The sequence below is a fragment of the Dicentrarchus labrax genome, unplaced genomic scaffold (genome assembly GCF_905237075.1).
Source record: "Dicentrarchus labrax unplaced genomic scaffold, dlabrax2021, whole genome shotgun sequence".
Lineage (NCBI taxonomy): Eukaryota > Metazoa > Chordata > Actinopteri > Moronidae > Dicentrarchus > Dicentrarchus labrax.
In genome coordinates, this window is record NW_026136712.1 from 21,771,978 (window position 1) to 22,058,320 (window position 286,343).

Genomic DNA, 286,343 nt, shown 5'->3' on the forward strand with positions numbered 1-286,343 from the left:
CTAAAAGCAAATCCTCCCCCGCATCCTTGCAGTTTATCTTCATCTGTGATGAGCTTCAGCCTCAGTCCTGCAGTTAATGTGTGCTCATGTTGTCCATCTCAGAGCTGACCGATTGGGGTAATTCTGTTGCCATTTGTGCCTGTTTGCTTTACCTTAAAAAGTCAAATACAAGTCTTAATTTGAGAGAATAATGCAGAATATGCCAGATAGACTCACTGCTTTGGTATGAGTTGAATCAATAACGCAGAAATAAGATATCAGTCAATAAGATAACGAGAAAATATTTCATGGCAGAATTACTAGTTACTGATATTAAAGTGAGAGCAAGTTGCAACCAATATAACAGACCTGCTGATCAATATAGATTTATTTACATTTACCTCCTCATTCAAATAATCAGGGATTCTTCTTACTACAGTGTGATGTTTGAGCTTCACTCTGCAGAATGATGTTTCTGGGAAATTAGTCATTTTTTTGTCTAAAGAGAAGAATTATTCACTCAAAATAACTGTTGAGACGGGAACTTTAAGTAATGTAACTCAATTTAAGTTTTAAAAAACTCTTGAAGCATTTTTTTTTGTAATTTTAAGTGACACTAACTTAACTAAGTTACAGAAATAGTCTCTATATATAAATTAAAAAATTAAGTCAGTGTCACTTAAAATTACTAAAGCTACTTGATGAAGAATTTCTTGTACTTACAAAATTGAGTTTGTTTTAGTTAAAATATTCAATGTAATCCGTTTTTTAGTTGAATTAACTTTTTTTTTTTTACCTTATTTAACTTATGAATTTATTTAGTAACTCTTTGCATTATTATTATAATTAATATTATTATTTAAGAATCTTTTTAACCTAAAAAATTTAGTTTTTATTACTTAAAGATGTTGATGTAATCAGTTTCAGTTTTCAGCTGTTTTTACAGTGTGTGGTGTGTTTTTTGGTTTATTACATGCTTTGGTTTAAATTTCTGAAAAGTAACTACTGTAAGAGGTCACATTTCAACAAATAAAGAGTCCTATCCATTAGAAGCAGTCCATTCAGTGCAATAAAAAGCTTGAAAATAGTGTCAACCTTTATTTACACTCAAAAGACACATCGAGGAACAAAATCCCTCCTTCACAAGTGTGCAGAGTAAAACAATAAAGCATCAGGGGGTGAAGGATTATCAGAAGCATGAATCAAAAGTAAAGAGTGATAGATTTGTCAGCAGCCCGGTGACACAGCGAGCATGAAGTCATGATGAGAGCGAGCGGGGATAAGATGACAGTGTTTGTCTGGAGAGCCGCTCATGTTACAGCCACTGAGACTCCTACAGCCTGGAAGCTGCACAGAGTGACAGTTTGGAAAGCTGAGGTTATGGCAGGCGTCCAGACTGAGGTGACCTGGCTCAGCATCAGTTTATCTTACTGCAGCAGCTCCATTAGCTCTTCCTTTCTCTTTTTTTCCCTCTTCCGGCATCACTCCAGCTGCAGAGGAAGATTTGTTTTTCACTGGTAATGTTTCTGAGCTGAATGCAGGCGGATAGAAGCTGACTGTAAATCTGAGCTGCCAATAAACTCTGCAGGCGTGAAATTGGCTCCAGGAGTTATTCACCCTCTACAGAGACGGTCATTATGCATTTAAATGTGACCTCTTGGTGTAAATCCACAATTATATAATCAGAGATGATCAGCAGCTTTATACAGTTCCAGTTGGGTGACTTTCTGTATTTTACATTTGAGAAATGTTGGATCTCCAAAATGTCTCAACAAAGTTCTCTTGAATTTGAATTGAATTTTAGATTTACAGCAGATAATATAATCCTGCTCAATAAGTGTCCTTCACACATTACATACGAATGCCATCAATAATTTAAAACAGCCAATCTCAACCACTGAGCCGCGGCCATCCAATGGTACTGCCAAACGGTGAGATTAGAATTGAATATCATTACAATATGTTTATTGCCAATATACTCAATAATTCACATAATAAAACAGTAAAAATAAAGCAACAAATTCCCCGAAGGTGTTCTCTCAGTTCTCTCTGACTAACCCTTACCGTAATCCCTTGCACCTTTAAGTAACTTTACTATAATTTGGAGTGTGGGAAGTGATTATATAAGGCAGACCCCTGGTACCAGTGCACTGGACCCTCTACAGGTAATTTAAGATACATCTGTTTTAATCCTAACCCCTCCTCTGACCTTTCTGACAGTGTTGGTTTTGCCTTTTCATGAGATTTGTCGGCAGAATCATCAGACGTATCCGTTCTTCTTAACAACGTTTTACCTGCTTACTGAAGTAAATGCTTGATGCTAAAGTACTTCTTCCACCACTGCACTGTATATTATTTATTGTCTCCCATATAGGAGAAGATTGTCTTGGATTAAGGAACATTACAATAAAAACACATTAAATAAGAACACATGTGCACACATTAGCCTCATGGTAAGCATTATTGGTTAATGCTGGTGCACTGCTTTGAATATACCTTACTGTTCAGTGCGCAACTTTTTTCATGTCACCATTTACCTCATGGTTTCATTCCCGTTTGACCGATCTATCGTAGTGCTGTGCTGACTTTATGGAGCCATAAACTGCACTTAAATGTGACCTGCTTGCAAGGACGGGAATGAATGCTTTGAATTATATTTTCTGAGTATGTATCGAAGAGAGAATTCATGGGCAAAGGGTGTTTTCACAGCTGTACTCTGATTCTTGCTCTCAGGCTCATACATTTAACTTTTCATTTCTAAAACAAAATGCATTCAGGAGTTAGTAAAAGTAAAAGCAGCGCCGAGTACAGGGACACATTGAATCCTCAGTTTTGCATCTGTTCCATTCAAGCAGGTAAAATATCCTTTTTAGTGACTCCTGCAGGTTTGTTGAAGCATCTGCGTGAGATCTTTGGGAGTTAGCGTGTAGCTCCCCCCCTTCTCCCCTACCTCCTGGGGGGGGGGGGGAAAGAGGGGGACTCAGGTTTGAAATTTTGGATATTGTTCTTTTTTTTAGGGGGGGCCCCGCACACTTTTTTTTTTTTTTTTTATTTTTTTTTCATATCATCCCAATTATTAAAAAAAATTCATTTTTTTCTTTTTTTTTCCCTTTTTATTTCATACACAATCAACTAATACCCCCCCCCTTTTTTTTCAACAATCCAATTGTTTAAAATCTCTATGGCGCCTTTTTTAAGCTGCTTTAGCCCCCCCGCCTATCTCTGCCGCTCCTCTACAGCCTTTTCCCACCCACCTATATTCTAATAACATTGCATTGAAGCTTGCTCTTCTACCCTGGGTCTTTTCTCCCGCTCTCCTTGTCTTAAACTTTCCATGATGCCTGGCAGGTGCAGGGGGTGTGTTCTCCCCTTTTTAAGGTTTTCCACGGAGGCACGCGGAAGGACAAGGAGGTCCCAGAACAGAGAGTGTATCTCTGATCAGGTGACTGAACTAGTCTTTCTACACCTTCCACAAGACAAAAGTGAGAAATACCAACAGCCTTGGAGGCTTTAAGAGGAAAAACTAAACAGTGTTTCTGTGTGTGAGAAAGGTGTTCTGCAGTACACCTACACCACTCGCTCCCCGCAGCAGATTGAAAACCACCCTCTCTCAGTAGATTTGCATTGCGTTGCAGCACAATACCAATGCAGTCCTCTACTGGGTATTGGCCCCAGTTAATCATCATCATCCTCACCAGCTGGAAATAAAGGAGCAGTGTTGTTGCTGTACTGCAGGGCGGAGCCAGAGATCCAGTAATGGACTTGCAAGTAGAGGTGCTGCATTGGATCTGTTCAGGGTTCTGCCTCAGTTACATGCTCTGGGTTTTCTACGGTGATTCCTAACCATAAAAGGAAGATCTGATTCCTGTAGACCATTGTGATGAATATCAACTGCTCATAAGGCAGATAACATGAATCTTAACCCCTCTTATCCAGCTCCATCTCCATATATTCCCTCTGCGTCATCTGCCTCCAGTCTAACAGGTCTGATCGATACGGAGTCATGTCTGTGCATGATGACTGCCGGGATTTATTATTCGCTTGAGTGACTCCCGCTGCAGTTTAAAGTCAGAGGTAAAACACTGCGTGTCAGATAAACACATAAAATGATATGCAGCTGCAGGGCAAAGGGAGCCAAGCTGAGTCAAAGCGAGCTCACGTAGGCCTCAGGTTTGTAAATGGTTTGTCAACAGACGCGACTGATGGATGAATTAGTTCAAATCTGCTCCTTTAATGCACTGTTTGCTTTGGAGCTTTGCTATGGTCAACAGTTTGCAGTCATGAGACGTGCTTTCTGAAGGGTTTAGCTAAATTAAGGACACATTTGTCTTGAACAAAACAACAACTTGGCTCCCAGATCCACTGATCTTATTTCCTCGCTTGTAATTGTGTTAGTTTCAACTGCTGTTAAGAATACGAATATGAAATTAGGAAGCTGCTGCTGCTGGATGTCGTTATTCTTCTGTTGTCTTCAGTGTGTGTGTGTGTGTGTGTGTGTGTACTTGTACGAATCACGCTGTAAGCCCATAAATCTGTTCACGCACATTATTAGAGCTGAAGCGATTAGTCGAATCATCGATTAGACGACTGACAGAGATCTCCTGTGATAACTGCTTCATTGTTAAACTAGTTTTTACAACAAAACACTACAAAAATGTAGTTTACAGCCTCTCAAACACCAAGATATCCTGCTTTTCTCTGTTTTATATTCTATTAAACTTTATATCTTTGGTTTTGGACTGACAGAACAGACACCTTGGACTGGTTTAGACAGTTTAAACTATTTTTTCTGATATTTTATAGAAAAGAAATCTAGAAAATAACAACAGATAAACTGATAAAATAATATCTGGTTGCAGCCCCACAAATTATGGGGACAGTCCTTCTATGTAGGGAAACAAATGTGGTCCTCACAAGGTAGTTTTATTTTTCCTTTAATGTGACAATGTGTCCCATTTCTATGCTAAATGCTTGTGTTATGTGTGTAAAAGACGATTTTATTTATGAATTCTTGTCTGTTGATTGTCTTTTGTGCATCAGATGTACATTCAAAAATATTTTTTTTGGATGAAAAAGGGAAATGGAACAAGGTGTGTTCTACTGAATGTCAATAAAACTCCAACTTTGTAAAGTTAAAGCAAACTAAATGAAATAGTTAGATTTTTTCAAAACTTTAACACTATATTTTATTCTTTGAGATCTTTCTACAGATTCAATCTCCTTTGTACAAGTTCTATAGTATATTCTTTAGTCTTTTTGTAGTGTTCTCACTCAAAAAAATTACGAGGTATTGAAACAGCCACAAATCCTTGATTTCTGAGTTTTATTGTATGCACAATACAATGCACAAAGGAAATAAGTATAGGAGCTACTCAGAGCTGACTGTAGAGAGACAGCATCTCAGAAAAAAACAAAATAAAGCAGTTTTCCAATTATACACAGTATATACTGTATACTAACAGTAATATGCTGAATACTAACAGCAATATACTGTATACTAACAGTAATATTGAATACTAACAGTAATATACTGCATACTGACAGTAATATGCTGTATAATGACAGTAATATGCTGTATACTAACAGTATTATACTGTATACTGACAGTATTATACTGTACACAAGATAATCAGTGTACCATGTGAGCGTCAGTAAAACTATGATTTTGGGATGCCACTGCCTGTTTTTGTAGTTGTTTGTTTTTGATGATGCTCAGATGACGATGACTAAAGTGTGATATAGATTACCATGAAATTCAGTTCAGACATTCCTCAGACAATTTTGCTTTTGTATTTGCCTTTATGAGAGTGACAGCTGAGGACAGACGGGGGGGGGGGCAGACAGAGGGGATGACACACAGCAGGGGGCCGCAGGTCAGATTTGAACCCTGGGCCACTGCAGCAAGGACTCAGCCTCAGTACATGGGTTGCTAGCTCTACCAACTGAGCTAACCGGGCGCCCCTGGCTGTTGCATTTTAAAGTCGCACTTTAATATCAGGGGATCTAGAGGGGTGGGCACGGGCTGCCAGCTGCCACTCCTAAAAAATGCATGACCACCGCAGTTTGGCTTCAAATACTGTCAAATTTAACACATTCATTTAGATTAATAAAAAAATTATGTGTTAAAAAACGAAAATTAATTGAATGATCTGGCCACATTTTCGACTCAGTGAACAGTGGTTAGCTGTCTGAAGATGCTACCTTTAGATAGTTCTATAAAATGCTGAACTAATGTGCCACAATAATGTTTTTGAGCGAAAATATCCAAGCAAATATTGATATACGTGATTGTGATTAAATGAGCGTATATTTCTGCCCCTTTAAGTCTCTATGCCACCCACTGGACACCCCATAAATATTTATCTGCTTAACATCAATCCCACTGACAGCCTTTATCATTACCTGTTACCATAAAGCATGAATTACATGGATTTCCTGTATTCTGAGTGCAAAGTGCTGCACTGTGACAATGAGTACTTACTGCATATGCACACTGTTCTTATGTAATATGAGATTTGGACACATTCTGACAGAGTTATTTATTTTGTCTCTATTTTCAGTGAAACATTTCCTCTTTTAATTCCCCGTCAGACTTCACTTCATCACTTTCCCCCACATTTGTCTCTTTACTCTTTGTGTCTATTTCTTTTGATCTATTTCCTCCTTCATCCACCTCTTTCCCTGCACAGATCAATCCCTCCCTCCTCCTCCTCCCTCCCTCTTTCTCTCTCTCTCTCTCTCCCTCCCCTCCCTCCCCCTCCCCACATTTCACTCCCCTCTGCCTCGTTTATCCCCTCTCCCTCTGCTCACTCATTGCAGTGATGTACCGGCTGCCTGGTCTCCACTTCTCCTCCTCCTCCTCCTCCTCCTCTTCCTCTCCGTCCTCCTCCACGTCTCCTCAGCCAGTGGGTGTCCAGCAGCGATGTTGGGGACTCTGTAGGAGCCTCTGGGGGAACGACAGAGTGGTGGCTGTAGCCCAGGTGGAGAGTCGCTGTGGAAACTGGATGTGAAGGTAGGACTGCAGACGGTGACACTGACCATACAAGGGCCAACAAAGCCAAAGAAAACTCTCACATTCACTGTTTATGTGCGAGTGTCTGAGCGGCTCTGCTGTAAAACTTGTAAAAATGTTCCTGTTTCTTGTGCAATCAGAGCTGTTATACATCACTGACTTCAGATGTTGGTGCAAGGTACAGTCTTATTATAAAAGTTATTTAAGGAAGCGGAGAGCGAGCCTGGATTGTCTCACTTCAATTGTTTCATAATTGACATAGCCTTGAACTCAACTTTTATATTTACTTGTAGTCTTTCCTTGTTATTTCACTCTGTAAATCTTCTAAGAAAGAGACATGTCATGATTTTAGTCTGTAATTTCTGGTGCCAAAATGGAACTTCTGGATTCTGTCTTCCTAACGAGGGGTCTTGGCCTCGTGAGTGAACTTTGAACAGCTCACGATCTGCAGGACGAGGGCATTTATTTGACGGCAGATTCTAGTGTTGCCTGTCAACCATCGATTTTCCGTCCGGGTGAAACAATTCCGCGTTCAGATACATCTCCTGCGGCCAAGATAAAATCTGAAGTAGCCCGTAGAATGCATCCTCCTTGCTCTCATGTGAAACAGCCATATACGTTTGCTGTACTGTAATATGGCTGCACCCTTTATCTCCCAGCGCTGTTGTTTCAGGTGCACCCTCTCTTGATGAATAATTAAGAGGACTCAGTGGAGCGCAGATAATTCAGTTCCTGGGCACTGAGCCCCCCTGCAGAGCCACGTCCTATATCCTCCAGCTGCATCTCGACCCTGGGAAGACCATCCAAAATAGAGCCTTAATCAGAAACATGCCTCGGCCTCTGATCTAAGTCGCTTTTTTCTCTAGGGGCAATTCTTCAGAGGATTGTCTCTGCTGACGCTCGACGGGAGCATTGCGATCAGGCTCTGCTGTTGTCACGTCGATACATCTAATTTCCCTCGTGTCAGACGACTGTAATAGTGTGAGAGTGGATTTAATGAAACACCTCTGAAGTGAGAACAGCTCCATTCGCACCCAGTATCTGTAGCACTGACATCTGAGCGTGGCGAAGTGTGATAAAGAGCATTAAGAGGAGGCAGAGAGCTTCAAGGTTTCATTTGCTGCCTTCGAGATTAAAGAGGACCCCCGGTTGGGTAACAGCAGCGGCTGCAGAGATATTGATTGGTCAGTGTAATTACTGTTCCCTGGTGCCGTGTTTTGCTGGCAACCTCACAACCTTTTCATTTATAATGATCATCTTTCTCACTGCTCGTCCTGGGATGAGGCTCGTGAGGAAGCAGATCAGGTGTCTGACAGACAGGTAGTAATGTCACCTTTGCAGGTCTGCAGAAGCCATTTAAGCCTGTTTCTAGAGTGTGCAGTGGGGGTGTTCAAAGGTAGTTTTAGTCAACTTTGGACTGTGCTTCTATATTAACTTCCCTTTATATGAGTGGCTCTCAGCCCTTTTGGTGTCAAGGACTCACAAATTGATACACATCAGGCTGCGGACCTGTATTTGATGACATGGAGTCTCAGGGATTCCACTGCAGCACACACATAGTGTAAAGGGAAAGAGGTGTGTTCTTCTCTGAGGTCAAACTGTAGGGAGGTCTGTATGTATGTATGTCTGCACCTCCTCTGGGAGCCTATTAATACTGAATGGGACATCCTATCTCAGCACGTGGGATGCCGTTACATAACAAGGAGTGTAATAAGAGGAGGTTTTATTGATAAACAAGGAAACAAAATGCATTTAAATCAGACCATGCTGCAAACTCCGCGCTCACATTTCTTTATTTATGGATTGAAGTCTTTGTGCCAAATCGCTGCAAGTTCATAACGTGATAAAGACTTCTTATCAGAGCTGAGTGAAAAACACATCAGCTCTACACATTAATTCAGAGACAGGACACCTATTAAACCGTGATATTCTGTCCTGATCTGTTACACTTAAATGTTAATGGCAGCATACAGCGTAAAGGCATTTGTCAGACTAGAACACATAAGCTCTTCTTCTCATACCTAAGAATACAAATAACAGTAAAAGTGAAGAGCGACATACACTCACTAGATTAAAGTCAGGCTGAAAAGGTGTGTTGTAATATCCACGCTGTCTGCTCCCCTCAAGCCCTCCAGCAGGTCGTTCCACAGGCTGGGGCCAGAGCGGCTAAAGCAGCCTCATCGCTGTAAAACCTAATAACATATCTTAATAAAAGTTACCATAAATTAATCTTACAAAATAACTGGAGTCACTCGTTCACATCAATCAAACCCAACTCATCTCTGAATTGCTCAACAATTCAAAGATGAATTGTTCAAAGATGAATTGTTGAGCAAGTCACTTGTTTTGAGTGAACTTAAATGTGTACAGTAGTTTAAGTACACTGTAAAAACTGATAATTTAACTCTTTTAACTAAACACATCAAAGATTTTTAAGTAAAACATTTGTAAGTTGAAAAAAAATCTTGATTAAGAAGCTTAAGTAATTTTAAGTAAGATGAACTTATCTGGTCTTACAGTGTATTGGTGATAAAATTGAATTTTGTTCCATTGACTCATTTTATTTAAGTTGACTTTATATCTTTACCAACATGTAAGCATTATAAAGCTGTATAGCTTATAATTTTTTAATTTTTCAATTATGCATCCAAATAATTCTTAATGATTGCCCAAAGTGTAAAGATTTGATGTTAGTCACAGAAAAAAACAAAAACAAATTCATCATTTGTTATTTAATTAATTATAAATTGTTTTTATCGTACTTCAGCTCTTTGACAGGTAATGTAATAATTTGCTTTAGTGGAAATAAACTCAAGTAAGAAAAGTAAATTCAACTTGGTGGTAACATTTGTATATAGAAGATGCATTTAAGTTACTTTATTCAGTTAAATTCTTTTTACACATTTTAATTAAGTTTGGAGAAATGCTGCATATGAGAGTAACTTTAATTAACTGAATGGAATTGGTACAATTAACTTAATTTGCCCAAGTTACCTTAACAATATATACTTGAGTTATTTCTCCTCAAATCAAATATTTTATTACGTTGGTTTTCCAACAGTTTGAATTGATCTAACTCATCAGGTTTTACAGTGTGTTACAGTGTAGGTCAACTGAGTTGAGTTTTATTGCTGTTTCCAAGGTCGAGAATGAACTTTCAAAACTCATCTCAAGTTCTCAATGTCCTCAGAAAAATAGAAATTTGAACATGTACAATTACTTCATGTGATGAAAATCACGATCAAAAGCTCCAGAACAGCTGGTAAATTGACTTTTTATTTTATTTTCAGAATACAAATGTACACACGGTAGCACAATAACATAAATATCAGATAAAACAATTAAATCCACCATTCAGATTGGATTGAAAGCGCGGACGAGTGACGACATTTTCAGATCTTTTACCAGGTAACAGAACATTCAAAGACCTTCAGGCGCCTTTGACTGGTGTCGTCAGTCAAAGAGCTAATTTTAGAAGTTGTGGGAAGTTGACATGCGGTCGTCTCCTGTGACAGATCTCCCACTCTGTCTGCCAGCTCTGACACAAGACGACCACAATCCGTCATCCTTCATGATCTCACTTAACTCCCCCGCAATAATTTACAAAATACAAAGTATATGATACAGTTTCTGAGGCCAGAAACCCCTTTGAATGAAAATCTGATTCCAGCCTGAGAAAGGTTTCTATCACACTGACTAACCCTCTTTCTGCTACATACTGAATTACATCATTGATCCTCATGATTGTTTTTCAAATCCATGCTTTCCTGCTAGTTTATAGCTCTAAGGTGAATTAAAGCAGCCAAGCACTAAGATATTCGATACCGTCCAATTTTATGATCACATTCCTGCTACAGGCCATAAAATGTGCCAGTCATATATTGCACATGCACAGTTTTGGCACTTAAGTAGTCTTTACAATGGCAGTGACTAAATATGACCAACTGTTAGAAGTAGTGATTGCGCCGCTCACATCATGAGGCCAGTTTCACCGATCGGGTGATTGTGGCTCCATGATGATGTTTATGTTGGTTAAGCATCCACAAATGGTTTGTCACTGAAAGCTTGAGAGATAACACAGTCCAAATACGGCTTCATGGATGAGTGAAGTAAATTAGGAGAGCAGGCAGCAGAGAGGCAGACGGTGAAAAACAGGATGGATGACTCCCAGGTGAAAAGGTTAGATGGGGAGACGGGACGATAATGACTCAGGGGAGGGTGGAGGGTGACGGGGTCGTCGCTGTCAGCCCATCTGTTGTTGTGGACTTGCAGTTTAATTGACTGAGTCCAAACTCAGTTTTGTTTCCACAGTTTATCTCCGAAAAACAACCAACAGCTCGGACATTACCTCACTCATGGCAAACTGCAAGATGCAGCAACCAACCTCTCTGGCCGAATGAAGACAACATGGAAGGAACAGTGCAGTTCCTCTTATGACCACTGGAGGCTGGCTACAAAAGCAAGTCAGTCTTCATAAAGCCCCATATTAAAATGCCCAACTTTACAGCATAAACATGTTTAAAGCCTGGTACAGCCTGGTCTTTGTAGCTAATTTCCCCGTTTATGACAACTGTACAAGAGGGGTGAATTTTTATATAACTTACCTGTTATTATTATATTAAGGCTTAAAGTTATGCATAATTGAGGGCATGGCCGCCTCACCTACGTCTACCTATTTTTTGGATCAGCCATTCAGGAGAAAGTAGTGGCAGAACTTCCGAGGTGGTGACGGCCAGAAACGACCACACTGAAGTTCACAACGCCCCTGGAACCGGTGACATCACAGAGACCACATTCATATTTATTTATACAGTCTATGGCAGCAACTTAAAGCGGCTGATCATCTGCATAATAATGAGGTTTTGATACTTGATATCATGACAGTATATACAGAATGGATCTTTATATATTGATACATCTCATATTAGTCAGCTCTGTCTCCTGTCACTGACAAAAATTGTATATCTTAAATAAATATCCTGAACTCGTTTTTTATTTCATGTATGTAAATGAAACCCAATTTAAAGACCTGCTCTATCCCACAGATTTCCACAAAATTAGAGCTGTAATTTGTCAATTAATCAATCAACAAAAACTTTTCAGCAAAAATGTGAATCATTCTCTGATTGCAGCAAATTTGCTTTTTTTCCTTGTCTTTCACTGTAATAAATTAAATACCTAAATAAGTAATTTGATGACATTGCGTTGTTTTATGGACCAAAGGATGACTCAATTAATCAATAAAATAATCATGAGAATAATTAATAATGACAATCATTGCTGTTGTAGCGTAACCCATCTAAAAGGATTTCATTAGTTTCAGCTGCAAAATTATGTTTTTACGCAGTTAAATTTTTTCTTTTTTTTAAAGATTTTTTTAACACAAAATATTTTAATTTCAAGCCAAAAAACTGTGTTGAACCTAACCCTTAATTCAACCTTAACTTCATCTATTATAGTATGACAGAAGAAATCCAACAATGTGTCCATCTTTTAATACTTTCCAGCACTTTACAGCTCTACTCTGTCTCTGGCATCGAGCCCATTTGTTCAAATTGAAGACGTAAATCTTTAAAAACATCTCACAAATAAAGAGGTTAATTTCCTCAAAAGGCTCAGTAATTACCTAAAACAGTGGGTCACTGTAGTTTTTAGCAAAAGTTAGTCAAACAGGAGGAAATAGTGCATTCGTTGGGGACTATTTTCAAAAGCGGACCTACATTTGCTGCTCTAGTGAATATTTGGAGCAGCATGATGGTGTACAGTGTGTGTGTTTATGGTAATGAAGGATCATGTCACCCAGTGCGACAGTGTGGCTCACTGATGTGGGTTTTTTTGGACAACAATGGAGCTCTATGGCACAGAGAAAGAAGATATAAAAGGCTCTGATACACATTTCATTGTTGGTTTTGGTCTTTTCATGGCACTTGTGAAAAATATAGAAAATTACCAGACTTATCCTTGAAGTCTAACAAAATCATCCCTTTCCCCCTTTGTCCCTTGGTTTCTAAACTTAAACACTGACTCGGAGACCTAGAAACATTCCTCTGTCTCTTATTTTCCAGGGGAATTTCCAAGGTCATGATTGACTCGCCCAATGTGACAGCGTCCGGCCACCAGGAGCTGGGCCTGAAACCTGGGGAGCTGCAGAAGTCCAATTGTGTCCTGGGCTTCATCCCTGTCATCTACTACAGCATTCTGCTCTGCGTGGGAGTACCAGGTACACTGTCAAGATGTCATATAATGACAACTGTGTGCGGAATTGCGGAAAAAGTACTGTCTGTTTCTACTGAGTGGTTTCCACTCTGGCAGTTCAAGACTAGGACTTTTTGTTTCATCCTTGTACAAAAATATACACATCAAAAACAGCAATGTCTTTTTCCTGTAAAAAACACATTTATAGGTGAGCTGACATTTTAAGGTCTGAATATTAACTGATGCACTACATGATTTTATAAGTTGCATTTGCATTGAACCACAGTCAGTGTGTAAAGGCACAGTTTGAATCACTGCATTGGTATCTATTTATAACAGAAGTGGGAACTGCACAAGACAGGAGAAATCAATACACAAGTGAGTTAGGGGTGCATTACGTTCATCTAATGGACCAGTGAGGGAGTTCATTGTTGTAGCACAAAACCAAGCACTGATGGCTCTTTTCACAGGTTATAATAATCTAATAATCAGTTTGTTTGAGTTTATTATCCATCCATTGATGCCTCCAGCCAGCTGTCAACGTTGACGGACAGCGTTCAACTCGGCATTGTTTTCATTACTGTCCTGTGTGTACAAGTCGATGGCAGTGATTTGGTATTGATCCATCAGGGATTTAGAGTGGTGTTCAAAACAAGCGGATGTGTCACCACAGCGTCCAGATGCATCACGTAATTGTCCCCAAAGGGAAATAAATATAAAGGCCGGAGAGCCAGAGTCAACAGCTGAATCCATGACGGGGTCTTAAGACCGATGTTATCCAAATAGCTCCAGTGAAAATATCCTGCTGTTGACAAGATGTTAAAAAAACAGATACTTTATAGAAGTGATACAGTATTTAATGAGCTGCAAGCAATAGACAAATGAGATCAATGGTTTGTAACTGAAAATGCTGCTGAATGCTATTTATTCCCCAAAAAATGCACCTCAGCCTTTAAAATATAGAATTACTGAACCCTTTCAGCCCCCCACAGCCAAAACAACCAGAATCCGATTTTTCTGTTTTGTCTTACGCAATAAAAAAATTTTATTCTGTTAAAATTAATTTTCCTCTGTTTCTTCTTTCTGTCTTGCTTTGTTTCTGACAGTGAACATCCTCACAGCAGTGGCTTTGTCCAGACTGGCATCCCGCACCAAGAAAGCTCTGTACTACTACCTACTGGCGGTGACGGGCTCAGATATTCTCTCCCAGCTCTTCATCATCTTTGTCGGCTTCCTGCTGGAGACGGCAGTTTTTCACCGCGATGTCCCGACGCTCCTGCTGCACTCTGTCAGCGCTGCAGAGTTCGCCGCCAACCACGCCTCCATCTGGTCTACCGTACCCCTCACTGTGGACCGCTATGTGGCGCTGTGCCACCCCCTCCTCCACCGCCAGATCAGCTACCCAGCCCGGGCCAGGAAGATCATCTTGATGGTCCTGACGTTGTCGCTCGCATCAGGCGTTCCCTTCTTTTGGTGGTCGGACATGTGGAGGAACAGCCACCCGCCCACAGCTCTGGACACCGTCCTCATATGGACTCACGTAACTATCATCTACTTCCTGCCCTGCAGCATCTTCTTGGTGCTGAACTCGTTGATAATCCACACGCTGAGGGTGAGGCAGAGGCAGCAGCCTTGCCAGGAGGAGCGTGGGCTGAAGTCCGTGCCTCCTTGGCGACTTGGGAAGACCACGGCCATGCTGCTGGCCATCACCTCGGTGTTCTCTGTGCTGTGGGCTCCCAGGACTATAGTGGTCATCTACCACTTGTACGTGTCCTCAGTTCACAGAGACTGGCGGGTCCACCTCGCCTACGACCTGTCCAACATGCTGGCCATGCTCAACACGGCCGTGAACTTCTTCCTCTACTGCTTCGTCAGTAAGCCCTTCCGCAGCGCTGTGCGGGATGTCTTGCTGCTCAGGGGGGGCCCGCTGTATCCTCGGCGTGCCCTGCCACAGCAGCAGGCCCCCCACGCCTCCATCTCCTCTCTGTACAGTGGGAACATCAAGCGCTCACAGCGGGACTCCACCCCCTTGTCACCTCGCAGGCCCAGAAAGCCTTCATGACCCCGCGCCCCTTCCTCTTAATCCAAAACACCCATCGTCCCACGGTCCCTGAGCACTTCTGACCCCAGGGACACGCACTGCGTTCCATCTACGACCGTGGACATCTGCCAGTCAGCCCTGGAGCGTTCTCAAAGGGCCTAAAATGAACTTACAAGAAGTATGTTTTTTTGTATTATAATATGTCACTGGGTGTTGTTTGCCCATGTAAATCAGATAAAATGACAGCGTATTTATTTTTCTTCAGAAGAATTTGACAAAATAAAAGTAGGTTTTCTGTATTTTTGTTTTTTCCATACATGGTAGCAATGTGACAAAACATTTTTTATATTGTTACGAGAAGAGAAGAATAACATTTTGTTTCCTCTGCGATTAGTTAGGTCCTTTGTTAGTTCATAGAAAGGGAAAAAAATCGAAGATAAATAATTTAAATCCTTTCATCTACCCAGTCCCACTTGTATCGTATTTACTTTGCTTCTATCTACTTTAAACCACAATATCCCCTATGGAAGCAGCATAGAGGGAGAAATAAGTGTTTTAATCTGAACTGGCTGCTATTTTCTGCAGTTGTGTAAAGATGCTGAATGTCCAACAGACAATCCGCACTGCTGAGCAAAGCCAATCGAGCAAAGAAATGGTACTCTGTCTCTACACCGCGCTCCCAGGCACAAAACCCACAGCTGCTAAGGCGAGTGTTTATTTTTCATGAAATGCAACTCGATGGAGCCTCAAATGAAAGCTTGCTGTTTAAGCGGCAGGAGTGAAGACCCTGCTCTTCAAACAGCCCCTCCGCTACATCACCAACATGGCCTCAGCTCTGGCTAAACAAACCACAGATTAGCCTGATGGTCTGCACAAACACACACAGAAACACACACTCTCATGCATGTACGAACACTTGCACACACACGCACACACACACACACACACATCAGCTAGTACATTTCCATTTGCTGCAACAGGAATTGTCATGTAACAACATCACAATTTGATGAATAGTTTTCTGTTTCACTCAGTGAGTCAGCGTAAAAAGTGAAAAATGAGAGATCTGCACTTAAACTTCTAACAGTTAATTTGCATATATGATTTAAAGTTTTGAATGAGCCATGTGTTGATGTATAATTAGTGCACTTGAGAAAAGTGCTGTCACTAATTTGTTCTGTCAAACGGCGTCACCTGGTTTCTGATGGAGCCTGAGTCGATGTAAAAGAAGTCTGATAAATGCCTTGACATTGACCCTTGATGTTTAAAATGACACGCTGCAGCCACATTTAAATCTAGTTTTGTCTAACTGTCTAACAAGTTTAAATAATATCCATTTTACTGTGGAGTTCACAGCGAGGTACAGTTGTTAATTCTTGGATTTGTCAGTGTTTAGTCTTAACCTGTGCTTTAAATTACCTTCATGGATGAGAGTCCCAGATGCTCTGAAACAAAAGGAATATTATGTTAGCATAAAGCTTTCACTCTCACGTCTGTACTGTAGGCTGAGAGTCAGCAGACGGTTAGCTTAGCTTAGCACAAAGCACGGAAAGCAGCTCACCAGAAGCTCTAAATCTCACTAACATGTTATGTCTTGTTTGTTCCATACTGAAACTGAAGCGTAAAAATGACTAACGTTGCACTGCAAAATTTGATTTAACTCTTATTTGTACGGATATGTAACTATGGATCATACAACTCTGCTGTTCTAGGCAGCTGTTAGCCTCTTTACAACATTGTATGGTTCAGTCTCAGTGCTCTCATTACCGCCAGCCAACTGATAAACCCCCTGTACCAGTGCCTGAACTGGGTACTTCTTATTAAGTATACACTAAACATTGTGAAATATATGCCTAAGAATAACTTTGATGCTGTGATACATATCCCAGCAACCCCTCTAACAAGTTCACGGCCAGATCTCAGGGGTTGGTGGAGACCAAAAACAGAGTTAGAAGAAGAGTGAATATTGGCTTTAGATTCATCAGATGGAAACAAAGGAGACTTTCAATGAATGCTAATGTTGCTGTGTGACTGCTACAGTTTATCTGCCCCCCCCCATTCAAAGTGTGCAGCTTTGAATATTTGGTCCTTACAAACAACTTCAAAGCTTTCTAACTTATACAGTCAGTGAAATCTCTCCATATCATCAAAAACATTTTTTTAATGCTTTACTCAACAATGCAGTCTCAAGTACAGTATATATATACATCTCCGTCTCAAAGTTTAGATTCTTCTGTGTACTCCCCTGACCACCCATTTAGGTTTAAAGTTCCCAGTGCAAGCCACCTGCCTGCTCTCATCCCTCCACAGTCCTCATTGTGTTTACTGTAACAGTAAGAGACACAGCGTCAGTCCCCCTGTGTGTCCCCGCGTCAATCCGCTCATGTCGCCCAGCGGTCGTCCCACACTGAGTTCTGAGAGGCCATACACAGATGCAGCTACGAGCCGTTTCTTTGAAGATGTCTCCTGCTGCCTGGTAGTAACAGAGGTTGGGGTGAGAGAGCGTGTAGTGGCGGCGACCTTACACTGGTCGAGACGGCGGGGGTCGAGGAGATGACTGTATAAACAGTTAAGAGCGTAATGCGATGCTAAGATGCCCGAGCAGGCTTTGATAAAAGTTTAATGGAGCTTTCACGCGTCTACAGAGCTGTTAGGGAGGAGAGGGGTGAGGTGATGACCAGGAGGGGTGAGGACTTTAAAGAGCAGGTATAAACCCACTAGCCACACGTCCCCTGTCAGGCATGCCACCTGTCCTTTGTGCCTATTCAAACAGCTGGTTATGTCCCCCGACTCTGCTCCTATTCAGCCCTGCCTGCTGCTCAGCAGGTGTCTGAGGGCAGCAAATGAAAAGACAAAGCTGAGAGTGACAAGTGTATCCTATCAGATGTACAGTAAACACACACTTTGTGGACAGTGCAGGGAAATATAGAAACAAAAAGCTGGAAATTGTCCTTCCCAGAAAAGCAAATTGTTGGCTCAAATGTGCATATTTTGTGTCTGAACTCTGCAGAAATATGAGGGCATTGCTTGTGTGTTCAGTCAGTTTAAATGACATGTTTCAAAGCAGGAAGTACATTGTGTTATCTCACACACAATTTAATCACCCTTTCCTCACAGCTAAAAGTAGAACTTATCCACTCACACTGTACTGATCAATCAACTGGTCACGAGATGGATGCTCAAACTCGGCAATTTGACGCAGTGAGTCAAGACTTCAGTCTGTGAAATACTCCTTCAATAATATTAAAATAAGCTCACTACAGTTTGTTATGGAGCTTTTAGCAGCATTTGAGTGGGAAATTAGCGAGACAAGCTTCATCCGTAGAGTGTCTGCCCGGCCTTAGGGATTGTGACGTTGGAGACAGAGGTTCAAATCCAGTCTCCAGTGAACATTGGGTTTCTTTGTGTTCCCCTAACTAGGTAGTTATAGTTGCTTAAACTTGGAAAAAAACAGTATCTTTATCCTGTGGAAGTTTCCTGCCATTTGTCCAACAGCCCGTTATTCGCCCATTGCTCCGAAGGTCCGTTGTCCCGGAAATAGACACTCTGGTATCACCAACTTACGTAACACAAAACATTATCTTTATCTAAACCTAACCAAGTAGTTTTGACAACTGGTGAAGATTTAACTTAATCTCAAAATGTACAAAGCACAGAACTTTGACACTGGAGTGTTCACGTCCTATGTCCCGCGTGATTCAGATCCAGAAATTCTTTGGTTATGGTAAAAGAAGGATCACAATTTTGGGTTAATGTTAAACAGTAAGAAAGTGTCCACGATCTTTTCCGAACCGTAACCTTTCAGCTTTGAGTTGCCTAAACATAACTTTAATAATGTTTTAATTGCCATGAACAAATACTGTATGGAAAACAAGTCAAAGGTTTTGCAGATGTGTTCAGCGTGAACATTTTCATTGTGTTGATAAAAAACATAATCCAGGTAGGATTCTTTCACGTTTGGCTGTTGCAGATTAGTAGAAGTTTTTAGGTGATGTGGGTGTGTGATGTTGGTCATTTGGGACAATGTACTGATAAATGAACTGTTTAGTTATTCAGGTATGAGGACCTGTTGCTCTGGTGGTTGTTGAGAGTTCTGCTGTCCCCGATACAGTGGAGGGGAAGGAAATTTAATTTCTTTTTCTTAAAGAAGAAAAAAAAATGTTTTTACAGGAACATTGTTAAAGATTCTTAATCTGGATAAGAGGTATAGTATATATATATAATTGAAAATAAATTTGAAATAATCATCAGTTTCTGGTGATTATTCTAAGCAACCAGCGCATTATTTCTTTGAAACAATTTGATATTTTCAATTGTTATTTTGTGTAATATCTTGAATGTGATATTTTCTATGATGTTGGAGCGTCCTTGAACACACCAGCTAGGAAAGTCTGCAGCAAACACTGTATGCACTTATGTAGTCACTGGGTAAGACAATGAAAAACAAGTGCGGCCCTTTACTAACTTGTTTAATACTAAACAACCTGCCATGAATCCTTTGCTGTAACGTTGGATGTACAGTCAGAAAGCATCTTGTTCCACTGCTGCAGCGACTTTGAATATGTTGAACGCTGAAATGCATGTTCTCCCGCATGTTGGCCCTGTTGTCTTTAAAGTGGCTTCATGTGCGTCGTTTACATTGTTCCTCAATCTTCTTTTGCCGTAAGTATAACTGTAATGCAGAATGATCCTGTCTGTAAGCACTGAGAGGAGTTTTATATGGCAAGGAAATAAATGTCTAACACAGGATTGGTTTATTATTTTTAATTGTGCAATCACAGAGAACCTCAGCCCAGAAGATGTTGTATATCAGGGGAGTCTGTTATACTTTAGATTATAGAAAAGGTGGTGTAGGACAGAGGACATAAATCAGTCAGTGTTGTGGATGTTTTTCAGATTTATTACACAGATTATTAAACCATTAAAATCCAATCAGTTTATGCTCAGACGTGAGCTTTATCTGCCTGGTTCACAGTATGATTTCATGTACAGATATAATAGTGCATTATACTGTAATGTGTATATAACAGAAAGGTCAGACAGTAATGAGTTAGTCCTTGTAGGATCACAGAATGAAGGATCCTCTCCTCTCTAATTTCCCTCTGGGGTCTTCGGTTCAAGGAGACAGTGAATGGGTCAATACTAAAACTGCCTTAAAGACCTTCACAGATGACATAATGTGGGATGAGGTCAGGAATGAGACATGGTCGTGGTGGGGGTCGTTGCGGTGGAGGTGGAGGCCTGACCTATATCTGGAAGCAGGCAATTGACAGTCGCAGGGAGCCTGATGGATTGAACCGAGCGACATTGTTGGAGGCCAGGTGGAGGACTTAATTACAAAGAATGGAGAGCTAAAAGACTTGACTTCCTGAGGAGCTGAAAGCAAGAAGCCGTCCACTCTGCAGAGATCAGCCAGTGGCCTCACTGAGGGAAATGAAGCAGGAAAAATCAGCTCTTGAGCAACAAGTGTGAGTGAGGGTAAACTGGAGGAGAGGCTTTCCTCTGGGTGGTCTCAGTCCTTTAATTATTGACCAAGACCGCAAAATCTTCACTTTTACCTTTGACCTTTTACTTCATGAACTAGCGAGTGTAAACCACCGCCAAGGCTTCCTCAAAAATACATAAAGTGGAAATCAAAGAAATAGTTTAATTTGTTTTAGAGAATTCCTAATGCTGTCTTTAAATATAAGGGTTTCCTAAATGTCATTGGAAAAGAGGTTGCATATACTTTGAGGAGCAGCCTCTATGGGCTTAGATTGTATCACGTTTTATTCATTTGCTAACATGTTTTAAATGTTTATAATAATTATTTACTGTCACATTGGGGCTCCTTCAGGTCGTTCTGTGAGGAATAGTTTTCACTCACGTTTCAATCAACAGAAAATTTTGTTTTAATGTAAAACCAAGAAAGAACAAACAAACAAAATACTTGGGCTTTGTACAAGGTGGAGTCAGACTAATGTCCTTTGAGCTATGGACAAATCCAGTTGACCCCTTTTGGCATAGTCATGTCAGTTTCATATACAGTATATATTCTGTATCAGAGTTATGGGAGTAAAATACTCAAACTCTGTTTTAATGGCTTTCATTCCACCAGAAGATTAAGATATTCACTCTCTAGCATTAACCCTCCAGTGAGAGCCACCTACAGGTCTCTCAGGTTTGGTATTTGATGCTGATTGGGTAAAATGATTGGGTAAAATGAACTGTAGAAGTGGAGACAAAAGTGAACCAAAGAAACCTGGAAAGAAGAGTTACTTTAAAAGGAAGAGAGCTTTGGAAATGGCCACATGGTGGTGCTGTTGCATCTGCATCTGAATCAATCACAAAATCACCTGTTCCTTCTTTTCACTACATTGTCATTAAAACTGGAGATCATAAAAATACATAAAGTATTTGTAATATTAACAGTATAAATCATAGCACTCAGAATATATTCAGTTCAATCTCAGGGAAACTTGTGAAAATACTCCAAAGTAAAAGTCCTGCATTCAAAACCTTACTTAAGTAGAGAGTTATTATTATTAACCAAAATCTAAAAGTAAAAGTACTCATTATGCAGTAAAATGGTCCCTCACAGTGTTTCATATATAATATTACTGCTCTGTTAATGTGTTGCATTTTACTGCTAGTTGAGCTCATTTTGACTACTTTATACACTGTTATTGGTAGTTTAATCTACAGAATTGCAGCCCTGTTTTCAGCTTTGTGGCAATGCATTAATCAACTAATCCAAGAAGGTTTTTAAAGTTTATTTAATTTAAGGAATAGAGAATTTTCTTAATCCACAAAGGAAACTCTTAATCCTTCTGTTTATCACAAAAAAATCAACACATCTGGACATATGTGGTTTTCACTGGACAGGAAAGGTATGACAGATTGTAATCTGAAAAGTAACTAAAGTTGTCAGAATATTGTAATGGCGTAAAAAGTACAATATTAGCTTCTGAGCTGTAGTGGAGTATAAAGTTACATAAAATGGAAATACTCCAGTTAAGTACAAGTAACTCACATTTGTACTGAAGCACAAACCGTGCTGGACTGAACACTGTTCACCAGCAGGTGTCCTCACACACCGTTTACACACACACACACACACACACACACACACACACACACACACACACACACACACACGTTTCAGTTATACTTTAAATCAAATAACCTAAAAACAAAGTTTAAAACTTAATCCAGTAAAAATACTCACTGCAAAACGGGACAGAGAGCAGGGGGATATTTAAAAAAACAAATAGTTTAATGACATAATGTGAGCAAACTGTTTGCATGCACTAAATGGGTGTGTGTGAGAGAGAGAGGGAGAGGGAGAGAGAGAGAGAGAGAGAGAGAGGGAGAGAGCGAGAGAGACCATCACAGCTGCAGTCTGCTCGCTGGCTCTTAAAGGATTCTTAAACTTTGATGTAGACATTTAATTCGAGCTCAGATCAGCCCGCTGAGCTTTTCTAACACATTTGGGACGAGGAGTAGAAACTTTTTGGTGACTCCTCTCTTTACTCCGGAGGATTTGCTACCGACAACCCCGTTACCGACGGCTGGAGCAGGTGAGGACGCGATCAGAGATCAAGAACCAGCGCAGAGGTCTGGAGTCTGCGGACCACATCCAGGTATTAACACATCACACTCATTAGTTTTATCTATATATAAAGATTAAAGGCTAATTCTTTCCTTCAGAGTGAGTTTCTCTGTGTATTTAGAGAAAAATCCGCAGAAACAAACATTTGAATTCAATATATGAATGTTGATGGATTTCATTTAATATACAGGTTTTAATATATAGGTTACTATATGTGCACTGTAGCTAAACTTGGTGGTATTTTTGCATTTAAAAAGGAGCAAAGGTCCATAACAGAGGTTCTTATTCTGGACTTTGAAGGCATATTATAAGTGTATATAAAGGTCCTTTATATCCCTGAACACATCTGGAAGTGTGTGTGGAACAGGTTTGTAATGGTTCGGATAAAATAGGCCGCTTATAATCAGCCTCTAAAGTGCACATAATGAGGAATAAGCATCCATAATTTGTATCATGACTGCCATCTCTTAAAGTAAATGTGACAAATTAAATGCATCACCATCCATAGCTGCAGTTTACAGATGTGTGTGTTTTGAAATTGTGCTAAATGGATGAAAACGAGAAGGTTATAGATAAGTTATTTATGTCACTGAGTTCCTCCAGGGCCGGATTAATCTTCTAGGGGACCCTGGGGCCCCTATTGACGCCCATTCCTCACAGTCTGTGTGCATTTTATACATATCATGTTGCATTCAAGTACCAATCAGGATGCATATATATTAATGTAAGAAGAGATACTGGCACTATTTCAACTAGTCACCTTTATCACTCCAGTCTACAGTACGTTGTTTATATTAACAAATACATTTCCAGTTTCACTTCCTCAAAACATTTTGTTGATTTCTGTGTGTTTGCATTCACAGTATTTTGTAGTTAAATATATTTAATGGTCCAGTGTGTTACGTTCAGGAGGATCTATTGGCAGAAATAGAATGTAATATTCATTGGTGTATAATCACCTGAAAATGTATATAGAATGAGATGTTTTTATCTACAGACACCGCAGGTCGCCATCCACGGAGTCCGCCGTGTTTCTATAGTAGCCCAGAGCGGACAAACCAAACACTGGCTGTAGATCGGGTCTTTGGCGTTGTTTGCGGCCATCGTAGTTTCTCTGACGCACTTCACAGCCCGTTCTCATTCCCAGGTCATCAAATACAGACACCAGCGGCATTCAGTTAGTTGCAATCTGAAACTTCACCGCTAGATGCCGCTAAATCCTACGCACTTAAACTCGATTGAGTAAACAATCTCATAACAACGTCAATTTAGTAGCTGTTCTGGAGCTTTCGATCACATCAGATGATCTTTATTGGTGGTTGAAGTTGCCCAGTTGTCATGAAACTGTGTATGAATAGTTCGAGGTCGAGATTGTGAGATATTTTGGAAGCCAAATATTTGTTCCTTTTATTTTTTTGTTTCATACTGGAATGAAAATCTTTCATCCTACCTTGAGCATTCAGAAACCACCATAAAAGCATTTGGTCCTTGAGCTCTCCATGGTAACAGAGGTAGACATGACTTTGATGTTTAGAGAGTAGGACCTGTGTTTATACAGTGTCACCACAGGCTGTTTCTCAGTTTGACAGGCCTGAAATCTGGAAAAAGAAAACTGTAGCACCTTCAAGACTGCGTGAGTGATTAGAGGTCACACCCTAAAATGAAAGACATGTTAGTGGTTTGCTTACTGAGGGACTGACAGGACTCACAAAGCCAGTCAATGACCAAAATATGACTACAAAACTTAGAGATCAAGCAAATGAGAAACAGAAATGGCTGATTTCTTTGTCCCACAAACATCCTTGCCATGATTGAGTCACAGAAGTTAGAAAGACTAAACGTCCGCCACCGCGCTTTTATCGATTTGGCTCAGATACTGTCCTCGGTTCAGTGTAATTGGATCTGACGGGGACAAAAAGAACCAGCCAGATGCAGCAGAAAGACGAGACGGAGACTCTGGAGATGTTTATTCACAAAGCAGATTTTATGTTCATTAGAAAACTGAAAAGGTTCCACTTTCTGATTTAATATTTGTGTTATTTACATCGACATGATGAAACTACTCTTCTACCCAGAGGACTAAAGGTTAAATGCACTTTGACCTCACTGATTCAGGTGTAATCCCAATGTACAGAAACAGTATTTGTCGACAGATGAATGATTAACGTCAGAGTTGGGAAAAACTCTAGTGTACTCTAGAGTTTAACATTCCTCTGACATTTTGGTGGCCGCTGAGTTCTTGGTTTCAACTTTCTGATTCAGTTATGTCACTTGATATGACATGTTTTACAACATCATTACAAAGGTTTTGTTTGGAATCTCATGTGTTGATGCGTGTGTACTGACTCATGCAAGTGTAATATTTGCTTAATTGGGTGTAGACTATTTCCAGCATTGGTGACGTATTTGAGTGTTTGTAAAGATCTGTCCACATCAGACCTTTCTCAGACCCACCCTCCCTGTTTGTCCGTCTGAATAGGTGCTGTCAGGATCCCAGAACAACTTATCCAATCTGAACTCTCTCCCAGTAGCCATGGCTGCCAACTTCACCCCTCAGGGTTGCGGCGCTAACGTGGACTCCCTCTACTACAACCTGTGTGACATTAGTGTCGTGTGGGGAATCGTGCTGGAGGCCTTCGCGGCGGCTGGTTTTGTCTTCTCCTTTGTGCTTTTCATCTCGCTGCTGGCCAGCGTGCCCTTCATACAAAGCAAGAACCGCAAGAGCTCAGTGGCTCTCCAGGTGGGCTTCCTGGTCTGCACCAGCGGTCTCTTCTGCCTGACCTTCGCCTTTATCGTGGGAAAGGACTTCTCCACCTGCGCTTCGCGGCGGTTCTTGTTCGGGGTGCTGTTTGGTGGCTGCTTCGCCTGCCTCCTGATGCAGTGCGTGAGGCTGAACATCCTCGCCAGGCGAAACAGCGGGCCCCAGGGTTGGGTCTTGTGTCTGGGGGCACTGGGGCTGTGGCTGGTGGAGGTGGTCATCAACACAGAGTGGCTGATCATCACAGTGGTGCGCCACCCACAAATGCCACTCAACGCCTCAGCCGAAATTAGCAGAGCAACGGCTATACCTTGCAACATCGCCAACGAGGACTTCGTCATGGCGCTGATCTACGTCATGACCCTGATCCTGGCTGTGATGGTGGCAAGTCTGACCATCATGGTGGGCAAACACAAGCAATGGAAGATAGAAGGCGCCTCTATCCTTCTAACCGACTTCCTCTCTGTCTGCATTTGGGTGGCGTGGATCGTCATGTACGTCTACGGAAATGAGAGGACCGGCGGGCCCACGTGGGACGACCCCACCTTGGCCATCGCCTTGGTGGCGAATGCGTGGGTGTTCCTCATCCTCTACACCATTCCTCAAATCTGCTGTTTGACCAGTGAGGATGAAAGCCAGCCAGGCTTCGGGGAAGATCTGTACCCGAATCGAGGAGTCGGCTACGAGACGATCCTGAAGGAACAGAGCTCCCAGAACATGTTCGTGGAAAATAAGGCTTTCTCTATGGACGAGCCCAACCAGGGTATGTAGGCTGTTTAAATCTCACAGCTTCAGTATCACATGTTCATTTCACCTCTATAGTAAACTTAAAACTCCAGGCTATTGGAGAAACTGGATTGTTTTTCATGCCAAGTATTCCTTTGAAATCAAAAATCTGTGTATCAAACTCTCCCCACCTGTAGACTTGAAATGTGTCTGAAAAACTTTCGTAGGCTTGTTCCCTCACTGATGATGGCGACTTTGATACATATAATGAAGGACAATTTATATCCATCTGCTGGTGGAACCTACATGTAGGATCTTGCACAAGTGTACATAGCAGCAATTTCACTGCAGTCTGTCATAAGAAAACCCAAATACAGAGTCATAATCACAACTACCATCAGCCTTATCACTGAAATGCACAACATTTGTGGTGTAATTAGTGTTTCCAACCTTGAATAACTTCAGGGGAATTCCAACCATTCCTTCTTGTTTGCGTATGACAGTCACTTAGTGGCATCAGTATTAAATTGATGTTTCATAACCAGTTAAAAACTCCCTGTAGGAGGCTGTGGCAATGAGACGTCCTGTCCTATCAGGTATGATATGAATCCGGACTTCTGCAGAACACAAGGCAGGAAGCAGTTTTCACTCCCACTTTCCCGGTGAATCAATATTTGCCTGGTTGACGAATTTGAAAGGTTTCAGTTTGTTTGTGAGGTAATAGCTAGAGGGGAGTTTAAGCACATAAGTACATTCACTATGCATGCATTAGTCACACAGTAACCTCCCTGACTACATATCATACTTATTCAAACTGGAAGATCATTAAAACGTCTACCAGCGTGTGACATCATATTTTTTGACCCACGGTTTGTCGAGTGGAAACACTGAACTGTACATTTTGTCCTGTGTCCCTGCGCTGACTGGTTGTACCACAATATACTTCTCACACAATACACAGAATGACCTTGTGGTGATGAGTAAAAGTTTCAAGCCCACAGAAACGTCACAATGGACCGATTACCCTGCTAAAATGTCCTTAAAAAGGTTGTTTTGCATTTACATGATGACCCCACAGAATCTGATATGCTGCTGTTTAAGTCCTGAGCTGAACAGGATCTGATACTGCAGTAAAAAAGCCACCAAGATCAGAACACTACAATCTCTTGTGTTGTTGGTAGAGTCAGTGCATAATCATAGATGATGTTGTGTTCCTGCTTATGTCCTGGAAGGTTATGGCGTAGAGGGGGAAAGTAACTAAGTACAAGTTATTTTGATTGTTTCCATTCTGGGAGAGCTTTTCTCTACATTTTTAGGGTTAACAGCACTCTTTTTGTTCCGAGTTAGTTTATTGTACATTCAACGTGAGATGAATTTGTGCAGTCTTTCTCTCCTATCCTGTTTTCATTTCGTTCCTTTCTTCTTTTTTCCTTCCTGGAAAAACAAACCTTCCTGAAAGCAAACAAACTCCCAGAAAGTTGAAAGTTGATTTTTACACATAACTGAAACTAAAATCTCCTTTTCTTCCCATTATCTGGAACAGCTGAGATTACGCTACTATTGCTCGTTACATTTTTCTTAATTGAAGTCTTCAATTCAGTTCTGATTGAAAGATTATTCTGTTTTTAATTCTTGGTGTTACATGCTCTATGCACAGCTGTTGTGTGATATGAAAATGCTGATCTGGCTTTACACAGAGCAGCAACATTTGGCTTCATCATTAACTCCCCACTTAACTATGACTGAAGAGTCAATAATGGTCGTCAGGGCCGAGGCAGGAAAATTGAATCAAACGTCTGTACACATTGCTCTCCCAGAGTTGCAGTCAGGTATTCAGAGGCGATGTGTCATGAATCATTACTGTTAGTGAGTGTCTAGTATATGTAACCGCTGTATCCCACAGAAACGCTCCCACTCTGATTCCCACCAGAAACATCACGCCTTGTGTTTGCACTGTCTCCATGGCAACTGAGGTGTGGCAACAGTCTCATCCAGGGGAAAAATATTTGTTGTGTCACGCAAAGTGTGACAAAGTCATCTCTCACCTCCATCTCTGCTGGGTGTTTCTACAGGATGCATCACCGGAAGCACAAACAAGATAAAGGACAGATAGTGTCCCGTGGTCTCGTTCTGGTGATTAAGTGCTGCGTATCTTAATGATTGCAATATTAAGATTTAGGAGATGGTTGCTGGGGAACGACAGCGTTTCAGAGGCCTAAAGATATCACAGGCTTGTAGGGTGACAAAATATTCATATTTGTTGTCTCTTTCTGTCCATCACAGCGTCCAAGCCTGTGTCTCCATACAGCGGCTACACCGGTCAGCTGCGTAGCTCAGTCTACCAGCCCACTGAGCTGGCTCTCATCAGCAAAGCAGTGGGAAATGTGAGTATACAGCCATGTGGTTTGCTTACAGACACACACATATTTGAATATTGCATATCTGGTTCACAGCACATTCCCCACACACAAATATAGCATGTGGTAGGCAAATTATTATTTAAATTAAGAACATTTGACAGTTTTTGAGGCATGACTGTGAAGCAAACAAAATATAGGTCATACAATACTTAGATGCAGATAACAACAAGTAAGTGTGTCTATGGAAAGTATGCATTTAATGAGCAGTAGATAAAATGTATGAACCATAAGTGGTCATAAGTAGTACTGTTTGACTGTGTAACTGTACTCACTGCTCAACAGATGCACATACGTACATATATATATGTTGTTTCTTGCCCCACTGACCTGATAGTCCAAATGTAGGTTTATTGCTGGGACACAATCACCAAAATCCTTTAAATGTAATAGCAGCTAGTTTGTTGTAGTGTCAGCTGCTGGTGAACGCAATGAGTCATCAATCAGTGTTGGGTATGTATTCCCACCAAAATTACATACAACAAGCGTACTGCAGCAGTAAGCCGGCATTACTTCCAAGGCTAAGAAGCACAGTAGTCAACGTTAACTACATTATTTTGTGTGGTTACAGGTTACATTCGAAAAATGAATGACCACCACATCCACTGTGAGCTGGTATATCAGAGTTTGGGGTTAGCAGCTCCTCTTTATTGGATTTGGGAATGTTGACACTCCTGCAACTCCATTTGGGAGCGTATCTACATTCCCAGAGTCCTTAGTTCCCCAACCTCCTAACCCTAACCTTAACCCTTGACCCTGGAACAAATAGCATCTAGGGAACTAGCCAAAATTGTGTAAAATGTGCAAACACATTGGTTAGTCTACTCAACCTAAAGGTAAAAGAACAAACTGTACAGTTAGCCTCTTTTTAAACATGGTATCAAATGGTAAAGCCATTATCGTTTAGCCTTCTATTATGCTAGTTAGTTTAGCCTAATGTTAGCTTTATATTTCTGGTGTTTATGCTCCATTCACATGTAGTATCAGGAACTTTTGTTTGCCAAAGAGTTTATTTTCTGCAATAACTCAAAATCCAATTATAAAACCCCCACTGGCTTTTTGTTGAGGGAACTAGGACGATGCTTGGCCTATAAAAACACACCATCCTATTCTGAGGGGTTTACCTAAAAATACAATTTTACTACAAAAAAGTCCTCACCGAGCTTTAAGAAGTGATTTAAAACTGGGTCGGTGACTCTGCCTCATGTGTTGGATGTTTTTGTCATGGGCCGTGTTATGACTTCACGCAGCACCCTCCGGACTCTTCTTCCTATGGCATGGTCATTCCCAGAGCCTCCACCCACTCTGCAGCCAACAGCGGGAGCAGCACCCCGTCCACACACACTGAGAACCGGAGCACTCCACACACACAGACAAACGGAAATAGCGTAGGTCGTACCCTGAACCCTCGACGCCTCTCCTCCTTCGCTCCACAGTTCTCCTTGTTTCTTCCTATCACCTCCAGATGCTTTTCTATTCCCCTGCCGCTGTGCATGTCGACCTCTCAGCTCCTGCTGTATCCATAGCAACTTCTTCTACAGGTTGACTATGAATCACTTCTTTGTCTGGATGTTTTTTTTCTTACCTTGTGGAGCTCACTCCAGGCCTTGTGTCTTTCACTTCGTCTGTTCAATATGCTGGTTGAAATAATGTTGGTGGGAAGGGTATTGTTTGATTTGACGTAGTTTGTCTCTTTCTGAACCTTATCATAGTCTTTTTCCATTTTTCTCCAGATATCTATTTCTGGAGAAATAAGTCTTTATCTTTGAGTATTAAACACGTGTTTCTATGCTTTTGATTTGGTTTTGAAAGGTTTTTAGCTCTATACATCAGGGAGGATGGCTACTGTAGTCCTATTGGGGCATTTTAATGGTAAAATGAAGTATTAAAACAACCATTGGACATCCATTGAGCAGCATTATCCACTTCTTCCACCTGCTCTGGATACTTATATTGTAATATATGTATAAATCATTACGTTATTTTATTTAGTACGTTTTATAAAAGTTCTTACCTTTTAGCTTGTTTCTTGTGCTGCCCTAAAATTGAAACTCCCGTCTGGAAATCAAAAAGTCTCATCTTATTGTTGCCAAAATATGGTTAAAACACACACAGAAAAGCAGTTTTTAACCAACAGATAACCTAGATAGCGAGTATTTAGACATATATTTTGTTAGATAATGATGATACTAACAAGATAGCTGTGTCTTTAGCCAGATTACTTTAAAGTATAATTGTGTCAAACAACCAAACTCATGTCTGAAATCCTTCACGCATTCACTAATATTCCCTACACAAAATGCCATTCAAAGGCAGATCAATGCATTATGGTAGATACTACGGATGCCACTTCTTTTGTTCCATTTGGGGAATCATTGATGAAGTTAATGAGTAAATACGCAGCACTATTTAGCAAATAAAGAGTGAAATTGGGACACATTCAGAATCCGAGCTGAAAACCTTTCAGAGCCAGCTTTCAAGTCTTTAGCAGGTAGTTGATACTATAAACGCAGGTTTTAAGTTTCATTTAAAACCTAATTAATGTTGCTCTACCGTGTCTCTCTTCCTCTGCAGGGCAATGGTCTGCATAGGACGTCCCAGTGGTGAGCACGCCGGGGCTGTCAGCACCCGGTCGCAATAACTTCACGTCTTTTCATTTGCACTTGCTGACTGTACGTTTGCTGTGACCCGTGGTTCCCTAAGCTGGCTCTAAGAGGAACCCTCAACCCTGACATGTGGAGGTGAACGCCAGGTCATGACCCCTGATGGAAAAGCAGCTTGTTTTGACTGATTTACCGTGTGCCACACTAGGTATCAGACAGTATAGAGCTTCATTTAGAAGTCAAAGCCAGGGGGTGAAGCCACGGCTTTGCTGCAGAACAAAGACTTTTTTGCAATGGTCGCCATTCACTGTGAGCGAACTGTGAGCTCTCTGCTGGACCCAATCACACAGATGAAGAGACACGGTGCTGAGCGCGCAAAAAAGTGGCTGAAGAGAACTCAATATTTGCATGCACAAACACACATTTGTGTAAAAGTGCACCCCTTCCCTCCACACATACCATAAACAAATGTTATTATGGTCACTGCAGCGGTAGTAGTTTGGCATGACGGCAACTCAATTATATTAAAACCAGATCTGCTTTATTGGCTGATTTAACATACAATTTACAGGAAGACAGATAGAAAATAGACACACAGGGATAACAAGGCTGAAGAAGGTGTGCACAGTTTAATTATAGGGGTCAATAAATATTATTGTGCCTGGTTTTGTGAATATTGTTAATAACCACAAAGTTCACATAATATAGAGCTACTGGTGTTGAATGAATGTAAATATGTTGTCACTGTGTCAATGGTTCTACACTGCATGGGAGCACTGTATGAATATGTATATTTAATGGTATTTATAGCACTCCTGTGTGCTATTTAATTATTTTATCTCATTTCTACCAATCAAACAATCAGTAGAATACAGAAGTGAAATCCTGCCTGTAATTAGCTTGTTTCACTAGCTTATAATGCTCAATGTAATTTCTCATAGAAGGGTTCTTTCATCAGTTTCTTTCATCATTATACGACCTTGTTATTTTAACAAAGATAAAAGACAATTTTCTTAAATAACATAATCCTGAAATTTGGCTACAGAAGCACCATCAGAGTTGTAACTATCCCAAAATGCATCGTAGAAAATACAATCTGTGGTCCCTCAGTCGGAGCTAACTACCATCATGTGTTGTGCAGACAGCGGAATATAATTAGATGGATGCTGGATGAAAGGAACCTGAATAGGGCTACAGGTGCCACCCGTACGCCCGGCCAACAGCTGTCAATCATGATGTGAAACCTCCTTTTTATAGCATCAAAAAAGTAAGAAAGAATGAACACTTACTTCAGTAAGCCCATATTTTAATGTACTGATGTGTGTTGATTGCCCAGATCCCAGCCACTGTGTGATCTGTCTTTAATATAAAGCAAATAAACATTCACCTGTCATGTTGTTTTCTAATTAAAATTGTATGTTCACGTGTGGTGATGAGGACAGGAGGGCTAAGGACCCACACCCCCCAAACAAGTTTAATAAAGATCTGCATATCTGAATATGATGGTGATGATGATACGTGTCCGGCTGCAGAAGAGCACCAGTCTGCAGTCTGTTGATACGCAGTCTGAACTTCACCTTCCTTAGAATTTCACTCTTACTAAAGAGCAGCCGGTGTTTGCATATCAGCGTCAGCCACACACAACACGACTGTAGTTCCTGCAGGACGCGCTTGGGCGTTACGTGAGAGGAATAACAGCAGGCGCACAAATTCAATCGTGTTCATCAACTTGTGCTAACAGATTTATCGATCCAGCCCCACTGATGTCAGACTGAATTCATCAAGGTCATCAGAGGAGAGGGAAATAATTGATCAGGTATCTGTTCCCCACAGTGTCCAATCATCTCCAGCATCTCTGTGAGAGAGGGAAACAGCGGGTTAGATGTCAGACATCCTCAGCACTGAAGGGGATTAATGCAGTGCAAGTGTGTATCTCTATTTGATGAAGTGTATCCAGGTTCTCAGCATCAGACTGCCTCTCAGGGTGTCTGTTTACTCAGTGGAGTCCGCCGTCTGGGTGTCATCTCAGTTATTAAAATGTCAGGTGTCAGCTCCCCGAGTCCAGGCCCGTAACTCACAGCCTTTCAGAGGTAGCCGCTGACTGACTGCACATACAGGAGCTGTCTGAGAACTGACAGCAGCAGATTGATTACAGTGTAAATAACAGCTGTGCTTTGCATGCTAACATGCTCACAGTAGCAATGCTAACATGCTGATGGCAGATTGTGCTTGTAGGGAAATCTGCGTGCTGAAATTATTACTTGACATAAACTTCCTGTGTTCTTGCTGCCACAGTATAGTTGCCAGGCAACCATGTGTCCAGCAGTTTGTCAAACAATAGTTTCAGCACCCAACTCGCCCTAAACGCACAAATCTTAGTTTTTAGACTTTGATATTTAGGAAACCTTAGAGATTGGAGAGAGCCAGGCTAGCTGTTTCCCCCTGTTTCCAGTCTTTATGCTAAGCTAGGCTAATCACCCCCAACTCAAGCTCTGTGCTCACACAGACTTTGATCTTCTAATCTAACAATCTAAAAAAAGCATAATAACTGAGATTTTTACGATCTATTGTGTATTTTATTAGAGTCATTTAAAGGGACAATTTTATAATAATAATAATTATTATATTATTATTAATTAAATGTATACAGGGCACTCATAGCGCTTCAGAGTGTGTGGGGAAACTCACCTCAACCATATATCATTTTTATCACAATTACCTGCAGTTACAACATCATTAGTTGCTGCAAGGTCTTATGTAATCTTCTGACATGGATCCCTCTGACCATACACACACACACACACACACACACACACACACACACACACCTCCCCCATGCTCATATTTCACGTGTCTTTATTGAACTGGCTCCGGCTGCTTGCTGCTGCGGTTAAGAGACTGGACTGTGATTTATAAGGGATCCAACTGCTGTGGCCTGATAACCTCCAAGTCTCCCGAGGAGGTGGTGCAGGGCCACATCCCGGCTCTATTTTAGGCCCCACTATCACATGTGTTTTTATCAGTCACTTTAGCGTGATGGACGAAACGGTGAGAATTCTGTAAAAACGACACTGCTGCAGGCCAGATAAGACAAATGAGAAGATTAACGGAATATGCAACAATATATACGTTGTCTTTCTCACCTTTTATGTCCGGTAGAAAGGATCTCTTCATCTGTGATAATGTCCAGTTACAAAGGACCTGAATTTATTCTACAGAGGGTTCCAGTAACAGGACGAATATATTATCTAAGATTGGTGAAAACAGCTCTTTTTGATTTAGAACTAGCTCCTCGTGATGCTCCTTACTGTTTGATTCAGCCATAACGCTGCAGTCTGTGTGATTCATGGTGGATGGTTTGATGACTGTCTCCTTGTTTTCTACTGCAGCGGTTTTCAAACTGGGGTCCGGTGACCAACAGCGGTCCTTAAAGGTTGTCCCCAGCAAAAGGAACTTTTATCAAGTTTTTTTGGAAGGGAAGAAAAATAGGGTTGGCCATTTTCACTGATTGTAATTTATAGTGACCCCAGAAGAGTATAATCTTCCTTCCTTAAGACGAAATTCTCACAAACAGGGGGTCCTTCAAATGAAAAAGTTTATATTAGCTCATTGCACGACACACACACAGATGCACATCAGCTACAATCTATTAATAACAAGAGCAGATTGTTAAAAAATATAGACAATAATAACAACTTGAGATATAGGACTATGGCAACTTTTCAGGTAAGATTGTTGATTTCTTTGTCTATAATCTCTCCACTCAGAAAGATTTCTGTGATTGTGTGTTTTTTTGTTTAAATGATCTCGTTTCACTTATTCAATTAACCAAGAAAAAAAACTTAAAAAATTTCTAAAACTATACTGCCAAACTGGCAATTTTTGTTTACTTGTGATATTTTTATGTGCATTGCTATTTGAAGCATTTGGCTGTAATTATTATTTCCATTTTGAATCTTAAGCTGTAATTCTGCCTCCTTTTGTTCAGTGTGATGTCTGAATGACGACGGACAAAAACAAGACCCAAGTTGTAATAAACTTATCCTTCAACCATCCTTTGCTCAAATTACGACTCTATATTAATATAAGATAATAATTATAATATAATGTTTGCTATTCGCCTCCTGAAGTATAAAAAGGTAGACAGAGAGGCACATGGAGGGAGATTGATGCGATTGATTACTTACAGGAGCAGTGCTGGTTGTCCTCCATCACCCTGCAGCCATATTGGATCGCTCTCTATGTGCTCGCACACAAACACAAACCCTCTTTCACCTAAGAAACAGAACACATCTGTGAAGATTGAGTGAGACTGGTAAAAAGTCAGTTTACTGGAGCAGAGGGCTGTAGAGACTGTGCACCAAGCATCTGATATCATAACATAATATTTCCTTTTGTGGATTCAGGATTAAAATATGTGATGGCGTGCAACAAAGTCTGAAACCTGTGACATCTTTATGCCTGGATAAGCCTCAGCTTGCTGTTTGATATGTTTGTAGGAGGATGAGTGTCCAGGGGAATATGGACGGTATCGCAGCTTCCTGGAACAGCAGTGTCAGGAGTGCGAGAGGCGTCTCGCTGGGAGCTAATTGGTGCTAGAAGCCAGCGCCTGCATCCTGCTGATAGGGGCGGTATCTGAGACGCCGGGCGGTAGTGTCCAATTAGGCAGTAACACAAACACATAAACAGTGAGCGATCGAGCATGGAAATAAACTGCAGTGAAGTACCTGAACAAAATGACAAGAGAAGAAGCTGTAATAGAGTCTTTGATATCCTTAACTGACAGTAAGAGAGGTTGTTTACACAGTGAGCCCGGTGTCAGATGGCGAGACCAACCACACTGTCCACTGTGTGCAATAAAAAGGCAGATAACTAATTCAAATATCCTCCCCAGTGTTTGTTTCAACGCACGTGCAGTCTTCCAGTGGTGGAAGTACTCACGTCTTGCTCATGTACAGTATATACTGCAGCACACACAGTAAAAATATCCCATTACTGGTGCTGCATTCAAAATCAAAATTTAGTATCATCAGTAAAATGTGACAACGTATAAGAAATAAAGCTGCTCATGATGCAGAATATACATGCTTTATGTGTTCCCACCAAACCCAAAGCGAATACTAAAGTGAGTAATGTGAATCTGGCTTACTACGGTGGTACGAGCCTAAAATAAACTGTGATTTAAAGTAAATTACTTGATGCTTTTCTGTCTTCATCCCTCTAAAACTAATAATCTTGTGGTGGATGAACTGGACACAACTTGAAGACATTTACAACCTGATGAAGGACTGCAAGTTAACATCATTTTAAGGGGTCACAAGCCAAAAAGCTTCAGAACCACTGATTTAATGTATAACAATGCATCATGTGTATGTCCTCTTAATCTTGATCTGTATAACGTCATTAGCATTTGTTGAATATTCCCTTCTTTTAGTTCTGTTTTGGTCTCCTGAGGGAAATATCTGTCTCTCTGCTATGTTCACCATCTAGTCGCTAACTTTGTCTGTTTGCTGTTTGGAGCTGAGCAGGTAGTGTGTGTGTGTGTGTGTGTGTGTGTGTGTGTGTGTGTGTGTGTGTGTGTGCAGGGTATTTCTCTAAGCTTTTTCTCTACAAACAACTGCCTGCTGTTGCTGGAAAAGAGGTTTATGAGAGAAGTGAGACTGACCCAAAACAATAAAGTTGTGGGGCGTAAAAGCAATGAGGTCAAAGACATTATGCTAGGGTACGTAATGTATTTCAGGAGGATTTGTTGTTGTATTTGCATCCCGACAGAAATGAATAAATGAAATAATGAATCTGTAGCAGTCACAGGCCTGTAATAAGCCCAGCCAATCATTGCAGATCATACAGACAGGAAGTCAAACAAAGAAACGGCATAGAGAATGTGGTCAATTTGTCAAAATAAAATACCGTGAGCAGACTCCAGGTCAAATTTCACGCTAGATCAACATTGTGGCACCAGGCCAGAAGTCATTCAGTCAGATCTGAAGTGGAGAAACACACCGTTGTGTATGGTTTTTAAAGATCTAACCATCCCTTGTTAGTTTCTCCAGCGTCACACACCCTTGCTTTAAAACGCTCTGGAGAGTTGGGCTGACGTTCTGAGTCACATCACATGTGATCATTTGATCCATTGTTAATATAAACCTATTTATTAGTGCAGCTTTAAAATGGAAATACTCAGATAAAGTGCAGCTTCCTCAAACCCTGTACTGAGAATCACTTGAGTAAATGTACCCTGTTATTTTCCATGACTTCATTTTGCTTTGCCTGTTGTTTATCCCAGTAAGGCACTGACTGATAAACTCAGTCCAGCACAGTTGGCTGCCAAACCTGAACCCAGAGCTCTGGCACTTAACAGCCTGAGTCAAAGCACCTCTGTCTCTCCCAAATAACACCCACCCCCCCTCCCAACCCAAACCCTGCATGCCTCGCTCCCACGCCTCAACAAACTGCAGCCATCGATGAGTTCAGATCAGGAGCCAAGGAACACATTTACAGCCCGCCACTTCTCTGCCTCTCTGTGCCCGTCCTACGGTGCACGTTATGTTAAAAACTATTTTATGATTCCAGAAAGTAAACTGCATCTGTTGTTCATTAACAGCTTTCCATCCTGCTACTACAGAGCTACAGAGCAGCGAGGGTGTTTAGTGACTGAGGTGTTAATATCCGGGGCCACTGATTGGTCAGTGTACTTAAATGCTTTTCATGCTATGCATTCAAGCCCCCGGGTTACTCAACCATCGCGGACCCTCAGGTGACCTCGCTAGCTAAAGAATGATTTACCAGCAGCTTGACCTGAACTGTACACAGAGCAAACACAGAGCGGATTCACTGAACGGTTTGGTTGGAAGATTAGAGCCTCAATTCTCATAGCCAAGCTAAATTAGGCATTAATGTTCAGTTACGTTTACCTGCAAAATAACGCAACATCAAGGACAGCTTTATAGTGATGCATTGAGGCGTTACAGCAGAACAAAAGATGGATGTATATGCTATAGCAACGCCACAGGCCCATGATTCCCATCCAGGGGTACTTGGTACTTGCCTCGTGTTTATAGGCAGAAATATTACAGATTATATATTTAACTGTGTGAACATGCTGTAATTGAAACTGAATTGCCACTGCGTCACCAAACTTCCCGTAATATGAATCAGATCACATGCAAATAAATGAGACCAGAGACTTGTGACTGTTCGTAAACCCCTCAGTGAACAGATGGGAGAACACAGCTCTAGACGTGTTTCTCACTATCTGTTGTAGTTTTACCTGGAACGGTTCCCTGTTTGCTTGTGCTTAATTAGACTCTTCCTCTGATGACTCCCTTGTTTGTCTCGTTACTGGACCGTCCTCTGAGGGAAAAGCCATTGTGGTGTTATGAAGGTCATTATAAGACTGTGTGAATATAACTTCACTGTGCGATGTAAAAAGCAATAATTCACAGTTTATTCACATTAAACAAATACTACTAAATACCACTAAATCCTACACACTGATCCTTCAATAGACCGTTTTCACAGCGGCTATTTAGACATGAAATAGTTGGGTAAACACAGGTGTTACCAATGACACTAATTAAGGTTCAGTTCCATTTAGTGCAGTAGCAGCACCCTGACTTTGTTTGACCTGAATGGAACAGAACCTTAATTAGTGTCATTAGTAACACCTGTGTTAACCCTACTATTTCATATGGCTGCTGTGAAAAAGACACAAGTAATGATGTAAATGGTGGCTCTGTGACAACAATGTGACATTATGCACAATAACTCAACCCTGAAACAGAAGAGATAAATGGAGTTAATCATTCATTTTATCTTCTACATGTGGGTTTTTTCTACTGCGACATGTCAAAAGGCCTATCGCTGCAATAATATACAGGGAATATCATTTTTCCTGTTTGGTTCAACTTTTTCTTTGTTTTCTAAGTAAACACCATCAGGTCTCCTGTTTCAGCCTCCTCACACATACACAAACACGTTTCTGCCAATTCTGACGAGTTACCATTTGTGGTGTGTCATTGACTTGTCAATTTTTGGGGAGGTGGCACGGCTGCCGTCCGCTCGGGGTAAATGAACAGTGTGGTCTTTGTGCGCTCAGGACAAAGCTGGTCCTGTGAGTCAGCCGGGAGGACCTTGAGGAAGGACACCTGAGCACCAAAACACCTCCCCGCTAGCTTTTTAACACAGGCCATCGGAGTTTGAGCTCATCCCTGCAGATCCACAAATAGAAAAGATACTCAGTTATCAGAGATGCCATTGTTGGGGCATTTCAGCACACAGAGCGGGTGGTCAGACAGAAAAACCTCATGGCCACTTTTCTCTGTTATGAAGGACTTGGGTGAAGCTGTTTGACTGTTGACACAGCTGCAGCTAGAAATGGGGACCACTACTGTATCCGAGGTACATTACATGAAAACAAAAAGCGCTGCACGACCAATCGTACCTTTTGCCTCTGATTGGAAATCACTGTTAGCACATACCACTGTTGTTTGACATTGATGCATTTCTAAAATACCTTTTTTTTGGTTTGGTTGCATTCTTGGAAAATCTTTCCCTTATATCGTGGGACAGCGTTGAATGTGCAACAAGTTGTTAGAAACACTGCCAGGCCTTTTGTGCACGCAGGGTTTCACTGGGATTAACAGTGATGAAGCTAATCCCTCTCATGCAGGATGCCTGCAGCCAGAGCGAAGCTGTGTGTTGTTTATTTCAGGGGGAGCTTTTTTTAAAGGACCAGTGTGAAGTTGCAGATTGCAACCAACTGAATATTGCTTAACTTCCAAGCATGTGGGAGAAACTACGCTGGTCCTCCGATGATGTATTGTTAGTGCAGAATATCTCTCCTGCTTTATGTGTTGATATTTTACTGTCAATTTAAAGGACCAGTGTGTAGGATTTAGTGGCATTTAGTTTACTTATTGTGAGATTGCAACCAACTTAAACTCCTTGACTCAACCAAGAGTGTAGGAAATCCAGAGCCAGTAATTGGTTTGTCTGTTCTGGGATACTGTACAAAGACGGGGGACTATACTATTTATATTATAATATTCCATTTCTGCCAGTAGATCCTCCTAAATGTTACACACTGGACCTTTAATATCAAGATTCCTGCATACCAAATTACTTGGCAAAAAATCCAATAGTGGTTGAGGCATTTCACTCAAAACCATATTGGTCTACCTCATGGTGCAGCTGGATGAAAAGTCAGGGGATCACCAAAGCCTGTAGGTTTCATCGTCTAGGTATCATAAATATCTGTACCGAATTTTATGGCAATCCATCTGTTAGTTGTTGAGATATTTCAGACACTTAGCGTGGCAAAAAATGACCCTTGGAGCAGTAAAATTAGGGAATGTACCTTTATTTATGACACAATGCTACGTAACTATACACACAGTATACTATAAAGGTATATTTATACATACAAACTTAACAATAATGTTGATATGGTGAACTCATCTTTTCGACCCGTCCAAGAATTCCCCTAGAACCCGTGGGAGTCCTCAGGCTGTACTTTGGGAACCACTGGGTCATGTGAAATGTTTCAAAAGTATCAAACTCCGTCAGAAATAGCCTTCCCTCCCTCAAGCTGTTTTTCTTTAAGTATTTGTGCCTGATTTAGTCTATCTTAGTCTGCAAAAAGGGCCCCTCAGGAAATGCCTGCTGGAGGTAAAGCAGGGCTCCAGGATTTCCAAGGGGAAAGGTGTTGAGAGAAACCTAATCCAGCAGCGGGGCTGTGACTGTTTGTGAGGAAAGTCGAGTGCCAGCCTTGGAGAAAACGGACCCCTCAGCCTCCTCAGTGCTCACATACCTGACATACTTAAGAGATTCTTTGAGCTGACCTACACAAGCCGATACCAAAAGCTGCTAGATCATCTAACCATGACCTAAATTCAATCACTCTGTAAATGAAATATATGTCGTATTGTTGCCTCTGAATGTGTTAATCCCTGTAGGACTGTATGTTAAAGGTGTGTCAGTCGTCACAAACCCACAGAGAATTATCCCCTGACTCTCCTGCAGTTCCCCTCAGCTGTATGGAGCAGTTAGGCGTCTTTAAGCACATTGTTTCGGTTTCATTGCCGGCTGCTTTACTGCTTCGGTTCGGTCTCGCCTCTTATCGACCTAATTGCTGCCTGCTGCTGTTTTTAGGGCAAAAGCTCCGATAAATTCACTGTAAACTTTTCCAGCACCAAACTGCAGACAAAGGCCTGTTGACATGACAAAGTTAGCATCTAGCAGCTAAAGAATTTGATATTTTTCTCAGGAGTTGGTGACAGAGTTAAAATAAGAGTGAATGTTGGACTTATGTTCATCACATGGACACGAATGAATGCTAAAGTTCCTCTGTGTCTGCTGGATGTGTAAAAAGCCAACTGAATGCTAACATGTTCAACTTTATAAGGCGTCAATGTGCTTACAGCTTGTTCCAAGTGGCCAAAAAAAAAAGTAAATTAATTCAGGTTTAAATACAAATGTACTTATAAGCTGCACCAATACATATTTCTATATTAAAATTGGATCAAATTACTACATATAATGTGAAAGGAGTACTTGTAGTGACAAACCTACAAAGAAATATGACCTCATTCTGCAGTCTGAGCTCCTCAGTGCGTTTTGGCATCTTTTAGCTCATTGTTTTGGTTTTACACAAACTGAGATGATATGACTGTGCCAGCGTTAACACTGTTACAGAATCAGACAGCACTGATCCACTCATAGCTTTATTATATCCACATTATGGTGGCACATGAACAGAATAAAACCTGTTCTGTCCTTCCTGCATTTTGTGTGAAATATGAATTATTGGGCACGCCTCACGATAACAAAATCTCTGTGTAATGGAAACTATTATGATAAAACCATTATCATAAGACTGAATCATTGAGGCTATAAATAAATCTCATGTTTGTGTTCGGACCGTCTGTGTACACAGCTACCTTCTGTTGTCTGCTTATTGCTCTTCAGTTATTATTTGTGATCCAGCAGCCTTTTAAGTGTAGTTGGCTTTATGTGTTTGAATAAAGGTCTGTGTTTCTATGAAGCGTGACTGCGACTGAGGCAGAACCTCTCCTTGGAATAGAGTCACATTGTGATCCGGGGCCTCTGGTGAGATAACATGCCCCACCACACACCTGGTATCTCCTGCCAGGCCCAGCAGCTGCTGTGTTTCCACGCCACGTTACCATGGATGTCGCTTGCAAACACTGAGGTCTGTGGGGACCTCAGACTTCTCTTCCATATACTAAACACACACACACACACACGCACGCACACACTCCTCACGCATCGGTGAGTGGGTCAAATAGTTAAGAAATTGGCAGGGTACGGTACAAAATCAGTGAACCACAGTCACACAAAGAAAAACTACATCAAAAGAGGGTTTACTTTCACTCATGAGCATAAAGGAGCTGTTTCATCCACCAAATCTGCTTTACTACGGCTTTAATGCTCTTTCAGTGCAGGGAATCTCAAAGAAATATTCCCTGCGAGGTACTTTCACTGACCTAAATTTTAAGCCTTTAATAATAGTTTCTTCTTACATTATGTAAGCCATTGTAAATATGACTCCAGCTTCAATACCGGTGTATAGGTAACATATCCGATTCCTCTGCCAGAGGTGGCTCGAGGTCACAAGTCTTTGCTAGTCAGGTCCAAGTCCTAAGCTTTGTGCTTTAAGCCTTAAACAACTCATTATGTACTCTTTACTTCAGAGTAACAGCGAGGGTCAGAAATGTACATAAATAATGAACGAATTTAAACAATGTACATTCTGCAGTCAAATAATGGCGTTTCTTTGTGTGTTATTCCTGAGATACAACTACCGTACAGTCATTTGTCATTTCATTTGTCAAGCTGGATGTTTTTCATGTTCCCACTGCTTTTTGTTTGTGAATGACCAACTACATGTAACTGATACGTGCTGTGATTAGTATAGGAAATATGATGATGGAGTCCAGACAATGGTGGTGGTGATGAAGAGAATAAAGCTCCGGATGTGATGAGGAGTGGACTTCTGATGAGCTCAACCCGGACACTGGATATGATGAACTGGAGGTGAATGGGGGTGGAGGAGCTGAAAGCAGCAGAGAGGAGAACAGATTTAAAGTTTGACAGCAGCAACGTGATTGGCTGGAGGAGATTGTGGCTCAATCCGATTGGATTAACTGAAGAAGTAAACGCCCATTGCTGATCAGAAAGGAGAGTGAGAATTGTGAATGAATGAGGCGTAATGATTTAAATGTGATAATCCGAGGCATCATCTGAGCCTGTGTTTCTGCTGCTCGGCCAAACGCACCTTTACCTCTTGCTTGTGCATCGTGATTGGCTGCTACAGGACAATAAACAGTGAACCTTTTTTTTAATATCATATTTTTGTTTCTGAGAAGTCGTCGTTGGAATCTGTTTGGAAAAGGGCAGGTTCTTTAAAAAAATACCTGGCAGGTGATTCTATCGCCGTCTATCAGTGGCGAACTTCAACCGGTCAGATCAACAAACCACATAACGGAGTAAAACTCCAAAGTCTGTCTGAAATACTCTCCAGTTCTGATGTAACTGATGCTAGCCTCTTTAGCAGCTACCACTGTCGTCACTTCTCAGACACGCTGTCATCACACCCATAGCTCACGCTGTAGCCGCCAGGAGTTCCTCAGAAGACACTGATTGGTCAGAACTACTATAGTTTGGACACAATAGCTTGAAGCCTGGAAAGATGGATTCTGGTGTGATTGTGTGATTTTGTGAGTCGGCCTTGCAGGGCTTAACAAATAAGTTGGATTGGATAGGACATGAAGTCATTAATTGATACGGCTAAAGTTATTGAGTCAAAGCAATGTTGGAAATCTTGATTTTGTTAAGTCCTCAGATTCTTGACTTGAGTCTGATTCAAGTCCAAGTCACATGACTCTTCTTCTGATCTTAACTCCACTTACTAGTGACATTAAATGGAGAATATTCTCTTTACTGCTGCTAATGGAACTAACTGTAATTCAGAGGAAGAAATACAATAATTGATATTGGTGAGGATAATAATATGTAACATAGGAAGGATAACTAGGAAACTGTAAACATGCAATAAATAGGCCCTCATTGATCTGTGCAGCTGATGTTGCTCGGCCTCAGAAACTGATGACACGGCCCTGAGGAGGCACATGCAGTCTCTCAGCTGCAAACAATCTACTTCAGTGCAATTAGCTGAGCGGTTGAGTGGTGCATGACAACAGTACAATATAAACATGAGTCTGAGTTACGGTGACTTCTTCTGACTCCTAACAGAAACACAGTCAAATAATATATTCTTTATTAAAATTATATACAATCATAATCTGTTATCACATCCTTTCATTTGTATGAGCTTTATTGAAACAATTGCGTCTTTACATGGTCATAAAGATGAAATACCGACACCTGCTGGACACAGACTGGAAATGCAGTCTCTCCTTTTGGGATCCGCCCATAAAACATTCCACGCTTCCCATTGGTTTAACTTTAAGAGAAGCGCAATTTGATTGGTCAAATTATTTTCTGTCGGCCAATCAGCGGTTTTGTTTACAACCTCACGCAGAGGTCATAGTTGAGGGTGATGTGAAGTGACGCAACGAGCTGGTAAGACAGGTTTGGAGGGAGAAACCTAAAGAAACATACACTTTAAACAAGATGAAATGTACGGCGACATAACGGAGCTCCGTATTCGGTCCGAGGATGCTGAGTCTGGGTGTAAATGTGGTAAAGTCGTCGCTGTCTTTACGGAAGGTTGGTGGCTAAGCTAACGGTACTGTAGAGCTAAGGGCAGAGAAGCAGATAGCTTTTAGGAGATTTTGACCTTTAACTTTGTTCACAGCAGTTTGTAAAGTGTTGTTTCTACTATTCTAACAGCGGGAAGTATCCATTATGTTCAGAGATTAGTAAAGTTTGGCCTCAGTTGTGTTTCTAGCTGCTGTGAAAAGTAATCACATTACTTTAAAGTCTTTAACCTTAAACATTATAAATCACAGCTCGATGAGCAGACCTGTCTCTTTATCACATCTGTCTCACTCTTTACACATTGTTTCACATTAGTAAAATAAAGTCACAGTGTACATTTAGTAAACTTTATTTTTCACTCTTGCATTTGTATAATAGTCATTTAGGAAAAGTTTGGTTTCGGTACTTTGAAAGTGCTTAAAAAGTTCTTGAATTTGACTTTAAAGGTTGAATGAACCTTTTATATGTTCACTTTAAATGAAAGATTCAAGCTTTATCGAAATGTGCACAGGAAACAAGCTGCACTGACACCCACCAATAAAATGAAATACTTACAGGATTTAACAGAAGAATACAGCAGCAGTTGAATTCTGATTATTCATATAACAGCTGATGTTTACTGTTTTCCAGCTGTGCATCCTCTCCCTGCTCAACCTGAGACCTCCGATCCATCATCGCCCCCCGGGGTCACTGAGGGGCGCTCCACACAGCGGCACCGTTCGCTGCCTCTCTACTGAACCAGATTGTCCTGCTCCTCCTCCTCTAACTGACTCCTCTGAGTGCACTGAACCAGAACCCAACCACAGTACCCCTTCCTGGTCTCCAGACCAGGGTCCCCCGCCCGCTCCCACCCACTGCTGCATGAGCGGCTGTCATAACTGTGTGTGGATCGAACACGCGGAGCAGCTGCTGGCGTACTACCACGACGGAGGCGACCGGGCGCTCGCCGCTATTGAGGAGAACGTCCTCGACGAGAACCTTAAAACCTACCTAAAGATGGAGATCAGGCTCCTGAAAAAGACGTGACTGATGGACTGACTGAGTGTTAGCACTTTCTGACTCTGGTTTTACCTCCACGTTTCCCCGTCCTCCTCCTGACGGACGCACAGTTCACAGAACAGACAAACTACCAGCTCAGCAGGTGAAAAGGTAGCTGATGCCTTTAGGACTCCTTCAGGGCTTTTAGTTCGTTGTTCACCTTTCTGTGGAAGACACCGCGGTCACGTAGCAGATTTTATATTGGGTCAGAAACAACCGAGTCTCTAGAATTTGTCTAACAGTTTCAGAGGCTGCAAGTTTCCTGAATCTCATCGACTCTCCAGTTAGCAGACTGTGTCTTCTTCTTCGTCACCCTTTGTATTCCTTCAGGTTCTCGCCTGTTTGTGAGAGAATCGTCGTCAACGTGCCCTTCGTTATTCACACATGGGTTCAATCGGACATTTCACGGACTTTGCACGAGGGAGCTGGCACGGCAAGGTCCGTTAATGTTCCGACTGACTCGTACAGTTCCTCCGGGCAACGTCCAGAAAAAGTAGGGCTGTGTTTTATTAAGAACCTCACGATTCGATTCGATTCGATTCGATATCGATTTGATTTGATATTGATTTAAATGCTTCGATATCGATTCAGTAATAAGTAGAATTACACAAATAATTCATTAGAGTACCTGTTGATAATTTTAAAATAATTAATAAACCTCTGTGTACAGCTTTTGAATCCACAGGTGTATCCGCGGGTTGCTGCAGAGCTTCTGCATGGTGTCGGCTTAATTGAAACATTTTAGTAGTGCCTGGCACAGCTTACACACTCCCTTACTTTTGTCTGTCTGCTGTGTTCCGAGTTTACACTGGAATATAAAATGACTCCAAACGTCTGCTTTTAAAGTTGAAGGCGCTGCTTTAACACTGCTGCTACCTGCTTCGGTTGCCATGTACAACGCAAATCACACGCTGGTGTTGCTCACCGCGCCCCCACTGGCCAGGGGCTTGAATCGATTCAGAGGATTTAATGAATCGATATTGAATTGGTAAAAACTATATTGCAATGCATTGATGAGTCGATATTTTTACCCACGCCTAAGAGAAAGGTCCCCCGTCCTGCCTGAGAGACAGAAAATGTTGCTGTAGCTGATGATAAAGCAGTTTAATTCCAGTTTATAGCATTTTGTATAATTTGATAGCTTTGTCCATCATTTCTATCACTTATGCTGACATTGTAGTCACCAAAGTCATTTCTGAGACTTTATTTGGAGGTAAAACCTGAAATGTTGGTAATAGTCCCTGTTTGCACTGGAAACTGTTTTGTCTTTACCTGTTAGATTTCTGTGTTGTGATGTCTGATACGCACAATAAACAAAGTCACAATGTACATTGACGGGAATGATCCCAAACATTACAGAAATCAGATCTAGGTCATTTCAAACGAAGGCTGCATGATACAGTAAAACAAAAAAATAGATTGTGATTACTTTGATAGATTTTATTGTTGTGAGATGATTCATGATTAGTGGGATTGATCACTTTTGCATCACAGTTTCTTTTTGACTGAAAAACCTTTTAACATCCTGATGTGACATTCGAAAGTGTTTACATCAACAGTACTTCATTATAATGCTGTTTATCACACAACTTCATCTAAAGATCGCAGCTTCTGTGATCTGGATATTGCACTTTCAGTAATATTGTGATAAACTGTGCAGCCCTGTTTGAAACTGTAATTGTTCTTTCAGTAACTTGAAACATTACCAACAACCTGTTCCACTCCAGGAAAGCCGATTGGTAGTGTGTAAGGGGCTTGAAGTGGTGGGTTTGTGAAAGTGTGTGTGATTGCATGAGGAAAAAAAACTTTGGGCCACAGCAGAAAATCTTTACTCTCTGATTCTTTGTCATGTTTTGGTCATGAAACTCATTTGCACATTTGTTTGTTTGAAGTTGGAACTGAAGTGTTAAAAGTATATTTTTATGTGTTCACTGATCATTTGCTTCTTTATATTTAAATAATGTATTTGTATTTAAATAAATGTTCTTCAACGACATGAACAAACTGTTTTACCCTGCATCATTTCAGTACAAGGAGAAGCCACCAGGGAGTGCCAGATAGACACAAAACGGTGTGTCTGCCCTCATGAGGATAAAATATTTTGGTTGATCCTCTTAACTTGTTCATTCGATCATCGCAGGGGGTTTATCCAACATACTCATCTTGCTGAGTTTCAGTGCTGTCAGACTGTATTTACTATAGAAATAACACAGGAGTGGTTTCACACAGAACACTTGAATGAAAACAATCTTTGAGTATATTCTCATTTAAGAGAGCAAGATTTGAACCTAATAATTGTACTTACATAAGTAATATATACAAACATGTTCACTATTGACTGTAAATAAATGTAAATAGTGTAATTTTAAATGTATCTGATGTTCAGTTAATCTAAGTGAGGTTTGTAAGGACTGCAGGAGGCTCCTGGCAGACAGACGTAATGACCTGATGGATCCTGTCAGAAAAGGAGCAGAACGGGTTCAGTTGTTAGAATGATGTCTTTCAGTCAGCCGAGGGGAATCCAGCCTGGTGTCTGTACATCTCACAGGGCCACTTTCTGAGGTGACCCTGATCTCCCTGACTGAGTCAGCACTAGTCTTGTAATGGTGATGCACTTTAAGTCCTGATTACAGCGGTGCCAGTTGCGCCGCTCCTGCCTGCAGTTATTCTTTGATCTGGGTTATGCAGAGGATTACGAACCGATCATATACAGAACGCTGCACCCAGTGAGTGACGCCATGGAAAAAACTGGAGACAGATTAGCGCCGATGCCACCGCTGCAATGTGTCACACTGCGTCATGCCAGTATTAAATATTCTCCCAACATGCATCTGATCACGGGTCAAACACGCAGTCAACTCAGTTCAACAGGTTACTGAGGTGATTTAAGTTTTGAAATATTACTTATATACAGGACATGTCTATAGTTGTTATTACGCTGTGTCAGTTAATTCATTTATTTAATTAGAGACGATGTAATTAGTTTCAGTGATGTGGATTGATGTTCTCTTCAGCAGCCTACCCAATGATCAGCAAGTTCATTTGCTGCATTACAAATGGGCCAGTACTCACAGGTACTGAGTTCCAGCTCATCTGGTTTTTGTCCACATGAGTACCCTTACTTCTTATTGCGTAACTCCTGGTGAGTCCAGGTACGCAGCCCTAAACACCCACGTAAAGCTCGATCCTGCCGCCGTATTCTGCCTCTGATTGGCCAGTTTTTGTTACCTTTGTTGCAGTATGAGGAGTGTGATGGAGTTGAGTCGGGTGGCAAAAAAGTAATGCTTGTGTAACTGTGTAAATACTTAGCTAGCTAAATGCTGAGAAATGCCAAAAACTACAAAAGTTAGTGGTTTGGGTTGTTCTCAATCAGGTCACTGTCACCTTTTTTAGTCCAATTCAGGCAGGTGAGTTAACTTAGGTTGAAAATTCTGTTTTTTTTTATGTTTGTTGTAAAACCAATTGAGTTGAGTTAACTGAACTTGTGTTTAATAAGATATTAATTTGAGCCAACAAATGTTCAGTCATACAGACAAACATTGCAAACAAATATTATTCACTTCTTCATTTCACACATTAATAATGCTGCTGCAGACTTTGTTCCAGCACTGGAGCACAGACAATATGTGACTGTAACTGCAAGTATAAGCAGGTATAGAGACTGAATTAAATGCTAACATTCATCACGGTTCACAGTGTTTTCATTATTGTGAAACAACCACAACTTAAATCTTAAAGTGTATGAGAGACACACAGCTCCTTATGTTTTCCATATGTTAACAGTCTCAATGGAGTTTTAACTCTCGACCAATGCTAAGCTATCTGCTAATAAAGACATGATCATGTGTTTAGAAACTTAATGTAATGAGTTGATTGAACTCTGTACAGTTTACTTCAAGTTAGAAGAACTCATGTTTATAAGTTTTGAAGTGGTCTCAAAATAAAAATAGAAATTTTAAGTTTAATTAACTTGAAATAAATAAAACCTTTAAATTGATGTTAAGTTAATGAGAAAAGATTAGTTGATTTCACTTAATTCCTGTATGAATTTACAGTTATATTACAAATATAGATCAGATTTGAAACCTTTGCCTATCATATGAGAGTGATCACTCATTAATAGTGTGCAGAGAGCGGGGCACGTGCACCCTCCTGCTGAGAGCTTAGGGGTTATCAGGAGCGTCTGGACGGACACGCCTTCAAGCCAGTGATGACAAACAATGAGCGCCTCCCACTGCACATGTCCTAAACAACAGACAAGACTGGGACAAATCCATTTTATTTTATTTATCTGGTAACTAGCCGTTATATTGAGTTATTCACAGTGAGATGCACTTAAATGTCAGAGCATCAGTGCAGAGAGAGCTGGCCGAGGTAGCAGCAACAACATGATACACAAAAACTAAACAGAAGAACGAACTATGCACAGAACGGACTGACAACAATAAATAAAACACATTTTTGAGAGGAAGGAGATTGTAAGGCTCAACTTTTAAGTCAACAGAGACGAGGAGTCCTTGAAGTGAACCGATGATCGAAAGCACAAAGAAAAGAAACGGACCTTGTGGTGAGATTGTTTCATCATCTCAGTTTGTGTCGCATGATGAAACGATCAGTTCAACTGTTGAGGATCTGATTTAGGGAAGACTTTCTGTTTTAGGTGAATTAGCGATTCCACACACTGCTGGTCACAGGGAGCACTATTAGACTGTAAAAACATGTCTTCTAGGTCTTGTAAAACACACCTTTTTTGTGCAAATCCTGCCTCACAGACTGGAGGTGTGGAGTTTGAAAGCTGAGGGACTAATGAGAGAAACTTTCAAGTTGCATTATGGGAATTGAGTTTTTTGTTTTTGAAGAGGTTTGACTCATTCAAAGTCAGAATATCTCAGTCTTTGCTTAAGTTGTTTTAAGTGTGTGTTTTTTAAAGCTGTCTCTTGTAACTATCCCAGCTTTATGGAAGTAAACCATTCAAGTGTCTCTTTAAGGCAAAAGGACGCTGTGGGTACATCCACCTGAATTAACCAAGAAGAAGTCCTGATTAGCAGTGTGGTGATTGATTTCATGTGGGTGTTGGATTATTGCTCTAGATGGAGGCCACTCTCACTGCAGGGAATTACCCTGAAACGTTCATTAAGATGATCTAAGAGACTTCTGCAGGATGGAGGATTGGAGGGTTTTGCCTGCAGCAGATGGTGAGACGATTGCATAACAAAGAACGAGTGGGCTGCCAGGACTTTCAGGAAGCTTCCTGCTGCATCCATAATCTGCATCATCATATTCCAGGATTGCACATCCTATTGTCTCAAATCAGCAGTTTGATAAGTTTGCTCAGTGCTTTCTTGAATTTTCTGGAGACAAACGTTAAAGTCTGACATTTTCCTGTTTTAGATATCTTAAACAATGAGAATCAAATCAAATTAAATCAAAAACAATAAGAATAAACAAATAAGATCCAAAATAGAATAGAACATCCAAAGTTTGCATCTTGTTTTTCTTTCTTTTCTTGCATTGTCTGAAGCTCTTTGAATTGCCTCTGTGTATGAAATGTGCCTTAGTTTCATCACAAATGCAGAAAGTATATAAAAGAATTAGTTTGAAATCACAAATTTTCATCCAGAATCTGCACAAATGTTTAAAAACTGACATTAATCTGAACCACATTACGCCCCTCTCACATCACTGTGACATTACTAAAATGGAGTTTGGACATGTACATGTGTACGTGATGCATATGAACTGTTGACATTAAAACAGGGAGGTGGCGCGTTGGTAATCTTCTGCAGGGGCTCAGCATATAAGAGGGGCCCTAAGCCCCGACTGGCCCTCACAGCAAGCCTAGCATAGAACTGCACTCATCTGCTAGACAGACCCGTGCTGCGCTCACACCCACTCGTCTGGCTGTCCTTCACCCAAGCAGCCGGTGAGTAGAAGCACCGCTACATCACCACCACCGCAGACATTACTGAGATATGTGGGATTTAACATAGTGGTGGTAAACAATGTAGATGTCATTTATTTGAGCTGAAGTGATCTGACCTGAACCGAAAAGGTGGAAACTTTTTAAATTGAGACAACAATAGATGGTGCTTCTGTTTTAAGCTCTCTCGAAAAAGAGATTTAGGTCTCAGGAGGACATCGGGTCAAACAATTTGTTTTACAGGTTCTTTGTTTAATTTTAGTTGATCATAATGTGACTGAATCCATGGAAATAAGTTGATGTCTTGTGTTGCAGTTAATAAAGATACAAAGCAACACTTGAAGGAAATAAGGAATCAGTTTTTAAACAAAAGTAGACCTACAACTGTTTGGCTCTAGCTCAGACTGCTGTGCACATATTCTTTGCTGGTGTTGAACTTTTTTAACAATATATGAAGGTTTCAAAACTCTCATAAACTGAATTAATTGTATTTAGAGGTTCGTGTTGTTGTTGTTTATGAGGCGTTTTTGTTGTCCTTTGATTGATGGATCAGCTGTACTGTAGATTTTCTGTTTGGTAAAAAAGAAAGTGTCCAGCTTACTGAATGATCAGAGCTGGGTATTGTTTGAAATGTTAAATTCTAATTAGTTTTAAAAAAGCATGAAAACCAATTGCCTGACTAAAGTTGAATAGGTATTGTATGTTGGGCTAACAAAGGCTAATGTAGTGTAGTACACTTGAGTTTAAGTAATGTTAAGTAAAGTAAAAAGAAACGTACAGAGTACTTGATCATTTACTTTAGATGTACTTAGGTGGACTTGTTACTTAGTATAGAATCATGAAGTTCCTGATTTATAACATTTTATTAGGTACAAACAAAAATTACAAAATTAAAATTATTCTCACTTAAAATGACTAAAGCTACTTGATCAAGAATATTTTATTTACTAAAAACATTTAGTTGTGTGTGTATGTTTTTTGTGTATGCTTAGAGTTATATGAACCTATCTGGTTTTACAGTGTACATATTGTAAGATTTTGGGAACTGATTTTATTTTCCATTGGTAATACCTATAGTGCTATAAAGTAATCGCTAATGCTGTAAGTTGTTTTTGATATGCAGACTCTTTATTGTTAAACTTTAAAGATATTTTAAGAGTTAATAAGTTATTGAAGTAGCACCATCTTCAAACAGATAACATAGTTGTTGGATTTCTGGATAAACCAACCCTTTAAAATACATTTACACTCCTCATGTCAACACTTTTATGGTTCTATTTTGAAATAAAACTACACAGTATCTTTTACATAAACAAAGTTTACCCTGCAGTCCTATGACCACATTAACGGTTTAGACTTGTTCAGGACTGTCATTGTCATCGGGACGCGGTGAGCGGATTGATCATTTAGACCCACAGTGCACGCTCAGCATATCTGCCGCGTTGTCCTTGCTCTAACGAGATTACATGTGGACGGCCGGCTTGAAACAGAGAGTGGAGGGGGAGTACTTATTAACTTGAGCTAGGGATTATGGGAAAATTGGGTCATCCTCACAGAACATGCTGCGAGGTAGTCCATCTCAGACATTCAATCGCTGGGAAATATATACGAGTGTAAATCCCGCCTGGTGTTGTCAGATCAATAAGAGGATTAAAGCCTGTAATGTCAGATAGAGGTGACAGAGGCAAAATAAAGCGTCTTAGGTTGTATTCTTCTGCAAACAAAAGGACCAAACTTGTGAAAGTGGCTCATTCCCTTGTTTTCGATGAGTTTTCTGACTTTTTCTTTCTCCTTTCTAAAAAGATATCATCACGACGGCAACACATCAGAGAGGTGTCTCTTAAGCCAGCATCCTGAACACAGGTACCATAACTGTTCAAAATGAATCTTGATGCTCCGAAAGCTGAGATCAAATCGGCCACCCGCGTCAGCGGCGGCCCCGCCACCCCTCGCAAGGGACCACCCAAGTTCAAGCAGAGGCAGACTCGTCAGTTCAAGAGCAAGCCTCCGAAGAAGGGAATCCAGGGGTATGCCTTGAATGATGCACGTTTTCCTTTAGAGGTTTAAAAATAGTGGAAAGATTTGGTTTGTAATTTCTTTTTCTTTGCAGCTTTGGTGATGACATCCCTGGAATGGAGGGCTTAGGCACAGGTGAGCTCACTGTAGGTTTTAAAATGTGCTTCACATCAGTTTCTGTGATCCGCACCCTGAACAACCTCATATCTCTGTCGGTTTTTTTGTTGCAGACATCACCGTCATTTGCCCATGGGAGGCCTTCAATCACCTGGAGCTGCACGAGCTGGCCCAATACGGCATCATCTGAGCCTTCCTGCATCTCCCTGCAATCCTCCGAGGATTACAGGCAACATCCATGCACTTCAAACCATCTGCCTCAGGCTCCATCTCCTAGCTTTAAATGGAACTATTCCAAACAAACTACCATAATGACCTGTAACAAACACAAAAAATGGAAAAAGAGAAAAACAATCTACAAAAAAAAATCACTTTTCTGTCCTCTTTCTCCGGATTCTTCTTCTGATTCTGCAGTTCACACACATCTGCTCATGTTTAGGCTCTTTTGGTTTGAGTCTCACTAGACCTGCACTGTTTCTCCTCTCTTGCTGTCCCTACTCTCTTCTCTCCTCTCCTTTTCTTTTTCTGTTCTTCTCACGGACAAAACATGAAACTTACGCAAGCAAGGAAGCCTCAAATTGAGTTCTAAGTGTCAAACCCATGAAGCGGGTGGGTTCCCGCTTCATGCGCTTCGGCGCCTCTTTTCCCACCTCAGAGGCTTGTCCATCAACGCCGAAAATACCAAATACAAAACCTGAATTCTGTAGACTGGACACCAGCTTGCCATTGCTGAGCGTAACCTTTCAGTGGGATAACGTTAATCATCAGATAGCCCTCTTTTCCCTGTTTCGACCGACCTTTAATAATATTTTCTACTATTTTCATCACAATATGTTGAAGTCTGATGCATGTGGGGAGGTGTTGTCAGGAAATAAATCGTTTAAAACCAACGCAGCAGAGAATAAATGTCCAGGGAAGCAGAATTCCTTCCTTGCAGCATACCAGTGTGTGATTTGGCGGGCAGTAGTGTGTTTAGTTCATCATTTGCCCACAGTGACAACTCATCTTAGCTGAAGAGGCACAGCATCTCTGTTAACTCCTCTTGTTTGTATATCTCCCTTGTATAATATTAATGTATATGGAAATATGTATTTTATGTTTGCAGGTTTATTTCTCATACTTTCACACAACCTGTGGGTTTATATTTGTGTTTTTAAGCTCAATATTTCAGCTCTTTTTTTGTTGTTATCTTGTAGATTAGGACATTCTGGACCATCATCTCATCTTCATCGTCAGTTTGTTCATGTTTAGACATTGAAGTAATGCCCTCCGCAACTTCCACCAGTCTGTTTCACACATGAGATATCAATGCATGCACACTTCTAGTTGCATCTAGCCTGTACTGTATTTGATGTACTCCTGACTTTGAAAACATTGTTCTAATCAGCAAGGTGATAACAAACAAGCTGACAATTATTCCCTGATGATAAAGCTGGTGATGGAAGAGTTGATTTTTCTTCAAATGATGTTTACAGTGATTGCCCTGTAGTGGTGAGGGGTGGCAGAGGGATGAGTGGGATGGATGTTTCAGTACACGCCCAGGTCTGAAGAGATGTGTAATGGACCTCTCTGCAGGATGAGGGAAAAAAATAAAACATAAAAAGAGGAAAATACAAATGGAGATGTCTTTATTCTCATCAAAACCACCGTTTCTTGGGGTATGAGATTGTAGTTGGATATTGATCAGTTCCATTACATTACATTTACCCACATACGTGCATACACAGATTCATACATATACATATATTGGGTTTGATAACTGGTGCTTTCATACAGTATTTAATCCAAAATAGGGTTGGGTGATCTCTAACAAGAACAACATGATTTGTGATGAACAGATATTTAGATATTTATAGTTCATTACATTACAGTCCATCCAAAAAAGTAAATAAATGTAACGCACACTGCCAAAATAATAAAATACAATATAATATAGAATAGAATAGAGTAGAAACTGATAAAATAGATGACACTTGGTTCTATTAAATACAGTGCAAACAGCAGACTATATGGAAGCTTCATTATGCACTCAGAAACCGAGCAGTACTGTGATGGAGGACTACCTGCACCAGGTTTTCTGTGCGTCACACAAATATGAGCTACAATCATTCAGGTTGAGATTTTGAAACAGGATCCGTCTACAAATGTGCAATTAACCAAACCATGTGCAGCTAATTGGTATGCAGTGAGCTTTTAGGGCCCCTGGGGGTCTAGGGTTGTCCAGTTTGCCTCGGCCCTGCTCTGCATATAGAATATTATTACAACATCAGTTAGTGATTGCTGTGCAGTGTGTTCTGCATTGTAGTTGTGGTACAGTCTAATATGCAGGCTTGGGGAGTAACAGATTACATGTTACTAAGGATACAAAAAAAAAGTAGGTGTAATCAGATTACACTGACATTTAATAAAAAATTAGGATTATTTTGCATGATTACAATTTTAATTAAATACAATTTAAATTTTAGTGTCAGTTTTTCTTTAAAAAAAAACTTGTCGATGCCAAAATATTTCCATTATACTTTCATTTTCATTTCCTTCTCTAAGGTTACACTGTTCTGTTGTCTTGCATCAATACTTCTTATTGATATTTATTTATTTTTGTATTTATTTGCATCCTGTATTCAGTGTTGTGGTAATCCAAAAGTAACAGAAAGGAAACAACTTACGTTATTTTTAATGCTGTGATATTTGCATTCGGTTGCTGACTACATTTCTTACAGGTAATTAGTAACTGTATCGGATTACATTTTTAAAGTAACCCTCCCAACCCTGACACAAACACTGTTGTTGTCATGTTTCCATCATCAGTCACTACTATTAGTGTAGTTGTTGCTACTGTTGTTGCTGTGCACCTGTCTGTCTGTCTGTCTGTCTGTCTCTCTCTCACTGGTCGAGACAGACGACCACCCACCTAGAGCCGGAGGATCTGTCCTAGGTTTCTGCCTTTTAACAGGCAGTGTTTCCTTGCCCTTGTCTCCAAGGTCTTGCTCATGGTGGTACTGTTGGGTCTCTGTAATTAATGTTATAAAGAGTTCGGTCTAGACCTGCTCTATTTGAAAAGTGTCCTGAGATAACTTCTGTTATGAATTGGCGCTATACAAATAAAATTAAATTGAATTGAAATACCGATAGAAAAAAAAAAAAAAAAGAGGAACCTACGTTTTTAGTTTTGTTTGGGGCCGAGGTCGGTTCAGTGTGGGACCGGTGGGAAACGGCCGGTCACTAGTGTGTGTAACACCCGGTGTTTGAGTTGTGTGATGGAGTTTCGCTGACAGACAGGCAGAGAGACAGACAGGCAGAGAGACAGACAGACAGACAGACAGACAGAGAGAGCCGCTGTGTGTTTGTATTCAGTGTGTTTGTCTCCTACCGGAGCTTTACCGGGAGCAACATGGCGGACAACATCGTAAGTATTAACGGCTAACGGCAGCTAGCAAGCTAGCCGTTAGCAGTTAGCTCGTTAGCTCGTTAGCCGTTAGCTCGTTAGCCGTTAGCTCGTTAGCCGTTAGCTCGTTAGCTCAGGTCCGGAGTGATGAGGCAGCAGAATTAGCTCTGAAGCTAACGCTCGCTATCATTAGCACTGCGGCCTGTTTAGCTAACAGACGCTGTTTTAATTTAAAGAGTCGGAACATCACCGACTCAGAGACAGGCTGAGCTCCGGGGAGGGGATGGAAGCAGAGGTGTTATTGATTCACTCAAAGTATTTATCTGATCGATCTGATCGATGTTATTGATCTTATCAGCTCCGGTTCATAGTCCGGATGTCACAGTGCTTTATTCAACAACCACAGGCTCATGAGCTAACTGCACCAGCACCGTGCTACTGCACTGTCATCGTTAGTGACACCGCTGTACGGGGGGGGAGAGGGGGGAGGGGGGGGGAGAGAGGGGAAGAGGGGGAGGGGGGGAGAGAGGGGGGAGGGAGAGGGGGGAGAGAGGGAGAGAGGGGGGAGAGGGGGAGAGGGGGAGAGAGGGGGGGAGGGAGAGAGGGGGAGAGGGGGGAGTAGCGCCCTTGTTACCACTGACAGGTGTTTGGATCATTATTTAGTTGCGAGCAGTGAACACTGAAACTTTCTGTAACAATTGTTGTTAAAATTGTTTTAAAGCTGCAGTAAATTAACTTTTATTAAAAAACAGGTTGTTTTGTTTTTTTGGGGTCATATTTTCTGAAACTTGAGTTAAACCCTGACAGTGCAACACGAGACAGATAATGTGTGAACAAGTCATCTTCCTCCGGCTCCTCCCGGTGTCAGACGCCAGCCTCATCGATCGATTGTCCCGGAGCCACCAACCTCATCGTTACCGGCTCCGATTGGTTGTTCTTGTGAATCCCACCAGAACCAACCAGAGGAACCAGATCCGTCTCACGTTCTACTGTCGGGATAAATAACACACGCAGACCACCGATGATGAAAATGTCTGTTTTTTTTGTTGTCGTTCATTAGATCATCAGGGTACAATCCCCAGATGGGATGAAGAAAATCCCTTCAACCAAGAGGGAGACAGCTGCTGCTTTTTTAAAGAAGGTACAGTATTTACATCACAGGTCACACGTCTCTTTGCTTTCTCCACCGTAGGTCAGTGTAATGTGAGAGTGCCGTAGTGTGCAGGGTTGTCAGAAGCTACCTGTGCCTGCTCGTTGTTCATTTATGGATGAGGCTGAGCAGAAAGTACCAGAGAAAGTCAGCCCTGCACTGTGGACACGTCGCTTATCCAGAGTGCCCTGAACGCATCGCTCTGCTCACCGCTGCTTACCAGGTTGTGTTTTTACCCCCCAGAATACTGACGGAGATAATAAACACATAAAAGAAATAAACAAACACTCGGTTAGTATGTTGGATATGTTTTATAAGAACAATCCTATCTTAGTGTCGGCCCGTCTGACCTCTACTCATACACATATAATTACAGATGCATTTGAAAACCCTGAAATAGGACCATATTCCAGCACACTGGTCACAGTGGAGCATTGCAGTGCAGCAGCACCTCATTAAAAATGTATGTTAAGGCAGGATGGTGTAGCCTGCAGATCAATTGGAGTAGTTTTCATTCCTTGCCGTTTCCGAGCCAGCGAGAAATAGACAGACCAAGGGTGTGAGGCAGACGGGGGAGAGGCAGTGGGAGCCCTGCAGGTTGTATTTCTGCAGCTGAGACAGAATAAAAGGAGCTCAAAGCGATGTTCTGTCTCAGTCTGACAGCGTAGTTTCATCCAGCATACAGTAATCATACACAATGTTCCTTTGTGTCACTTTAGAAAAATATATTTCCACGCTCAAAGAATGCGTCCGACTGTTCACACAGTGCTAACTGCTCTGGTGCTTTATATGGGGAGCAATGAAGCTGTCTGTTATTCCAAGATAACCATTCTGTTGTTATGTTAAAAGGTCACTAATGGTTGTTGAATTAAGTACACCTCAAGTGATGATGATGATGATGATGAAGGTGCTGGTCCCCCAGCTCAGTGCCTGTAATAGCTTAGTTCAGCTCGCTCTGTGATGACCTTAACAGGTCTTCCAACAGGCTCTTTCTCTCGTGCCAAGAGGCTCTATGCTAATCTGCTTTGATAGGACGATTTGGCGTCATTTGAAGAGTGTACACCCTTTATACACACACACACACACACACACACACCTTTTTCATGGGCACATGATCTGAATTGTTTCCTGGAGTGGATTCAAGGAAGTGACTAATGATAGCTCAGACTGATTGAAGACATTGTGTATTTTGGTCCTCTCAACTTCAGAAGCATTTCATGGTGTTGAAAGATAGCTGTGTTTTAATTTTAGTTCACATGACATGAGGGTTGTCATCCTTTCTAATCAGCGCACTGCATCCTTTCTCTCTCAGGTAGCCAAAGAGTTTGGGTTCAATTCCAATGGGTTTTCTGTTTACCTGAACCGCAACAAGACCGGAGAGATCCTCTCCCAGAACAAAACTCTGAGCCTGCTTAAGATCAAGTAAGTACAGTGTCGGAAATTAACCTTTTTGTCCACCTGTGGCTGAAATCAACCAGCCACTCTCTTGTTTTAATCAGCAGTCTGTAACTGCATGTGGGGAAGAAAACAAGACCTATAATATTCAGGAAATAGGTCATCTAGACATTTTGACTCAGACTTTATGCCGCCACACTTTGTCAGCAAGATTACTGAACGATATTTCCAACACTAACTAACTTTAATAAAATAGATGGAAAACAGAACAACGGGAAGCTCCCGGAGCAGGCTGGCTGCATTGAGAACATAGTGGCACAATGACTCTGACATCCTGGCTCTGGCTGCAGATATACTACCCACAACCTGAAATCAGCATATTTTATATAGTATAATGTTAGTATAGTAATATATTCATTATTTAATACTAGTGTATTTATATTCATATACCACTAATATAATATTAATTTGTGTTGGACATACACAACCAACATTTATCATTTGTTTTTTCATTAAATCCTTGAGCAAGAAAAATGTTCTGTAGTGGTTGTTAGTCTCTAGTAATGCTAGTTACTAATATACTCAATATCAATATACTCATAACACTTTCTAAAGTTTCCTGTATCCTTGTTCTGATGTCCTGTGATTGGTCGGTTCACACAAAGTGACATTGACGAGCGCACTGACTTCATGAAAAGTTGAACGTGTTTCAACAAAGCTCCCAATATAGCTAAATAGCGCGTTAGCCAAACTCGAGTCTCGTTCTTCTTATTCCGATTGTCTGCTGTCTTACGGCTCTATCTGCCAAACCTCGACTAGCAGTGGAACTGGAGGAGGAAGAGGAGGAGGAGGAGGAGGGAGTGTGCTGAAGCAAATGTAATGGGCTGCTGGAGCGGCTCACAGAGCGATGATAGGGCGATATAAAACCACTTTTTTCTATGTGTCTCCTCGTTTAAGTGTCTGAGTGAAACAGTCTCACATCTGCTTTGTTCTATATCTCAAACTGTGGCTGGTTGTAGATGCTAGAACTTCCAGCCCCGAGGAAGTAAAAGCAGACAGCGTTAAGCATCAGTCATTTCCAGGCTCTCAGTCAAATTGAATTTGAATTTAAATTTGAATTTATTGAAAGGATAGCAGAGATGCAGCATCTCCTTTTCAAAAGAAAATGTGATTTTATTCAAGTAAAAGTTTTCTGAGGCTTTAAATGTGTTGTCTCTCTTGTCTCCTCTCCTTCGTAGGCATGGCGACATGCTGTATCTGTTCCCGTCGGGAGCTCCTTCCTCCTCTGGGGAGGTGATGGACACGGCCACCCCGCACTCATCTTCATCGCTACCATCCATCTCAACCTCCTCATCCTCTTCTTCGTCCTCCATGATCCCCCGGTCCTTCTCGGCACCCCAGGTCCAGGAGGATGAGATCGATCAGTATCTGGCCAAACAAGACGGCAAGATCTACAGGAACAAAGATCCCCAGCTGTAAGAGACGGGCCGAGTGCAGACATTCAGATTAAATACAAATACAAACGGATACCTGACGATTCTTTTCTTGCAGATGTCGCCATGGTGCCCTTGGAAAATGTGTGCACTGTGTACCGTTAGAGGTGAGACAATTCATTCTTGTTTTTTCTTTCTTAAACTGGGCAGGCTGTAACTCTTGACACCACAACTGTACGACAGGTTTATTCAGGTTTTACTCACTGAAAACATGTCTGCTGCTTCTTCTCTTGTTTTTCAGCCTTTTGACGAAGACTACCTGAATCACCTCGACCCACCAGTGAAGCACATGTCATTCCACGCATACATTCGCAAACTGACCGGTGGAGCTGATAAGTGAGAAGTTGTTTTTAAATTTCTTCAGTGGAAATGTACAAATTCTAGCCAGATTCTGACTCTGTTTGATCTCCCGCAGAGGAAAGTTTGCAGCTTTGGAGAACATCAGCTGTAAGATCAAGTCGGGCTGCGAGGGCCACCCTCCCTGGCCGGAGGGGATCTGCACCAAGTGCCAGCCCAGCGCCATCACATTAAACAGACAGGTGTGTGTGTGTGTGTGTGACCTGTATATCTGTGACAGCCTTCAGCAAGTTCAGCAGCACAGTTGATCACCAAACATACAATCAATCAACAGCAAAGAGGGTTCAGAGGCAGGCTTAGTGTGCCGTGATACTGTTCTAATATTTATTCTTTATAATGATCCTGTAACTATTCACCTGTAACTGCAACGTTACATTTAGTTTATGCTATCTTTGATACCCTCAGATATTATTATGTCTGTTATTGGAATGAGTAGAAAACAATTATTTCTGTGCTAGTGATGTTTGGGAAACTGATTTAAATCTGCATCTTTTTTCACGAATGATAAAAATCAAATTTTCATCAAAATATGCTTTAAAAAACCAAAGATTTTCATACTTGGCTTAAATCCTTTTCTTCAGTCACTGGGGAAGGTACAAACATCCTTTAACAATGGATGTGATATAGAAGGGAACAGTACTGGTGTGAATGTGTGTTGTACAAATGATCAACCATGCAGAAGTAATTTCTCTCCCTCCCAAATGATTGAAATTGTAGATGGCTCTATTTATAGAGTGCTTTTATCCAAAGTGCTTTATAATTTGCCTCTCACACACACGCACACACAGATGGCATGGGTAACCTTGCCAGGTGCTGGCCTGATCATCGTGGAGCAGTTTGCGGTTCAGTTTCTTGTCAAGGACATTTGAGATGCCGACAGGAGTAGCTGGGGATCGAACCGCCGACCCTGAGCCCCAGGATTAAAGAAACAAACCACGGGACCATTGAAGGCACACATACTGAATTTAGCTTCCTCTGTTCTTCTCCCAGAAATACAGACACGTGGACAACATCATGTTTGAGAACCACACCATTGCCGACCGCTTCCTGGACTTCTGGAGGAAGACGGGCAGTCAGAGGATGGGATACTTGTATGGAAAGTTCACCGAGCATAAAGACATCCCGCTGGGCATCAGAGCTGAGGTGGCTGCCATCTACGAGCCACCGCAGGTGAGGGGTTCCCGCTAAATGTATCACTGTACGCCTCAAATCCTCATGTCTTTGTTCAGTTCCTTGGTACAGTATGGTTAGTATACTGTCATTTATCCTCCCATCGTCAGTTAAGCTCCTTATCGAGATTGTAGTAATTATTTCGTATTATTTAATCGTAACATTTGTTTTTGTTTCAGAATGCTACTCAGAACAGCCTGGAACTGGTGGACGATCCTAAAGCTGCAGCTGTGGACGAAATCGCTGCCAAACTGGGCCTCTGCAAGGTTGGCCTTCCCTTCTTGCTCTCTCTGTTGACACTGTTACCTTTTAGACAAAGTGGCTTTCACACTGAATACTCACAGTTTGCACCCGAGCAGTGTGTCTAAGCTTTGATATTTGAATTCAGTGTTGCAGGCAGATTTATTCTTCTCCTTCAAGGTTCCAGCCGTCTCACCACTGAAGCCTTTGGCACAGGAATTGATTTATATTTCATCAAAGAATTTAACCAGTTCAGCCTGAGTGTGTTTTTAGAAAAGCTGCACGTATGTCTGTGAGGTTTACCTTGATGGGACGGACACATCTAAACTTGGTTCTACCAGTATACAGTCCACCACTTCCAGTATCATGTGCCTGGCTGGTGATCACTCAGGGTTCGCATGCATCCTGGAAAACTGGAAATTTAAAGTTTAGTTTTCCAGTCATGAAATTGATAAAAATGGCCAAATATCCAGGAAATAATCTGTGTTGTCTTGAAAAATCTTTATTGTATTTGATCTCCTCACTCAGAACGCCAACATAAACCTGGGTGCATATTTAGTTTGAAACCTAACACTTGGTAGCTGCGCCGTATGACAGACATGAAGCAGATCGGAAAAACGTTTTAAGTGCTCCCTTTTTATTTCGGCCATGTCAGTGAGTCTAGCTGTTCACACCAGGCGTGGAGTGGGACTGACGTGCAGCAATCTTTTCAGCAAGTGGTGTCCTGAAATATCAAGGAAAACTCCTGGAAAAAAATATGGAAGCAGCCTGGAGCTGTGTGTGTGTGTGTGTGTGTGTGTGTGTGTCTCTGTGTGTGTGTGTGAACAGCTTAACGTCTAATGTTGGTTCTGTTTTTTGGATGTTTTCTCCTTTGTCATTTTTGAATTAAGATGATTTTTAAAATGTTTTAGGGCCTCACCAATGATTATTTTATTATATGATTTGCTCTATAAAATATCAGAATAGTGATTTATGTCCATAAAAATTTCCCAGAGTCTAAAACAATTCCAAACACAAACAAAGTTTACTATCATGTACAATTAAGAAAACCTGATTAGTCAACAAACTGTTTCCTCTCTGTTTATTTTTTCTGTTTTCCTTCCTCAGGTGGGCTGGATCTTCACCGACCTGCTCTCCGAGGATACGAGGATAGGCACCGTCCGCTACTCGAGAAACAAGGTGAGGACGCCGCCCGCTCACAGACGACCTGTTTCATCAGACTAACGCGCTGCTTTCCTACGTGTTTCACTATTGTCCTTCCTTCTGTTAGGACTCGTACTACCTGAGCGCGGAGGAGTGCATCACAGCGGGATACTTCCAGAATCACCATTCAAACCCTTGCAGACTCTCTCGAGACGGCCATTTTGGCTCAAAATTTGTGACCGTGGTGGCGACAGGTACGCTCTTGTTCACTCTGAGGCTGAAGGGAAGGACTGAAAATAATCTCTACAACTATTCATAGTGATAGTCTAATTCTTCTAAACTATGATAGTGGTACCATTTTTGTTCCTCTCAAGTATCTACATGCAGTACGTAGTCATTCTGAGGCCAGTGGAGCAGCGTAATACAAGCCAGGCGCTCTCTGAGACTCTCTTTATGATCTGTGGGATCGAGGCCAAGTGTTTACACTTCCCTCCGTTACAACCTCGTAAGACCTCCTCATAGATTGGTTCCAGAAAAGCACAAGACGTAGCAGCGCCTTCATCCCTGTCATCTGCATTAATGAGGCACCGGCTGCCAAAGCTGACATCATGGCTACACATCAAATGCCAGCCGGGGCAAAGTCCATTTGTTTTATTCCCGTGTGCAAAAAAACGACGTCTGTTTGCAAATGAGTTGCATGTGTAAAGCTGAAGAGCCTTAAGATGGACACAACACACTGACATAATGATAGTTTAATAAGATGAGATAATGTTAAAGCAGCGTGCACAACATCTTTGTTTGTGTTCATTTCAGTCAGGCTTTTGTTGAAATTAATGATCTTTTTGATAATTAATTAATCACTGAAGGCGTTTATCAAGCACAGGCAACAAACATTTTCTAGTTGTAGCTTCTCAAATGAGTTCTTGCTGCTCTCAAATCATGATTTTAGACATTAATACGTGTGTCTCTCTGTTCTCTCTGTGTGCAGGTGGTCCAGATAACCAGGTGCACTTTGAAGGATATCAGGTGTCCAATCAGTGCATGGCTTTGGTGAGAGACGAGTGCCTACTGCCCTGCAAAGACGCTCCTGAGCTGGGCTTCGCTAAAGAGTCCAGCCCTGAGCAGTACGTACCAGACGTCTTCTACAAGGTAAGACTGCGTACACGAGGTGTGATCATCCATAATATATAATCGTTTATGGTTTTTGAGAACACAAAGTGAATGAACATTAAATAAATCCGATCAGAATAACGACATCCAGATACTTGGGTTGCTATTGGGGCCAGGTACAATGAGTCCAGATGTTAAAGGTTTTGTTTCCATCCAAAAGGACAAAGACAAATTTGGAAATGATGTGACGTTTCTAGCCCGGCCTCTCCCTGTGGAGTACCTCATCATAGATGTGAGTAATGTGTCTCTTTGTCAATGGGCAGCAGGTGTTTTTTTTTACTCTGCATTAATAAGAACAGATGCTTTGTACTGCCACTTGTCTTTGTACATAATGTTCCTGTTTTTTCTTCTTTAGATAACTACCACTTTTCCAAAGGACCCCCAGTACACCTTCTGCTCCACACAACGCTTCCCCATTGAGAACCGGGATATTCTGGGAGAGATACAAGTAAGTCCTTGCTGGATGAAATTCTGTTTATCTGAACCTGAAGTGGCAAAATGAATCAAATGAACAATTTCTTGTTCAGTATAAGAATATGAGAATATCAGGCAGCAGATACAGGTCACTCCCATTCAGGACTAAGCTTTGTGCCTCCATTAGACTCATTAATGCACTGATGCCTTTACACAAAGGAAGTTCTTAATGGATAAATTAAGTAATTTTGGTTTGATTTGGATTTAAAAATGTGTTAAATCCTGCAGAAACTTTGACTGTTGTAACTTCCAGCCACACTTAACCCATTTTAGAAGCTGTTTTTCTTTGTTTCTTGAGTCTGCCTGTATTTCAACTTGACATGACCTTCTACAGCCTAGCGCCTGAGGAAATGAGGTCGACCTTTGGATTCCCTAACCTCCAGAGGTCACAGAGGTTATAACTGGTTTTTTTTTGGTTTTTTTGTCATTCGTGTGTCTGCAGAATTTCCACAGTTTAGCAACATACCTGTCCCAGTGCACCTCCACAGCGTTCCTGGACATCGTGTCGGACTTTCATCTGCTCCTCTTCCTCGTCACCAATGAAGTCATGCCTCTGAGAGTAAGGAACACTTCAAAGCCTCTTATTTTTTCTAGTTAGGCATTGGTGTTGCAGTAAATGGGTCAGAATATGGACACATTCTTCTCCAATCTGGAAGTGCTTACTGCAGTGAGGATGTTTTCACTCAGGTCCCACTATTCATGCTGATAGATTTCAAAACCAGCCCCAGGCCCCTTGTGACAATGTTTTTCTGTGATAATAATGAACCCCGTGATCAGATTTCTTTTATAAAATCCAGACTTTCAAAGCAACGATCTGTTGACCTGTTGCTGTTTTTTTTGTAGTGGATAGATCAGAGTTTGTGTTTGTTCCTGCAGGACAGCATCGGGTTGCTACTGGATGCAGTGAGGACTTCTAATGAGGACCTGGCACAGACCTGGAAGAAGTCGGAGCAGTGGGCCACCATCGAGCAGCTGTGCAGTAAGTCACAGTCACAGACTCTCACTCGGTTTTACCTGCCGGGTCTCAGTTTAGCTCGTGCACTACGGTTGAAATAATAATAATAAACAGAAAACTAGTTTGATAAGTTATCAATTGTTCAGGTCAAACATTCACTGGATGTAGGCTTTGGGTATAAACCTGATAAATAGAGACGAGATCATGAGACTTCCCTTTAACCCCCTGTAATCCCTCTCCTGTCCTTCCAGGTACGGTTGGCGGGCAGCCCTCCAGCTCTCTGGGTTACGGGGCCATGGGCGGCCCATCAGTCCCCGCCTCCTCCTCAGCCATGTGGTCCTGCCTCCACTGCACCTTCATGAACCAGCCTGGCACAGAGCACTGTGAAATGTGCAGCCTGCCCCGCAGTTAAAAGCCCCCCACCCGCCCTGCCTCCATGCCCTGCCCTGCCCTGATCTCATCCCGCCCAGCCCTCCTCTTAACTCGCCAATGACATCACTGCACCAGGACCAGCTGCGAGACTTTGGATGCCCTTTTTCGTTTTCTTTCGCCCCCCCCCCCGCCTCGCGGGCTGCTGTGACGTGCGAAAGGGATTCACTCGTTTACATCGAATTCAATGAGTAGGATAAAACCAGACTGTGTTTTCTTTCTGTATCCCTCCTCACAGCGGCTCTCGTGAGTGGCGGGGGTTCGTTTAAGGTAAAGCACTTTTGGCTGAGGCCCCTTTCCCTCGAATAATGCCCCCCCTCCCTCCTCTCAAATAAATCCTGCTGTGACTCAGGACAACAGCAAAGACTCGAGTGTTTGGATGTTCTCTCACATCAGTGCCCCTCTCACTCTCACAACGTCTTCTGGAAAATCTTGCTGTGTATAAATACATTTGAGGAATGATACTGTTATTTAATTAAGCTTCTTCTTTTCTTTTTTTTTTTATCTGATTGTAGCGATACTTCAAGGTTTTGAATCTTCAGCGTGGATTCTACTCAGTCAGGTGTTTATAGGTCTTGGTCTCTTCGACAAGCCCCTTAAAGTACAATCATTGGTCAAAGCTCAGACCTGAAAACTCTTTAGAGCTCCAGAGTAATTCCACTTAAGTAGAGTTTATATTTTCAGTATTAAATTACTTTAAAAATAAGTCCCGGATATGAAAAGGCATACTCAAACAGCTCTTCAACTCATTCTCCACTGACTGTGGTAACGTGCTGTTGGTGATTACTAACTCCGGGACTGATGTCCCAACAACTTAAAATGGCTCCTAAAGATTTATTCACTGCTTTGTTGGAACTGTAGCTTTCGGTTTTGGTGGATTGAACTCGAGCAGGCTTAATATGTAGCTTATTTTATCAGCTGTGTGTTCTGTTTCTGATAAAAACGCCATCCACCGTCCTCCTCCTCGTCACTGACTCGCACTGTATTAGCCGTGAGGTGCTTCTAGAAACAACTGGTGCTCGCCACTCTCCTCTCCGTCACTCCCCCCGTCTGTGGTTCTCCTGTTCGAGTCAGACCATAACCGATGTTCCTCCGCTGATGGGGGGGGGGCCTCTCCGGGTCTTCCCATCACTCAGCCTTCAAAAGACTTTGCTGCTCAGAATGCGAAAGGGTTGGAGGGATGGGGGTCGCAGGTCAGCACGGGGGAGAGAATAAAAAAGATGATTCGCTGGACGTTGATCAGAGTGGAAGAAAACTTCCCCTCGTCTGTGTTTGGGTTTTTGCACGTGAAATATTCCCTGTATTTTTCAAGCAGAAGCCCCCGAACGGCGTTCAGATTGATGCTCGCTCCGTTGCAGAGCTCCGGTTGGCGGCGGCGTGGACGCGACCGAGCCTGAAAGCAACGTGAAAAAGCACTTATCTCCTCCTCCATAGCACTAAAAAGGCGAACTTTTTCTCACTTACCTCTAGTTGTATTTAGCTTTACCAGAAGTGAATGCGTCTCTGAGGAATTTATTCGGTGCTAGCAGACTGAACATGTGACATTTAGAGATTCAACTGTCAAACCTGGACACATACAAACACTAAACACTCTCCATATATAGATGCAGCTAGTGGTAAGTGAATTCTGAATATTTGTGAATTAACCCTTTAACACATTGCAGTCAGTAGCGGGCATATTGGGAGAGCTGGTTAGAACTGGTTCTGATATTGGGACCAAAACAAAGCACATTGCGTTCGGTGCCGTCGCCTGTCGTCCAGATGGAAATGTGTCCACATAGAAAAGCCTGACAGCGTCTCAAATATGAAAAGCTACGTGTGTGTGACAAAAATGATCTCACATGACTTCATTGCATTTGTACGGAAGAGGATTAGGGCCAAATGTAAACATTTTGTTCTGAGTTTGGAGTTTAAAGTAAAAAAAAAAAAAAAAAAAGAATTCTGACTTTAAACTCAAAGAAAACGTTCACATTTGGCCCTAATCCTCTTCCGTACATTTGCAATTTTTTAAAAATTGGAGATTTAATTAGAAATCTGAGGCTATGAAAGGTAACAAACAACACATTTCACGTATTGACAGCTTCTGAATAATCCTAATTTCTATAACAATCCTGATCAATGAACAGAATCTCTTTGAACCCTCCGTACGTCGGCCGCTGACTGACAACAATCTCAAACTTTTTATCACCACAACTCGTGTTTAGTTTTTTCCCCCCTCACACCTTTTGTCCACTACAACATGAAAACATTTTGATTTAATTTTTTTGCTCAACGGAAAACTCGAGCGAATCGCTGAATCCTGTCGGGTTTCGTTGGGGTTGTCGTCAGGGGAAACGGGGCCTCCTCAGAGTCGCGGGCTGCAGATTTGCTGTTTATGAGACGTGTGCTTCTTCGTAAGAGCTTGACGTTAATTCCATGGATGAAGTGAGAATATATTTTTAGTTGTAGATGAATTTGAAAATGCTTGTAAAACAAAAAAAGTAACTTTTTTCTGTTTGCCCCCCGCCCCACCTTGTGTGAATTCTCAAGAGCGATTGATCTGATGTCATGCTGACCGACGGCAGTGACCTTTTCCTTTTGTATTGATCCGGGGGCCGTTTGCTGAGCAAGCATGCTCTTGGAGTTACAGCCAGTCCTCACTTTCCACTGAGCTAACTGAGGACCCCCAAAGTTGTTTGCTGTTGACCTGGATTTGAAACAAAATAATAAAAAAACACAAAAAACAACAAAGAATTCCTTTTGCACACAATGATGTCTTTGATTTGTTGTTGGTTGTCTGGTGAGATTAAATCAGAGCAGAGTGGTTCAGAGTCTAAATGAAGAGTTTTCAGATTATTTTGAGTTCGGACACCCCATCACGGTTGTTTTAGGGTTATTTTTAAAAGAAACCTCTTATTACCAATGAAGGGAAATCTTAACGGTCACATATTTTACACTTTAAAAACCATAAAAAAGTATATTTGTGCTTTTAAGTACAATGAAAATCAATAGTTTTACATCTCCTCTCTCTGGAGCTCTAGCAAGAACAGCTTGTTTATTGTTGTGTTTTATGTCATTAATATTAACCAGAGTCTCTCCTGATTGGCTGACTGCACAGAAGTCCTGAAGGCTTGTTTAAAGGCGCAATTCTCTGCCATGTAATGAAAAAAACACTTATTACAGAACAACACACGTATTAAAGGAAACTGTCTTCACTATTATAATATACTATAATTTGTTGTTGAGTTTGTTGTTTTCTTGTTCAGAAAAATTTAGATTTTTAGAAACAACAATCTGCATAAAGCTAGAAAATTTAATGAACAGTTGCTTTCAAAATTGAGTTTTCTCAACCGATTTCTTTTGCTGTGCAAATAATGAAGTTAGAAAGTAAATCATATCAACAACAGATTACAGGTCGGCAAATTTAAAAACTTGAAAGTGAAAAATAGTCCAGACAGTTGCCTCAACCTTTACAGCGTGTGGATTGAGCGTTTTTAAACTTTACACACAGTATTTATATTTATTTATCTATATAAATATCTGTTTTATAATCAAAAAGAAACCTAACTTTCTACAATATAAAACCTTTAATTCTGCTTCATACAGTGATATCAGCACACTGTCAACAACCGTTATTGCCCGACTGATATCGAGGTTTTGAGGCTGAAACTGATTTCAATATTTGTGAGCGTTATATATTTAACACAAACAACCTTCTCTTCCCTGGAGTAGGTTTTGTTTAAGAGCTGGTCCCAGGATTCACACCACTGTAAGTCTCTGAGGGATGAAGGATGGTGACATTTTAAAGTTCCTCATTATCGGCAGACACACTGATGAAGATGTATCTGCAATAACCTGATATTCTCTGATATATTGGTCAGGATCTAATGACGAAGCTCTCTTCCACAAAGCCAGGACCATAAGCAACCGGCTGTGACTCAGGAGGTAGAGCACTAATCAGAAGGTTGGTGGTTCGATCCCCGCCCACTGCAAGTTGAAGTGTCCTTGAGCAAGAAATCTGCCATGAGGCCCAGCAACCCCTCATCTTCCTCACATTGTGAAACAATATTTAAAAACATGGGATTAATTACTTTCCAATAATGTGGAGGATCAGACTGCTGCAGTGTTATTCAGTCTAAACTCTCCATATTCGCTCATTTTCTCTTTAATTCTACTAAATCACATCCTGATTCATTCATTGTTTTAAATTCAGCTCAGTGTAAAGACATGGTCCCGGAGCAGGTAGAGTCCGGTGTGAGTGAGACCCTGGCCCGGCTGCTCTGGGCTGCAGATGGACGACAGATGAAGAGCAGGAATGTGTAAGTTGGACGTAAAACATCAAACACCTCTGCAGAAAGTCCCAGAGGACTGAGATCACATTGCAGTGTCTACACTTCATATACATTTTCATTTTGTTTCCTCCTCTCCTGTTCTGGATCATTAAATACGAGAATGTCGGAAACTTTCATCCTGAGTGTTGACAGGAGTTATTACTGTAACTCTAGTGCTGTGTGCTCTCACTAGTTAAGAATGGACTGTTTGATAGAAAACAGAAAAGTCTCTGCAGGTCGGTGCTCGACTTTGAAGTGAAGGCATGATATATGACGCTCAGGCTTGTGAGGGTGGAGCCCCCCCCCCCCCCTGCACACACATAATACACTGTTCAAAAGAAAAAGCTTCATTTGCCTTTGGACCGTCACTGCAGGTACGTCTCTACATTTTAATTCCTGCAGATGAAGCTTTCACTCTTTGTGGCTCACAGTAGAAGATACTTTGTGTGTGTGTGTGTGTGTGTGTGTGTGTGTGTGTGTGTGTGTGGCGCGTGTGTGCGTGCGTGCGTGTGTGTGTGTGTGTTTCCAGATGCAGGTTTAAGGATGAAGGCAGCTGGAGTTCTGTTCATCTTATCGGTGACTCTGAGTGCTGCTCAGAAACAGAAACTAGCCCAGAGAGCAGAGTGGGATTACAGGAATGAAGGTTAGCAGTAACGTAAATACACTTACTGAAGTTTGGAAACTTTCCTCGTGTATTTTCCTGCTTTTCCATCATTGTGGAGACTTTACTGCAAAAACAGCCCTTTTAGAAACAAGCCAGATATTCTTAAGAAGCCGTGAAAACTCACTCACTTTATTGAGCTGAATTTAAGAATTTGTATCTTTAATCTAAGATTAATAATTAGCAGAAAAAGAGCTTAAAATAAGACACAATTTCTTTTCACTGCGTAATGAAAATAAGTGGCTTCATCTTTAATGAAGGCACCAGAAACATTCTTAATTTTTATCTGTTTTATTTATTTTTTATACTAGCTGTAATATCTTATTAAGACACAGTTAGATATATTTTCTTAAAACAAGATTACTTTTCTAATGTAAAATGCATTACAAGATTATTTTTCCTTTTAGACAATAAATTCTTATTTTCCTGAGATTCCTTTTTGCAGTGTTGCGGTGAGAATCTGTTTTATCGTCTTAAAACTGGATTTACGGTACATATTTAACACTTCTTTCTAATCGTGATTTTACATAAGAATGATGAATGAGAAATGGAAATGTTCCCTATTTTATGGCATTTAATGGAAATGTTTAGGAGAATTGGCTTTTATGTGAAGCCCTTTGTGTTTCCTTTTTGTAGGAATTGTGATATAGGAATGTTTCACACCAACTGATGTGCAGTGACAGAGTTTACATTTTATATTCAGAATAAACTTTCTTTAAACTCCTTCTACGTCCCTTCTTCCTTCCTTTTCGCCTCCTTTTCTGCTTCCCTTCTGTCCTTGTTTCCTCCTTGGTTCTACCACTGAAGATCATTTAGTGCCCATTAACCATTTGAATAAAATCAGCAGTATAAATATTGAACTGGAATATTTGATCCTTCATCCCTCCGTGTTTTCCTCACTGTAGCAGAGCGAGTGAACACCAGAGGATGTGCCAACCTCACGCTGGTGTTAGACAACTGGAAATACGCCATCATGACGCAGGTCAAAGATCTGCTGCTGCATGACCACAACACCGTGCTTCCTGACTATGGAAGGTTATATCCTTTTCTAACCATAACGGGATGTTTTTCATGTCATTTAATCATTTGTCTTCACTCTCTGAACCCGAACACATCAAATAAATGCAGATTTAAATGCACAGATTGTGATAGCCGATTGTTTTAGTGAAAATCGATCAAGTGATTATCAGGAGCCCAGGTTACACACGTTTCAATTTCCACTCTAAATATGTCTTGAGATGAAATTTCAATCTTTAATTAGTTTAATTAAATGATTTTAAAAAGTCTCTGTGTTCCTTATCTAATCACTAGTCCACTACTACAGCCTCGTAACTTCGGGGTTAGCCTACAAAAGACGTAATCCCTGCAGCACCATACAGTAAATATTGATATTGAAATATTAGTAACAATATAAATGTTATTTTTACCAGAACTTTTTCAAAACTAGCTAAGATGTCCCTGCCAAAAATAAAGGCAGCCATCTTGGATTTAGCATTCAGAGGCCCGTTCCCGCCTGCAGTGCACAGACAATCCACCAGAGGGCCGAAAGCGTGTCAGATTGGATACAGCAGGTTCTTCAGAGGTCTCAAAAACTCGAGTAGCAAATACGATACAGCTGAATTTAAGGCTCTTGTTTACTAATTCCCAATCACATGATGACTGTAAGTTTCTTTTAGTGTGAGTGAGCAGAGTAACTGACCTCTGACCGCTCTCAGGATCCAGCCGCTGTCCGACGCGCTGGGAGATCTCTACAAGGAGTTCAACACCCTGAAAGAGCGTCTCGCCGAGCTGACCACCAAGTTTGACGGCGTGGAGGCCTTCGTGGACGACGTGCGATTGGGAAGGAAGCCAGCCCCGCCCCGAGGTGAACCCCGACCCCCGGGGTCGCTGCCAGGAGAGACGGAGGCTGATGCAGGAGGTCGACCTCAAGGACGGAGAACCAGGGTCGTAGTTCGGAGAGTCAAGAAACCTGCTGGTTCACAGGACTGATGACGGAGCTTGAGACAGAATTATGATCCTGTTATGACTCATTATAATCTCTGAGTTCAGTTCATCTGTTTTCTGCTTCCATCAACAGTCTCAGACATTTTTATAAAAGTTATCTACTGCAGCTTTAATTGTCACAAATAATAAAATGTCATTGTTGCTGAACCCAAAAAGGTTTAATTTATTTATTCATTCTTTTCTCATCTTAATGCATCTCTAAAACATCATACATGTTTGTCTTCTTGTACTGTAATGTGATTAAAGTACTGAACCCTATTTACACACAGCTGTATTCTTTTTCCACCACTAGGTGGCCCCCCAGCATCAGGACCATATTTACCCTTGATGGACAGGAGTGTATTCTGGTTCACACACTCATATATTTAAATCTGTGTATGGAAAACAATCATTGTAAAACTTTATCATTCATCTTAGCAGTCTTGTAATAAAAATAATATTTTGTTTTGGACATGCTGTGTGCTGTTTGTTTCTTCAAAATAAAAGCTTTTTGAAGTACAGTTTGATTGAGTTCTGAACAAACTACAGATATTAATTACCAGTGATATAAACCATAACAACACAATAAAGTCTGGTATATTTCACATGATTTACCACCAAAGACTTCAGACCCAAAGTTATTCATAAGAGTGGAGCAATGATTGATGTTTAACATTATTTCTCCATCACACAGTGGCGGAGGAAGTTTTTAGAATTCATAAACAAATGAGACATCAGCGATACGATTGATTTCTATACAGTTATTGTTTATCTATATATATGTTTATCTAATAATGCATTTCTTAGAGGATCAGTACATTTGTAGGTTATAAACCTACATTTTTAATACTCCAAAAAAGGAAAGAGGAGTTATTTCAGTCCAATTCTGCCAAATCTTGACCCCTCAAAAAATGACTTGGTATCACAAAGTCATTATTTTGTGATGCTGAGTCAGTATTTTCAGAAGGTTTCAGAATCCTTTTCCCCTTCCACAGGGAAACAGTCAACCAGCTGATGTGAATAAAACGAGTCTACAGCTCTCAACTAAAAACAGTGGAGTAAAAGGTATATTTAGATTTTATTATAAAAACAGAGCTTAATGTTAAACACATGAATGACAAAGCACTGAAATCATAACTCAATAAAAAATCACTCCTGAGTGTAAGTTTCCATTCTGCCGATATCGAAGGAGAAAACTCCCAGCAGCACCTGAACACAGCATTAACTTTCTGGTTTGATGAGAAATGAAACTGAAAAAAATCTTCCTCCTCTTTAGGGACTGTCGACAAATTAGTCTCCAAATAAAGACGGAAAAACCTTTAAACGCAGCTTATTAGCCGAGCCGAACCGTGTTAAAGACGATTAATATGTCGAGTTATATTTTACTAGATAACACAGTTAGCTTAGATACACAACCTGTTTGAGTTTAGGCCCAGAAACAACCACCATCTTTAGAGCGGAGGATGAGTTTGAGGACGCTCCCTGAAGCTCCATGTAGGAAGTCCCAGTAGGTCTGATAAACAGTCACTGTCTGACAGCACCACAGGTAGGACAAACTCTCAGCTTTAGGCTCTTTAATGCACCTTCTCCTCTTATACTATGTAACTACAGCCTTAACTGAGAGATATGGTAACTTTCTATGTGATTTTATTGAACTTTATCAGTAAATAACATAATAATAAGTCCAACCATCTGAAATAAGCTCAGATGTCATTTATTGTTGTGTTTTTATGACATTTATATTAGTGATGGAAGAATAAATGTAGACTACTTTAAGTATAAAAGTAAAAGTAGCAGCAGAGTGAGAGTTGTGTTATTATATCATATTATTAAAATAGTATACTGATTTCAATGCAGGCGTTTTATAACCTACTGTTGGGTAGTTTAATCTCCTGTACGAGATCATCAATGAGCATTTTCCAGGCTGTGTTGTGGCCAAATTAATGTTATGGTTTGAGGAAAACTGTAGTCAAATGACCTTTCTCACAGCAGCCCTTTTGGCCTGATATAGTTGGGTAACACAGGTGTTACCAATGATAACAATGAAGGTTTCGTTTCTTCAGAGTATGGAAATGAACCAAAGCTGTCAGACAGATGCGTTTCAAAGTTAAAGCAGGCTGCAGCAAAAGTAAATGAATAAAAAGTAAATGTACTTAGTTACATTCCAGCACTGCCTTTTATATCACAGTCATTTTTTATAGAAACTTTTGGTGTATCTGAATTAGTTTTTGGTCGCCTTAATCGACTTCATGGCGTTTAGCTCTGAAGTGATTCATTAATTAACTGATTATTGATTATTGATGAACAGAAAATTAACTGCCAACTATTTTGATATTTGATTCATCGTTTTACCAAACATTTGTTGGTTCCAGCTGTTAAAATGTTAAAATATGCTGCTTTTTATTTTAGGGTTCCCACATGTCCTGGAGAACCTTGAAAACCTGGAACCCAGTTTTAACCTGTAACCTGGATGAAAATGACCAAATATCCTGGAAAAAAATCTATATTGTTTTTACATACCTAATTATATTATTTAGCTGTTCGCTTGCAGCGAACGTTAGGTGTCCAGTCTATTGTAAATTGCATTAAATGGGCTCATCTACACTCACACAGCCTGTTATTATTGATCAGGTTTATTGTTGTGGCTGATAAATACATGCACAGTGATGTTCATTTCCCATGCAGCACTCTCACTTTCTACCTCCTCTTTTAATCGGTGAGAATTTTCTGTGTAATAAAATAAATTCTACTTGATTTTAACGTATTTATGGGCTCTGGATAGAACGTCCCGTAATCGTTGACCACCGGTTGTGAGCGAGTGTATTTGTCAAGAAAATGATTTCTCAAAAAGAGTTGCGGCTTTTCATTATTTTCTGACATTTAATAGAGAAAATTATTCATGGATTAATTGAAAAAATAATCACAAAATGTATTAGTGATAAATATAATTGCTACTTGCAGCCTTCGTGGTGTTTACAGTGGTATTGTATTACAGACTATATGACAAAATATGTTTATTACAGTAGCGTAAGTAATTTATGATCGAGCAAAGTCCCTCAGGATGAAAGTATCTTTGGCAGCAGTTCTCATGTTGCCACTCCCTTAATGCCTGTAAACCAACTCCCTTAACTTGAATAGTAAGTCTCAGAGGTGGACGATGTAACTGCATGTGGGTTTTACATTCAGAAACAGATAACGGGAACAGGGACTCCCCCGAAAAGAGAGTCCCTACAGATGGAGGAGCGAGCAGGAAACCTCCCCAGCACCTCTGGATCCCAGGAAGCCCAGAGTAGGGAGGATGTCGCAACCAAGAGACCCCGGAAAAGAAGGGTAGGTAGGAATGCAATCATGATACCAAACCACCATGAAATCTGTGATCTGAGGTTAAAGATTACGTTGTATTCCAGGAAAAAGGGCCAGCCAGTCCCAACAGAAAAGCTAAAGAGAAAGAGGGGAGGAAGAGGAGAAATCGAAGAAGAAAAAGGAGCATCTCAAACGTTAAAGGAGATGCAGATGTCAAAAGTGAAAACACGGAAAAAGCCAAGATGGAGGTTGAGGAGACAACTAGCAGCCAAACTCAGGAGAGCAAGCATGTAGAAACTCAACATGTGGATCACAGAGCAGGAGACCAGTTGCAGACTGAAGAGCAATGCCACAAAGATGCTACGATGGTGCAAGCACAGACTAAAACAAGGAAACTTAAAGGCTCAGACAAATTCACACAAACTGCAGCCGTTCCTCAGAGCGACCAGGAAACACAGACAGACTTCCCCGTGCCAGAACAAGACAAAAACGACGAGAAGGCTCGACCTGGCAGAAAGAATGCTGCTGAGTCACAGATACAACAAGACAAACAAACACCTGAGCCTGCGCCTGCACCCGCGCCTGCGCTGCAAGACGACAGCGCTACTCACACTCCGTTAAAGCCAAAGGAAGATACAGACGGTGCATCATCAGACTCAGCCAGGGAGCGAAACCCCAAGAAAGAGTCAAAGTCTAAAGATGAGAATCCTTCTGCAGGAACCTCCGTTGATCCCACAGACTCACAAGATGCCAAACCAATGTCATACGCAAAAGTTGTGTCTGGAGCGGGCGGGACTGAGAAACAGTCCAATATGGAAGCCTCCAAAGCAGCAGATACAACCACAAAACCCTCCCAGAGCACACGGTAGGAGCAATGAATGAGAATAACTGATATCAACAGTTATATGGAATTCTGTGGTCGAACCTGTGATTGTAAACGTGCATCTTTCTCTCTTCACAGTGAACGCAGCCCAGTGAGACCTCCACCTTCTGCTCCCATGTTCACCTTTCACATCTATGCTGTGCTGGACAAAAAGTTCAGGTTCAACCAAAAGCATGACACACTTTTGCTGTGTTATGATGTAGGGTATTTACCCTTTGAAATGACCCATTTTGTGTGAGTATTGATTTTGTATAAGCTGTAATACACAGAATGTATTAGTACAGTGATATGATTTTCACTTTACTGTAGCTTGTCATTATAACAAATGTTCAATATATTATGTTTAGTGGACTAAAAGAAGGAAGGTATCTGGTAGAAGCAAGTCTTTCCATTGAAGAAAGTCACCTGCAGAGAGGCATTGTGTGGAGTTATTGGTATGGTGTAAAGCAACGACAGAAGAAAGAGATCACAGGAATTGCCAGAAGACACATTGAAATTCCATTTGACTCAAAAATCAAAGGTGAGACAAGCAAACCATTTAATCTCAGCATGTCATCACATCGCTGTAGGTTTGTGTCTTTAGCAACTAATCACGTATCTTTCTGTGTTTCATGAAGAGTTGCATGTTTACGAGGGATACATTTGTCGTCTGGAGCAAGGTTGGTTGCAAACTGGCCTTCACATGGTCGGCTTGAGTAGATCAAAAGGTGTGGAGGTATCAGACGCCTGGCTGGCCTCAGCGAGAGATCTGCTGAACAGAATCTTCCAGAAATGGCACCCATCAGACAAACAGAGCACAGAGTACTTGTCTGACCACTTGGTGAATTTTATATGGAGTCTCAGTTCTGCACATACAAGGGTGACATTCCCAGACAATTCCCGACCTCCCACGATCCCGGTTAGTGCAACAAGAACAGTAAAATTCTAAGCATTCATTAAAGTATGTACCTCTAGTAATCAAATGTATTTTTTATATTACAGACATCAGAGCTGATTTCAGAGACTTTAGTTCAGATCTTAAAAGGAGAACCAAAGGAGAAATTCCCAAGCAGCTGGAGGAGCACCAGTCCTCTTGTTCTGGGCCTGTCTGTTTTCATGGTTACCAGAAAGTGTGACATCAACCTTGGAGTGAAAGGCTGGGCTGATCTGTGTCGCCTGGTGTCCTCAGAGACTGCAATGGAGAAGAAAAACCTGGAAGGGTTGCACAGTTGTTTCCAGAATCTACAATTGTAAGTTCATTAAAAGCTCCAAGGTTGATGAAAAAGAGGTCCACTGGGTACTGGGTTTTTTAAAAGCCTTCAACTGCGTCTAATGGTCTTCTTCAGGGAATCGAGTTTGTTTAGTTGTCATCACATGACCTAAGTAGCCTACAGAACCAAAAGTTATACTTAGGTCAGATTGTAATCTCCATGACGGCGTCATTCCTGTGTCCCCAAGATGTATATGGGACATAATGGGAACATGACAAAGGTCCAGTGTTCCCTGGGTCCTATGTTCCTAAGATTTTATGTTCCCAGGGTTAAGTTTAAGGTCAGCAGCAGGGGTATGGTTAGGGTTAGCTTAATAGAAGGCAGTGTATAGCTTGAGGTGGACTGGCACAGGTTGAATTGATAGAAAAACTTCTGTAATGATAAAATTACCTTTCCGGGAAGGTAGTGGTTGTTCCCAGGGTTAGGGTTTGGGTTAGGGTTAGGGGTACTAATCTATCACGGTGACTCTTCCTGTGCTTCCCGATGAGTACATGGTTTGGAATAGAGAGAAGTCAAGGCATGGGCCCATGTGTGTCACTTAGGGTGAAGGGAGTATAAAGAGGTGTTCCACAGGATCAAATCCAAGTTAGGCTGGTATTTCAATTCAGTAGGTGTTTCAATTCAGTAGGTGTTTCAATTCAGTGGTTGGGCTAGAATTTAACTTAAGTGAAGATGGTTGGAGTTAGGCGATAAACTTAAATAGCGATAACCCATTAATCAGGGAATAGGACCCAGATTTGTCCCAAGAAGAACATGGTTAAGGCCGGAATTTTAATTTGTGTTAACTAGTGGAAAGTTAACCTGACTGCAGCAGATGGTGGAGAAATTATGGTTATGGAGAAATACAAAATGCGGAACTATAGAATATAAACTCCTATAAAGTACAGAGGACATAGCCGTGGTGTGCTCATTGATCCTGAGTAGTAAGAGGAGTATTTATCTGAAGGTATGTTGATGATGATGTTTGACCTCCCAATACTCTGTTTCTTCCCTTCAGTACTGTGTTGGCTCTGATGAACATCTGTGCGCAGCAGTCGGTGTTGGAGCTCGTCCTGCTCGTTCCTCTGCTCTTCAGACTCAGGCAGCCAGGAGCAGATGCAGCAAAAGTGGGCCCAACTGTCGAGGAGGAGAACTGGTCAGGACTTGAAAATGTCCAGTTCAGCAGGTTTAGGGAGAGCATACAGTTCCACCCTGACAAAAGAAAGTGAGTTTGGCTCATAGCAACCAGGAATGGTATGCTTCATATTTTGTTGAAATAACATTTTTCTTTTTCACAGGAGAATGCTGTCTTTGTTCAGGACACACTTATCTATGACCAAAGAGTCGCCTCTGCTCCTGCAGAGCTGGTCATCTCTGGTTGCATTCGAGGATCTTCCTGAATTTTCAGACTTGACAGGAATACCTGTAGAACACCTGATCCAGAGTTTGTTGTACAGACTGCGAAAGTGTGGAGAGACAAGGGATCACAACAGAACACAGGAGCATGTGAAGGTGAGCAAATCTGCAAATGACAATATTTAACATTTGAAATAACATCTTTAAAATGATGTGATAATGTTTGTCCTTTCAGAAAACCCTGACCCATATCCTGCTGAAGGTAGACAAAGAGAAGGACAGGTAATGATCTTGAATAATAAAGTCCCACTAATGACCTGTGATCTGCTCGCTGTAACTGTTGCTCTGTGTCTGTAGGATGATTGAATCTGGAAATATCGAGCCAGCCTTCATGAGCAGCCTCAGTGTGTTGAAGAGCACATGCGGAATTGTGCAACTCGTCCCCTGGTACCAAGCTGCAGTCCTGTCCTACCAACTAGTTGTAAAATTGGCAGAGATTTTGGACGCTAAACTGAGAAAAGAGGTATTAATGTCTTTATCGTGTGCTCTCACTGCCTCATTGTGGAACACTAACTTTAATCCACTGTATTCCTTTTGTGCCTTTTAGTCTTCTGAAGATGAGTTTAAGACCTTAAAGCAGAAACTCTTGGAGGACCTACATCTCATGCAGCAGCAAGTCAGTGAGTGGAGAGATGAACTGCTGCAAAAACCCCTTGTGACAGCAAAAGCACTCTCCTACCCAAAGGAAATTGAGGTACACAGTTCAACATCTGTGTTTCACCAAAAATAATCGATAGGAAAAAAGATTGATTTACAACCTTTTCATTCAGATTTGTATGTACCCTAACACCCAGAGGTTTTGTTCCCTACTGCAAGAAGACAGTGATCCCTCTGATAAAGTGGAAAAACAGTGCTGAAAATGATATTACTAGTGAAAATGTATATATAAATTCCACAATAAAAGTTACGTGATAAGCCTTAAATCATGCAGTTAAACCATTTATAAAGTAAATTGATTAACAAAGTAAATCTATCTATTTAATATCAGATGTGGGACGCGCTGCTGAAGGTGGAATGCTCTCTTGAAGAAGTTTCATCCCGTTGGGAGGTGAACCTCACAAAAGACCTGAGGAAGAGAATTTCCAAGGTCAGTTCTGAACTCAGATCAGCACAGATTCAAACAGGAATCTAGTGCCAGCAGGTAAAGGCTTTCCTTTTACAGTTTTCCTGTTTGCTTTGCAGGCAAGTGAGGAGGAGAAAGTACTAGTCTGCTGCCATAAGTTCTCCTTGGCAGCTATAAGGAAAAGCCACAACGTTGTACAGACCTGTTTCGACGAGCTGTGTCAGTCTGCCATCAAGACAGTCTGCCAGGTACAGTACATACTGATGATCTGTACAGGCTGCATCATTCTCACAGAGAAGCAGCACCAGATAAGATGGCATCTGCTTTAATTTAGATTTTTTTTATCACACATCATATAATGCACTTGGGTGCATCTTCCCCACATGCAGATGTTCTTAAGTAGTTAATTTAAACCATTTGTTACATTTCTCAAACCAGGCAGGTCAATTAAAGTCCCTGAGTTAAATATGATCATGCATCCATGTTTTCAGAGAGGGCAGGAGGGAGACCTGCTGGAGAGTCTCAGGACCAAGGTGAAGGATCTCCCAGATGTTGTGATGTCTGCTTTTGTGGTTGAGTCGGCAGCACGATTCAGAGACGACGCTGTAGTGCAGCTGCTGGATCCACAGTCCGCCATGAACCACTTCCTGTCTCAAGGTACTTCATTATGTATTCCATTCATTTATATCTATATACTTTCCTTTTTCCACAACGTTTTTGTACTTTTAAAGCTTTGTAATGGTCACATTGTCATTGTTATGGGTCAGGTGATTGGAAGTCGATCACGGTGGATGACACTGCGGCGCAGGTTGTCCACAGCTCTGTGATTGCACTGCAATCTCTGGTGGAGTCTCTGCTTCAAGGACACGTGCCCCTGGGACACCTACGGACCTGCCTGAAATATAAAGAGCAGTTTAAGAGACTTTACCAGCAGTGTATGAATCTTATCATTATAATTACAGCCTTCCATGATTACTCCATTTAACTTCTCCTGATATGAAAAAAACTGTATTAATTAATCATAGTTGCATTGTGTCTTACACAGTCAAGAAAAACACCAAATCTGAGACAGTTTCTGTTGAAGCAGCTGTTGTTTTGGCTCAGAGAGAGAAGGATTTAGCCCCTTACACCCTGCTGAAACAGCAGATGGATACACTGATAAAGATGATAGCAAAGGTTACAGAAAGCATCACTGGTAAGTAAAACTACTAAGGTACTCTCTTAAGTTAAGAGATTTTGATTCTGTATCGGGGTTTTAGGGGTTGTTTTCTTAAGTAACGTGGTTCTTTTTTAACCAGTTCCTGAGATGTCGACTCTGGTGGAGCAGCACAGTGCAGATCTCCAGACTGTGGGCCTGAACAGATTGGTGCTGGTTCAGTCCTTTAATGCTGAGGGGAAGTTGGGGAAGACTGGCCCTCCCCAGGTCTTCTGGTATAAGGCCAGTCTGAAAGTTTTGAAAATGGCCAGTGAGATGCATAAACTGCATCACAGCAGCCTGATTCTGTCCCTCTGGGTCAAGGGGGCTGCATCTTTGGCATCAGCAAGGCAAACCTGCCCAGTCCCTGTTCCAGTCACGCTAACACAGATCTACGAAACGATCTGGGAGCCGCTTCTGACAGAGTTCACTCAGCTTGGTGTCAGCATTGCAAATGCAGACATCACTTTCAAGCTGCTTGATCAGGTTTTGGTGGAGTCTGGTGACCAAGGAGACGGGCAGCTAATGAGGAAGGAGCTGAGTCTGATGTCAGAGACATTCAGCGTGTCAGGAAGGTTGAAACCCAAGGAGAACTGGGTGGACCAGAGGCTTGGTCAGATCCAGAATTATCGACAGCTCCACGAGGCAGCGGCTGCAGCCAGTGCTATACTGAAGATTGCAGAAAAAATGAAGCTTTCCGGGAATTTCACAGAAATTGACACCCTCAGCCAACTGGTAATAGTCTTGGGATCTGACAAAGTGGGATAGCTATTTTTAGTAAAAAAAAAAAGAAAAAAAAAAGGGTTATATATATACAAAATATTTGAGACAAATATGGCTTTTGGGAGAAATGCGTCAAAGTCGACCACTAGAAGTTTAGTTTAGTATCATAACTTCATTCAGAGTAGACAGAAACATAGAAAATAGCTGTTTGCTGTTATATTAATGTTCAAAATCCCATATATATAACCTTTGCGAAATTAAAAATTTATATATAATGTTTTTATTATGTGTGCACCTATTTAACAGGAAGAAGACACATTTAAGCAGAGGGCCCTGGGTTCCCTAAGCGATGACCTGTTTCGTGCTAGACAGCAACTCTCCGAAGTCACCAAGCAGCACACTGCCTGTCTGGAAGAGTTTCTAGCGAGCCAAACTCTGGTCAGCTGGGTCAAAGAGAACCTTAAAAGTAAGATTAGGTTGAAGCAAAAACACAAGTTGTCTTTAGTTTTGCAGATGATGAATACCTGCTCGCTTTTCTGTCCCCTCGACAGATATGAGCGACGTAAAGGTCTATGTCGAGCTGGCTTCCATATCTGCTGGAGAGAATGACCAAGAGATCGACCAGGTGGCTTGTTTCCATGATGCAGTGATGGGCTACGCCCCTCTGCTCTACAGCCTCTCACCTCACACTGGCTTTGAGGAGTTCATGAAGTGTGCTCAGCAGGTGTGGGACACCCAACTTAGAGATGAGAAGCTACCAGACAAATTGGTATTTACTTCTCTTTTATTTCTATGCAGCAACATAAAGCCCTGTTAGTGTGGCAAAGTGACAATGATGCCACTGGGTTTGTTTTCCAGAAAGAGTCTACTCGATTGCTGGACTGGCTGAAAACACTGAAGGAGACCCACGGCTCTGTGGAGCAGTCCTCTCTCTCCCTGGCTAATTCTATTAATTCTCATGGAGTTTATCACATAGGATGGTCTGATGAAAACACAGAGAAGGTAAGTGGACACACAGCCAAGGATACCAAGATGTAGGACCTTGCTGACTGAATTCATAAGATATTTATGAGGCATTTTCTTTCGCTTGTCTGCAGAGATGTCTACAAAACATGGTACACGTCACAGTGATAAAGGGCAGAGAGGAGAAGAGCTACAAGCTTGAAGATCTGCTGGAGCTACAGAACAAACTCATGCTCATGTCGTCCAAAGGGGAGAAGGGCAGAGAACAAGTCAACAGGTTCACAGAGGTCAGTGGCTACAATATACAGTGGTGGGAGATGATTTAGATGATGAATTGCAACAAAAATGGAAGAGCATGGTTCCATGCTGTTCATGCTGAGCATGGTTCCATGCTGTTGTATATTAACAGCTTTAAAGCTAGGTTTTATTTCATTTAATGATGAAATTGCACGGTAAAGTAGAACAGGAAGTAGATTTCGTTGTATAAAGTACACAGATCAGCCATAATGGTCATAATGTTATGACTGATCGGTGTACTTTATACAGTCTTCACCAGCTAGTCTCTAACTTTGTTTGGTATTTGATGCAGGGCAGGAAGTGTACAGTGGGTTTATTGGAGCTTGTATGCTAAACAGCTGCCTGCTGCTGATAGTGCTGAGACTTAACCATTCATTACGTTTACTGTAAAACCAAAATAGTGTGCTAAAAAGCTCTCTCTAGATATGTGAGGTGAATGAAAGAGTTAGGTAACTGTGAGTGTAAGTCACCATGACTGACACCTTTCATATTTTTATCCTACATGTAATCATTTGATCCATTGTTATTATAGAAAATGTTCAACTTTAACCAAAGACTGGTTGAGTTATCTGTTGAGATCAACTGTATAAATCCCTACACTCTTGTCCATGTGTACTGTAGGTTTTCGAAGGAGTTCAGAGACTGGGTGCCATCCTTCTTCAGATGCAAACATCTGGCAACATGCTCTTCAGGGAATGGCACGCTGGAGTCCAGTGCTGCCCACAACAGCAACCGTGCATCAAAGTTGCCTTCCTATCCCTGATGGGTAAAGAGATGGTGTACTACGGTGAGGTGACTGAGCAGCTACAAAAGCTGGCTAACTCCATGGAGAGCTGCCAAAGTCAATGGCGTTCCTTCATCAGTGAGATGCGCTCCAACTTCAACCTCCTGAACCACTACACCTCAGAGCAGATAGTGTACCTGTGCCACTGGATACACAAAGTCTGTCAACGACACGCTTCAGTTCCCCCACAGTTATGGCATTTGCTTTTTCCCATAAAGCCTCAGTGCACTCTAACTGATGTCAGAGTCGCTTACACTTATGCAGCAAGTATGATCTCAAAGCACGATGAACTGGAAGATGACACAGACACAGAAGAGGACATGGATGAGGCTCGTGATTTGATGGAGTTTTCTTCAGAGGATGAGGGTGATGGTGTGATGAGATGTGACACTGATCGCAACAGGAAGCTCGTTGAGGACAGTCTTGAAGAACTCTGGCGTAAATTCAAGGACGGCATGCAACAGTACCTCAACGAGTGCTTGGACATCTCAACTTTGGCCCATTTCCTCTCATGCCTCTCTGAAAGGAATCAGCAACACATGATCAGGAAGCTTCCACTGGTTCTCCAGGAGGGAAAGCCCAATCTCATTCTTTGTCCTGGTGCAGAGGTTTTTGCCACCACTCTGTCTTGTTACATGGAGAGTCCAGAGCAGCCTCTGCCATCTAATGATGAGGTCCTAGTCTGCAGAGAGGAAACCACTGAGGAGGAGGTAGAAATCTTTCTCCGCCGAGCTCTTGGCCAAGGCTCTGTACAAAATTGGCAGAAGATATACTCTCTTGTCAATCCAGGGTTGCTGGGATATGATGTCAGTGTGGCCTTAGAGAAGCTCTTTGAGGATCTTGCGAGATGTGCCAACCCGCATTATCGTTTGGTAATAGTCAGTCCTGTTGTGCAGCAGCACAGATATGTGCCCTCTTTCTTCAGCAATGACAAAGTACAGGCTGGCATGAGTCTAACAGCAGAGACTGCCAGGAAATATCTACATCACCACTTCACACAAAATGCGCTCCTGGTTTCTCCAGATCACCTCTCAGTCTGGATGGTGTCATCTGTACGCCCTGCAGTTGGTAAGGGTAACCCTAATTTGAATACCATTCTGAAAATGCTTGTACAAAGGTGGAAAGAATATAATTTGTTTGTTCTGTGAACACTGCATTCTATTTTGTTAAACACTAACATTTTGCTTTCAGTTACAGTTTTTTTTCTTAACATTCTTCTTTTTTCTATCAATAGGGAAATCTCTTTATGTGGATCGTTTATTTGAGAAGTTGCAGCACAGATCTCCCAGAGCAGAACATATTACGATCAGACTAATTGAGCCATGCGTTGATGTAGACTCTTTAATTAAGAGTCTATCAGAGAAACTGGCACCCTTGAGAGAGCAAGACCCTGTTCTCCTGCACATTGACACTGCTGGAGTAAGTATGCAAGCATGTATCCCTGCAGACAACTTGTTCTATTGTTGGTTATATTTGAGAGCCTGTCTCCTTTTTCACTTTTGTTACCTATCAGGTTCGTTCAGGTCTGGAGGAGCTCCTGTTCCATCTGTTAGTTCTGGGCTGTTTAAGTGATAGCCATGGCATGTTGTGGAGAAGAAATGTGGCTCACTCGATCACTGTTGAGGTCTTAAGAACAAAGATGTCACCTCAAAACCAGCCAAAACAGGTAGCAATGTCTTTCAGAACATAATTGTTTTCAGCATGCATGGTAACTGTCAGAAAATTAAGGGACTCTGCCCCTTATTGAACGTAAAGCAAAATTACAAAATTGCCTCAGGCTGCAATTGATTTAATAAATCTGTGTTTCATTTGCTCATACAGATGAGGTTTGGACTTCTTGACATTCTGCCTACCATCCATTGTAGACCTCCAAAAGAGGTCATGGCCACTAGAAGGGTGTCGACAAAGCAGACCTTTGATCCACTCATGGATGAACAGGAGTTTTGCAGTGAAGGGATACAAAGGCCGTATCAGTACTTAAAACTCTACCGAAACAATCAGAATCTAGATCATTTTAAGTACCAGGAAGGATCCAGAGTGGGGAATCCTGATGACTGTATCCATCACTTTTTGTCAGACTGTGGGATGCAAGATCCATCATGGGCAGAGCTGAAGAACTTCTCCTGGTTCCTCAATGTGCAACTGAAAGACTGTGAAAACTCAGTTTTCTGTGATCCAGATTTTCTGGCTGACCATCTCCCTGGTTTCAAGGGCTTCATTGTGAAGTTCATGATTTTAATGGCAAGGGATTTTGCCTCGCCATCTCTAAACACATCTGACAAAAGTCCCATGATGCACATTGATAACAGTCAGGAGGATGACGTTCTTGCCCGTCTGACAATTCGTAAGCACTGGGAAAATGAGTCTCATCCATACATTTTCTTTAATGCAGACCGATCCTCAATGTCTTTCCTTGGCTTTAATGTGAAGAAGTGGCGAAACACCCTCAATGCCGTTGATCCTCTTAGCCTCACGGTCCTGATAGAAAATGTGATGTCAGAAAAACTTTTTCAAGGTTTGGAACGGCAAAGGATCTCTCTCACTGAAGACTTCGATCAGTTGCCCCGGCCAGACAAAATCAGAAGGATTTCATGCGTTGTTGGTGCAATGAAAGGAATGATAGGAAGAGAATTTGATCCAGACCCAACATATGAGCTCACTGCTGACAATGTGATGAAGATGTTGGCCATACACATGAGATTCCGGTGTGAAATTCCAGTTGTCATCATGGGAGAGACCGGCTGTGGAAAAACACGATTAGTCCGTTTTCTTTGTGCCCTGCAAAGGGAGGAAAAACCTGCAGAGAACATGGTACTTGTCAAGGTACATGGTGGAACTACAGCAGCGATGATCTACAGAAAGGTGATGGAGGCAGAGATACTTGCTGAGAAAAACCGTAGAATGCACAAGCTAGACACCATTTTGTTCTTTGATGAAGCCAACACCACAGAGGCCATTTTTGCCATCAAGGAAATCCTGTGTGACCAGTCAATGAAAGGGGAACCTCTGAAGGCAGGCAGTGGCTTGAAAATAATAGCTGCTTGCAATCCTTACAGGAAGCATTCACCTGAAATGGTGGAACGTTTGGAACGTGCAGGTTTGGGATACAGGGTTAAGGCAAATGAAACCGAAGACCGCCTTGGCAAAGTTCCTCTGAGGCAGCTGGTGTACAGAGTTCATCCTCTCCCTCCAAGCATGGTGTCTTTGGTCTGGGATTTTGGTCAGTTGAGTGATTCTACTGAACTTTCCTACATCAAACAGATCGTCCAGAAGAAAGTTCACGACCATCATTTGCCAGTGGCCTGCAAGGACATAATTTCAAAAGTTCTGGGAGCTTCCCAAGAGTATATGCGAAGTCGGAAAAATGAGTGCAGTTTTGTGAGTCTCAGAGATGTGGAGAGGTCAATGAAAGTGCTAGTTTGGTTTTACCAGCACAGTGAAGCTCTTTTCAAAAACTGCCCTCATCTCAGTGAGGCTCATAAAACACTGAAGTGCTTGATTCTTTCAGTTGGAGTCTGCTACTACCCATCTCTGGTGGACAAGGATCAGTACCTCTCCGTAATTTGTAGGTACTTTCCAGACCCTCTCCACTCTTCAGAAGCATTGCAGAAAGAGATTTCATCCTGTCAAGACATCTTCCTTCAGAACATACAGACAAGAGAGACCATAGCCAAAAATGTTGCACTCAAAGAGAATGTGTTTCTCATGGTGGTTTGCATTGAGCTCAGGATCCCACTCTTTCTGGTTGGCAAGCCAGGCAGCTCTAAGTCTCTTGCTAAAACAGTAGTTGCTGATGCCATGCAGGGCCAGAACTCTCACTGTGAACTATTCAAGAAACTTAAGCAAGTTCATATGGTCTCCTTCCAGTGCAGTCCTCACTCAAGTCCTGAGGGCATCATAGGGACATTCAGGAACTGTGCCCGCTTCCAGAAAGACAAAAACATGGACGAGTATGTATCAGTGGTGGTTCTTGATGAGATAGGACTAGCGGAAGATTCTCCTCAGATGCCCCTGAAGACCCTTCATCCTCTCTTGGAGGATGGTTGCATTGACAATGACAAGCCAGATCCACACATGAAGGTTGGCTTTGTGGGCATTTCCAACTGGGCTCTTGACCCAGCAAAGATGAACAGAGGAATATTTGTGTCCAGATGGGATCCAAGTGAGGATGAACTTGTGGAAACTGCTAAGGGAATTTGTGCTTCCTCCAACCAAATTCTCCTGAAAATCAAACACCTCTTCCCATCTTTGGCAAAGGCCTTCTTGAGCATCTGTAAAGAATCCTCAAAAAATCAGTTCTTTGGTCTAAGGGATTATTACAGCCTAGTCAAAATGCTCTTTGCCGCAGTCAAATCCACACAACAAGAACCTGATGGTGGACAGTTAGTTGAGGCCATCTTGCGTAACTTCAGTGGACAGCCAGAGGGTTTTGATCCAGTCGTATTTTTCCAAGAGGTTCTCCAAAACTTAACAGATATTCCCAGACCAAGCACCTTGCAAATGGTGAAAAAGAATCTTGATCATGACACCAATCAGGAGAGTCGTTACCTTCTTCTGCTGACTACCAACAATGCTGCTCTCCATATCCTTCAGCAACAAATCTTTGCCAAAGGAGACTATCCACCACCTGAAATTGTCTTTGGCTCGGGATTCCCAAAGGACCAGGAATATGCCCAAATCTGCCGTAACGTTAACCGGGTGAAAACATGCATGGAGACTGGACGTACTGTCATCCTCCTCAATATGCAAAATCTTTATGAAAGCCTGTACGACGCCTTGAACCAGTACTATGTTTACCTCAGTAAGCAGCAATACGTTGATCTTGGTCTCGGCTCCCACAGAGTCAAATGTCGTGTCCAAACCAACTTCAGACTGGTGGTAGTGGAAGACCAGAAGAAGGTCTATGAGCACTTTCCCATGCCCCTCATCAACAGGCTTGAAAAACACAGGGTGGACAGGAGTACTGATCTGGAGCCATGGCAACACAGGGTTCTCGAAAAACTGAAGGATTGGGTGAAGGAATTCTCAGGTGAGGAGGCCTCAGAGGATTTCGAGCTCTCTGACATTTTTGTTGGGTACCATGGTGATGCCTGTGCCAGTGCTCTCTTGCAAGCACTAGAAAAGAGAACACAAAAAGCTGAAGACACTGCAGTAAGACAACATCAACAGACTGAAAAAGATGACTCACTGGCAGAGGAGGAACCAAATGAAACACTTGAATCAAATTCAAGCAGACAGGAAGAAGTAACGGATCAGGAAGGCAATCAGATGGGTGATGAAATGGACATAGAGATTGCTGGAAAAGAGAAAGAAATGGAGAAGAAAGATGATGAATCCACTGAGCCATGTGATGACGAGAACAAAGCGATGTCTGATAGTGAAGAAATGATGGAGACAGAAAACGATGTTGGATCTGTTGGGAAAAACGAGGAGGAAGAAGTCTTCGATTTAGCTAAAGGTCTCCTGTTGAACTGTGCCACCCCCGATGCAGTGGTGAGGCTCAAGTATTCAGATTTAGCAAAGCAGGAGAATGAGAAACTCCAGAGAATGTACTTCCAGCAACAACATCACCACTCCCTCCGAGATTTCCTGGAAGATTGTCTGAAAAAGCAGCAAGGGTCCAGCAAGTTTCTAGAGGTAAGCAACAAACTGCTGCTCGAATTTTGTTTTTATCTTTTCTTTACAATCTTTGCAAATTGGTAACATCACTGTCCTCTTTGGGATTTTGTATAGATAACAACATTCTCCAGCTTGCTAACCAGATCAGATGTCAGAGTTGTAGCCCATGCCCTAGGACTGCATACAGACAAGATCCTCCTGCTCTCACTCCACCAGTTTGACACTGAGGTCTCCTTCTGCAACAAGATACGGTACTAACTATTCAGACAACAGCAGCATGGCTTATTTATTTTATTTTTGCCTTTAAATATTTCTCTTACTTGCTTCTGTGGTTCAGGGGCTTCCTTCAAGATGCTGGGCACTCTCTTCAACTCCTCTTAATCCAGATGGACCTTGAGGAATCCACCTGCAGTGACGAGCTCATAGCATCAGCAAAGTAAGGCTCAATCTCAAGATCCCATACAGATTGAAATGTGATTTTAAGTGTTTCAGTTGTGTTTATGATTCAATCTGCTTCCAGATATTGCACCATGAATTACTTGATGTCCTTGGCGGATCAGACCTGTTGGGTGATTTTCATTGTTAAGGTTTCTAGGATCCCAAGTCAATCTCAGTACATTGGTTTCCAAGGAGGTGGGTACTAAGTGGAATATAATAATTGTTGCAGTACAATTATTTGCTGACTGAATCGTACATGATGTATTACAAGATTAAAGCCATGTTATGTTTTTTTGCATCAAAGGAGTCTGGCAGTCAGTGCATATCGATGACCTGAGGGATTCAGAAGACATGAGCCTGAACCTGTTGGGTTTCTGTGGAACTCTCATTAGCAACCTACTTAACCCTGCACCATCAGGTAGAAACTGTAAATCTTACGGTTTTAAAGGTGTGTTGTATTAATAATTGAGAATAAAGTGGTTTCATTGTTTTCTAGGCTAATATACAATATTCTTGATCTTTAATAGAATTCAATGAAGATGGAGAATCTGTGAGGCAGATAGAAGACTCCCAGGTAAATACAAAGTTTAAGAATAAATAAACCTCCTTTATATTTTTTATAGCTTAGTTTTTAATGTTACTTAATTTTAATTTACAGACAGGTAGAGCCCACCTCCACAGCCTATCCTTAGTGAGATCATGTATCCAAAAAGCTGTTGGTTTGCTGAGGGACACCGATGGTGTGAAATCACGAAGCATGCAGCGGAATCACATCCTTCTGACTCTTCTGGGAACTGGGCAAAGAGGAGGTAAATATATCCAGCTGAGAATGAGTTTAGTTTGTATATTAATACCATATAATTGACAGGAGTGTATTTGCAGAGGTCCCAGAGGGTTGTGTTCATTTTGTATTTGTTTGTTTGTTTATACATCTGGAGGAGCAAATTCAGTCAGTCTTGCACTTCTGATTTCTCAGTTGCATTTCTGACTCTGACTTGTTTCTGATGGATGTCAACTATGTACTTTATTAAAGCTCACTTTCAGGAGGTGTTGTTAAGTAGACTGAAAGAGGCTTTGGCACAGAGAGAACAAGTGATGGATGTCCCTAAGGAGTGGGTGAGCAGAGAAGCCAAAAAACGCCACGCTCTACAGGAGGGGGGGACACTGAGGTAAAGTTATCAAGCCCGATAATGTTAAAATAAAATGGTTGAAAGATTAGGCAATCGGACAAGGAACAAGTTTTTCTTGGTTTGTATGAATTTGGCTCAAGCTGTGTATCTGAGAATTTTGCAATGTGCATTTTCATCCAGATCCAGTTTTTAAAATGCACTCTTTAAGTTCTTCCCTGTGTCAAGTCAATGATTTGATCAAGTGCAGCTTCCTTTTGTGTCTTTAACTGACAGACATACCCTGTGGCGCCGTCTTCAGTCCACCGTGACTCCAATTTTGGCCAGCATGTTGGAAGCTATGGACAGGTATGCAAATCTGGACCTCCTCTCAGATGGCAAGCTCAGCCATGGCCTGGAAAAGCTGTGGCTGGACATCCTGGCAGATTCGCAGATTTTAGACATAACACCTCTTCAAAACTCAAGGTATTATGGATTACTTCTTCTGTATAATTCCCACAGTGAATTTAATCAACAAAGGTGTAATGCTTCTTTATTACATTTCTAGTGATTCAGACCAGGAGGTGCTTGTGCAGCACTATTTCATGTTGGATGGTGAAGAACAACCCTGCGCTGCTGCATTCAGCTGGATTATCACAATGCACCTTGAAAAGCTGTGGGAAGAATCAGAATTTACTCCAGGTTTGCAGGAGTTTTTCTAAATGGCTAAATGTACATTCAGTTGGAGAGATCATGAGGTGTTTATGGTACAGTATGGTGTGGTTTCAAATCGTATTTTCTCGCTCTTGTAATTGATCTTCAGCAACACGAGAGGATGACACAGAGAGGATTCTCAAGTTTGTGAGTGCCTTCAACAGCAGCACGCTGGGCACTCACTTACAAAAACTCTCAGACGAGGAGAGATTGGAGTACGGCCACCACTACCTACAAGACTACCTGCTGCTTTCTTTGAAGATCAAGTCCAAGGACGAGCTTAGGGTATGGACTTTATGAGTTACACATTTAGGTGGAATATATTTTGGGAACAGCCGAATAGTCTTGACTTTTCACATGTGTCATATGCAGGTGTTCTCCAGGGCCATGTTGGGCTGTGTGTCCGAGCTTCAGACGTCCATGGGTGCCACCGCTGACCTCTCTCCTGCTTGGATAATGGCTGCTGCCAAACATTTTGCCCTCAGACTGGACACTCTCTGCCACATATTTCTGCTGCAGCCCCAGTTAGCCAACAGTGTGTTTCAGCAGGTGTCAAATAGGGAGCCCCAAGAAATGGTGGGAATAATAATCATCATCATCATTTGAAATTTCTAAATATCTTTTTGACAATTGCATTTAATTATTGAAACATGAAGTTTAATCTAGTGTCACCAACAGCTCAAATTGCTCAGACTAGTGATAATGTCGAATGCCAAAAATCAGCATAACAACACCTACAATGCTAACTATAACAATGTTAACATGTTATCATTTTATGATGAGCATGATGTCTTTTATTTTTGGCAGTTGGAGGACATTTTAGCCCTCGGTGTCTGTGTCGAGCAGACCAAACTCCAGACCGTGACGTCCCTGCAAGAGTGCAAGTCCTTTGTGAGCAGGGTGGAGTTTCTGCAGCCGTGTCTGGATAGAGCGTTCGGTCAGAAATACAGTGCCCTCTGTAGCCCCAGCTGTCTGCAACATCTGGACTCTATCAGGTGAGTCTGGCAAGATGTACAGTGAGAAAAATAACGTTTTCAGCTTATTTATAACCTCATTTGCCTTTTCAGATCACTGTGGTATGGGATGCTGGTTGTCGGGTCTTTCATCCAGCACATCCTTTTTAAGGTTAAACCGGATGACTCAAGATTGAAGGAACTGGCTCTCAAACACTGCAACCTTCACCTGAACGTAAGTAAAATGGTTTCAAGATCTGGGTTTTCATTTTGATATTTTATATTCATTTTGATTACATGAGGTCTCTCTGCAGGATTTTTATTCACTGACATTGGCTGTGTGAAATAGCACCTCAACTGTTTTTTTCTTTTTAGGTTATAGGTTACACATATACACATACACAAATGAATTGCCACTAGATGTTGCACTAGAGCACCAACATCTCCAAAACAAATGAGCTCTACGGCCCACCAGAATCGTAAAACACAACCTCAGACAGGACAGAATCTAAATAAAACTCACCAAACATTTTTGTTTGTCTTTTCACTTTTCCAACAATCACCAGTGCTGGTTTGGTCGAAATTAATTAATTCACCGTGTTAGATGTGAAAAAAAGTTATTCTAAGTATCTGACAGCATTGAGGAGTCTTTTTTTTCAGGTAAGGTGGCTCCCTACCTAACTAACTCCTGCTAAAGCAAACAACAACTAAACAACAACTTGAGTAGAAATAAGATAAAACCAAGAGCAAGAAGGGATCTTAATGGACCAGAGATGTCTTAATAAGAGCAGCAGACATAGTTGTAAACTCACAGTTTATCTTTAACAAACAAAAGTAAAATGTTTTGGTAGTTGTAAGCAGTCAGACGAGAGGGAGATGAGGGAGACGTGTGTTTTCAGATTTTTTTGGTTCTCATTTTGTAACAGCTGATGAAGGAGTCACCTGATGTAAGGACCCTGGACACACTGCAAAAACTGATCCGGATCCTTAACTCTTTTCATGCGGAGTGTATCAGCAGGGATCTGAGGTCAGGATCTGCCTTTGCAGTTTGTATTTAGTTTTAAGGGAACATCTGTACTTATTCTAAATAGCTTTTTATTATCTCCTGGTACAATATCTGATCTCTGGTGATATTTTGTTCTGTTAAGGTTTGGCATTTTGTGCCCAGTGTGTTTCCTGGAGCTCACAGAGCCGTCTGTCCTGCCCTGCCAGCACGTCTTCTGTTTGCCGTGTCTCCAACGCTGGCTTCAGCCACAAAGACATTCTTGTCCTAAATGCAGGACAGACCTTCCGCCCGACTTCAAACCAACTGTGTCTCCTACCATCAAGTGAGTTCAGAAAAATCCTTCATAGAAATGATACACATGTATTTCTGCGTATGGAAACTCCACTCAAGATAGTAAATAAATAATCAACATTTATTACTGGAGAAATGTTAAGTTGTTAAACCTAGAGGAATTTATTAATACTAAGGCGTGGTCTCTACCACCTAACAGGTCAGAACATGTAGTTAATGCTAATGGTTGCCAAGACCGTACCTGAACCCTGTTGAGCTGGACTTGCTCCCTTTCTAAAGCTTTGTGGTTGGAGACTGGCCCACACTCTTGCGTTGCCAAGCTCACAACTCTGCATTAATTTCAGTTCATTTAAAGGACCAGTGTGTAGGATTCAGTGGCATCTAGTGGTTGCAGATTGCAACCAACTGAATAACCCTCACCTTCCAAGTGTGTAAGATAAACTACGGTGGCTCGCAAAAAGGGCAAAAGGCCCTATCTAGAGCCAGTGTTTGTTTGTCCGTTCTGGGTTACTGTAGAAACATGGTGGTTGAACATGGTGGAAAAGGTGGTCCCCTGAAGAGGAACCACTCCTTCATAATGAATAAAAACATCTTGTTCTAAGGTAAAAAAGAAACAGAACAATTCTTATTTTCAGGTGATTATCAATAATGAAAACATACCTATGAATATTATATTCCATTTCTGACAACAGATCCTAGTGTTACACACTGGACCTTTAAGTTAACATATCAATGCACTCAGAAACTAAACCAACACACCTTAGGGTTATTATTTTATTGTCCTTCTTGGTCTCAACAAAAGAGTTCCTCACTGTATCTGCAGAACGCCAGTAACCCTCTAACAGGCTCATATTATATAAGACCCACTTTCTTGATGTTTGGCGACAAATCAGTCAGACAAATGACTGAAAATAAAAATAACTTAAACTATAAATTGAATTTAACCTGTATTTGTGACGTGAATAGTTGAATTTGAACTTGAACGCTGTTGAAATGTTACAAATAGTACTTTTCTTCTTGTCATTTTCCAGGGCAGCACTGCAGCAGCATGCAGCGATCAGGGACTGCTGTAACTCTTTCTTCCTGGAGGTGGTGTCCAGGTTCTGTCTGTCAGAGGGGCAGAGGCCCGGAGAGGGAGTGGTGGAGCTGCTCTTCTCCTTACTGGTCTCTGCTAACGGTCAGTGAGCCAATAAGTCAGTGATAATAACTGAATATCTGATGTGATAACGAATGCATTTACCACTTATATTCCTGTGTGATGCAGGAGATGTGTTCAGGACCAGAGAGCTCACTCCCTTCCTGGAGTGTGTGGATAACAGCCCTGTGGTGCGATCTGTGCTGCCAAAACTGCTGCTGCAATACAGGTGAGCCTGAACGCAGTGAGCCGGCGGAGGAAGTGCTCTTTTAAAAGCAGTGACACCACATTAGGAAAATAAGAACAGTACAGTATGAATAAAGTGTGTCACTTTAAACTGATATTGATGATAATCAAGATATTTTAAAATGAAATGTTGATATTGTTAATAATACACATAAGATATATTTTATATATATATTCTTTTTATTCTCTACATGTTGGAAGCTATTAGATGAAAGCTGTCTTTTTTGAAATATTGCTCTTGACCAGCAAAATTTTGTGATTTATTCCCTATTACCATATTTTCTACTGAACAGCAGTGGAACAAAAGTAGAAATCTTCCTAAAATGGATCAAATTCAACTAAAACATCCCCCATTTATACTTAATGTAACTACAGTATCGCTTGTCTATAAACTGCATGTTGGTAAATCGTTGTATGTCTGTCAGTTTTGAGCAGGTGAAGGCTCACATTCAGACCTACCTGAAGAATCTGGAGGAGAATCTTCTGGCCAGAGAAGATCGTACTGAACTCTACCTGCTGTTTGTCAACTGCTTCCAGGTAAAAGACTCAAACTTTACTCCATTTCTGCTTTTCTGCATGAACACTGCCCACAGAGTGACGATAACCTCCCTCATTATTTTTGTTTCTTTAATTTTGCCCTCATGTTTGGTGCTAAGTAGTATTCGGCCAGAAATCATGTCCCGTGTAATAACATGAATTCTAATGCCATTAGCCCATTTTTTATTAATGCCATATCTGATTTTTCTCAGGACTCTCTGTTGTGCTCAGAAGCGAGAGAAGTGGAACAGAGCAGAGTAGAACAGCAAAGGCAGGCAGATATCAAATTCCTGAGCCGAGTGGCCAGGAAGCAGACTCCAGGCAGACAAGAAGACCCAGCAGAGTTCCTGCTCAACGTAGCCAGGCTCAGAATATGCCTGAGCACTGCAGCCCGGCTGCTGGAGAAAGCTGCAGCTCAAGGTGTGTAACGCGTGTTTTAACTGCACGAGATCTGATGCATCGATTTGAAATCTACATCAGATACTGCAGCTTCAATAAAACAGGAAAGTGTGTCAAGTTTTTGTGTTCGTTTGTGAAATGCAGGCAGACATATGGAGGAGGCTCAGTACCTGCAGCAGGTGAAGGCGGTGTGTGAGTACTGTGGTAACGACTGGCACAGGGTTTACCTGCTTCGGGCCCTCCTTAGACTCTCTGGCATGGACTGCATTCTGTCCCTGATGAACAGTCCGGCCTGGAGATGGGTCTTCCCTGCAGATCTCCTTCGACTGCAGGTATCTTAGACAAACACAGTTCAGACATAGCACCAGCAGCCAATGATTTCAGCTCTACTCATGTTCTTTTAAATTATTGTAAAGCAAGCTTTTGTGAGCATTAAGTAGAATTTAATGTTTTTAACTATTTGTCAACTAACCACCACAACTGCTGATCAGTTTCTAAATGCTCTGTTAACTCCTGACTCATATCAAAAAGGATCCATAAGGTGTTCTTAAGCTGGAACTGATTCCTTTGGAAAGGAAACTAACACTAAAACTGTTTTTCCTCAAAGCGGATGATTCCAACCAACGTGGACCAGTTCCTGTGCTGCGGGCCGCCTTACCGTGCTGTGAGAGACGCCGTGGCCGAGGTTCTGCTGCAAAACAGATCTGACACCTTCAAGGCAGAAATACAGGTCAGAGAGAGTCCAGAGCTAACAGGAAGGCTGACGTCAGTGTTTAGTTTATGAGCCGTCTCCACTGTAAAGAGGCACAGCAGCAGAGAGAGGGCTGCAATGTCTCCTGAAGACCACTAGAGGGCAGGGAGGTTATGTGTAATCAGTTAATCAATTACTTAATACGCCTACTAATTAACTAGTTGAAATAAATTTTAAAGACAAAACAAATGACAGTAAAATACAATAAAACAGAGTTTAATAAAAGCTTTAATAGGAACAAGATAACAGAGAATAAGAGGATGAGATCAAATAAAAAACATGACCACCAGCATGCACTCACCGGTGTTCACAGTAGGAGTTAAACTACACTTATATCATCTTACAACTACATTACAGTGCATCATTAACTATTAATTATATGTTTGTATTCTGCTTATAAATGCTAAATAGGGGTTGAAGTAAAATGTAAGTATATATGAGTAAGTCTTAATATAATAATATATAATAAGTAAGTAATAAGTAATAAAGAGGATAAATACTAAATTACTTTACTAAAGCAAAATCCCCCGTGTTCTTCCTTCTTTACGTCAGTGTCAGGATTTTCTGTGTTCCTCTTTTACATCTCTGTTGTTTTATTTTCTCTGTAGAGGCTGAGAGGTTGTCAGATCAGCCTCCTGGCTCTGGCCCTGTTCAGACAGGTCACCTGCCGCTACAAATCCCCTGACGTCAGCATACGGCCGTCCCCACAGGTATACATGACGCCAAATGTGAATTGTGTCTGCAGTAAATTGGCCCTCTCCCTCTAACGCCCAACTCTATGTGAACTCGCAGGAGACGCAACCACTGAACGAGCTCCTGAAAACCGTCAGGCCAAAGGAGTTCAGGGATTTCTGCACTGCACTGCTGTCAAACCAGATCGGTGGACAGGGCTCAAGTCTTCACCTCCACGCAAATCTTTCGGCTCAGAGACAAACCGTCCTGGAGCTGCTGGTCCATCTGGACTCTGTGCTGCTCAGTGAAAATCCTCTACTCCTTCCTCTCTACCAGATAGCCTCCCAGCCCCAGAATGTCACAGTAAGACGCTCCTATCTCAGACATAAAGGGCCATTCCACTTATCATGCACATACAGGTCGGTTTACTCAGTCTGTGAAGGTGATGTCATAGTGGGAGGATGAGGAAAATTGTAAGTTGTTGAGCAACTGCAGAGGAAGTCCCTGGTTGGGAATCACCAGGACCGTGGCCCCTACTAGAGACTACAAGTCAGCATATCTCAACCTCTGTGGCTTCAATTCTGACCTTAGTTTTTAAAACTGTCTGTACCAAAAGCTAAAGATTATGAATCTGAGTTAAACTACAGAACAGATATGACAAAATCACACATTATCACATTAACTCGAATGTAACTTTTCCCCCCAAGAACTCCTTCCTGCCAACCATGCCCGATGATCACACAAGTGAAGCCAAGCAGTGGTTGACTAAAGATCCGAAAGCACAGCTGTACTGTAAGTGTTCTCCATTATAAAGAGTTTTATCTGCCATCATCACTTCATGAATAGTCTACTTTGTATATAATGTTTTTTATATAATTTTTTATATCATTCACAGATTGTGCCAACGGACATCCATGGTTTGTTGGAAATGTACGAGCTATTTTTGTGTGCAAGCATTCCTGAAGCATGGAAAGATTCAATAAATAATACATTATATGCTTCTGTATTGTCCCATAGTGTGGTAAACCGGTGGTTGTATCAAGGTGTCATTGTGGACTGCCAATTGGTGGGCAGAATCACAACCCAGTTGCTGGATTTACTAAACACACAGGAGAAAGGTATTAATCTCTGTAGTCAACCAGCTTTGTGACACTATTTTCAGTCAAATACTTGGGTTTAATTTGTGTTCCTCCTTGTAAAAGGGTCAGAGATCAAACTCGGACAGGACACATACTAGGAGAGGCTCGACAGCGGTCTGACGCCCCTGAAAGACAGATGTCTTACGCTCAGTCCTGCATCCTGCGCCTGCTGACTCACCTCGCTATGCTTCAAGGCGCCATAAGAAATCAGAGAGTGAGACTTCAGCTAAACTTGCAGCAGATTGTTCATGTACCATCACCGGTACTGAACAGATGGCATTATGTAATTTTTGTTGTTGTAGGGAGTCGGTGACATGATCCACCCCAGGCCCCATGATGTTTTAAACTTCCTGTGGAACCACCTGGAAAAGGACATGAGCGTGTTGGGACAGACGCTGAATCAGAACGTGGACAACGTGGCGGTTACAGTTCATTTGGTTCTAAATACCTGCGCTACAGGTGACTGTGACGTTCCAATCGTGTTCAGCACGCTGCTTCTATTGATCATAGTACATAACTCTGCTAAATGTCAACACAGGTTCTCGCGGCGCAAGGCAGGCTCTGTCCTCCAGAGAAGGACGGCAGCAGTGGGAGAAGCTCGTCTGTAGTTCTGCCATCAACCCAGTACTTCAAGTAAGAAATACAGTGTTTTTAAAAGCAGTGCACTGGTTGTCTGGAACTGGAATTTAGACACATTTTGCACTACAGGATGATAAAATCTTTCTTCCACCTGTCTGTTTTCAGGATTTGCAGAGGAATCTGGCTGAAGCTCAGGACAGAATCAGTGCAGATGATGGGCTTGCTGGAAGTCCTCTGATGAATCTCCTCTACGGGGATCCTGAGAAGCAGTTGTCCCTCCCCTCTGACTGCCCGACACATCGCTCCTCTTTCTGGACTCTACCCGAGATGATGACACTCGAGCGCTTCTGTCAGCTGGTGGGAGAACCGCAGGGACGCAGCCCCTTACCCCTGCTGAAAACGTTCCTCGAGAAGGTACCGATTTCATCATGTGATTATTAGGCTGATGTACACCGGATCCGACTTGTTTTAAATCTCGACCTGAGGTGTAGGGAAGGCTGATAGTCCTAAAGGAGAGTCCACTGCACAGTTATTTGAATCACAGAATGTGTTTGGAAGTGATTATAGACTAATGAAAACATACCTATGATATATATATAATATATAATATTGATATATAATATTATATTCCATTGTTACATGATTCCATTGTTACATGTTATACACTGGACCTTTAGGGTGTAGCCTTCTCTGAAATACCCAGGTTAAACCAAGGAAACATGAAAAAGGTTTCTATACTGAACAAATGTCACTGAAATATGTATCTGTAGTGTCACAGATATCACGTTAAATATCAGACAAAACAAAAAAACATGCAAGACCGAAAACATGGCCTGTCCTGGGGAAGGTAGTGAGGCAGTTCATCTAAAATTACATAACATTTTCTCCTAATCTCTCTGGTCACCACTCTTGTTCCTCTAACGTTTGAAGCTCTTGTTGTTTGATGTTTGTGTTCTCCGTGAATATTAATGCATGTTGCATCACCGCATGATATTTAGCATGTTAGTTGTGGTCCTGATATCAGTATGAAGTGTTTGACGTGACTGTGTGTGTGTGTGTGTGTGTGTGTGTGTGCGTCCCAGATACACTGTGTGAGGCAGTTACATCACCTGCCTGAGCTGGCGGCTTTACAGTCAGACCTGCTGAGAGTGTTTCCTCTGACGTCACACTCTTCACCTCAGAGTATCGCACAGATGTTACAGAAGATACCAGCAGGTATATCAACATTTCATTTTTAATTAAACGTACAACAACAATATGAGACACACACACACACACACACACACACACACACACACACACACACACACACACACACACACACACACACACTCTCTGACACAAACTGAGCTTTCTCATCATCCTCATTAGGATACCAGAAGAAGCTGCTGCTTGAGAGAGTGGAGAGATTCATCGAGGTGTGGAACCTCCTCAGAGCAGAGGTGGCAAACAACTGTAAGCACGTCTCCATTAACATTAACTCAATTTATTTATTTATTTTATTATTTATGTATAAATGTACTGTTGTACATGTGTAACAGTTCATTGGTTGCACCCACTGCAGCAGTTATAAACTATCCTGATTTGATGCGTTCAATTGAAAACTTCCTAATCCTCACTGAAAAGTTTAATATTAGATTAATGAATGAATATTACTGTCACCGACTTCCACTCAGAGACTGTATAAGTAGAAATGGACGTAGTCTCCGTAAATACATGGAGCACAGGTGGAGCTTAAGCGGTCTGAATGAAACCTGGTTACTGAAACCAGCCACCTGTGATGGCACCCACCTGTCACCCAAGAGGCCCTTAATTATGCATCACTTGAAGCCTATAATTTAAATGAGCAAGTTGCATAGTATAAGTTGTCATGAACGGGGAAATTAGCTCTAGAGACCAACAGGCTGTAAACGTGTTTATTTCTGCTGTACAGTTGTGTATTTTAATATGGGGCCTTCTGGAGACTGACTCACTGCTGGAGCCAGCCTCTAGTGGCCGTTAGAGGGACTGCAGCTTGTTTTACTACTGTGCTAAAAACAACAGTAAACTATTTATTGGGCACTTTTCTAAGCTAAAGTTACTGTGTGATTTACAACAAAAGATTTTAATTGTTAAGAAATTCTGGTAAAAGTTAGATTTTTAAAGTGATTCAACTCAGTAAAACATTATTTATTTATGACACTTTAAAACTGAGCAGGAGTTGAACATAAGTCATAAAAAAACCAAAACCAGCTTCATGAAATTTAAGTTGAGATCAAATGTGACAACATTTCTAGCTCCTGTTGCTGAGGGAGAGTGTGTGGTCGACACTTTTTTAAACAGTGTTCGATGGAAACAGTCCAAAGTCTTTGTGTTTGGAGTCATAATATTTAGTAAAATAGTAGAAACATTACATTTTGTCTCCTATTTAAGAATACTCAAAAGCATAATTCTGGATATTATAGGACAATAAGGAGAGTCTCACATTATTACACATGTTTATTTAATGAATATAGTGTTAATTAATCACTCTTGACTTGAGTTGAGTTGAATCAGTGTTAAACGAGATGTTCCCACCTCTAAGTAATGACTAGTTGTGTCCTACACGTCTGTTTCCTTCACTGCATGTCTCCCGTGTCTGTGTGTGTGTATATATAGCAGCAGACTTGGGTGTGGATGTGAACTTGTGCGAGAAGGAGGTGACAACCGAGAGCTCTGGGGAGTTTCTGACACCGTGTCGAGACGGACCGGGGTCGTGTCTCCGAACTCTGGTGGACTTCCTGTCGAAGACTCACAACAGCCTGGTGAGAGAAGCCAGGAGAGTGAGCGGCCAAGAGGACAGGTGAGTGCACCGGGCCCACAGTCAGGTGTGGAGTTCATAGTACAACTGCAGAGTTCATCAAGCAAAACATTTGATAATATAAAGGCTATTTGCTCCCGTCTGTAACGTTATCGTACCGGCTCTATTCAAGCACACAGTTCAGTCCGGTTTTCCTTGTAAGATAGACACATCGCACAGGCACCACGTAACAAACTATATGATTCAAGGTCCGCTAACTTGCTTGTTTGTTTTTTTGCCAGTATGGACATAAAATATGTTTTAAATTGCATTTGTAATGGTCTTAAAAAGTGTTCAGTTTAACCAGTCGAAGCCTGCAGACAGCCTGCATAATCATCTTCCCACCTGTACCTGTAACAGTGCAGCCTCTTGTGTTATTAAACATATGATTAAAACTTCTGATCATGGACATTGTGCTGTTCTATTTCCCTCAGCGAGTACAGTGTTCCTTTAGAGAGGATATCAGAAACCCAGCTGACCCTGTGCCACCCAGAAAGAGAGCTGCTGCCTCTGGTTCTAGCCCACTGCCACTACACCTTGAAGAAAGGCGGCGAGACGGACAGAAGCTACGATCTGCCGGGCATCCAGACCCAGCTGGCCCGCCGCTTCCTGGCTGGAAAACCACTCATACAAGCGGTAAAAATCAATACTAATCAAACAGCTGCACACAGACGAACCACACCTTCTGCTCACCAGCACTGTTCTCTTTGATCACAATTAGGACACCTCGAGGTACCTGAACAGACACCTGCAGGATTTCTCTGTGGTTCTAAAGGAGGTCAGAGACAAGATTCATCAGGTAAGACCTCTTCCTGTGCTTATAAACTTTTAGGATTTCAAAGTCTTCATGTGGAACTGACTAATGCCAGCCCAAGAATGTTCACAGTAGTTTCCCCTGTTGGATTTTGTGAGGCCACTTTGTTAGAGGTCAAATTCCTTCCCTCACAGTCCTCTCTCGCTGGCCTGCTGACACTTTCTCTCTCTGTGTGCCGCAGGAACCGCTGAAGGGTTCGGTGAGCGGCGCCATGAGGACGGTGCTGCGCTCGTACACAGACGTTTGCGATGCTGTGTTTGTGGTGGAGATTGGCCTTCGCTTTCTTGGCAAGACGGGCGGGAATCCTCAGGATCAACTTCTGTCCTACCTCATTGATTCACTGCAGATGGGCCCACAGATTTCCAGCTCTGTAGCCAAGGTAGAAACCTCCGGACCCACAGCCATTTCCATTATGCAAAGAATGCGATTGTGTTGATTACAACACCCCTTTCTATAAAACCACCATTTAAAGGTTCAGTGTGTAACATTTAGGAGGATCTATTGGCGGGAATTGAATATAATAATCATAACTATGTTTTCATTAGGGTATAATCACCTGAAAATAAGAAGTGGGCTACATGCTTCAGTTGGTTGCAGACTTCACCGCTAGATGCCGCTAAACCCTCCACACTGGTCCTTTTTTATATTAATGTGTGGAAATAATTAATAAAGTCCATCATACCAGCTCTGCTGCTGTAAGACTACCTAGAACAGCGAGATGCATATTTTAATCCATTAATTAGGAATCAGTGCACTCACAACTAAAGTCTTTATTTTTGGAGATAGACATTCATTTCTGTAAAATATGAACATCTATTAGCGGGCTATTAAAGCTTGTATGAATGAATCCATCACATTACATAAGTTGAATTATTGCTGTGAAAAACTGCAAATCGGATAAATTCATCCAGTCACTTAATCTGCAATACCACGCAACAATAATGTGACACTGACGGGGCAGACCATGTGATCTTCACTGCGGTGGATTACACAAGTCAAGCAAGTTTTGCAGGTTCCAGAAATAACTGGAAACCAGAGTCATATAGTCATGAATGCATCCTGGTTTATGGTTCTTTTATGTATTAGTCTACACACTTGTTGCCTCTTGTGCATTTGTGGTTGATTTTTATGTATTTTAAAGGCCTATCTAGGGATGCATTGCAAATGAACTTAGACTATAAATGTTGTGGTGTGTTGTCCCTGTACAAATAAACAATAAAAGAAATAAATAAATAAAACAGAAAGAATACATGAAAAACACTTTAATCTGATGTAAAGTATACATGAGCTGTAATTCAGGAGCTAAAGCTTGCAAAAAAAACTGTTTTTTTTTAAAGATTAAACCTCCCTGTTTCATTTTCATTTTAGGCTCTTGGAGAGAGCAAACTGCAGCACAGCACATTCACCTGGCAGCTCCTCACTTGTTGGAAATCAGAGCTTATGCTGAACAGAAATCAAGTAAGTATTAATAAAAGCATAAAACCTCCAGGGATTTACTGGATGAGGCAGGGGAAAATATAAAAATACAATTATAACATAGAATAGCCCCCTTTTAAGACTTAAAAACACCAAATCCATGAGAGATACTCCACAACCACATCATTTGTGTTTGACTCCTTATTTTCCTCTGCTGGCTGCCAGTGACTGACCCCAAACGCCACAGAGAGTTAAACTTTCTGGGCTGTAATCCGTTGAAAGTGTGCCGTCTCACACGGCAGGCGCCCAGAGTTTGACCCCAATAAAACCTGAATTTGTGGAACTGGACTGCGGCCTCTGCACTCACAGCACTGTGGTGTTGTTGTTGTTGTTGTTGTTGTTGTTATCACGTCACACTTTGAATACACCTAATTGATGATCACGTTTCAGGACCCGTTTCCGAGTCTGCCCTCAGAGTTCAAGCAGACGCTCTCTGAGGAGGAGAGGAAGGAGCTGAAGGTCTTCCTCGCTGTCACAGACGTGGACGCTTTCTCTCTGGAGCTGTATGAAATTCTGCTGCTGAAGAAGAGCAACACCATGCCCGATTTGTACCTACCACAATGGGAGTAAGCACAAGCCATTTGTATTCCACCCCCACTGCAGTGAAAACACAACCACATTTACCATTTGTGAGTTTAGTTTTTGTAGGAGGTGATGCACCAAATGGTAAAACATTTGCATTATTGACATTCATCCCCACGTTTGCCCAAGAGGTGTTTTTAGGAGGAAGAATTTATTAAAAGCTAATGAATGTAAGAAGTGTGCCTATTGTCAGTTCAAAGATTACCACCCTAGTCTAAAGGAATCCATTGATCCTAGACAGCTTTAATCAGAGTAAAGTGTGGAGGTCTGACCCGGGGACTCTCCCTTGGGATTTTAAGGCCTATTGACATCCAGGACCAGAGCGTGACCCCTCCAGGCAGCCATCTGTCAGGGGAAAGGAGCTTAAGTTGTATCCCCTCAGCCTCAGGTCATTTGTGTTGAGGCAGCAGCTGGGCAGGGAAGTGAATAGGAATGCTTGTGGTGAAAACAATGGATGCAGTGCTAACAGTTGGTTTCTTCATGCCCTCCCTCCCCACTGTCTCCAGCATCAAGTCCACCTTGGAGATCCATTTGGAGCAGAAAGGCCTTCCACCTCCGCTGGGGCTCGAGTCTCTATCGGAGCACATCACCCTCGGGCAGGGCGCTGACGTGTGGAGGGCCGCTGTAGAGTTTAAAAGAAGATAAATTCTGTCTACGCACAGCTGAATTATTCCAAATCTCTCATGTGATTCTTATTGTTATTGATTTATTGCCGATGGGACATCTGCTGATTAATTAATTCCATATGATAGGTCCCAATATGCCTTTCTGTAAATAGTATCAGTGTGTTTGAAATGTCTTTAAATGAGAGAGAAAGTGATTTGTATTAATTATGTTATGTTTAATCTGTTACTGAGGTGTCAGGGAACCTTTAATAAATGAATGATGAATGAACTGGAGCTTTGTTTTGTGTGGAAGTATATTTCCCAACCCTCATAAGTTGGAAAAGAAATGTCACTTTGCCATCACACCTCCCTTTGCAAAGTCAACCAAACCGTTGTTTTCTGGCCACGCCCCTTGGAATCCCACCACGGTAGACAGACAGCTCCGGCCAGCCAATCAGACGCACGGATAAAGGGACAATGTTGTCTCTCGACCAATCACAGACGCCGAGAGGCGGCGACTGTCTGTGTTGTTACCACAGAGATGATGTTACGCGTTATTTGGTTCCCTGTATTTGTCCGCTGAGTCAACGGAGTACTGTCGCTGGGAATCAAACCACCGCAGCGTATCAACGATGGTGCCATCCAGCTTTTAAAGTGAGTAGTTATCGGGTTGTAAAGCAACCAGCATTTTGTATTTATTTTAAGTGGTGGGAGAGAGAGAGAGAGAGGGAGGGAGGGAGGGAGGGAGGGGGGGCAGAAAGACGTTAACTGTTAGCTTAGAGATGTTTTGACTTCATCTGAACGCGTTATTTTTTTATTTATTCCTCCTCCAACCGGTTTTATTAACGATTCAAACAGAGCCCGTTACTGTCGGCCAGCTCTGTGTAAAAGGCTCAGATTTACGAACAAATCAGTGTACGTGAACGTGTCGTAGTGACGGGTCCGGTAACGTTAGCTCCCGTTACCGTTAGTAACGCGTTACTAACGGGGTAGTAACGTTCAGATAGTGTTATTAAGCGCCACTAACGTTAGCCTCTGTAATATGTAATATAACGTCCACCTGCCTCAGTGTAACAACAACACTGCGGTATTATTATAACTTCTGTTATTTTATTCTTATAGTTAATATGAGTTATCCGTTAAAGCACTGCTTCACAAGCTTTTTCTATCTTTGATTAAGTGACATGTTGATCAGAGATGAGTTTTCCTGATGGTTTTATGCAGTTCTCTGTCTGTATTATGTCTGTGTGGTGTTATATTAACAATAATACACACTCAACAGGCTTCTCTTTCTGATAACTTCAGTGTTTTCTTCTTCTGTGAGCTCTTTGGTTGAACCTTTGTAATGCAGGCTGTTAATCAGAGAGGGAAGTCTCTGTGAATATATCTTGTGTTCACGTCCTCAAAGTTTCTTAGATCTTAAATAATAATCTAAAATAACAATTTAATTTAGTTTTCTTCACTAAAATGAACAAAATGCTGAGATATAGACCTGCTGTGTATATTTGTTTAAGTTTTCTTACACCCCTTAAAATCAAGAGCCCTAGTGGGGGTCCCGACCCTCAGGTTGAGAACCACTGTGTTAAAGTACTGTTAGCTACTCGTCTGTGCTTTGATTTCAGCTCATTGTCTTTGTCAGGCCGTCCCAGCTGGAGTAAAAATAGTGAGTGGTTTTGTTGTTGGTTGCCCTGGGAGACAAAACAGTCCGGGGAAAGTGGCTGTTACTTCCTCTGTTGTTGTGGTTGTGCCTGCTAAATCTCTAGTGTGTTATATCCAAGCCTTTTGTACTCAATTGCAGCTTTTCAGAGGATGCATACGACACGCAGCCCGTCATCCATCCCGACAGGTGTCTCCGGAGATGCCTTGGACCTCAGCTTGTCAGGCGCCCAGCTTTCTATGTCCAAAAGACCCAGCAGTGCATCACCTGGGAAATACTTCTCTCGGTCCGTGTCAGTTTCTGTGGCCAGTGACAGCAGAGGAAAACGCAACACCCTGGTGAGTAACTGCGCTGCCATGTGTGTGCTTTTGTACTGGCAGCAGACTGGAGCTGCGGATTGTTTGTGAGTTATAAGATAATCTGTTCAAGATGCAGGAATGAAGACTGTCTCCCAGTGTGCACTGTTTGCAAACAGATCTTAATAATTCATTCATTTTACCTTTTTAAATCCACAGAGCGATGCTTGCCTCGGTAGCTCCCGCTCCATCAAGAACCTTAGGCGGTCCAACAGCACCACTCAGGTTAATCAGCAGGCCAACATCAGTTTAAGGTACAAACACACACATACACACATACTGTAATACATAATAACGCTGTAACTATTTATGCTTGTAACACATTTACAATTCGACCAGAAATATTTCAGTGGGAATCAGTATCCACTCTCATGTCTTTGAGCCTATTTTCCTCATTCCTTATCACTGACATTGACACACTGAACTGCATATAGTACAGTATGTGCTGTAACATGTACGTTTAGCAAAGCCTCAGGGCAAACTTGCTCTTAAACATTCAATTAGATCCTCAAATTAACCTTTATAGTGACATGCATGCCCCTGAAAAATGAAGGCCATGTTGTTGGAAATGACAGAAAGGAATGTGTGCGTTTGAGATAACGTGTGTCAGTCTGACGCTTTCGTACAACCAGGAACAATCTCTGGAGTTACGCCTGCTTGCGTGGAGCCTTTGCTCTTAAAGCCAGAGTGCTTCTCTTCAGCGAGCAACAGCTGGCAGCCCTGGAGCTCCAGCAGTTCGGACAATGGGAATTGTGGTGCAGCGGCTCCTGCATGATAAAGAGTAGAGGGAAGCTGGGCGGCTGTTGCTAGGGTCGCGGGGTGCAGGGACTTGCTTTGTCCCAGGTTAGAGGGGGAGGGCCAGGACCTCGAGGTCAGGTTACCCCTCCCTCCACCAGGAGCCAGTGAAAGGAGAAGTGTGTGTGCACGCTCTTCTTCTATTGTCCGGCAGCTGCCGCCACCCCACCTCCCCTCGCTGCCTCCGAGGATGCAGAGCAGAAGGGCTTTAAATTTAAAGACATTCTAAATACCCCCTCCAAGTCTTTCAGGGCAGTCAGTGGGGTCACTCACCACCCCTCTCCCTCTCTGCTGCTTCCTCCCCTCCATGCATCACTCTCTTGTAAAGCTAAAAGTAGAGGAATGTGCTGCCTGAATAGTGCTGTCAGATTGCTTTTCATTGGGCCAGCTGGCTTTACCCCCCCGAAGATACACACACGCTCACTCACACGCTCATTTATATACTTACCCAGACAGAAACACCCTGCGCAGCACAGACAGGCTGCAGCACAGATAGCAGCAGAGGCCGGGCCAGACGGGAGGTCACCCTGCATCTGTGCCTCACGATGGAGGCGCTGGTGTGTAAGGCTATTTGAAGGATGAATGACAGGCCATCGGGATCAACACACGCATTGACATGGAATCCATAATGGAGTTCCCCCCAGCAGACGGTCAGCTGCTACACACTGAATTCCAGCACTTGGGGCGGGGGAGAGGAGAAGGGGGACGAGTCCCATTTCTGCAGCTGTCATTACAACATTTAATCACAAAAGCCACCACTAAAAGCATGACTCAGGGTCCCTTGTGTTGGTTTGTTAATTGTGTGTTGCCCAATGCTAAGCTCTTGTTCCGTGAAAATTGAGCCCAAAATGTGCCCCCCCCTTCATGAGGACAGATTTGAAATAATTTTCTTGGCTTGCAGCTACCACGTCAGCCTTTTAAAGAGTCACTTCACCCAAATGGCAAAAAATAAACCTACTAGTGGCATTTCTCCGTGCAGATAGACCATTTATTTGATGGTAAAAAGTGTCTAACATGAGGCTGGCTTGTGTGTGTTTCCCAGTCAGGACCCGAGCGAGGACTACCTGTCCCTGTTTGACAGCAGCTCCGATGGACGCAAGAAGCTGGCCAGCCTCAGCAAGGCCTCACCAGACAGAACCACGTGGAACATCCTGGTATTTGTTCACTTGATTTGATACACATCCTGATCACCACATTATCTATGCTGAGCAGCTAAACGGCATTACCAATACCAGAAAGACAGCTTTACTAAAGTTTACCAAGCTTACCAAGAGTGTTTCCCTCCTTTCCTAACATGAAAACGATATCAGTTTTAAGGGTGTCGGATTGTACAGTAGTTCAGGGCGTAACAAGTGTGTGTTTCCCTTCCTTCAGGATGACCAGCCCAGAGTTTTCCCCCCACACTCGAGCTCCCGCAGCACCGGCAGCGTGGACTCTCCCACCAGCCTGAAGAAAAGAGAGCCTGGCATCGCCCTGGCTGCCACTTTCACTGCCAACAACAGGTGGGCAGCGTCTCTGACACACAATACACAGACACACACACAATAGTCCATGTAGAGCAGGGAGAAGCTAACATCAGCCCGGTGACTACTTGCACTGCAGCATTCTGGATTTCTACCTGCTTCTCATGTTTCGTACCTGTTGATCACGGCAGCTGATACTGCCTTCAGGAATTCCACCCACACACTGAGACGTTTTCTTCTGAGAAAATTGTCCCAAAAAAAAACAAAAAACAGTGCGGGCTGAGTTTGTGATAAAGTAAAGGCATGTACAGTATCAGTTACTGTAATGCCTTGGAGGCGATGGAGTGAGAAAAGGAGGCAGCTGCATTCTAAATACTTCACACAAATGCCAACACATGAGCTTTGCCTGGTTTGTAAGTCAGTAATATCTCCTGCAGAGTGTCATTGTCCCATTTTGTTTTTCCCAGAAGCAACAAGGGAGCCGTGGGGAACTCTGTCACCACCATCTTACACAACAACTACTCTGAGAAACCGCTCACACCGAAGAGCTCCAACCAGAAGCCGTCGTTTAAGTATGTCCTGAAATCAACATGCTTGCGTGCCTGACATGAGTTTGGAGATTTTTATGGCCAGTGAATCAGGCTGATACTGGCCATAAAGAAAAAATGTTTGCTATCAGCCAGTTAGAGCTGGCTGCCTCCAAAATAATGAGTATCATGTGGTCATACTTTTCTAATGCTTAAGGACTTTGTTTCTTTTTTTTTTCTTTTTTTTGTTTTTTTTTGGTTTCTAAGAATTTCCAATCATATTTTCCCTTCAGCAACATCCTGAAGGCCACAGCAAACGATGAGGTGTCGCTCGAGAACGGCTCCCTGACAAAATCCCAGAAGAATTTCTCTTCAGTTTCCTCCACATCAAACAACAGATCCCCAGTGTCGGCCCAGCGCGGAAGCCCTGTCCTGTCTCGGAGGAGGGAGGTCACTGAGGAGGAGGCCGAGAGGTCAGAACCGGCAGACTGTTTCAGAGGGTTCAGATTCACAGGGTTGCCTCCACAGTGTTTGGTAATTCGTCTGTCAGCTGTTCTGTGACTCACAGCAGTTCCTTTGTGTATTTGAAGGTTTATTCAGCAGGTGAACCAGGCAGCAGTCACTATCCAGCGCTGGTACAGACGCCATGCCCAGAGACGGCACACTAACCAGGCAGCGCTCAAACGCATCCTTGCCAACAAAAGAAAGGTATCCCTCCATCCCCAGGCTGCTTTACTCCTTCACCTATTATTCTCCATGATCTTAACTGCTTTTATCCCCCTCTTTCTATTGCTACTGTGTTAACACTCTCTGTGTCTTCTCCTTCTAGGAGTGGGAGGAGAGAACAGAGGAGGACAGTCACCTGGAGACGCAGCAGAAAAAGGATGAAGACAGGAAACGGATTCGTGAGGAGAAAGCTCGTCTGGCCCGCCTCGCTGCCATCCAGGTGCCCACCTCTGATTTACTCCTAGTGGTTTTAGTACTGCACTTTTATAAAGCTGGGAGGCTTGTGAGAGAAATATTTAAAAAAGAATAGTCACAACTGATGCAGGAGATCTTTACTAAACTACTAGATAAATGTCCATATCTTTAAAATCATGTCTCAAGCATGTAAACAGACTTTCTGTTAAAGTTCTAGTCTCCAAGTGGAGATTTTCCAGTCTCAGTCTGTCAGTTAGTTGTCAGTAGTTCTCAGACCAAAGTTAAAAGACAAGACAATCCTTACATCAGTAGAGCCAAGCTAAAACCCAGTTTAACTCAGTGTACATGTTGAGTAAATGCTAGAGCTAAAACCTAGTTACCTATATTTGGACCCAAATCTACTTTATTAGATCATGCACTTGAAACTATACTTTATGACTCTGAGCACATTGTGTTCATTAACACAGAACAAAACATTTGATTCAACCCTTTTTGTGGATGCTTTCCCTGGATTATAGTGTCTTACAACATAGTCCTGTGTCTCCCCCTGGTGTCCTTTTACAGGAGCTGCAGCAGAAAAGAGCCCGGCAGGTTGCAGAGGTGCAGCATGCTGCTGAGGTGGAGCAGGAGAGCCTGAGACAGACCTGTATGGTTGGACGCAAGAAACCGCCCAAGATTTCTCCCACCAACAGAAGTCCAGCCTCACCGAGCAACAACAACCCCATGTCCCCCACAGACGTCAAAGCTAAGAACACAGGTCTGTATTTCTCTGCTCTGGGTTCTTTTACCTTCAGATGCACCATCTTTGGGAATCACATGAAACTACTAGAGAAAAATTACGGTCACATATAAACATATTCTGCAGTATCAAGTCTGTTGTCCTGATAGTTCTTGTGATCCTAGCTGTAGCTGTGATATCTAATGGTTGCTGAAGAACGTGGATAATGTAATAAGATTGTTTTGTTAGAAATGTATTGATTAGTTTTTTTTCCACAGATTCCAATTTGAATGTTGTGGCTGACGTAGGTGAGCTGAGTTTCAGAGCCATTTCCCCAGCTTTGTCCAATCACAGAGGCTCTCAGTGTTCCCAGGTAGATAACTCTGCACCCTCACAGCTCAGCTCTCCACTTTCTACTGCTCCCTTTCTCCTGATACCTAACAAATCCTCTCTGTTTTTCCTTGTAGGATCACGAAGACAGAGCAGATGTAGACATTTCCGTGGAGCAGCAGCAGCATCTGGAGAATGACAGGAAACTGATTCGTAAGGAGAAGGCTCGTCTGGCCCGCCTCGCCGCCACCCAGGCGAACACATCTGATGTACGTATTATAAACCCTGACTCAAGGTTAAAGCAATATTTTTTCACACACTGAGTTGGGTTTATGACTCTTGATTGTCTACTGTCTCCCCCTGGTGGTGCGGTACAGGAGCTGCAGCAGAAAAGGGCCCAGCGGGTTGCAGAGGCACAGCATGCAGCTGGGGTGGACCCAGAAAACACGAGACAGACTGGTGTGGTAGGGCGCAAGAAACCGGCCAAAATTTATCCCATCAACAAAAGTCCAGCCTCACCGAGCAACAACAGCCTGATGTCACCCACAGACGTCAAAGCTAAAAACACAGGTCTGTATGTCTCTGTAGCATTATAACATGATGCTTACTCCTACTGTTCAACGTGAGCCTTAGTGAGCACCAAAATCATCTTATATCCAGTTAAGGATGCTAAAAAGGTGGCATTTTAAACATGGAAAATAGAGTATGTGTAATAACTGTGCTGGTCAATTGTTTCCACAGACTCCAATTTGAACATTGTGGCTGATTTAGGTGAGCTCACCAGCTTCAGAGCCATCTCCCCAGCTTTGTCCAATTGCAGAGCTTCCCAGTGTTCCCAGGTAAATAACTGAACACTTTTCTACTGCACAGCTGAGTAATCCACCTGCAGTTCTTCTATTTGGTCCCATTATATATGTGTGTTCTCCGTGCTCCAGGAGATTCTGCAGAGGTCGGTGAGTGTGGAGGACCAGCGGCAGGGAGCTTTGTCCAGCAGGGCTCAGTCTAAAACCACCCTCAACGAGCTGCTGGACACCCTGAAGCTGTTAGAGGAGGAGCCAGAGAGGCTGTCAGAGCCAAAGTGCTACCGCAAAGAGAAATACGCCTGGATAGATGAGGTGAGACTTCCTCTTCATCACCTAAAGAAGTGAATTTATGTCATGCTAAACTATATTGATTAAATTACTCCACTGCCTCTGATTAAAGGACGGAGACTCCAACTCTCTGACCACCGACAACCTGGAGCGTCACGGCCAGCTGAGCCACCACCCTGCGCTGCCAGACGGGGGCGCCCTGCTCTCCGAGGCCAAGCTGCAGAGCATCATGAGCTTCCTGGACGAGATGGAGAAGTCTGAACAGGAGAGACCACGCTCAGTGACTTCTGGCTCTCACAGAGAGGTCAGCGTCTGGAGCACTATCCTGTTGATTTCTTTGTCTGTTTTTATGTTATGGTTTTGGGCCCCATTCCAACATCCTTCTGCCTGTATATTTAGTTCAGATAGTCTTGACACGCGAGTAGATATAATGATTGTGTGTTTTTCCCATAAATAGTGAGTCTCAACCAGTCAATGTGCATTTAAATGTCCTCATTAATAACAAAATGCAAAAAGTTTGACAAATGGCTGAATGGTTCCTGTGTGATCTCAGGCTGTGTTGTCAGAGGAGGAGCTGGTTGGTGTTGAGCAGGCGTCCGCCACCGCTGCCGAAGTCACCGGCTCCATGATGAGAATCAAGCTGGAGCTGGAGGAGAAGAAACGCACCGTCAACATGCTGCAGACCGCACTGGTGGGGGAAATGCACACTCAGTTCAGGGCAGCACAGTTGTAATGAAGCTGTAGGTTAGCTACAGATTAGCTGCTGTAGATGATAATATCTAGACCTCTCCTCTCCTGTCCCATCAGGCCCAGCAGAGGGAGCTGACCGTGAGACATGTGAAGGAGACCGAGAAGGAGTTGAACAGGAACTTCCAGCTCCAGAAGGAACAATATGAATCCACCATCCAGAGACACCTTACATTCATTGATCAGGTAGGTACACACACACACACACAGATCTAATCCCAAACTTTTCCTCACATTGTTTGCCCCATGGTATTAAATATGTCCCGTCTTTCTTCAGCTGATCAACGATAAAAAGGCTTTGAGCGAGCGCTGTGAAGGAGTGGTGGTAGAACTGAAGCAGGTGGACCAAAAGTACACCAAGAAGATTGCACAGATGCAGGAGCAACATGAAATGGTGAGAAGACCTAAACTATAATAATCTAAATGATGATTTAAGAATTGGCATGTTCACTTCAAGTTTTCACAAATAACTTCTGCCTCTCTGCTTCTGCTTCTGCATCTTGTGTGATCATCTTTTAGAACTTGCTTTCTTGCAGTTCTGCTTTTGTTTAACTGTCTTTTCTCTGTTCCCTCTCTTCTTCTTCACTGTCTTTCTCTGTCCTTGTCTGTATTTCTGTTTTTTTTCCTGGCTTTTAGGTGTGGCAAATTCTGGGTCCCTTGTGCGAGGTAACTTTTTTTTTCTCCTCTAACCCCGGTCATCCTTGGCACCATCATCTCTCTCATTTTACCATTCCTTCTTCCTTTCATTTGTCTGTCCCTTACAACTTCTGTTGGACAGTCTGTCTGCATGTGAGTCTCCTCAGTCTTTTCTTATTTATCTCTAGTGTTAGATGAAAAGTTCGCATTGCTTTCTGTTATTAAGTTAATTGTTTTGCCCGGAATTAGTTTGAACCCTCCTCTTCCTCTTATTACCGGTCTGGTGTTTATTAATTTACAGTTTGAATTTGACCCTTTGAATTTGTCACTGTTGTTGTAACCATGTAGAAACTAGACCTGGGACCTACAAAGTACCTCTTTTGCTTTAAATAAGGCAAATACCCTGCTGCCACTTCACTGCGACACCAAACTGCCATAATTTACCCTCCTCCAACCCCTCCCTCCGCAGGAAATCAAGAAGTTAAAAGAGCTAATGAGTGCCACAGAGAAGATCCGCCGGGAGAAATGGATTGATGAGAAAACCAAGAAGATTAAAGAGATCACAGTCAAAGGTAGAGTAAACAGAGCCTCGGCTCGGAGCGGAAATCGTGTGAAGTGTGTAATGTAATCCTGGATAATTCTACCACTACTTTGGCATACGTGCAAAAATTTGGTTTAAAAAAAAAAACTGATAAACGTTGGTTGGTGCTGAAGACTACAAGTTTGAAAATGAAAAAAATATAGTGTGTAGCGTTAGAAAGAAGTGAGCTTACGCAACCTCCGTATCAAGTTGCATTGTGGGGTCCCATCAGAGCCAGGTTTGCCAGGAAGAAACATATGTGGAATAAGAAAGATGATACCAATGTTTTGATCTTTTTTAATGATAAACTGTGGGAGCACTCTTTTAATCAAACTGTCCAAAGTTGGAAATGATGTTGGCTTCGATTACTCATCTATAACACATCTTTGGATATTTCAGCTGACGTGACTTTGGCTTCTTTCAGTGCTCTGCTCTGTAATGCCTCTGACCTTCCAGCTGTATCTAGCTGTTGTTTTTTTTTTTACATTTCCTGTCTTTTTAAGAGCAGCATAAACAATAGAGGTACAGTTCTGTGTCCAGAAACTTGTTGAAACCATGTTGTTCCACTGTTTCCTGCCTGTGTCGAGCTGATCCATGAAAAGTCACAGCCAGTTGTCAGCCAGTGCTGATGAGGTGTTTGTACAGTCACAGGGCTCGAGAACCCAGAATTGTTTGTTGTTCTTCAGTCAGGGACCGCTGAGGTATATTTACTTGTGTTTTCACTGATATTCCGACCTAAAATAAACCTGCTTTACAGTAATTTGACTCATGAACATCCAGAATTATTATTTTATAAAAAAGTTGGATCCTGTGAGCTGTAAACATTTTGCAGGCTGTGACTAGCCACAGAAACGTGAACTGTTCCTCCCCCCTCCTCCCTCAGGTCTGGAGCCAGAGATCCAGAAGCTGATTTCTAAGCACAAACAGGAGCTGAAGAAGCTGCGGACCCTCCATGAGGCGGAGCTGCTGCAGGCTGACGACCGGGCGGCCCAGCGCTACGTCCGCCAGTGTGAGGAGCTCCGCCAACAGCTGGAGAGGGAGAAGGAGGAGCAGTGCCAGAGGGAGAGGGAACTAGCCAAACAGAGGTAGACATGGTTCCTCACCATGACTCACACTGGCCTCCTATACAGGAGCACGTACTATACACTACTATACTACGCTTCCTGTATTTTTTTCTTGCGTTGTTTGATAATTGTATATTTCATAGATACTATAGTGCACCAATAAACACAATAGATGTCAGCTTACTGCCTGTATGAATGAAACCTTAAAAACATCCAACCTCAGCCCCCTTAGACTGGAGGCTGAAAGAAACAAAGGAGGCAGCTTCAAGCAAAATCTCTTGCTAAACAAGCAGCCAGTGTGGAGCTTAATGCATTAAGAGATGGCCTTCGGTCTCAACAGTTTATTCAATGTGCTCGTCATGCCTATTTTTGGAAGCGCTGCAATCAGGCTGTCTGTACTGCAAGGCGAGAGAGACAGAGATTTAATTTGACTTTAATGCTGTACAGTACTGAGCACAGCCACATTCAGGTGTGTTTGTGTGTCTTTTTGTTTACGTGTGTGTGTCAGATATGAGAAGCAGCTTCAGGAGGAGGAGCTGTCCCTGCAGCAGCAGAGGAGGCGTCTCTACAAGGAGGTGGCAGATGAGAAAGAGAGGCTGGCTCAGCTGTCTTCAAGGTAAGGTCAAAGGTCACCTCTCTTTCAGCAGTGAAAATCTGAAGACATGGACCAGTCATTTTCCGAGCAAGAGATGTCGCTGAATAAGAAGCTGAATCGGTGGAAAATAAAGAAAGGATGTTCTGGGTGTTCAGTCCAGTGTTATCGTTAGATTCCAGGCTAGTTTGGCATTACTGGAACACTGTTTGTGCAACCTTGAAGATTTATTGAACTGGAGCAGCTTCCAGGTTAGATATGTCTGTTACAGAGTAGAGGAACTGTTCCTTTAATCCCCATCCTGCTCCTGCTTGTGCTTGTAAATCTGTCTCCCCTACAGTCCTGCAAGGGATATAAAACACATGTTGCCCTTATAGATCTTTTCTCTAAAAGAAAAATGCTATTATAGCTGCCTGGCTGTGAAACAAGTGACCTTTAGAAGATAGACTGAAATAAACTCCATTAAAGGTCATTAAAAGTAACAGGAACAGCACGAGGCAGGGGGAACAAATAATTTATATTGGGATTATTGTGGTTCTCCTTTTTAAATGCTCTTCTTTGTGTTGTCTTACAGGCAGCGTGCTGAGCTGGAGGATCTGCGGAGGCAGCTGGAGGAGAACAGCTCTCTGGCTGGACGGGCCCTCAGAGAGGAGCTGGACAAGACCAGAGAGGAGCAGGAGAGGAGACACCAGGTGATGAGTGTAAACCGTTAGAATGGCATCAGGATCATTAACTTCAGCAGAATCTGCAAACTTGGTCTTTACACATGCTGTCTGTCTGGTATCTGCAACATCCTACAGAAATCTGAGGCAGTGAGCGGGACCGCAACTTGCTAACTGAGTGTTGTTTGTGTAACCAGGTTGAGATGAAGGCTTTACAAGAACGTTTGGACATCGAAAAGCAGACGTGGGAAGAAAACTACAAGAAAAAAGAGGTTTGTGACATTCTGTTATAAATGTGTGCAACCACTTCATTCTTTCTTGCGCTATATCAGCTCTAAAGCACTTCTTCTTTTGTTCAGATAAATGTCTAAACAAACCACAGAATACCCTGTAAATATTGTGCTCATAGGAACCTGTAGGCAGGCCTGTTGAGTGCAGCTGTCTCAAATACAAGAGAAACTTTCTCCATTGTTGGTAGTAGGCGTAGGCAGGTGGTACATTTCACTCTCTGGAGTGTAGTGTGAGAACAACCTGTGCTTTCCAACTCTCTATTTAAAGGCAGTTTGTATGAAATCCTCAGGGTGTAGATGACAGATTTAATGAGTCAGGAGTTCATATTTTCTTGTTATGAAAATATGAACACAATCAGTGATCTGGGAAATGGTGGAGATAAAACAAAAACAATAAGCAACTAATGACAAATATATCTGAACCAGGTGTGTTATATTAGCATTTCATGTATTTGTCCTTGTGTGTGTGCGGTCAGAAAGCAGCCAGGACAGACAGCATGTGTGCTTTGTGTGTCCACAGGAAGTGTGGCTGCTGAGCCGCGAGCGCGAGCTCAAAGACGATCTACGACGAGAACGCGACAAAGAGATCGAGCTCGCCATCTGGACGCTGGAGGAGGAGACGAGCAAGGACAAAGAGGAGTGTGAGAGGGCAGCTGACAACAGGTGTGTGTGTGTGTGTGTGTGTGTGTGTGTGTGTGTGTGTGTGTGTGTGCTGTTCTAAGTGAACCTAGCTGTGGTATGCTCTGGTTGCCAAACTGGCAACTTGGATGATCTCTTGGTCTTAATCTGACTCAGATATGTATGAAGGAGCTCTTCACTGTTGTTGTCCAGCACCTGGAAATAGTTTTGGACGTGCACATTGTTCCTTTTTACTTTTGCAAATCCTACTTGTTGCACAGTTTCTCCTTTGTGCAAACAACAGCTTCACCAAATGTTACAAAGGTTTGAATGAACTCCAACCACCAATTCCCTCTGTTCTCAGGGTGAAGCGTGTGAGGGAGAAATACGAGGCTGAGCTGAGGGAGCTGGAGCGCTCCGAGAGGGCGGCTGTGGAGAAACAACAAGAGTTGAGGAAGCAGCAGATGGAGATGGAGGGAGAGCTGATTAGACTGCAGGCCTTGCTCAGACAGAAAGAACAGGAGACTGAAGACATCACTCAGGTAAGGAGCAAACCCCTGCCCTTCACTCATTGATAAAACCTTTGAGTCCCTTCTTTCATCTTGCCTCTGAAGGCCTCAAATTATACTTCTGTTACTCTTCTCCTCTGTGTACCAGCAAGTAGAAAGTTGCCACAAACAGCATATGTGATGAAAAGTGTATACAATCCAATCCAAAAACAAACACAGATTCTATTTGAACTCGTCTCTTCAGACCAGGGACAAGCTGGTGGATGAGCGCCGCAGCCTGGCGGAGGTGATAAGGCAGGAGTTTGCCGACCGGCTGGTGATGACAGAGGAGGAGAACCGCAGGTTGAAAGTGGAGGTGTCAGAAGTCCGAGCGAGGCTACGGCTGGAGGTGGAGAGGGTCACCAGGGAGAAGGAAGAGGAGTTGGCCGAAGTCCACCAACGGTAAGGTGGAAGGGACAGCGTGCTGGATAACACAAGTGAAATGGCAAATAAATCTGGGGAGGGTGGGCCGCCCCGCCCAAACTCCACAAAACTATCTGTAAATCAACAATCAAAAGCAAAGACTGTTCCAGGATGTAGGTCAGCGGAAGTCTCTATTATTTAAGTATTGGTGGGGGCCAACTGGCTGCTTACAGTCTGTTTTGTCCAAGGTGTAAAAAAAAAGGATGTTGGCTAACATTTTAAAGCTGCAGTTCAAAATGAAGTAAAGGTGAAAACCTGAGCCCTCCACTGGGTGTCTGCCAGTTTCTAAAAGAAGAGAAATATGAGCAGAGGGGAGGCTTGGGCTAATCCTGAAGATGACCTGATTACTGTCAATGTGAAATTCAATGGGGCATTTCCAGCTCCCTCAGCAGTGGATTATTATATGAGCAGATTATATGACATCTACATTATATGGCCAAAAGTATTCAGACGCCTGAATGTTGCCCTGTAGGTGTCATTTCACTCCAGAGCCTCTGACACAAAGTTGGAACTGTCTAAAATGTCATTGTATGATGTAATTGAATGTAATTAAAGCACAGGCACATGTTAGTCGGTCTCTCAACACTTTCTGGCTTCCCTCCCCCCTCTGGGACACTCTGCCTCTTCTTTAAAGAACGCCTCTAAAAAAAGGTTTCGGTCATTTCCTAAAAGCTGGACGTTACTCAAACAGGAGGAAATAGTGCCTCCTGTGGTGTTTCATAGCCCTGCTGTTGACAGTCGCCATCGGTGGAGCAAAGTATTTAACCACTGTTTGGTGTGTTCAGACGGGAAGTGAAAACAGCAAATGAATATCACAACCTTGTTTTTTTTTGCTAAGAAATGAGCTCTTATTAACTTCTTCTTTTCTGTGATTTGCCAGAGTGAAGTCGGCCATCTTGAAGAAGGAAGAAACTGTCAGTTGTCTCCGGAAGCAGCATGAGGTGAGCGGCCTGATGAAGCACAGGCAGCAAAAACAGCGCTTCTAGAAACAAGCCAAATATTCTTCAAATGTAATGAAATGTTCTTGTATTGAAAAAATAAAAGCTCACTAGCTAACTAGCGAGCTAATCTACATCAATCGTTCGCTAGCAAGTTACATCTGAACTTAAGCTTAAAAAGAAAGCTTTTATACTTTCTTTGTCGCAGTGTTTTAATGTGGCGCTCTCCTCTGATAGGCTGCCCTGAAGAGGGCGGATCACCTGGAGGCCCTGTGGGAACAGCAGAGGAAGCAGCTCCTGGAGAAGTGACCGTCTGGAACCTGGTTTGATCCGTGTGGACCTCTCCTCTCTGAGCCTCCGTGGTCCGCGCTCTCCCTCCGCTCTGAGCTCTATCCATTGTGACGCTCTTCCTGATTTTCTCTCCCCCCCTTTGGATGTTGTTCCTGCCAGCAAGACTGAACCTGTGGAACTTCAGAGGCTTGAACAAGTGACTGAACCTTGTCCTACCTCATTTGAAAAACACAAAATGGGGAAATGCACTGGGCCTCACTGTATAGCCCCCCCAGGCATGAAGGAGCGTGTTGTGTTGTGTTGTAAGGTCCCTAATTTAAACGCCACAGACCAGGTGGCACCAGATGAAAAGACTATGGATGGACTTGTCATTCTTCTTCTTCCCCTTCCATAGGAGGATTGCTGCGGTTTGTGTCCCTCCCTCCCTCCCTCCCTCCCCCCCTCCCCCCTGCAGTCTGTGGGAGCAGGAATGCCTCCATGTTCCCCACAGAGCTGCCACAGAGAACTGTTCCAGATGTTACTGAAACCAGCCCAGGCCTGCACTGGTGTAAAGTGGGCTGGGGTTGCTCTTTGTGGAGGACCACTTACAACCATGGACTCATGGATCAGCATCAGAGCTACAGTATGAGCTTCTGTCTGCACCATGTCAACTCCAGGTGCCCCCCTTTTATCTGCCGAGTCATGTGTTTAGTCCCAGTGCCCCCCTCCAGGCGAGTGCTAATTACAGGATCCATAACCTCTCCCTCGCTACAGCCCTGAGACCAGCTTGTTGTGTGTGTCTGATTCAGTTAGAGCTGATGGAGGTTGTTAGAGAGAGCCATGAAAGGAAGTGTGGGCTAATTAAAGGAAGACGAGCGAGGAAGAGCGGGACGTCTGATGGCGTGTTTGAGGTCGAAGACAGATGATTGTAGAACGTGTTTCTGAATGTGAGGAAGGAAGAGGAGGATGGGGGGGGGTGGAGGGAAGAAGGAATGCACATAGAAAATGTTTATAGGATTAGGAAAGTAGGGCTGGGACAGAGTGGGGTGGTAGGAGGGTTGAGGGGGCACGAGACACGTGACCAGAGGTATTTTAAAAGCCATATAGGTGCCTGATTCAGAGGCTGCACTGTGACAAGACACATCAAACTCAACAGGCAAAATGGGGGGGGGGGGCCTCGAGCCACACACAAATGTAAACTATCTGTGTTTCCTGCTCTGTTCTGTAATTCTCTCAGGAGCCCCCACCTCTCTGCACTTCCAACGATGTATTTCATTCTGTTTTGTTTTTTTCTCACGTTACTTTTCTAATTTCTTAACCCTCATAACGATTGGAGATATTCAGAAACCCCTCTCACAGACACAGAAAGTCTTTGTGGATAAGATTTCAGAGAGAAAGCTCCATAGCATGAGTTAGTGATGGGTGGGTGGTGATGGTGGGGGGGGGCTGTAACAAGAGTTTGTGCTGCAGAGAGAAACTCTAAACCTGGAAGTAAAGCCTGTTATTTAGGCGCAACGTGATGCGAGAGACCGCACTCGGATGTGATTGTAAAGGCCTCCAAATTAGACCTCATTTCAGAAGCTATTTATTCTGTTTTCTCTCTTTTTTTTTATTTATTTTCCAATTCAGCACTCTTACGTGACCTTTGTAGTGTTATTGGTCCACAGAAAGGTCAAAGATTTGAAGTGAAGTTTCTGAAAGCTAGTCAACACGTTAAGTGTTTTTAATTCTTTTTACAAGAACATTAAACAGTTACTTGGCAGAACTGATAACTGCCGGGGTGAAGCTATAACGATGCCATTTTTAGATGGTTTAAATACAGTATGTCAGGTTTTTCTGACATGGAAGTCGTCCGAGCCGCAATGTAAAGGGTTCATATGAAGTGTAGCGTAGCAGAAGGGTTAATGTAGTCCAGCTTTATGTCCTCAGAGGCATTAAATTAGAGTGATTGTTAACCAATAAACCAAACATTCACATCGATTCCAACCCTCCTTACAGAAGCAAAAGGAGATAAAAGCCTTTTAGGGAGGAACTGGTTAAAGCGTGTCACTGTCGGTTTCACACTCACTAACTGAGATTCACTGTGAGTCACGAGGACTTTGACGTGGAGGCCCCGAAGGCCTCGTAGTTTTCCCGCTGCTCTGCTGGTGTTGGCACAGCAGACGGGGGCCGCCGGCCTCGAACCCCCGGGAGGGTGGCGATGCGAGTTGGCATTCCTCGCGCATGCCCGTCCTACAAGCGCCACTGAGCCTTGCCTTTGTGCGTGTGTGTTTGTGTGCCACCACCATTCCTCCCATTCTGACCTAAGCTGACCCACAGACACACACACACACACACACACACACACACAAGGCGCCCTTGTTTGTTTTGTTGTTGTTTTTTCCATTTGTAACTTTGTGTACAAACCATTCCAGCTGTTCTACACGTGTAACCCTCTGCCCGAACGCGTCGCTCTTGCACACACTGTTTTCTGATCTTGTGTTAGTCTAGTTTTTGTTGTTATTCAGGCTGATGGTTCGAACAACTGTGAAGAAGATGGTGACTGATCTGTCAGCAAAAAAGAATAAAAAGCAAAGACTGTTGGGAAGACACGCTGTGTTCCTCTTTTCTGTTCGCTGTGGGAAAACAGACAATTGTTCGCCTGTTTCTGCTCCCCGCCCTCCCATCATCCCTCACTCTCTCAGACCATAACTCACTCAAGTGTCTTCAACCACATCTAGTCAGTACCCTGTGGAATCTGAGTTATGAGCCCAAATTGTAGGTTTGGATCCTGAAATGATTCACTGCTAATTAAAATGCAGTTTGATTCCTGAGATATCTGTAAACCAATATGTCAACGCTTTCTGATGAATAGATATGGTTGCCACACTTCTCTAATTGCGGTACTTCCTTCCTCTTTGCTGTCTTTATGGAGGCGAGTTAAACGACCCCAGGGATGCTTCAGCCTATACATCTGGAATAATGTCCAGAGCTGACCCACTTCTTCTTCTCCTCCTTCCCCCCTCTTTTTTTTCCTCCATCGCCCTCCAGCTAGCTCACTTCCTCTGGACTTCCAAAGCAACCGGTGGCGCGTACTGAAACGTGTCTCGCCTTTCAGCGTATTTCCTTTCTTTTTCACAGAGGAAACTGAGCCCCGCAGAGGCGCACCGGCTATTGACTCTCACTTGGCTCGGACGGTCCCGGCTGACTGGCTGGCTGTTGGAGGGCTGGGTGGATGGAGTGACACTGGATGAGGCAGAGAGTGAAGTCTCTCTTCCCTTTGCGTGTTCCTGCTTGTCACCTCTGTGCGTATATGCAGTCATACATGTGCGTGTGTCCCCCCTCCTGTCTCCTGTCTGTCAGGATTGTGTTGTGATCCACACATTGTGAGCATAGCAGAGATCCTTAGAGCTGCCTGCTCATGTCTAACTTTATTGCAGCCTGGAGTGGGCTTCTTTCTCTCCCCCACCCCTCCTCATACTCCGGAGTTGAGGGGGTTGACCAATTGCCAGCAGCTGTTGCTCATTTCACAATGGTCCCGCCCATACAGTGCAGAGGCTGGCAGTGCAGCCACTCCACTCTAGATGAGCAGCAGAGCTCCCAACTTAGAGGAATATGTCTCCGTTACAGCCATCATGAAGGAAAGATTGGAACCACAGAACACAGAGGATTTTCTGCCGGTGAGAGGACACACACTTTTTGTCTTTATTTGGTCTTTTTGTGTCACGTTTGACTTGAGCTCTGTTTCCGTTAGACAGGAACACAAACAGACACAAGAGAGTAGAGCCCTCTGACTCTAGGAGGAAAAAGATTGAGTCACGATTTGTGTCACAGTCTGATGTGGTTTTCCCCTCTTACATTTTGTTCTGACTCTTTGTCAGCCATGTTAGAGATGTTTATGACATTTATTTGAAGTCGAAATCTCAGCTATAAACAGTTTTCTTTGCCTGTAAAAATGCTAATTCCCTCCTGTTATGTCTGTTATCAGAGACATGGGGGCTGAGTTTATCACTGGATCACTGCAAACACATTCTTTCCATTCCCCATTTAGCCTCAGACAGGAGTACCTACACAAGCCTGGGAAACTGTATCCCTCACATTGTCACCAGCGCTGTTATTATTTTCCGTATTCACCCAGTTATTAAGTGATTACTCTCGAGGACTGCGTGGACCTCGGAGAGCAGCTCGGGACTTAAGAGAAGTTAAGAGAGCAGATTTCAGCGCCTGGCCTCGGGGCTCTGTTTGTTACACTACTTACAAAGAGGTGAGAAGTGGAGAGAGGACGGTGTTCAGTGTGTATGCTAATGTCTGAGACCACCACAGCAGGAAGGGGAAAGTAAGATGTTTCCTGTCTGATTGTGGCTTCCTACATTGTTTATGGCCCATCAGCTGCAGCTGACTTTAGTTTTTTTTCTACAGCGGTCAGCTTGTGAGTAGCAGCCAAAATGTTGCCTTTTATATTGATGTCTGTAGCTACAGTGGTTCCTCTTTTGTGTGTTAGAAAAGCAGCGAGAGCAAAAAGGAGATCATGAAAGCAAAAAAATAAATAAAAGCAGAGTGTAAAAGGATATGAAGATTGTGGCCCTGCACTTTGTGTTCAAAGGTTTCATTAAAAAGGGATTATTTGGGACTCTGTTGACGCAGAAAGATAAAGTTTCCCCTTCCACCCCCCCCCCCCCCCCGAGTCTTTGCCTTCGTTCCAACTCTCTCCTTCTATCTCCCTCCCACTGTAGTTGTGCTGACAGAAGCCTAGAGTGGAGCCCAGATCCTGTTGTGGGCTAATTAAATCCCCACCATCACCAACACCCTGCCTTTCCTTGCCTGGTTGACCAAAGAAACCCCCCCAGAAAACTGTCCTGTGGAGGAGACAGCATCCTCGCCTGCCTCCTCAGGCTCCATCCTCTGCCTCCTCATGTTCCTTCAGGCGGAGCGGAGGGCAGAGCGGGCACACGCAGCCTGCCGGTCACGCACTCCTTGACGGGGATGGCGCTCCAGAAGAGACTGCTGCTCGGTGTGTTGACCGCCTTCTCCCTGCTGTGTATCTACATCCTGCCGCTGAAATACTTCCAGGGCGTCCCACAGGGAGCGAGCAGGTGAGCGAAGGAAGGAAACCTGCACTGATTGTGTTTTACAGAAATGGCAATCAGAAAGTGTGAGCAGTGACATGTTCTTCATTGGTTTGGTGCTCTGACACATTGGATATGACATGAAACAGTGACTATGAGGTTAAAATGCTTGTAGAAAAAAGTGATCCTGAACGTACAATAAGGCAACCAGTGTGTGTTTTTGTTGGTCACACGACCTAAATTCAACTTTATGTTAACTAAAGGCAAAACACAGGGAGCAGGAAGTGAAACTAGCTTCAGTTCAGGCTTGAGAGAGCAAAACATTTAACAAACACAGTGGCTGCTGAGGTCTGAGACTTCAGAGAGGCACTCACTGACTGTAAATGATCTGATACCAAACGTTAAATATGAGGGCTTTATTTAACCCCCAGTTTGAGTCAAGCTCAACTTTTCAACCAACCCAACTTTAAAGCAGAAATAAACCCGTTTACAGCCTGGTACAATAAACACTTTTGGTCTCACCCATTTAAATTATATAAAGTTTTACAGTTATGCATAATTAAGGGCATGGGTCACAGGTTGCTGGTTGCTGGTTGCTCGCTCCCCGTCTTTGCCCATTTTTGGATTAGCCGGGCCGACCATCCTGAGCTTCACAGCGGTTCTTCAGAAACCTGCGGGTGACGTCACGGAAACTACCTCCATTTTTAATTATACAGTCTGTGGAAGTAAAGAAGAAGCTGGTGATGAACACTGATACGTTGGTTTACATTAGATTAGATTAGATTAGATTAGATATTCCTTTATTTGTGATCTGTGATTGGGTTGCATTGTGAGTAATGTAGGTTCCTGACTTTCACCACGAAGGAGAACCCACGGGAGGGCTCTTTAATTTAGTGACTCACAAGAGACAAATCAACTCCTCTGCGCCCAAAGACTGTATTCAGTGTAGACCCTCTCTGTCCAACAGTGTTTGTCCTGGTTTTCTCCGACTCGACAAAGCGGTGTGTTGACAGTACAGCCTGGTGTCCATTAAAGTTTGGGTTTAATTACCATGAACAGACCTTAGATGACGCGCGATGTCCATGTTTGTTCTCCTATTCAGGCTCTGCCATGTTATTCCCAGTTGTTTCCCAGAGTTTGACTTGAATGTGAGCAGCAGTTACAAGTCAGAAACTGGTGATTACAGTAATTCCCATGTGACACGAACAGGGCATTAAACCTTTCCTTGCCTAATTTGGGGATTGCTTATAAAAAAGGATTACACTTCCTACTCTGTTAGTCAGACTGGAATATAAACACAATCTAGATTTCACATCTCAAGTGTTTCTCTTTAAGAAGCTGACTGATAAGATAAGCCTTGTTTCACTACCGTGGCACTGTATGTAGCAGTGGTTCTCAACCTTTTTCTATCATAGAGTTAACTGATGACCCCGGCTTTAGTGATTTATTTTATGGATATTTCACATTATATTCAAAACTGTACGCTGAACCTTAACAGTGAACTCAGTAACTGCAGGAAGTTTGTGTAAAACAAGTTATTTAGATGAATTTTGAGCAGATTATTTCTTGTTTTCTTGTCCCTGACACTTAGACATTGTTCTATTATTATTTAACAATTTACTTTTCTTAAAAAGTGAACCAAATGCTGACGTACACCTACTGTGTATATTTTTTAAGCTTTCCATCACACCTCAAAATCAAGAAGGCTTGGGAACCACTGGTATATAGCATTCATATGCTGGCAGGCAGTTGAATCTGGGACAGTATTGAGGTCAGAGTCAGTGTTAAACAGGGATGGAGTTGAAGGGTTAAACTCTTAGATCAAGAGCGGTATGAAAAGTTCCAATGTTTTTGTTTTTTTGCAACCAGCACTTATTCCCCCTCTTGTTGTATCATTGTGGTTTTAACAAAAGAGCCACACAGCGCTCTGGCTGCACTAATGAAAAAAAGCTCCTGGAGTTATTTCACTGGAGGTGGTCTCTTACACGCGTATGTGAAACGTAAGCTTTGTTACAACGGGCAGCGCTCCAGGTTTAAAAGCCAGTAAGTCCAGATAAGATGCATTAAGTTTTGGGGGGGGAGAGAGAAAAGGAAAATGTGGCTGTGTCTCCAAGTCCTGGTTCAGACACTAAATATGGGCATGTGGAGCTCTTTCATTTTAAAAGCTGTTCTTTAATCTGGATGCTCCGGGTAAAAATAACCACATGAATGTCCCCTTTACTTCCCTGCCGCCGCTGCTTTTCCATGCAGGAGACCTCATGTTCTTTCATGGACTCTGGAGCCTTTTGCCTTTTTTAGAAAATAAAATTTCAAATTTTCGAATTATAATTGTTTTTTTGCCGTGACCCTGCTGAGATACAATATTGTCAAAGCACTGTGTGAATACTGAAAAAAATACAGTATTATTCAGCTCACTGTTTTACTGTTTCGATCCCATTGAGATACAATATCTCTTCCTCCAGTTAGCCGGGGTCTAAACAGCAGCAATATAAAATATATGTCAATATTAAATATATCAAATCAAGTAACTAAATATTAATTATTATTATTATTATTATTATTATTAATAAATAATTAATTAATTAATTAATGAAGACATTAGAGAAAATGGAATGGGGAAGAAGAGCAACCGACTTTAGTTAATGTTTAATTTCAGTTTTGTACTCACACACACATTAAACAGCATCAGGCTGTTTTCACTGACCCGCCGCTCTCTCTGCAGTTTGATCTTTGACATTAATGAGTTCCAGCTACACTTTATTTCAGCCGACCTGGGTCTCGTTACCGGGCTTTATGAGGTTTACTTTCTGCATCTGCTGTGTCAGGCTCGTAATACAGAGCCAATAGGGGTGAAGCCATCGCCACGGTTACCTGAGACTGCAGCTTTTAATCTCCTTTACAACAGGAATTTCTCTCCACAGTATATATTTGTGTTAAAGATCCTCGTCTTTATAACGTTTAACAGTCAGATCTGCTTTACCTGCACTGTGTGGGCGGGATTTAAGTGGTAACTGCGTCTCCATGGCAACACAAACTCAACTCAAAGTCCACTTAACTTACATTTCTAAGAAGCAGGTAGAGTAGAGAATTGATTTCCAGTTCCTTTGAGCCTTTAATAGCTCAGCCTCCACTCTCTTCTTCATGGCTGTAATACGTTTTGTAGGCAGTGTGAAACTGAGTCATAAATCACCTTAAACTTCCAATTCCTCCCATTTCCTCATATATGATTAAAATGTTAGTGTGTGCAAAGTTATAAACTTTGGTTCACCCCAATTACAAAATGCACATTTTCTCACTTACTCCTTATGGTTTGTAGCCACAGACACAGCCGGTCTACAGTTTTCTTCCAAGCAGAGCGTACAAAACCTGCATTTCCTTTTCAGAAAGCTCTTAAACTGGTGCTTTCTAAGAGTGTCCCATCCCGGAAAACAAAACACATTACTACCTTATGCATGCAAGTGCAAATGCAAAATAGACGGACTTAGCAGCATAACTGTAAATGTACATTTTAATTTTATTTGGTAGGGATTAAATGTATCTCAGTGCTGCCTGTCAGTTATTTACTGTGAAACTGATAGGCTATCATAAAATAACCTACAATAATACATTTAAAGCAGCAGGGGGATATTTTGGGATCTATGCTTCTTTGTTAGAAGTTAGATGAGATGAACGATCACGTATCAGTCCGTTAAATACGTAGCTGGTGTGAGCAGCAACTTAGCTTAGCTTAGCATAAAGACTGGAAACAGGGAGAAACGGCTAGCGTGGCTCTGGCTACCTCCACTTCAAAAGGTCACTAAGTACAACACATTATCTTCCTTTTCGTGCAGAGTAAACAAGATATAACATTTAAATTAAATAGTATTGTTAATTAACATGCAGACTATCTTCAGACAGAGCCAGGCTAGCAGTGTCCAGTTTTTATGCTAAGCTAACCAGCTGGCAAACTTGAGGGGGGTATAAATCTTCTCATCTGACCCTCATCAAGAAAGCAAATATTTCTCAAAATGTTGGACTATTCCTTTTAAGAAATGAGAGCACGTTGAAGGGTTTAGCTGATATATTTCCAGCGGTGACACTCGCTCTGTCTTCCACAGCCGCTCACGAGACTCCGAGGAGCCTCTCGACAGGAAGACTAACACTGACCAGTGGACCCGTCCGCCCCCCGTCTCCAACCTTCACCCAGAGCTCGTAGTTCAGCATCAACACGCACGTACCACGCAGACTCCAACCGTAAAGACTCCAGCACCCACAGCCGCTGAGCACAAACCGGCAGAGAACAGTGTCCTGGATGTGTCAAATGGCGGGAATAAGACCCGGACCCGGACCAGTACTAAAGGCCCCACACAGAGGCCTCAGCAGCCCACACAGGCAGCCAGGCCAACAGAGCCTCCCTTCATTGGAGACGCTTACATGAGCGAAGACATCCCACCACAAACAGTGAGTCCAATCTGTGCTCCATTTAGCTTGTCCTCTGAATAATAACAATTTTATTTGTTTCTGTTTCTCAAAACTTTCTGACGTGATATCAGTTAATATCAATTAATTGAGCCCTCCTAAGTCTAAGCCTCTTTTGGAACCTCAGTCAACTTTCTCCTTTCCTGTACTTGGATATGCTATGTGCTAAGCTAATCTATAGGCTGATCTATGTTAAAAAAAAAAAAATTTTTTTTTTTTTTTTTTTTTTTAATTTTTTTTTTTTTTCCCCTCTTTTTTAATTAATTATTTCCAAAATTTTTTTTATTTTTTATTATTAATTTTTTTTTGTTGTTGTGGGGGGGGGGGGGGAAGGTTTTTAGAAAAAAAATTTAATTTATTTTTTTTAAAAATTTTTTTTTATTTAAATTTTGGGGTTTTTTTTTGAAGGGAAAAAAAAAAAAAAAAAAAAAAAAAAAAGGGGGGGAAAAAAAAAAAAAACCCCAAGGGGGTCCCACCCCCCCGAAGCATTGTGCTTTTACAGTCGTACGGTTTTCTCTACCAGATCGTATCCAAGCACAGGAAGGAGAGGCGGGACTTAGGAAGGGTCAGTTGTTGGTTTTGGCCTTTACATGTGATGTGTTGACAATTACCAGTCTATCCTTTTTATTGAATTAATGGCAATAAAAGTAATAAGTGGGAAAGACACAAACCATAGTGGAGATAGCGGACGATAGCGGGCCTTGTGTCACGTGATCTTGTGTATCATATCTGTGGAAGAACAGACGTCTGGCTTTCGTCAGGGTGGATATGTCACAGGGCAGCTGCCACAGTTGTACTGGGTGTGTCCGTCTTCCCAGGAAATGTTTCATAGAAAATGGACTTTCCTACAGCCTGGCTCTGTTACACCAAACCCCCGATTCCCTGAATGTGCTATCAACGCTCAATCTCTTTATTGAGCTGTCAGATGGTCCACTGAGAGAAATACAGAGGGAGGATAAGAAAAAAGAAAACATTACTCAGATCTGCCTCAGAGTCTTTGAACGTCTCATGGGAGAGATCCTAGGGTTTTGTAATGCATCCGTATGGTGAATCACAAAAGACTCTCAACTCAGTTAAGCTGCAGTTTAGGCTTTGAGCTATTACATAAATAGAGAGCGCACACAGTCGATAATTGATTCCACAGAGGCCAATAACACAATTAACGAGATAAAGTCGGTGCCATTCGTGTGTTTGCATGTACTCCCAGTGCTTCCTTGTGTGTCCCTTTTAGATTCCATAATGAACATGTTTCTCAAAGTCTTTTGTCGTTACCATGTTGCAGCCGTGTAATTACTAGGTAATTGCCTCCAGTGGGAGTTTGGAGGTTAATATTTTGGAACTGATGGTGCTGGCTTTCTAATGATCTAATGATGGAGCATAGTAACTGTATGTTGTTACCAGACTTTCTGTACGCAGCTCGATAACAGCGCGGCCGTGTTATCTGCTTCCTTCAGGACTGCCCAGGCGGTATCCGAGGTCAGGTGACAAAAACAGAATTTGGTGGGAGGTTTCTGAAACACATTCCAGTCCTGCAGTGGGCCCAACACGTCACCCGTGAAGCGCACCAGCGTCTGAAGCAGTACCCAGGAGCACACGGCTGGGGCGGAGTTGAATACTCAAGTGAGCATTATTTCTTTATTTAAATATTTTCCCTTTTTTGTTGCCATGTTTTTCTATTGAGGTTTATTGTTTTTTTTTTTAACATTTGCTTTAATTTATTAGGTATTTTTCTTTCTTTCTGTCCTTTATTTTTTTTTTTATATTACAGTTTTAAAAGGATTATTTCCAGTGTGGAATATTTTCCCTTATTATTATTTTAATTACATTTTCACCTGTACCTAACCTATATACCATTACTAATCACTACACAATTTGTATTTAATTGTGTATTTAAACCTTTGGCCCATTACTAATTTTCAAGTACTGTGTTCACTTCAATTAAAACAAAGATTTTCCCTGAATGAAGATATAAACACCAACCAGTATATAATACATCACTGAGTCTCTGAGTGAAAACCTGACACATGTGTTTCTTTGATAAAGTTTAAAGTACATTCATGTTAGAATTGTTATGTGACACCAACGGTCGTCTAAAGCTGATAGTGTACTCTTTATTCAGAAGACAGATGATGCAATGTAGGCTTCATCACAGTCAAGATGCTAATCGTGTTGAGATAATGGTAGCTTCCTGTCTGTGTGCCACCACAACTAACTGAATCTGTGGGCAGAGACAGTTACATCGCAACAAAAGAAATCAGTGGTTCACCAACTAAAAAGAAGTCCTACATGCTTGGAAGGCGAGGGGTATTCAGTTGGTTTGCAACCTGCAACTTCTCAGCTAGATGCCACTAAATCCTACCCACTCATCCAGATTAACTCTGTTTCCCTGTGTCAACAGCATTGGTGGAAACTCTTACTGTCCTCAACTCCTCTGCTAACTGGCTGATGTTGGACGACTGGAAGGATCGCGCCAATAAATCCGAGTGTATCCGCTGTGCTGTGGTGGGGAATGGTGGGATACTGAAGGATTCAGAGAAAGGGAAGGAGATCGACGGTCATCATTATGTTTTCAGGTAGATACTGAGAAAAACCACATTGTTGTGTTGGTACTATAGCAAAAACAAAAGCCACGTGTTTGCAGGGCCATTTAGGCCACCATTGATGGTGCACTAGTGCATTACCAAAATCAGTTGGCGTGTCTTTTAAACGGTTTAATTCTGTCAACAATATGAACAATATGAGAGTTTACATGTTCAGCTGGTTTGGGTCAGAGGGGCTCTGGTTTGTCAAAATGCATTTTGGTAATAAAACTAAGAAGTGGCTCTTCAGTTAGATTGGTGTCTTCTGTCATCATGTTTGTGTGTTTTCATTTTCAGGACCAATGGGGCAATCATTAAGGGCTTTGAGCAGGACGTGGGCTCTCGGACCACCCACTACACGTTCTCCACCAACACACTGATGAACTCCATGAGGAGCTACGCCGGCGCCGGGTACAAAGGGCCCCCTATGTCTAAGGTGAGGACAAAATGTAAAAAGTATTTCCTCCTATGAAATGCTAAAATTGTGACACCAGGCCTGAAGCTCTGCTGCTCTCCAACAGGAAACACGATACGTCTTTCTGCCGGATCACGACCGTGATTACTTGCTGATGAAGGCTGCAGCGACACACACTCCAGTAGAGAGAGGGCCTGAGCGGGGCAAAGAGTAAGCAACACTCAGACTGTCGTACTGATGATGCAGTTGGACTCAATCTCCATACAAACACACTGCACTTTGCACTTTTGCCATGCTAGCGTCATTGCTCATTGGTAGCTGCAATTCTGGTATTTGTACTACTGAAGTATCGCCATGTAACCCAGTTTTATTTACTCCATTACATTTATCTGACAGCAGTTACTAGTTACGTTGTAAATTTAAGATTTAGCATTGAGAACAGATTATACGATATGAAGCATTGTTGAACAGTGTAGTTAAAATTAGGTCCACTATGACCAGCTACAACATTAATGCTGTGTTCACATAGGAGTTATTGTAATTGCCAGTTTCTAACTCGTAAGTAGCATTCCCGTCAACAACCAACTCGTAATTACTTGACTCAGTACAGAACTGCTGGAAAGCCAAACAAACGTGGATGTCATTCAACGTTACTGAACACACAACCAACTCTGAACCAACCATCAGCTCTGACTCCTAACACTGCCAAGTCTTTGTACACACATTGTTACGCACATTTTTCAGAATTTTTCCAAATCAATGTGTACACATTTTGTTTTATATGAACAGTTTTGGAACTCCTGCTCACACTGTTTACAGAGCGATATGTGACTTTTAGCCGGTAGTGCAGCTGGTAGAGACGTGTTTTTCTCACTGGGCTTTAACAGAGCTGGTTTCCTGTGGGAGACCAGATCAGTGGTTAGAGATGCTGCGTCACCCACAGAAAAGTTGAACTGGCACTGTGAACTTATGTTGCACTCACTGGTCATGGCTATCTAGAGATTTGTTGTAAGATTTCGTAACTATATTTGTTATTGTCTTTTACTCTTTTTGGTACTGATGGCTGATTGTTTGACTTTTGAACTAATGTCACGTTTTCTCCGCAGTCCAACCAAGTACTTTGGAGAGGACGTGTCAGCAGGAAAGCTGAAGATGTACCACCCCGACTTCGTCCGTTACCTCAGAAACAGGTGAGCGAATTATCTGCACAGCAGGTGAACAGAATGAAAGTGCGGCTCACATTTCAAATAGTTGGAAATGAGATTAAAGGAGAAGCAGAGGCTGAAACCAGAGTGTGCTGCTGTGGGAAGTTCCCACACAGTGTCCACTTCTGTGTCCCCACTGACACTGGAGATGTATTTATGTTGTATTATCTTCTTGTTTCAGATTCCTTCGTTCTAATGCTCTGAAAAGCAGATATAAGGACATTTACCGTCCGTCTACAGGAGCTGTGATGCTGTTGGCTGCGCTGCACACCTGCGACAAGGTAGAATTAATCATGACTGTACTGAATATTACTGTCGGCTCTTTATTTACTGTGGGACAAGGCTGCACTTGCCTGATAGCATGAGAATGTTGTAGCTGTTTTGGCTCTTTCAGCAGTCGGCCTTGTAAATGCACGCACTGTATGTCTTACATTGTGTGGCCTTGATTTGGTGCTGATAGTGACTCACTCTGCGCTGGAGCAATGCTCTCAGGAATTTATAAAATCAGCCTTTGTAGTGTCGATTGTGGGGTTTTTATATCAGATCAGCTGCAGATTCCTTCAAATCCACAGCGTGTCTTTGCAATAAAAACCTGTTTTTCAAGCTGTCTGTGGTGGGAATGGAAATAAGTTGGTAAAGATTGAGGCCAAGTGGGTCAAGTTAAAACATGAAATGAAGGAGGCTCATGAAAGCTGAAATGTTTAAGATTTTTCTGCATTCAGAGGATTGTTCTATATTCTGACTGCAGCTTTTGTGTCTCCTCTGTTGATGAAGGTGAGTGCGTACGGCTACATGACCCCGGACTATAAGAACTACTCTGACCACTACTACGACAGCAAGTATCACCCAGTGGGCTTCTTCGCCAACCACGACCTGCGTATGGAAATGAGCCTGTGGCAGCAGCTGCACCAGGCGGGCCTCATACAACTGTACATGCACAAGTGAATTCAGGTGGACGGGACCAGCAGGGAACGTGGTAACGGGGACAATGGATGACCCTGCCTGCCTTGTCTCAAAATGACTCATGACTCTCTGAACTGAGCAAAACAAAAAAGGTTTTCTTTTCATGAAGAAGAGAAGAATTAACTTCGAAATGACGATTGTTCAGGATGGAGATTTAGTTGTATTTATCAAAAATATTTTTTGTTTTTTTTAAGAATGCATGTTTCAGTGATTTGCGGGTCGAAGTAGGTCCAGGCTAAACGTGGTTGAAAAGGGTTTGGTTAATGTCGGTCCGTCGGTCGTCCACTTCGACGACATTTTAAGAATTATTGGGTGGATTTTTTGTTTAGCTCTTTCAGCAGGTCAGAATTTTAATTTGTCTTTTATTTTATAATATTTTTATATATTTTATATAACAAACCAAATTAACAACATTCCCATCAGCCTCTGCTGTTTTGCTAATAAGCAGACGCTAGCATGCTAACACACGAAGCTAAGGTGGTGAATACAGTAAATATTTCACCTGCTAAACACCAGCATGTTAGCGCTGTCATTGTGAGCATTATAGCATTGAACTCAAAGCAAACAATATTTACGAGTGAAGAAAAACCAACTATTTCGGGTAACGAACCATTAAAAAATGGGGACGGCCCATTTTTCCTAAAGTCCAGAAAAAGTCCCATTGGACTGAAAGCTGATTGTTTTTTTTATTATTCTGAAAAAACCTTATTTTTCTGAAAGTAAACAGAAGGTGAAGGTTTTTGCCCTATTAGTTTAATATTTTAGGACATGCAGGAAAGGATGAAGTGACCGTAGTTCAATCAATCTAACAATAAGAAACGTGGCTGATGTACAGTTTGGTTAGGGTTAGGCATCAAAACTACTGGGTTGGGTTTGTTTGGGTTCAAATAAGTTTGTTACTAGGATGGAGAATCATATTGCATGAACGCTGCCACGGGATGTTCCAGTTCCTCCCATTGTGCTGATACTGTGTGAACGCAGCATCACTGTAGCTGAAAGCACCACAGTGCCTTAACTGAGCGGAGGGAAGTCAGTTTGTTGACATGTCCATCATTTGAGATAGTTCCATAATTGTCTTCTTGTTTTTCTCGCTTTGTGTCCGTCACATTTAGGTTTCAAACAACAGATACAAAGACAGACGAGTTAAAGGAAAACGTGTTGGGAAATCCGTTAACCTGTTCTCTGAAGTGAGAGTCAGTTCAGGTAGATCACCTGTCATAGCTGGAAGATTTTTATTGATTTATATTGACCAATTCCTTTGTTTCTATGACTACAGAGAGACAAAAACAAACTTGACTTTTGATCCATATAAAATTTGAGCTGTTAGTGTGGCGTGCTGTCCACAAGATTACGACATATCAAAGTGTTGTTTCAGATAACTGTTACAAACGAAAGTTACCCTTCACCCATTTTCTCCCAGTTTAGTTGTTCTGACCTGCAGACCACGCTTACTGGGCTGACTTCAGAGCGTATCATACAGTCAGTCTCTGGCTGCGTTGAAGTGCAGTTTCTTGTTAGTATGTTGACAAGACTGCAATTGAGTTGCTCAAAATATCCTGTCTCCTCGCCCTAAATAGACGGTCAGAGCACTGCTGGCAGTGGCCGAGGTCTATTCTGACATTTACTCAGATTATGTTCTCTCTACGAGTCTGTCTGTGTATTTTACTGTGGAAGGAAACAAAAACCCCACTGAGTGTGACAAATATTTGAATTTAAGGGACTTAACTTATTATTTCTTTGTTCTTTCTGTAAGTTTTTTTGTAAGCAATCGTCCTTTTTTTGTTACAAGGTGCCACACTGTGATAATAAGAATACTGTGTGAGCTCTGCTGGACTCTGAGTGCCTTTAATGTGAAACAGTAGTTTGGATGATGCATTGTGACCGAGGTGGACATTTCTGAGGTGTGTCAGGCCGTTTCCACAACAACACTAACAGGGAAGTCCGTGGCCTTTCCACTCTGTTTGGATTTCTGGAAGTTCGCAGAGGACTCTCGGACTTTCGGGATCCGCTCATTCACCTGGACTCGTCTCTGAGCTGCGGCAATGAAGGGTCAAAGTTAATTTAAGATTTCTTGTTGCCACTCATCCAAAACTGGACTGAGGCATCACATCCTCAATTACGTGGATTTACTGACTGAAACGGATAATATGGATTTTTATTGTACTGACAACACTGTAGGTCTGAGACGGAGGGAACAGGAAAGAAACCAAAGACGCACTGCAAATCAGGGAATATGTGTATTTAAAATTCACTTTTTGTATATTACCAAATCAATACATATTCAAACAAAGTCATCCAGTCATCTGAAACGCTGCATCATATTTTTTTGAAGTGTAACAGAGGAAGGGGAGACCTTTATAGTGCAATTTCTGACTGATTTTTAAAAATCTTTATAAAAGGAAGCTGTGATTTTATCTCTGTGTGTTTTGTGATTTTTTTTTTTTTTTTTCAGTTTGCCACTGAAACCTACAGGTCCCATTGTTTGGTATTATTTACCAGGAAGTAACTAGATTCTTTAGGAAGGTTCCTGGAAAGGACACATGTGATTTGATACTACTTATAGGGAAACTTAATCATCAAAAATCCACCAGGCCTGAACCAAAAGGACCAATCAGAGCTGAGAAAGACATTCCCGGGTTGTCGAATACCGACGCTGTTAGAGAGACTCAACAATCGACTATCTTCAAGCCATCAACCCAAAGTGCCTTTCTGTCTTTCTTGGCTCTGATTGGTTGTTTTCGTTCTTTCATTAGGAGCACCAGAAGGAGCCAGAGGAACCTGATAAATTCAGATTATCTGTCTGATATAGTGAACTTTCCAGCCAATTCCCAAACTCAAATGTTTGCATTTTCCCTGCTGTTAGTGCCATTGCATCATTCCTTCCTGGAAACTGGCAATAGGAAACACAGACTCTGCAAAAGGCGATGACTTTACAAATGTATGTTTGTGTTTCGGTTAAACCAGGGTGGGAATATGTATTCAGATGACAGCTGTGTGCTAACGCCTCTATAATTCTGGCAGACGAACACACTGAAGTCGAAGGTTAATCATTAGTTTTGGTCACAAGACAGTCAGCCAATAAAGAAATGATGTTTCAAACTAATCACATTATTATTGTTACTTTTTTCATTTAGCAAACTGACCTTATGACAACAGTCCTCAGGAGGAAGAAGAGCGTACTTTAGGGAGGGTAGATCTGGTATGCAAGATATCTCAGTCTTCCTCTCCTCCTACCTTTCACTCTATCTCTGCAGTAACGCTCTGGAGCACAGATTGACTGCGTGACCTGACCTCTTCGGCTCCTTTTCCATCTTCACGTCTGAGAACTCTGCGAGGCGTGGAAGGAGACACATAGAGCCAGATGTGCGTGGTGTGGTGTGGTGTCGGGGTGGGGGCTGCATTAGGGAGAAGCCATGAGTCAGGCTTTTGCAGCGTTGCCAAAATGTCTGGCAGCAGGATGTTACAATTACACACTGCAGTTGGTAGAGAGCCGACCCCGGCCTGCAGGACCTTTTTCAGACTTATGAGCAGATGCTTTTGGGAATAGAGGCTTATGTTTGCATGATGTGGATTCTTGCTTGCATATGTTTTCCATGAAAGCAGGTTCAACACAAACAGTTTCCAGTGAATGACGCTGAAGGTGTGGATTCTATGTAAACCTCCTCATGATCTCACTTAAAGCCACAGTAATAAACTTTTATCAAAATAACCTTTTGTTGTATTTGCTGAAACTTTCCCTATATCCTGACAGTACTGCATAAAACAGATAATCTGTGACAAGATCAGGTCCTCCTAGCCCACATAAGTCACAATAATCCATTATTTTTTATACATATATTTATCGTATTCATTATGGGGAGCACCGTACCTCACTGGCAAATGAAAAGTGAAGTAGAACTTACTATAAACCATTTTGTGATGTGATGATTAGATATTTTATGTTATCACTTATTTCATCAGTGATATCTTTTAAATCAAAGATAAGATCCATTTTTGTAAAACCTGCTGCGGTTTGGAGACTAACTGCTGACCCCTAGTGGTGATAACAGGTCAGTGCACCAGAGAGAGCACCTCTCTCAGTATATACAGTCAGCTTTGATTGTGGCCTCTTCCTCCTCATCAGAGAGGGAAGCTTCCTGTGAATTTATTCATTTTTAATAGCTTAAATCATATATATGACTGGAATAGTCTGAATTTAAGGCTGGTGTAATTATAGATTTTATTTAATCTCAACAAAAATGAAAAGACCAAAGTCATCATTCCTCTCCTGTCTGCAGCACTCAGATCAAGCCCACTGGTTCCTATTCATTAATATATAAGTTAATGATCCTTATTAACAATTTAAAAAAGGAAAACACAGTCCTACATGAAGCTGTTATGTTTTACTGACAGAAATAGGATGTGGAGACTGAGAGAAGGGAACTGATACTGAATCTTAAAGAAAGAAAGTTGAGCTATGATTTATGTGAACTTTAGTTTTTGTTTCAATAGCTTAGAAGAATTTGTTTAAGAATACAGCTATATAATCAAACTTAACTTTATTTATATAGCACCTTTACCAAAAATGTGCACATAAAAACTATATATTATAATATCTAGAACAATAAATAAAAATTTCAAAGGCTAAAAATAAATCAATAAAAAATAAAATAACACCAGGGAGACAAATAATGTACGAACCAATGATTAAAAGCTAAAAACTAAGGCTATAACATCACACCAAAGCAAAATTTGTTTTTTAATGTCCTTTAATAACATCACGTAATGAACACTTAAAAGAAAAGCGGTCAGTGATCTGCCTGGAACATAAAATAAAATAAAAACAACTTTATAAACAATAAAAGTTAATTTAATGATCAGAATGAGGTAATGCAGCACCACCACTCCTGACCGCTTGGTGGCGGATATGCGCCTCAACGCTGTTTGCCAACCGCCATACAATCCGTAGAAGAAGACGAAGGAAGAAGAGGGAGTTTGCGGCGATGCAGCGGATCGTGTGTGCGGGAGCTGCGGGAGCTGCGGGCTAACTGTCCACCGGGGCGAGAACTTTCACCCCCAACCACAAGTTTGACAAATGGGGGACCATACGTATTGTTTAGCTCAACAGAAAGTCAGCGAGCGCGAGTGCTCGTCGCCAAAGAAGCGAAAACAAGACGAAGTGAAACGAAACCGGGACAGGCGACGGCAAAAAACAAGGGTCAACATTGGTGTGGCCTTTCCCAGGTGGAAGTCGCTGATGAGGGAAAAGTGTTTTCAGAATGACGCCGATGTTGCCTGTTTTCTTCTGTACAGGTAAAGTCAGCGTGTCCTGGCTCATATACACTGTGCAGTCGTAGGTTTGATTCCACTGGTGTACAGTCACCTGGAAGTAATAGCCTCTGTGTTTTCTTTATCTTACAATGAGCCGTTTTTATCTACAGACGCCGGCGGGGTCTCCTTCCGAGGCGACCGCCATTTTGAGCCGCCATGTTTGTGCAGCAGCCCAGAACCAGTCCAAAGACGGGCTGTAAATCCAGTTGGATTCACGAACGCAGGGCGGGAGTCAGTAAATGTTCTGCAGTGAGGGTTGTCTCGGATACCACGGACAAAAACAAATCAATAAATCTACTTCAATACACATTACAACAGTACAAACAACAACAGTGTAAAAAAAGAAACAACTCAACATATCTGTCTATTTCATTAACGCTCTTTATTCGATCATTTTGTTTTGATATAGTCCGTCTGCCAATCAATATATGAGTCATCTTCGTCATCTGTCATGTGACGTCAGATATCCTCACAGTCTGTTTGTCCGGCTCATAGTTATCAAACCTCAGCGCGTCCATTTCTGTCACAGTTTGTGATCATTATGGGTCATTACAGATGAGTCTTCTTCCTCCTCTTCCTCCTCCTCCTCCTCTTCCTCCTGCCAGCACCTCGCCCGAACCAAATGGACGTTTTCCAACATGTGAAAACACGTCGGACGAGTTGTTTGGAGTTCATAAAATTCAAAATGAGTAAAAATGAATTGAATTGAAAATATGTGCAACTTCAACGTGTTCTTCTGTGTTGGTAGACGTTTGTGATTCTGCCTCCGTCTGGAAGGATTGCATCCCCAGTGTTCACAGATAGGTCCAGCTGTTTTAAATACACAGATTACAGATTACAGATTACACAGTGATAAGATCCCAAGATCAACCTTTCAGTTTATCTGATGTATTTCTGTCCAGGTGAGCCAACCCTCCCAGCATCGTAGGATGTAACAGAATGTATTACATGACTGTGTCACAGCACTTTTTTACTTGATGATGATGTTGTTGTTGTTGTTGTTGTTGTTTCTCCAGCTATGAGAGAAGTCTCACAGCATCAGCTCACATTAAGGATAATCGTCTTAAAGTAGCAGCTCCAGCAGTGTCAAGCATGGGTGCGTCAGGTTGCATGGACAGGTGAGTCATTGCATTTAAATAATGTGGAGTCCGAATATGTTTACAAACAATAAGTTGCTGTAAATATGTTTATGTTTACTGTTTGTTTGTTTGTTCTTCACAGAGACGATCACCTGAATGCCTTTACTGAAGCTACAGAGTTCTCAGGCTTTGAACAAAGGTAACAGTTAAATATATACATATATTTTTTTATGTATATTATTTTAATTATTTTATGTGTAATATTTTTGTTTTTACAGTTTACAGGACACAAGCATGGACGAGGAGGACACGGAGGAAAATGTTTTCGAGGACCCCATTAACAGTGTGTAAGTAGTACCTCCTAATGACATTTACTCTTCTCTTTGTTTAAAGAATTTATTTGACTTTACTTCCATAAGAATGATGATGGAGAGGAAGATGACTGAAATACACTTTTAAGTTTATTTTTTCGACATGATGCCCAATTTATCCACATCTTGCAACCTAGCCTCGTGTTTGTCTGCACTGTGCAGAAAAATAAGAAACCACAGTTCCAGGATTTGACCCATTTCGCTGCAGTTTGAGCATCAACCAGCAGAGCGGAGAGAGATGCTCTGACCCAGTCATCTAGTCTAAGTCACTGAAATCTTCACGCTGCCCATTTTTCTGCTTCTAACAAATCAACTTTGAGGACATGATGTTCACTTGCTGCCTGATATTTCCCCCCACTGTCAGGAGCCCTGATAGCCAGATAATCAGTGCTCATATTTTAGCTGATTGTTGTGGATTCATGCTGTTTTTATTTCTACAGATTACAGGACACAAGCATGATTGATGAGGAGGACATGGAGGAAAATGTTTTCAATGACCCCATTAACAGTGTGTAAGTAGTACTTCCTAATAACATTTCTATAATATTATATTCCCATTGAGAAGTTGCTGTTTTCTGAATGTCTTTCTTTACAGAATTGATTGGGCAAATGACGGCTCCCGTTACTTTCAGCAAGATGGAGAGGAGGAGGATGAGGACAGCTCGGATGAAGAGTGTCTTCCATCAGTCTGCATACGGTGTGTTATCGGTCAGTCTTTACTCTGCTACTGTCGTGTGTTGTCTGATTTTTACTCGCGCCTTCATGCTGTGCCTCAACAGAATGGGTGGAGAGTTAAAGAAAGCACCACCCATTGATCGACTTCCAGTTATTGGGATTGGTGAGACTGTGCATGACCAGCCTGCACATGAAGACCCTCGCGATGAGCCTGACAATCAAGACCCAATGTTCCCACGCCGAAAGCATGTCCGCTCTGAAGATGACATCATAGGTGCCAAAGCTTCAATCGTCTATGAGGAGTGTTTAAGACAATTGGCTTCATTTCTGATCCTGCCTGTTGATAAATGTACGGGCGTTTTGAGAACCGGTGCCATGTGCGACTGCGTTGCCCCCTTCAAGATCAGCATCTCTTCCAAGGGCACAGCAACTAATGTGGAATGGGTAAGTCTCGACAGTCACAGTGTATCATAGTCTAGTGAAAGCTAGTGCTGGACATGCCAAATGCAATTATTACTTGTGTTTGACTTTTAGATCTGTCCCAATGGACACCGCTTGTGGAGGTGGAATTCCCAGCCTGTCATGAAGGCCGGGGTTCAAGCTGGAGATTTTCTTTTGTCCACCAACATTTTGTTGTCTGGCAGCAACTATACAAAGGTTGCCCTCTTGTTCAAATTCATGAACATGGGGATGGTGAACAAGAACACCTTCTGCTCCATTCAGAACAATTACTGTGTCGGCACGGTAAAGGACTTCTGGGAAGAGAGGAGGACGGAGGCCCTCAGTCGCCTTCAAGGGAAACGTGTTGTGGTCCTAGGTGCGTAGCTTAAAGTTCCCCTCAACTCACAAATCTGTTTTTTCTTCTTGTAGGTGTGTTGTAGGTTTTGAGGATTTTAATGTGGAATTAAACAGACAAAACATTATTCTTCCAAGCAGACTATTTATATTAATGTAGTAATACATGTTTGGAGGGGATCTTTAAACTTAACCATTTAATGTAAGACATTAGGCAGTGGCAGTGTGATTGTATGTCAGCAGCTAATTCAGATTGAGTTGTAATTTCTGTTTTTCAGCGGGTGGTATGAACGACTCGCCGGGCCATTGTGCACAGTACTGCAGCTACACCAGCATGGAGAATGACACCAAGGAGATAATTCATGTTGCCACCATAGAAAAGCGGCAGCCGTCCTGGAAGTCTGTCGTTATGGAGAAGGAGGGTTTTATCCAGACTGTGGACAAGCTCACATCAGAAATTAGCCTAGCAGAGATCTGCACAGACGCTCATGCCCAGATCGGAGCCCTTATGAGTAAGTACTCACCTGATGTAATGTATGAATTCATGTGCTGAAAAGGTGAAATAATGTGGTAATATTAAAAGATTCCCCTCTTCACAGACCCAGACGAAGGCAGATACAAGGCCCTTGGTATTCATCACAGTCTGGACATGTGGCACGGTGCCAAAAACCTGGCCAAAAAAATAGCTGCTGTAAGTTTAATAAGTGTCTTATGTTATTGCTCATTTGTTCATCATAAAGTGACTATATATTACATCAGGGTTATTTAACAATGTGCCACTGAAGGCTGAGAGCACTTACGTTTTCATTCCAATCAAAGACAACAAAAGGTGAATTCACTGATGAGCTCCTGCTCTCTGGTAAAGGTGTGTTGAACGTTTAATTTCTGCCATTACACATCAAAAGAAATAACAAAAGACAGTTTGAGGATGTTGTGAAGTAGCATGGCATCATGGGAGTTGTCTTCACCACCATTGCTGTCATTGCAGCAGTTTGTCCGACGCTGTTTGATAAACAAAGGACGTCCCGGAGGGGTCGCAAACCGAGCTGCTGCTAACGTTAGCTCAGCTCGTTTCACTGATAACTTAAGATCCAGACGTCCGATGACTAAAATCCTTCATCCGGTTCAAATATAGAGTGAAAAATTATAGATCTAAAAAGTAAAAATGTGGCTTAACACTGGATAAAAAATAAATGTATAACTTCTGGCAGAGAACCACAACAACAGTAGAGAAAATGTAAGTACACAACTCAACTACATATAGAACAGGTCTAGTGTTTATAGGCATTTTAATGTGGAAATGTTACATATTACAGCTTTAGTCAGTGAAATCATCTGGTTTACTCTTTGGTAGGGATGGAAATCTGCATACTCTCAGCCCTCTTTGGGAAACAGTTGAATAGCCTTGTCTTACATTATTATCTATGTTTTATTTCCCTCCACAAGGCGGCAAAGAAAGAAGGACAGCCCACTCTCTGGCTCTGGCTGAAAGACGTCGTTAACCATTTTTGGTGGTGTTGTAAAACAGCTGACGGTACCCAGCAGTTTCTTGTAAGCACATTATTTCTATATATTTTTATAATATAAAAATGTCATCTGCTATAGCGTGTGTTGCACAATGTGGTCCTGGAGACACCTATTGTACAGGGAACTACCAGCAGGTGTTTGTTTCTGTGGACAGATTTAGTTACAGTGTCACAGGATGCTGTCACAAGACTGCACAGGTGTGTAATTGAGATCAAAATGAAGGTTGAGTTTAAAGATGGATGTGGTCATATTGACAGGCGTTACAGCCGGTGTGATTACAACATCGTCACCAGTCTAGAGTCCATTAGTTTCCATATGAAGGATATTTTTTAAAGTGCTGCTTCTGTTTTTGCAGGAACTATGGGTTGGCATCATTCACCATGTCTGTGACATTCACACCTGGGCTATGGGAAGGTGCCAACATGAGCACATGGAAGAAACACGTGGAAAGATGTGGATCCAGAGAGACTCCAAGTGCCACAAAGCTTTAGTGGACATCGTTCTCAACAAGCATTGGCTGAAGGATATACATAAATATCTGCGCTTCAGGTGAGGTGTGGCTACATGTTTCACACAGATTTACAATATGACTATTTGTGCCTATTTCAAGAGTTATATGTATTTTTTTGTTTAATCAGATCGACTGCAGACCTTGAGGTGTTCCAGAATCATATTCTGATGTATGCTAGCAAGCACTACACTTTCAGTCCTGCAGTTTATGAGACGAGAGTTCTGCTTGCTGCTCTGGACTATAATTTCCACCGCAACCGACCGACAATGACAACAGCGGAAGGCAACGAGATGTATGTTTTACATTTGAAACATTCTTCTTTTTTTTTTTTACAATCATTGCTTTGTATGCAGGTACAATTTAATTTTGTTGTTCACTCAAGGTTGTCAGTTGTTATAATGAATAACTTTTATTGAATGTTTGAAATTTTTGTAATTAAAGTTTCAGAAGGCTGTACAAGAAAAATGGCAGAAGATACAGCGTGTACACTCTGAAATCTGAAAAAACCTATGGCTACATCTCCGAGCTGCAAGCAAGGATTGTGAGGAGGAGAATCACAAGTGGAGTGGGAATGTCCAGAAGGTGGAATCTTCAACCTAATGACCCCAGACGGTTCAGTAAGTAAAATATAGGTTTGTCTTTACTGTAGCATGTTAACTTACACTCTTGGTGAAATAGCAGTAGTTTATCAAAACTGTATAAAAACTATAAAGTAGTGTAGGTCACGGACTAAAAGACAAACTGTTACGTTTGAAAGAGAGCTGGCTGCAGCGTCTGCATGATCCAGGCCATTTCAACAATTTTTGTTTAGTCCTTTTTAAAATCAAATCCAATCCTTCATTCAGCAATAAAGCTGAATAACGCATAAAAACATAATGGAGCACTGTTATTGATTATTAATGTTCTTGTGTGTTTTTCAGTGTTACCTGGAGATGTCCAGCAGGTGTTGATTGGTGAAAAGAAGTCTCCTGACTTGAGCCCCCGCCTGGACCCAGAGCCTCTACACATAAAAGAGGAACAGGAGGAACTCGGGATCAGTCTGGAGGGAGAGCAGATTAATGGGTTGGGGGAGGCTAACAACTCCAGTTTCCCATTACCTGGTGTTTCTGTGAAGAGTGAAAATGATGAAGATGAACCGTGGTCTTCACAGCTTCATCAAACTGGGGACAACATAAAAGCCGAGCCTCCTGACAGCAGCTCAGCAACAGAGATAAAAGCAGAAACTGATGGAGGGGAGTGTGGAATATCAGAACCTGCCAGGACCGTAGATCCAGATGATGATCCACAAACACACACTGATGAAACGTCTTCAGACTCTTCAGAGACTGATGTCAGTGATGGTGGTTGGCAAGAACCTTTGTCAGATTCTGGATCTGAGACTGAAAACAGTGACAGTGATTCGAAGAACACCAGGGCATCTAAGTCAGGTGTAAAATCATGGAAACACGAGGAAGCCCCTGTAAGTGATGTGGAATCTAACGATGGAAACAATTCCTTTAGTTGTCTTGAATGTGGCAACGTCTGTCCTTTAGGAAAAGAGTCTTCTGACGAAACATGTGAAGTGCAACAAAAGGGCCACAAAGGAGAGAAACCATTTGGCTGTGATCTTTGTAGGAAAGATTTTGGCCACCAGTCAAAGCTTACGAGACACATGAGAAACCACACGGGAAAGAAACCGTTTGGTTGTGATGTTTGTGGGAAAACATTTATAGAACTAGTAAAGGTGAAGGCACACATGAGAGTCCACACCGGAGAGAAACCCTTTGGCTGTGATGTTTGTGGGAAAAGATTTACAGAGCAGCAGAATCTGAAGGCACACATTAGAGTCCACACAGGAGAGAAACCATTTGGCTGCGGCGTGTGCGGTAAAAGCTTTAACCAGAAGACAAATCTTAAGACTCACATGAAAATCCACACAGGGGAGAAACCATTTGGTTGTGATAACTGTGGGAAAAGGTTTAACCAGCAGTCACATCTTAAGACACACATGAAAATCCACACAGGAGAGAAACCGTATGGCTGTGATGTTTGTGACAAAAGGTTTAACCAGCAGGTACATCTGAAGCTACACATGAATGTCCACTCGAGGTAAAATCTGTTCTAGGGTTCCTTGTGAAAGACTGATTACATGTGGTCAACCACAGCACTTTTTTCCTCTTATTGTTTTTTATGTATTTAGTTTTTGTCTTTTGTGTTTATTTTAAAGGTGATTTATTAGCTTCTGTCTTACAATGTTACGGGGTTAGGTCTTCATCTTAAACATAAAAAAAGTGTCAAATAATGGGAAATATGTAAACCCGAAGTACCACCGGGCACGGCTGGTAGCTCTGTGATCCTCTCGTCTTTAAATCCCACAGAGGGCCTTGCCTGCCCGACGTTCTTGACTTGTGTATTTTGTCCTACAAAGGACACCATACGATGTGTTCCTCCACTTCCAACGTGAACTTCTCGTCGTCCATGGTGTCAAATCTCCTCTGACTGACTGACTCACTGACTTCCGGCCTGGTGCCACAGTGTCGATGCAATTTGATCGAGAGTCTGCACGAGGTATTTTATTTTGAAAATTGTTCAGATTTTCTATGCCGTTTCTGTGCCTGACTTCCTGCTAAAGCGATCTGCTCTGTGCTGCCTGATGCGGTCGGGGCGCGGCTTCCGTCGAAAATAGACCAGTAGCGCATTCTCTGCAGAGCGGAGCGGACGCTTCTAGGCCGCGCCCGGTGGATTTTGGCCATAGAAGTAATTCCTGTGAGCAAAAAGCTCAGAATTCGGACTCTGCAACGTTTCCAACATCTTTTTCCAGATGACGTGAATAGCTGCTGCTGTGCTCCAGGCAGGTTCCCACTGTGCCTGTGAACATGAGTCTTCCCGGTGTCATCAAAGCCAAACTGAGGACAACAGAGAGACAGAGCCTCCAGCCAGCAGCTCAGCACGGCAGATAAAAACAGGCTGATGGAGAGGACTGTGGAGGATCAGAACCTGTCAGGAACCTGGATCCAGATAATCATTCGCAACCAAACACTGATGACAAGGTGTCACACTCTGTTTGGCAAGAACCTTTCAGATTGTGACCTGAAACTGAAGACTGGAAATGGTTGGAAGAGGTTGAATATAAGGAGTCTCCTGTAAGTTACGTGGAATTGAACTCTCTGCTTTGAGTTTGGTAACTGCTGTTAACGGACTTTGAGCGCGAGGCACCTGCACTCCCGGCGGTCCGAAGCTCTCAGATGTAACACTAGAGCTGTAACCAGGGACGGACTGGGACTAAAAAACGGCCCTGGACTTTGACTAGGCCCGGCCCAAAGCAGTCCGCCAGCGGAAACCCAACAATAACGCCTGGCATGAGTGTCACAATAATATATTAATATTAAAAATAAATTAATGAATTAAAATAATAATCTATTCCATGCTATCTTAAAATGAATTTATTACTTAATAATCTTAATTAATTTATGCAGTAATGAATCTTACCGCACAAATAATAATACCACATTTTAATGAAAATACACCATTACAAATTTAACTTCTGTATTCAAAGTCTTCAGAGTTTGTAAGCATTAACTGTAACCTTACCAAAACTTTAAAAAGTAAAAGCACAACATATTTCTTAACATTAGCTATCACTGCATGTGGCATTTTACAGCTAAAATGTTTAAGTTTAGCTGTTTTTAACTACTATAATCATTATTTCATTTTAATTTTTGCATTGTACTGAGCAACACAACCTGGGTAGATAAAAATGTAGCAACCTGAATAACATTTCCTAACATCAGCCCATCCGCTCTCATGTTCCATACTTACGTGCCCTGTATCTGTCTGTGGAACCAGCTCATCTCACGTTTAGTGGCTTCACTCTCTAAATGTCGCATTTTTCCCCCCCTCGCCTTCTCAGCCCCGCCCTTTCCGTTTTTTACCGGCGTTATCCATATTGTTTCTATGGTCTTGAACGTCTTTGCTGCTGCTACTTCATCTTCTTCTTCTCCTTAATTGGCGGGCACGGCCGGGGCAGCTGGCATCCAACTTAAAGGTGCATTGCTGCCTCCTACCGTACTGGAGTGTGAAGCAGTAGATTAGCAGGGGGAAAAAAACGTGATGACTGCGTGGCGGGTGGTGGGCCGCCGGCCGTCCTGGAGTACCGGCCGTTCTGTGATTGTCCAGGTCACACAGATGGCCTGTCCGCCCCTGGCTGTAACGTTAGACAATGCTGCCCATGGATGCATTATGTTCAGCTCCTCAGCAGGATCCGGGCGGTGGCTTAAAGTGACGGCGAGAATGAACTCAGCACGGAGAGCCAGTATATGATAAATAAGGATGTTTTTGCTCAGACTAAGAATATAGAGCTGGAAATGCAATGTGCGTAACAGGTTGTGTTAAAAACAAACCTTCCTCTGTTGCGTACTTATTTCTGTAGGTAAATATTTCTAAAAAAAAGGTTAATGCCCACCTCATTTCAACCACTACTCAGTATCTCAAGAAAACCACACGTGCGCCTCGTCTCCTGGTGTCCTCCTGGGGGCCCTGGTGGTTGGAGATCAGCTGTATGTTGATAACATGGAGATATGAAATCTTCAAGACATTTTTAATACCTGCAAAATAAAATGAATGTTTTTCTGTGTTTAAAAGGGCTGAGGCAAAAAAACAAAAGGCACTTGTTTTCTACACTTTTTTTCCTCAAGTAAAAAAAAAACAAATCGCTCCAGGATTTAGCAGAAGAAAAGAAAATGCTATTCTTGAGACGTTTTAATCATTTCTGTGCAATGAAATTGTGGCAGAAAATGAAAATTGCACCTTGTTCCAGTGAGAATAAAATTGCTACTGGCTCAACATTTTACGCTGTGGTTGATTGGTGAAACTACGGTGATTGGACAAAATTGCGAGGTCACTCAGAATTCACAGGGATTGGTTGAATTTGTGTTGTTGTGATTGCAACTTCCTGGAGAGACTGAAAAACAAAACAAGTGCAGCAGTACAGAAACAATGAGTGGCTCCAGAAATATGTGTAAAGACTTTTTAAATGTACACTGCATTGCTTGTAACCAACAAGCGGGTCATCACTACAACGTAGAACACTGGATCTCCTGCATCCACAGATGTGTGTAAGGTTTTATGGAGTGGGCTTTTTCTACTTTCTTACTGTGTTTGGACTGTTGGGCTGCGGTTGCTGTTCTCTCATGAGCACACTGAGGCGAATCCCTAATGTGTAACACATTTAAGTATTCAATCTTGAAACAAAGCAAGTATCAAAAAGACATCAACAACGTTTACGTCTCAAGATATTGTATAAAAGAGTTTTCAGAGACATTTCAAGTTATTGAAACAAAGTTTTTTGAAATGATTTCTTTATCAGTGTTTGTAAATGAGGGAAGAAAAAGTGTTTTCAAAAAACCCAATAAACCTTTATTGTATTAACACCACTGACAACATACTGTAGGTCTGTGATGGAGGGAACAAAAAGAAACCCAAGACACTGCACATCGAGGAATATATCTGTTCTATATATCTGTCTAATCAATACATATTCAAACTAAGTGATCCAGTCATCAGAAATTATGGATTGTGTTTTCCAAAAGTGTAATAGTTAGAAAGGGAGACCTGTATATATACCTTTATTTTAAAAACCAACATAAACAGATTTATCAACATGAGTAATCCTTTAGTTTAGGAAGTCCTAGGAAGGTTCCTGGAGATGTGTAATGTGGTGTTTATTAGAGTGCCAAATCCAATTAATTAGCTTATGTAACCTAGTCTCTTTTTTATTTGTGTCCACAGGCAAACAGTTCAACATATATACCCAGTAAAGTCTCACACATGACAATCACCCATTCCTGGGGAGTCCCACCCACAGTGATAGATGTCAGGTGACCCAAAGCTAGCAGACAGACTGTCCGTAGTTTAGGACACAAGGCAGTAAGTCATAAACATGTTTTTAACGACTTGAACAAACCCACGTTTCCCCAATCCTGTTTTTTTCCCTTTTTTTAGCGAATGATAACAGAGGAGGGAGAGCGCTCTTTAGGGAGGGCAGATCTGGTGTGTGTGTGTCCGACTTCCTCTCCTCCTGTCTTTCACTCTGCTGTGAGACTCAGATTGATCACGTGTCCTCTATTTCCTCGGTTTCTTCTCCATCTTCACCATGTCTGAGAACTCTGAGACGTAGAGAGAGACACAGAGCCAGATGTGAGTGTTATTGGTCGGACACTGGTTCCCAACCTTTTTCCTTAAGGGGCCCATTTTCTATCATTCAGTAAACTGACTCAGTGACATATTTTATGGATATTTCATATTATATTAAAAACTTTACAATGAACTCAAACAGTGAACTCAGTAACTGCAGGAAGTTTGTGTAAAACCAGACATTTGTATTCATTCTGAGCAGATTATTTCCTGTGGAGGGAACTTCATCAATTCATCATTTTTTAACAATCATAGAGACTGCTATTAGACAGTTTACATTACATTTACTTTTCTTCTCAGAAGTGAACTAAATACTGAGCTATAGGCCCACTGTGTATAAGTTTAAGTTTTCTAGCACGCTTTAAGATCAAGGCAGCCTCGAACCCCCCATAAAGCTTTGGCGACCCCTAGTTTTGGGGACCGCTGGGTTAGGGGCTGCATTAGGGTCTTAACAACGCTGGATTCTCCAAAGTCAATTTTGGCTTCTTGCTCTCTGTGATAAGAAGTATGCTCTATTTCAATAACTCCAAACCAGCTGCAGTGTGTTGACATTATGATCACAGATCCTCCGAGCGTACAGGGTTATTGCAGTCTTTTAAATATCAGCTGACATGTTTTCATTCAGCCTGGAGTGAGTGACCATTTTTTCTCCTTGAAGAGCTACTAACTGCTGACCCTTAGTGGTGACTGTAGGCCAGTGCAGCAGAGAGAGTCAAATGTAAAATAAAGGGCTTAACCTGTGTAGTCGATGCGTCCGTCTCCATCAGTGTCGACAGCCTGGATCATTGCCTCGGCCTCCTCGTCGGAGAGAGGAGCCGACGGGGTTGCAGTCGGTACAGTCGACAGAATGTACCTGTGAGGAGAGAAATCTCTATCAGCTCTTTCTGTTACTTGTCTTTGGTTGGATTTTTGACTCTATGTCACGAATTAATGACTGAATCTTAAAAATAAGGAGTTTCCAGAGGCAGGAGGAGCCCTGGCAGCTGTTTGTTTGGTAGAAACAGACATTTAAGGGAAAGGGTGGACATATCTTTGTCATTGACTAATAATCAAACCAACGGTGAGTTTATCCACGAACAAGCACTGTGTGTGTATCAGACTCTGATACATCTTCTTCCTCTGTGCCATAGAGCTCCATTGTTGTCCAGAAACTGTTAGAAACACCTCACCCACACTGTTGCACTGGGTGAGATGTTCCTTCAGTACCATGAACACACACACTGTAGTAAAGCCCACATACAATAGTGTGTTACTGCAGCCTAATTCACAGCTTAAAATAGTCCCCAACAAAATCCCTATTTCCTCCTGTTTAAGTAAAGTTTGTTATTCAGTGACTGCTGTTTTTGGACTATTAAATTAAAATGTTGACCCTTTAATTGGATTTGTTGTGCATTTGAAGTTGCATTTAGTGAGACGTTTGCAATGAAAATAGGATTATTGAATATAAAATGTGGTTTTTATTGAACCTGTATTTACATTTTTGATTTATTGTTTTAGGAATTATGCATGACCGATATTTTTAATTAACATTTTTAAAGTCAAGTTCCCTCTGCGGTACCCTAAAGTACCCCTAGGGGTACGCATACCCCCATTTGAGAAACCCTGCTTTAAACAAATATAGGGCTCATACTTGATCTCGTTCCACTCTATGTAGCCGCTGCCGTCTCTGTCGAGCATCGTGAAGGCCTTCTTGATGGCCTCCTCTCGTTGCTCGGAGGTCTTGAACTGCCTCATGTGCTCCAGAAACCGGCTGTAGTTGAAGTTCTCTGCAGACAATCACAAAAGATGACATCAGACAGTGAAATCATCGTCATGACTCACACGTGAACGCCTCCTCATTCATCACACCTGCCACTTTAAATTAATGACTGCACACACACACACGCACACACACAGAGTGTCACCATGTGTTGTCAGCCCCCGTGGCATGTGGTCGATGTCCTGGTCTGTGAGCGAAGCACCCATGGCCACCGCCACCTTCTTCACCTGCGGCCGAAAGTCCCCCTCCATGTTGTACAGCGGGGTTCTGGAGGTCAGGACGGGGATAAACTCAACTTCAACAGTTCAATAAAACAAACAAGATTAATTAAAGCCCCCCTCCACTCAGATATCAGAGTTTCTTCTTGTCCCTGCAGTGTGATGTTTGAATGGTGTCTGACACTAGGAGGATGTTCTCACATTCATCTGCTGAAAGTGGAAAGTTTCTCATTGAACATCTGATTTTAAGGGAGACATCACAAATAGTTTGGAGGTCAGTCCTGGTGCAGTCCAACTTGTCCAGTGAGATCCAGCAGTGCACAGACACTGAGAATGGACTTTACAGTGAAGGAGGAGACGTCTATTATATTGTATATATTCATAGATGTGTTGAGGCAGAAGGAGAAGATGCTTTTTTATGGATTTTAAAGTTGAAATTACACTTATTATGTTATTGTGGAACAAACATAGACATTATTTCTCTTTTTTGGAGGTGATCTTTCATTTCTGTAGCTTTGTACAATTTTAATAACTGATACATTTAATATTCACATTTTCTCAAACTAAACTTCAACAGGAAATCTTTTTTACACCCATACATTTATCTACAAGTCTACAAGTCACTTTCCATCATTTACATTAATGCATTATTAATATTAAAAAAATAGTTGGGAACTGTTTCTAGCAGAGAGTCAGTTGATGCTCTTATTAACACAAGGCCACTGCCAGCAGCGGGTTAGCCTAGCTTAGCATCAAGAGTCCTGTCAGTTGTAAATAACAACTCAGAGTTTAATGGAGAGGTTATGAGAGCAGTGGTTGCCTGGCAACTGCTGAATGAAGTGAATTTATTTACTTTCCTCTGCTTTATTTTCCCTTCTTTCTTCAATTCTTTTATTCTGGTTTCCTTCTTTTATTTGTTTCCCACCTTTTATTTTGTTCTTTCCTTCTTTTATTCCTAATCTCTCTCCCCCTTTACTTTCTCTGAATCAAAGGTCAAACAATAGAGGCTGTGATATGTTGTACAGATCGTAAAGCCTTCTCAGATTGTTGATTTTCTTGGGCAGTATGAATAAAACTCTTAAAGACTCTTTTGTCCTCCTATTTTTTCTTTTCCAGCTGACCTGAGATCAGTTCAAACACAAACACGAGATACATCGGCTTGAATGAAGCTGAGTACTTCCTTCTCCATCTAACATTCAACTGGCATTTCCCCCCCCCCCCCCCCCCCCCCCCCCCCCCACCAACCCCAACAACCCCCCAAAAAAAAGAAGAGAGGGGTGTGTGTGCGCGTGTGTGTATGTGTGTGTGTGCGTGCGCGTGTGTGTCTCCTATATCTACCTCTTCATTTCGACTGAATCTCCAACAAGCGTCTGCTGTTCTTTTTTTTCATTTCTTGGCAGACTCAGAGGCGTGTTAATCATCACCAAACGTTGCCCCTCTCCAAATCAATACAACCTTAATTACTCAGTTAAGTGTCTGTTAGTCAGAGCTGGGTTACTCACGCTGGGGTAGGTCACGGATATTTTGGGTCGCCGTCTTAATAATGTCTGTCAGCGCTGATCTCAGAGGACACGTCATGCCAGTATGTGAGTCCAGTAATGGGGGTTTTGAGGGACTGCAGGTTAGCATTAGCATGTACAGATTGTAGTGAATTAGTTGAGCAAACAGCATGCAGGATGGAGCAGAGGGGGAAACATAAAGCAGAGTATTGCTGCACATCCGCTGGTTGTTTCATCATTCCTCTTCTACTCTACTCTCCCCTCCAATATCACACCATCATTTGCACTTCAAGAACTCTCTTATCAGGATGAATTTGTGCTTTTTCTCATTGGCTGGAGGTTATAAAGGCACACTATAGATCATACAAGACCATTCTGCCCTCAGTCTACGAGTTCTGCAGAGAACTGGAACCACATTAACATTAGCACCATGACGGCAAGAGAAAAGAGGGTCTAACATCAATCGAAGACACTGAAAAATATAGGAAATCATTAGCAGTTACAGACCAGTCACCAGGTCCATCCCATCTACCAACATATCCTGTCCAGCACTACTCACCAGATTCAAGGTTTCCTGGTACAGCTGACCCTCCCCCTCTCTCCGTCTCTTATATACGGGAAGGATGTAGCCACCAGTGGCCTTGCACCTGTCTGGCTCTCCCCGGTGGAGCCATTCTCCGTCAAAGCCTTGGCTCCTGCTGCTGCAGACAGGACACATCGCTCCAGATGTACTGGGACAAGACCCGCATTTAGGCCTGCTGATTGGGTTGAACTGGAGGACAGCCACCCTTTAGTGGGGGTTGAACTGCAGGCCAGCCTTGGCACGCCGCTTCAAAAGTTTATCAGTGATATTTCTGCACTGGAAACTGTTGTGTGAGTTCTACAAGTCATTCCTGAATCCATTAGTGCTGCAAGATTTCAGAAATAACCGGTGACAGCTATCGTACAGCCACTTCACAGAGAGCTGTTATTTTTACATACATTTGAGGCAAGGAGACAGATAATGTGTACTTTCACTTAGTTCTTTCTCTTGCCAGCCATCGTTATTTCAATGAAGCATGTTTGGCTTCCTCGCTCAAGGTTAGCTGTCAAGTAAATGGCTTAGAGCTTTGTAGGAAACTAAAGTCCCAGCCTGAGCCGGCCACACTGCACTTCTGCCAGGGCCCCAGAGTCTCACAGTCACACACAGAGACACCAAATCACACCATCAGAGCCTCAAGTTTCATTTTATCCATTCACATACTCTATTATTGTATCTACATCTATCTCTCTCTATACGAAATGCTAATTGTTGTTTAAAGTCATGGCTCCAGGGTTAGGGCTCTTTCTATTAACACACCTACTAAGATAGTGAACATGCTAAACATTATATCCACTAAACAGTTGCTAGCATCGCTGTACACTCTTGTCCAACATGAAATCTTGACAGCTACATTTTATAGTTTTTAGAAACATTTTACAAAATATTTGTATAAAAATTTCCAACTGCAGCCTGAAAGTGTTTGAAAAAGAAGAAGAAAGGACTGCATCATGTATTTCTCTGGTGTCTTCTCTCATTTAACCTCTCGAATGTGAAGCTAGAATCATGAAAATGACTTCTAGGATAGAAATCACTATGGAAATACTAAGAATATTAAGATGTAATATCAACCCAGGGACTGCCAGAGGGCTGCTAACAACCCTGCTGAAAACAACAAAGGTTTTCAACACTGAAACATTAACAAATAATTACTGAAGACATTGTGTGTTATTTGATTTGATCAACTGTAAATGCTGAATGTGCAGAATTCAGTTTAGTTTCATTGAAAATGTTTTGAGATGATTAAAGAGAAAAAAAAAAATCTTTGTTGCTGCATCTATTTCTCAGTATAAAATACAAAATGTTCAATGTTTGATTTTGAAGCAATAATTTGTATTCAGTAACTGAACACACTGGATATGTTATTCAGGACACGTTAGGTTCCTCAGACATGTTGGACATGTGCTTGTTCAAGATGCAGAGCACTGTTCCTTAATGCTGTCGTCACACACAGTTATTATATCTGGCCCTTAACATCTGCAGCTACCCTTCAAAGGCGAGGCAGAGGAGCGTCTTCCACTCACAGGATCACCGCCATGACGGGTCCTGCTCCCTGCCAGCATCACAACAGGCAGGTAATCAGGTTTGTTCCCTGTTCTCCACACACACACATACAAGTGCTGCAGGGCAGAGAGCTGGCAGATAGAAATGGGGCTCTGCAGAGGAAGCCTTCACAGTTATATAACTCAGTTGTGTGTGCTACATGTGTGTTAAATAACGTATGAGCAGTGAAAGTATTCTGGGCAGTCGTGTATAGATCAGTGATCACACCAGAGAAGACAATGCCTTCAGCTCAGCACAACCCATAAAGCCGGGTTTTATATTTGTGAGGGTTTCTTTCCTAACGTTTGTGCACAAATGTGTTCCTTAGGGACATTATTTATAGAACAACAAACGTCTACAGGCCTGTTAGAGCCTCAGATGCTCTGAGGTTGATTCCTGCTGTGTATTGATCCAGAGTATATGAAATCAGAATTCCTACCCAGCCAGGCTGCCTGAACACAGCCCCACTGCCCCGCAGGCCGCTAACAGTCTGCCTTCTTCACTTCTATCAGACTCTGTAAATCCAGAGCTGCAGTAGAGTTTAAATATGTTTTATATGTTGTATATTGAAGAGACTCTGCAGATGGGAATGGCTGCAAGTACATTGTGAAGAATACGGTAGGTTTAAGGCATCATTTCGAAATAACAACAAATAAAGTTTGGTTTTATTTTTGTACATTTGAATGTTTGAACTTGTCTTTTCAGAAACGTTATCCTCATTGCTCTGGATAATCCACAGACTTCATTGTGCTTTTGGATTCTTTGAACAAATTGTATTTGAAAACCACTGTCCCAGAGGGTTGTTTTAGGTGTTGATTTTTGTGGGATCTCTTTGATACTGTATTATTCATGTGCAGAGTTAGTTTTATATACACTACGTTGCCAAAAGTTTGTGGACAGACCTTGGTGTACTTTTGGTCTTGGCCTCTTAGTTTCAGTGAATCCAACTTGTTCCAACTTTTTGCCAACAGTTTGTGTTTGTTCCTTTCTTGTTTCAACACAACAATGTTCAAAAATCCGTCAATCCCCAAAATAAGTCAGATACTGCCGCTTGGTCAGTGGCAACGTGCAGTTTGATTTTTAAAATAAAGCCTAATGTTATAAAACGGTTGCAGTTTGGTTAAGTTTAGGCACAATAATGTTTAAGTAGCAGTGTATGAAGACTTGCAGTGAGACCTTGTTGGACATTGCCATGTTGAAACAGGAAAGGCACAAATACAGTCTGTTGCCAAAAGGTTGAGAGCGTACTGTTTCCCATTCATTGCAATGTCCCCATGTCCTTGTTTGGTGTGAGACTTGGCTGGCTCAACTTCATAGAACACCTTTGGGATTAACTGCGGGCCAGACCTCATCACCCAAGCACTGGACCTCACTAATAATGCTCTTGCAGCAGAAAGGGAGCAAATTTCTGCAGCCAGGTGCCAAAATCACACATGCTTTGTTTGGCCCTGAAGAGTGAATACAGACACGCATACATTTATTATAATCCCTTCTAAAGAGGAAATGTGAATGTAACATTTGCCTTGACTAAATTTGGCCCCTGCTGACACTTCTATCTAGTGGAGTTTTCCCTTCTGGTTGGGGTTTGGCTTATGCACTGTTTCTTTCATGCTTTCTTTGGCCTGAGGAAGGAGACAGTTCTCCGTGTTACCACAGAGGATTTCATTGCTGGCATTCTGAACAATTATGCAAATGTGTAAATTTGAAGTGAGCTTGTTTGTGTACATAGTCCACTACAGTGTGCCTGTGTGTGACCCTAGCCTTTTATTGAGCGTTGTTTTGTTGGGAAACACTTTGCTGAAACCTTCAAGTAAAATGACTCTGACGCTATTGATCTGAAGGTTCGATATTCTCTTCTGGAGCGCTGACTGATAATACAGTGTGTCTGCTCCACTTCACTGCAGGACAGAGGATTAAAAACCCAAATCTCTCCATTCCTGTCTGTCTCGCTGCCCTTTTGAAAAGGGTCTTTGGCATGAAGAAAAGTGTAATTAATCCCATTAAGATCCCTGAATTGTTGAAGTGTTGAAGGACTCGTCCAACAAGCCTCGGAGCCTAATTGAAATTGACTCCATAAAGAGCCGTTACGTCACATTTAACAGACGTACATTAGCGCGGTGGATTAGCACACCAGAGTTTTGCAGACAACTTCCTAATGACGTGTGAACATACAAAGCTGTATGCTGTCCCAGTGTGTGAATAGATGTTGAATCATGCATACATTTTTATTCCTGCAACATACAGTGCAGGGAAAATGGCTCCAAACAGGCCCAGAGAGAATCCAGCGTGAGGAAGGAAGAGTGCTGAGCTTCCAACGGGTTACATGCTGATATGTTATTTCACTTCCACTCTAATGAGGGGGTAATATGACAAGGCTCCAGGCTGGGCAGCCCTGACCTGATAAACAAAATTGCAATGCAACCAAATTCAGTGCACCACCACTGTGCACAAATAAAACCAAAAAGATTAGCATAGCTGGAAACTAATTGGCTAATTACGGTGAACTTGCTATTTTAACTTCAAATCATGTATATTTACTATATTGCTTGACCACCGCCGTCTATATTTGGTTTCAGCCGGTTCATTCTGTGTCCCTGGAGCGTCAGACATAGGTTTCATTTATAGCATATGAAAATCAATCTGGAAACTTACTTGAGTTGTGTAATCAACTGTCAGCACAACGTTTAGTCTTCCAAAATATTGTCTGTTTGTTTTGTGCATTGAGTAACTTTTTAATAAAGATAGAATAAAATCGCATATTTATGTCCGTATTTCCTGGTGAAACAGGTTGTTTGCAGGAGAAAATGTAGTGAGGCATCACTCAATACTGAAAACCAATAGACTTTCAGTTTGGCCAGCTGGTGGCAGAAGGGCCAAAAAAGGGAAGTAATATTTTTTTTTTTTTATTTTTTTTTTTTTTTTTTTTGGGGGTTTTTTTAAAAATTTATAAGAGGTGAATTGAAGCCACCGGCTGCCTGGAAGGTGAGAAAGACAATACATTCACATACACACTATATTGTAGCTTGGTTTGTAAAATGGTGCACAGATTTGATAAATGGGCAAAAACATGCAAATTCCCCAGTATTTGGTCCAGAAGACTCACAGGTTATTAATCCTTACTTTGATTCATTTTTTATAGAAACTCCGAAGACAAAACACTTTAATCCCTTTTGTTGGGAGGAGAAGCAGACTGTGGGACAGCCAGCAGCGGCCTTAGCTTGCAAACAAGCTAAATTAATTTAACCAATTATAATTCAAAAATTAATAATCGTCTGTTTCCAGAAGCAACGTAACGAGGCAGTCGTTGGACTCACAGTGACGGGCTCGTTTTAAAGGACTATCTGTCTCCCTGCAGTCAGAGTACGATCCACTGTGTATTACTGTGTGTTTCTGTTTGTTACTGTGTGTTACTGTGTGTTACTGTGTGTTACTGTGTGTTTCTGTTTGTTACTGTTTGTTACTGTGTGTTACTGTGTGTTACTGTGTGTTACTGTGTGTTTCTGTGTGTTACTGTGTGTTACTGTGTTACTGTGTGTTACTGTGTGTTACTGTGTGTTTCTGTTTGTTACTGTGTGTTACTGTGTGTTACTGTGTTACTGTGTGTTTCTGTTTGTTACTGTGTGTTACTGTGTGTTACTGTTTGTTACTGTGTGTTACTGTGTGTTACTGTGTTTCTGTTTGTTACTGTGTGTTACTGTGTTACTGTGTTACTGTGTGTTTCTGTGTTTCTGTGTGTTACTGTGTGTTTCTGTTTGTTACTGTGTGTTACTGTGTGTTACTGTTTGTTACTGTGTGTTACTGTGTGTTACTGTGTTTCTGTTTGTTACTGTGTGTTACTGTGTGTTACTGTGTGTTACTGTGTTTCTGTTTGTTACTGTGTGTTACTGTGTGTTACTGTGTGTTACTGTGTTACTGTGTGTTACTGTGTTTCTGTTTGTTACTGTTTGTTACTGTGTGTTACTGTGTGTTACTGTGCGTCTGTGACTTAAAGACTTTGTTTCCCCCAGGTCTCTGCCTGCAGGATTCAGAGGTAACAACACCCCCACCGACGCACACATACACACTTCCTGATTACTCTCCCGGCCTGGCCTCTAACTATTTGCTCATGCAGGAGGGAGATTCTGGATTAAACAGTCCCGACCAATCTCAGCTCTTTTCTCTACACGTGCAGTCTCCTCTGCAGTCTAACTAGTGCACACAGCTTTAAGTGCTTCAACTTTATAGAGTGTGTCACATTCTTCCATTGTACAGGTTACAGTTTCCAGGCTCTGCTCAGATGAAGACACAGTGTGCATTTGGAAAAATGTACTGAATGTGAACATTGTGATAAGTTATGTTTGATTGATTTTATTCGATGATTTAAAATACAGAGTAACACTGATATCATCTGGCATCAAACAAATAATACAAACAATAACAGAAGATCCATCAAATCCAGTTTTAAAGACTTTGTATGAATTGTGTGTATTTTGATTGGATACTGGTGAGGTTTATTAGTGAGCACAGGGTTATTGTCACTGTATCTCTTCATTTTTTGTCTTTTCTTTTTTAGTGTTACAACAAAAACAAACACACCTATTTTCTAATACCTGGGTCTTCAACAGGATGTCTGCGACCCCTAGGGCTCCCCTAGAGTTAAAAGGGTTCTGCCAAATTATTATTTGACCTTTTTTTTTTTTTTTTCAACATGTGTGCACAGACCAGTATAGCATTATAATATAATGTAACAGAGGTTCACGTTCAGCTGTTTTTGACCAGTCTTAAATGGATGGAGCGACACAATCTCGCCATTTAAAGAATATCAACTTTTTGAACAGCAGAGTCTTCAGAGCCTTTGAAACTGTCTCTCAAATGTCAGTTTCTCAGTAACCATTAAATGCAGCATTGCTTTCAGATGAGCCAAAAGGCAATTTTAAATGTATCCAACACTTTTCTGACAGAGTTTCACAAAGCCAGGCAATTGTAAAAAAAATAAAGTAAAAGCTCTGAGTCAACAGAATAAAAGTGAATTTCTGAACTGACATTAAAGTGGAGTTACAGGCTCGGTGGATCCAGGCTGAGCTGCTGGCTGAGACAGAGTCCAGAGGCTTGTGCTTTCTTTACAAGCCCCTCAGTGAACCCAGAGAGGAATAACTCAGCAGCTGCCTGGGCGCAGAGTGACCGAGCCTCCGGGGGGAGCTGTTAAAACTGGGCCTGAAGCCTGCTGTCGGGGCCTTGCTATCCTCTCTCATCTCCCCCCGGGGACAGCTCTGAATTGTGGGGTGAGGATGGAGATGGACGGCTGTTTAAATTCCGCCAGTGTAATTCCATTTCTGCTTTCCTCAGTGCTGATACGCAGTAAATGATGTGATCTGCATGATGCTCCTCTGCGTGGGAGCAGGTGTAATTAGCTCTGTGCATGAACTGGATTAGCTGATAAACATTTAAAAGTACTGTGATACACTGTAGTTAACCCGGCGCTCATTGTGTTTGATGTACGATGTGAAGTGACTGGAAAGCACAATCCCCTCTGCTGGCGTTTCACCCCAGAAATCCATCTTATCCTCTCCTTTCTGTTTCCAGGGAAACGGCAGACATGCAACTATCAGTGAGTAGAATATGACGTGACGAGACAGTGAAACAAGAGGAGGAGGAGGTGGTGGAGGAGTGAAAAGATTTAGGAGGAATATTCCTGTCAGAGAAATCAAATGTCCAAAAATAGGAACTTAAAACATTGTACCCTTCCACCATCTTCACAGTTCTTATTCATCAAAGCGTGACTCCATTAGAAAGTAAATGAAGTGGAATCAGAGACGGAGATGACAACCAATACATCATGTTCTCATTCCTCTGCTTTCACTGTCTCCACAGGTACATGAGAGAAAAAATCTCATTCAGTAAGGACGATTCAGGTTACAGACCTGAGGTCATGTCATGGTTACTAATAGAGTCTGCTGGCTGGAAAAGTCTCTCTGTCCCTCATACTGCAGATACCTCCATGTGCACTTACAGATTTATCTTTTAAAGAAGTCCATTGTTCTGTTACAACATGCAGGCAGGAGACCAATTAAAGGACCAGTGTGTGGGATTTAGTGCCATCCAGTGGTGAAGAGGCAGATGGCAACCATCTGAATACAGCTCAGCCTTCCAAGCATGTAGGAGAAAACACTGTGGATGTAAAGTCACAAAAAACAAAAAGACCCTATCTACAGCCAGTTTGGTTTGCCTGTTCTGGGCTACTGTAGAAACATGGCAGTTCCACATGGCAGACTTAAGTAGAAGAGGATCTGCTGTAGATAAAAACAACTGGCTCATTCTAAGGTAACGAAAACACAATTCCTACATTCAAGTGATTATACACTCATGAAAACATACCTATGAATATTATATTGCATTTGTAATGGAAAACCCTGAATATGAGTATAGAAACAAACAAATATCACTCATATGGCCTATAGGAGAAGCAATGTGTTTAATGGAGTTTCATGGAAAATCTAAAACAACAATCATTAAAGCTGCTCTCAGAAACATTAAAGTCTTATTGGACACTTGATGTTGTTTTTTCTTTAACTTTGTCCTCCACAGGTGTGCCTTCATTTAGCTTCAGTGTCCGTTCTTCATAAAGGGGAAAAATGAAGAATATTAGTAATGAAATAAATGTACGTTGTTATAGAATGCACTGCAGTAAATGTTGAGTTTTTGATGATTATAGACCCCATTATCATTTTGATGGGATCACAAACTCATCAGACTTCCTCACAGTCCAAAGATGTTAAAATAATATAGCCAGCATATGAAAATCTTCCAATGGAGTCTTGGAACTGATGGCGCTAAAAAAAAGTCTTGTTTTTGTGATTGCAGAGATCTCGACCTGAAGCTGAGCCTCCAGGTGAAGAGCTGGATGGATGTGACCTGGACCAGGACTCCTGAGCCCTGGAAGCTGGATCACACAGAGTTGCGCTGATGAACTCTGGAGGCGGAGGGGTGGAGGTAGGTTATGTCGTACTGACACTGAGACAGAAAGCTGGAAGCAGTTTCATATTTTAAAAAGAACGAAAACTTTACACCGCAACAAAATGTCAAATGGACATGCAGAAAATACCTGTTGGTCTGGACAGGTTCAATATCTGGACTTCCAGCCTCTCGGTCATCAGAAGTCAAAATTTATACGTCTTTTCAAGACCAGTGGTAAAATAAAAATATACCACTTAACTACAATTTAGCGGTACTTTACTTGAGCGTTTCCATTTGATGTGACTGGTGAGGTGATGTCACTGAGTCCATTTTAAATTTTGCAGTCTATAGTAAGAAAACATTATAGAGGAGCCATTGAGCTGGAGAAGAGTTATTAAATTACTTTTTCATTGCTGCTTTTACTTATAATAAAATATCTCAATAATTTCTCCGGCACTGAACATCAGTGAGCAACCATTACAGACTCACTAGTAGATACCTGTGGACATTCAGGGCAGGGTCAACATTTATATGACTGCTGAAGACCCCTCGTGCCATACGGCTGTGGGATGATCAGACTGGTTCTATAATGCTCAGTCAGCTGGGAAGATAACGCTGAACTTTTGCAAAGATTAATTTCTCTCTCTATAATAGGGGCTTATTGAATCACCATTTTTTGATTTGTCCAGTGTTTCTTTAAGCCACCTCTCTCTATATATATATATGTGATCTTGGCAGCCACTTTTATGTGAACAAGCCATTCTGGCAGCATAAAAAAAATCTGTATCTGTTAATTATAAATGATACATTACATAACTATTCATCCATGCAACAAAGCAGGGTGCACAATAAGAGTGATGTTGAATCTGACAAAGGCTGGATTTGTGCTTAGACAGTTCTCCTTTTTTTGGCAGCTCAGCCTGTGACATCTCTGTGGCTCTGCGTGGGTGAACAATTACAACCATAGTAAAGCCTGTAACACGCACAAGGAAAAGTTGACTCCCTCTGCTGCCAGGAATCCAATCTGATGGGAAGAGAGGATGAAGGGGGAGGAGAGGGGATTGGGAGAGGATGAATGTTGCCGGGTGGGGGAGGGGGCATCATCCAACATGTATGAACAGTAGGATTAGAGTGGGGATAGTCCAGAGAGCCAACTCCCGCTCTGTGCCTTTCCCCGTTACATCACTGTCTGTTCATGGGAGATTTTTTTTTTTTTAATATCTCTTCTTATCTAACTGTTGGAGTTGAGGCAGAGGAGGAGACAGCTGCAGGCGCTGCCTCCAGAAGCACAAAACACAAATACAGTAAAGTCATGACAGAAATATTTGCTTTGCAGGTGAAGATGCGCCATTTTCAGCCCGCAAGCTTGCAAAAAAAAAATTATAAAATGGGTCTTTTTAACTGCAAAAATAGATTCCTCCTGCACACCTTTTCATCTGATCCTGTACTGTATATCTCATCTGAACAAGCAGCACAGTAGCCTATCCACAGCCTCTCACAGCCCCCTCCCCCTGCAGACGGAGCGCAAAAAAACCGCTCCATAAATTCTATTGGGGAGCATTACCGAGCAAGATGGCGCTCTTGCTGTCAGCACCTCGGACAGCTCCCGGCACCTCTCACACACATCTGAACGCCTGATCTGTGTGTGTGTGCGTGTGCGTGTGTGTATGTGTGCGTGTGTGTGTGTGTGTGTGTGCTCGCTGTCTGATCCGGTTCTGTCGGAGCTGCTCAGAAGATGTGATCCATCCAGGTGAAGCTGTGCGCCACTCTCTGCAGCCGGATAGGATTCAATTCTGGATCAACTTGGCTGATTTAAAACAGGACTTTCTCGCCTCCTCCTCCACATCCTCCTCCTCCTCTGCAGCGACAGTCTAGAGCTAGGAGTTCAGGAGGGAAATAAAAAGATAAGAACCGGGCTCGGTCTGCGGTGGCGTGCGCTCCTGTCTTCATCTCACCGGTATAAGAGGAGGAATGGAGGGGCGCGTTGAGAGAGCACCAGGGACCGGTTCGGAAAGGAGAAATGAAGCTGTGCTCCAGAAATAGTGTTGCCTAGTCTGTTGCTCTCCAAGCTGTGCAGTTTTTTTTCTTGTGGTTCTGCAACGCCGGCTGCGAAGATGTTGGTGCTCCTGGCGACGATGTGTTCAGTCGTTTTCAGCCCCGGCTTTGCCCTCAGCTCCCATTTCAGCTCAGGTGAGCCGACATTCCGCTGCTAACACCCCGATAACGCTGCTGATGTGCTCTTATTTCATTCTACACGCTGCTGGTCGCCGATAAACGCCTACACATTACCTCAATGTTCACCTAATTCTATAAGACGACCAGTATGGCTACATAGCCTATAGATATGATGTAATCTTCCTCATCTGCTGTTGCACAGTGCTGTGTGTGTCCTTGCCTGTGTGTGTGTGTGTGTATTGAGATTCAGGATAAAAATCATGGCACAATGATGAATGATGTCTATTTCTAAAGCTCACAGACCCACAGCTCTAACACCCCCCCCAGGTTAGAGGATCAGGTCAGCTGAGCAGTTTAAGGCTGCAGCTCCTGTAAAGGTGAACGGCAGAAGTGAAGGTGAAAGGTGAAAGGGAATTGTGAGAGCAGGGGCTTCCTCTAATTGGAGCAGGAGTGTGTGGCTGCTGTTATCCAATTAGTGCTGGAAAAGGAAGGGGATTGTGGGAGATGATGAATGGAGGCCAGATTGCCTCATTGTTTCTCACACAGTGGTGAAATAATCAGAACTCACTGGAAAGAAAATGCCTTTTTTTTTTATCATGCAGCATAAACAGCTACTGGGCCTGTCATTCAGGTGGTTTCTATGGCAACCGAAAGGTGCAGCAGTCTCTGGTTTACCATCTCTTTTTGCAACAGTGAATAAAAAATGAATGCACTCCTACAGTGTTGCATAGAGCTGCTAGAGAGCACAGTGGTATTTTGTTGTTGTCCGGCCCGCAGTGGTCAGTGTGCCGGAAAACCGAAGTCTAACGTGCATGATGGTTTGTCTTCCACTTGATATCCTCCAAATACGCTTAAGTGGGTCTCTACTGCCCTTCTTGCAATTGCTACCTTGGTTTCATAATGCCCTCCTGCCCTTTTCAAAACACATTAATTGAATTGCATAAATCCCCCCTCCCCTCCGGCCTTTTAGTCTCTGCAGCACTTGATTTGTACCAGATGACCAAACGAGCAAACAAAGCTGTGTATTCTCTCTTTCTGGTGCCACAGAGTCAGAACCAGGGTTTGTCCTTTGCGTTGACTCCATATCACAAATGTATTTAAACGTTGCCTACAACAAGGATGTTTTTAACTGGTTATGAAACAGTCTTAACTTAATACTGAATACCTGTTATAATATAATAGCTATTTCTTTCTAATTATTCTTAATGCCTGCCACCAGGTCGGATTCACTCAGATTCCCCTTGAAATCAATGAAACTAGAAGGTGGAAACTCCCCCTCTTTCGTCCTCAGTCTCATCAGAAACAACAGAAAATGAAGGTGCGCTGTATGGGCTTTGACTGAACAACATTTGGATCCCAGGTGGCTCTTTGATGGGTCAGATTCCTCCGTTCTCATTCTGAACCACCACAGATAAAATGAGGTGTGTTATTGCTGAATTTAGCTCGTGTGCCTGCCCATAAACAGAATGGTCACATTTATGAAAATAAGAGCTATTTAGAAAAATACCAGAATTTTCCTTTAACCACATGTTGTTTTTGTCCCTTAAAGTAGCTTTAAGATTGTAAATGTATTTATTTATCTTATTCCACACTGTCTGACAGTGTCATATATACTGTGTATCAGCTTGGCTCAGCTCTTTATTGAAGCTGTTGATGTTTAAACTGACAGAAATATGTGTTTTTGTGGCCACAACTCACCGTCAAATAGAAATATTTGAGATGTTTTGTGCATCATTTCACACACATTTTCCCCAAATTCTGCCTCTCATGTTTGGTATCTTTGGATACTGCTACTGCATGAACAATGCTGACTGCACAGCTTTCTGGTCCACTGCTGGGAGTGAGTTAATGAGTTAAAAGGTAAAATCCATGGTGATGTTTGCATCAGGTCCCTTTCTTTGGGATTTGATTTAGTTTAATGGTACATTTGTAATTATACGTGCTATTAATTGTTTGTGTTGTAAACAATTGCGTATGTATATTTTTTGTAAAGGGCGTAAACAATTAGTTCATTAGTTGATTGACAGAAAATGTTTTGCAGCAGTTATTTACTTGACTTTTTTAAATGCTGATATTTGCTGATTTTCTTTGTCTTCTTATCTAAATTGTGATGGACATTTTCAGATTTTCTGAAATGTTAACCAATGTTGTGGATAAAATAATTGGCAGACTAATTTTATCATGACAATAATCATTAGTTGCAGCCCTACATATTATAGGTATTGGGTAAAAACAATGGTTATCAGTCTGTAAGTATTTTGGCTGGACGGAACTGTATCTGTCAGGTCGTATCTAGACACACAGTGTTTGTATTTGTGTTCCAGTTGCGCAGATCTTATGTCAGTTATTGATGATGTTGATGAAGGGATGAGGATGTAGGGACAAGGAAATGAAAGGATGGAGGCAGAAAAGTACCTGGGAATGTGAGTGGGGAAAGGACAGGAAGGTACTTGTCTTATCACTTGGAGCTTCCTCTCGTGCCAAACTATGATGACTGCTGCGTAGGGCTTGGGTATGGGGATGACATCACAGCCCAGTCAGGGCAGGGCTTGGTGTCAGTGGCTGTGGAGGCGGTGATTTTACCGGCAGCGCTGGCTCACTTCCTGAGCCCTAGGTTATCCATTTCACATTTCTCAGTGGACTCCTGGCTGCGCATACAGAGGCGCACTCTAATTATGTGGACACAAAACAGACGGGGAAGCAGGACATAGTGTGTTTGAAAGCCCAGTGGACTTCCCTCTCTCCAGGCTATCGCTATAAACCCCCAGGTCCAGCTGCTGGAGGACACAGGCGAGGAGCTGGAGGAGCAGGTAAACCCATGGGAGAGTGGCTGTGGGGAGTAAGAGTAGATGTACACAGCTGAAGGTGGGGTGTCTGTGGGTATTTGCCCTTCATACAGAGAAGAAACTAGGTTACAGTCAATGCACAGAGAAGGGATCTGATAGAGTGGTTGCATCATTTGTATGTACAGTAGATGTTTTGACTGAAGGAGAAGCGTGCAGAATAAACGATGCGCTATTGGCAAGCTGAAGAAGTGGAGGGCACAAAGCTATGGCTATAAATTGGATTCATGCCATTTACAGTGATTGAACAACCTCTAAAAGCTTTCTCCTCTGATCTACACCTCAAAACCTCCTGTTATGAGCAACTCCCCAGCACTCTCACTGATCTGAAAAGATGAAAGCACTGTGGCGGTCTTAAGTTGTGAATATCCGGCAGCAGGATCTGTTATTTCTTTCTGGCAGTGTTTTCTGTTTCTGTAGAGCGGCTTGTTCTGAACATAATCATTCCCGTATTGAAAGGCCCGGAGTGTCTTAAGTGAGACTGCAGACATGCCTCTGATTGCTAATAGCTTCTGCATTCTCTGAGAGATCCTCTTTGTGTGTGCGTGTGTGTGTTTATCTGCAAAAAGTTTGGAGAATAATAGCCTCTAATGGTATATTTTTGTTGAAGGAAATAATCCCACTCCTACTCACCCGCCTCTGTTCCAATTCATTTCCAACTGCTGTGATTAAAGTGAATTCCTGTCGACCTCAGATGAATGAAAACGGACATAAACAACCCCAGGTTACAGCGGGAGATCAGATACACACACACACACACACACACACAAAAGACAAACACACACCCCACTTTGATACTTTAATGGCTTGATGCAACACAAAGATTCTATCAATGAATCGGCGAGCTTGGCCATCAGGACAGTTCACCACTTTGCATCTGCCACTCAGTGTCTCTAAACTGCCGAGCTCCATTGAACATCTCCATTTAAACCTGGTCGGGAATCAATATTTCTCACTGTACTGAGCTCTATAGAGTATGTTTGTATTCTTCTGTAGACAGAGAGTACATGTTATTAGCTGTAGATCAGAAATGGGGCTTAAATCATCGATTATTATCATTATCTCATAATTGCTGAGTCCATAAAATGTCTCAGATTGGTGAAAAATACTCATCACAGTTTTCCAGAAGCAAAGTTGACTTCTACAGATTGTTTATTTAGATTTACAATTAGTGGTCGACTGATGTGTTGTTGTTTTTTTCAATGGACAATGCTGCTATTTACAGAGCAGGGTGGTAAAGTAATGTGTATTTCCATTCGTCTATGCACAATGTGATACCCTGAAAAGGCTGCCTGCAGATGTGTCTGGAGACATTTTGTGAGCGCAGGCATCAGCCGATGTAGATTATCTCAACATGGCAGCTAATCGGTCTGATATTTACCATAAAATAATCCATTAATCAACTAATTGCTGCAGCGCTAATCAGATCAAAAAACCAATGGTATTCTCTTCCGTCTGTTACAGTATATTGACCTTACAGATGAGAATAGAATAGAGGCTCCCTGACCATCACAGACCTCCAGGTTTTTTCTCCTAAAGTGTGAACTCAAAGACAGTGATGAGGATTTTAAATCCAAAGGCACATTTAATGAAATGAAATTCTTTTTTTCATCCTTGAGGGAAAATCTCTTTGTGTTTGCCCCGCCGCAGGGTGGACGGGGTTAGCTATAACCCGACAGCCCTGCTAAAGAGCACTTCAGCTAACAGCTGGAGGACACTCTTACTACTGTACACCACTATGCTGCATCTTAGGAAACATGGGAAATCGCATGTTATTCCTTGTGTGTTGTTACCCCTTGGATTCTTTACTTTCTGCTTTGGATCTTTAACATGCTCTCTTATAAGGTTGTTCCAATTTCATAATAAGGTTTTAGAATCAAACCTCTATGTGTAATTAGATTCATTATCACTCCTCAGTACTTATTTGGCAAAATGTGGATATGAGATTTCTTCTGCAAATATATTTCTAAAGTTCTTTCAGCGATTACGTAAAAATATTTCAGCTGAAACCCTTTCTGGTTTGACATAAAACCTTTTATATAGAGCCAGCAGTAAAAGACTGCATATACCACTGTGCGAAACGCTGATGATGATGATGGATGACTTCTGCTAGAACAGGAGTCAAACCGCTGCATTTTATCTCCTAATCCTCTCACTTATTGTCTCCATCGATAGTCTGGTGCAGGCAGACAGTTTCAGACTCTCTGCTGCTCAGATTTCTGATGCAGGATCTCTGCAGCGGCGGCCTTTGAGCAAGGTTTACGAGCATGCCACTTCCATCCTTGCCTGTTGTAGGCCTGACTAATGTGATGGATGATGGAGTGTGACACCAGTCACCTGTTTAGATCTTCTCTGCGCCTCTGCTCCGTCCCCTGGCCTGGATCTCTGTCTCTGCCTCTGAGTTTCACTGTGGAAGTTGTGTTTGATCAGAGAGATTGTTATGTTGTTGACAAAACACATGGCAAGCCTAATGGGCATTTTGTCCTCTGAGGCAGCTGAAATGGATGCAGAATAGGAGGGACTGTGAGTGCTTTCCCACAGTACAGCATCTGTGTTGGTATTTCAGCACTATGGACAGCTCCCACAGTCAAAACAAACTGAGCAATGAGCGATGAAAGAAGACCGAGGCTACGATGGGGAAAGTTTTTTGATAATTATTTTGTATGAAAATACTTTGGTAGCACTTTATTGCATTTATAGCATTTATAAATAATATATAAGCAATTAATCAATTGTGATATATACATATACCAACACACAAGAGTTCGGTGCACCTTTGAATGCGTTGCTATCCTGTTTCCAAGAAGGTACTTTAGGCCACTGTGGAAAATATTGGAAATCAATGAGCAGGACTAATTTATGGTTATAATGGATGTGTAGGAATATGATAAATTACCTTGACTTTTCACATACTAATATTTCCAATACTTTGTGGTGTTTTAATTCAAACAAATACTTACGTTTACACACAGTGTAAAGCCCGTGTGTGTACCTAAAGGCTAACATGTTTCCTTCCTCACAAAACATTTGCAAAGCCAGTTGTTTGTTTACAATCCATGTTTGCTAGCTGCAGTCTTCTTCTTCCCTGACTTTTGCTGGTGCATTGCTGCATTTCTTGGCACCCAACCAATTTATATTCAGCTCACCAAACTCAAGAAATAACAACACAGAAAAACAGACAATGAGTTAGTAAAACAAGCACATAGACAAGGTCACATTACACATCAAAAACAGTTCATGTCAGTGTCTGTGGCTTAAATCTCATCAGTCACTTTGTAGAGATAAGAATATCGATGGCACTTGGGATGAAGGACTTCTTAAATCCAGTTTTAGTTGCCAGAAGGACTCTATAGCGCCTCCCAGAGCCCAAACGCTCCAACTGGCTGAAGAGAGGATGGGAGCTATGTGCTATACTTCTTCTCGTTTTCTTCCTCGTCCTTTCTGTAGAGAGTTGAGTCAAGGGCCTTTGGGGTTTACTATTTTCCTTGCTATTGACACAATCTTTGAAAGTTTATTCTTAGATCTACAGTTTAGTTGACCGTGCCGAAGGAAAAGTTAAAACACTCTCAACAATAGTTTTGTACACTAGTTCTAAGACCTGCTGAATAACACCAAGTTATTGATGAAGAATCTATCTATCTAATCTATAGGAAAATATGCTTTATTTCCAGAGAAGCTCACCTGTGAGTCCAGAACTGCACCAAGGTGTTTTTCCATAGTTTTTAAATGTTGGCCATCAAGTGAAACTGGCTCTGTTTTCGGATCTTGTTTTGTGCAGATATCCAATTTGCTGACGCTCGTGAATGTTTTGTACGTGTTTCCTCACTAATGCCCACTCCAGCCGTTGCTTCACAGTGCCACCTTTTCAAAAAAACATACAGTCCCATCCAAATATTGAATCTAATAATGTGTTAATTATTTCAAAACTCAAGGATAAATGCCTTAAAGTTCCCCTCCACTCAAAGTCTTGGATAGTATGAAGACCGACTCACTGCTGGAGCCAGCCTGAAGTGGCCGTCCCAGGAACTGCAGTTTATGGCACTTCTGTGTGGGCTTCATTTGCCAGCCATGGAGGTTGCTGCTTGGCCTGGAGGTGATCTTTAAATGAACCATCTTATTTTCAGGGTGTTTCTCAAGTGAATTCCCAGAAAATGTGAAATTACACATGCCATGATAGAGGACTTCCCTACAAAGTGGTTGAAATGTGTCTTGTGTCGTCGCTTGCCTTGAGAGCAGGAGTTCATATTCTAGCTCTTAATGAATCAAATCCATCCCTCTGTCTTTCCTCCAGCGGCTATATTCTCAAAAACAACAAAAATCCAGACTGACAAGCCAGCCATCTCAGTGTGGAAGTGCGTCTTCAGTAATAATGGCCGCCTCACACATGCACCAATGTCCTTTTTATCAGATAAATTAGTCAGCCTCATAATAAAACAATTTGCTCTCTGGGTGAAATCCGAGCTATTATTTCTTTATTACTTTGCCTGTCCCTGTAGTTATGAGTGTACCTTCTAAGGGAATAATTTCATTTCCTGGTTCCTTTTTAGCCTCTCAGCTGAGGCATTAATGACAAATTGATTTGCTCCAGAGTGATATGCTGTTACAGAGACATCCAGTTATCATCTTTGCTCTGTTAAGTCTGTTTGCACAAGAGAGGCTGATCACTAGACTCGAGGACAGGAGAGTAAACACATGAGTGGAGGACTGCACCGACTGGCTGCCGAACATTTTCAGATTCAATCAATAAACCGCATTGTTGATTTATTTTGAACCTGTTCTTCGGGTTCTGATATCATAAACTTTTCCATTTATCTTTCACTATTTCAACTCTGTCTCTTTATCTTCCCTGTTTCTCTCTTTCTCATCCTTTCCCCTACACATATATATATTTATCCATCCATCTCCGTTTCTCTATGAAATGTGCAGTGGAGACCCTCCCAGTCCCTGCAGTATCACAGCAGGCTGTTAAGCCTATGATTTAGAGGGATTCATCGCTGGCCATGCTAGCCTGGCTGAGAAATGGGGTGATTGGCTCAGACTCCCGGTGCGTCCTGATGCAGAGAGAGAGGAGAGAGGGGGAAGAAGAAGAGGGAATAGTGGCGGTGGAGGGGTACGAGTGATAGACAAAGAGGAAATCAGCTTGATAGTGACAGAATGGGCCAGGCTGCAGAACATATCTGAAGCTCCTCACGTAGCAGACACAGATCAGTCGATCAGCTGACCTGAGCTCCAACCACACATCCATCCACGTCTGAACATCTGGTTCCATAAATCAGACTACTTGTGTTTTCATAATGTGGATACGTAACACCTATTCACTCTAGAAGTAAATAGCTTGCAGCAGGGATTCCCAAATGTTTTCATGTCGAGGATTTAATAGATGCACATTAGATCATAGCCCCCAATTTAGGGAGGATTTAGGTCTTATTGCATCCATAATGAGCTATTTTCTTATTCATAAAAAGAAGATAAAAAGTCTGATCAATGATCAGATGAGGATCACTATATTGCAATCAGAATGGCCAAATCTGTTTTCGTTGTTGTTTAAACTTTATCAAAAGTGATAAAACTGATAAAAGTTATAATATTTAATTCCTCCTTTTGCTGGGGACCCCCTAGAACCCACTCAAGAACCCCTGTTAGTCCCAGTTTGAAAACCACTGGCTTAAAGCATGTGAGTATGGGCAAATCAATCAAACAACAAATTATTTGTGTTTTACAAATAATATTGATTGGTGGAGAAAGTTAACGGGAAATGAAAACATACAAATACTCAAATGATTTTGTTTAACCCCCAAATACAAGCAGAGGAGATGGGAGTATTTTTTCAGCCCAGAGTGTCGGCGTACAGCCCCAACATGCAGCCTGAGACAGAAAACCAGAGCAAATACAAATCTGCAAAGCACTTTCTGTGCCATTCAACTTAATTAACTTTTTTATCAACACAGAGCTCTTTTCATCTTGATTTTGGCAGCTGGATAGTTAGAAGAGATTTTAACAAGTAAATCAAATTGTTGCTGTAAAGTCAGGGACACAAAAATAGGATATCGCCCTCCATCCACTGTGGAAATTATACCCTGGACTTCCTGCCCTGTCGCTCATGAGATGTCTGATTGGCGAGGAACGCTGTTTAGAGCATATATTCAGCTTTACTTGTCGTATTAATTCACTTCAGCAAGAATGTTTCTACTGAATGATGTTGTACTCTATTCAGCAACATGCATTTGAATAGCTTTCCTGTAGTTGTTTAAACTCTGTGAACTACAGTCACACATCTACAGATGAAACCACAAAATGATTTATTTGAGTGGACAACATTTCGGTCTCAGTTGGATCTGGGTACCACACCCACACACCCATATACCAAGAGGCTGATAGGCCCAGTGATGACAGATGTGGTTAACCATCCAACCCGCCCAGCCTAATAAATATCTCAAAACAATTAACAATCCAATGAGTACACAATTACATCAGCCCCAACATTTTTTTTAGTACAGATACAGCAAACACCACACGTACCTCACATTTAACTAAACCACTGAGAGACGAGAGACGACCTTCACTCTGCATGTACTGAGCATGTGTCGTATTACCGATGTCCTTCTGTTGCACCTGAAGGGATCCACTTTGAAACATGTTGGATCTGCACGGTGGTTGACCTGTGAGGTCAGTGCCACTGACCGCCTACACAGCTGACAAGCCACCACATGCGTCAGTAGCTATAACGCAGCAGATACTCCCTCAGACCGTCGCCATGGCAACGCATCTCACCGAATCAGTGTTTTCATTCATTACAGGTTATTTCAACATCTCAGAAACCTTCGACCAATCAAGGTCTGAGTGAGTGAATAAAACAGGCCTCTCTCTCTCTCTCTCTCTCTTGCTTGCTCGCTCTCTCGCCCAAATGAACTACATCATAATTTGCACGTGAGCAGGCAGACACCACACGTGAAGCTGTTGCAGCTGGAGGAGTTTGATTTTTCTTGTTATGATGAGGAGTGAGGAGTGTGTGTGTGTGTGTGTGTGTGTGTTTCTTTATGCACTGACTCCATATTTTATAATGCGCCTTTGCTGGTGAAAGCCTGGTATATGTGCGTATATACTGTATTTGTACATGTGGGTATGTGAGCAAGAAAAGAGAGCATCTGTGTAGTTTGTGTGTGTGGGTGGATGTGTGAGAGTTTGCACATTGTGTGACAGCATTTGCTCCAGTTTCTAGTTTTGGCCGTTTCCCCTGCCTCTTCTCGGTCACAGATGAGCTCATCCAATATTTAGAACATCAGTCACCCCGGCCTGGATCAGTGTTCCCTGATCACAGCCAGCCGAGTCCCGCACAGCCTGAGGCTGGACAAGTAACAGTCCTCCAGATACACAGGCACACTCTCAATTTCAATGTACAATTTCAGTTTTTTTTTTTTGGCATGGCAAGTAGTCTAGGATCATTTCAGCCTGTGAATTAACATTCTGAGAAACCTTTGTCTGTGTGAAAGTACACATAACATTCATGAGGAGCAAGTGGTTCAACTATAATTATTTTTAAAGGAAAACATTTTCTACGGTATATTCAGAAAGTACAGAAACTTTATGTTGTCAGTGTCTATTTTTACATAAACAAAACCAGTTGAAAATATCAAGAATGTCATTGATTGGCATTTAGAGTTCATATGTTAGTATTTATGATGGGAGAGATTGCTACTCAAGGCAGGCACTTACTGTAATGTTTCCAGGGAACTTGTTTCCAACAGTGAAGGCAATTAAATGTCATCTTGATAGTGTGAACAGGGGGAGGGGACTGTGTTACACTACAGGCTCGACATTATTTGCACTGTAAGTCACCACATAGTTGTAATTGCGAATGTGTTAGCAAACAGTTTTTTTTATATCCAGATTGAATTATGATATCTAACATTTAATCTCAGTTTAACAACTTAAAGTGGCTTTATCAGAGCTTTTTGAGGCTGGAAACGAGGTTGATGAGAAAGAGGGAACCAAAACAGTAAAGTTGTATGCTGTAAAAACATAAAACCACTGTTCTGAAAGAGGATACATTGCCCTGTAGAGCAAACTCTGTGTGGTTGTCACTACCAGTGAGCCCTTTTCCATTACACTTGACCCATTGTTAACATAGACGCAGTTTTAAAGTTTCTAGCGGAGATTTGTGCTGGCCTTCACTAGGACAAAGCACTACTTAATAAGAAGTATGGGTACTCATGTGGAAAAAAATAGTGCTAGCGCTAACGCTAGTACTCTGCACTGGTTATACAAACTGGTTATGTAAGAAACCAATTAGGGCTATGAGCAGTGAGCATAAAAAAAGAGATCATAACATCCCTAGTGTACCCTTTGTAGTGCTATATTTATTAGTATACATTTAGTCTGTTTGTACTGAGACATTCAGGCCAGAAGCTCCATATAACATTTAACATTCCTTCTCTGTCTGAGCCAGATCCAGATCATCACAGTTATATAAAGCAGCCTGTACATCTTTATCACATATTGCCTATTCATACACATTCTTATTCCATCTCTGAACAGGTAGCTCTAAATCTGGGTGCCATTTCCTGCTTAAAGTACTTCAAATACATAATGTTCCCGGCCATAAAGCCATTTCACAAGCAGCCACACAATGAAATGAGGCAGCCTGATACTAAAAGTGTCTCCATGGCAACCACGCTTCGAAACCAGCGCACAACAGGGGGGCACTTTGGCGAGGGTCCACTCCCTGTGATCATGCATAATCACGGCGGACACATATCACAAACCTGGCCGGCATCTTCCATTAATACTTGAAAAGACGCTGCGATCTGTGAAGAGATGCTCTGCTGTCTCTGTGTTCATCATACGCTGGCCTTTTACAAGTGAAGACACTTGATTAGTTAAAAGCTGCTTTTATGCAAATGTCCAGGGTAAAACAAGAAAAATGACACCACATTGGAAGAGTTCTGGCGGGTCTGAATTTACTAAAGTCGGTCTTTTGCCATCTGTAATGACTGTCGTTATAAATTTTGAAATTAAAAAGACTTGACTTTACACAGAAATGTAGTTTCTTTTTCTCGAAGTGTCATTTTCTAGACAGGAGGAGACTCGACTACAAGTAGTGTTTGTGACATGCAGTGGCCTTGGAGTTGTATGAACTCGCTATAATGGTGAAAACACTGCCGTCAAATCTGTTTAGGTAAACACACTCTGAAATCTACATGCCATGGTGCTTCCTAACATCATTTAACACAGTTTTATTACAGTTGTGTTATATTCTTTTTATTTGTTTTCATCTGTATTGTGTTCTGATATATTGTGTAATCATATATTGTTCATGTTAGTACATATTCAAGACTCACAGTTATTTTTTTTATGGAGCTTTTTCCTGCTGCTAACTAAACAAGGTTCTATTGTGATAAAGATAATAGAAAGTGACGAGAGAATCTGTGAGAAAACACAGAGCTGCTGATGTGCTGAAACACAACCAGGAAACTCTTAAATTACAGTGTTGTGTTTTAAAAACAATCTTCTATATAAAAATGACAAGTTTAATTCATTAGCACTTAATTGTTACTCAGTTTAATCCACTCATGTTTTGCTTCTACGGCCTTATTTGGTCTGACATGACTGTCAGCTTATAGCGGCTAATGTTATACTGAGTTTAATATGTCATAAACATTTGAATGGTTTTATCACATATGTACAGTTGGATATTCATACACTCAGCATATGCTGGAGCAACATTAGCATTTATTTAGTCACCTGATGAATAGTCTCTGTACTTTTAGCTCTGTTTTTGGTCTCCACCAATATCTGCCTCTTCAGCTGCTGAATGCTCCACTAACTGTGTCTGTCTGCTGTTTGGTGCTGGGCAGGTAGTGCACAGTGTTTTAACATCTGCCTGCTGCAACTAGAAACAGGGATGATGGGAGTGCGCCAAACTAAAAATGTAAAGTGACATCTTTAACATTATATTTCGTCATCTGGTAAATGGTTTACTTATATGGTCACATTTATATTGCGGGGTTCAGAGTCTTGCTCAAGGACACTATGACATTTGGACAGGAGGAAGTGGGGATCGAACCACCAACCCTGTGATCAGTGAACGACCCACTCTGTCTCCTGAGTAATCAAAAGACACTGGTCAATGTGATATAATCTATTGTTAACACTGACAACTGACTCAGGAGAACCTTAGAAAACTATGGAAAATCCAACATGCCATTATAGCAACAATTTTGGCCAAATTTGCTGCTGTTCAGCTACATTTACATAATACTGTGATTAATAATGGAAATAAAAATCAAACAATACCGGGAATTTTTTAAATAAATAAATAAAATGATCTTACATACACCATAAATAATGCAATGCATAGTCTTCTTATTACATGATGTTCAGCTATAACCTTTGAGCTACATCTTGTATACTCACATATAATGCGACTTTATGCCTGAGTGTGTGTGTGTGTGTGTGTGTGTGTGTGTGTGTGTGTGTGTGTGTGTGTGTGTGTTTTACCTCTGTGTCTTGTGTGTGTCATAATGAGCTGCTCCTGGGAGGTGTGTGTGTTGTGTAATTGCCTCTGCATGGCATCTGTGATGTGATGGGACATCTGAGCATGTGTAGTCAGTGTGAGTGGGGAGAGAGGGCAGGAAGAGGAGATTCATTCTGCTTCTCTGGAAGATTAATCTGCACTCACACAGGTACAGGGATGGCTGGAGAAAGAGTGAATGAGTGAGAGCAGAGGAAGAAAGCAGTTTTTGAGAAGCTCCTTGGGGAGAAGAGTGAGGAGAAAAGGAGGTAGTCAGAGGTTCAGGACGTAGAGGAACTAATAATCATGGAGGAATAACTGAAACCACCGCAGTCTCTGATGTGTGATAGTTTATATTTCCTCTGCTCCATTGAGTCTCCCTGACTGAGATGATTCATCCACATAAGACCCACAAACAGCGGGACGTGTTCATGCTCTGCTCTCATGCTCGCTGCAGTTCGCTCAGGTAAACATGTAATGTTCCTGCGTGTTCCGGCCTTCCTGTGTGCCCTTGTACAGACGTTTCTCTTCCCTCTAACAGTACCTGTGCATGCATACAAAATGACTCGCATTTACATAAAGGCTTGTTTTGTTTCCACGCTTCGCTGGTCGCGGTGAGGCTGTGCTACACACGTGAGCTGCATGCTCCAAATACCCATAATCCCCTGCTTCTGTACTGCTCTCTCCACTACAAGGGCTTGATAAGCTTTCACTACGTATCACACTGAATTATATTCTCAAGTTAACATCTTGACAAATACTCTGTTCATTGAGGCTATTCACTGAATATTTATTTAATGACGCATGCCAGATCTAAATTATTCATAAGTGTATGTTTGGTTTCTCCCTCACACACAAATATGATTATAAATGTAATACAAAATGGAAAAGAAATTGTGGGTGTGTGTCAGATCGTATTTCAACATGCTGTCATTCTAGGTCGTGAAATACCAACGCAGTTTTGTAACGATGCCTCAGTGTCTCATACGGAAGCATATGGTACCCTTTAGTGTTTGTATGAGATGCCTTTTTAACACATGGTTGGTTGGTTAAGTTTAGGTAACAAAACTACTTTATTGGGTTTAGGTAAACGTCCTGATTTGGGTTAAAATAAGTACGTTACGTGACGCAAGTCAAATAAACATCTCTTTGCACTACGTGACCTGACTTGAGGGGTTACATTGGCGTTAACATCCCGCTGTGTCTTAAACAGACTGTATGGCGTCACATTCAGATGCTGAATGAGTGGCGTGACAAAACATTGATATTTGACGCCCTGAGAATGAGAACAGGCTGTGTGTTTCTAAAAGTCACAGAAGCAGTACATTCTTAATTTTTCTCTTTTCTTTCTTTCATATGTATTTATTATTCAACTATTATACCAGCTAAACAGGTTCAAACAAACACAGGACTTTAAACCAGGAGACCGTTGTTTGGTTTGGGACCAAAAGTCACAAGTGACTTATTTTAAGTTACGTTTTAAAGTTAACTTAAGTAAGCTACGTAACATAACTTACAATCTTTTCTAAAACATAGCCAAGTATTTTTTGTGCCTAAACCTAACCAAAGTGCAACCGTTTCACTACTTTAACCACGTAAACTTGATTTTGAAAGTCTAACCGCATATTTAGTATTGCTAACTTGACTATGGAGCCCTGAACGTTCAGAAATGATGCTGAGGGGTACCTGCAGCATCATATATTTTGAAGCGGAGGGTCACTGACCAACTCCCTGTTTAACAAGTTGGGAGTGAGAATGTGTTTTTTACATTATTTTTTGATGATCCTTTATTTACCATTGATGTATCTCCTCGGTCAAAGTAAAGCACCAAACTGATGAGGCTTAATACAACATTTGTTCACGAATGTCACAGAAATGGCATTTGTGTCATCATATTCGGAGCACTTTTAAACCAAAACTGACATCCGTGATCTCCCCTCACCTCCTCCGCTTTGTTTACTCAAAGTTAAACCCTCACAGCAGGTCGCCTGTTTCTCCTCTCTGTGACAAAGCAAACCCACAGAGAACAACATAACTGCTGTTTATCCCCATACAGAGTCCATGCACCAAGCTGTGGCTGTTTTCAGTACAAGAAACCCACGCATATTTATATGCACCAAATCCCATCATCCCCAGGGACAGTGATGTCGTATTAAGATGGAGAGGAAAGAGCAGAAGAGGTGATGCAAACAAAGCAGTGACATTCATGTTTGTTGTGATGGGAGGTCAGTGGGAGGGATGTCGCTGCACCGCTGGTTCTCCGAGGGTTGTGACCTTTAACAGATCACATGCACATGTAGCCCGCTATGTGGTCACACACACACACACACACACACACACACACACACACACACACACACACACACACACACACACTTTAAGCTGAATGCCACAGCCTATAGAGAGTAAATATCCAAGAGTTGCTGATTTCAGAAGGGTATTCCCAGGTCTATAAAACTCGTTTATCTATCTCACTGAATGGTCTCTATGGATCCTCTGTGAGTGTGTTGAAACTGAAATGTTGTTCGAAGGTTCAGACAAGGAAATGTCACTAAGAGATGACAGCGAGTTAATGGATTCAACTTGAATTTAAAGTCCCCACACTGTAAAACCTGATGAGTTAGTTCAACTAAAATTGCCTTAAACTGTTCCAATGTATTACCTTCAATAGTGTAAGCATGAATAAATATTTGATTACAAGTAACTCAAGTATTTATCATTAAGGTAATTGTACCAATTTAATTCAACTGAACTTAAAACCAGTAAGTATATGACACACATCTTCTACATAAAAATGCTACAACTTCACTCAAAACAACTGAATACTTCAACAATTCATTTTTAAGTTAACTTGGAAGGACGGCAGAAAGAAGGAGGCAGGAGCGAGGGAACAAAAGAGGGAAAATAAAGGAAAGAAAGAGAGGGAGATGAAGTCTGAGAAATAGGAAAGAAAGAGAATAAAAAAAAGAAAAACAGGAAAAAAGAAATAAAGGGAGAAGGAAAGTAATAAAAAAGAGACTCTCAAAACTTCCAAAACTGGAAATACTCGAGTGAAGTACGTCAAATATTGCACAACAGTACTTGAGTAAATACATTTAGTTCCTTTCCACTGCTGGACGTTGTGTTGATATGCCCGTCAGGCCCTCCAGGGAGCCGAATGCTGAATAAAGCAGACGAGGTTGAGGTGTCTCTGGGCCTCAGGTGGAAGCTGTCTGCTGCAAGACAACAGACAGCTGTAGGCTGCACTCAGCATACTGAATATCTGCCACAGCAGGGCAGGAAATATCAGGTAGACAACACATCCATACACACATACACGCTGGAATAAACGTACTCCTGACAGCAGGAGTGCCGACGCGGGTGAGCCGGAGAACCATTCTCCTATTTGTACAAGGTTGCTGAACAGAGATAATGTGGCTGCTCCAGGGAGATGTGTTTCATGGGTAGTTGCTCCGAATTACAGCTTCCTGTGTAATTAGGTTACAGTACGTGGGCTGCCTGCTCATATGGATGGAAGGTAGACCCGACTCCCAAATGATATGAATAGCTAATCCTCCAAATCCTTTGTGTGACGGGTCCAAACAGTATAATGTTCTGTAACTCCACTGGATGATCTCACGTTGTGCCCGAAAGCGGCAGGATGAGGGGAAATGGACAGTGTCGAATTCCAACACAGGAAGTTGTGACATGTTAGGAATATATAGAGGAGAGGGGACTGTGGTCATTCAGGGTGACATATTCAGAGATGTTACACAATGTATATCTGCCTCATATATGAGCACAGTGAGAAAAATATATAGGATCAGATCATAATGACCACTGACTGGGTGAAGAAAATTTAAATTAGCTCACTGTGTGCAAAAACTGCAAAAGAGGTCTGGTAATAAATTGTAAGGTATTATTATTAAATTATTAAAACATTTGTGTAAAACTGCAAAAAAAAAAATAGAGTTGTCTGTGTTTCTGCAGTATTTCTTACAGTGTTGCGACATCCTTGTTGCTGTAAAATATTTAAAGGTGAATAGACTCTCTGGTCAGACTCCTTGTTCTTATTAAGAGTAGGAGTATTATTATGAGTGTTGGTAATTGTAGTCAACACAAGGGGGTCATGTATGATATAGAAAGACGCCCTGAGTGGCAGTTGATTGCAAATACAATTTAATATTACCACCAATACAATTTATTCATCCAATTTAAAAGGAGCTATATAGCCTCCACAGCTTTAGATTCACTTGTTAATGAAGAGCTACAAATTTGTTAATACTAAACTTTTTTCTTTGTGTCATCAATAGGAGTCTGAAATGCTGCAAATCATCAGTAAATTAGTGGATTTATTATTAAGAATTTTAATTTACATTGTTGTAACTTTACTCTACTTGATGGTGATTTCCTGTGTTTCTCAGAAGTTTCACAACTCCTAAACAGTGGGCCTGAAATGGTTACATTCAGCTGTGGGGTATACGTGTAGGCAGAAAGCGATGGTGTAGTAGTATCCAGAGAGCAAGTCCAGTGAAGATAAAGCAAAATTTCCATCCCTCGTCACAAAACAGGTCTTGAGGCTGTGTTACATTCAGTTCTGTTTTTTCAGTTTACTCCTGTGCGAATAAATACTGAATCAAAATCCTGCTGTGCTTTTTAGAGCTGAAGCACTACACAGCAGCGTAGTTCACTCACAAACTGAATCAGATAGATTCTCCACACGGGAGAGCTTTTTGAGCCATTGCAATGCAAGCAACAACCTCCTCCAAATGCACTTCCTCTAATGGCCACTTGAGGCTGGCTACAAAAGTGAGTCATTCTCCATAAGCCCCCATATTAAAACGCCCAAATTTACAGCAGAAATAAACATTTACAGCCTGGTACAAAAACGGTTTTGGTCTTAATAGCTAATTTCGACTGTACGGGGGGTGAATCTTTATATAACTCACCAACTGAAATCATTATAGGCTGAAAGTTATGCAAAATGAAGAGAATAGCTGCTTTGAGTGACAGCTGGAATACGGCTTGTTTCAGCACCCAGACTTCATTCGGCCCTCCTCAGCTTCACTCACGCTCCACGTATTTGTCCATTATTGAATTAGGTGGGAGCTGGCGGAGTCAGGACTGCCAAGATGACGACGGCCACACTGAGCTTCACAGGGTCTTTCAGAAGTGACGTCATGGAAACTATGTCCATTTTTAATTTAGAGTCTATGTTGCCACCTAGTTGCCTAACCTGCGCCACCTACAGGACTTGAAACTAATAGCAACAAAACACGATGTTTTAGAAAGCTGAATTTATTCTTGCTGTGAAACTCCAATCAGCTCTAATGCTAGAAATATTTTGTAATCAGCCACAGGAGTAAGAATAATTATAGACCATCAAACTATGAGCACTGCCTTTATCTAAATATCTGCAGCTGTTTACAAAACTCTTTACTTTTCTTTTTCTTTAAGTGTTGTTTTTTCTCTCTCGTGTTGTGCCAAAATGCAGGACTGCTGGTTTTATTTTAACCGAGAGTGTAGGTTAATTTCCTTTCTAGTGTGTTCAAGTTGTTCCTTTTTCTTGGCACAGCGTCTGTGAGCATTAGGAGGGCATTTGAATTAGTCTGAACGGGATTTGGGGGAAGCAGTCGCCATGGAAACCATGCTGAGTTTTTTTGCAGGCTGTTCTTGAGTCAGGAGCGTCGGCAGCTGTTCGCCAACATTTGCTTGTGTTTACATTTAGACCTCCGATGACAAACCCAACATGCAGCACAGGTGTTGTCTATCTCTCTGTCTGTCTGTCTGTCTGTCTGTCTGTCTGTCTGATGTCTCTGCATGACCAGAAGGATGATCTCTGCATCGTTTCATTTGCACCAGCAGATGTAAGGCAGATTGGTTTTCTCTTTGGCCCCTAACACAGATTGTTCATGACAAGATCATCAGCTTCATGCAGTTCACATGTGTTTGGCCCATATGGGCTTGTTTAACCATCTCTAACCCTCCCTCCACCCCTCTGTTTTTCCCCCTGTCATCATCATCTCCTACCAATCCTCTGCCGTTGTTTTCCTGTTGTCATCCCGTCTCTCTCTCACAGTCTGATAGAAGCCTGGTGTCAGCAGTAGTGTTGCAGGGCAGCAGAGGACAGAAGGGGAACAATCATTTATTTTTCCCGCGCCAGCATTTTTGATACAGTGTCTCAGTTGGCTGTGAGCGTAGAAGCTTTGTCTCTGTCACTGGTTTGGCTCACAGACACACTCACGTATATCTTGCAGTGAGAAGCATCTATTGATTGTATCCATTCCTTAACTCCTGACCCTAATCCCAACCCTCTGCAATGGAATCTGAGGTCATTTTTGTGGTGAAATGCTTTGCATTCACAAGAGTAAATTATGTGTAATGTGCATACAATAAATCTTTTCATGGAGTAAAACCCCTTAACTTTGCACCAAAGAGAAGCCTTAAACGTTGCCTCTTAATTAAGGGTTTTTAAAACACAATTTAGGTCTATTTGAATGGCCTGTCCCCTAAAAGTGCATTGCGAGTGTGAGATTGTGGATCCCTGGTGAAACTGAAAGTTCACATTCAGATTTTTCTTCCAATTCTTATTTTATTCATCAATAATCAAAATATATCTAAATTTATATTCATAGAGTATGATGTTTACACAATTTATGCAAGATTTTATGCATTAATGTGATTTTCAGTTTAAAAAATAGCAATCAGCTTCAGCTTGGTGTAAAAAAAACTTTAAAATATCCGATTTGCACTTGTGGATTTATGTATATGCCTGTTATCTTATGGATTCAAATCTGGGTTTTATTGTTTTAATCATGACCCAAAACCCCCTGAAAATGTAAAAAACAGCCATATAATCCAATTTTAAAGGTTAACAGTAGTTCTCACAGTGTAGAAAAACAAGAAGACACATTTACATGCCCACATGTCAGGTAGGAGAGCATCCTTCAGCACCAGGCAGGCTGTTATCTTGTTGTCTGTCAGTGGAAGGTCTGTTGGTCGCACACATCACTCACCTGACTGTTCACACTCTGACACCTGACCACCAGCATTAGCCTGAGAGCTGAAACCCTTACTTCTGCTCCCGATACAGCATCCAGGGGAGATTTTTCCTAGGGATTTAGCATGATTCATAGAGATTTGCAGTTTGGGCATGCCTGGTGTTATTCCAAAATACATTAAAATGTAATTTTTTTCAGCAAAAGCACTAATAATGTGCAGTAATCATTTTTTCCATCAGGGGGATAGCCTTTAATGTCTTTGCTGCTAAAGCTTTGTGACCACTGATTATGATTCTTGATGAAACAGAGGCCTGGTGAATTAAAGATAGATGTCAAAATGGACGTCCTGGACAGCATTTTGGAATTAATATCTTTATCTCTAACCTCTTCCCTCTCAGCTTCCTCCTCCTTAATTGGGCTCACTGTGTGAAATCTTTTGCTCTGGCCAGTTTCCAGCCCTTCAGGTGCTTTCACCTTTCTGTCCGCTGAGCTTTAGATCATTTGGCTGTAGCGAGGACGGTAAGCAGGTCTGATGATGGGTGTCAGCAGTCCCCTGGATGCACTTCCTGCTGACTCCCCTGAGCTGGATGTGAGCAGCGGGCGCAGGAAGAGAGCCAGGGCAGAGCTGTGACTCTTCTGGCTTTGCTCAGACAGGGAGGTGTGGCCCTTCTGGATCACAGCTGCAGCATAAAACTGGGCATCAACTCGCACTGTAATGGCCAGTCGGCTTATCTGAATAGAGCAGGCTTAACAATAGTGACACACTAATCACTGATGGCTGAATTACATGTGAAATCGCTGCCTGTAAATCAGAAATAAACATTTATTGTTTGATGCAGTGAGCAGCTGCAGAGTTAATGCCACAGTCAGGAGTGCCACATTCAGGCTGATAGCCAGGACATTATGTTGACAGAGGGAAGAGTTTGGACTCTCTCACTTCTCAGTCTGTCAGCTCTGATTTAAATGTCCCACATGCCAACTACCCTCGAGTCTCTGACAAGTCACAGTGACTCATACCTGTACTGTACTGCAGGAGCTCAGTTCAGACAGCTTAGTTGCTTTTTGTTTGCTGTGCTATAAACAGGAAATACAGCCTCACGGCCTGTCAGTGATCGAACTAGCTGAGTTAGCACTAGCAAGCTATTCCTTTACTGTAGGCCTGAGGTCTGAGTGGACTCAATATCACCTTTAAAAACATACGTCCTAATTATGGCTGTTTTAGGAACTAGTGTCTTAGACTTAACATAGATTTTCAACTATAGGTTTTTAATAGCTGGAGCATCATGTGGCTCTCTGTGCTGGTCTTTCTCCTTGTTTGGGTCTGTTTAGGTCCAGTTCATTCTGGATCAATCATAATAAGTAAAAATAAATATGTTCTTGTGTTCCTTTTGGTTCTGGTTCCTCTAATATGTATGCACATCAGGTCTGGAGAGGTTTTCTGGGTGTTTGAATCAGCTCCAAAGTTTTGAACCCATGAAGATCTCTAGCACATTGTAGCAGTTCTTTGCAGTCCAATATTTTGGGAAAATTTGCTTATTCGCTTTCTTCTTGAGAATTAGTTAAGAAGATTTATACCCCTCTGATGTCTGTATGCTATAGATGAAGCTAGCACCAGGAAGCAATTATCTTAGCTTTGCAAGACTGGAAGCAGCGGGTCACACCCAGTCTGCTTCTGTCCAAAGAAGAAAAATATTTGCTTTCAGCAGCTCTAAATCTGATTAATTAATGCATTATATGTTGTTTGTTTAATTTGTGCACAGAACTAAATGTAAAACAGCAATTTGTGGTTTTATTAGGGCTGCAACTAAAGATCATTTTTATTATTGATTAATCTATCAATCATTTTCTCCATTAATTGATTTGTTTTTTGGTCCATAAAATGTCAGGGTAAAAACAGAACAATGAATAAATGATCAAAATAGCTGACATCTAATCAATTAATAAACTTGTTGCAGCTCGAGGTTGCTCTAGGTGGAGTTGCATGCTGGGACTGGACAGGCTGTTGTTTTCATTGTGAGGTTGCCGGGCAACTACCATAGGCTAAGCTAAGCTAATGGGCTGCTGGTCCCAGTTCAGATGTGACTGTGGTATGGATTTTCTCATCTAACTCTTGGCAAGAAGGCACATTTTCAGAAAATGTCATACCATCCCTTAAGTCCCATTGAGTGCCTTTATCTTTAATTAGTCGTATTCAACCTTTTGGGTGATTGGTATTCTAACAGTGTCCACAGGCTGTGGTGTGTCAGACTGCTGAGGGGTTATGTATTAAAATCTGTAAATCAGGATGAAGCTGGCACTTAGTGTTCGCAGATCTGCTGCGGCTAACAGCTCTCTCTCTCTCTCTCTCTCTCTCTCTCTCTCTCTCTCTCTCTCTGTAAAGGCAGAACAAACACGTGAGGTTGTCAGAGAGACTTTACTTAACGCTCTGCAGTTTCTGGTTCTGTCTGCCCTCGGTTAGACTTCGAGCTGCTGCTCTTCAACTTTCTGAGTTTCTGTGTTGAGTGCTGAGGAGATTCTCCTGGGGCAGACGCTGCAGAGTACACAGCTCTTCAGCCTCTCCTTTCTCAGATCCTTTCTTCCCTCCTCTCGTCTCCTCATGCTCGCTCCCTTTTCATCATTTAGTCATCAGGATGCGCTTGAGCTCTCTGCCTCGGGAGGCTAAAAATGGCTACCACCTCTGCGCTGGGTGCTATATGGTACTCAAGCTGCTAGCATCAAGTAGTAGAAGGAGAGAAAAAAATGCAGCAGCTCTGAAATTCAGTCCTCCTTCCTGTGTTTTTCACTCTAAATGGGGTTTTGTGTTTTGTGTTTCTGAGTGTACTTAATGAGGCTCTCAGGAGGGACGTGTTCCCTGTGAACTAAACGACCTTTAGCAGGAGACATTTGTCTCTTTGGATCTGGGCTCATTACAGCTAACACAAGGGAGATTCCTCTCTATTTCATTAGGATTTGCAGTCAATGACATTGATTTTACACAGCTAGGGAAGAAAACACAACAACAAGGTAGCTTTGTGCATTTCTGGGGGGGTCCAGCCCATCTCAGCTGGTTACAAAGAGAGGCGGTATCATTACCTGCTGAATAATAATAGGCTATACTTGTATCATTGCTGACTGGATAAATCATACGTGTATGGCGGCATCACATGACTGCACCAATATATTTCAGTGATCTTTCCTTTCCACCTCTCCTCTCCCCCCCATAGCCAGCTTACTTACTGCTGTACTAAGCTTTTTCCTGCACCTGCCTACACTACACCTCTCTGGGTATTCCACTGGAATAAACTCAAGTATAAGATTAGATATTAATTCTTTCTGTCGTCAGATTTTCTTCTCTTCTCCTACACTCACTACCTCCTTACCGGCCTGCTTTGGCACAGTTGGACTGTTTCGGGTGGAACTGAGGTGTCAAATTGATATTTATTTTGGCAAAAAAACCTGAGTACCAAATTAATTAATTATAATATATAAGAATATGTTTGGAGATAATCCCATGGAAAGAGGAGTTAGTCTGTCTCTCAATATTTTCGGACTCAAGCCCACGGCATTCTTCTGAAGATGTACTATAAATCTTTAAATATGTTCTTACTTAAACAGGATTAAATAGTGCATTTGTTGGGGACTATTTTCAGCTGTGGATTAATACACATTTGGCATTAGGTGCTCCAATGGGTATTTCCAGCATTGTATGTGGGATTGACTCACTGGGTTTGGATACTTGTTGGTGGGATCTATTCAATGTTGGTTTTGGTCTTTTAATGCAATTTGATAAGAAAAAATATAGACTATCATCATAATTATCAGATAAATCAGAATTTGTAATTGTCTGATCAATACAACAGTGTAAACCCACATTCTTTCACTGAGAATAACATTTACAGTAGTGCTGGTTGTTTCTGATCTAAAGTTAATGCAGACTGTGGAAGTCTTTGGCATTATGCTTCTGTGTATAATTTTAATGAACACGTGTATCAGCTGGGCTTAAATGCTCTATTTTCATTTCGACTGCATGTGGACCTAAGTGTGTTCCCTTAAATATTAATCCCGGGCTGCATCTCCAGTCACTCTCTCCCACTTGTGCTGTTGGGGGAGATGGGATTTGTAAGCGAGGGAGTTTTAAATAAACCACAACAGAGGCAGAATATGTCCCTCTCTTCTCTGTAATTACCCCCCTGACGAATAAAGAGTAATTAAATCTGAATCTTGTATAGTGTTTCAAAGCACTAAATGCTTATTGACTGCTTTAGCAAGCTGGCCTTTTCCACGTCTTCCTCCCACTCTGCTTCATGTGGCATCATATTGCACTTTTTTATGGACACTGTTAGTGGACCACAGGTTTTATTTAGCCCCATTTAAGTGAAAAATTCAGACTAGGACTCTATGTTCCAAATACCCTGAGTGAGCTGGCCAGCTAATCCTGTATTTAACTGTTAAATTTGCATGTTTGTTTTTTTTTTCAAAATATTCTCTTCCTTCATCCTGCCAGCCGGCCTCCTAAACAACAGTGTTCGCACACTGTCCAATTATACTAAGAGCCTGATGCTCACTCAGAGCCAGTCGCACAAGCTTTCAGAGGATCAGCACAAACTGGCAGCAAAAATGACTCTCTGTGCTCGGTTCATTATGTGTGTGTGTGTGTGTGTGTGTGTGTGTGTGTGTGTGTGTGTGTGTGTGTGTGTGTGTGTGTGTGTCTGCGGAGCTGGGTGGCACTGTTGTTGGCAGGAATCAGTGTGAGAGATTTACAGCTGAAGGCAATCCTGCATGGCCGTCCGTCCAATCTGTTTCCGTGGTAACCGTTGCATTTCGGGAAGCCATAGCAGGATGAGGAATATAAATCATCCACTGCTCAAAAATGACCCCAAAATTGGGAACAAGATATTATTTATAAGACTGTACAGAATGCACGCGGCACACATACAGGATAATTCAAACCGTCAAGTCTGAAAATTGGCTTCACTGACACAGAATGAGGCAGAATGAGAAATAGAGCCTGAGGAAAATAACTCAACAGAGAAATCTACACTGTTGGGCTTCAGAGGCGGAACTAGAGTGGGTAAATATTGTAAGCAAACTGAATTAATATTATATCATAATTATAACTGCATCGCAAAATTATCTTGATTTGTAGATAAATGATCCTGAAAAAAAAAAAAAGATGCATTCAGGACACATGGGAGGTCTTATTCCTCAACACATTATGAAGCCAAAGTGCCCTTCAGGGTGTCTTCAGTATGCTGTACTGTATTTTATCACCCAGAGTTGTGTGGTTGAATTAATTTCGGCATTCCCAGGGCCTAAGATAATCCAACCTGGTATCAGGCCAAAGTGTGTAATATACACACTGCTCCACTGTGCCAAAGTCACGTTTTGCCCTGCCTAGGCGTGGCAGTGTCACGTTTTCAACACGTGCTCATTCCACCATCAGATTAGCAATAATAAATATACAGTGTCTGGGTAGACTTTCAAAATAAAGCTTGCTGAGGTCAAGTTATACACAGGACTCGACAGCAGTCTCCTGAATGAAAGGCCTATGTTTGTTTCAGTCATCCATCCACCCCAGCGCCTCCAAATGAAGACTATGTCACGCTTTATACTGCTGGTACTGCACCTTCTGACACACGTGCACTTTTCACATCTAGACGAAGAAGAAGAAGAAGAAGAAGAAGAAGAAGAAGAAGAAGAAGAAGAAGATATATACTTTATTAATCCCCTATTGGGGAAATTCTTCTTTTCACTCTTTTTTATTCTTACACACACACAGGCTGAAATACATACTTCATGCACTTGTGGACATGCAATAGGGCACCTCGGCAGTGCACAGGAGGTGAAACTGGCACCTCTCCAGCTACCAGTCCACACTCCATATTGTGGTCTGTGGGATTTGAGCCGGTGACCCTCCGGTTCCCAAGCCAAGTCCCTACACACTGATCTAGGCGAGGCAAATCCAGACACTGACTCACTATCGTCTAGTGGATCGACTTCGACTGGGGAACTTGCGTGGTTGCATGTTTGCTTTTGCTCTGTGTTTCCTGTCTGTCTTCTGTCTCTTCTGTTGAATAATCAAAGTCAAAAATGCTTGAAAAAGAGTAAAAAAACTCTTATTGCTACAGCTGCTATTCTCATTGCTTGTTTACTTGGTGTTCATTGGCCCAAAAGATCACTGTGAGAGTCTGATCTTGACTGGAGTTGATATTTGAGCTTTCTTCAAATTAAACCATTGAACTTCTGAACCCATATGAGTCTTATATAAGTGCTAACTGAGATATCTGACCTGGTGAGAGACACGATCAAAGCTCTGTGGGTTTCAAGTCAGCTTGGAAGATATCAGAACATCTACAACACTACAATCATTTTGTCATTTTAAAAGTAACAAAAAGTGGCCTACAGATGCTAAACACCTGAGTCATTAACACTCATGTTCACCCAATCATAGTGAAGACAGTATCCTAATTTATACAAAGGGAAATAAAATAAATAAAGTCATTAAAATGTCATAAATATTGCATATTCAAGTTTATCTTCAGGGTGTTGGTTTGTCATTAACACATCAAGCAGAGTTTTTTGCAGCAGAAGTGTTTTTCTGGGGCGTTGTGCAGTGACACATGAAAAACACAAAAGTTTCTTCCAGCCTCCTGAATCCTCATTATATAAAATGTGCCCCTTATTTAAAGTAAACACATTAAAGTTAAGCAGTTGCTTCATTTGCAAATCACTTCCACATGGCTGTTTTACACTATACACTCAATTTTATGATGAACAGAAAAGATATGCCTCTGTTGCTAGGTGAAGGTGATAAATCAGCACCTGAATTTTTTGCCTGGTTTTCTGAGGCGGAGGTGTAATGTTGTTCATTGTGTGCTGGATCAGGGCGATAATGTTTCAGAGCATTTCATTTTGAGCAAAAACACGATGACAGGCTATAAATCAGCCATCTGAATGTTCTTAAATGGAAATGTAATCTCCTGAGATTCAGTTCAGTTTGTGAGCTACTGTACACAGGATACATTAGAAATGATGCGATGGAAAAACCTCCCTATAAAATGAATCAATACATTACATTCATCCCTTTATTGTCGTAATGTAATTGCTCTCATATGTCATACATGCTTTAATATGCATTTTATTGTAGCTCACACAAACAATGCAGAGTCTCCTACCAGTCTTACGCCTCAGCTAACAATCTCTTGATGTGTCCTGCAGATGGCGCTCCGCTGAGTGATCTGTCCTGGTCGTCGTCCCTGGCTGTGGTGGCCATCTCCTTCTCGGGCCTCTTCACCTTCGTCTTCCTCATGCTGGCCTGCCTCTGCTGCAAGAAGGGCAAAATCGGCTTCAAGGTGGGCCTCTCGTTTGGGCTGATGTGCAGACCACCGTCTCCCATCGACTTCCACATGATGCATAAAAAAGATATGAGGCGTGAAGACATACCGACACATCTCATACCAACACACTCATTAAATCATATGAAGTTTTTATGGAGTCTTGTATAGAGATACGCTTTCTAGCTCTCTTTTCCCATGAGCGTTTCAGCAAATGGACTGAACGCAAAACATTCTTCATTAGACATCCATTATACTCGGTCAGTACACAGGTTCCCCAGCCATTTATACTTAGACTATGTGGATGGGAAGTAGATAGAATGGCAGACAAAGGTGGGAGAGATGGTGTTTGTGGAGCGGCAGGAGGCCTGCAGCTTTTCAGGACCATCTTGTGTTGTTGATTTAGACCCCATTTCTGAGCAGCGTGCTGAAATGGGTCACGGCATCTGAGAAAATAGGACAGGGAGCAAGGAAGATGGTTGTGTGTGTAGATTGGAGGAATGGTGGGACTGTGGATATGATTGCAAAAATGCTCAAATATGTGTCTTTCTGACGATATTTCTGTGTGTATGTATGCATGTGGACACATCTACATGTTTAAACATATTACCTTGTGGAGTTTTCTTGTAAAATAACAATTCTCCTTACACCCTAAATACATTTCCTTTTTCATTAAACATTTGCAGAGTAAATTTTTTAAATTTATATCCACATTGTTGCAGCACATAATGTAAGCTAACCTTTCTCATTTAACAAAGATTTTCTTATCTAGCTTGGTGAATTAAGTAATTTTTTTTTTTTACCAAACCAGTGTTGGTGTTTGTTGGAAAGAATAACAAAGACAGTTTTAGAAAGTTTCATTTCATTCCTGTCCCACTGTTGTTATATAAGATGCTGGTGCTCTTGTGTGACATCCAGTGGAAAGTGAATTTCTTATTTAACCTTTAACGTCAGGATTCACAGCTTTTAGCTACTTTTAATCACTGTGAATCTTTTAAGGTTTAGACTGTTGGTTGAGCAAAACAAACAACTTAAAGAAAGGGACTTTGGGCTCTGGAAACTTATGAGATCAAATGAAATATTGCAAAAAATAATCTACAGATCCACTATAATACATCACGCCCTTTGTTTTTCTCTTCTTCCACAACAAGTCCCTTCTGTGATTCATATTCCTGCACAACACTTGAAACTGACAAAAGAACGTGATTTATTCTTCCACTTATTAATTTATGTTGCAACATTATGTAAGCAAAAGTTGCTTTAGAGAAATGTTTATGCTGTTGTGACAATGTGAAGAGAACCACGTGATTAAGGCTGTTGGATGAATTTTCTCACAGAGTCGGGGACATGTAAGAGTTTTAATAATTAAAAGAGGTTGGTTCATTTTTGGGCGCATCTCCATCTTCTCTCTTCACTCTCTCTGCAACCTCAGCCTTTTCTCAGCTCTGCACTGATTACACAAGTGTCTGTAGCAATTATTACATAACATCCTGTTCTTTCTTCAACACTGTTAGTGTTTATACGTGTGCATCTTGAGTTGTTGTTAGGCTGCATGCAAGGAATAGGCGTCTATTGAAGATATATGATGTGCCTCATGTCTGGTTTGTGTCGTTTGGCGGGTTGGACCACCCAGCTCGGACCTGTCAGGGTGTGTCAGAGGAAGGGGCCAGGGTGGGAGGAGGGGGAAGAGTAAGGGCGCAAGGGCGTGAGGAAGGGCATACCCATGAGCCCACAGTGCATCCGGCCTCCGGGCCCCATCTGGAATTAGACACAGCCTCTCCCAGAGCAGGAAGAGGGAATATCAGGGAAAAAAAGGAGACGAGAGAGAAAAGCTTTCTGTGTTTGGAGAGATGATCCTCACAGCTATCAGGGATAGTTTGGTGTTTGGACCTGGTTTTATGGTTAAAACTCTCATTTGTAGCAGTTTTCTGAATACTCTTAAGAATTTGTCATTCCTCACCTCATGTAAAAATGTAGAAAAACATTACTTGATTGTGACTTTAATAATTCTAAAAACAATTTTTTTGAGTGAAAAGGTTTTTGTGCATAATCTTGTCGCTTAAATTAATAGTTCAACATTTAAAAGAAAAAGTGCTTTTTCTCTTCTTGCTGAGAGTCAAATGAGAAGATTGAGATTTCTTGTGCATGGACAAGAATCTGCTATCCTATTAAAACCCCACAAACTGTTAATAATCAGTGTAATCAGTGAGCATTTGAGGTCCTGGTAGACACATTTTGTTAGTTTGGATTGAACCAAGCCAGCTGTTTCCCTCCCAGTTTCCAGTCTTTATGCTAAGCTAAGCTAACCAGCTTGGACCTTTTTTAGTGGTTGCATCCCCTACCATTGTTAATGTTTGACAAAAATTGTGGGGTGATGGGGTGGGAACTTTTTCCGTTTTCTGAAGGGGGGCATGCCAGAAAAAGTTTGAGAAACACTGATTTGGAGGGATGAGAGTGTTCTTCTGATCTTATCTTCTTATTTAACTCTCTGCAAGAAAGCACATGTCAAACTATTCTTTTAAAGAATAAATAAATACATAATTTGATAGGTTTGAATACTGTCTGAAAAACTAGAACTCAACTGCCAAGAGAGCCAAATTCAGATTTTCAGTACATTTAGTAGATAAGGCTCCAGACCTTCAACCAGAATTTTCTATACTTTAGTTTTTGTAGATGGTGATCACATCTCAAACCCAATACCAAGAAGAAACTCAGGGTTCTTTAAATCTCTGAATCTAGTGCCTCAAATTTCTTTTTATTTGTAAGATTCAAGGACAGCAGACTTAAATAAACCCTAAATTAGGTTATTAAAACACTCACAAAAGCACTGAGGCACAAAAGAAACATTTGGGCCAACAATTTTGTTTTTCAGGATCACATTAAGTTGTTGTAAGATTTCTCATTCCACACACATTCCCTCAGAGAGCTCAGAAAAAGGGTGGGGTTTTGGTGCCTCATCAATGTAAAGTTTAACTTCAAACTGACTTCCAAATGCGTGAGGCTAAAATAAAGAAAGAGTCATTTGTAGGTCAGAATAAAGGTTCAGTTTAAGGGTTAAGAACGGCCTGTATATGAGGTTAAAGTCAGATTCAGCTCAGGAATGAAAGAAGTCAGTGGACAGTTCTCACAAGTATAGAGTTAAGAAACAGAGAGTGTGTGTGTGTGTGTGTGTGTGTGTGTGTGTGTGTGTGTGTGTGTGTGCGTGTGTGTGCGTGTGTGCGCGTGTTTGTGTGTGTGTGTGTGTGTGTGTGTGTGTGTGTGTTCTTGGTGAAGGGGACTGCCCTGCAGATGTTCTTTGGCTTTTGGGAGGGAGAGAAAAGGAGAGGAAGAGAGCGAGTGATGTCACATGTATAGTATGTGTGAACCCCCCCCCCACACACACACACACACCCGTCCTCCCCCCCTCCTCCTCCCACTTGTATTTTTCTCCCTCACATTTTTGAGGGGGCTCAATTTCTCTCCTCTCCCTCATGGGACGGCTACAGGTTTGGTCTCGCCTGTGAACTGGAAGATGGTGCTCCTCCTTCTTCCTCTCCCCCCCTCCCTTTCCCCTCGTTCTCTCTCCCTCCATCCCTCCATCCCCAGCAGATCCTGGGGACAGTCAGTGGTCAGCTACAAAGCCTCCTTCCTCCCTCTTCCACCTCTCTGGACTCAACAATGAGACTCTCTCTGCAGAATGATGATGCCTTTTTCTGCAGCCGCTCCTCCTGGCACCGCCAACCTCCCTCTACCCTGCACCCATCACACAAATGGGAACCCTGTGGGGCGTGGGGTGGGGTGGGGGGGCAGTCATGGAGTGTGTGTGTATGTGCGCATGTGAGGTTTTTTTTATGGGTGTGTGAGAAAGAGTTTGAGATGCTGTAACCTGTAAGCTTAGGACGTTTGACATGTCTTCCTCACCTGTGGACCCTGTGGAGAGGTAAGCTGATTGGAGATGCTGCAGAAACACATTATTTATCCAGTAGGGGAGTTTCCAGGTGTTAAAATGGAAGCAGGGACTAAAGGGAAAGAGCGAATGTAATGATCTGTAAATATTTTAGGTTTAAGTTTGTTGAATCATTGCAATGGTTTCCTGTCATACTTTTATTTGTCTGTTTTAAGAATGTTTTTATTGAGCCTTAGACAACTGATTGACTACTGGATCAACCAAAAAAACTATTTTATTTGACGATTAGCTGCTTTGGTCTGTTCATTATAACATGTTTGAGTTTAAATGTGAAGACGTCACCTTGCACACTGGGGAACTGTCATAGGAATATTTCTTGATTTTCTTTTTACTGAAGGATTAATTGGAAAAAAAATAACAAAAGTATTCATTATTTTCTGGCCTAGTTTTCTATTACAGCTGGATGTGCGAGAGATGAGAGATAATATTGTTGTTCTGTAAATGCTGGTGTGTGTGTGTGTGTGTGTGTGTGTGTGTGTGTGTGTGTGTGTGTGTGTGTGTGTGTGTGTGTGTGTGTGTGTGTGTGTGTGTGTGCTGAGAGTGAAACCACATGTTGAATAGGAGGGCGAGCAAGGCCGTGTGAAGATTTGGATCTGAGGCAGAGGGAGTGCGTGTGCTTGCATTTTTGGGGGACAGGATGAAGTGAGAGACGGAGGTGTTTGTGTGTGTGTGTGTGTGTGTGTGTGTGTGTGTGTGTGTGTGTGTGTGTGTGTGTGTGTGTTTGTGTGGGTGTTGCAGAGGGCTGCAGCAGGTCAAATTTTTCCAGTGTTGGGACCCCGCTGCTCTCTAGCTCTCAACTAAGGGACTTTTATTCTGACATCCGGTCGTTGGATACAGCCAACTCCCTCCCGTCTTTCGTCCTCTGCTTCAGCGATGTGTCTCCACGTTCGACAGACAGAAGGAATCTTTCAGGGGCTCCTCAGTGTTCATCCAGCTCAGGCCCCAATGTAACACTAACATAGAAAACTCACTAGAACCTGCAGTGTGGTTCAAACTAGAATGTTCTAAAAGCCGTTACTGTAACTGACACTGATTTGTTTATTTCTTTACACATTATTACATCGAAATGCTAATCATTAAATGTTAGTCTTAAGCCAAGCAACCTTCTTTTTGAACAGTAATGATATGGAAATGTAGGAGTAAGTATTCCTTTTGGCCTTTAGAGAGTGCTGCAGCTCCCATCCCAATCGTTTTAATGATAATGTGATTCTGAGTTAGTTAGCTCTAGATTTACATAAACAGTAAGTTTAGTGAAAAAAAGCATTGTTTAATATTAGAAGAAGAATAGTTTTTCACTTTGTGAAAGACGCTCCAGCCAGTGTGTAGAGCTTCTCAGTTGATTTATGAGTTCAGTAAACAGTTTCCCGATGAGCTTATGGTCTCAATCTCTAGTTTCAGTCTTCTTCCATACAGCATGATGTTCATTTAGTAACTGATGGTCCCATTTAGAGTAAAATAGATCATAAAGCAGGGTATACTATAGGGCGTGGCAACCATGGCATGTCCTTGGGATCCAACCAGGATAGAGGTATAGCATAGTACCCTCCCTAGCTCCACCCTCTGGTCCAAATATCGTCACTTCTGGCTCCAAAAAAAACACCAAACTCACTGCTTCAAAATTTTATTTTTTATTTTATTTTGATAACTTGGCGTAGATTCATTAAATGGACATGTTTTTGACATTTCTTGGTAATTCATTTCAGAGCAGTTACATCTGTTAAATTCTTAACAGATGTGGATCTCTTTTGTTCAGTTTCCAATACAAAATAATGGTTAATCCATATTAGAAGATCTCTGTTGCCCGTGATGTGAGTGTGATCAGGCTTTCAAGGTCTCTTGTGCAAACACTACTCTCTCTTTGCATCTCAGAGTTGTGAAGACTCATTGATCAATCTCCCGCTTGGTGCCATTTGGGGACTGTGAAGCCGAGAGCTAGATCAGATATATATATATAAAAAAACATTCTTGCTGAGTAAGAGTGAGTCACAGAAGCTCTTCTCTTCAGGCTTTGCTCTGCAAGGGTCCAGAAAGCATCTCAGCACTAAAATTATCAGGCTTAATTGCGAAGTAGAGGATTGAGATACATGTAATCTTAGTACAAATAATCTGTGGATAAATCAGACTGGCTTTGTTTACACTGTGATGTTCCAACTGGTCTCACAAACAGCTCAGAGAAACAGTGAACCGGGCCAGGACAGCTTGCCTCTGTTTATCTCATTTCTGCCTCAGTGGGAGAGCCAAAACATCATCAATTTTGGATTATGTTTTAACATAACATATTCTATCTCTTTCTACATACAGTATATATCTTACATATTTCTCAAGATGTGCAAACATTATATGATCTACAATTCCCCTAAAGGCACTTTAGGGCATGTTTGTGAGGTTTCTTACCAATTTTCCATCTCAGTTGCTTCACATTTGTGACCTTACAACTTACCCAACCGGTTGTCAGTGTAATGTAAGCAACCTGTTCCTTTGCATGACCTTTGACCTCTTCGTGTATTTGTGTATGTGTTTTCCAGGAATTCAAGAATGTGGATGGGGAGGAGTATCATGCAGACATGTCCACCTTGGCCTCGCCGGCCTCCCAGGGCAGCCCGGACGTCTACATCCTGCCACTCACCGAGGTGTCCCTGCCGGTCGCGAAGCAACCTGCTCGATCAGGTGAGTCTCTTCAGTTCACTTTAACCCCTTATAGTTCCACCTGTGGCTCTGTCTACTGTAAAGAAACTCATGTTTGAGCAATTAATAAACCCACAGAAATGTAACATTTAAGTTCCCCAAATTTCCAAAGAAAGACAATGAGGTTGAAGGTTTGGGGAAATAAAAACAAAATCATTCACATTCACTGACAATATTTTGGTAATTGCAAACATAGAGTCCTTTAAAGACTCATACAGGGATATTTTAAGTGAAAATTGAGTGCTCAAGAGGTTAAACTTGGTGCTCAAATTCAATTTCCAGCAAATCTTTGAAATCCCCACACTACATTTAAAAAGATTTGCAAGCTTTCCCAGCTGTTGAAAGGGATGAAATATAAGATGAATGGGTGGTCAAACAATGTCCAATCATGATATCATTTCTGACGGCTTGTCAGTGCCTCGTAATTTACGCCTTCAGTCATTTTCTGCAAACTGATGCAAACCTTGCAATGGCGTTGTAAGAGTGCCAGAGCCTAACAGATGCAAGTACATTTCAAGGGTGTAAGAGCAGGGAGAACTGTGTATCTGGCGTTAGTCCCCGGAGTGAACACCGCCCTGATACTGGCCTCGTTCAGCTGGGCCTCCACCTATCCCACAATCCCTCACTGCAGGTCCCCACAGAATGAACTCTGTGCTCTTTAACTTTCACTCTCTCCCACAAACATCTGCCCGTTGCATAATAATGTCCAGGCGGCCAGCCTACACTGCTGCTTGTTGGAATGTCAGGCATGCGAGAGCACAAAACCCCAGTGAGAATATTCCTCATTCGCTCTGTCGCTCTCTTTCTCTCTTCCTGCTGCTATGTGACAATGGTCCTTGTTGTGTGTTAATGGGCTGATGCTGCCTGATAAACTTATGACACTGGAGAGTGTGATGAGACTTGATGGGTCATGCCCACGCAGTTATCTCAGCGATCAGCATCCATCAAAGCTGAAATAGAATTAAATTGACCCGTAGGCAGTGTATGAAAGGGCAAACAATAAGACATCACAAATATACTTTCTAACTTACTCTTAGTGGTATCTAGCCATGTAGATTGATTTGATTTCATAGTTTTGAGATTTGTTCAATGCATTGAATTCACTGCATTGTTTCAGAGGTGGATATCTCAAAACCCCGGCACAGAAAACCACAAATATCTACGTGGCCTGGTTTTATGATACCATTATTTCCTTCCTGATACCAATATCGGACAATACCGAGGACCAATAAAAAAAAAAAACATATATATTATTGATTTTCAATAAGCTTGTATGATTGCTGTCATTGTTGTGTGCCCTGGCTTATGTTAAATCCTTTGTCAGAATCAGAGTCAGAGAAGGGCGGGTCATGATTTCACTATTCTGGGGGAAAAATGGCAAACGGGACACTGCTTGGAAGTAGCAGGGTCACGTTTCGGGGAAAATAAATGATGTGGTATTAGATCAGTGCACAGAGAAGCGCACTCGCCAATACCGGATTTTACGCAGTATCAGAGGAATTTGATTGGTATTGGTATCGAAACAACTCTACTTGATACCCCTTGGGCTAAGTGTAACTATGCTCTTTGATTTGGGTAAACTGGCCCTTTAACATGTGATTTGTCTTCTGTGAATAACAGAAACCATATGGTATTACAGCAGTGGCAGAGGTCAGAGATTCATTACGACACCTTCAGGACTGCCTCACCCAGTGACATCATGAGGGGAAATTGATTTTAGTTTTTAATGAGAAATAGAACGGCTGAAATGGATCAGTCGTCTTATTTTTGTTAGCTGCTATTTACTGTCTTCTGTCTTCTTTTCAACTGTCCTAGTTCAAGTTGAAGTTTATTTGTACACCACCACTTCATACAAATGCAGTTGAAAGTGCTTTACATGGTGATAAAATATTAAAACGAAAAAGCAACAGAATAAATGGAAGTATAGATGACTAGAAAAAGAGCACAGGAAGAGCAGTTATTAAGATTTTTGAGAAATTGATTTAAAAGAGGTCTTGTGTAGGTGCAGGTCTCAGATTTCATATCTCTAATGATTCCCGAGAGCTGAGGTTGATGTGAAGTATTTAGCAGCTATGAGAAAGTCTGCTTACTCTCAGCCAATGTTCCCATCTCCTCTGTCATCCTGCTGTGCACTGGGGCTGTCAAAGGACTATGTGGATAGGTGGAGTTCCTAATGAGACACCAGTAGTGTAAGAGCTTGGCTCAGTCTGTGGCCCGGTCCCCATGCAGGACCCGCCCTGATGCAGCTGTACTGTGCTGCAGGCTGCCCTGCGAAGACTAATGGAGCTCACACCCACTCAGAGAAGACGTGAACAGCTACGCAGACGTTAAAAACACACACAAAAAGTAATCTGAGCAGAAAAGTTTTCATGTTCATGTAAACACACACAATTTCCATCCTTATATAACAGACACTTCAACATACATCGACCTCTAAATCCACCATGCTACCACTTCCACTCGAGTTACACAGCGTCACAAGTGAATTTAAATGATTGTCCATGGACAGCACTACAGCTCAGCACCTCAGCAGAAACTGGACTGGGATGCACTGGACTGGAAGAGCATAATGGGAATTCCATTAGGCTCTGAGTGATTTAGCCGCTGTGCATCTCCCTCCTAAAGACTTCCTGGCCACTATAGCGATTAAGCTAGACACATTCTTCAGACGGAGATGCTCAGCAGCACAGAGCTTAGAAAAGACCAGACAGGGCTGTCGAACGGAAATTGAGTTAGTGTACTGGCTGTATAGAGATCTGAGAACTTAGCAGGGGTAATCGGGATATTTTCAGTTTCTTATAAAAGAAATTAAAGTGAAATAAAAATTAGAAAGCACAGAGTGACTCCTTCCGAGGCTACACTTAAGTGACAGACAAACATGGAATTTGTAGATTCTTTGTGAGTGAAGTAGTTCATGAAACAAAAAGTGAAAATGTTGAAAACCCCCTATGTTACAATAAACAAAGCCCACTAAATACTTGTTCCCTGACCTATTGCTTGTTTTTCTACCAAATTTCATTCTTTTTAATCGTCCTACTAAGGATCAAAGATAGCAAATATTATAGTATAGTCTTTGATAATTTAGTTTTTTCTCCCATAATGTATCCTCCTCCCCTCATTGTTCCATCTGCATTATGAATATTTGAGGTTAAAATGATGGCGTAGGTGGGACCCATTGCTTGCCACCGAGTTCGCCAAAACTCAGTCCATTCCTATGTCATGGAGCTGGTGGATAATAGCCCCAGTGTGCGTACTAACCGGTCCTAACTGGTGCCATGCTGCCCTAAGCAGCCAGACAATGGAGGTTATTCTGCTTTGGGCCAGAGAGAGCGTGAGTGGGTGTAAGGAATGACCAGTCTGGGGAAAGAGACAGGGGTGTCCAATATGGCCTCCACACAGTGACTGGACTGTGTGGCGGTCTGGAGGGGGACGACAACACCACAAAGATCTGACTGTCTGCCTCTACACCCAGAATCTGAGTGTCATCGTGGGAGACACAGAGAGAAAGAAAGGGATAGATGGTCAGGGGTGAGAGATGGAGGGGCAGAGGGGGGGATGTTGCCATCGGTCCCGTTTCATTTGGCTGAGCTGGGACGGGGTGGTCGGGCGTGTTCGACAGGCAGGAAGGACTCGGGTCATCAGGGGATGCTGACAGAGATGCATCAGGGGGTTGCAGGACAGTCAGACAGCTCGGTGCCACAGTCGGCTCAATATAGAATAAGACTTAAGAGTGGAGATCCGTTTGTTTACTCAGGAACCATGGGCAACATCCACTGGCATGTTCGGCTATTTCATTTAAAAAAAGGTTAATAATCGGACAGAGGATGGATTCTTCAGTGGCCACTTAAGAACCTGGATATGGTGCGTTCTGGCATGTTACATATGTTTTATATGATTTATATTGTATTTTTTATTCTTTATCATTGAATCGGTCTATTATTTCCTTCCTTATAAGTGAGGACATTTTGTATCTTCATCTATCTATCTTTAATAAAACATAGGTTTAGTCCCAACATCATATTGGAAATGACTGCACTAGTCTTTTACCAATAACCAAATATAAGTACATAATAAGTTCATCCATTTCATGTTAATCCAACTTTAAATTTCTAGCTACTCTGAGAATGATTTCAGAACTTTCTGTCTTGAATTTGTCTTACTTTGTAACTGTATTATGACTTAAAATGATGAGTTGAACCATGCCTTTCTAAAGGAACATGTTAGCTTACATTTCAGCCTGCACTGTATGCGATGCATTAAAATGCTTTTTGTAGTTTGATGAAATGTGGCAGGACACATGTAATGTGTATTGTGTGTCTTTTCATTCCTGCTCACCCCCTAATGGCTGTTTCGTATGACACTAGTGAAAACATTGCTAACAATGATGAAGGTTGGTCTCCACTTCAGTCTCTGGTACAAAAAAGGCTCCTGGTTTTTTTTTAAGCAGCAAAAACTGGTTGATGTAGTACTGACAATGAAACTACAAGTGAAAGAATAAAAAAGGAAAGCAAATCTGATTGAGGCTTTTTTTAATGAAAGTTTACTGAGTTTTACAACTAATGATCAGCCTTTTAACAAACTTTAATGCTGGTTTAGTCAAATAAAGTCCAAGTCATGTATAAATGATATTTTTGGACTGTTTTCAAATGTATGTTATACAGTTGTAGGATTTCTTTTTAATATATGTTTTATTTTGTTCCAAGCATCTATTGGTTTCCACCCATTTTCATATGGAATGAAAATCGATTAGCATTATTAATAGCTTGTGCTTTCTTTGGTTGTGTAATCCATCAGAGTAAACAATCAATACTGCATTAATATGTGTCAGTGTTTTATTATTGTTGTGTGATAATGCCACTTAAATGTGGAATTATTTGAAAAGACTTTTTACAGACCATTACATCATTATTCTAGTGTAAATTTGATCAAATTAATGCCGAGTTGCTCTTCAGTAAGATAGATGAAACAACTCAAGCAAGTTTCAAGAGTTTGCTAATATTGTTTAATTTCATATCATGTGGAAATTAATGGGAACAAATGGCTGGAACAGTAGAACAAATACACATTTCAGAAACACATTAGTATGGTTTGCAAAATAGTTGTAATGTTAATGTGATCTGTAGTAAACAGGGTCTGCTGGCGGAGGATTATCCGTCACTCTAACACCTTTCCCTTTCTCTTCTTTTCCTCCAGTCCAGCTCCTGAAAGCTTCAGATCTCAGCCGCCACAGTCTTCTCTACCTGAAAGAGATCGGAAATGGCTGGTTCGGGAAGGTAAGCCCACTTCTCACACTTCAATCTTTATAACTTCCTGCTGGTGGTTTCGACAGTCGCCCCTTTGCTGTCCCTGCAGCATCAGTGAGTCTCACTCACATCACGGCAGTTAGTCTTTGCGGTGATCCCAGATGTTTTGAATGGAGTCACTTAAAAATGGCCGACACACCGAGTTACCTGTAATGTCTGAGTGTGTAATGCCGGTCTGATCCTCATGCCTTTGATGTCAGCCTGTCCCAGAAGAGATAGACTTAGCCCTTAAGAAGACATTTTATGCTGGTAAAATTTTCAAAGTAATAGCCACTGCAGGCTGAACGATGTTGTGTTGTATCGTGTATTTACAACCAGATAACATGTTGTTGTCGTTCTCTCTCGTTCTCGCCCCTTCTGTCTGTTTCTCCTCCATTTTTCCACTCATGAATACACATCCATCATCTCCATCCTTGTGTACCTTGACTGGGTATGTCCATCTGTATGTGTGTTTGTCTGCATTTGTCTGTCTCTTCACTGTCTTTGAATCCTCTTCGCTGAATGCCTGCATGCCTGCTTCATCTCCTTTTGTCTGGTCACTCACGCTTAATGGGTTTGTTTGGGGGTAAATGTCTGTCTGCGTATGTGTCTTCCCTGCGCGTATATGTCTCTATCTGTACTGTTTCAGGTTCTGCTGGGGGAGGTGAATGCAGGTCTAAACACCACCCAAGTGGTGGTTAAGGAACTCAAAGCCAGCGCCAGTGTGCAGGACCAGATGCATTTCCTGGAGGAAGCACAGCCTTACCGGTACACATTTACTTCATTCTGGCTGAATTTATGTCTGTCTATCTGTCTGTTATGCAAGGTAACGCATACATTTACTTAAGTACTGTACTATCACTCTCAAGGTGGTGTACTTGAGTATTGCCATTGTGGGAGATTTTTTAACTTATCTACATTAATCTGATAGCTGAGTACTTTGCAGATTCATATTTAACATTTAATAAGCTCATTGCTGTTGTCAGGGCGATTCAGGAACTATAAAAAAAAAACATCCTTGTTTCAGTTCAACTTCTCCTCCTACTGGTGGCTTTGCGTACTGGACCAGGTTTGATATTTGTGATGTCACATTTGCTTGAAGGCTCCGCCCCATAAAATGTTCAATGAGCATAGAGCAACTTTCACTTTGAGCAGATGAAAACATCCTTTTAGTGCCAAACTCATACATCAATCTGCACAGTGAAGATCAAACATCCAACTGTAGGACCAAGAAGAAAAACATATTTATGAGTGGAGGGGGACTTATTCTTTAGAATTGGTATATAATAATGGAATAATTTGTAACATATTTCTACTTAATATAGGTGAGTGTGGGTGTCTAAGAGTGCCATAGAACTATTATGTGTCACTTTCTGTACGATGAAATGATCTTATGCTCTTGTCCTCCTCTGCTCTCCAGTGCCCTCCAGCACCATGCTCTGGTGCAGTGTTTGGCCCAATGCACTGAGGTCACTCCATACCTGCTGGTGATGGAGTTTTGTCCACTGGTGAGTATCTAAACCTTCAGGCCAGTTGTAGGGAGAACAGCTTAGAGTATGTGTAAAAAAACAACAACAACTTAATACACACCAAATGCCAAGTGAAGGATTGTGAAAGTGCTGTCACAACCCTGCTGTGTTCCCCTGTTGGAAATCTGTCATTTCATTTCAGGATTTTGATATTGTAATAAAACTGCTGTGGCGTAAATGTGACTTTGCTGTTAAAGTGTTTTTAGGCTGTACCATATTTGGTGCATAAAGTGTATTGACATAACAGCATGAGATATGTACTGTAGTTTATGAAAGCCCCTGTCAAGTCTTTTGGCCTTTGCTTTCAATTCAAAGTCTGCATTATATCCCGTTCAGTACATTAAATGGATTGAAAACTTTTTGTAATATGTAGTTTATTGGATTTTCTTGCTAATTACTTTTGGCAGTAAAACATTCTTGGCAGCCGCTGCAAATGTTTGGCAGCCGAGCCCGAAGTTACCAATAAGTCATGCTACACTCGTACAGCTCAAACTGCAGCCTAAAATCCACCATCAGCTCCAAATAATTGATTAGTTCAGTAGATTTAACATGGATATATGTGTAGATATGATATTTCTGGTGATACTGAAGTAAGCAAATAAGAAGAGGAAGAAGAAACTAAGACCTGGCTTCCTGCCTCCACACAGTGAGTTTACATATGCTGATTTTTATTTAGCTAGTGTAAGTGTAAGTGAGGTAAATTGGTGATTGCTGATTAAATATATTGCTCAAATTAAATATATAATTTTCGATTTTTTTTAGATAGTTAAACAGCAGAACCAATGATAACCTACCATAACCTATACAATTTAGTGCAATTAGAAAGACGCAAGAGGATAAAGACTCTGTCAAGGAGACAATTTTAGTCCAAATACAACAAGAATTCCCACAGATGGGCAGATTGGTCTGTTCATCCAACACATTTTAATTGTGCGTATAAACCCGAGGACACCAAGTTTGTTAGTTCATCTGTTGGACTTCCATGCAGGATTCCAGATTCTTTTACCAAGCCAGATTTACATGACTGAACAAGAAATGGGTGATTCTTGGTCCCATTAAGCACAATTACAAGACTGCCCTCCAGTGGTCAGAGGTTACAACAGAACTTCTATTTTTCTCTACTCTGTCCAGGGGGATGTGAAGGGTTACCTCCGAAGCTGCAGGACCGCAGAAACCATGACCCCAGAGCCCTTGATTCTTCAACGGATGGCTTGTGACATTGCCTCAGGACTTTTGCACATGCACAAGCACAACTTCACACACAGGTAGCCAGCAGTTTCTATTAAATATCACACACGTCAAAATAACAGTACCAGGCCAAGTCAGTATGTTGCTGTGGTCAGTAAAATCTGCCTTTTGCTTCTCGGTTGCTTCCTGGAACAATATCCTGGTGCTGCCTGAGTGCTCCTTACAGACTCCAGCATCAGTGATTTTGTTGCAGGCGGTGACCCCTCATCTCCAGAACAACTCAAACATCCATTCAGTCTGCAGAACCTTTTTCAGAGACAGGAGTTGATGTTGATATGTGTTGCATAGGAGTGTTGAACTAGGTCAATTTTAAAAGATTAATTATTTCATCTTGCAATGAGTTGGTGCTTTTGCATGCATGCCTTTTAAATATTTTGGTGCCCTAAGTAATATGACCCTCCTGCAATGTTCTTGTTCTGTTTTGTATATTTATGAATAATAAAGAGCTGTAACAGCTGTTTACCCCCTCCTCCTCCCCCACCACCCCTCTTTGTCACCAGTGACCTGGCTTTGAGGAACTGCTTGTTGTCTGCTAATGTCTCAGTGAAGATCGGAGATTATGGTCTGTCCCACACCAAATACAAGGTCTGTTGATCAGTATCATCATATATATTATCATACAGTAAATGATTTAATTTGTTCAGATTATTTGGCCGAATTGAATAAATAAATAAATAAATACATACAGTAACAAAGAAGCAAGTGATCCTGGTACAGTTTGTTATCTGTAGACAACGCCATGCCACATAACAACCATTAGCAGGCAAACACTGAGTGGATGAGTGCATGAATGAATTAAGGAAACAGTGAGCTAAGCTTGTTACTATCTAAGTTAGTAGTTATCCCTCAGTTGCTATGCGTCTACAAAAAGATCTAGCATTTACTCCACCCAAGAGAGTTTCAAAAGATTTCACAGATTATAATTCACTTCACTTGTTTTAGAATATTAAATATAATAAGGGAAGATTTTTAACAACAAAGCAAATAAATTAATCTGTTATTGTGAAAGAGTAATACTTTTAGTCAGAATTAAATGTTAAAATGCTTAATGTGGATTGTTTGTTGCCTTCTGTCTGTCTGTTAACACTTTACCCATCCCTCCTATCAGGATGATTATTATGTGACATCAGATCAGATGTACGTGCCGCTACGTTGGATTGCTCCAGAGCTGGTGGATGAGGTGCATGGAAACCTACTTGTGGCTGACCAGACCCAACAGAGCAACATGTGGTAGGCTTAACACACACACACACACACACACACACACACACACACACACACACACACACACACACACACACACACACAAATATGCATTCACTTCTGTTCTTAAAACAAAAGATTTCATAGCATACAGACAGCACAGTTTCAAAATGTTTTAGACTATAAAATGAGGCAGAGAGAAACTGGGTCTTTATTATAGTCCATTGCCTTTGGAAATACAACAAACTGTAAACTTGCTACTATTTATGTTGCATTTCGTTACTTTGTGCATAAAAGGTCACGACCAAAAGGTTGACGTTGGTTCCCTGCGAAAGACACTCCATAGAAAATGGACAACCCTAACCCTAAGTGTGCTTGTAAATGGCAAAACATGAAAGCCAAAAAAAGAGAATTGTAAGTCTGTTAAGACTGTAATAGGTGAGGTCAGTGGTAAAGAGCTAGAGCAAGTCAGAGGCCAAGAAGATAGAAAAAGGTTTAAGATAATAGAAAATCTCTGAATGACAACCTGAAGGAAGCAAGATAAACCAAAACTTTTTAGGAACCAGATTAAATATTGTAAATTTGGGGGATAACACATACTTGTTCTTGTTTTATGTTTCATCAACACAATTTCCATGTTATCCTGTGTCTCAGGTCTCTGGGTGTGACTATCTGGGAGCTGTTTGAGCTGGGCAATCAGCCCTACAGACACTACTCTGACAGACAAGTACTGACCTATGCTGTGAGGGAGCAGCAGCTGCGACTGCCCAAGCCGCTGCTTAAAGTGCCCCTGGCTGAGCGCTGGTGAGATACACAGAAACACATTTAGAAACATCTTTAAAATATTTAACAGTCCTTCAGGAGGACAAACACAGCAAAACACAATACTCAGAGCAACATAATTAAATCGGTTGCAGGATGAGTGGATTTTCATTTCTTCTGCAGATTCTAATTATTATGCTAATCTGCCTGCTTTGGCTTCACTGTACTGGGGATGTTTTTTTCCCCAGTAGTCTCTTCTTGTTAGCCCTGTTATTACAACTTAATTAATTAAACAATTTTTGGAATGGGGCAACATATATTGCACCAAAATTATTTGATGGAATTTTCCCTTTTATATCTTGTGTATATGATATGTATATGTTTTCTGTTTGGGCTTCTCAGGTATGAGGTGATGCAGTTCTGCTGGCTCCAGCCTGATCAGAGACCCAATGCAGAGGAAGTCCACTTGCTGCTCAGCTATCTGTGTGCCAAGGGGGCCAGTGAGGCTGAAGAGGACTTTGAGAGGCGATGGAACTCCCTGCGTCCCAATACTGGATTCAACAGTCACCGTGGTGCCTCTGCAATGTCACGAGACCACCCCTCATCAACCTCCTCATCTTTCCCTCTCCTTGAGCAATTTTCAGCTGGTGATGGCTACCACTCAGAGTCTGGGGATGATATACTAACAGTCACTGAGACCAGCCACGGCCTGAACTTTGAATACAAATGGGAGCAAGCCAGGGCAGACCAGTCGTACAGAACCCCAGAATCGTCTAGTACCATGGGTCAGGTCAACCACCATTGCCAGGAAGCATTTTATCCACCTGGGGGCATTGTGGGGGGCTGCCCCATGGAGAGCCTCAGCCATGGAGTATCCCCGTCTTACTACCAACCAAAACATCTGCATGCTCCAGGTATACTTCCCGTCCTCAGTGCCCATAGCCCATCAGTAAGCAGTGAATACTACATCCGCATTGAAGAGCCAGTAGACTGTAACATTGATCCGGAGTATACCATGTGCTCCTACAGCCCAGACTACCAGGGCAGCAGTGGAAGCTTTCTCACTGGCAGTGCCGACTCAGGCGAGTGCATGGCCTGCCCATCACAGGTAAAGAACATGGGTCCCTATTGGTCAGCAGACATCCACAAGTCAGATGTGTACGATTCCAATGACTCAAGTCCTGCTATCTCCTTGACAATGGAGCCCCTTTTAGGGCAAGTTTTGGACAGCAGCCCACTACGACCCTGGGAGTCTAGTCACTATGTGTCCTATAAAGACAGAGATGGGGGTTACTACTATGAGCACTCGCCGCCTTTGGGAATAGATCATTATTTGATGGGAGGTGAGCTCACCAGTGAGCATCATCGGGAAAGCTGGGGGTCAAGGAGCCTGCGTCAGGCCCTGGGTGAGTTGGAGAACCCGCTAGGTATATCCCCCTCTGTAACCAGTCCACCTCAACAAGCCTACAGAGACACATACCTGGACACAACTCAGAGCTCCATCATTGGAAAGAATGTGACAGGGGGCTATTACGACATGATGGGCTCCCTGAGGAAGACTATGCCCAGCCACACCAGGCTCAGCAGTCACAGTCACTCAGTCAGTATCAACATGGAGACAGAGGGGGCACTCTTCATCGGGCACAGAGACAGTGATTCAGAGGAGGAAGAAGAGGACATATTTGTTGAGAGACACACCTGCAACACTTGGCCTGCAAAACACCGCCACAGCAGTGTGGGTCACCACAGACGGGCAAGCCACAGCTGCAGACAGGATGCTTATGTAGATTTCCACTACACGATGCCAAGTACAGATATTGAAGATTCCTGGCCAGAGGAGCACAGCCTGGCATTCCATTCTCTACCCAAACCCATTGACTATCTTGAGCCCCACCAGGCCAAAGATAACAGTGCCTGCCTTAGTCTGAGCAAACATCATACAATAGTGCCCTCAGACTGCAATGCCTACATCTACTTGTGCCATGAGGGTGAAACTCAGGTGCCGTCAGCTGGAGAGTGTTGCCACTCGCACTTTGTTGACCCGCTCACAGGCTTGCTAGTCAGAAACAACAGCTATAGTCACAGCTACAGTCACAGCAACTACATCAGTGATAAGGTCATTGACAACCCAAGCAATGAGGAGATGATCAATCTGTCACCTGCTCCAGGAGGGCCCATTGTGGCCAAATCTGCAATTATAAAGACTGAAGAGAGTAGAGAGCAGTATGTTGACCTTACATTTGATGATACACTATTCGAAGAGAAGAGGGAGGATGTAATCAAAGAAAATCCAATCATGCAAAAACCGATAGAGCCTAAAATAGAAGAGGTGACCCTAACAATGACTAAAACCACTCCACCTCCTTCTGACAACATGCATGTGATGGTGGCCCTCACAGATCCACAGTCAGAGTTGAGTCACACTGTCGATAGTGGTGTTGACAGAGGAGGCTCCAGTGTGAGCCTTGCTGACATCCTCGACTGCAGTGACGATGACGAGGACGATGACAACACAGATGATATCACTGACGTTACCTCAGGCATCTTCGTCGACGAGTCCAGCGAGCTGAACACTTCTCCTGCCTTCAAGTCGCTACAGAAGCAGGTAGGAACTCCTGATTCCATGGATTCCATGGATCTGCCATCTGCGGCCGGGTCTTGTGAAGGCTTCAGCCCTGCGTCCTCCCACCCTTCCAGCTCACCCAAAGCTATGGACAGTGGCTATGACACAGAAAACAATGAGAGCCCCGAGTTTGTACCCAAAGAGCCTCATGAACCCCGTGAACAACCTCTGGGAAAGCCTACCGTTGATACGAGCCTAGAGGAGGACAAAGTGCTGGAGGAGCAGGGAGTTGAGGCCGAGGTTGAAGTTGTTCCCACAGAGGGTGAACCATCATCGGGTGAAGATTTAGCCTTAGGAGCCTCACAGACAGGTGACCACATCCTTTTACCACTGAGCGATAAGACTCCATACAGAGACTCTGCCTACTTCTCAGACTATGAGAATGAAAGGCAGTCTAGGGGTGAAGGGGACGAACTGTCAGAGAGAGTAGGAGATGAACAAAATGTTGAAAAGGAACAACTCATGGGCGAAAAGAAGGGTGAGAAAAGGAAGAATGAAGAGGACGAAGAACTAAAGGACACTATAGCCAACAAAGACATAAAACTTGAAATAAAACACATATTAACAGTCTCCTCTTCTCCACCAGAGATGGAAACATACTTGTCAGAAGATCATAGCCGGGAGGAGGTATTGGGGCTACCTCTGGAACACTCTGACAATGCTTCAATAGCAGAGGGTGGGCTGGATGAATGGCCATCTCAGGAAGAGAGCTCATCTCTTGGAGATTGGGCGGCAGAGGTGGTTGGGGCCATGGAAGAAGCTCTTGGTGCCCTGAATGGAGATTGCATCTCCAATGTCAAGGTAGAGGAGGAGGATGCAGAAGACATGAAAAACTCTGTTCAAGATTTAGAAACAACAGAAGAGCCAGCGATCAACACAGTTCAAAACAGGCCATCAGGAATATCTGGTGAAACCCCTCACATTTTACCCAAAGATGAAGTGGCCTTGCAGCACACGGCAAGTACCAGACGGTTTTCTTCTTCCTCTCCTCCACCTCCATCCACCCCTCCCCCTCCGCTCCCTGGAACAGAGGGCCGAGCATCTCCAGCTGATGGGGAAGAGGCGGATGAGGAAGACGGTGACACTGATGACAGCGACGAGTCGGATGAGGAGCTCCGGACCTATAGCGTACAGGAACAGAGCGGAGGGGAGGAGAGCGAAGACGAGTGCCACCCAGTGCCCATTGTGGTGAGCGACGACAGCGAAGCCCACAAACTGCGCAGCCTCCTTAAAATGCCCACCCTGCTGACAACAGAAAACCTTGAGGAGGAGCTTGAACACAAGAAGAAGACAGTGTCTTTTTTTGACGATGTCACCGTCTATCTGTTTGATCAAGTGAGTTTCTGAGCGGGTATTATTTTTGATAAACACTAATCCAAGTTAGCATGTGGCTTAGTGAAAAGTGTTCTCATAGTGTTAAAATAATGGAAAAGTATCACCAATTATGCAGCTTTACAGACTCTTAACTAGTTGTTTTGGTTTCATTGCATATATATATATACATATATATATTGTATGGTTCAGGCCACTCCAATTAAACCCTGGTTGGTAACAATTTGTAACAGAAAATGGTTCAATAAACCCACTCTACATTGCCTGCTCAACAGCAAATGGCAGACAAAGTTACAAAGTAAAAACCAGAACACAGTTAAAGGTTATATACAGTATACAGAATTAACTTGCCACTGGCTGTCACACACACAACACCAGTATCTCAGACCAAAACTATAGGACAGAAAGTAATACAACTCACCAAACCCTTCTTTGCTAGTCTTTTTACATGTAGAAATATTTGTGAAAAGATGATGAGAAAAACATAACGTTTGTAGCTTACCGCTGGGTGTGTAAGGAGGACTTTAGTAATATGGTAGCTAGCACAATCCTACATGCCCAAGAAATGGTAGAGACCATGGTAGAGACTGTGTAGCTGTTAGCTTCTATTGATGTTTTGCTGCCCCCTGATGGCAGCTTATACAGCTTAAACTGACTCACCTGCCCAGATCCGGTGCTCAGTGTATCTAACAAGTCTGTCTTCTATTTAACTTCACTGCCACTAGGAAAGCCCAACTAAGGAGTTGGCTGAGCACGGCTTTCCTTTAGGATCAGAGGGGCAGACTTCACGGAGCAAATCCCAAGAAAGGGTTAATGCCTCAGATGACTCTTCAGATGGAAACATCTCAGAGGAGAGTAAGTACAAGAATACATTTGTTACATTTTACTTTATATATAGTTTTGATGTAAATAAAACATCCTTATGATTCAGCATCAAGAAAAATTATTTAGTTATCAGATATACATTTTCTAATATCTTTTTATTGTCTGTTCTCAGGTGCAGGGTATGAATGGGAGGACGACTTCCCCCTGCTCCCTCTACCCACGTCCTCAGTGGCATCTGAATCTCCTCCACACCGCTCCAGCCCCAAAGCCCCAGACCCCAAACCAGCAGTACAGTTCTCCCGCTTCACTGTCTCCCCCTCCAACGTGTCCCGCTTCTCCATCACTCACATCTCTGACTCTGATATGGACTCCGTTGGAGGTGGGTCTTTAAGTAACACCTTTCCTCATGGCAGACATGACTTTTCGATTAGAGATGATATTTTACTGATTTGATTTTCACACACGTAAACATATTTAGTATTCAGGACTATTCGGTGCAGATCAAATTTCTGTGTTTTGTCAGAGCTTTAAAAAAGGGTTTAGATCAGAATTCCAGAAACTTGTGATTGAATGGTCAATGCTGTTAAAACTGGGAAACATAGCAACAAGGTTATTGTATCTTTTAATATCAAACCTTAATCTAGAGTAGTTAATTGTGACTGCAACATTTCTTGAATTTTTATTAGCCACTTCTTGTCTCTGGAGTCCTGGACTAATTAAATGAGATTATTCCTCTAGTGCACTCGTCAAACAGATAGTGGGATGACCTCCTGATATTTCTCTGGACAAAAAATAAATAAATGTTTTTATTATTATTGATTCTTGTTGCTCTTTCAAATACTCCAAATAATATTATAACAGATATCTGAACTTACATTTGATTTAACTGAGGTTTTATTTAAGCCTCGACTCTTGCTAACACTAATCTAAATGTAGACCAATTCCAAATCATGTATAGACATGTTTCGGCTAATATGGTATTAAAAGACAACTTTAATTTTGTACTAGACGTAATCCCAGTCTGGGAAACTGGCCCGTTAAAGATAAAATTATTGGCTATGACACATTGCCACGAATTGAATTACAGTAAAACCTACCATCCTAATGAGATAATAAACTTTCTTGCCAAATGTCATAGAAATCTGCCAACATTTTGGAGGAGGAAGCTGTCTAATTGCTGTAAAGCGCACTTGTGTTCATTAATCCCCTCTGCCTTGTTCTGTCTTTTGCAGGAAGCAGCGAGGATGGGGACAAAGAGTAACGAGCTGTGGATACTTACTGCCTCTCTCTGACAACGACTTGGCCTGCTAGCATGACTTCAGATTTATTTTTTAAAGTCAGGTTTTAGAAACACAAGACAGTGCCTCTTATCGCCTGTGGACACTTTTGAAAGGTCCGTCTTACCACAATGTAGGACTGACCTGAAGCTGTTAAGCTGTTAGAATACTGAAAAGAGTATGGTTAATATATAAAATTTACAGAATATTAATATATACTATGTATGATGTAAAGAATATATGAAAGCAGGGGAAACTTGTATGTTGAATTCTGCATATTTTTCGGATCTAAGAGACAAAATGGAAGGACAGACCTTTGGAAAGCATCACATTTGACGCCTCTTTCACTTCTTAATTTATAATGGGTAGCATTCATGAGAGTGTGGAACCACCTGGACTTGATAGAAATAGGGTCTGTCTCAAACTGTGGCTGAGTAAAAGACAGAAATTTCAACTTTTTGGCTTCTCAACAAAGGATCAGCACCTTGAGCAAGACTGTACAGCTCCACAGACTTTTTAGGAAACTGCTTTACTTGTCTTAAAGAATATCAATGAGAATCCTTGAGGTATCGTAAGTAATATAATGTTAATGTTTGGGTTCATTCAGAGACAGACTGGTGTGAAAGAAGGAAGCAAAGGGAATTTTAATGGATCATGTTTGGTTATAGAATGTTTTTTTGTGGAAACAGCTGATCGAACATGGACAAACCTGATATTTCTTTCCTTTTTTTGTATCAGGACCACTACTGTACTGTTTTACATAAATATGTGGCTCATTCCCTCCACCAAATTGAGTGCCAGCACCACCATCACAACTGACCCCTCTTTGTTGTAAACATCAGGCACAACATGGGCATGAAGGAAGTCATTTCAGTTTTAACTCTTATAAAAGGTTTAGGGTTTTTCAAATATAGCGATGCATGGTTTCAAGTAACTAGAAAACAGTTATCTATGAGAATTTATTACTTAAGAGACAAAAAGGGACAGATATTTGTTTTCTGTTTTGGAGTAGAGACAGGCATGGTCATGGAAATCCATTTTCATGTTACAGGTCCAAAACAAATTAGACGGCAAAAGGAGACATTCAGGATTTGGACACTAGATCTCTAATAATGACATGGTCCAATAGGGGTGGGCAATATGGATGAAATCCTCATCACAATTGCAATAATGGTATACATCTTGATAAAGTGCTTTTCCTGAACTTCATTTAAGACACAGTTAACAGATAAAAGTTAAATACCTGACAAATTAACGTCTTCATCACATTGATGCAAACATCCAGTAAATCCAATATTGCCAGAAAGCAGTAATGCTCATTGATTTGCTACAATATTCACAACGGCCAAGTAGAACCAGAGATATTAAAGGTATAGATACTTTGGTTTTATTGGCAGTATGTATCATCATATTGCCCAACCCTACAGGCAAATATATTAACAGTATTAAAAAGGCTGTTAAATTCTATTTTTGTCTGCACAGAGGTTAGTCTGCATATGTAAATCAGAACATGCAGTATTTCTTAGCTTCTGCCCATTTCTACCATGTTATCTGTTTGTAAGGGAAATGAGAACAGCTGCCCGACTTTACTGTTACTGTCACTTGCTGTATATTGGCTACACTGAGCTTGTTTGGAGCAGTTTTGTACGATGATTCAGTTATTAGAAGCTGAACTGTTGAACCTTTTCAGATTCGCAAGAAAAAAAAAGTTTGTTCTAACTCATTAGAATTTGGGTTATTTACATAAAAATCAGGAAAACAAATCTGAGAACAGAATGAGTTTTTCTAGCACTTAAAAGCTTGGGTGAAGTATAAAAAAAACAAAACTTGTTGAGCCATGTTGCTTTTACGTGGGACAGGTCAATTCAGTGTTAAGTCTTATTTGTCTGATCAGCTGGTAGAACGGCAGTAGAGGGCCGATGTCATGATCATGAAATGTTACAAGGCTTTGCTTTCTGTGTGTGTAAAATGTAAGGAAGTGAAATGGAAGGTGTGGTTGCGGAGCTGTCGGTTGGGCTCCTGTTTCAAAGCTGTTGGCTCTGGAGCCTCAAAGAAGCAGGATGCCACCTTTCGAAGCACCCTATGATCAACATGTAGTGTCTTCTAAGTGTTTGTTTGCCTTCCAAGGCTTTAATATTCTGTAACAGTTTAGCATAGAACCATCTAGACAGCTGTCCGTAATATTTTTGTATCTCGACAAAAATACTTTTAAGAGTATTGATGTACTGTACCTGTGAAGGAGGGGAGGTTTGGAAAATATGTCTCTTATGTTTATTGTTGCCAAAGAGATGTTGTGTTGTGGTCCAGGGGCAACAGTTGGTGTTGTTTTTACCCCAAAATGTAGATAGAGGAGGGACATTACTGCAGCTTTAGCCTGGTTGGAAAAAACGTGCAGGTGAAGTTTTGGTTTGAGATACTGGTGGTAACATGTGCCCCCACATTGACCTGGTCACATCATTACTTTCTGTACCTTCTATCAAATATAAATAAAGTCTGTTTTACACATCTTAAGATATCGTTTGACTTTTTATTTAAGAAAGATTATTCTGTGTTCACATGAGGTGTGAACAGACTTCACTCTTGCTTTATTTGGTATAGTTTGTTCTCATAAATCATTTACACAAGGAATTACAAATATAAACTGAATTGTTTTCCACACTGAATTTTCTTTTACTTTTTTGTGTTTTGTGTTTCTTTAATTAGGTCTTAGCTTAGAGTGGCTGGACAAGCCCTGATAATGGCCTGACCTGACAGACGTGATGCTGCGAAGGAAAAAACAGCTAGTTTTTCATCTATATCTAAGAATACCCTCCGAAAGAAAAAAAATAGCGTGTCGGAAATGTTTCACCTTCTCTCACCTAGTTTGACAACCTCTACAATGTGTTCTGTGACATTGATCCATAGGAGCAGAAAACGCTTTGCACCTTGAACTGTAAACAGAGAAATAAAAGAGGAATGATGATGTGACGTTAGTCCCTGGCACCTCATGTCTTATCACCTATATAAATCCTTAAAGACAGCAACCTATGATTGGTTGTGGTCAAAAATATAGCCTGTCTTTTGGAAGTCACATTAAGAATGTATTACTCTTTGGTCACCTGATCTGACACAGTGGCCATCTTGAAAGACAAAAATAAAACGTAGTCTGATGTACAAGACAAATATGGGTAAATACTTGATTCTTTATTCTCAAAATTCAATTGAAAAACAGACATTTTTTTTGCAATCAAATCACATAAGGATACAGGTTTGACTGTATATTTGTATTGTATAAGTCTTCATGAGTTACACCGATACAGGTTTTATCAGTTTGAATACCAAGATTTGGATTTAAGCTGCTGATATTTAACGAACTACAACCCTGCTCTCCTTGCACTGCAATATACTATATGTTCTGTGGTACCGCTACAGTGGTGTGCTGATCTTTTACACTTGTGACCATGCCCAGCTGTGATAACGTACGGTCGGAAGTTACCAGTCTTAAACCTTTCAGCCCATAGAGGTCAGCACAGTAACACATTTCCTACATAGAAGAGAGTGCAGTTGTTCTTTAACATATCCTAATGTGAGTACTAACTATATAAGATAAGAAACTGATTATTATGAGGTGAATTCCCTTTCACATTTAGAACATTTTAAACTAAGGCACATTTCACTGAAACAATGTACTATCCTGTCTGGAAAGCAAGTTGTGAAACTTTGAAGAGAAAGCATTACACTGCAAACATGTTAAGTTCCAATACCTTTACACTAGTTTTCTTTCAGAAATCCTTAATAAAAGGACAGAGGCCAGTGCTGTAGAATACAGGTCAGAGGTCTGTACAGTCAATTTGTATTTCATATAATAGTAACAATAATTATATTATATATAATATAATATTAATATTTATATATATATATATATATATATATATATATATTAATATTAATATTAATATTTATATATATATATTATTAAGTTTTAGTGAATGCCAATAATTTGACACCAATTCTCTTCCAGAGACAGTTAATAAAGATTTGATTTAGTGCATTTAACAATAATACTAAGTTACAGAGGTCAGTGCTGTATACAGGTCAGAGGTCTGTACTGTTTATTTGATTCATATAATAGTAACAACTAGAAAATTCCTAAAGCAATTTTGATTGTGCCTTGCTCTGGCCCATATGTTAATACCATGTCTACGTGCTAACCGCTATTTAACCGCTAATCGCTAGCTAAGTGCTAACCGATAATTTCTAGCTAAGTGCTAGCTTTGGTTAATATGTTTAATTGTATTATGCTCCTGAAGGAGTGCTAATGTAAATTAAGGAACAGCTCATAGTAGGGTAAAATATTTAAGGTGTATTGTTCTTATTTTGTGTTAATATTAAAATCATTCAGCTTTAAATTGTTTGCTTGTTAGCCACCTGCTAATTATCTTTAGCTAGCCAGCTAGCTCTAGATTATTAATGCCATGTAATCCTCCCTATAGCATATTGATAACCTGTCATCCTCCTTAGCTAGCGCTAGCATATTAATATCATGTCATTCTCTTTAGCTAGCTAGCTAAAGCTAGCACATATAAACACATAAACCAAAGCTAGTGCTTAGCTACGTGCTAATCGCTAGCTACGTGCTAATCGCTAGTTACATGCTAATCGCTAGCTAACCGCTAATCGCTAGCTACATGCTAATCGCTAGCTAAGCGCTAATCGCTAGCTAAGTGCTAGCTTTGGTTAATGTGTTTAATTGTATTATGCTCCTGAAGGAGTGCTAATGTAAATTAAGGAACAGCTCATAGTAGGGTAAAATATTTAAGGTGTATTGTTCTTATTTTGTGTTAATATTAAAATCATTCAGCTTTAAATTGTTTGCTTGTTAGCCGCCTGCTAATTATCTTTAGCTAGCCAGCTAGCGCTATCTTATTAATGTCTTGTCATTCTCTGTAGCTAGCTGTGTGTGTGTGTGTGAGCAGGCTTTGGTTGTCATGGCAATCAGGGGAGCCCACAGCAGCTGCGCACGTTTCTCTGTCTCTAACTCCTCAGAGAGACAGAAAACATTTAAAATGAATCCCCTCAAAAGCATGGCCAGGAACGACCGAAATGAAAACCGAAAAGACCGTGAGCGTCGTCATCTTGTTGACTATAGCACTGCCGAGTTTCAGTGGCTAAAGTTAAAAAATGTGACCTGGGGAGATTGAGAGAGAAGAGGTTCAACGAGCGTTTTTCAAGATTTGTCCTCTAAAATTAACATGGGAGTAGATGGGGCCGTGAGAGGGTGTTGCTGGCGCATCAGTGCGTCTCCCGCCAAAACTATTTGTCTGACAGCTTCAGCAGTGGTATCACTGCGACCCCAACGAATTTACCTACGTTTCTATCTATAAATTATTTCTGTAGAGTGAAATTTGTGGCCATGACAGCAGTTTACAAATTTATTTTTCAACAAATTTTTCCCTTCTCCCCACACTCTAGCGATGATGTCACGCACTCTGGCAGTTTTTTCAGTTGGAGGTTCTCGCAATACACACCCATTCATTTTTTGACCGGTTTTGGCGATTTATCGGCAAACCGTTTGGCGAAATTCTTAGAAAAGTCATAGCACTCGATTCCCGGCCGAGCCGCACGTTTTGATACCTTTTTGTGTATGTGCGACAAAAGCTGCGGAGAAGAAGCGCGCCAAAAACGTACGGAAGAAGAATAATAATAAGCCCGAGGAAGAGTAGTATTGTGCTTGCTTTGCAAGGCACAATAATAATGATATTATTGTTATATAGGTCAGTGCTGTACAAACAGGTCAGAGGTCTGTACTGTCAGTTTGAGTAATATAATAATTTAAGTTTTAAGTTTTATTGAAATAGCCAATAAAACATATGAATGTGCCCCATTAATATTAACTTCACAGTGTTAAAGAACTCCAGGTTCAATTGTTCATTGTGAAGGGGAATCCAGTTCTTTCTTTCAGGGATAGTTCTTTCCACTGAAGGTTACACTGATGAAATCAACAGTAAGTTTATTACCTCATACATATCCTATCCTCTTATCAGATTATTAGGAGGCAAATTAAAGAGTAATTTTATTAAAATTCTAAAATACATAAGCTTCCATCCAAAGTAGCTGGAACTTTTAGAACCAGGAACTAATTTTCTGTTGTTGTCAGTGTTTCCAAGCAGTTTTTTACATGTCATTTTTACACATTTTTGCTTGCGACTATACAAGAATGAAAAAAACGTTAGAAGAAAACAAGCAGTAGTAGCAAGCGGATTCAAAACGCTTGTCAAAGCACAACAAACAAAAAAAAAAAAGCTGGTTTGCAACTGAAAATATATACTGAAATAATACTGTGAGTATTCAACAAATCACAAATACTCAGCACAGCAAACCCCACCCCTAAAGTTCTTGTATTTTGGAAAGTACTACCTCCCCAAGCAGAGACTTTTAGACCCTGTTCCCTGTGGTGGAAACACACTGAGTTCCTCCAAAGGTTCTTATTTCCTGGGCAATGTGTCTGATTTACCTCTAGTGGTATCTAGCCATCCAGAAGTTCTTCAGGTTTTAAGATATGAAGCCCTTTTTCCTAAATTATGTTAGAGTAGATCAGAGTAATCTCAGAGGTGAATTTATGGTGCTCACAGCATTGAAACATCCCATTAAATTAACAACAACAACAACAACAACAACATCTATCTACAGACACTGTGACCCTGTAACTTTGGATAATCCACCAACTGTTTTAACAGGGACTATTTTTTCTGAAGACAGTAACTGTTGATTATAAATATACATTATGCATATACCAGGTCACTGCATTTGGAAACACACAGTTCTGTGAGCACCACAAATTAAATTCATCACCATTGTGTGGCAGAAATCTGAGATACATCTCAACATCTACACAAATAAAAGCCAAACCTTCTGTATGGACAGACACCACTAAAGGTAAATTAAAGTTAATTGTTTGCTATTTAAACTTATACATTTTTAAGAAGGCAAATATCAGCTCAGTCTAACTTATAATAACCTGTATCGGTGTAATCCTGATTGCTTGTCTCTTCATCATAGTCTCAGTTATCTTAAACATGACAGAAGACAAAATGCAATCACAAAGGTTTTCTCTTGTTGATTGTGTTACTGAATATTTCTGCTGAAAATGTTGCTTTAAGAAGATCTTACAAACTGCTTGTACACAATATTAATCAAACATCAAATCAATAAAATCTGAGAACCAGTACAGTAAATTATTACTGTAGGTACACCTGCAGTGCTGCTTATAGCTAAATATTACAGAATATAAGATTTCCTGTGAGTATACAATTAGTTGAAGATACAGTACTATGAGTAGTGTGCTTATCAGTTTTGATGCCATTACTCAGCACAATTTTATTACATGGATACTGCTGATTTTTCTGACTAGTCTATTTTCTCTGTGTGTTTTTTTTCTCTCTCCATCATCTGCTGAAAGATTGGACTTGCCGTACTTTAGATTATCTATCTTGGTTCAGATAAGTAACAGACGTTTCCATCTCCTGGATGTGTGTAACAGTGTTCGACACGGCACCAACGCACGTTGGTATGCTTGCCCTGTGAGAAGGCAGTATTAACGGGTGAGGCTAAAAGGTGAAACACCTGACATGATGTATAGCTTACCAACATTAAAGCCCTTTTGTTGACAAGGCAGGGGGGAGGAAGCTGTATTTTAAAAGCACAGAGATGTCATCAGGTGACTTCTCAGATCCTGTGAGTCTACATGAGGAACCAGTCATCAGTCTTTGGGTAGTGATATGATGCAAGAGGCAAAAATTCTGGCTTTGAAAATGAATCAAGAATCCAAGAACATCTTTTCTTATTTCACACCACATGCTTCTATGTTTTGAAAATTAAAATGGTGAAACAACTCCACTGTCCATCACTATTACTCAAAAGTGTGAGCATGTGCCTTTACAGAGGTACAACTCAGTGGAAAACAATCAAGAGCAAAGTCTGATTTTTAAATCTTCTGGCTTCTGTGCTTTCCGTGCTAGAATATAAGATCAAATATGAATCAATATAGCTTTTATTTACATTACATTATCTCTCAACTAATACAGAGATTACTGTAAATGTGAATTGTTGTGGTGCAGTTCATTTGCTGGTCATATTTAATTCTTATTATATAGTAGCACTATTGTAATACTGTGGTTGAATCAGAGCTGTACAGCTGAGGGGAGAGGGGGCACCAGTGATCCACCTACAGCTGGTTTGAACTGAGGGGGAGCTCAGTACTCCCCCGGGGGAGTCGAAGCCTTCTCCAAGGAGTCATATTGAGCTTCATCAAGCTGCTCTTCCTCGATTTCTTCTTCTTCCTCATCATCAGAAAGGGGCGGAATAGGCGGGGCCTCCACGGCCGGCTCATTGGGTGGATTATCGCTGGGAGGAAGAAGAGGAAAGAAAATACAGTGAAAAAACACATTGTTTCTTCTTTATTTGATAAAATGTAATGCAAAACATGCATAACATTGGAAATAATGACAGAAAGGGATGAAACAGTTCTTTTTCCAGCAACAGTGAAGTCTGATGAGTCATGCAAACAAAAAAAGGGAGGGAAAATTGAGTATGATGCAGAAACATGCCACACATTTCCTGAAATGTACGAGTAACACCCCACAGTCAGTTGATTAGGTCGGTGTACAGTCACGTCACATAAAAACCAAAGCAAACAGTGATGAAAGAACCTGAAAGCCGCTCCACGACACCCAACGTCAACATGACAACAAAGCAATTTTTAGTGATAATGACAAAGTAAAAGAGGAAGTAGTTGCATGAAGAGCCTGAAGACCCAAGGGCAGTCACTTACGATGGGTTTTGGTCACTCAAAAGCGGGCGTAATCAGGCCCTGTACTGAAAGGCAGAGACAGTCCCCATGTGTCAACATTCACAATCTTCTCAAAGACCAGAAGTGACACATTACATTATATTCTAATGTCACACAGGGTGATATATCATTTCTATAAGTGTTCTTACATGCCTTAACAGTATACAGTATGTATATTTAATTACTATTAAGACAAGCTATCATCAATCTTAAAAAGCACTGTGTAGGAGCGTAAACAAATGAGACCAAGGCTGAGACAACTGGGAGCCTCCATTTAAGCCTGTCTGTTGTCTATTGTCCCCCTCTAACCCTCTACAAAATCCAATTTGTGAACTCAAGTACTGGACTCTAGTGCAATTTGGAGGTGCTGGTGCTAGTATTTCAAATTTCTATATCTGTATAACTGCCTTATATATACGGTATCTCCAAAATGTTGACTTCCAAGGAACTATTTTGAGACCTTTCACAGGGGTTTTCAGTTATTCTGTCTGATTTACTCAGGTACAAATAAGTCTGTAGAAGTCTGAACGTCTCGATAAGAGGCCTAATCATCCAAACACATCCGCCGTGTGTGGGTTGACCATGCACGTCAGAGGCTTTAAAATAAAACTGTCTTGATGTATTTTAGGGATTATTAAAAGCATTTAGAAAGAGTAAACTTAGTTCTTCAAGTGGTGATTCAAAGTCTACAACTGGATTTGACAATTATATAATGTAGTCAAACATTAGATCTAACCAAAAAAAGACCATTCTATACAGCAAACACTTTTTTCAGCTTCCTTCACCACTGCGTGACACATACAGTACAAAATGCAGTGCTGAGGCCTGTAGAGGCTGCCAGTCAGACTCAATGATGGTCTCACTTGTTGATGGTAATTCTACTGATGTATCTAAAACTATTGTGGTCTAAAGTTTTAAACAGATAAATACCCAAACAGATGACGACTACAAACTCACATTTGCTGCGTGTTAACATGTAATATATGACATAAAATACATTTACCACAGAACAGGAAACAAAAATAAAACAGGCAGACATACAGACAAGCATATAAACCACAACACAGTGAACTTAAAAATGACAGACACTATAAAATGAATGTGCAGTGATTAGGACACACATACACAAACACACACACAGTTGAGTTGAAAAAGGTACCTTTGCTAGCAGCAGGAGGAGGAGCAGGCCAGTGGGTGAATGGCATTGGCAGGTCAGGGCGGGTTGGATGCAGTGTAACTAATACTGTGCACTGAACACACACACACTCACACACACTGTACATGCAACAAGGCCGGTGGGAGGTTATGATGGGAACCGAGTCAGTTCCAGAAATGTCGACATGAGAAGTGACACCAAATGTGCAAGAAGGTTGGTTAAAAGCGAGATAGCTTGCTAACTGTGAGAAAGGAGCTATGATAATTCCTCGGTTAGGATGTGGTGAAATAGGAAAACAAACATTGTTTTGGAAAGAAAGATCTGAAAGAAACTTAAATTAATCTGCTTCTTAATAACCTGCAGTAGATTACTCTAAAATAAAAACTAAGAAAAACCCATTTGGCCTTCGAAGACTAATTTAGAGACAAATTAAAAACCTATTTGAGAAAAAAAGAAAGAAAGATTCAAAGGCTGAATTCTTTCTAGTTGTCTCTTGGGAAGTGAAGGCCTTCTGGATAAAAAAAGAAATGAACAGAAACAATCAAAAAGATCCAGCTGAATAAATTTATTTCACACTTTTTAGAGTAGAAATTCACCATACATTTGAGGTCATCAATGTTACACTTTTTGGTGCCCCCAAAGCATGCATGTCCACAGATTCTCTGTACAATATTGAGATGTTTTTGTTTTTTAAACAACAAAACCTCCTTTAAAATAAAAGCGCATCACTTGATGAAGGAGTTGTTCGGCCACAGGTGGTTGGTGTGCTATCTCTGCAGCAATGGCAGTCATACCTTGGTCTTATTTTAGTGGAGAAAGAAGAAACACTGGCAGCTTCCAGTCGTTTGCACTCGACTTTTGTCTCTAAATTCATCAAAACAGAGATGGAAAAAAAAGGGGGGTTGGCAAAGCTGAGGGGGGAGACGAGTGTTAGGTTACAGACAGATGGAGAAGAGAGCAAAGAGACAGCAGACATGTGCAGCAAGGGAAACATTTCTACAATGCAAAAAAGTCCATCTTGACTCAAGTGTCCAATTAAGTCTTGAAATATTTTTTAGAGAAGTGAAAACCACGACGCAGAAAAGTGGCACCTGCCTCACTTTTTTCACTAAATTTGGAGAAAAAAAAATATTTTAAGAATCTTTAAACACTCGACCACATTAAATATTTGTTAAGACAGACATTTTTCTGCAGAGTGCGAGACATGGAAGAGGTGCACAGTTTACATTTTCACCTTCTCTCTTTGGTAAAGACAGTACTTGGATGAGATTTTTGTAAAAGACCTCACAAGATTTAGAAGCCAACAATATGAGAAAGACCAATTCCGAGTGGGCCAGTTGGTGGACATCAGATGTCGACATCCAGACAGTGGTTAGTAAAGACAGGCACTAACTGGACCGACATACAGACAAGCAGACCAGCGTCTTTATTTAGCACAGAGAGAATAGGACAAACAGTTCTTTTATCTTCAAAACATGATGCTTTTTACTCACTGAGTTTTTTTAAAATCACGCCTTTAATTGCAGAGACAACAGTACAAGAAGGCTGAATGAGGTTTCAACATCAAATGAACTCCTCTCCCCTTCGAGGCTACAGAGAGGCTGTGCCATGAATCTGTATGCTGGATAAATGTGGCACAGTGTAAACACCGTTTTGGAGCCAATGACCCTGTTTCGTTATCGCAGTACTGCTGATGCCTCATTTGAATCTCTGGATCCAGAAGTTCATCAGCATATCCATTATTGCCAATAGTCTTAAATTGCCATAAAAATATATTATTCATGTTAGTCACTTAACTCACAGTAAAGAGGCACTATAATATGTCTGAACGTAGAAAAAGATTTGAAATGGTTGCAAATGAGGAGCAATGTTGATGTGCACTGAGCCAAACAGCAGTACCAGTTGTCTTTTCTTTCATGCATGAACGATGGTTAACCTATCTATGGTTGCAACTATTAATTCTTTCTCCAAAAATCGATTATTTAGTCTGTAAAATGCAAAAAAAAAGTCCACATGCAAACGTGATGTCTTCCAATTAGGGGTGGGCAATCACATGAATTTAGATCGAGATCTAAGGCGTCCATGATCTACTTTTCAGGCAAATTATACAAATGTGTTTCCAAACTCCCTATGACGTCACTGACTAGTGGCAAGTATTTGCGATTAAATATCACCCAACCCTATTTCCATCAGATTCTTTTGTCCAACCAAAAGTCCACCCTCCAAAACCCAAAGATATTCAGTCTTTAATATGATAAAATAAAAAAAGCAGCGAATTCTCACATCTTTGTAATTTTTTCTTGGTAAATAACTTCACAATTATGTGTCTAATACAGTTATTAGACTAATAATAATAATAGTTTCAGCACTAAACCCAACTCAGAGCCTTGCATGTCATTCAGGGACGAGGGACAGTTGACCCCATTCAGCCTTGGCATGGCATATTCACACACCACAATAGAAAGGACCCCGAGCACCTGGGTTTGTGTGTCTGAGCACAGTGTCCCTCCATAAAGATGTTGGAGAACAAGTTCAAAGGCTGATACGGAAAACTTTTACAGTAAGTTGGTTTACAGAAATATAGACTAATACTTTCATAAGGTGCGTTTTTTTTAATGAACTGATCATAGATACTGTATGACAAGCACTTCTGTATGGCACATTTATGTACAGTAAACATTCCTGTCACAATGTCTCCATTCCATAAGTTAAAACATTTACATTATCTGTTCACTACTCGTGATACATGGCCTCTTATCTCAGAGGAATACAAAACCTCACAGCATGAAAAGGTAAAATTATTGGTAAATACTGAAATACCCAGTAAAAGTATTGATTGTAATGTAGTTTTTCTTTTTACATTTTGAAAATCCTCTTTGGGATCAACATCATTAATCTCACACCCTGATTTATATATCCTTTACATTGTCACTGTGATGGAGAGGACTGACATTTGTGAAAATCAGGTTCCTTTGGTGGGGAGATATTATCCCCAGCGATATATAAAAGAAATGTACATGCATGAAAGACAAGCAAAAGATACTTTTTCCTCAGAGAAAATGTCCATCACATTGATTTTGAATATTCGGATGGCACAAGAGTCCGGTTTGTTCTGGTTTGGCTTGGCATGGCTCTGCACCAAGGCTTCACCAGTGGGACGGCGTGGCTACCGGCCAGCTAGACAGCACAGGTTAGGATTGGTGGGGAGGAAGGGGGAGATCAGAGAGGGGGAAAAGATACAGACCCAAGCCTCTTCCTTGCATTGATGGACTCAAGGAGAGTTTATTGCCGTAAGCGGGAGGTAAGGAGGCAGGGAAGAGGGGGGGAAGGGGTTGGTTGAGGGGCAGCAAGGTGCCTGTCATATCGCATCGTCTGGCTGAGTCTGTGCCTGTTTGTCTGTCTGTCCTCACACTGTCGAAATCAATTTGCCCTCTGTGGAACTGTGGACAAAGAGAGGAAGAGGCTTCCAGGTGGGCTGGCTCAAAAGAAACAGCAGCAAACACAACCAGGACACATGAAGAGGCAGAACACGTCTACCCTCTAACATGAGAAATAAATCCAACTGTATAAAAGTTTGTCCTGATCTGAGCCTGAACTTCCCACAATATGATGGTTGGTTTTAATCAAATGAACTGTGAGTGAGAGGGTTTGAAGCAGGGTGAGCTCATTAGGGATTGGGTGGGTGCAGTTAGCAGGTGGAAGCGCTACTGGAGCTGCATGGTGCATGGGGGGCATGAGGAGGAGCTGGGAGGTCAAAGCATGAGTGTTATGATATTAATAAACAAAAAGAAATCAACTTAAGCTTAACACAGAAACCAAATTAACCAATACACATGCCTTAAAATGTGATTCTTTTTTTTTTTTACTGCTTTTACAAAAGGAAACAATTATTTCTAATGGTCCTGTGTGGGTTGATGGACCTCTTAACATTCATAGCTGCAAAAACACAAAACCAGTCTTCTACCAATATGCAGTATAAAGAATATACAATAGTATCACTTATGTTATCTTATAAAATAAGTAAAAACAGAATGTAAACATAAAAGAGCACAAAGAAAACGACACAAAACAGAATTGCGGCGTGTCCTGCTGGTTGTGTGTTTGCGGGTCTGCCACAAAATATCCCAATCCCTCAACTGTCCCCGTCTTCAGTGGCCAGCAATAAAAAAAGTACCCAATCCCTCACTGGCTTCCCACCCAGAAACCCCTCCAATTGCATTCGACCAGAGTGGAAGCACATAATCATCAAGATTGATTAAATTCTACTCGAACTGACTAAACTTAAGCAGATTTTTTTGTATCAATAGAAGATAAAATGTATTAACGGTACAAATGGTTCTTACCTTGTGGGGAAGCGGGGCTCGTATTCTTCAACTCCTTGCTGTAAAGACAAAAAAATAAGATGATGATGAGCGATTTACATAATAAATACTTTTGTAACTTCTTGCTAGAATCTGGAAGGTTAAAATGACTATAGCAGCCAGCAGATGGCAACAAAGAGCCGTTGTAGATGAGATACTGCATCATCTCAGCAATAACCCTATAAACCAAACTCAAAACTGATAAACTGTACGACTACAAACCTCACTTGGAAATGTAGAAATTACGTCTTATGAATATTAAAGTGCCCTTCCAGTCAGAAATATGTTTTGCTTGTTGTTCCTACAGTTGGATGTTTGAGCTTCACTGTGCAGAATGATGTATGTGCAGAGTCTGCTGAAATAACAAATCAGACTCACATTCATTATTGTTCCAGGCAGACTATTTTTATATATGTCTTAATGAATGTCTCAAAGGGATATTTAAAGAGGTTCATATGACTTCTCTGACTCAAGTCATTCCTCTAAACATACACTCTCTCCAGGTCATTGTCAACCTACATGTTGAAATATACTTACTGTGGATTCAAAAGCATTTTATTAATCGTCTACCATATTTAGTTCTTGGTTAACCAAATGTCCGGATGTCATCTGACCTACATCATCATCAAATCAGTGCTTACTGGGTAACATAGCATTTCCAACACTTTCAAGTGCACATAAGCCTGACAACAAAACCCAGCTCCCCTTAAATGTCAGCAGAGATGTTTTCATCCCTAAATGCGGCGAGGCGGAAAGAACAGTTTAAGTTGTTACATGACTGCTGAGCAATTAAGCATCGCCCACATGTAATGTTCCAGGTGAGACGTGGGTGGGAAGCTGGGCTGATAGAGAAGGGTTCAGTGTTGCATAAGTCTACTTCTGACTTTGCCGTTTGAAAAATGAACCCCCCTCCCTCGTGTCACCACTGCTGCCTCCTCTTTCTTTCAGTCAGCTGGGCAACGCTCCCTCTGTTATCAGCCGACGCCTGTCAGATGAACTTCCCTCAGAGACAGAGGCAGCCAGGCGCGGAGGGAGACTTCTCCAATCTGAGCTGTGCCACATCTTAAACTCGACCTTCCGCAAACAGGGACGTGTGAAGCGAAGGAGAACTGATTCCTGCGTTTATATAAGCTAATGTAGCAGAGCGTTCTCTGCGAGCTTTGGCACAAGAGAACTCTGAGTACTGTTAAAGGAAGAGACAGCCTGTCAAAGCAAAGCTATTCCTGTACGGTATCTCAGGTCAGCAGCACGTGGGGAAAAGCTACCTCCAAACTTTCTGAGACATACAACCGCAGATCAATGCCAGTTTTCGTGCGACGGCTCAGCTCATGTGTCATGTGTGAACTCGTGTGTGGGTAGATGCCAGTGTGTGTTTGTGTGCTTGTTTTGCAGGCCCCCCACCTGTGAGAAGCCTGGCACTGCTACGCTGTAGGGGCGTTGTTGTCTGCCATGCAGCACAGCAGCGCTCTGTGCCGCCATACGGGACTGCATGCCGTAATCAGGGACAGAGAGAGCCATGTCTTCTCTCTCTAGAAGGTTGCCTGTGCTGCTGCTCTTCCCATGGAGGCTGGAAACACACAGGTGTACAGGGAATGAGGAAATGGTAAACATGTTGGCAAATCCTCCTGGGCCAATCAGGAACGAATATGTTAGCTTGCGGGTGTTTGTGGGGAAGATCTGCAGGGGAGCCATCAGCAGGCTGTTGCTTTTACTTTCATGATGGCTTATTTAATTCTCAGTTTTCACTGGAAGGTTTTACAACCCACAAGCAATCAAGCCAATCAATGTCGGTATCCATTTAAATTAAAAAGGAACTAGTAAATAATAGTTTTGTCAGAATCAGAGGCCAATATTCAAAACAATGACAACAAAAATCTGAAATATGGCTACAAAACATATATAAATAGTATTGACTTATTTTTCGGACTAAAGTAGAATCCTAAAACATACTTGTGTACTCGAAGTTGCCTCATGGAGTTGCCATCACCGTCAGAGATCACCCGGGTGTAGGAGAAGGGAAACCAGCCACGCCTGCAAGAGATCAGGGGGCACCAGATATTAACAACAAACAACAAATTAATGGGGTTTTTGGGTTCATTGAAAACCTGTACGTACCAAATATGGTGGAGATTTTAATCATAAAAGACACTTACACTTAACTGTTTTGAAAAACAATCCTATACACCGTATACATAAACAGTGATGCATCTGCACCAAAAACTAATCACTGGTTCCTCTGCCTTACTTTCCACCATAGGTAACTGAAATCTGTTGAGTAGTTTTGATCTGTGTTGAGCTATCAAACAAGCAGACAAACAATCTTCAGAATCATCTCTGAACACATAAGTTGCACTCACATCCTTGTCTTCTCGTTCTCTCCATAGTGCCAACCATCACGGGCCTCTGGGACCAGCAGGGTTATCACATCGCTCTCAGAGAAGCTGAGCAGGGTGCTGTTGTCGCCGGCTGCGTGGGAAAAGATGGCCTGGACTCGAGTTCTACCATTTTTCTCCAGCCCCGCTGCCATAGAGCTGGACCGGGGCAGTGTACGGGTCTCTGCTGGTAGAGATAAGAGGAGGAGGAACAGCTTTCAGTCTCCCTTTCTCTAATAAATACTGTTTACTGGTGTAAAACATGGTGTGTAGCTACTATACCTCCAAAAACTTCAGTTTCTACAACATGTATCGCTCTACTAAACATTCAGTCATTTACTAGTTGTACAATTTTAAGTGAGACAATTTTTTTTGTGAAACCTGTTCCTGTCCTACATCTATTTTTACTCATAGTCTCTCTTTGTAATTTTTAATATCACATCTCTTTCTATTCCCACTTGCGTTGGCCTGTTTCTTATTAAATCTGCACAGGTTGTGTGTGACATCCAGGCAGATGTCTTCCATTAGCTCTGTTGGTGGGTTTTGTCTTCGCAAGAATACTTTTCAAGAATAAACTATAACACTTATGTGTCCAGTTAATAAATTCTTTCATCAACATCATTTGCCTAATTAGGTGCTTTTATTAAATGTTCCCTGAACTTTCATCTTTCCAAATCCCTTGAAAGAGTGAATAAATTTGGAGCACAGTTAAGAGCTCACTATGTGTCCTTACTCAGTGTGGTCTTGCTCTTGGCTGGGGCGACCTTGCGCACAGGCAGGGTGTTGGAGTAGACCTCCCCTCCGTGACGCTGGGTCTGCGGTGAGGCCTTGCCCTGGGCCACCTTGCCCTCCATCCACTGTTGGTAGTCCTCTCCTCCGTGAGCACCGGCTGTGCCGTTCATCACCGGCATCCCTCCTTCCACACCTCCCATCAGCCTCTGCGGAGATGATGAAATTTGCATACAGGCAATTAAAACGTGAACTCTCTCTTTACGTCACCCAGAGCTTTTATATAACATCCAGTAACTCATTAATAATAATGAACACGGGTGCAGAGAGGATCTGGGTCAGCAAATGCTGATTAATGAAAAGACTGCATTTGAGTATATGTTGGTTTAAAGATAAACATATGGAATAACTACTGGGACACAGCAAAGAGTTTCAAAGTATATTTAATCTGGGAACATAACACACCACAGAATGTGCACCACGGTTTTTAATTAGAAGCTCGGGCCAAACTGAGGCAGTCTTTCTTCTAAATTTTGAAGGTTTTTTTTGTTTTCATTAACCAGGCCTGCAGGAGGGGGAGGAGGGGGGCAGGGTGTGAAAGAGCCTGAGGACGTGAGGAATTTAAGCCTCTTCTGTGCAACAAGCTAATTAGCATGGTTCGCTAACAGTACCATTTGCATTCACCAGAGTTTTCCGAGGACGCGTTAAGGGCTCCCATGATGCAGCAGCCACATCCCGGGGCGACACCCCTCGACACACTCCAGGTCCTTATTAAGGGTCTCATTAGACAGCACTTACCTGTTTTTGTGTGTGTCTGTGCATTTGTGCTTCTATCTCTGTGAGGACCAATTTGAGTTTTACACCGTGAGAGTGAAGATATTTTTAGAAAGAGGGTACATTTGCTAAAGGAGGACATGTTGGCATTACTTGGTCCAGGGCTGTTTGAGAATTAACACTTTAGGTTTAGTGTTTTAGTTTAGAAGCAGGTTCAGGCTAGGGTTTGGGCTAGGGAACACATAATGTCTTTGAGGGATCCTCCCACACAAACCAAGTGACACAATTCACTAAAATGGCTTCAGATACTGCAAAGAGCACAGGTCTCAGGTGGACTTTTAGAACAGACAACATTTAAGGGCAGTAGAGGTACAGACCTGCTGTCCCATGACCCCACTGGCCCTCAGGGCTGCCAGTTCTGGAGGCACCGGCAGGGGTTTAGCACCAGGGATGGGCTCAGAGATGGGCATGCCTGGATGATGAGCACCAGGAGCCATGACGCCCGCCGCACCGCTCATCTGCTGGGCGAGGAACATGGCACGATCTGGCAGTTTGTTGGGCTCGGCACATGCCTGCTGCCACACTGGGATCTTCTGGGATAAAAGCTCCTTCCCCTGGAAGAAAGAAGGAAGAGAGAGGTTGAGGCTGACAAGTTAGGCTCAGGTTAAACCCTTTGTCAGAGTCAGAGTAGGGCGGTTCATGACTTTGCTATCCTGGGGAAAAAAATGGTTCCAGGGCTAATAAACAGGAACAGTGCAGAGACACTCATACTGATAGTATTGAAGGAATTTACTATACTGGTAGTGGCATTGCTAATACACTGCATCTCACAATACCAACAAATCTGTTAGTTTGGCACCAAATGATTCACTTGTTTCTTGCTTTTGCAAATGTTGGTTGGAATTTCCCTATAGACATCAACATGGCATCATATTATTCTTATAAGCAGAAGTGTTGAATAGCTGACGGGAGGAAAAGATCGAACAAACACACAGTAGATTGGGGCCACAAGAGATATGAATCCTCTTTATGAATGCACTCATTTGAGAAGCTCTCAGCTGGTGTTTGAAGGGCTCAGTTACATCTCCTCCATACATTATACAGTAGGGCAGTTACATAAAGATACTTCTGATTTGCATTCTTCGTCAGTGAATAAATGAGGGAGTCCTGAATCCATGAATATTGAAAAGGTAATGGAGGAGAATCTGCTGCTCAAACAGTTTTAACTCCACCAGGCCTGTGTGGAGGATAAACACAGTTTGGTTCCAAGGTTGTCTGGCCCTGGTGAGTGTATGTGGGTGTTGGGGTGTGGGTGGGATGATCAAATAAATTAACACATACACAAATATAAAAAGTACAGCATAAACAAATTCATACTAACAGGATGAGCGTCATGTTACTGGGAATTCATGCTAAGACTGAAATAGCGGCTAGCTCTCTAGTCCCTGTAAGATTTCTCTGTGACAGTAAAAGTTTTGCTTCTTGTGGCCATTAACTTTTACAAGAGGCTAGATTAATGGGATTGGGATGAATGGGATATCATCTCTGCATTTCTATGTGTGTGCAGCAAAGTCTTTCTTGCTGCTGGTAGAAATGATGAGTCACTACGACCTCAGCTAGCCTTTTCAAATAGCTATGGTAGAGCGTAGGTGGATCAGTGCTTTTACCAGTGTGCTGATAAAATCGACTAGCAGACGGTGGCTCTTTTTCCTTCATTCTTGCCTTCTAGCTCACCTCCCGCAGCACAGGAGGACCACTCTCTTCCAGAAACTGAGTTTGTGGGAGATTTGCCAATTTGTAAATGTAGTCAGTAAGTAAAGAGTGACCTAGTTAGAGAGCTTTACTTTGCGAGATCACAAAATCACGAGAACCACAGAGTTTTGGACCAATCAGTGTCCTATAAAGGAACTACTGGCAGCTAGGTGTGTGAGAATTTGCTCAAAAACAAGAATGGCGGCTGCTAAAGAGGTTAGGGTAGATGCTGCTAGCATCAATTATCAGTACAGGAAAGTATTTATTCATTGAAAGAAGTTATTTATTTTCTAATATCTAAAATAATGCTTGTGGATTATGCAGAACACCAACTATATTATATAATGTTTATCAAATAATGCTCAATACATTCACAATCCTTTAGCTACTTCAAATTGATCATTTTCTCAATGATTTGATTGATGGATTTTTCTATAAAATGTCATAAAATACAAAAAAACCCAACTCCTATTATAATTTCCCTCAGCCCAAGTGCTTGTTTTATTTAACCAATCATGCAACCTTGAAGACAATCAAGTTATCATATTTGACAAGGAAAAGCATAACATTTTCATAATGAAGAAGCTGGAGCATAGAGGGTTTGGCACTTTTGCTTGAAAAAACTGAAAACGATGAATGATGATGAAACAAGTTCATTTCTTGTCGTTGGACTAATACGTTTATCTGCTAATATATTCAAGATTCAAATGCACTTCGCAACTGGGTTTGAGGCTAAATAATTCTTTTTCTGCCTTTTATGCATCATCACATCAGCAGTTTGTGTTCTGCGCTTCCTCCCTCTGTCTATCAATCACTCATTCAGACACTTTCACACCCACACACAGTGAGTCTGAACCAAGTGTTCTTGCAGAAGTAGGTCATTCTCTCTCCTGCTGCCTCCCCACTTCACCCTCCTCCTCACCCACTCACCCTCCACTTCTCCATCTCTCTCACTTCACTTTACCACTTCATATTTCCCCGGTGTGAAGGGATGAGATGTGGGTGGATGGATAAGATGCGGGTGGGTGGGTGGTAGATGCTTTCCTTATTAATTTCTTGAATGATATTAAACTCCTGACTCCTGACGAGTGATCTCCTGGCTGCAAAGTCTCAATAGCAGAAAACTTTATCCTGAATGAATAAATGCAGAACATAATGGAGTTTGGGAAAGAAAGATGGGAACATACTGCTTGTGTAGTAGTTTTGAATGTGTGAGATGTGTTCGATATTTTCTGATTTCACTGCTAATGTCTGCATAATCTGTATTTAACCACTTTAGAGCCAGTTTACAATTAGCTTGCAGTGAATGTTTTGCTCGTCTTATCTATTTATCATCATCAAGGCTAAAAGCCACTCTGATGACTTGGTTCGAACCTAGAGAGTGAAATATATCAATGGGATGCTGTTGAAACAAGCGTTGTATAGACCATCTAAAAAAACATGCTATCTTAATGGAGACATATTTTGATGTGGAAATCAGTCACTTCAAATCAGCACTGTGTACTGCCATCCTGCCATGAAATCACCAAGTAGAGGAATGTGACTGGCTGGAGCCGCTCCTCCTCACCTTGTTGTGGTAGACACTGCTGTTCTTGGCTACGGCACACTGACGGTCCACCAGGAAGCAGTACCTCCTCCTCTCCTCGGACAGAGCGTTCTTGTAGCCCTCGGCGATGTAGTTGTCCAGCTCGCCCTGTTTATTGCTGATGGCCTCTACATACTGGGGAGAGGAAGGAAAAAGGATGGCATGAAAAAAACATGGAGGCATGTCCTTGTTAGGACATTATTTCACTGTTCTGATTGGATTAAAGGTTTGAGAGTAGGTTGCCACAAACTGGAGTTTAAGGGCAACTTCTACCCTGAGCATTAAGGAGCCAAAATGATGTCAAAGGGATCTAATTTGAATTGAGGAGAATGGAATTTGTTTGTGGCTCTCAAAGCATTAAAAATGACTATACTAAACTAATCCAGACATCGTACGTCACAACCACGGCATATAAAAAGCAGATAAAGTGTGCTTTCATGTACCGCTTTGAAAATGAAATTGCTGTGCATTTAGAAAATGTCACAGCACATCAGACCTGAAAACCATGAATAAGGAAGAAAAGAAGTCAAGCTCCACAGACTGTCTAATCATACACGTGTCCGTTATGTGATAATGGCGACTGCTGTTCTCTATTTCCTGTAGATTAGCTGAACTAGATCACCTGCCTTTCCAACACAAACTCACTCACCCTTTGGCTGCATGTGGCTTTTAAACCTGTTCACCCTCTACTCCTTCAGCCCACTGAGTCCTCCTAGTGCTTGTTTTAGAGTTACAGGACATCTCCTCTATGCCAAACAAGTGGAACCACTCATCCACATGTAGCATCACCTTGACACGCACACAAACTTAAAAGGTAGAGGCAGTGAACCCAACTTCATCCTCAGGTAATTCTCATGTAACTAAAAGCATTTGAAGATTCCCACGGTGTCGAATAATATGAAACTGCATTCTCCAAGTGCCAGACAGCGTGGAGCTCCAGTATGAGGTGTTAATGACCGTTGCTTGGTTGTTTGCTGAGAAAGTCAGCAGCCTACGCACTGTCATACGTGATGAGACACCAGTTCTGCTCAAGGCTAAAGTCTAGATACGAAACTCAAAGTGATGGTGGCAAGATACGATTTTAAATGAGGGATTTAAGTTACCTAACGCTGAGCTGCAATTAACTTCACATATGAAGCATCACCAGGCATGCTAATAAGGTAATTAATTAAGCCAATTTGTGAATTCATTAGTACATATTTCTTCCCAACGACAGACTTATCTAAAATGAATAAATGGAATGTACAAAGAGCCAAACTCTATATTTTTCTATATTTTAACTATGCACAGTACATTTCATGAGCATAACAACTGAGATGATGTTTTTGACACTAATAATTATAAATGAAAGCCCGTTTTACTGCTGTTATACGGTATTAATGAAAACAAACTGTTAACAACAAAAAATAATAATATTGATATTAAGGTAGGATGTGATTTTATTCAGCGTTAGTCCTTTTAAAGACCAGTCAAACCATTTGGCAGCTGGACTCGCGATCACAAGCTCATGCGAGAATCCATCTTGCCCAGTTTCAAGCTAGGCTAGCACAGTGGTTTGGACCAATCAGCGTCCTGTTAGGAACTGCTGGCAGCTACGGCATGAGACTTTCACTACGTTATATGTTTTATATTGTTCATCTGATTGGTTGAAGTTCACCTGTGATAGATGGATGGTTCATCCAATCACCTGCCAAGTATTTTTTTGAAAGTACCTTAACTTTTCCAAACAGTTTCCAATAATGACTTCCCAGATGGTTCTGTGTAACAAACCTTGTGGTGCAGTCAGGATATATGGGTCTGTACTTTCATTTAAAACCAGATCACAGATTGTTCATTCATCATAAAACATTATGAAGTTAAAGCCCTTCAGCAAAATCTGTTTTTCCTTGTTGATATCATTTGGGGGACAAAGTGCTCTAAAATCTGACCGCATATTGTACAAAGAGAACCGGTATTACAAGTACAGTAAGATATTTATATATATTCATACTGTGGTGGATGGACAAAGAGTTTCAGAGAAGCAACTTGGTGACAGGACATGGACATCCTCCGTACAGTAAGTGTGTTAATTCAAATGTGAACATGGTGCTCTACAGGCTTAGAGATTTAATTAAAAGATCATCTATGAATATAGATGTGGGGACACAAAAATATCACAGTTTCAAAGAGCGTATCATTTTGATCTTATGTAACATAATGCATAGAGAATAGCATTAACCGAGCCAGGGTGAGATGTTCAGTTCTCTAAGGAGACCCTGATAATATTATTCACTCGGTGCAGAGCCGGCGTCAGTTCCTCTTTTTAGGAGTTAATAATAGACTATAATAATAAAAAAGAGATCTATAGCGTGCTTTTTCATCCACATAAAGAGAGGGTTCATCATGTGTTAATTTGTTAACCAAATCCTAACTACTGTATTTGATCTGTTTACACACACAGTGTTGCTCTTTAAATATTTGCAAGTCAAACTAAACTCAGTTTCCTCACTTTATACTGACATTAATATTTCCTGGGAAATTCATAGTAAATCAGCAAGAAAGTTTGTGTTTTTGGGGGGCAATTTTTAGGATCTGTAAAGGAAAGAATAATAGTATCTTAACAAATACTAAAAAACTGTTGTAGTGTGTTTATGAAGCACAACAGCTCTTTTATAAAAGTATAATAAGAGCTTTCACTTCAGTTCAAGGGCGCCTAAAGACATTGCATAAACTTTCTAACTGCTTCACCTCCCCCTCAGTCTGTATCACACTCTCACTGTCCACAGCCACTTAAGGCAGAGTGAGATGTTCAGTGGTTTTCAGGGGAACGACATCCTTCCACTGATCGCCTGTTATTTGCGTCTCTGTAATGACCCTAATAGCCGGGGGATTGACAAGGAAGATGAGACAGTGGCTGCAGACACCCAGCAATTAATCTCATTGTTTCCACTGTCTATACAGACTGATTACAGAGAGTGAGAAAATGAAAGGTGAGAAAAAGTGAAAGGGAAAAAATATAGAGCCTCATCAGTATTAAATACAAGGTGAAGCAGAGTCATGAAAAGTTCTGATTTCCAAATATTAACTGCATTACTTTACTGTGACATAGTTGATAGTTCACTCAGGAATATTAAAATATGAGCCAGGATATTTAGACTACCTGAGTGAATGACACCTGAATTATTCTATGTTATGACAAACCTTTCTTTCTGGTGCTTCAGTTACTGAAAGCTGTGTTAATTTACTAGTGTTGTATCAGTGAGGAGAGGTCTTTCACATTTTAGTAGAGCATGAAACAATATGGGAGTTTTGAGATTGATTCCGATACCAAGTTAAAGGGGGAAAAAATACAGATATGGTGGCCCATATAGTGAATTATTGAGGTGTGGGGAATTAGGAATGAAAATAGGGCTTTTCCATGTGGATTGTGCACAAATTTTGCACCAAAATAACTTTGCAAAGGTACTGAGAGAGCTGATTTATTAAAAACAATTCATGTTAATAATAAAGTTAAATATTCTTTAACATGTTAAATAACATTGTCCAATTCCAGCTGACATTAAGCTGCTGCTTCTCTTACTCTATGCAGCTTGCACAGTATTGTAAAATAACATATATGACGATACCAATATGTCTGTGACAGGCCAATATCGTCCGATAAGATCGGCTAACCAATATAGACATCAATAATCAAATCAAAGTCTTAATATCTTTTCACAAGAATGTTTTCACATTTTCAGACTGAACTATGCTTTGAGGTACAAGCGGTTGAATATATATACAAATTTTATGACAGTATGTATTTAAAGAGGAAAAAAAATGTGTATGAAAATAACAGATAATGGTAGTTGGATGATCTTTAATTGGAGGGCTATAGTTAATTAATGTTTTATTGTATCACTGTAATTAATCAGTGGAGTATTTGTACATGTTTCTGGGGAAAGTTTTTGTTTTCCATTTTGATCCATGATTCGGGGCATATTCACCATTATTTCCTTGTGTTCTCCTCCGTAGTGTATCGTTTTTTTCACAACAAGTAGGTTTCGCTGGTGGGAAACACTGTTGATATACTGATGTGCCACATGGAGGAGCCACAGTGTCGCCTCAAATGTTCTGTTGTCTCTCATGCTCGAGTGTTTGACCCTTACAGGTTTCAGGTAGGAGCATCAAATTAAAATGCAACCGGAAGAGACGAAATCATCTACATGAATATGATCATTTGTCAGGAAAAGAACAATTTGTAAGAGCTGAACAAGGTCCTTTGTGTGGGCGCACAATGGCTGAACATGCACTGATCACCCACAGTGAACATCAAATGTGACAAGCCAAAGTGGCAGTGTAGCAGAGGAAGATGAAGGCCACTTATGAATCATACAAACGGCGGAGGCGGAGAGGCTTTCAGGTAGCCTACGAAAAACACACAGCAAGCGACCATGTTGATTAGACTCAGACCCACATGCAGAGGTCAGGGCGGCTGCGAGGGGGCTGTCAATCAGCAAAGAGTGACTGACAGGCTGAGGGATGGGGGTGGGAAAAAACTGCCAGAGGATTCAGATTGTGTGGAGTTACGAGTGCGTTTTACAGATTCTTAGAGTAACAGCAAATCACAAAAAGAGTCATAAGGAGGAAGTTAATAGGTGGTTTACCCTGGAGTTCATGTGTGTGCTTTGTTTACTTGTTTATTAAATTCCTCATGACTTTACGACCTTTCCGGAACGCCCTGTGAGCTCTGACAAGCAATCCAAACACCTGACAAGGAAACACACACATATATGGAAACAACTAGAAAGCAGAAGCTGTAAAACCTGTTTCATTCAACCTGAGCGTAAAGTCTGGAATCACGTAGATAAAGTGTTTTCAGTTTACAAAGAGGAAAGTAAAGGCAGAATATAAGGTCACACATCCAGACAAAAACATAGTTGCTCTCTTTGAAAAATTCATTATTTCAAAAATAGTTCAATACTGTGAATTATAATGTAATATTTCCTCTTAGAGTATTATTACACCACTGCTTCGGCTCATAAACTTTCTCTTTACTTAAAACATTTTCTGAGTGCCCTTTTGGGATTGTGCAACAGAGGTGAGAAGGAAGCGACATGCCTCACTCCTTAGCTACTTCCATCATCAGCTCTAGAAAAAGCTATAATTTTTTGTTACCATGTGTCTGATGGGCAAGTGGGTTGTTAGATTTACTAGCTTAATTTGGCATTTTACTTGCCCCAAGCAAGTGGGAAATTCTTATCGTTGTACTCTGTTTAATCACACAAAACAGAGAAAAAGAGGCTCGATACTGCAATTATTTCCTTCGATAAATGACTAAAGATTAATATCCGTCAGTTTTCCGTCAAGCAATGAACTGATTGTTTCAACCTGAACCTACAGTATGTCAAAGCTGCATGAATGCAAATGCCCAAGACCACCAGTGGCCCAGAGCCCCAAGTTTATTTTATCAATTCTGGAGTTATTACCTAATCCTGATGCCCTGTCTTATAGAGGGATCTTTTTTAGATTTTTGATTGTGATTGTTCAATGAAATTTCCACCTACTATGTGTAATCTGCTATGTGCCCAGCACTTGATTAGGTTTAGGTACCTAAAGGCGGTAGTTCACAGACAGTGAGAAGAATGGGAGTCAAAAACGTAACAAACTGGTTAATCCGGCAAGGTCTATCATACAGTATATATCCTATTACCTGTCATAAATCCTGTCATGATTCCTGTTTAATTTGGTTGCTTAGTTCTGATATTTTAAAAGCAAGAAAATCAGAAAGTTCTGCATATAGCACATGAAATGTTTGAGTGCTATAAGCATCAGCACGACACAGTTTTATAACAAACCCCGGGAGAATGCCACTACTTTGATATACATTAAAGTACATTTACACACCACAGCCGAGTTCCTTTTCCATTATTTAAGTAGTTCTAATACATCAGGGCTGCTTTATGCGGTGTACGCATGTTGTGATCGCTCTCAGATACGGAGGTCTAATTAGATTCCAACTGGCCTTTCATGCCACTGCCAATCAGCCGCTCCTCGCCTGAAGCTCCTTCTTTACACAAAATATAAATCTGGCCAAAAGCTGCTCCTGGTTTCTGCTGACAGCGAGCACAATCAGCATATAAGACGTGTCCTGGGAGCGCCAGTGCGTGTTCATGTGTCCAGTATTTATTGACTTATTTTACATTAAAGATGGTCTGAATCATTGGTGCAAAAACACTGGCTGCAGGGCCTCTGCTGAGTACGAAACATCTTGAACCAGGACTGTAACAGACTGACTGTAGTATGACATGAGAGGTTTTCTTTAAATTAAACCTCCTCAGTGTGTGATGGTAGATTCATTCTTTCATAGATGCTGGAAGCGGAGCTATATTACCTGCACTGCTCAAATGAATTTGGACTTTTCCTCAGCTCAACACCTCAACCTGACAAACAAAAACTGCCAAAAGGCTGAAAGTAATAACAGACAATTGTGCTAACTGGCTCCGAATCTCCTTGTCAGCTCTAAAAAATGAATCTCGGGACAGAATTGATTTCGGTGTTTGTGGCCTGATGCCAGTCATTATTTCTACATGCAGTAAGCACCTTTTTGGGTCATCTCAGCTGCAGTCAAATATCTCTATGGACTGAAAGTTTTAATGTGATTGAAATTAAAACTGATTTTCTTTCTACGCGAGGCCGAGCTGTTTCTGTCAGGGCTCATCTGGAAACAACTTCTGGCTTTAGGGGATGGCAACGTCTGTCAGTATGTCTGTCCAACATTTGGTTCAAGAGTGAGCTCAACTAGAAGATGAATTGCCATAAAGAATACATTTTCTGGAGCCACAATAAGGTCCCCATTTGTTTAGCGCTAAGTAGCACATTTTAAAAATGAGTATGCTAACACGCTAAACTAAGATGAACACGAGGTAAACATTAAACTTGCTTAACAGCAACATGTTATATCATTGTCATCATTAGTATGTTAGCATGTTGCTGTTGTTAGGTACAACCTCAGGCGCTAGCCTGGCTGTAGACGCTTACTCTTGCTAATACTCGAAGGTGTAAAGAAATTCTCTCACACTAAAGAAGATTTTGGACTTCAGAAATTGTCTTCAAAGGTTATGTGTAGATATGTGACTGATGCAGTTTCATTGTCCTGTTAATATGAATTCATGTTCAACTTGATTTGAATAGACATTGGAGTTTTTTATTGGCAATGATTCTTATTTAATGGGATATTTGTCGGAATGCTTCTGCCTGACGGACATTACAGATCCCATCATCCAGAAATCCATGTCATAACTGCCTCTGAAATCATCAGTACAAAAGTGTCATATGAATGGAAAACAAATGACACTGTGTGACACACAACCTAAGCTCCTCTTCACCCATAAACTCTGTTGATAACATCTGCATAAAACTAACTCAGGAGCAGCAGATCATTTCAGATAGAAATGTATTTTAAGCAGTCATCTATGTGCGTTTACATTTAATACGAGAACACGAATGACAGGAAAATCACGACGCATGGCTAAGCTGGGTACAAGCTCACTTCCTGTTTTCAGTAATTGAGTGCAGCTAATTTCTCTCCTATTCCTCATCTCTCCTTTCTAGCCCTCCTCATTGTTCTCTTTGGTACACAAACACACATCTCATCTCATGACGTGCTACCATCTCCTCTGATCTCATCCCATTAAAAACGTGTCAGAAACAGAAAAAAAACAGGTGGAAAGTGTTTTCACACGGCACTCACATATGTTTCACACAAAACAGGAAATTCCCACATTCTCGTCAGCCATCATGGCTTTCTACTCCTGATGGGCTGATAATTGTGTGTCTGATTGGTGTTACTACACTCACATGTTGGGAACTATGGAAGATGCAATTAATCAGCTGCAATGTTGCTTCCCATGAAAAAATATCTCCTAAAGATGGAGACGGTGAAACATACGAGATACAGACACAGAGGGAGATCTCACTGTCTTCTACTGTAAAATAACAAAACTCAACCAAAGCACAACCGAAACAAAAATAGTTTCCTGCTACTTGAACCCTCTGAATCCTGATCTAATGTTTCCTCTTCTACTACTACCACTTCACCTGACTTTTCAGTTCAAGCACCACAGGCATGAATCATAATCAGGGCTGCAACTAGGGGTTACTTTCAATATTTATTCATCTCCATTATATACTGTTTAACAAATAACTGTTCTGTCTATAAAGTGTCAGTGGACAGAGAAAAAGTGATGTCTTGGTTGCTTGAGTGGCTTGTTTTTGTCTAACTGACAGCCCAGAAACTAAAGATATTCAGTTTGCAATTATGTAAAACAGAAAAAAACTGAAAATCCTCTCATTTGAGAAGCTGGAACCAGAAAGTTTTTTGGCAATTTGAGCTTGATAAATAGCTTAGCCTGGTGGTTACCAGCCAATTTCTGCTTGTCACCTCTTAATATGATGCAATATCTACCTACAGGTTGCATGTCTGTGAGCTGTGAGCAGTGACTGAATACTTTGTAGATGCCTAAAGAGGTAAACGATCCAGACAAACAAAGATTAGAGACAAAGTCTGAAAAATACATGCTATACATGAAATAATAAAATAAATCAGCAGGACACGATGCAGTGAGTGGAAGTGGGAACGAGGGAGTGATTTATTTTACATTAGCATCATCTAAAGCCACAAACTACCCCTTTTCCACCAATCATAATTCAGTAACAAATGCAGCAGGAGATTTACTGTACACTTTACTTTTACTTTACACACTGTATATTGTGCTCAGGCAGCAGCTCAGTGCTTTATGGCCCCTGAGGGACACCGTAGACGGGTGACTTCCCATCGCCTATAGTTTCAATATTAACATCAATCATGAGCAGCAGTGAACGGCGAATACTTTAATCCGAGGTGTTTTTAACCCTTTTCTTGCTGCTCCAAAAAGGCACCAGGAAGCTGTTGCGTGACTTAATTAAAAGTTGGTCAGTGGAGGGATGCATGAAGGGAGCAGGATGCTTTATTGGAGTATACTGTACGGCCTCGTTTTGTAGAAGCAAGTGAACCGAAACACATCCACAAAGGCTTTCAGGCTTTCCACAAACAAACCTGCTGTCTGCCATTAGTACCCAGACAAATATACGCGCCATATTGTATGTTCAAAAAGGCAAATCTGTCCTTTTATCTTTGGCTGTGGGCTTCACAGTGCAGGCCACTGGTGTCTTCTGTTCCTGCCAAGACCTGGTTCCCATGAGGGCCCATATGACGCACAGCAAGAATCTGGCTACCTAAACACCCCCTCAGTAGATCCACATGCTTCTCAGGAGGTTCACAAAACACACACACACACACACACACACACACACACACACACACACACACACACACACACACACACACACACACACACACACACACACACACACACACACACACACACACACACACACACACACAAGGCTGCACAATCTTCTATAAGTATTATTTCGATTGTTAAAGGTTAGTTAGTGACCCTGGAAATTCTGGATCATGTTCTGCCTCAAAATGCTTGCACGAATATTTTTACATATTTCTTAATAACTTTTAAATATTCCTGGATCTGAACCAATAATGAATCCCTTGGACCTTGGCCCATGGCTGAACTTTTTTTTTTACCAGAAACATGTAAACAAGACATTGAGATGCTGTACTAACGAGGAAACACGCATTAAAAAAAATAATATTCTTGACTGAGGTAATAAACACACATATGAACTCACTATTAATGTAAACGTTTAAATTAAAATCAATTAAATGTTCAATTCTAGACATTCAGTCCGTCTCAAGAAATGAAACAAGAGGCGGAGGGGGAAAGGCCTGGCGTCTCAGTTGAGACCGGGTCTTTCTCATCCGATAAGCCATTAAAGCCCAGAGGAAATGCAGGACTTTTGGGGCCGAATGTTCCTGTGCTGTTCCTCAAAGCTCCATGTATCGATTTTTGTAAAAACCGTCCCCTTTCACGCTCCACCAGCCATCCATTGAAGCAACACTAACAATTACACAATAATTACCTCCCCTGCTGCTCCTACAGAGCCGTGTGGGGCGACTGCCTCAGCCTCTGGAAGTGCTGCACAATTAGCCCTTAACCTCTGACTCCATGTTTTCTCTGCACTGCCATGACAAGTTCAAACATACGGGGTGCATTCCAATACTCATACTACTATACTATTAAGTATGCCAGAAAAAAACTATTTAGTATGTCCCAATACATAGTATGTCGAATGCAGTTTGCCATAAACACCAGGATGTCCTACAGCATTACGCAGTATGCAAGCCAGCTATTATGACCCACAATTCTCAGTGCCACGTGAATATACGTCACATGGACTGAGCTGCGGAGCGCAGACAGATGATTGACAGCTCATTGCAGTTGACAGCGCATTCATTTCAATTAATTCAAACGCATATGTAATTTTACTGTTGTGAATATAATACTGAATGTCACATAGATTACAAAGTAACAGCAGACATTTATTACTTCTCAAACACATCCTGGTTTTGAAAGCTCCTGAAGCACTAGTAGTCTAAAATGCATAGTGTGTAACTGATTTGTCCCTGGTTCGAATTGGACGTGGACCTTTGTAACATGTCATACCCTCCACAAATTAACTGTCACATTTAGCTAAAATGGCTAAAAAGCATTAGTAATCTAAACATGAATCCAGGTGTATCCACTGACACAATAACAAGTTATTTTCGAGGATTGGACGATAGGGACAAAATGTCCTGTTTGCCACTGTCACCCCTTCAACCAACAGCCGACGTGATAAAATAATGAACTGCAGTTTATTTCTGGATTAGAAACTTTTTAAACATAATGTACTGCATTCCCATATGTCGTCTGCTGAAAAGAGCTGCAGGTGAGTACATTTTTTGCTGTGTACAACATTGTTCAGACAGGCTGTCAGTGGATGAAGCCCCCTTTTTCCCCCTGTTCCATTGTGAGTTTAATTATTTGCATCACATTTGACAGTTTAAGTGCTGACCGGGTAGAAATATAACAAAAAAAGTCCATCAGCCACAGCAGATAGCCAGTGTATTCATCCTGTCGGCCCATACCCGCTGAAGAAGAGAAGAACTTGTGTGTGTGACATTTGAACAGGTGGACAGTTCAGCTGTGGACATACTGAATATCTTTCCTCATATACAGATTAAAGCTCATTACTGTCACCTCATAAGTGACCACACACACCATAAAGATTTAAACACACAAAACTCCCCATCACCCTCTCCTTTGTCTCCCTCGTCTCTCAGCCTCTCACTGTGCTGAGCAGCAGCTGATTGGACAGACGGCACATCACAGCTGCAGCATCTCCTGCGCAGGTTGTGTAAGAGGGCACGCCCACCATGTGTCACCACAACACCTACAGACAGGGGCAAAGAGACTCGCACCGTCTCCTAACGCCTCCGCTCAAGTAGCTCAACCCAGCCACCTGCCCTAGACATCATAAACAAATATTATGTAATACTGACAAAGTGCAGCAACTAATGAAACTGATGTAAACAGTGAAAGTTATGGGAGCACTTTAGCAATGTTTGATCCAAGTTTCATTACATTTACTCTGTAACTCTGTTAAAATATCCTCTTGTTCTTTTGTTGTCTTCTTTGGTTCTACAGAATACATTTTTAGAAGTATTTCCTTTATAAAACAATGGAATCCAAATTTTGTAACATCTGTCACCTGACCATTTCAGTAATTTGTTAGATCTAAAACAACATGAGCATAGATTTATTTGTAAAAACTCTAGTAATTTAATTGTGATTAGTTGTGGTCATTTTCTTTAGATAATTCTTGATAATATACTTTGTGTTGTTTGATGACCTTGATGAGGGCCACAGGAGTTGTCCCTATACCAGTGTTTCTCAACCTGAGGTCCAGGGACCTCCAGGGGTCCTTGAGGGTGTTCCAGGTGGTCCTCAGAAATTGAGGAACATTTGAATTTCACTATTATGCTGTGTGTGTGAGAGTGTTTGACACAGTGGGTTCAAGTCGTAACCTTTGCTATCTCAATTCCTCTCACTGTGAAGAGCCTTTCAGACTGGCACCCAAACTGCGTGTGCCCAGTCGGGGGTCCCATCCCATTCAGCTCAGCATGCCATATCCCATCAGCACCGGCAGCAGTCATGGATTACCAGGCGCACTGAAGCTCAAATCCCATCAAGAGGAGGGAGAAGCATTCGAGAGCCAACACTACGAGAAGTAGAGTCTGTGGCACACTGAAGAGTCAGCATGAGTTCACTTAAAGTCTGCGTTGGTGATTCTAATTCTAACTTTGCTGAAAATAAATTATGAGAAGCTAATGTCTTCTCTTGAGGCTGACTGGCAGGTTTGTCTGCGCCACATACTGGGCTGAAGCCAATAGGATCATATTTTCTTGGCACTGGCTGTTATAACCATGTTGTCATGCGCTTTATACATTGGTCTTCCAGCTGGCCACAAGGATCCTCAATGAGCCACACCGCCAGGACATCTGTTTGATTCCTCATTGATCCATAGAAAAAGCTTCACTTAACCAAAAAAGCACCAGAAACTATAGTTTGCACCACTCAAAACATCTGACACTTCAGTCTCCTGCAAAAGACATTTTCATGAACTGTGGGACGCATCCACACTCACACACACAGACAGACTGACCTGCATCTCCTTGTCTCCATATTTGGAGGGGTGCTTGCTGCCCTGGCTCTTCCTGCGCAGTTTCTTCAGCTCTGCCTGGCACTTCTCCAAACTCTCCCCTTTGCTCTTGTGCTCCATCTGGTACTTCTTCAGCGCAGCCTGAGGGGGGCAGCACAAAGTCAGCAGGGGCACGGCATTGCTCACATGTGTCAGCCTCCACAGATGATATTTTACACTGACATACATTCATTTCAAACTGCCGTGACAAGTAGTCAGCTTCTGTATTACTGCCTGACTTGTGAAGAATGGGGAGTGGAGAAGTGAGGGAGGATCGTGATGTATTGGTTATTATATCACCATCACTGTCTATATTCCTCACAGTGGTCTTCATCATCACCATCACTGTCTATATTCCTCACAGTGGTCTTCATCATCACCATCACTGTTTACATTTATTATGTCCTATTTATTCTCCTGTACAGCACTTTGGTCAACTTTGGTTGTTTTTAAAGTGCTTAACAAATAAAGTTGGATTGGATTGGATTGGATTTCTCCTCCTCCTTTTCAGCTGTTTCTTCTTTTGTGTGTTCTTTTGTCTGTCCTCTCTATCTAGAGCAGGCGTTACTATACCAGGGCTGGCCCAAGCCCATGGCGAATTTTGTTTACAGTGCCCCTGATTAATTGTTGGTGCTCTACCAATAACAGTTTTATACTTTGGATTTGGCAGAGTCCGGATAAAATTCACTGGATGCCAAAATTGTGTACAGTCACCAAAAATCTTAAAATCTGGTGTATTTCTCCCAAAGTGTAATATGTGTTAAATCAGGTGAAATCAATAAAAAAAAAAAAGGGGGGGGGGGGCCAAATTTTTTGGGGTTGTTTTTTTTTTAAATCCCCAAATTTGGTATGTGTGCGCCCAAAAATGTATATATGCATTATAAAATCAAAATTAAGGAGTAAATCCTTAACATGACAATGTGAACAGGGTTGCTCTGCTTTACATAGTTTCAGCTCATCGTTTAGCTGTCCGGTCCATAAATGTACTGTTCTGGTTCACTCTCTGCTTTCATGATGCATTTTTATAGCAAAAAAGCTCTAAAACCCCACTGGACCTCTACCTGGCCAACACCAGACAGACAACGTTAGCTGGTGAACATAGTGGAGCATTTAGCAGGTAAGAGTCAGTAATTTTCTTCAGGAGTTGGTAGAGACCAAAAAGAGAGCTAAAGGAATGATAATGTTGTTCTGTGTCTGCTGGATGTAAAAATAAGCAATTGTCTGCACATTTGCCATATCAACTTAAATGGTCATATGTCAACAAATCAGTTATTGCAGATTTAAATGTACCCTATTTCTGCGTAGTATGGGACAAATACAACGTAAAGAAATATGCAAATCAAATATAAAACATGAGGTCATTAAATGGCTCTATAGCTGATTTGCATTCTAAAACATGAGAATTTCTGACTGTAATGATCAGAATGAAAAGCCCGGTACATCCCCTGTCTCAAAGGATGAAATGTTTTTGGAAGAGATTCCAAACTACTGATCATCGTAAATTATTATTTTTTTTTTTTGCAAAACAACTCATTTTCACAGAATGAGTCATAATTCACAGGGAAGTGGGAAGTAATTTATGTAACTTGCTGCAGTGGTTTGGATGAAAGCCGGTGGGAAATTAAAGAGAGAGTGTGCATTTTGTCTCTGGCCAACGATTTTATGAGAACATGGTTCATACTGTATTCCCCATAACCTCACTCACTGGAGAGACCTAACTGATGTGGACCAGAGTTAAAAGTGGTGTTTCATTCAAGTACGTGGTTACATAATGAATCAGAATATGATGCCGTGTGAATATTCTTTAAAAAAACAGGTCAGTCAATTAACACTTTAAGTTGGATTTGTAGTTTTTCTTCTTTACGGTAAGGATGAAAAAGACGAGTGGGGCCTAAAAATATATAATTAAATCACTTCCAGCCTCACCACAGTATAAAAGGTGGAACATTCATGAGAAAAATTGCTGAGCAACAATGATAGAGTTAGATATTAAACATATTATAGATAACTGAAGTCCAGTTCCAGGCTAGCATCTGTTCTGTTAGCTTTCATTGTTCAATGTAGTTGAAGATGAAAATTTCTGCCAATTTGACAGTCCAATAAGATCCCACTTTTATTATGCACAAGCACTGCGAGTATGTCTGCAGCATGACGGTTATTTGAAGTGTCCGAAATGAATATCAAAGTTACTATTTGCAATGATTGCTCAGCGTTGGTCGGGCAAGAAGGAGTCAAATCTCAACCCTTCGACACTACAAATTAAACTGCCCCTCTTAAAAGCCGTCATCCTGATCATTATCATCATCATAAAGAGCTCATAGTACCCTATTACCCCTCTAGAAAACTACGTTCTCTGAATGCTGGGCTACTTGTGGTTCCTATAGTCTCTAAAAGTAGAACAGGAGCCAGAGCCTTCAGTTACCAAGCTCCTCCCTGTGGAACCAGCTTCCAGTTGTGGTTCAGGAGGCAGACACCCTCTCCACATTCAAGAGTAGGCTTAAGACATTCCTCTTTGATAAAGCTTATAGTTAGGGCTGAATCAGGTGAGTCCTGAACCATCCCCTAGTTATGCTGCTATAGGCCTAGACTATCGGGGATTTCCCATGGTGCACTGAGCTCCTCTCTTCCTCTCTCTTTCTGCACTCACTCATGTCCCATTAATGCATGTTACTAACTTCACTTCTTCCCCGGAGTTCTTGTGCTTTCTCGTCTCGCAGGTTCTTGTCGATCCTGCTGTAGCCTCCTGCCATGGTCCTGCTAGATTGCCATTACCAATACTGTTGTCTGTGCCTCTGTCTCTCGCTCTCTCTCTCTCTCCTCTCTCTCTCCCCCCCACCCCAACTGGTCGAGACAGACGACCACCCACCTAGAGCCGGAGGATCTGTCCTAGGTTTCTGCCTTTTAACTGGCAGTGTTTCCTTGCCCTTGTCGCCAAGTGCTTGCTCATGGTGGTACTGTTGGGTCTCTGTAATTAATGTTTTAAAGAGTTCGGTCTAGACCTGCTCTATTTGAAAAGTGTCCTGAGATAACTTCTGTTATGAATTGGCGCTATACAAATAAAATTGAATTGAATTGAAATTATGATAAAAGAAACCTGTAGTTGTCTTATTCTGCCCAGTGAATGTGTACATTTTCAAAAGCAATGTATTTTGTGTCTGCACTTGCCAGTGGGCCATTACGACAAGAGCGGGCATAATAATATGTTAATTCCACTACAAGAGAGACTTAACATTCTCTGCAATTAGGTGGAAGAAAATATGTGCATGTGTCGACATCGGCCGACATGAAATATTGGCATATTGTATATCTGCATCCCCAAGAACTCCACAACGAACTGACAGACACACATACTGATACAGTATTAACACCTTATACAGGTATTATTCCTAAACATCTTACATCAAATAATTGTCATTTTGCTTTCAGCTCTGATTTGGTTTTGCAACAAGATGTTTCCCCTACTTCAGCTAGTCCCTTAACTCTGACTGCCTGTTGTTTGGTACTGGGCGTCTAGTAAATAGTGGGTTTATCAGAGCTTGTTTGCTGAAATGGCTGCCTGCTGTTGCTGGAAATGAGGTTGATGAGAGTGCTGAGACTGAACTAAACAGTATATGTGGTGTAAAACCAAATCAATGAGCTAAAATAGGCTAAAAGACTAGGTAGAGCTGCAGAGTTGGGTGATCATTTTTTGGTTTGTCTCTGTACACACAGGCTCTAGCTTAATAAGGAGGTAGGACATTGTCACTACATAACTGTAAATCAATAAGGAAATCTCACATTCAGGTAGCGTGCATCCAACTCGACCTTCTTCTCCAGTTCTGTGAGCAGCTCGTTGTGGAAAGACTTCAGCTGGAAAACACAGGAAAACAAAAAACAATGCAACACAAATACAAATTCACTAAACCTCAAGTACTTACATGCACAACCACAGTGGATTCTTTCCAAAAAGGAATGCAATGTCGCAGTGTTGTGGTGCAAGAATGACTTGAAGGGATGCATTTGTGTTGCCATCGGAAATGTCACACCCAAAGGATTAAGGAAGGATGTCTGGTATGTAAATGCATGCCAAAGTCAATTTGCTGTCTCTGTGCATGTTACGCCTGTGTGTGTGTGTGTGTGTGTGTGTGTGTGTGAGAGAGTGAGTGAGTGAGTGAGTGAGTGTGTGTGTGAGAGTGTTTGTGAGGGTGAGCAAGCAAAGATGAGTCAGTGGTGAAATATCAGTGAAATAGAGAATGATATATATATATATATATACACTTGAAAACATAAGACATCTCCAAGACCCACAGAACGTGCATCTCTTGTCGCACTTAGTGACCTCTCACTGTCTTTGTTTCCCTCTTATCATCCATGTTGGGAGACACAACAGTTTCTTAAATTACTATCAGCAGGATATTTGCTGAAAAAGCAGGAACTGCACACTGTTTAGATTGCAAAGAAGATTGAGTTCATCCTTGAAATTGAGCCAAAACAGTTGATGGGTCTCAGTGAGGAGCAAGGTCTGAACTGTGTTACAAAAGTTAGAATATTTTGCATTAATTCTCAATCTCTCTGAATAAGAGATAAGCATCTGCTCAGTGCCTAATTTGTACTGTTATACAAAAACATCATCACTGCCTTGGATCTTTGACATCCACTACCCAAAAGAATGAGACGACATACAATTTAAAATAACACACTTTGCATAAAGATTAAAGCAAGACTGCTTGACTGAATGTTGCCACAATTGGCCAATTTACTCTTTGGAAGATTTAAATACAGATCTTTTGGGGAACTGAATTGAACAATGTTTTCAGTCTGTAATTGCTGTAATTTACATATCAGAAGATCAGAAAACAAACCATACTTTAAGAGAAGCTGCTGCCTTTAAAATTGAAGTAAACTAAAAGCTGCCAGGGCAAAAAAAGTGTAAACAGCGTGTCTTGCTAGTATTAAATATTAAAATATATATTGTGATGTGGGGGACTCCAAACCAACAGGCCCACAATCTGTCTGGTTCCCAACTCGTGGCTTATGAAGTGCTGATTTTAGAAACACCACCACCACCATCACCACATGCTCACCATCTCTTCAAGCTGGATCTGGATCTGTCTGTGCACTTCAGCCATCTGAAAGAGCACCTCCCCTGCAGAGAGAAGACAAAGAAAAGAAAGACAATAAACAAAAAGAGGGAGGGGAGGTGGGGGTGGAGAGAGAAAAGAGAAGAGTGATATTAAATCTTTCCAATGTCTGTGAAAGCTACATACATCGTGCAAAAAGAGACCATGCAGCCACACAGAACAGATGAGAGACAGGTGTGTGGTGTCGAGGGAGGAGGAGGAGGGGGCAATGGACAAGATGAAACACCTGTCATGATACTGACGAAGCAGACGAAACTCGTAACAGTGACGAAATCAAAAGAACGTTACAGAAATATGCAGCACGGACAGAATGAATGAAAAATCAAAGAGTTAATCAAGAAATCTACTGAATATTTTAAATATTGAAACCAATGGTTTTTCATATTACCAAGAGCTTACAACACTACTGCTAATAAACACACAGGAACAGCATGATAAAAGAAAATCTTTATAAATCAAGTATTTCATCTTTGCACTAAGACATATGCTGTGCTACAACAGAACAGGGGGAAAACACCAAAAAGCAGAACTCAGAAAGAAGTCAAAAGCTAAAGAAATTAAAGAAAAAACACAAAAGATAAGTAGAAAGTAAAAGGATGATTCATGCAGCCAGGGAGGTGCGTGTCGTTTTAAGATACCTACATGCTGCCTCTTCTGAATATGCAATGCATTGTAAAAAAAGGAACAAAAAAGATCTAGTTTGAGCAAAGAACAGAGGGATAGAGACCTGGAGAGACAGTGACAGATCAAACTACCCCAAGAAAAATGAGACACACGACAGGTTTTCACACAGAAAAACATTCAGACAGGCAGTTAATTAGACCCTCCACTCGTTAACACACCATTCTCTACAGTGCATACTGTGTTGATCTGAGAGCCCAAACCCACACTGGATTTTAAGGGTCATGCTGATATTTGAAATAAAAAAATAAAAAAATACAATATTAGAACAATATTTAGTTCTTTCTTTTGTTTTCTTCTGTCTTTATATAAATGCAAGATAAACAAACATTTTTGATGAAGATACCATCAAATTTAGTTGTTATAAAGTAGCGAGTAGAGCCTGACTAATACACTGATAAAAACATTTTTAAAAAAGGTATCATCAAATAATAATCAACATTATTTTTATTTAATTCTTCTATGACAAAATTTCTGAGAAATGTTTGTTTTGGTTTTGTGTTTGTCAGGCAAATGTTCAATGTATCATTAGAAATCCTCAGATATCAGTATCAGCCTCAAAAATCCAGTATCAAGTACTAAAGTAAAATATTTTACAGTTAAACAGTCAACCTTACCATCAAATATGACAGTAAAATATAAGTCATATAATATTATAACTGAACTTAAGAATTAATACATTATTACAAATAATATATATAATATAAATGAAACTTAATATTAAGAAAATAAGGGTCAATTATACATAACAATTTCTTATCATCTACCAACATATATGACAATACTGATACAGTTTATCTGAGGTATGATAAGATCAGGACATAACACTGATCACTATATCAGTCAGGCTCTATCTATCTTGAATAAATATATAAATTGTAAAATAGACCTTGGGACATTCCTGAGAAAAGCCCACAGTAAAATATTCTACAGCTGCAGCACCACCACGAAGCACTGAGAGCCAATTTATTCTAAATGATGCCACTAATATGCATTAACGGCACTCATCTGCCTCCTGCATAATGTATGCTGACATCAGATAATGTATGTCGCTCTGACACGAAGGAGCGCTGAGTGGGCTAGCAGGTGTGTGGGTGGGTGTTGTTGGACCTGTGGACACAGCGGACAGTGGACAGTCAGAGGGGACACTGCGAGAGTGGGCTGTCTGAACAGGATTAATGGGCTTAATGGAAGTGCTGCGGTCATGCAGACGAGACTCAGTTGGAGAAGAAGGGATTTAGGAAAGGTTGGAGCAGGAGGTGGAGGGCAGAGGTGGAAAGCAAATAAGTGTATATTTACTTAAGTACTGGACTTTGACGTGCTGGTACTTAACTTGAGTATATCCACTACATTTCAGGTGGATTAAATGTCATTTTTCCTCCAATACATTTATCTGATGGATAAAGTTACTTTGTAGATCAACATTTAAAAAAATGAATTACTGCTTCTTTCTTTTTCTTCCTTCATTAGTCTGCCTCTCTGTACTTCCTTATATAGTTCCTTCTGTGGTTCTTATACTTTTCATCCTTCAGTTACAGTCCTACTCTTCACTGTCAGTGCTCTTTTACTTTTGATATTTCAGTTTAATTGAAAGATAATGTATTTGACAGTGTATATATAATTCGAGATGTCAAATAAACCAAATCAGGAAAACATCTTTACCAAAGTGAGAAAACTGTTTCCAGGGACACTAACAAGTGCTGCACATGGCTGGGACATGCCTGTTGCTGTTCAGTGGTTTGAGACACATGCAGTTAATGAAGTTAGTTATTCATAAGTGGTGTTGGAAAATGAGTTTCAAGCATTTGCATCACTTTTTAGTGTCCCCTGGAAACAGTTTCTGTTGTCTCTGTGCTACTTGCAGTGTTTCTGTATTTGGTTGCATTTTTCTAAAATGCTAAATTTGCTTGTGCTATGTTTTTTTAAGTTGCAGTATGTTGAGCTCTCATGGCCACCGTAAATTTAACTGCTAATTGTCACTAAGATTTGGAGTAGAAAACTGGTGTGCGAGATCATCCTGACTGCCCTTGAACGTTTCACAGAAACACAGATGTCACACATATATATGGAGGTAAACTGGGTAGGAAAACGGCTTTTGACAAATAAGAAGAAAGAGGGACAGGCTAGTTTTTGTCCAGAGTCTAACACAATGCTCTCGTCTCCAACACGCCACCTCGCTTTATAGCCACCCATCTGCTTATGAAAATGCAGTGACAGCTATAACACTGTAGAAGTGTTTGACTGCCGCCGGACAGGGCATTAGGAGCAGTGAGGCAGATAAATGCACTGGCGTGTACTTTCAGACTCTCCTTTGATTCTTGGAGGGCGCCCAATACACACTCCATCCCATCCATTAATAAACAGCCACCGGCCATCGACAGGCTACGGCATCTGGGCTGAACTCAAGCACCTCACACACACACACACACACACACAGACACACACAATTACACATATGTTGATCCCAGCCAGAGGGGTATCAGAAAACTGCACTTAATAAAAACACATTCAAGAGGATGGAATTCATAGGATATTGGTTTACAGAAAATAATGAAATAATAATGATCAGCTTGCAGAGGTTGTTTCCCTTAACTGTGGTTCATGTTCATTTATTACTATGGTTTTCATTTGAGTTTGTTTTTTTCAAATGTCATTTTTTACTACATATTAGCAGACTATATCCAAACAAAATTAAACTTCTGAACGTTGTTGCAATGTCAAAAATGTACGGAAGCCGAGAACAGCCAATTTTTTAGTTTTTAATGCGTAAGGTTCATCACAAGAAAATGACTTGTTTTTTCAAGATCATGGGATATTTATGGAGAATTCAAAAGTGAATGTCCAGTTTGTATGATCACACCTGATTTCAGCTTTCAAGATTACTTGATCACAAGTCAACTTGTCGTGATCTTGAGATAACGGCATAAAAATAATAATAATTGAAAGCACGGCTGCTGTCAGCTTCCATAGAAATGTAAAAATTAATACAATTAATAACAACAAAACAAGGAGATATATTGAAACATGTAAAGCAAGGGAAATAAGGGACATTCAAAAATCCTATGTTACACAACATTAACTATGAACTAACCAATGTATCTAAGTAGAGTTAGTTGATAATAAAGCACTATCTTTTTTGTAAAACTACCATCATCATGGAAAGCATGACAACCAATTGTATCATGTTACCGTCTGAAACCAAACCTTTACTCATTCTCATTCACACACACACACACACACACACACACACACACACACACACACACACACACACACACACACACACACACACACACACACACACACACACACACCACTAAGCCTTATGGATCAAAGTCGTACTTTTTTGTAACCTTACACTGTGTACACTCCCTCTACAGATCAGTTACTGTACAACGAGAAAGAGAATGAGAGGGAGACACCTGTTCTGCCAATATGAAGCCGTTCAGCTGGGAATGAAATATAGCCGTAGGATTAACTACACTCCACACCAGGCTTGCCTCCATAAAATGGAGCCTTGGTCATTATTTCTGGCTTTTATAACAGATGTGTTCATCTATAGTCTAATTAAGGTTATGCTTCATTGATCCCTGTGGGGAAACTTGTTCTCCTCCTCCTCCAGCAGGTCAGGGTTCAGGTACAGAACAGCACCGTGAGAGCTTCAGTGTCTCTTCACTTCACACTTCAGTGGAGCACATGGTCAGTCTGAGGTCACCCTGCCACCAACTGCTAAAGCCATAAATATACAGTTTGACTTTTATTTTTGTCCTGTCTAATTCTAGTAGGGCCATCATTTTAGTTATGATAACAATATTTAGTAGTAACTTCTGGGAACCCACACACATTTCTCCTGTACGACATCCTTTTTAGCTCTTTTTCTATGTTGCGTGGTGCAGTACACAGTTAGAAACGATGGTCAAAAAATACAAAGGAGAGATCTAATTGTTATAAGGCCGACTCATCCTTTAAAATCATCATTCTGTAAGAGAAACTGCTGTAAACAGCCAACAGGTCAAAGAGTGCCAGCCTGTATCAGTATGCCCCAAGCAAATTACTTTTTCATCACCTGGAAGATTCCCAAATTCGTGGATGTTCTCGTTGCATTGCACCCATCTAATCCAAAAACCTCTCCACCTTGTATTGTGAAATACTGGACTTCTACCCGCCAGAATTAAGCTGCTTACTAATAATCAGAGCAGATCACAACATCTGAGGCTTAGAGGGGAGTAAAGCACATTGTTGTCCGCACCCAGCGTGCATGGGTCCGGATCAATTAAAGAATACAAAAATGCTGCTTTTGTTTGCGAAAGATACTCGTGAATCAATAGTGAAGCATTCCTACAACTGAAAGCTTCTCACAGAATCTACAAATGGAAAAGGACGGATTTTAATTGATCAGACCATTTCATCTGGCATACTAGCAAAATACCCAACCCAATTAAGCTAAATAAAAAATGCACATTATTGTTTGTCTAATACTCACAAGATCTATTGTTGAGATTCAGAGGTTTACGGGGCATGTGGGGAGAAATTAGGCAAGCGCCTAAAAACAGCTTCCAAAATAGAGCTCACAGAATTAAACTGGGAATTAGGGCTATTGTATCAACACTGGGGAAAACCAAACTGGGGTAAAGTTCACTCTGAAAAAAACCTTTAAACACCCCATCAGCTATCAAACAACAAGTGGTATATGTGCGTGTAGTATGTACATTCTGTTCTGACTGCAGGGCAAAAACAGGCCCATCACTCAGTGTGGCTAACCCAAGGGCAGCGCTCACATCTGGGTTTATTACCCCCAGCTACTTCCCATGTGACTCCTGGGCACAACAGAGGGCGAGCAAGAGAGAGAGAACCACAGTTAATGGCCATATGGAGGAAGGTGTTTTATGTAGTGTGCGTCTCTGCAGGGACTGTATTATCGGAGCCTGAAAGCAAACACAAGCAACTCTAATCCCCAGAAAGCTGCAGCGGAGGGAGTACAAGGTGCCGCAGGGAGATTTGTCCTCCCGAAAGCCGCATGATTGACACCGTTATTGTTGTGCTCTTCTGGGTCTTTAATTTTTCTAAACACCGGCTGCATTCATGTGCACACATTTTCACTACAGCAAATTACAATTCCCCATTAGTATTTACATTTTAAGACTCTACTTGACTATAGAGTGACATAACAATGATGTGTTTTGTTGCAGTTATTATTATAATTTATCAACATTTTGTACATCTGCAGCCCAGCATGAAAGAATATAATCACTGTGCAATGTGCTGGCAGTCACATCGAGGCTCAGATGTTTAAAACTAACCACACTGTCATCATGTTCCCCGTCATAAATTTCAATAACAGTACAAATCCTTGCAATTTGATGACACACTTGTAAGCATGTCATTTTATAACTGGGCTCTGTTTGATATCTCTACTTCTACAGTGTATTGAAAAGAAAAATGAATCCTTTTAAAAAAGGAATCAGGCTACAGAAGATCAATAGGAATGGCTAGCTATACATAATCATTACAGGGTGGCTGATGGGGTGCAAAATGGAGACTGATTATCTGAGACAGCAGACACAAGCTGGAAGCGAAGGATGGAGAGAATAGAGGGATGGAGGGCATGAGGGGACAGGACAGAGATAAAATCTGATAGCTTTTTTTGTTTTGACAAACACATGGACCTCAGCTGGTCAATATGATCCCTGGCTCTATTGTAACTCATCATTGCTAGCCTCTAATTGAGTCCCACAGTGGGAAAGCTGGGAGAAAAAGATTTTACAGATTTTCTTAAAGTGATTCATCACATGGTCCATCCCTGTTGTTGTTTGTCTCTAGGGAGTTAGCACATCGAGTCACAAAAGGCGGACGCGGTCTACATCGAGCTATAAGGAGGACGAACGCATCACTTCAACGAAAACAAGAGGCAATGTTTTAAAAGGCTTTACAGAGAAGAATAGTGTGCGAGGATTCACTGACAGCTTCACACTACAGCTTTGTGACAATAAGCTAACAATGAGCTGACAAGTGGCACTATGTTAGGTCTTTAATTTTCTAAACAGGGAATCCCACAAGAAGAGGGAAAAAACAGGCATTAAAAACCTAAAAACAGCTTCACAGCCTGTCTTTTCTAACTTGTTGTCTCTTTATTTTCTCTTACATAAATGGCTAGAACAGCGTGTGTGTGTGTGTGTGTGTGTGTGTGTGTGTGTGTGTGTGTGTGTGTGTGTGTGTGTGTGTGTGTGTGTGTGTGTGTGTGTGTGTGTGTGTGTGTGTGTGTGTGTATGTGATCTGGATGTTTGGCAGCATATTTAATTCTGCAGTGCCTCAGATCAGAGCCCGTACTTCACATTATTATCAGCATCATTAAGTCACCATTTGGCTGAAACCCCACATCAAGGACAATGCGACACCTCAAGGACATTTTATAGCCTGACACGTTATTAAAGCCACATTAACACCCTATTACATTCATTAGCTCAATCAAACACTACACAATCCCTCCCTGATCTCCTTTTGTAACTTAACTGGCACTCAAAAAGACGTGCAGCTTACTGTTGACAAGACAGCTTGTTTGAAAGTGCTGGTGAATGTGACACTCAAGACAGAAACATGAAGGCGGACAGGTGGTGTGGGGTGTAGTCATGAATGGCGGGTGGGGGGTGATCAAAGTGCAGGTACTTGGGCCTGTGTGCTCTGTTGGCAGCGAGGTTTTGATTTGACCAGAGACTGTCTGAAGGTTGCTAATGAGCCGGGAACACATCGCTCTTTGTATCGCCTTCCTCTGTTTTCTGTATCTCCCTCTTCATTATGTGTTTCTCGTTTATTCCTCTGTTTCTCTGCGCCCTCCCTTGCTTCCCTGAGGTGACTCGAGGACAAGGACTTTGCAAAGGGCACAAACAGTAAGGGAAAGCTAAATTGGTACAGTGGAGCTGTTCTGATGACGCGCAGACAAAAAGAAGGATAGCTACGTTTCCCATCTGAGACTGGTCACTTGGGTTTTGGTAATTAAATAGTAAGCTGACCCTGGATGGAAATTAAAATACATGACAGGGTTGGGTAAAAAAGGTCCAAAACTAATGTTCACAGCAGGAAGGGTGAGTGCCACAATGTCTGTAATTTAAGCATGATATTGTCTGTGCCCTAGCAGGACTTGTGCATGCTTCAATTCTGCCCTAATGTTACACTACAGTGAGTGCCCCAAGTGCCCCTCTGTTTGCCCAAGTGTCCATATGATTAGACAAATGCCTGTCAGGTCAGCGCACCTGTCCCTCTAGTCAGCCCAAGTGCTCCACTAGCACCTGAGCCCCCGATGTTGACCAAACAGTTTACAACCCCTATGCCAACATGATTAACTGAGTGAGTGGCCTAAGTGCCCCTCTTGGTGGCTCTAGTGACCGCCTTGCTTGGCCCAAGTGCCCCGCTGGCTGGTGAAAGTATCTTTCTGGGTGGCCCCAGTAACCACTTGGTTGGAGCAACTGCCCCTGTAGTTCATCTCTGTAACCCTCTGGTTAGTCCACTTGCCCCTGTGGTCAGCTCAAGCATCCTGGGTCCTTGCTTCTGGCCCAACTGCCCCTCTGGTTGGTCGAGAGATGCCTGTAGTTACCGGATTACTGAAGCCTTCAGGCAAAAACAAATCTAAGCACAGGAAAAAGGTTTCCCTATGTCTTTTTTGACTCTACTCCCATAGAGTTTGTACAGAAAAATGCACACATAACACAATTAAAGTTTTCTATCCATCTGTTTTGTCTTTAGATAAAGCTTTAATACGCATAAGAAAAGAACGTCTCGATTAAAAAGGCTCAATCATCCTGTACTGTGACAGTACACCAATCACTCAGCGTTATATAACTCAATTAAGTCTGAACTCCAGTAACATCCCTCAGGTCTGACTTTGTTCATAGACTAGTCATCAACTGATGATTCAAACTGCCACAATAAATCTTTTTAAGGTTGGACACAAGCAGAAAGCGTCCCCTGTAGGATAATGTGCGTGGGAGTGGGAGAACTATTACATTGTGAGATGGTGAGATGACAAGGCGGGGGTAAAAAGGAAAGAAAAAGGCTTTGAAAGAGTGCTCTCGCTGCAGTTTCCTTCTATGCAGAGCAAACGCTGGCTGAATTCAGATTGGGGTTGAAGCTCGGGGGAAATTCAGCCTGTGCTGGCTCAGAAAAACGAGGGTCATGGCGAGGTCACCACAACTCTCACAACAGCGTGAGATTTCAAACGAGACACAGTTGGAGGGAAAACAATAGCGAATATTGTGGAAGAATTTCCCTAAGAGATGCTCAGTGACTCAGCAATACAACAGCCTGTGGTCTCAGAGTGGCGCTGATGATTCTGCTTCCCTGTCCTTGTTTATGAGTCTTTATTATTGCTTTCATCTTCTGTTTTCTTTACCTCTGCTTGCAGGAGCAAGCACTCATATTTCTGCTGCTGCCATTTAGCTGTGAGGCATGAGCAGTAATTTAAACCACTTCTCTCCCAGACGAAGTATAATTATTTGAGAGACAAATGAGAAGAAAATGAAACTGAACTAAAATTTGCTGATGAATACTGAACCACAGGAAGGAAATTTTTTATTTTTGACCCACCAGTATTACATTCTTCCCTGCTGTTGCCTAATCGAGTCTGTGATATCCCTGCTTGTATCTGAGCCTTGTTCCCACTTGTGAAAGCCTGCTATATATATATATATATAACCCTAACCCTGAGGAAGTGGGGGAATATGCCTCGAAGTCCAATACACTCTTCTAAATCGTGCTCCTATGAATTAATTAACCAAAGGGTAATTATTTCCTGGACCTCAAATTTGGCCATGCGAATTAACCTTAAATTGTTTTAATGAGATGGATCTTATGCTAAAGCATGTGCAGCCCTTGGCAATGGGAATATAGGAGAGAATGATGAAAATCAGATGAGGAGTGGGATGGAACAAAAATTTAATCAGAGCCAAAAAGTGAAGAATGAAATATTAGCTAATGATCACGCCTAGGAGGACATATGAAGTAGGGTAGTAGCTGGAATTATGGTGAAAATTAGTCAGGAATGTTTAGGACTCTAAAGTTTTAAATAATAATAATAACCATATCAATAAGTAACACAAAGCTGACTTAAAAGCCGATTTGTAAGTGAAACCTGGGCGACTTCAGTTCATAACCATAAACTTATTTGTTCTTCCACCCTATTTATCTTCTGTAGTTCCCATTTCCAGAAGATTTTTTTCATTTAGAAGCAAAATTCAGTTAAAAATCTGTTTAAAATGTAACCCTTTTAAAAAGAAATTACAAGAATTTTCAGTCAAAACCTGTAAAAGGCAAAAAGGTTGAGCTTTGGGAATGATATGGAATATAATGCATCTCAACCTATCAAAATAAAATGAACAATGAGTGGACACTGTCATCACAAGGAGGTAAAAAAGGTTTTTTTTTGTCTTTAAGGCTTTAGATTGTTCTAGGAATGTAATCTCCCTGTTAATTGTTTTTATAATTTACTCTGTGGAAGGACTTCGGAAGGAAAAATCTCAATTAGTCTGTCCTGGTCAGGTAAATGTTTCACCAATTTTTTAAAAAATCCTATATTTTTCTGACGCCAAACTCACCACTGTTACAGACTGCATTGTCTGATTGTGACAGGATGAAAAGCAACAGCTGGAAGGACTAAGGACAGAGGATGTGACAGGTGCAGATATATGTATGTGTATAAAAATGGAGATTTATATCTAGAATCTACTGATATGAAATCCGTCACATCCACTGATTATATAAAGCAAAGCCAAAATTGATGCTTTACTTTGTGCCTGTGCTTCCCTAAGGTTTGTGTGCCAGAGCTCAGACCTGAGTGAGTACCACCTCTGCCCAAATTTGCATCTGAATGTCAGAGCCCTTATATGGTCAGAGAGGGAAACCGGAACTGCAGGAGCTTCCTATTTTTTTCCTCACAACTATGTCCATATTTAGTATACGGAAGAAAGACGATGGTGTTTTCACCGTACTGACATCACCGACAAGCCATTTTTGGGCTGTGGAATCAGAGCATCGTACTCCTGTCTCTCCTCCTCCTTCCAAGCCGAGTCGAGGCGTTTCGTTTAATCTATTTTTAGAAATGTGTGCAGAGTCGGCGTGTTCTCCCAGGGCTGCCTGAGCGCCCACATCAATGCAGGGGCGTTCGCAGACACAGAGAGAGCGGTAGTGAACGAGGAGAGGATGAGTGGGATGACACTCCACACTGCAGTCCTAGAGTAGCTCGTCTCTCCACGCAGGGAGTCATGCAGCAGAGCAGTTGTTCAAACTCTGACAGCATCGTGTAAATTAAGAATAACTGAATGAAACAGAGTGAGCCATCATTTCCTCTTCCTGTGTCGAGCTGTCAGGGCTGCGTGGTATCAGCTGTAATAAGTGATCAACAACACCCGTTTCCACAAACAAGTGTCCCCATGAGGAGATCCAGTTTATTTTGGGCTTCAAAAGTGGATAATTATCATGTAATGGTTTTTTTTTTGGTCCTAATTACTCAGTTTGAGCACTGCCTGCTCTGGCATGTGAGGGTGTACCCTTGTGTTCTTGTACAGTATGCAGCAGGAGTTTCTGTGAGTATGTGTGTGTCAGTGTTTGTGTGGAGGCAGCTGAAAACCACCATTAAACTGTTCCCCTGCCTCTGCTGTGGTTTCTTAAGCGACACACCGAGTGTTCCAGTGAAAATTACAAGCTAATCACACACACTAGAAGCTTTTTCAGAGAGCAGAAAAGGACATCTGCGTGTAATAACTCCTTCTTCAGATAACTGAGTTACTGAACAGGAGTTAAAACATTATGGTTGGGTATCGGGAAGCAGGTATGAGTTGGAACTAAACTACAGTATCAAAGAACTGTGAATTTGTTTGCAAGACATGCATTTAGATTGTCCTCATTTGATATCTGACAATTACTTTTCTGGGGTAAAATCCATAATTCAACCAATATGCACTGCCTAGTCTTTACAATATAAAAGACAACTCAAGTAAAACAAGTGTAAACCAACAAACATTTAAGTGGCTTATGGTTAGATACAGAATATTTATGCATCTACACAATGCACCCTGTGTAATCAATATCTATTTATTGATGCAAGCTTTCCATTAGGGACCACCTTCAAACATCCATCTTAGCTTCAGCACCTCCAACAAGCCTCTTCATGGTGCTGGTGATCTTTATTTATTGGACTTAACCAAGAAGGAAACACAATATATCTCAGGATTTATGACAAATGAATAACACCCTAAAACCTTGTGGATCCTCAGAGCCATGGTTAAACCGGGAGGCTACAGCAGGTTGACGTACCCGTTTGTATGTTTCACTCAAGAAGGAGCCTTACATACCTCCACAGCTATGTTCACTATGTTAGATTATGCTGCAGGGGGAAAAAAAACACAATTACAACATCATTCATCTTAACCTTCAAAATTAAATCCACTTTAATGTCTGCCATTATATAAATAAAGGTCTTATGGTGACATGACTTATTAAGTGATCTTTAACGTATTAAACTCTCATGCAAAAACAATTACAACAGAATTAATTGCTTGTTTTTTCAGGCCACTTTTTAAACTTTCCTTCAAGGAGAATAGAGGCGATGTTATCCATTAAGTCTGGATATTATCAGTGATGCTAATGAAGTAAGTTAATTTATCAACAGTCCAGTGCTTCTCCATCGTACATGACATTCTTCACTTTCTCCATCAAGTTCAATTTCTCAAACCCAACTCTAAGTCTTCTCCTTATTTGCCCCCGTCACGTGCAGTTCCACATCCTCTGTTCATGTGCTAATGCCATTAGCTGCTGTTCATCTTAATACTCTGATTAATAATTACATTGTTTCAGCGAGTACAGTTCAAAGTGAATTCTGGCAGAAAAGGCTCTGCCACCTCAGAGAGTTCAAGCAGTTTAAAGTCCGGCCCCTTTTAATTCAGCTCTGTCGCGCCCAGACATTTCCCCCTCAACAAAACCCAATTAAATGCACAATTACAAGTTGGCCAGTTTTACAAATCTGCCTTCAGTCCTCATCAATTATGAAGTGCGAGGTAAAGCCTTGGGTTGAGTGATTATCCCCGACAAACACACACACACACACACACACACACACACACACACACACACACACACACACACACACACACACACACACACACACACACACACACACACACACACACACACACACACACACACACACACACACACACACACACACACACACACACACACACACACACACACACACACACACACACACACACACACACACACACACACACACACACACACACACACACACACACACACACACACACACACACCCTTATCTGTGGCTCTGTGGTCTTAGCTCTGGTCACAGTTAGAGACACGTGCCGGCTGAGGAAATGCACAGCCACACACACAAAACCAAATGCACAATCCTTCTTATCTGCTAATTAATAAGCTAGCAGGGCTTGAGAATTTTTTTCACTTTACTGTATGCCAAAACAATGGCACTCAGTGTTCCCTCTGACATCTTGTAGAACAAAATGGACAGAAATCTGGACTTTTAGCAAACCACCACCACCTCTCATCATTATATAGTAACAGGCTACAGGAGGCAGATCAATGACTTTGCCTTATGAGGAAAATGGCTGAAATGATCTCTTACCAGCACTCCCTACCTACCAACGTAGTTTCAACCATCCAGTGTTTGCAGCTGTAAAACTGGGCTGAAAAGATGAATTACTGTGCATTTGTAGAGAGTGGGAAAAATGGCTTCCCTGCAAAAGAATGGCTTCAGAAGTCTGCTCAGAAGAAGAGTTTTGTTTTTTTTGTAATCATAATGGCCGTAACCAAGCATACACAAAGTACTCCTCTTGTTGAAACGTTGGAACAAATGTGCAATGATTTTATATCTCTATGTTGTTATACTTTTTGTAGTTTTTATGCTGATATGGACCTATATGTCAGAAATAAAGTAAAATTGAATACTGGATGTGTCAGAGCTCCACCTGTCACACGACCCTACCCATAAACATACTCTATCCATTGTCATCCATGGAATAATTTGGCAGAGCTTTTATGTAAGACTTATTACAGTCCTACAGACCTTGTAACCAACCGGAACTTTTGATTTACAGTGAGAATCCTAACTACATTTTTCATTCTCTTTGCATTTTGCTAGGTAATTTGCATTTCCTCAGATAATTTACTGAAGCCGTGAGGCTCAACACAAGTAATGGAATATGCTAAAGCATCCAAAAAGCAATAAGCGTCGTCAGAGCAATTCCCCATTCAGTCTGCATAGACCTCAGCTGCTCTGAGCCCCGCTGATATGTGGGGAGACGGCATCAATCCATTCTGCTCAGCCTAGACTGTCATTTCACCGGAGGCGGAGGGAGGTTCTGTTGAGTTAAAAGGGCTGCTGAGTCATGGTAAGGCTGCCAGAAAAAGAAATCAAAAAGGAACACAAAACAGGCGACCCCAACACGTGTGCAGACAACAGACTACAAAAGCACAGCAAAGAAAACACGAAAGGTAAAACAACAGCAAAGCAACCAAGCTGATGGAAATGGGGATGTACAGATGGATGATGGGATATCTTGTTAAGGAGTTTGCACAGCAAGTCAAAATTCTTTGGGAACAATTCGTAAATCCGTCATCATGATGCAAAAAATCTTGCACACTGACCGGGATACAGGTTTTTTCCATAAGCAAAACAATGCAAATTATATGTACATAAAAGTTTACCATTAGTTAATTTACAAATACAGATTTCTTTGGTTGCAATAAATGCAGAAAATACTTTTGAACGTCCAACATTTAAAAAAACAAACATTTAAGATGAATCATAGCCTTGCATGGCCATTAAAGCTGCAGACTTGAGGAAAAAGATGAACCTCTCAGTCTTAAACATCCTTGAAGCGGCTGGAACGAGATCACTGTGCTTATGGTGTTGAAGCTGAATGGAGGGACAGTAATGAGCTTTTCACTATTCAAAATAAGAGTGGGCACACAAGCTCAACTGAGTATTTACTCAAAGAGACACAGGGAGGAAAAATGAAATGATGAAGCACCAGAATAAGTGTGAGGAAGCACCCAAAAAAGGTCCCCCCATGAATAATGAATACTGCTTTTATATCCTCCTCACTCGCCTCGGATACTCCTGTTTTTCCTCCTCTCACCATCTCTCCCTCCATCCTTCCTCTCCTACACTGTTTCAGTCCACTCATGCTATCTTAAGTCACATCAGGGTAAGGGAACGAAGAGGATGCAGTCATCCGGGGCTAACACAGACTCGTCACACTCCCCAGCATGTGACTGGGTCTACAACCATGACACAACTTTGCACAAAGTGCAACGATTACATACAGGCCTGTTACTTCATATAGATGTTCCTACCTGTGTATTTGCTAGAAATTAGCCAATTCTCAAGCAAATTATCCCTAAAAGTAAGTCTATAGTGAGCAGAACCAGAACTGATCCAACACACTGTGTGAGAACTGAGCAAGCTTGGAAAATTGTTCCTCACATCCTGCTGGAAGCAGCAGTCAAACAGGAAGACTGTTCATTAACACTGTAAATATATTGAGGTGTTATTATGAAGAGAGTGCAAATCGACCTCACCATGTGTGCTGTTGTGAATATCAAATGCCAGACAAATTTGTGAATTTATTATTTGCTCACAGTGGTGCAATATAAAAACAACTGGAGAGCCTTTATCTTTCCTGAATGTGAGGGAAACAAGAGATTAACCAAACAGGCATGCTGAGATAAACGTTCAGAATATTTTTTTCCCAAATTAGAATGCATTTGATTATATGAATTGGGGGCTGATACAGCATCAAATAAGCTCCAAGTTGCAGAAACACAGACTAATGCTCTGTTTTCAGGATCTCTTCTTTAAATGCTGAATTACAGTAAAAATGACTGTGTGTATGTGTGTATGTCCAGTTTCAGGTTGGTCATCAGCTGCTTCTGCTCTAAAGCACGAGCCATCCCATTCACCACCTGCTTGTGCAACCCCCCTCCACCCCACCAGGGGCGCTACAGCCACTACGAGGACTCACCAAGATCCTTAGAGCCTTGACTTTCGCTGGCCATCTCGCCCATCCGCACCAGAGCGTCGAAGTAGCCCTTTGCAGCATATGTGACACCTGGAAACATGGAAGCATTGGGCATCAGATCAAGGGTGCGGAGTTGAAATGATGTCTTCTTCAGCTCTGCAACCCTCCCCTACAGCCACCCCGAAGAGAGGTAAGGTTGGGCATGGGAAATAAAGAGCGACAGGCGGAAATGGAGACCAGGCAGGAAAAGAAAAAGCTCTATGGAGGCAACTACAGGAAACAGAGATAAAGCTATAGAGACTATTCTCAAGCACAAGGAGTAAAAAAAAGGAAACGCCGTCTTCAGCACAAACCACTTTGGAGTAAAAAGATTAATTTATCCAAATTACAAAAAAAAAAAAAAAAAAAAACGGTATCTAGCCATCAAAACAGTTTAAAGTTTAAAACATCTCTGAAACTTTTGCAATCACAAGGATTGAGTTCTGGTAGCCAGTAGCCGGTTTCATTTTGGGTCCAATTCCAGGTTGGTGAAATATGTCCCACCCCTTTTTGCTCTGTGCTCCAATAACATTGAGCGGTTACATCTGAGCGCTAATGTTACCAAAACGCTAACTAACTAACAAACTCATTTACATCAATCATTAATTAGCTGGTTAGTTAACATTTTGCTAACATTAGCTTACTTACGATGTGACTATCTTTTAACAGAATCTTCAAAATGTGGTTACAGGAAAGGTCTTGCTAAGCTCAGAGGGAGACAAATCTTGTATCAGATCTTTAATCTCTACTCCCTCTTGTTTTATCACAAAGTGCACCATGTTAGAGGAAGAAGCACCGCTCTGCAAGCAGGCGTTCAGACCAAAAATAGCATGTGTTAAAACAATGCAAGAGGCTGCGCTGGGGGGGGATTTTATAGTGAGTGAAATATGATATATAAATTCAGCTGTATTCTATAAGACAGAATTGTACAGCTATAATCTGGCTGATAGTGTCTCATTATTTTCAGCAGTTTAAATCTCCCACTAAATGTTTAATGTAAATCATCTCAATATTTTAAGATGATCAGTAATAGTTCTAACAGCTAAAAAAAAATGTGGATCCAATACTGGGAATGATGAGATCCAATAAAAAGCAATCAAACCCAACCCTAGCACTCACCCTGGAGGTGAATTGAGTTTAATATATATGTGAAGCACATGGCTAGATAAGCAGACAAATCAGTTTTTTTTTGTAATTTGGATGAACTGAATCTTTAAAATCCTTAACAACACGATCTTAACAACTCTCTACTTGAAAGTATGCTGACAAAAAAACTTTCCACAGCAATGGTGTCAAAGCACTCTGCAATTCAAATACTGTATGTCAGCCATTATTCTCTGCAGTGCACTGTCACACAAGCCAGGGACACTGGCTGAGACATAACGGTGACTCAGGCCTTAAAAAACAGGGACAAGATGGCCTCAAGCAGCAGTGACAGTGAATTAAAGCAGGTCAGGGGTTAGCCACACAGGGACTGACAGCCATGATGACAGAGGACACGTGTCCAGTCAGGAGATACATATGGATGAGGGCTGAGTTTATTACTGGGCCGTCATGTTGATGGGTGTTTGTGCTTTGAACTGCCAGAGGACACTCATGCAGAATCCCCAGGAGAGGGGAAACATGAGTATTTATATCTCCACACGGAAAACAATGTAAAGCTATTCTGAGTATAATTCTAGTTTTACTTTGTGACGTGGGTCCACAGAGACACTGAGGAAAGCTCACTGCTACTGTATGCAAGTTATTGTTGTGGGAATGAAGATGCCGTCTGGCTGCTCAGTCTGCAAACATACTTAACAATTTCTCAATAAGACAATTTTGAGGCAGCCTCAGAAATAACTTGGCCTGTTTTCAGTTCTTTATCAAAACCATGAACTGAGATAAAAGCCAGAAAATCACTACACAGCGGTGCAACCCTCCCGGGTAAGCCATGACAGACAGACAAGCCAAGACCCTTTTCTGGCTCTTCCTAAGCCTCGCTTGAGTTAAGCCTAGGTGGGATATAACTGTGTGAGAGAGCGAGGGGATCGAGGTGAAGCTAAGGCTGCTGGTTGAGCATCGCTAATTTAATCGATGTCCAGAGAAATTGCAGCCGGGGGGGGAGCAGGGCCAGTTGAGGCAGGTTTAGCTTTAGGGGATGCTTTGCTTGTCTGTTGGCTGAAAAGTGACAGAGTGAGGAAGGTGGGAGAGGAGAGCAAGGAGGAGGAGGGTCTGCCAGTAGAGAGGATTAGAACAGTGATATAAAGCTGATACAGAGCGGAGAGTATCAGTGTAAATGAAACACAAACAAGAAAGAAGTCTAGCTCAGCTGAGATTGGTGATCCATCTTCCTTCAGGTCTTCCACAACGTTAATCAAATCCCCTTCTCACATTCCCTCCCAGTAAGCATTGATTTGATGATTTGCAGGTCCAAAGACATCTAGACATCTACGTTAAACCTGGACTAAACATTTTTAGATGTCTATACATTACATGCAACTGTTTGACATTGTCAGTTAGTGTAGCTAGGAACTGTATCCCATTGAAATTAGTTCTGAAACCATTAATTGATAGTTTGAGACAACAATATTGATAACAGATTAATCATTTATCAAGCAAAAATGTTGTGGTTCCAGCTTCTCACATGTGAGGATTTCCTGTTTTTCTGTTTCATACCATTGTTTATTGAATATCTTTGGAAAGTGTAGAACAGAAACACAAACAAGCAACAAAACAGGCCATTTAAAAGATTTCACTTTGGGCTCAGGGAAATTGTGATTAGCAATATATAAACAAAACGATCAAATTGACTAGCTGAAGAAATAGCTGGCATATTATCCAGAAATAAATATAATTATTTGTACTCCTATGTGAAATAAATCATTTAATTTCAGTTGAAACAACAGTAATTTAGATCTCTGTGCCAAATGTAATCCAGCTTTCACCTGGACTACATGTCTTCTGACCTTCAAACTACCAAATCAGTACTTACTGGCTCACTTTCCTTTCACACATGTAGCCTCTCCCAAGTGAGATGTTCTCTCTGCCCCGCAAACCTACAATATTTTCCAGCCTCACAGCTCCTGTCTGCTACAGTGCCCACATAAAGATTTTAATAAAGACTAAATTCCAGCTAAGAACCACATCCAGAACCACATCCAGAACCACATCCACAACCAATCAAGCCCGAACACTTTTAGACTCAAACAAACAAACCAGACCAAGTCAGCTTCCTGCCTCCATCCTGCAGGTTTTCAAAGTCCCCAGAGACACAAACCTGCCGCCCCAGTTCTATTCATAAAAACCAGAGGCTGCACTGGCATTTTTACTGTGACAATAGATGCTCGCTGGGTGCCCAGCCCTGCTCCGCACTGCTCTACTCTAAACCCTGCCTCTGTGCCGCTGCCTGGCATTGATGAAGTGTAATCCCCACTCAGGGAGTCGCAGGGCTATTTTTAGCCTTATCTATCAGACTGGAGTGAGGCCTCCTTTATTGGTCTTGTGGGCTACTGAGTCTTCCCTGCATTTCCGACTCCAAACACATGAAGAAGAGCCCTCCTTAACACTGTGTACACAGCATACCAAGCACGACTGCACCATCACTGAAAATATATGATACGATCCCGATAACCTCCTCTCTGCACAGTGACATCAAAGAGTGGAGACGAAAAGAGGTTTTCTTATCAATAAATGAGCTCAACATGTACATGGCCACGCTAAGAGCATTTCCCGCCTAATCTGGAAGTATGAAATATCTTAATCTCTGCTGACTGCATGACTCTAATCATAGTCCATGAAACACTAGCTGATAAGCTGATGGATGTTCTTCAGGACAATGATGAAGGAAGGCTATGCCTATTGCTGTTTATGTCACATATTTCATTTTAAAGTCAGTTTCTTTTCCTCCATCTCCTTCTGTTTTAAATTCTTTTTTACCCGGTCTTGTCCTGGATACCGGCTCGGTCTGTTCTCGTTTCCTTGGCCCCGTGGGGGGGAGGCACCGTTATTCTCACGACTCCTCCTGTTCCACTTCTCATTGGCTTATGCTCCACTTAGCTCCCCAAGATATTTCCAGTGCTTTCGTCTTTAACCTTGAGCCACTGCTGCATTTACACCTCAATCTCTCCGTCTTTTCCTCTTTCACACACTCGACAGTGCAAACACACCTGTGCAAGCCACAAAAAGCAATGACAAAGGATGTACAGTGGAGGCGGACATTTAAGATCAGCGTTGGAGGGACAAAGACATGTGGACATGGACATCATCACAGAGGAACAATCAGAGGACATCAACCCAAGAGTGTCAACTCTGATAAGCAAATCTTTAACATTTGAAAAAGATCTTCAGTGAACAAACCATTATTTGGACAGAAGATATTCCGTCTCTGCAGAGGAACATTAAAGTTGTCACTTTTGCGACAGAGCAACAAACTAGCTTCTGTAGTTCAATGCCTAAAAAAGATTCTGGAGGGCATTTGCAGACGTCATCAACACTAGAAACTAATGAAAATCTATGTGTCGTCATCACACCACATCTCTGCTCGAGATAGATTAAGAGGATATAAAAGCAGCGCCAAGTGTCGGGTCAGTTGGCCCTCTGCCTGGACTACTGGACAGACAGGAGGAATGAAAAAGGGACGACGACAGAAAGAAAAGAGGAAACTACTAGTGTACTCACTGGTGAGCGCCTTCTCGTAGCTCTTTCCCATGGCTATGAAGTTCCGCAAGCAGGGGTTGAACTGCTCCATGATGGACTGGAAAGGGAAAAAAACAGCACGTTTGGTTAGTCAAGTAGCAGGAAAGGAGACAACGATACAAACACGAATATGAGCTACAACGACAGAGCACCACTCTTTACTGGGGCATGAACACACACACACACACACACACACACACAGTCGTACACACAGCAGAGTCAGCTGAGCCAACCAGGAGGAAGAGGAGTGCAGCAGGGATTCATTTCAAGCTCACGGCGAGGATTGAAGGGATGAAATAGAGGGAAAAAGAAAGAGAGAGAACAAGTCACAGGGAGGGGGGGACTGTTTCTTCTCACCTCCCCTGCTGTCTCCATTAAAATAAAACCTGGTTTTGGCTGCTGACTCCCATAGCTCAGCAGCAGACCTGGACTCATCACTGTTTCCCTCCATTTCCCTAACACTCTCTGAACTCTGGCACACTGCTCCTGCTAATTGCTTTTTTCTAAAGGGTCACTTCACCAAAATGATATATAAAACACATTTTCTCACTTGTCTGGTGGAATCTATCCATCAATCTGTATGGCTACATTCAGCTATAGTCTTTTTATAACTGACACCATGTCATCATTTGGCACCATGGCAACACCCCAGTCAGGTCAGAATATGCAAGTGAAGTCAGCTGCACTGAACAAGGTTATATCATCAAGACTAGAGGTTTCAGATCGAGATGGATCAAGAAACTGCAGAATTTCAAACGAGGTCTGTGACAAGCACACCTCAGAAAGTTCTTCAGTAATAGAAAATATGAGAAAATACAAAATACAGAAATAATCAAACTATACATTCCATTGCAAGTCAGATTTGCAACCAAAATTATTTGATCAACTTAAAAAAATCAGACTTTTTATTAAATTAATAAATTTTTTAATAATTATTTTGGCCACTTGGGGGAAGTGGAACAATCTGTAAACACACATTGACACATTATAAAACTGTTATGGGAAACAATTGCCTATTTACACATTTAGCAGACACGGAGCAACAACATACCTTCACATGGCTGTGTTTTTGTCTTCCCCAGTTTGTGAGAAACATATGTGGCTCTAAAGCTGCAATAGGTAATTCTGTCAGAAACAACTGTCTGCTGCTGCCAGGCTGATGAAGCTGAGGGAGTGAACCAGAACACTGACATTGCGGGCCATGACCAAAACATTGAGCTGAATACGCTAAGCACTCTTAGCAGCACGTAGAGCTGAGGCGAACTGCAAGGTCACGCAATAATTCTCATCACTACTAGTTCGTTATTACAAGCATTGTTTCACTCTTTTCAATGTTAATATAAAAATATTGGTGAGAGTGGTGTTAATATTCACACCAAAAACACCTAAAACTTTGGAAAAGATTTTTTTCTTGTTGCACTACAAATCCTGCACCAAAATCTATGAAACACTGATCAGAACAGACCGTTCTGAATGCTCTCAAGTCATCAAATCCTGTAAGTTTCAGCTACAGCACTGTAAATATTTTACAGTGAAAACTGTGAGAATAAAATGAATAAGTCAAGCACCAGGAACATCAAAGAGGACTAAGACAGATCTGAGGGTAGTTTTGGTGATCAGTGCAGATTTAACAGTCAGCAATATGAGATATGACATTGATTCTTGCATTATGTTCTAGGTGATCAAAGGACACAACCAGAACTGAATTATTCAGGACAGATACACATAAAAAGGCACATATTTAAAGAAATATATGATCTAAATCTCATGAAAGATGACAAAGTATCTGTCAGAAAACAAGCCCTCATTAACAAGTGAATGAAAGTCAAGAAGAAATGTATAATGAGTTTTACTGCCTCTGTCAGGCTCCGCAGTGACTCAGCCTCCCCCTCAGTCCAAGCTGCCCTTTCACTCCTGCTGTATCTTCGGCAAAACCCAGCAATTTAAAAAAACAGCAATTCTTTCTCTCTTTGACTTTCTTTTCGAACTTTGAAATGGCAGAATTGTCAAATGAGCAGCAAAGGACGGAAGGAGTGAGAAGGTAAAGGGAGTGAGGGATGAGTGTGAGACGCAGGAAGACTCAAGGCAGAAGAGCAGGTGAGGGCTTTAACAGTGCAGTGACCGACATGAAGCCGTTGAATTATCAAGATCTGGCCACATCAGTATTTTGTCACAAAAACCTCTGTGGCAAAATAATTTAATTCCAATGGAATTGCAGGCATGGGTAGATTCTTACTCACTTTGAGTTTGTTAATAGCAAGATGTCGGACCTTTGAGGGAATGAAGAGCCAAAGCATCCAAAATGGAGGAAGCTATTGTAGCTTATTAGCAGCATCATCCACTTTCCTTTAACTCCCTCTGTCCAAGCCACTTTCACGCCAAAACGTGTAATAGACTCGCCTGTCCACTGTCGTTCCACCATGTCAGCACCACGTTTGCCTCATCTAGGCGTCTAAACACATACATGTTCCACGGTCAAGTTAGCAATACAAAATATGCAACATCCTGTTTAGACTTCCACAATAAAACATGACAGTTGCTGTTTGGTTAGGTTTGGGCAACAAATTACTTTGAAAAAAAAATCAGTTTGGGTTCAAATAAGTATGTGAGTTACCTAAGTTAAGTACGTTCATTCAGTAAGTTATGCAAGTTCACTTTTGTAAGTACATAGGAGTGTATGGTATCAAATTTTTTTAATATATCTTTTGAATAAAGTGGCGGTTAGAAACTGAGCTAACAAGCTATTCTGAATGACTAATGCATGTTCCTGGCTGTCTTGCTCGCCAGAGTTATTAACCAACGACCACTGCAAGCAGTCTCAGTCACAAGCATCAAGAACCACATATTTTCCAAAGATGTACCGATGAATTTCACGGTGCCATTTTCCTGTATGACTCGACCTCTATTCAGTACTAGTTTAGTTGAAAGGCAGCAAGGTGTTTTGAGGTGGAGAAAAGCCAAAATATTTTATAGCCCTGGAGGAGGAGGAGAAAAGTAAGAAGACAAAAGGGGACAGAGAGAACAGAAGAATGAGCATAAGGCAAGGGGAGAGGAGGGTACATTTGAGGTTGACAGACACATCTTTGTCGTGGCTGGTCGCTACGAGGGATGCCTGCTAATACCCGCCGGCTGACGCACAACAGTCACCTTGGTACCCAAACTTCACCATGACTTCAAAAAAGGGAAGAAGTAGGGCAGGACGACACAGGGGTGCAAGAAAAACAGGCTGACTGCCCAGTGAATGAAGAGAGAGAACAGCTTCAAGGTGCTCAAATGAAGTGAAAAAAAGCTTAAGTAAGGAAGTGAGGAGGAGTGGGACATGGACTGAAATGGGATAAAATGAATACATCTTAAGCAGAAATGGATTTTGATTTATGCAAGGTTCAAGTTGATTTGAGGCATTTCTGGTTAGAAAACTGTTTGTACTTCTGATTAAAAGCTTCCTGCTGTGGATTCCTGGGGAAGATTTTTCTAAACTTGCTCCACTGCCATAATGTCTGATGTCATAATCACACAAACATGAGGAAGAAAAAAGAGGTTAGTGGTGCTTCTTTGTGCATTTCTGAGGACAAACCAACCTATTTATACCCTGATTCCCTCTTGCCCCCTCGCTCCCATCTCTGGGTGTGTTTTCTGTTACGTAAGGTGGCGGCTGCTGAACAAACCTAGTAAGTGGAAGTGCTCCAGCAGCAGTAATCATTGCCGTGGCTGTACCACCACTTGGCAGGAAGAAAAGACAATCAACAAAAGAATAAATATAGAAGATGGAGAGCAGCCCAGCTCTCATGTCTAAATCAACAGATTTACAGAGAGAGGACTGGGAAGTGTGTGTGTGTGTGTGTGTGTGTGTGTGTGTGTGTGTGTGTGTGTGTGTGCGCACTTGTTTGTGAATGCTTACATGCCTGTGAGTGAGCGAGTGAGTGATGAGGTTTGTTATGTAATCACTGTCAGACAGGTTTGGCCTCATATGTCGCATTTCTTTCACTGAGTTAGTACGGTTGTCAAAATACTGTCAAGGTTTCAGATGTAGTTACTGACATGTGAACACACACACACACACACACACACACACACACACACACACACAACAAATAAGATTAGATAAATGTTTTCAACTTGACTCTTTTTAAATTCATCAAAATAAGCCAATTTTTTTTTTTTACATTCAAAGCATGGTGACATCTCGTTAAACATGGCTATGGAAAATACTATGTGTAATGCCCTTCACCCAAATGGAATCATAACTAAATGGAGGAAAAGTAGAGGTTCTTTGGTTATTTTCATATATTTGGGGATCCTACTGTGTATTAGCAATTATTTACACTCTCAGATGGCTATTCTAAGTGTCTGATGGCATTATGGAAAGGATCCCTACAGAGATAGACATTTTCAGACAGCCCTTTCCGACAGGTAACTGAAGCTGTTATATTGCTCCCTTCAAAGACACCAGACTCCTTTGACAAAAAAAGCAATTTTACATCGCAGAACATGGGAGTTTCCAGTCTACCGCCGCCTCAATCGGTGAGTTCCTGTGTGTTACTGTGTGACTTTGGTTTTTTAACATCCCTTTAAATCTATCTTTTTAATCCAGTCAGTGGCAAAAACAAGCACTTTTAGTGGACACGCTTTGACAGGAGGTTACGTTGCAGCTCATTTCACCGCTGCCAGTTGAGGTGACCTACTGGACCAGTTTCAAAACTTTTTGTACCCATTAGTTATTTAAACACAAAAAAAAAAGAAGAAAGAAAAAAAATAGGGCCCAGGTTTAGAAATACTTGAGTTAAACTGTGAAGATCAATACCACTCTCAGGTCTGTATGTTAAATATGAAGCTCAAGCCAGTAGGAGATTACTTTATATTAGTTTAGCTTAGCATTAAGACTGGAAACGGGGAAACAAAGTGCAATGTGTTTCAGCCACAAATGTCTGCACAGAGTAATACCATATTATAACTGTGAATAACGTCCACAGTAGAACTTTCTTCGCAGAAACAGACTGCACCTGTCAATCACCATCAGTGCTCCCCTGCACATGCTAATGATGAACTCATTTTCGCGCCTTCGTCACAACATACTCATACGGTTTAGGGGATAATTTAATAGGATCATTAACTTGGCCGGTCCTGGCTTAATCCACACTCAATCAGCTGAGCTTGTTCCTTCAGCTACAGGGACTGAGGCTGATTAGCATTCCACTGAATGAAAGACCATATTTGAGTGCATGGGAAATGAGAGGGATTACAGAGCAAACACTGCTTTGTCTCACTTTGCCCGTGTGCTTCGGTCATGTGTTTTAATTGACTCGCTAATCACCTCCCCGATTGAATGCCAAAACTCAATAACAATACAGGGATTGTCTTATCACGTTGCAGCGTTGGGGAAATGCTCTCATGAATGTGCTTCATCTCTCAACAAAAGTGAATGTTATCTGGAAGTACCAGCATAATAACAAATGGTACATTATCTTCTGCTTTGTTGAATCAGTCACCTAGATCCAAACAGTGATAAAGATACTCAGATATTTCTGTTAACTGATCTGAGTAAGATTCTACCCAAAGATGATACACTGTTTTTATCAAACCATTATGCAGATACAGCGTAACCAATGCAGCATTTTTAATGTCCTGGCTCCCTGACAGGAGCAGACTAAATGCCACAGCGGAGCTAATCACTGAACACTTTGAAATCTACCATGAAGCATATCAGTGATTCCACAGGGAAGATTTTATACAAATAATTAGAAGACCAAAGTGAAATTAACCTTCTGAGGGAGAAGTGTGTCTACAAGTTGTTGTCAAGATATCTAAAGCGGTGGTTTTCAAGCGTTGTGGTCCAAGGACCTCCAAACTGATACGCGTCAGGCCACCAACCCGTATTTGATAAAAATTTACTATCAGGGGTTTCTGTATGATATTCCATAACTGTCTAGATAACCAGTGACACCTATGACAAGAATAGTCAATCTCATTGAGCTAACTTTAATTAAATAATAGTTAAATAAAATATTTCCCTGCTGGTTTAGTGCATACACACTAGTCACATTTGGCAGCTTAAAGAAAATTATTTATTATTTATTTTTCCATATTTATATAAGCAATAAAAAGTGCTAATATGACATGTCAGTTAATGGAATTGATTATTAAAAGAAAATAAAAACTGAGCACTGAAATTTGAAGATTTGATGTTTTTTTTCCCTTTTACATTTTCATAAATTTTATATTTTTCAGGTTTTGGACTGTTGGTTGGACAAAACAAGCATGTCATGATGGCCAATCTCTTCACATTTTATACAACTGAAATAAAAATAATCAGCAAAATAATAAATAAAATCATCCTCAGTTTCAGCCTGAAAATCAAATGTGAGCATCAAAATAGAAACACGAGCCCAGTCACACACACACACACACACACACACACACACACACACACACACACACACACACACACACACACACACACACACACACACACACACACACACACACACACACACACACACACACACACACACACACACACACACACACACACACACACACAGGACTTCAGAGGAGTACAATCCATCTCACACTGACATGTTGTTAGTCTGGCCAGCAACTGAAATATTTATCCTCACAAGGAAAAAAAAGCAAGATTCTCTTCGTCTCTCCAAAGGACATTTTGGCTGGTCGGTGAGGCAGAGGTTCAGTCTGGAAGCTCCAGAGTGTGAAAAAAGGTGTGTGTGTGTGTACAAGTAAAACTCTGGAATATAATTGTGTTTGTGTTTAAATGCTCGTGTGTTTATCTGTGTGTGTAGTTGTTCCAAGTGCACTGCGCTGGCAGGCAGGACTGGCTGCCATGTAGCATCAGTTTCTGCAGTGGAGATGAGGATTTGGGCCTGTGATTGTTGTTTTGTTTTTCTTTTGTGTGTGTGTGTAACAATGTATTGTCTCTTTGTTGTTTAGGTGTGAAGGTCTGTTGCTGTGGTTTC

The 286,343-nt window shown here is 41.6% G+C and overlaps 12 protein-coding genes and 1 long non-coding RNA gene across 34 annotated transcripts in view; 10 read left to right on the forward strand and 3 right to left on the reverse strand.

Moving 5' to 3' along the window:
• Positions 1 to 6,780: 6,780 nt before the first annotated feature.
• On the forward strand, positions 6,781 to 16,951 carry gpr142 (G protein-coupled receptor 142). 2 transcript variants are annotated; one of them, XM_051418385.1, is made up of 4 exons: positions 6,781 to 6,991; positions 11,303 to 11,454; positions 13,057 to 13,211; positions 14,293 to 16,951. In XM_051418385.1, the coding sequence occupies exons 3-4, from the start codon at positions 13,073 to 13,075 to the stop codon at positions 15,246 to 15,248; spliced, it is 1,095 nt and encodes a 364-aa protein (XP_051274345.1). In that variant the 5' UTR covers positions 6,781 to 6,991; positions 11,303 to 11,454; positions 13,057 to 13,072; the 3' UTR covers positions 15,249 to 16,951. The 2 variants fall into 2 exon arrangements, with proteins under 2 accessions (XP_051274345.1, XP_051274344.1); XM_051418384.1 differs by lacking the exon at positions 11,303 to 11,454 and having other exon boundaries at positions 6,782 to 6,991.
• Positions 16,952 to 22,553: 5,602 nt separating this feature from the next.
• gprc5c (G protein-coupled receptor, class C, group 5, member C) lies at positions 22,554 to 32,820 on the forward strand. 2 transcript variants are annotated; one of them, XM_051418172.1, is made up of 5 exons: positions 22,556 to 22,849; positions 25,298 to 26,339; positions 28,586 to 28,686; positions 29,970 to 30,107; positions 31,294 to 32,820. In XM_051418172.1, exons 2-5 carry the CDS (start codon positions 25,352 to 25,354, stop codon positions 31,324 to 31,326), a joined length of 1,260 nt encoding a protein of 419 aa, XP_051274132.1. In that variant the 5' UTR covers positions 22,556 to 22,849; positions 25,298 to 25,351; the 3' UTR covers positions 31,327 to 32,820. The 2 variants fall into 2 exon arrangements, with proteins under 2 accessions (XP_051274133.1, XP_051274132.1); XM_051418173.1 differs by lacking the exon at positions 29,970 to 30,107 and having other exon boundaries at positions 22,554 to 22,849.
• A 268-nt stretch (positions 32,821 to 33,088) lies between these two features.
• Positions 33,089 to 36,088, reverse strand: LOC127373569 (uncharacterized). The gene is made up of 3 exons (XR_007886917.1): positions 35,767 to 36,088; positions 35,510 to 35,597; positions 33,089 to 33,177 (listed from the first exon to the last, which is right to left on the reverse strand). It is a non-coding gene; the product is annotated as an uncharacterized LOC127373569 (long non-coding RNA).
• Positions 36,089 to 44,890: 8,802 nt separating this feature from the next.
• Positions 44,891 to 48,107, forward strand: oxld1 (oxidoreductase-like domain containing 1). The gene is made up of 2 exons (XM_051418371.1): positions 44,891 to 45,074; positions 45,696 to 48,107. The coding sequence occupies exons 1-2, from the start codon at positions 45,024 to 45,026 to the stop codon at positions 46,089 to 46,091; spliced, it is 447 nt and encodes a 148-aa protein (XP_051274331.1). The 5' UTR covers positions 44,891 to 45,023; the 3' UTR covers positions 46,092 to 48,107.
• Positions 48,108 to 51,926: 3,819 nt separating this feature from the next.
• Positions 51,927 to 55,773, forward strand: pde6gb (phosphodiesterase 6G, cGMP-specific, rod, gamma, paralog b). The gene is made up of 4 exons (XM_051418522.1): positions 51,927 to 52,026; positions 53,827 to 54,050; positions 54,134 to 54,174; positions 54,270 to 55,773. The coding sequence occupies exons 2-4, from the start codon at positions 53,905 to 53,907 to the stop codon at positions 54,344 to 54,346; spliced, it is 264 nt and encodes an 87-aa protein (XP_051274482.1). The 5' UTR covers positions 51,927 to 52,026; positions 53,827 to 53,904; the 3' UTR covers positions 54,347 to 55,773.
• Positions 55,774 to 57,365: 1,592 nt separating this feature from the next.
• nploc4 (NPL4 homolog, ubiquitin recognition factor) lies at positions 57,366 to 74,943 on the forward strand. Its single transcript, XM_051417782.1, has 20 exons — positions 57,366 to 57,562; positions 58,602 to 58,682; positions 60,004 to 60,113; positions 61,325 to 61,561; positions 61,638 to 61,686; positions 61,821 to 61,915; positions 61,995 to 62,118; positions 62,927 to 63,106; positions 63,286 to 63,372; positions 64,454 to 64,525; positions 64,617 to 64,743; positions 65,478 to 65,638; positions 65,820 to 65,891; positions 66,015 to 66,107; positions 66,576 to 66,692; positions 67,010 to 67,112; positions 67,340 to 72,201; positions 72,357 to 72,470; positions 73,394 to 73,523; positions 74,204 to 74,943. Exons 1-17 carry the CDS (start codon positions 57,548 to 57,550, stop codon positions 67,498 to 67,500), a joined length of 1,884 nt encoding a protein of 627 aa, XP_051273742.1. The 5' UTR covers positions 57,366 to 57,547; the 3' UTR covers positions 67,501 to 72,201; positions 72,357 to 72,470; positions 73,394 to 73,523; positions 74,204 to 74,943.
• Positions 74,944 to 75,969: 1,026 nt separating this feature from the next.
• On the forward strand, positions 75,970 to 108,501 carry rnf213b (ring finger protein 213b). 4 transcript variants are annotated; one of them, XM_051417094.1, is made up of 65 exons: positions 75,970 to 76,017; positions 77,658 to 77,801; positions 77,879 to 78,639; positions 78,736 to 78,891; positions 79,005 to 79,177; positions 79,275 to 79,555; positions 79,639 to 79,886; positions 80,905 to 81,111; positions 81,185 to 81,398; positions 81,478 to 81,524; positions 81,600 to 81,765; positions 81,850 to 81,996; positions 82,291 to 82,389; positions 82,485 to 82,613; positions 82,857 to 83,022; positions 83,133 to 83,300; positions 83,411 to 83,560; positions 83,664 to 84,295; positions 84,590 to 84,749; positions 84,835 to 85,052; positions 85,142 to 85,285; positions 85,381 to 85,533; positions 86,165 to 87,395; positions 87,562 to 87,746; positions 87,841 to 87,993; positions 88,149 to 91,964; positions 92,061 to 92,197; positions 92,284 to 92,382; positions 92,467 to 92,579; positions 92,689 to 92,802; positions 92,912 to 92,958; positions 93,043 to 93,193; positions 93,418 to 93,553; positions 93,788 to 93,976; positions 94,059 to 94,192; positions 94,314 to 94,489; positions 94,577 to 94,780; positions 95,012 to 95,199; positions 95,272 to 95,392; positions 96,084 to 96,184; positions 96,306 to 96,485; positions 97,486 to 97,631; positions 97,719 to 97,818; positions 98,261 to 98,372; positions 98,585 to 98,792; positions 98,916 to 99,103; positions 99,379 to 99,501; positions 100,131 to 100,232; positions 100,315 to 100,557; positions 100,902 to 100,986; positions 101,090 to 101,124; positions 101,212 to 101,312; positions 101,397 to 101,547; positions 101,636 to 101,792; positions 101,872 to 101,966; positions 102,078 to 102,326; positions 102,995 to 103,127; positions 103,284 to 103,367; positions 104,553 to 104,733; positions 105,165 to 105,366; positions 105,452 to 105,529; positions 105,726 to 105,923; positions 106,913 to 107,002; positions 107,411 to 107,586; positions 108,109 to 108,501. In XM_051417094.1, the coding sequence occupies exons 2-65, from the start codon at positions 77,706 to 77,708 to the stop codon at positions 108,245 to 108,247; spliced, it is 15,366 nt and encodes a 5,121-aa protein (XP_051273054.1). In that variant the 5' UTR covers positions 75,970 to 76,017; positions 77,658 to 77,705; the 3' UTR covers positions 108,248 to 108,501. The 4 variants fall into 4 exon arrangements, with proteins under 4 accessions (XP_051273054.1, XP_051273055.1, XP_051273056.1 ...); XM_051417095.1 differs by having other exon boundaries at positions 101,403 to 101,547; positions 104,550 to 104,733; XM_051417096.1 differs by having other exon boundaries at positions 101,403 to 101,547.
• A 216-nt stretch (positions 108,502 to 108,717) lies between these two features.
• On the forward strand, positions 108,718 to 126,024 carry cep131 (centrosomal protein 131). Of its 4 annotated transcripts, XM_051417271.1 has the most exons (30): positions 108,718 to 108,861; positions 110,006 to 110,202; positions 110,380 to 110,474; positions 112,058 to 112,169; positions 112,390 to 112,517; positions 112,946 to 113,050; positions 113,299 to 113,478; positions 113,596 to 113,713; positions 113,835 to 113,951; positions 114,491 to 114,683; positions 114,923 to 115,017; positions 115,112 to 115,243; positions 115,352 to 115,544; positions 115,716 to 115,813; positions 115,910 to 116,089; positions 116,178 to 116,369; positions 116,619 to 116,756; positions 116,873 to 116,998; positions 117,090 to 117,206; positions 117,449 to 117,478; positions 117,918 to 118,020; positions 118,912 to 119,113; positions 119,601 to 119,708; positions 120,259 to 120,376; positions 120,544 to 120,618; positions 121,157 to 121,299; positions 121,619 to 121,796; positions 122,008 to 122,204; positions 123,106 to 123,166; positions 123,401 to 126,024. In XM_051417271.1, exons 2-30 carry the CDS (start codon positions 110,017 to 110,019, stop codon positions 123,470 to 123,472), a joined length of 3,792 nt encoding a protein of 1,263 aa, XP_051273231.1. In that variant the 5' UTR covers positions 108,718 to 108,861; positions 110,006 to 110,016; the 3' UTR covers positions 123,473 to 126,024. The 4 variants fall into 4 exon arrangements, with proteins under 4 accessions (XP_051273231.1, XP_051273232.1, XP_051273233.1 ...); XM_051417272.1 differs by lacking the exon at positions 117,449 to 117,478; XM_051417273.1 differs by lacking the exons at positions 114,491 to 114,683; positions 114,923 to 115,017; positions 115,112 to 115,243.
• A 595-nt stretch (positions 126,025 to 126,619) lies between these two features.
• On the forward strand, positions 126,620 to 140,512 carry st6galnac (ST6 (alpha-N-acetyl-neuraminyl-2,3-beta-galactosyl-1,3)-N-acetylgalactosaminide alpha-2,6-sialyltransferase). Its single transcript, XM_051417275.1, has 10 exons — positions 126,620 to 127,092; positions 128,146 to 128,505; positions 132,576 to 132,918; positions 134,391 to 134,556; positions 135,335 to 135,509; positions 135,813 to 135,951; positions 136,037 to 136,140; positions 137,037 to 137,120; positions 137,317 to 137,416; positions 137,910 to 140,512. The coding sequence occupies exons 2-10, from the start codon at positions 128,396 to 128,398 to the stop codon at positions 138,078 to 138,080; spliced, it is 1,392 nt and encodes a 463-aa protein (XP_051273235.1). The 5' UTR covers positions 126,620 to 127,092; positions 128,146 to 128,395; the 3' UTR covers positions 138,081 to 140,512.
• Positions 140,513 to 143,053: 2,541 nt separating this feature from the next.
• On the forward strand, positions 143,054 to 153,777 carry LOC127372967 (uncharacterized). Of its 3 annotated transcripts, XM_051416951.1 has the most exons (16): positions 143,305 to 143,390; positions 143,519 to 144,310; positions 144,425 to 144,526; positions 144,630 to 144,686; positions 144,766 to 144,834; positions 145,299 to 145,370; positions 145,454 to 145,555; positions 145,638 to 145,977; positions 146,068 to 146,350; positions 146,607 to 146,840; positions 146,928 to 147,019; positions 147,775 to 147,879; positions 148,211 to 148,404; positions 148,494 to 148,658; positions 148,808 to 148,983; positions 149,287 to 153,777. In XM_051416951.1, exons 3-16 carry the CDS (start codon positions 144,501 to 144,503, stop codon positions 150,456 to 150,458), a joined length of 3,087 nt encoding a protein of 1,028 aa, XP_051272911.1. In that variant the 5' UTR covers positions 143,305 to 143,390; positions 143,519 to 144,310; positions 144,425 to 144,500; the 3' UTR covers positions 150,459 to 153,777. The 3 variants fall into 3 exon arrangements, with proteins under 3 accessions (XP_051272908.1, XP_051272911.1, XP_051272909.1); XM_051416948.1 differs by lacking the exon at positions 143,519 to 144,310 and having other exon boundaries at positions 143,054 to 143,390; XM_051416949.1 differs by lacking the exon at positions 143,305 to 143,390 and having other exon boundaries at positions 143,397 to 144,310.
• Positions 153,736 to 158,622, reverse strand: LOC127373014 (parvalbumin-like EF-hand-containing protein). 4 transcript variants are annotated; one of them, XM_051417080.1, is made up of 5 exons: positions 158,573 to 158,622; positions 156,442 to 156,563; positions 156,168 to 156,303; positions 155,275 to 155,390; positions 153,736 to 154,509 (listed from the first exon to the last, which is right to left on the reverse strand). In XM_051417080.1, the coding sequence occupies exons 2-5, from the start codon at positions 156,545 to 156,547 to the stop codon at positions 154,466 to 154,468; spliced, it is 402 nt and encodes a 133-aa protein (XP_051273040.1). In that variant the 5' UTR covers positions 156,548 to 156,563; positions 158,573 to 158,622; the 3' UTR covers positions 153,736 to 154,465. The 4 variants fall into 4 exon arrangements, with proteins under 4 accessions (XP_051273040.1, XP_051273037.1, XP_051273038.1 ...); XM_051417077.1 differs by lacking the exon at positions 158,573 to 158,622 and adding an exon at positions 158,017 to 158,214 and having other exon boundaries at positions 156,442 to 156,591; XM_051417078.1 differs by lacking the exon at positions 158,573 to 158,622 and adding an exon at positions 158,017 to 158,208.
• Positions 158,623 to 168,544: 9,922 nt separating this feature from the next.
• aatkb (apoptosis-associated tyrosine kinase b) lies at positions 168,545 to 222,112 on the forward strand. 4 transcript variants are annotated; one of them, XM_051416934.1, is made up of 14 exons: positions 168,545 to 169,258; positions 196,774 to 196,907; positions 203,361 to 203,502; positions 208,714 to 208,793; positions 209,452 to 209,570; positions 210,223 to 210,310; positions 211,463 to 211,596; positions 212,080 to 212,164; positions 212,688 to 212,809; positions 213,437 to 213,586; positions 213,947 to 217,502; positions 218,225 to 218,354; positions 218,497 to 218,703; positions 219,557 to 222,112. In XM_051416934.1, exons 1-14 carry the CDS (start codon positions 169,183 to 169,185, stop codon positions 219,583 to 219,585), a joined length of 5,052 nt encoding a protein of 1,683 aa, XP_051272894.1. In that variant the 5' UTR covers positions 168,545 to 169,182; the 3' UTR covers positions 219,586 to 222,112. The 4 variants fall into 4 exon arrangements, with proteins under 4 accessions (XP_051272894.1, XP_051272896.1, XP_051272895.1 ...); XM_051416936.1 differs by lacking the exon at positions 168,545 to 169,258 and adding an exon at positions 171,940 to 172,053; XM_051416935.1 differs by lacking the exons at positions 168,545 to 169,258; positions 196,774 to 196,907 and adding an exon at positions 200,474 to 200,808.
• A 4,911-nt stretch (positions 222,113 to 227,023) lies between these two features.
• baiap2b (BAR/IMD domain containing adaptor protein 2b) overlaps positions 227,024 to 286,343 on the reverse strand; it is a 72,059-nt gene continuing 12,739 nt past the window's right edge. The window contains exons 2-15 of one of the 6 annotated variants that reach the window (XM_051417026.1): positions 279,358 to 279,433; positions 274,663 to 274,749; positions 258,878 to 258,939; positions 257,592 to 257,663; positions 253,779 to 253,916; positions 241,140 to 241,292; positions 238,198 to 238,434; positions 237,051 to 237,255; positions 236,303 to 236,504; positions 235,896 to 235,976; positions 235,347 to 235,512; positions 233,928 to 233,965; positions 228,411 to 228,454; positions 227,847 to 227,983 (exon numbers count right to left, since the gene is read on the reverse strand). In XM_051417026.1, coding sequence (XP_051272986.1) covers positions 228,427 to 228,454; positions 233,928 to 233,965; positions 235,347 to 235,512; positions 235,896 to 235,976; positions 236,303 to 236,504; positions 237,051 to 237,255; positions 238,198 to 238,434; positions 241,140 to 241,292; positions 253,779 to 253,916; positions 257,592 to 257,663; positions 258,878 to 258,939; positions 274,663 to 274,749; positions 279,358 to 279,433 — 1,545 coding nt within the window. In that variant the 3' untranslated portion in view covers positions 227,847 to 227,983; positions 228,411 to 228,426. Of the gene's footprint in view, positions 227,984 to 228,410; positions 228,455 to 230,134; positions 233,329 to 233,927; positions 233,966 to 235,346; positions 235,513 to 235,895; positions 235,977 to 236,302; positions 236,505 to 237,050; positions 237,256 to 238,197; positions 238,435 to 241,139; positions 241,293 to 253,778; positions 253,917 to 257,591; positions 257,664 to 258,877; positions 258,940 to 274,662; positions 274,750 to 279,357; positions 279,434 to 286,343 lie in introns of those variants that run through there. The other 5 variants (XM_051417022.1, XM_051417020.1, XM_051417024.1 and 2 more) reach the window with 5 other exon arrangements.

Excerpts from the sequence above, each read along its gene's own strand:
- oxld1 (XM_051418371.1), top strand. The coding sequence starts at position 45,024 with ATGCTGAGTCTGGGTGTAAATGTGGTAAAGTCGTCGCTGTCTTTACGG. Across the intron at positions 45,075-45,695 it reads CGTCGCTGTCTTTACGGAAG|CTGTGCATCCTCTCCCTGCT; the intron begins GTTGGTGGCTAA and ends ACTGTTTTCCAG.
- st6galnac (XM_051417275.1), top strand. The coding sequence starts at position 128,396 with ATGGCGCTCCAGAAGAGACTGCTGCTCGGTGTGTTGACCGCCTTCTCC. Across the intron at positions 135,510-135,812 it reads GGTCATCATTATGTTTTCAG|GACCAATGGGGCAATCATTA; the intron begins GTAGATACTGAG and ends TTTCATTTTCAG. Across the intron at positions 135,952-136,036 it reads AAGGGCCCCCTATGTCTAAG|GAAACACGATACGTCTTTCT; the intron begins GTGAGGACAAAA and ends GCTCTCCAACAG.
- nploc4 (XM_051417782.1), top strand. Across the intron at positions 60,114-61,324 it reads CTGAGCCTGCTTAAGATCAA|GCATGGCGACATGCTGTATC; the intron begins GTAAGTACAGTG and ends TCTCCTTCGTAG. Across the intron at positions 61,562-61,637 it reads AGGAACAAAGATCCCCAGCT|ATGTCGCCATGGTGCCCTTG; the intron begins GTAAGAGACGGG and ends CTTTTCTTGCAG.
- LOC127372967 (XM_051416948.1), top strand. The coding sequence starts at position 143,173 with ATGGGGGACCATACGTATTGTTTAGCTCAACAGAAAGTCAGCGAGCGC. Across the intron at positions 144,687-144,765 it reads TTCTCAGGCTTTGAACAAAG|TTTACAGGACACAAGCATGG; the intron begins GTAACAGTTAAA and ends TTGTTTTTACAG. Across the intron at positions 147,020-147,774 it reads TGGCCAAAAAAATAGCTGCT|GCGGCAAAGAAAGAAGGACA; the intron begins GTAAGTTTAATA and ends TCCCTCCACAAG.
- rnf213b (XM_051417093.1), top strand. The coding sequence starts at position 77,706 with ATGGAGGAGCGAGCAGGAAACCTCCCCAGCACCTCTGGATCCCAGGAA. Across the intron at positions 83,301-83,410 it reads TAAGAGACTTTACCAGCAGT|TCAAGAAAAACACCAAATCT; the intron begins GTATGAATCTTA and ends TGTCTTACACAG. Across the intron at positions 96,486-97,485 it reads ACTGTGTCTCCTACCATCAA|GGCAGCACTGCAGCAGCATG; the intron begins GTGAGTTCAGAA and ends GTCATTTTCCAG.
- gpr142 (XM_051418385.1), top strand. The coding sequence starts at position 13,073 with ATGATTGACTCGCCCAATGTGACAGCGTCCGGCCACCAGGAGCTGGGC. Across the intron at positions 13,212-14,292 it reads GCTCTGCGTGGGAGTACCAG|TGAACATCCTCACAGCAGTG; the intron begins GTACACTGTCAA and ends TGTTTCTGACAG.
- aatkb (XM_051416934.1), top strand. The coding sequence starts at position 169,183 with ATGTTGGTGCTCCTGGCGACGATGTGTTCAGTCGTTTTCAGCCCCGGC. Across the intron at positions 209,571-210,222 it reads GAGGAAGCACAGCCTTACCG|TGCCCTCCAGCACCATGCTC; the intron begins GTACACATTTAC and ends TCTGCTCTCCAG. Across the intron at positions 218,355-218,496 it reads TGGAAACATCTCAGAGGAGA|GTGCAGGGTATGAATGGGAG; the intron begins GTAAGTACAAGA and ends GTCTGTTCTCAG.
- cep131 (XM_051417271.1), top strand. The coding sequence starts at position 110,017 with ATGCATACGACACGCAGCCCGTCATCCATCCCGACAGGTGTCTCCGGA. Across the intron at positions 115,244-115,351 it reads CCCAGGCGAACACATCTGAT|GAGCTGCAGCAGAAAAGGGC; the intron begins GTACGTATTATA and ends GGTGCGGTACAG. Across the intron at positions 122,205-123,105 it reads TTGGCCGAAGTCCACCAACG|AGTGAAGTCGGCCATCTTGA; the intron begins GTAAGGTGGAAG and ends GTGATTTGCCAG.
- gprc5c (XM_051418172.1), top strand. The coding sequence starts at position 25,352 with ATGGCTGCCAACTTCACCCCTCAGGGTTGCGGCGCTAACGTGGACTCC. Across the intron at positions 28,687-29,969 it reads TCAGCAAAGCAGTGGGAAAT|CACCCTCCGGACTCTTCTTC; the intron begins GTGAGTATACAG and ends GACTTCACGCAG. Across the intron at positions 30,108-31,293 it reads CACAGACAAACGGAAATAGC|GGCAATGGTCTGCATAGGAC; the intron begins GTAGGTCGTACC and ends CTTCCTCTGCAG.
- LOC127373014 (XM_051417077.1), bottom strand. The coding sequence starts at position 158,185 with ATGCTGTTTGCTCAACTAATTCACTACAATCTGTACATGCTAATGCTA. Across the intron at positions 156,592-158,016 it reads TATCCGTGACCTACCCCAGC|TTGAGTTTATCCCCGTCCTG; the intron begins GTGAGTAACCCA and ends GAACTGTTGAAG. Across the intron at positions 155,391-156,167 it reads ATAGAGTGGAACGAGATCAA|GTACATTCTGTCGACTGTAC; the intron begins GTATGAGCCCTA and ends CTCTCCTCACAG.
- pde6gb (XM_051418522.1), top strand. The coding sequence starts at position 53,905 with ATGAATCTTGATGCTCCGAAAGCTGAGATCAAATCGGCCACCCGCGTC. Across the intron at positions 54,051-54,133 it reads CCGAAGAAGGGAATCCAGGG|CTTTGGTGATGACATCCCTG; the intron begins GTATGCCTTGAA and ends TTTTCTTTGCAG. Across the intron at positions 54,175-54,269 it reads AATGGAGGGCTTAGGCACAG|ACATCACCGTCATTTGCCCA; the intron begins GTGAGCTCACTG and ends TTTTTGTTGCAG.